The sequence below is a fragment of the Heterodontus francisci genome, chromosome 11, assembly GCF_036365525.1.
Source record: "Heterodontus francisci isolate sHetFra1 chromosome 11, sHetFra1.hap1, whole genome shotgun sequence".
Taxonomy (NCBI): Eukaryota; Metazoa; Chordata; class Chondrichthyes; order Heterodontiformes; family Heterodontidae; genus Heterodontus; species Heterodontus francisci.
The window spans coordinates 37,863,389-38,151,746 of NC_090381.1; the positions used below are offsets into that span (position 1 = coordinate 37,863,389).

At 42.5% G+C, this 288,358-nt stretch overlaps 2 protein-coding genes across 4 annotated transcripts; one reads left to right on the forward strand and one right to left on the reverse strand.

Moving 5' to 3' along the window:
* Window positions 1–11,881: 11,881 nt before the first annotated feature.
* On the forward strand, window positions 11,882–153,864 carry uggt1 (UDP-glucose glycoprotein glucosyltransferase 1). Of its 2 annotated transcripts, XM_068042002.1 has the most exons (41): window positions 11,882–11,940; window positions 22,349–22,487; window positions 23,666–23,748; window positions 25,252–25,382; window positions 25,483–25,595; window positions 29,697–29,871; window positions 31,396–31,492; window positions 35,385–35,463; window positions 36,425–36,525; window positions 41,500–41,599; window positions 42,708–42,768; window positions 45,328–45,419; window positions 45,547–45,697; window positions 45,824–45,943; window positions 47,247–47,332; window positions 49,385–49,520; window positions 50,252–50,383; window positions 53,009–53,173; window positions 57,933–58,053; window positions 58,807–58,905; window positions 67,637–67,660; window positions 74,886–74,980; window positions 76,776–76,982; window positions 78,601–78,732; window positions 81,855–81,982; window positions 87,348–87,443; window positions 87,584–87,686; window positions 89,143–89,222; window positions 98,331–98,520; window positions 99,356–99,514; window positions 101,795–101,880; window positions 102,790–102,874; window positions 104,389–104,474; window positions 105,726–105,830; window positions 116,891–116,975; window positions 117,842–118,024; window positions 119,534–119,694; window positions 137,051–137,165; window positions 145,000–145,116; window positions 146,123–146,288; window positions 149,420–153,864. In XM_068042002.1, exons 1-41 carry the CDS (start codon window positions 11,913–11,915, stop codon window positions 149,443–149,445), a joined length of 4,638 nt encoding a protein of 1,545 aa, XP_067898103.1. In that variant the 5' UTR covers window positions 11,882–11,912; the 3' UTR covers window positions 149,446–153,864. The 2 variants fall into 2 exon arrangements, with proteins under 2 accessions (XP_067898103.1, XP_067898104.1); XM_068042003.1 differs by lacking the exon at window positions 67,637–67,660.
* Window positions 153,865–164,346: 10,482 nt separating this feature from the next.
* Window positions 164,347–172,222, reverse strand: LOC137374837 (potassium channel regulatory protein-like). Of its 2 annotated transcripts, XM_068041383.1 has the most exons (3): window positions 171,490–172,222; window positions 166,174–166,223; window positions 165,107–165,185 (listed from the first exon to the last, which is right to left on the reverse strand). In XM_068041383.1, the coding sequence occupies exons 1-3, from the start codon at window positions 172,128–172,130 to the stop codon at window positions 165,172–165,174; spliced, it is 705 nt and encodes a 234-aa protein (XP_067897484.1). In that variant the 5' UTR covers window positions 172,131–172,222; the 3' UTR covers window positions 165,107–165,171. The 2 variants fall into 2 exon arrangements, with proteins under 2 accessions (XP_067897483.1, XP_067897484.1); XM_068041382.1 differs by lacking the exon at window positions 166,174–166,223 and having other exon boundaries at window positions 164,347–165,185.
* Window positions 172,223–288,358: the final 116,136 nt, after the last annotated feature.

Below are 288,358 nucleotides of genomic sequence, written 5' to 3' on the forward strand. Positions count from 1 at the left end.
TTGACAGGGATTGATAATTGCAGCAATAAGGAAAGATTGGATAGACCAGGGTTGTTTTCCTTACAACAGAGGAGGCTGAGGGGTGACTTAATTGAGGTGCACAAAATTATGAGGGGCCTGGATACAGTACTCAGGAAGGACCTGTTTCCCCTAGCGGAGAGGGCACAGATTTAAGGTGATTGGTAGCAGGATTAGAGGGGACATCAGGAAAAACCTTGTCACCCAGAGTTTGGTGGGTTCTGGAATTCGCTCTCTGCATCACTGGTGGAGGCAGAAACCCTCAAGTCATTTAAAAGGTACCTGGACCTGCACCTGAAGTGCTGTAACCTGCAAGGCTACGGACCAGGTGCTGGAAGGTGGGATTAGATTCGGGGCTAGTTTTTTCAGTCGGTGCAGACACGATGGTCTGAAAGACCTCTTTCTGTGCCATAACTTTTCTATGGTTCTAACCAGCTACTCACCTGTAAGTAGTTAATGTTACCTTTAAATCGTGCTGAAGCAGTCCTTTCTGCTGCTGAATGCATCCTTAGCTTTGCAATGTTAAGAGACACTGAGTTGAATTTTATAAGCCCACCGCCGAAAAATGGCAGCAGGCGAAAACAATGGTGGGTGCCCATGCGGGCCGCAAGCCAAGGAGCCAACGCAATTCCAAGCGTGGCAACTCATTTAAATAGCCAGGGCGGGCCAGCCCCGATCATGTGGAGGGGGCAGGCCGTCCATCCCCGGCAATGATATCAGCTGCCTGTGTGCAGGCACTGACGCCATTTTTCAAGGGCTGTTAGCCCTACCGGTAAATTTAAATACTTAAAGAAACATTGAATGAAAGAAAATCAATACATTTCTTTTGCCCCTCTCCCAACCCCCAATATCAATTAAATTAATTATTTGCCCTTTCCCCTCCAAAAACCCTTACCTTCACAATCTGACCACCCCCCCACAAACTGTACAAACTTTCAACTATAACCCTTTCCATCCCCTACACCTGTGACCTTCATTTGACACCACCCCCCCCCCCCCCCCCCCCACCGCACTGATAAACGTACCTCCTCCCCCTTCCCCACCACTGTTGTGCCTCATTTCCCCGGACTGGGATCCGAAGGCGCGGCATTGCCTGCCGCCAGGATGAAGATCCTGGCGGCACTTCAGGAGGTGACGGGACAGTCATTAATGCAGGTAAATAAATTTAGTTGAATATTTAAATTACAGCCCCATTGCCGAGTGGCAGGTGGGGGCCGCCACAAGGCCTTACCGCCGCCGGCAATATCAGGCCCTGTTGGCATCAAGGTCTGTGGCAGGCCTCATCTGGAGCAATCTTCATGCACCACCACCACCCCTCCCCCGCCCTGCCACAGATCCCGTCGTCGACTCTATAAAATCTAGCCCACTATTAGCTGGAGTGTTAAGTTCCAAGATGGCAGCACAGGCATCAAATCAGTGTTACACTCTGATTGATTGACATCATTTTCTGACTGCGTTGCTTTCTTCAAGTGGGCATTCACTGCATGCACTAACGCCCACACCAATATGGTGTTCAGCATAATTCGCCTCACAAGTGTGCACGTGCACCGCAAACACCATTTTGTAGCTCTATGGGCACTCATAGCGCCCAAGAAATAGGCGCTAACGAGCCCAATTTCTTTCCCTAAGGCTGTGTAATGGGAGGTGTTTAAATGGTGGATTAAACTACTCAAACTGCAAACTCATGTTTAAATCATTTGAACCATTTCATTACCCGACAGCCCTGAAATCACTCACTGAATGTCAATACTTTTCATGTGGTGTATAACGAACGGTGAAAGCCTTGTAAAACCTTTCTCCCAGTCATGTGATTTGTAACTTTCTGTTGATTACTGGGGAAAAACATTAATTGCATTGCTTACATTAAAATGGCCATTAAACAGCACAAAGGGAACAGATTTTATTCAGTGTCATGATATCTCATTAAACAAACCTATCGCATTAATGGCAGAAAGAACTTAAAGTACCAATTTAATTTCAGTGTGTTGGCAGAGATCGAGTGTATTCAGATAGTCTTGTTAGGTTGTGTATTTCCACTGATCATTTGTCAAAAGGCAATAAGGCACTATGGTACGGTCTGCAGCAGGAAGGATCTAGCAAGCTGGACACTTTCTGAATGCAGCGCATCAAGGTGGAATGCAAGTAGGGTCGGTAACGCTCCATGATTGTCCTGCAGACTCCAGAAATTGAAGATTAATCTCCTGGACAGTGCTGTGAGCAAGCAGAGAGAAAAATCGTAGGGGCTTTAAAAAAGTGATGAATTCTCCAATTTCTTTGAACACTTCAGTTATAAAATATTGGCTATAGGGAGAAAAGCTGTTTTAGTGGGCCAGATAGTCAGAGACAGGTGATCATGTGATGCAATGTAAAGGAATATGTCCAACAAGAGTAACCCGAAAACTGAGCGCCCACTTCACTGAAGTTTACCCTCTCGGGTGACTTTAAAAGATCCCATGGAACTATTTTGAAGAAGAGCAGGGGAATGGCTAATATAAATCCCTCAATCAACATCACTGAAACAGATTATCTGGTCTTTATGATATTGCCATTTGTGCAAATTAGCTGCCATGTAGTTACAACAGTGACTACACTTCAAAAGCATGTATTTGGCTGCAAAGCACTATGGATGTTTTGAGGTTGCGAAAGGTGCTATATAAATGAAATTCTTTTATTTTCTCAGATTGATTGACAAGTTCGTGATACGGAGTCATTAAATTGGCAAAGTGTGAATAATTAGAAGAAATTTCTTTACCTAAAGAGTTCTTGGGGAATGCAGCATTTTGGCCTAGGGAATATTTGAGGCATAAACCATTATATTTTGAAGGGAAAATATTTATAGCATAGTGAGATACAGGAACATGAGGAAAGAACTGAGGAATTAGTTTTGGATTATCTCAGCAAAGAGCCAGCACAGCCATAGTGGGGAGACTGATTTTCTTGTTAAGACATAAAAACATAAGAAATAGGAGCAGGAGTAGGCCATTTGGCTCCTTGTGCCTGCTCCACCATTCATTAAGATCAAGGCTGATCTTCTACCATAGCTTCATCCTTCCTGTACAATCCCCATATCCCTGGTAGAAGCTCAACGCCAACTCACAGACACTTCTTCCTACCTCCCTCTGGACCATGACGCCACCACCAAACATCAAGCCACCGTCCAAAGGACTGTCACTGACCTCATCTCCTCTGCAGATCTTCCCCCTACAGCTTCCAACCTCATAGTCCCGCAACCCCGGACAGCCCGCTTCTACCTCCTTCCCAAAATCCACAAACGGGACTGTCCCAGCAGACCCATTGTGTCAGCCTGCTCCTGCCCCACTGAACTTATTTCTTCCTATCTTGACTCTATCTTTTATCCGCTGGTCCAGTCTCTTCCCACCTACATCCGTGACTCTTCTGACGCCCTACGTCATTTTGACAATTTCCAGTTTCCTGGTCCCAACCGCCTCCTCTTCACTATGGATGTCCAATCGCTCTACACCTCCATCCCCCACCAGGATGGTTTGAGGGCTCTCCGCTTCTTCCTGGAACAGAGGCCCAACCAGTCCCCATCCACCACCACCCTCCTCCGCCTGGCTGAACTTGTTCTCACATTGAACAACTTCTCCTTCAACTCCACGCACTTCCTTCAAGTAAAAGGTGTCGCTACCCGCATGGGTCCTAGTTATGCCTGTCTTTTTGTGGGATATATCGAGCATTCTTTGTTCCAGTCCTACTCAGGCCCCCTCCCCCAACTCTTTTTCCGGTACATTGATGACTGTATCGGTGCCGTTTCCTGCTCCCGCTCCGAACTGGAAAACTTTTATCAATTTTGCTTCCAATTTCCACCCTTCTCTCACCTTTACATGGTCCATCTCTGACACTTCTCTTCCCTTCCTCGACTTCTCTGTCTCCATCTCTGGGGATAGGTTGTCTACTAATATCCATTATAAGCCCACCGACTTCCACAGCTACCTCGACTACACTTCTTCACACCCTACCTCCTGTAAGGACTCCATTCCATTCTCCCAGTTTCTCCATCTTCGACGCATCTGCTCTGATGATGCTACCTTCCATGACGGTGTTTCTGGTATGACCTCCTTTTTCCTCAACCGAGGATTCCCCCCACTGTTGTTGACAGGGCCCTCAACCGTGTCCGGTCCATTTCCCGTACCTCTGCCCTCAACCCTACCCTCCCTCCCAGAACCGTGACAGGGTTCCCCTTGTCCTCACTTTCCACCCCATCAGCCTCCATATCCAAAGGATCATCCTCCGCCATTTCCTCCACCTCCAGCGTGATGCCACTACCAGTCGCATCTTCCCCTCCCTTCCCCTGTCAGCATTCCGAAGGGATCGTTCCCTCCGTGACACCCTGGTCCACTCCTCCATTACCCCCACCACCTCATCCCCGTCCCATGGCACCCGCCCCTGCAATCGCTGGAGGTGTAATACCTGCCCATTTACCTCCTCTCTCCTCACTATCCCAGGCCCCAAACACTCCTTTCAGGTGAAGCAGCAATTTACTTGTACTTCTTTCAATGTAGTATACTGTATTCTCTGTTCACAATGTGGTCTCCTCTACATTGGGGAGACCAAGCGCAGACTGGGTGACCGCTTTGCGGAACATCTCCGCTCAGTCCGCAAGCAGGACCCTGAGCTTCCGGTTGCTTGCCATTTCAACACTCCCCCCTGCTCTTGTGCTCACATCTCTGTCCTGGGATTGCTGCAGTGTTCCAGTGAAAATCAACGCAAGCTCGAGGAACAGCATCTCATTTACCGATTAGGCACACTACAGCCTGCCGGACTGAACATTGAGTTCAATAATTTCAGAGCATGACAGCCCCCCATTTTACTTTCATTTGTAGTTGTTTTTTCTTCTTTTTTTCTTTTTAACATTTTTTACAACCTTTTTTTGCATTTATTTCAGTTCAGCTTAGTTTGTTCAGTTTGCTTAACCACTGTTTTTTTTCATGTTTGCACTTGCTGCTGTTCAATACTCAGTCCGTTAACACCTTTTCTGTACTAATGCTTTGTCTTTCAAAACACCATTAACATATTGTTTGCCTTTGCTCCATGACCTTTTGGTCAGCTATGTGGCCTTGTCCAATCTACACATTCTCCTTTGTTATCTCTTGCCCCACCCCCACCTCACTTGCTTATAACCTGTGACATTTTTAATATTTGTCAGTTCCGAAGAAGGGTCACTGACCCAAAATGTTAACTCTGCTTCTCTTTCCACAGATGCTGCCAGACCTGTTGAGCGGTTCCAGCATTTCTTGCTTTTATTTACCCCATATCCCTTGATTCCCTTAGTTTCCAAAATGTAATGATCTCTGATTTGAATATACTCAACGACTGAGTATCCACAGCTCTCGATGGCAGAGAATAGCAAAGATCCATTTGAGTGAAGAAGTCTCTCCTCATCTTAGTCCTAAATTGCCAACCCTTTATTCTAAGGCCCCTACTTCTAGACTTCCCAGACAGGGAAAACATCCTCCCAGCATCTACCTTCTCAAGCCCCATAAGAATTTTATATCTTTCAATGAGATCATCTCACATTCTTCTCAACTCTAGGGAATACAGGCCTAGTCTATTCACTCTCTCCTTTTAGGACAATCCCCTCATCCCCAGAATCAATCCAGTAAACAGATCACAGTCCAGACCATTGTGCTCCCTCTAAGGCAAGTATATCCTTCCTTAGGTAAGGAGACCAAAACTGGACACAGTAATGTGGTCTCCCCAAGGCCTATACAATTGCAGTAAGACTTCTTTACTCTTATACTCCAATGTCTTTGTAATAAAGACTCACATACCACTTGCTTTTCTAATTACTTGTTGTATTTGCATGTTATCTTTCTGTGATTCATATTCAAGGTCTTTCAGGTCCCTCTGAATACCAACATTTTCCAGTCTCCCACCTTTTTAAAAAAAAGTTCTACTTTTCTATTTTTCCTACTATTCCTTCTATTTCTCTCACCGACCTTCCTGCCCAGCATGTCAGCTGGGGCTGATCTTGCCAATCTCCTCCCTGTCCAACTCACCCTTCCCAGTACAAAAGCAAAACACTGAAAATGCTGGAAATCTGAAATAAAAAGAGAAAATGCTACATATACTCCTGCTGAATGGTCATCAACTTGAAATGTTAATTGTTTCTTTCTCCCCAGATGCTGCCTGACTTGTTGAACATTTCCAGCATTTTCTGTTTTTATTTCACCCTTCCCAGTGCTGACTTTGTGAACCTTGCCAGTGGATCAACTCTTATCGCCTCCTCTGCATCTCCCTCCAGAATGTGTTCACTCAGGGACAAAGCCCTTGCAATCCATGAGCTTACTGTGGATGATTGCATCAACATCATGAATGGAAACCTGGCTGAGGCGCGATAACACCTCCCCCTAAAAGAAGCCTCCCTGCCTGGTTATACCTTCCACCACTTGCCCCACCAAACCACCATGGTGACAGTGTGGCTTTATCACTAAATCATACCTTGGATTGCTCCCTTACTCCTCTGGTACTTTCTCCTCCTTGAGCATCTCTCCAAGTTCATCCCCCTTACCTATTATTTAAAATCCTTGTTCTCTACCGCCCACCCAAGTACCAAGCCAATTTTCTCACTCAGCTATCTTCACTGCTTTCCTCCCTCAGCCTCTGCACCGAGCGACTTCTCATTCGGTGATTTCAAGCTCCAGCTCAATTCATCATGTTCTCTGTCCTCTGAGTTCAATGCCCTCCTAGTCTCCCCCTAATCTTACCCTCTATGTAAACTCCCCAACCCAGATGCTTGCCATCACACGTGGCCTCACGTACTCCCATCGTATCATTCACAGATCATTTCCTTGTATTGCTCTCCACATAGATCCTGCTTCCCCCTCCAAACACTACTTCCTTCTGTATCTGACCCTGGAAAAACAAACTCTCCCAATTCACTTACAACTGCACCCTCAAAATCCCAAATGTTTAGCCTTTGGTCCTCTGGTCACCATGACATTTCTGCAGCTAGTGATCTGCTTAACCACACCCTCACCTCCACCTTTGATGTCCTCATCTACATCTTGGCCATTCCCCCTCATACCGCCCTGGTCTCCATTCCCTTGTCCAAGGGACATAGACTTGAATGGGTATTGCAGACATCTGGTTTAGCCATTCACCATCAGATCTGGCTGGACCATATAAAGCACTATTGGGTCTTGCTGTCATTTGCGAAAATGCACATTATTCCATGAGCATGTTGGAGTGCAAAGTCAACCCCCAGCTTCTTTTCTCTACTGCAAGCCATCTTCTGAAACCCCCTCTTACCTGTATCCTCCACCCTCACCTCCAATGACAAGTGTGAGGAGCTCATGGATTTCTTTGCCACCAAGATGAAGACTATCCAATTAGCTGCCTCGGTCATTTCCCTCCCTTCCCCTAGCTCACCAGGCCAAACCTCCTCTAAGGCTCCCCACTGTCCTAACCATGAACTTGCATCTTCCTTTAGTTTCTCTCCTATCATCCCTCTTATTGACAAGATCCACCTGCTGCTCCCTCGACCTTATTCCCACTGAACTGACCACCCAACTTTCCTTCCTGGCTCCCATGTTAGCTGATATTGTTAACGATTCTCTCTTCAGGTGCTGTCCCTCTCTGCTTCAAGTCTTCTGTCATCACCCTTCTCTTCAAAAAAACAACCCTTGTCCCCTCCATTCTTGCTACCTACTGCTCCATTTCCAAACCCCCTTTCCTCTCCAAAGTCCTTGAAAGTGTTGTCGCCTCCCAAATTCTTACCCATCTTTCCCAGAACTCCATGTTTGAATCCTTCCAATCCCTCCCCTTCCACATTAGCGAAACAGCTCTTATCAAAGTCACAAATGACATCCTATGAGACTGTGACAAAGTTCAACTATTCCTCTTCGTCCTTCTCGACCTGTCTGCAGTCTTTGACACAGATGATCACACCATCCTCCTCCAACGCCTCTGCACCGTCATCCATCTGGATAGGACTGCACTCGCCTGGTTCCATTCTAATTGTAGACAGAGAATCACTTGCAATTGCTTCTCTTCCCGCTCCTGCACCGTAACTCTGGGGTCCCCTATGGATCGATCCTTGGCCCCTCCTATTTCTCATCTACATGCTGCCCCATGGCGACACCATCCGAAAACACAATGGCAGTTTCCACGTGTATGCTGACAATACAAATCTTTACCTCACCACCACCCCTCTTAACTCCTCCATTGTCTCTAAATTGTCAGACTGCTTGTCTGACATCCATTACTGGATGAGCAGAAATTTCCTCCAATTAAATATTGGGAAGACTGAAGCCATCGTCTTCAATGCTTGCCATAAACTCCACTTCTAAGCCAGTGACTCCATCCCTCTCCCTGGCAACTGTCTGAGTCTGATGCAAACTGCTCACAACTTAGGTATCATATTTGACCCCGAGATGAGATTTTAACCACATATTTGCATCGTCATTGAGACCGTCTATTTTTACCTCTGTAACATTGCCCATCCATCCCTGTCTCAGCTCTTCTGCTGCTGAAACCTTCATCCATGTCATTGTTACTTCCAGACTTGACTATTCTAATGCATTCATGGACGGCCTCCCATATTCTACCCTCCAAGCTTGAGGCCACCCAAAACTCTGCTGTCCATGTCCTAACCTGGACCAACCTGTTCACCCATATCACCCCTGTGCTTGCTGATCTACACTGGCTCCCAGTTAAGCAATGCCTCGATTTTAAAATTCTCATCCTTGTTTTCAAATCCCTTCATGGTCTGGGCCCTCCCTATCTCTGTAATCTCCTCCAGCCCTGCAACTCTCCAAGATATCTATGCTCCTCTAATTCAAGCCTCTTGAGATCTGATGTTAATCACTCCACCGTTGATGGCCATGCATTTAGCTGCCTAGGCCCTAAGTCTGGAATTCCTTCCCTAATCCTCTCTGCTTCTCTACCATGCTTTCCTCCTTTTGGTCATCTGCCCCAATATCTCTTTATGTGGCTTGATGTCATATTTTGTTTTATAATGCCTCTGTGAAGTGCCTGGGAACATTTTATTATATTAAAGGTGCTACATTAATACAAGTTATTGAATTGTTCCACATTGTATTCCATCTGCCACATTCTTGGCCATTCACTTAACCTGTCTTATCCCTTTGCAGCCATTTTGAGTCCTCCTCCTAGTTTACTTTCCCAACTGGCGTTATATTGTTAGAAAGCTTTGCCATATACACTTGGTCCCCTCATCTAAGTCATTGATATAGATTGTAAACAATTAAGGCCTAAGTACTGATCCTTGCGGTTCTCCACTAATTACAGCCTGCCAACCTGAAAATGACTTGTTTATTTCTACTCTCTGTTTACTGTCTATTAACAAATCCTTATTCCATGCTAATATATTACCCTAGTATCACGAGCCCTAATTTTGTTGAATAACCTCTTGTGTGGCACCTTACCAAGTGCTTTTAGAAAGTCCAACTACTTTACATCCACTAGTTCCCCCTTATCTACCCTGCTAGTTACAAATTCAAAGAACTCTTATCAGATTTGTTAAACACCTTTTCATGAATGCATGTTGAATCTGCCCAGTCATATTATGATTTTCTAAGTGTCCTGTTACCATGCTCCTAATTATAGATTTTAGCATGTTCCTTACGAGTGATGTCAGGCTAACTGGCCTATAGTTCCCTTTTTTGCTTTTCTCTCTCCTTTCTTGAATAGCAGGATTTCATTTACTACCTTCCAACCTGCCAAATCCATTCCAATGGCGCAGTGGTTAGTACCGCAGCCTCACAGCTCCAGCGACCCGGGTTCAATTCTGGGTACTGCCTGAGCGGAGTTTGCAAGTTCTCCCTGTGACCGCGTGGGTTTCCACCGGGTGCTCCGGTTTCCTCCCACAGCCAAAGACTTGCAGGTTGATAGGTAAATTGGCCATTATAAATTGCCCCTAGTATAGGCAGGTGGTAGGGGAATTGAGGAAAGGTGGGGATGTGGTAGGAATATGGGATTAATGTAGGATTAGTATAAATGGGTGGTTGATGGTTGGCACAGATTCGGTGGGCCGAAGGGCCTGTTTCAGTGCTGTATCTCTAAATAAAATATAAAATAAAATTGAGGGAATTCTGGAAGATCCAGACCAATGTATCTACTATCTCTGAAGCCACCTTTTTTTTAAACACGAGGATGTAGGCCATCAATAGCCGGCAATTGGTTGGTTTTTAGTCCCATTAATTTCTCCAGCACTATTTCTTTCCTAATTCTAATTTTAAGTTCCTCATTCTCACAATACTCGTGTTGCCCACTATTTCTGGAATGTTTTATATACCTTCTATCGTGAAGACAGATAAAATGTATTTGTTTAATTTCCCTGCCATTTCCTTATTCCCCATTATAATTTCTCTTGTCCCTGCCTGTAAGGGACCCATGTTTACTTTTGCTAATCTCGTTCTTTTTTACATAACTATATAAGTTTTTACCATCTGTTTTTATATCTCTTACTAGTTTACTCATAACCTATTTTCTTTCTCTTTATCTATTTCTTGGTCATTCTTTGCTGAATTCTAAGATCCTCCCAATCCTCAGGCTTATTGCACTTCTTGGCAATATTATAAGCCTCTTCCTTTAATCTGATACTATTTTTAACTTCTCTTGTTACACATGGTTGGATCACTTTTCTCGAGGGTTATTTCTTCCTTCATGGAATGTATATATATTTTAATTATGACTTATTCCTTTAAGTGTTTGCCATTGCTTATATACCATTATATCTTTTAATCTAGTTTCCCAATCTACTTTATCCAATTCACCCATCATAGCTTCCTTTGTTTAGATTTAAGAATTAGTTACATACTGAACATAATCATTCTCAAACTCAATATAAAATTATATATTATGATCACTCTTCCCCAGAGGCTACTTTACTACAAGGTTACTAATTAACCCTGTCCCATTACACAATACTAGAGTTAAAATAGCCAGGTCCCTGGTTGGTTCCCTGACATACTGATCTAGAAACCTATCTCAAATGCAATCTATGAATTTGTCCTCCACACTATTACTGAAAATTTGATTTGTCGAGTCTATATAAAAATTAAAGACCCTATGATTACTGTATCACCCTTGTTACATGCTCTACTAATTTCCTGATTTATACTCTGACATTACAACTACTATTAAGGCACCTATAAATTACTCCCACCAGTATTTTCTTCCCCTTTTTGTTTCTTAGCTTCATCCAAACCGATTCTATATCTTGATGTTCCAAGTACAGATCCTTCTTTCTACTCTCTTTATCATCTTTTATTATAAAGGCTACCCTCCTCCTTTTCCATTTTGCCCAGCTCTTCTAAAAGGCAACTATCCTGACATATTTAGTTCCTAAGCTTGGGCACTTTTGCAACCACGTCTCCGTAAAGGCTCTTAGATGAAACACATTCATTTCAATCTCTGCTATTATCTATTCATCTATTTCGTTGTGAATGCTGTGCACATTCAGATATATATTTTTTATTTTCCCTATTCTTCCCGACAGCCTTGTCATTTTTTCCCTACTGCTTTTGAATGTACCCATTCCTGAATTTTCCCACTCACCCCTGCCCTCTCACTAATTGTTATGCCATCAATGATGAAAACAGGCTGCTGTTGCGACTTGAGTTCAGCTCGTTGCTGCAGTACCACCCAGAGCCCAGCAGGGGGTATCGTACTGAGCCAGAGCCGTCCTTTCAATGGACAGCTGTCCATTTGAGTTGCCTGAGATTTGAAGCCTGTAAACTTGTGTTTTTGTTTTAAGTTACAATTTATAATAAATTGATGGATTAGGTGAAAGATCTAGCCGGAATTGACGTCGTGCTTCTTTTAATAAAAAAGTAATAGTTTGCATTTATTCTGGGCTAAGTCAGGCCACCCCTCAGGTCCTCGCGTGGTTGCTGTGGAGATCCAAGATGGCAGCGCTCTGGCTGGCCGGCTCTGGTGGGTAAAAAGCGCAAAGAGCAGCGGCTCCGGCCCGGCCGCTCGCTGATTAGGAAAGGAATGGCGGTTATTATCCGTTGTTGGGTTGTGCCGGAGAGGTGTTTGCGGACAGGTTGCGCTGTCAGTCAGTTCCGCTGTCATTTTCTGATCTGTGTTAATCGTCGGTTGTTGACCGTTAATGGAGCGGTGGTGACTCTCGGTGGTGCCGAGTTTGCCCCATGTTTAGATGCACATTTTTATAGAGATTGAACTTGGGTGGAATTAACTTGGCCGAAATGATTGGCAAGGCAGGCGCCCAATCAGGGAAGGTGTGGTGGTTGATCGGTGGTGTATTGACGAATCGGATTGAAGAGAGGGCGGGGCTTGCGCCGGGGAATTTCCAGGCTCGGTCGCGCGGCGGTGGCGACACGCTGAGGATTGTGATTGGAGGAGAGAGTGATAAAAAGCTGAGCGCTCGAGTTAGGAATTGCAGCCAGGGCTCGCGCCTGGAGCAGCAGAAATAGCGTGCAATTGTAGCGCCGGCGCTCAAAGCCAGTGTGTAACTACAGAGCTGGTACTCAGTAGTACCATGCAATTGTGCTCTGGTGCCCAAAGACAGCGTACAATTGTAGTGCCGGTGACCGAAACGCCATGCAATTTTCGCATTGGTCCCAAAACACATTGGACCAGAAGTCAAAACGACAGATTAATGGCGCCTTCCGTTATTCCTGCATAAATGTTATAGCAACTTCAAACGAGGGACAGATACGTGGCTAAATGCAAACATACAAAAAGTGCTCTCCAAGTTTAGTTTTAGAGATACAGCACTGGAACATGCCCTTCGGCCCACCGAGTCTGTGGGCGGCGCAGTGGTTAGCACCGCAGCCTCACAGCTCCAGGGACCCGGGTTCGATTCCAGGTACTGCCTGTGTGGAGTTTGCAAGTTCTCCCTGTGTCTGCGTGGGTTTTCTCCGGGTGCTCCGGTTTCCTCCCACAAGCCCAAAGACTTGCAGGTTGATAGGTAAATTGGCCATTATAAATTGTCACTAGTGTAGGTAGGTAGGTGGTAGGGAAATATAGGGACAGGTGGGGATGTTTGGTAGGAATATGGGATTAGTGTAGGATTAGTATAAATGGGTGGTTGATGTTCGGCACAGACTCGGTGGGCCGAAGGGCCTGTTTCAGTGCTGTATCTCTAATCTAATCTAATCTAATCTGTGCCGACCATCAACTACCCACTTACACTAACTCTACACTAATTCCATATTCCTACCACATCCCCACCTGTCCCTATATTTCCCTACCACCTACCTATACTCTGGGCAATTTATAATGGCCAATTAACCTATCAACCTGCAAGTCTTTGGCATGTGGGAGGAAACCCACGCAGACACAGGGAGAACTTGCAAACTCCACACAGGACGTACCCAGAATTGAACTCGGGTCGCTGGAGCTGTAAGGCTGCGGTGCTAACCACTGCAGTTAGTTTCACGAAAACAGCATCTTGCTGTCTGTCTCACCGTTGAAATGCTTTGCATGACAAGACGTTGCTGTATTTGCACAGTAGATATGAGCTAAACCCGCCACAGAATCTTAGGTCTGGTCTTGTTATTGCAAATGCAGAGCCTTTTAGACGTGGTGTTAATTACTGCCAATCAATCTCTGGCACTGAAAATGAGACAAGTGTGAAAGTTATTTTCTTTTTGTCAGGAATTCATCTCAATCTCATTTCTGCTTTGGATTTAACTGTTGGGCAGATTTTACTTCTACTGTTTCTCCTCTCTGAATCCAAACTTTCTTACACTTCCTTAATGTCAAATCAGGTACAGAAAGAGAAATAAAGTCCACCCACTCTAATTTACACTGCCTTTTTAGTATTTGCACTGTTAATTTCCCAATCCGTCAGTCTGGTTGAGCAACACAGTTGGTTGCCTGCTCACCAGATGCCCTGTTACACTAACTGCAGCATTATCAACTTATATTTTCAGCAAATTGCAATGAAAAACATTTGAAAACTTAAATATCTAAGGGCAAGTCTAACAGCTTGGCTGCTGCAAGGCATTACCTTGAGGTCCAGGTATGGGACCACTTGCTCATATTTGTTGTCTCTGAAACGTAATCACGATGCAATCAGCTGGCTGTACCACCATTCTGTGGGGTATGATGCATGTCCATGCTGTGACCATGAAGATTGTGGCAGTGTACTGGCATGTTTTATGGAGAATTGTGCTGTTTACTAAACTAATTATGAAGAGTTTCTGAAACATGTTTTCTATCTTGTGCAATTTCAAACTCACTCTGCTCAGTTGTCTAATTAACATTGAGTGATTCTTCCCTTTTGGGAAGGGAAAGAAAGGTGAGCTGTTTGGAACCAAGGCAACGCTTTGCCTTGAGGGTCATCCCAGCTGGATAGGCAGCAGGAAGCTCTTTCTGGTAGGTTGTGTGGCATCAGTGGGTTAATCATCAAGCAGTACTCCATAACACATGGTCTTCCTCTGCTTTGGCTCTGCCAACTTATACCCAAGCTCTCTGGATTTGAGCTAACTGGGACGTACCCCTTAGGGAATAGAGAATACACTCTTAAATTGGGAAAACAAAAATTATACATGCTCCCGTGAAACGTAGTCAAACATGGATTGGGTTTCTGTGCAGGTCAGACACACAGCCAACCAAAAATTTATTAACCATTTAGCTTTTATAAGCATGAGCAGCAAAAGTGATTCTAAGCAATTTAACCTCCATGTGAACAAGTACTTTGGAGAAACGAGTCAGGCAATCAGCTGACCCCCAAAAATGTACATCCCTCTCTGCCTTTTTGAATTTGCTACAAATATAGATGCACTGTCAAATACCCTGCGACTTTGGGACATTGGTTGGCACAGTGAGACCATAATACCTTTCACTCCTGGGATCAAAATCAGGGTTGACTAAAAGTTACACTGCTCTTTGTTAGTTGAGCTAAGAGATATCAGTTGCGAGAACATAAGGAACTTTAATTAGCATCTGCCTGGTGCTGTATTTGACATGGGGATGCTTGACACCGACACTGAATGGCGGAAGTAAAAAGGTGTTCATTCACTATTCTGCTCACACTAAAAATGCCCCAAATACATAAACAAATGAAATTGTTGTGCTACAATGCATAACTGAATTTGCTGTTGGAAAAACAAATTGCAAAGTAGTTACTCTCTTCTCTTTGCCCTCCTTGTCTTGAGAGACAATGGGTAAGTGCCTGGAGGTGGTCAGTGGTTTGTGAAGCAGCGCCTGGAGTGGCTATGAAGGCCAATTCCAGAGTGACAGCCTCTTCCACAGGCGCTGCAGATAAAATTGGTTGTTGGGGCTGTTACACAGTTGTCTCTCTCCTTGCGCTTCTGTCTTTTTTCCTGCCAACAGCTAAGTCTCTTCGACTCGCCACTCTTTAGCCCCGCCTTTATGGCTGTCCGCCAGCTCTGGCGATCACTGGTAACTGACTCCCACGACTAGTGATCAATGTCACAGGACTCCTTGTCGCGTTTGCAGACGTCTTTAAAGCGGAGACATGGACGGCTGGTGGGTCTGACACCAGTGATGAGCTCGCTGTACAATGTGTCCTTGGGGATCCTGCCATCTTCCATGCGGCTCACATGGGCAAGCCATGTCAAGCGCTGCTGACTCAGTAGGGTGTATATGCTGGGGATGTTGGCTGCCACGAGGACTTCTGTGTTGGAGATACGGTCCTGCCACCTGATGCCAAGGATTCTCCGGAGGCAGCGAAGATGGAATGAATTGAGACGTTGCTCTTGGCTGACATACCTTGTCCAGGCCTCGCTGCCGTAGAGCAAGATACTGAGGACACGGGCTTGATGCACTCGGACTTTTGTGTTCCGTGTCAGTGTGCCATTTTCCCACACTCTCTTGGCCAGTCTGGACATAGCAGCGGATGCCTTTCCCATGCGCTTGTTGATTTCTGCATCGAGGGACAGGTTACTGGTGATAGTTGAGCCTAGATAGGTGACCTCTTGAACCACTTCCAGAGCGTGGTCGCCAATGTTGATGGATGGAGCATTTCTGACGTCCTGTCCCATGATGTTCGTTTTCTTGAGGCTGATGGTTAGGCCAAGTACTTTGCAGGCAGCCGCAATCCTGTCGATGAGTCTCTGCAGACACTTCTGTGTGGAATGTTAACGCAGAATCATCAGCAAAGAGGAGTTCCCTGATGAGGACCTTCCGTACTTTGGTCTTCGCTCTTAGACGGGCAAGGTTGAACAACCTGCCATCTGTTCTTGTGTGGAGGAAAATTCCTTCTTCTGAAGACTTGAACGCATGTGAGAGCAGCAGGGAGAAGATCCCAAACAGTGTAGGTGCGAGAACACAGCCTTGTTTCACGTCACTCAGGATAGGAAAGGGGTCTGATGAAGCACCGCTATACTAAATTGTGCCTTTCATATTGTCATGGAATGAGGTGATGATACTTAGTAGCTTTTGTGGACATCCGATCTTTGCTAGTAGTCTGAAGAGACCACGTCTGCTGACGAGGCTAAAGGCTTTGGTGAGATCTATGAAAGCAACGCAGAGGGGCATCTGTTGTTCGCGGCATTTCTCCTGTAGCTGGCGAAGGGAGAACAGCATGCCAGTGGTGGATCTCTCTGCTCGAAAGCCACACTGTGCCTCAGCCAGCTTCTGGAGTCTGTTTAAAACGACTCAAGCGAAGACTTACCCCACTATGCTGAGCGGGGAGATTCCATGGAAAAACAAATTGCAAAGTAGTTACTATAGAATAGAATAATGAAATGATTGCAGCACAGAAGGTGGCCATTCGGCCCTTCAGGCCTGTGCCAGCTTTCTGGATGAGCAATTTAGCTAGTCTCACTGCCCTGTCCTTTCCCCTTTGCCCTGCACATGTTTTCCCTTCTGGTGCTTATCCAGTGCTCTTTTGAAAACCATGATTGAATCTGCCTCCATCACCCTTTCAGGCAGTACATTACAGATCATAACCCCTCGCTGTGTAAAAAAGTTTTTCCTCATGTCGCCTTTGGCTCTTTTGGCAGTCACTTTAAATCTGTGCCCTCTGTTTCTCAGTGCTTCCACCAATGGAAAAAGTTTCTTTCTATCTACTTAGTTTAGACCCCTCATGATTTTGAACACCTTGATCAAATCTCTCAACCCTTTCTTTAGGAAGAACAACCCCAGCTTCTTCAACCCAGTCACCTAACTGAAGTCCCTAATTCTGGGAACCATTCTCACAAATCTTTTCTCCTCTTGCATATAACAATCTGTTGTGGTGTGTCTTGGATTTGCTGTTCATTGTTACCAGGAAAATAGCCTTATTTGTCTACAGTAGTTGAGTTCATTTTCATTCCACACAGAGTGGAGTTATGAATACTGTGCTTGCTAATTATTATCCTAATCAAACTTTGATTAGGACGGACGAGGGCGGCGCAGTGGTTAGCACCGCAGCCTCACAGCTCCAGGGACCCGGGTTCAATTCTGGGTACTGCCTGTGCGGAGTTTGCAAGTTCTCCCTGTGACTGCTTGGGTTTTTGCCGGGTACTCCGGTTTCCTCCCACCGCCAAAGACTGGTGATAGGTAAATTGGCCATTGTAAATTGCCCCTAGTGTAGGTTGGTGGTAGGGAATATGGGATTACTGTAGGGTTAGTATAAATGGGTGTTCTTGGTCGGCACAGACTCGGTGGGCCAAAGGGCCTGTTTCAGTGCTGTATCTCTAAATAAAAATAAAAATAAAAATAAAAAAACTTTGGGTTTTAAAAATCCAGTGTATTAACACATAATATCAATTTTCAACAACTCTAAAATGTTCAGATGGGTACTGTTTCAAATATCAAGGGCATTCTGGTTATTATTTTGAACATTAAACTTTCTCTAAGGTAAGAAAGGCAAAATGTTATATACTTCAAGTAGCTCTCCCTGCTACATTTAGATTTAGAAATTTGACACACCATTTTATTAGCCCTTTAGAGCTCAAGCTTGTCTTCCCTTTAATTACTAGATAACAACTTTCTTTTGAATGCTTTAACTATGTATTCACTGTGTTAGCTTGTCATTTTCTTATACATCAGAATGGCAATCAATAAGAGACAGTTGCACAAGGTTCCAGGTTCAAGTCCCAATCCAGGGCTTGAGTGCAAAAATCAAGGTTGACGCTCCAGCGCAATATTGAGGGAGCGCTGCATTGTTGAAGGTCCTGTTTTTTGGATGAGAAGTTAAACCAAAGCCCCATCTGCCTGCTTGGGTGGATTTAAAAGATCCCATAGCACTTTTTCGAAGAGGTGCAAAAGGATTGCAGACCTGAAATGTTAACTGTTTCTCTTTGCACAGATGCTGCCAGACATGCTGAGTATTTCTGGCACATTCTGTTTTCATTTCAGAGTTCCAGCATTCACAGTATTTTGCTCTTATTTTAGGGAATTATCCCTGGTGTCCTGGCCAATATTTATCCCTCAATCAACATCACAAAAAAAACATTATTTGGCCATTATCACATTGCTGCTTTTGGGTGTTTCCTGTGTGCGTACTGGCTGCCATGTTTCCTGTATTACAACAGTGACGACACTTCAAAAACTACTTCATTGGCTGTAAAGTGCTTTGAGACATCCACTGGTCGTGAAAGGCACTATATAAATGCAAGTCTATTTTTTTCACAAAGTCTGAACTATCTTCAATAAAAACTGAAAATGCTGGAAATACTCAGCATGTCAGATCACCGACCTGAAACGTTAACTCTACTTCTCCTGCCAAAGCTGCTGCCTGACCATCTGAGTATTTCCAGCATTTTCAGTTTTTATTGAAGATTTTCACCACCTTTAGTATTTTGCTTATGATTTATCTTAAATTTGATTCTGATGATTGCTGAAAGCGCAAAGGATTGGATAAAATTGTACTGGGATACAATTGGGCAAGTTACATATTCCCAGTTTCTCTGTTTCTGTTGCATTTCTTACGATGCAACTTTCCATACCAGTGCTTCTGATGTATCTTTTTCCTCAACCGAGGGTTCTCCCCTCCCCATCGTGGTTGACAGGGCCCTCGACCATGTCCGTCCCATTTCCCGCACTTTCTACTGTCGCCCCTTTCCCTCCCAGAGTCCCAAAAGGCTCCCCTTGTCCTTACGTTCCACCCACCAGCCTCCGTATTCAAAAGATCATCCTCTGCGGTTTCCGCCACGTCCAACGTGATGCCACCACCAAACACATCTTACCCCTCCCCTTTCAGCTTTCCGAAGGGACTCTTCCATCTGTGACACCCTGGTCCACTTCTCTATCACCCCCAATACCCCCTCCACTTCTCATGGCACCTTTCTATGTAAGCGCAGGAGATGCAACACCTACCATTTTACCTCCTCTCTCCTCATCGTCCAAGGCCCCAAACACCCCTTACAGGTGAAACAGCAATTTACTTGTACTTCTTTCAATTTAGTATACAGTATTCACTGGTCACAATGCGGTCTGCTCTACTTTAGGGAGACGAAATGCAGATTGGGTGACTGCAGATCCGTTCAGTCCACAAGCATTACTCTGAGCTTCCGGTCGTCTGTTATTTTAATTCTCCACTTTGATGTCACGCTGATCTTTCTGTCCTCTGCCTCCTGCAGTGTTTTCAATGAAGCTTAACGTAAGCTTGGGGAACAGCACCTCATCTTTCAGTTAGACTCTACAGTCTTCTGGACTCATCACTGAGTTCAAGAATTTCAGACAATAATCTCTTCTCCTATTTTGTTTCCCTTTTCTTTCCATGTTTTGGTCTTACTCTTGTTTTTGCTTCCGGATGGCAGCTGTTCATCATTCTGCTATTCCCACCTCCTCTAGATACATCTTTGTTTCTTTACTTGTCCCATTACCACTCCCTTTGGTTCTGCATCACCAATTCTTTAGTCATTTAATTTCGCCTGCCTTCCACCTATCACAGACCTTCCCTTTTCTTCTTTTTACACCCTCCCCCTTTTCACATGTTTAAAACCTATTACATTCCAAACTTTTCCCAGTTCTGATAAAAGGTCATACAGACCTGAAACGTTAACTCTGTTTCTTTCTCCGCAGATACTGCCTTATCTGCTGAGTATTTCCAGCATTTTCTGTTTTTATTACATCTTTCTCTGTTTAGTTCTGGTCCCAACAACCCTGGTTACCTAGTAAATGATGTTAATCTTTAAAAGGGACAGAGCTGCAAGTAGTGCAAGTGTCTGGGAGAGAGTGGGAGTGAAGTAGAAGTGGGAGGTTCTGCGTCTTATTCCATCCTGTGTTTTTGGATTAATATGGAATACCGAGGTGCATTTATAGTAGCTCTTGCATTAGTCTGGGTGACTAGTTTTAGGGTTTTGTGTGATGCTTTTCTTGTTCTGTATCAGTGAAACAGAAATGTTCATACTCTTCCGTGAGGGAGATGTCTATGAGATGGTGAATGAATGGGGGTCATGGCATGTGGTGAATGCATGCTGTTCAAGGAATAAGACTCTCCATGGTTAGATAATCTGTCCTACTTGTTTGGATGTTCTTGCATACCTTGGGAGCCTAGGAACAAGTAATTGATCTGACCTGCAACTTTGTATAGTACAATGGACATAACATCTTCGGGCTTTGTGAACACGTAGATTATGAAATCCTTACTCAATTAGGCCAAGAATTGGATAATGTCTGGTCCCTAAAGAAAGTTAAAAGTCAGACTAGGTGGGAGTTCTGAATGAATATCCCTTTCAATATCAGACAAAATATGGTTAGTCCATAATGGGGGCCTGCAATTCCCTAAATCTGTGGATTGAAACCAATACCATTTACAGTGCTGTGGTTTGTGAAAAAGACCACATATTTGCATTGGTTTGAAAGGTACCTCCATAAACGAGTGTAACTAAATTAAGATGCCAATTCAGGAAACAGTAAAGGTCCACTTAGGTGCAGTCACCAAATCACCTGTATAAAATAGGGTATCAGTGGGTGATTTCCTAATGAGCCAGATGCAAAAGGATAATAAATGGCCCAGAGTGGTATGAATTGGAATATTACTGGACTTCAAACCAATTTCAAATAAATCCTCGAGTTTCCTCGAATGTGAGACATTACGTAAGATAGTGTTAACACACTCAGTGGAAAGCCATATGCAAACATTTTCAGTCTACTATTGCACATACTTGTAGTAAATTTCTATGAAAACGGATTATGGTGCTTTCAACTGCTTAACAGCTGTCGCCTTTCAAAGGTCAGTTCATCCAGGATTCCTCTATTTGATGTCCGATCTGTGAATGGTAATCTCCTCAGTGGCTAATTGTGCCCTTGACTAGCAACAATCGGCACCTATCATTTGCGGATGCTTTATGAGATCATTGATTTAATGTTGTGTATAATTTTCTTAGGACTGGCTGTACCACAATGCACATTTGGGTTAGATTTAATTGGATTTATGTTGCTGTTGAAGTTTCTTCCAAAATATTACATCTCCGGTTTCTTAATTCTATTCATTAGGTTCAGTTTTAATCAATTTTCACTGTTGATTACTCAAGACCAGACTTCCCTTCACTCTGCAAATTATCTCTTGAAATGCACAGTCTGAAATATCTCAAGTCAGTTAGTGGTCCACAGTTCTGGGATCTTAACATAAAGCAAATCCCAGAAAACAGTGTGTCATATGCCATTTTCCTCTTAGAAAATTCTGGTGCAAACAGATTTTTTTTTTAAAGAAGCTTAGCAGACAGGATGCCTGTCCTCTTTGATGTGATTCTAGTTTGCGCTCTAATACTGCCAGCCCGTGTGCCTACTGTTCCTTGCAAGGTGCTGTACCATTGTACCATCAAGTTGCTCGAATGTGATGCAAATAGTACAGTAAAAGCTTTGTTATCCAGCGCGTGCTAGACCTGAGAGGTGCCGGAGAAGCAAAAATTCTGCTTAATCAAGAGTTGTACTTAACAAGGCGAGTGGACATCCGACCTTCTGCCCTGAAATTATTGCCACAAGAGCGAAGGGTACCCAGGTGCTGGCTTTGTGAAAGCTGATTTGTAAGTTTCCCATAATCCTTTGGCGTCACTGCACTAATATAGTACACTGGAGAGTCCGCCCCTTCCAATGAGCCATCCCCGGTGGAGATCAGATGTGGAACTCTGGAGCAGAATGTGTCATACTGCAGAGACCAAGAATCTCATAGGGAATGGGGAATCAGTCACCGAGGCAAGGTAGCATTTCTAACCACAGATGGCAACCTGAATTTCCGTGGAAATTCTGGATAATGGAGCTTGCCTGTTGGTAAATTGCTGGATAACAAAACTTTCCCTTTCCCAGTTCATGTTTTGAGTACTTTGCTGCTGAAGCTTTGTAGCCACAACGTTCTTACGTTGCAGTCTATTTTCATTCTGATTGCGAATCATTGCATTTGCTGAGATTGAATGAGAAAAGATTAGTTCTGATAGAATTATTATTGGTAACTTTTAATCAAGTTTATTTCTTACAGTTAAGCATGAAAACACTGGAATTCTTGCAACAGTAGCTCTGGTGTATCTCTCCTTCTCGGTTGTGTGTGCAGACTCGAAAGCAGTGACAACAACACTTACCACCAAGTGGCCATCTACACCATTGTTATTGGAAGCAAGGTAAACCAATTGCTCTTGCATTTATCCAATGCTGATTGAGTTTCTGTTTCATTTGGTTAATTTCTTTTAACCCAAAAGGAAGATTTTTTTGCTAGGCACATGGGAATACCATATGGTACCTGATCAATTGGTAGGTGTTGCTGATACAGGAGAACAATATTCATATAAAGAATTTCATAGAAATTGCAAGGTGTGTATAACAATCACATTTTCTGGTGACAGCCCACAAATTATTTGAATTCAGTTTCACAACTCGCTTTGGTGGAATTTAGGGGCTGTTTTGTGGGGAGGAAGAAGAGGGGTTTGGTAATGTGTGGCTTTGTGGAGTTGTTGCAGTGTGCTGTGAGGTGAACAATGTTTTCATGGAGCCAGTGTCACTGGCCTGATTATTCTCAATGAAATTTTCCTCACTGAATTGTTGAGACACAGTCACACTCGTCTTGAATTCTTAGCACCAGAACACACTATAATGGTACGAAAGGAAATAAGGTTTCACCCTTTTATGGACACCTTGGGGAAAACCTCATTCACGCAGCACTGCTTCACTTCCGTTTGGGGCAGGCAAAGCCACGGGCTGTTATCTGAGCGGCCCATGCAGCGTTCATCACTGATATCATTGAGGAAAGCTGTGCTGGCTGTGCAGGTAGCGGCTCGTGCGCTATCTGTTCCCTGGGAAACGACATACGTCTATGTCGCTATGCAAATGAATTTTTTCCCTCTTGTGTTCTCTTTCATAACATTGACTGCTTTTTCATTTTGTCTACTCTGGGAGTTCAGTGTTGCATTTTGCATTCCATTCGTAAAGTATCTATTGTGAATTAATGATCACTTTGTTAGGTACCCTTGTGGATAAAGTCATTAAGTGCAGAATTTTCTGTCAAAACAGGTCAATAATAATGGATTGCTGCAATTTTAATGCAGCATCTCAATTACAGTCCAAAGTCAGTGCAAGAAAATGGAACAGAAGAGGCACCAATGGGTGTTTCTAGTCTTAGCAAGTTGCTGTAGTTTGCAGTGAGATGTGATTGCTGGATAACTGATAGAAACATTTGTTAGATAAACATATCAGCAAAGTCAATTCGAATAACTTCTACTTTCTGTTAACTGAAATTGTGACTTGATACTTTATTGTAGAATTAAGCAAATTGGAGGATTTTTTTTTTGTCTTCTCATTGCAGTGAATTTTTGGCTGAAGAAAGCAAAGCAAAGTTCTGGGAGTTTGTGGATGCAACTCAAGAAATTCACCCAGAGGACCATGAAGGTAGTGATGACTTCATTGCAGACATGAAGCGAGATTGATTATCATGTTTCTCATTCATTTAAACCTCCACGTACAGTCCTATGAACCAACATTTGGGCTGGAGGTGGGGAAAGAAACACACTGTCCCTGTTAAGGCTTTGATGGTATATTGGTCTGGTGTTCCATGCTCAACTTCTCCATAACTTACCTTTTTATTGTCAGACATTGTGAGCAGATGATGCCATAAAGCTCCTGCAACAGTTTGTGGTACTTGTTCAAATTGTACGGTGAGAGTGTGGGTAGATGACAAAACTTGTATTTCTTCAAAATGACGTCAGGCTCTTAAAAGTCTAGCATGCTAGTGGTTTTTCTTCTGTTTGAATAACATTATTACATTTTCTTTGGAGTTGAACCGCATAGAAAAAATAATAAAGACTGGAACTATACTTTATCTAGCATTCTCATGGTTTACTGGACTGTTAACATAAAACTAGACCTGTTATTACATTCCTGTACCTGATTAGATATGGGCCTGGAATTCACTACACTGGCAATATTGGTGACAAATGTCGTTAGTTAGATTGTTGTCTGACTAATCCTCCAGTGGTAAATTCATACCACAATATTGCTGGAAAAATAATTAGAATACTTTGCAGTGAGCGTGGTGATGGATCGCAAGCAGCGTCACCAATGCCTGTTGCACACCCAAGGTATGGGGGTCTGACACAGAATGGAACATGAAGTTTGGTGGGGACCCATTTCAGACGAATGGCTCTGCTCTGATAAAGTGCGATGGGCTGCAGTATGTATGGAGGGAATCATTGAATAAGCCATATGTATACGATGAACAATGATAAAAGTCAGTATCATAGAGTGACAGTACTTTACTCGGGTGGCTGATGCCCACTCTAAAGTTCCAACTGGTGTAGAGAAAATAATTGTAAGTGGATGACAATTAATGTAAAATTTCAAGAATTTGTCTCCTTCACTGGGTACCCAATCTTTTGTTTGGGCCTTCTGGCACATGCATCTCCTATGTTTCAAATAATTTTCCCAAAATTCATAATTATAGCAAATTGAAATAGTTTGAGGCACAGAATTGCCTTACCAAAAGAATACAAGATAGGAAATTTCAGGCTAATATAAAAATAATGTAAATATATTTTGAGCATATTTATCATTTAAAGATTAACTAATAGCTACTCTTATGGCTCAGCATGTTAATGCTGTGAGCAGCTCATCCCAGATTTGACTGCCAGTCTGTGCTGAATGCGCTAGCACAGCAATAAGATTACTATATTTGGGTTTTGTGTCCTTTAGAGAAGGGAAAAATGAACCAATTTCCATTCACAATTGCTCTTCGGCAACTCCTATTAGGAGTTCTCATGTGGGCTTTGGTTAAAGAAGCTGTCACATCAACAGTGGCCATTTGGATATTGAGGGTAACCAGCATATAAGAAATGTTACATGAGGATGGGGAAATGCAAGGATGCAAAATTGTAATTATTTTGTTTTACATGGCAGAAACTGATAATTCATACTACCAGTATGTACTACAGAAAGCTGGTGAGCTTCTGACCCCTGTACAGGCCAACCTCCTGAAGTTTGCCTTGTCTCTACGGGCTTACTCTGCCACTGTTCAAATGTTTCAGCAGGTGAGTTGAGTGCATATGTATTTTGCTGAGTTCAGGCCCAGTGGAAGCTGGTAACTGCTTTTATTTTTGATGATATGAATGATACCAACTCTTTTCATAGATTGCAGCAGAGGAGCCCCCTCCAGAAGACTGTTCTGCTTTTATAAATGTGCATGGGGAGAAAAGCTGCAGTCCTGAGAGGTTGGAGGTGCTTCTTCAGAGTGCTCTGGAGAGGTAAAAAAATACACTTCGAGTATCAAAGCATAAGTTGAGAATCATCTCTGAAATTGTAAAATGTAGTGGAATTCAAAGTATGTTAACTTGAAAATTTGTAAATTAGTCATGAATTGGCTTGAGGAATGGGTACTGTGTGGGACGAGCTCATTGGGTTTAAAGTTGTAATAGTACTTCTGTTAGGGCATGGAACTTGGGCTTCAGATGGATAATTCTCCATTACTGGTGCTCCCGTTATCTGCATTCCCAATTGGTGACCAATGGCCAAGCCACATGCAAGATTTGGACTCATTGCAGACCCCACTGACATTAATCTTTCTCTGGAAAATTCTTTTTGCTATTGCACACTCTTTATCCCTGTGCTTAGAGTATTAGTGTATCATATGGGGACTCTTGTTTGCCTGGCAGTTTGCACCAAGGGGTTACCCTCTATTATGTTGACAGTATATTTTGCAGCTTGATTGTGTGAGCTTCAGCTGTAGAAAGTTGGACCAACCCAAAATTTGGATTATAGTTTGGCTTTAGATGATCTGGTTTGCATATAAAGCTTATGTTGATATGCTTGGCCTTGAGCACAAAACAGGAAGGCAAGTATGATAAATTGGTGGAATTGTCAAATATAACCTCTGGGTGAAATTTAATTAGTTGACCAGTTTTTTTTATTAAGAAATATGAATGAGTTTTGTTTCTTGAATTTCACTGTTGAGTTAATTAGGAAGAGTTTCTTAGTTCAAATCAAACTTGTGCTTCCCAACAGTTGCAGACATTATGTCTGTAACTAATGTCGTGTGATTGTAACATTGTTGAGAACCTTAAATGTTTTTGATGGATTCATGGTTTCACGTGCCCAGCATTCACCAAATGATTGATTTGATTGATCCATGTTATCTATATCACCATGATGCAATACGATTGTTAGAGGAAATTCAACCAGGTTCCAGCCACTGTAATAGCTTCTCATTTCCTCCCCAGTTGATCCACCCACCTGGGCATCTTTCTCACTCTTCCTGCTATTGCTTTTCATCTTGATCTGGAACTTCCCTGAAACCAATTTTGAATAGTCCACATTTGCTGACATCCACCAAGACCTATCCCAAGGCTCCAGGCTGACTTTGAAAATGGGTGAAGAGTAAACACTGGTCACTACTGTTATGACTGCGGCAGGAGCAACGCACTGTCAATTCAGTCCCGTCACTCCGCAGGTTGCAGCATATTATTAAACTTTCATACCCAATCGGAAAGCAGCCAAACTAAACTCTCTAGTAACCCAGAATGAAACAGACTGAACCAGGTATCTTTAGACAACAACAAATTAACTATTTATTAAAAAACTGAATCTTAAACGCTGTTAAGATAAACCTATGTCTAAAGACCTTATAACTTATTTTAATCTAATTCCCCCATTCACATACAATCAAAAATAACAGTAGTTAACCGGTTTTAAATGTGGAGTTTTTAAAAATTAGCTGTCTCAAGAATAAATAAGATTTTGTGGAATATGGTCCTGGTGGATGAGGTATTCTAATGTGGAAATAGTCAAAGGTCACTCAAAGTTTTCACGTGAATTTGATGAAAATAGACCTTCAGTAGATAGGCATTCAACTCTTTGGCTGCAATAGGCGTTAAACAGTTCTTTGAACGATGAGCACAGCAATACAAACGGGTTTCTTGAAAAAGAAGGCTTTTCTTCTTTACTCAGGGAATTAACTTGGCTCGTAGCCCCTTGTAGCATTTCTGTTGAGAGAGAATAAACAGCTTCTTTCTGCAGTACGCCTTGCTGGAAAGTCTGGTTCAAACTGGTTTTTGCCAGTTTTACACACAGTTAAGTGGAAACATTACCGTGTGACCTCTCTCTCCTGCTGTTGCCCTAGGTAACAAAAATGCAGCTGTGGCACATTGCGTCTCCAGAACCTTCTCTCCCTTAAAGGTGCACTGTTTCTAACAAGTCTTAAAGGCACACACGCCGTTTTTAATCCGAGGAGAAAAAATAATACAAGTCCGTGACACTATAAATGCTTTTTAAAAAAAAAAAAATTGCTTTGTCCATTCCTATATTGCAGTCACATTCTTGGTGACTTTTAAGGTAATTGGGGTCTCACAATATTTAATGTTTGATCTATTGGGTGTTTATGTTGCGATTTATAACTGTTTGGCTCATATCTATATTCATACATTTTTAAATCCATGCTTGTCCTTAATGTCCCACAAATCTGTTTGGCCCATGTTAACTTGTGCTTGTTAATGCATTATCACTCAAGACTACCAAGCAACAATCCCCATCCCAATGCCCCACTTATACCTCAACAGTCCCAATGCAGCCAAATTCCAACCAACTTGCTACTTTCAAGCTATAGCTGTAGACCCTGGCATTCTGCTATCTCTAGGCCATGATCCCCAATTCCTTATAGCCCTGGTCCTGGCTGCAGCCTCCTTACCCTCGGCTCGCTCCCAGTTCAAACCTGGCTTTGGCTCCCTCTCAACCCAGCTTCAGCTTTTCCTCACTTCCTTGCACAAGTTCAACAAGTAGTCACATGCCCAAGCTTCCTGCTTCCTGAGCAAAGACAAGATATTTCTGGAGATTTGGAGTCCTGAATCTGCTTCTTTGTCTGTGATGGTACTGTTACTGTTTGTGAGCAATGGCACAGAAGATCAACCAGCAGTCCTTTTTATATCTGAACATTAGTAATACAAAAACCCCTCACTGAAGTTAATATTTAGTAGACTTTGATTTATGCCCTGTCGAAAGACCAGTTTTTTGTGGTTTGCCAGTTATAACTAGAGCACTGTATACAGTATTTGATAGACTCACGTGTAATGTTATTTGCATTGGCGTTAAGTATAAATGTTGAATTATGAAAGTAGCATCCATAGTTTGATGTTTGGAGAAAAGTTTTGTAATTGTTCAATATTTTAAAATTTTATGTTGATGTTTACCAGTGGTACTTGAAGGGTTAAATTTTAAACCACTGTCGGGTCCCTGTTTGTGATTCCATTGCATTATTTTGCAGTAGCCATACGAGCACACTTGGACTTCTGTAGTGCTAGTTAAGAAAGTTTGCATGACAAAGCAGTACTTAACACTAGTGTAATAAAAACAAAATACTGCAGATGCTGGAAATCTGAAATAAAAACAAGAAATGCTGGAAATATTCTGTTGAAAGGTTACTGACCTGAAACGTTAACTCTGCTTCTCTCTCCACAGATGCTGAAAGACCTGCTGAGTATTTCCAGCATTTCTTGTTTTTATTACTGAACACCAGTGGGTCTTTAACTCACTTTTTACATTTTGCAAATAAAACTGTAGGAATTAAACATTGTCTTAAATAAGGAGATTTTCTATGATGAATACGATAATCATGCTCCATTAGATATTTACTTAAATGTCAATATGTAAGATGAGTTACTAAATTTCCAGCTTATCTTTTCAACTAGTTGGACTTCATTACATCTTAGTCTTTATATTTGCCCCAGGTAGTTTTATGGGCAAATGCACCATATTGTGATGTTGAGTGATGCAGAGCAGGGCTGTCCCAGGCTTTGTCCCTTGTCTGAGTTGAGATGGATATTCTGCACGAGTTGCCTTGAGGGTAGTATTGGAATCAGCAGTTAGGAAAGGGAAAAATGGTCCAAGGTTCGAGCACTTGATGATTGTTAAGCAGTGACTCCTGTTGAACGCACAAAATTGGGCTCATCTTGATGGCTGCCTTGATTGAATGGCTGACCCACATTTACAGCCTCAATGTTAAACCTGAGCAGTGGCTTCTGGAGCAGCAGTGGAAATTGTGATCACCAATGGAGCCATGTTTCAGGGTGAGATGCTGTCTTCTGGAAAGAGCTTCAGGGAAAATGTTGAGTTTTTTCTTAGTGAATTACATTTTACAAATCTTCAATTTGAGTCTGAAAGTCAGAGTGAAGATTTTGTTAAATAATTGTAGTCAAAACCTAATAAAATCATTTAATGGTTCCCACTTGGAAATATTTCTTTTGAAATATTAAGTAAAATTTACCAATTGATAATGTCTTCAAGGAGAACTATTCAACGTAATTTTACATGGAGCTTAATGATCATTTTAAATTCTGATTTCTATCTTTTATTGTCAGACCCAAGCCTTATTTGTTTAAAGGTGATCATATTGAGGCACCCTTGAGAACTGAACATCCAGTGGTGATTCTGTATGGTGAGATCGGTACCAAAGAGTTTTCCAGGTTCCACAAGCTTCTTCGTTCCAAATCTGACATTGGAAGTGTTAACTATGTACTCCGGCATTATGTTGCTGTAAGTAAAATGAGCTGCTTTGTGATGAAGCCTGTTCCTAAGTTGCAAGGGTATCAGTATTTATTTCTTGTTTCCTTCTCATCTGGGGAACTCCTTTCAAGTATTGTCAAAATGGTCTTGTATTAGGATTGGGAAAGTTCCACTTGCTAAATAAGGTGATTTATTGTTTAGTAATCATATTTTCCATGCCAGTTTTCTATCTTGCCCCTTCGTAAGGCATTGTATCCTTGCTGGGATATGATTCCACAGGTCCCTCATTGGTACCTTGCCTAAATGGCCATTTTCATATGGGGAGCTTTGATGTGGGGGTGCTGCCACTAATTCTAGCCCCATTGGCAGAGGTTTCAGGGACTGTCTACTTTTCAAGTTATACTGTTTTTTTTTTCAGCAGCAGCACAGTGACATTACAGATTTCAAACAATGTGCTAGGAGAGAATAGGGATTTAAAAGAATAGTGATTGTATGAGCATTTGTTAAGTCCTGCTGAGTGAAGCATTGGAAACTTTCGAGGAAGTCAGAGGGAGTCCTAAGGAATGGAACACTAAAGAAAGATGTTCATGTTTATATAAGAGTTCGCAGGAAATAGATTTTTTTTTAATTGACCTGGATTTTGTGGTCAACAACAAAATGAGCGCAGTTGCTGCTGACCTCAAAGAAAGCTGCCCATAAAAAGATCTAGAGATTTCTGTGGCGTGGTCTTCCCCTTTTCCCACGGTAGTTCAAATCTGTCAGGGAGTCGAGGGGATTTTTGGCATGTATCATCAGTGCCCTTACAGCAAGCAGGGTTAGCAGCCAAACCCATTGATGTATTCACACACAGCAAACAAGGAAGTTAAAAGCACTTTATATCCTTCACTTTTGGGTCGTGAAATAAATGATTATGATTGGCTTAAGATAGAAGCTAAAACAAAGTTGAACAAATTTTTAGAAATTTTTTTTTTTAAAGTATGTGTTTTTTTTTATCATTATGGAGAAATTTGACATTCCACAAATATATTAGCTATTCAGGACTAGTAAAGGTGTTTAGCAGTAATTCTGAAGTTAGTACGCCACTAAAAACCCAATTATAACTCATTCATCAAGGTGTAACTTTTTCAATGATTTTTACAGCGAGACTAACAGCGTGTAATTGGAAGTCTTTGCCAAATCATGATTACAATTGGAGATTGTAGACTGTGGGGCCCTCTACAGTCCACCCTATGGAGGAGCATAACCTCAATGACAGCAACTTCTGGATTTCCTCATTATTGTCCGCATGTGCGGACTCGCGAAGTTGCTGTCAGTTTCAGTGGTGTATTGATGGCGAGTGTTTCATTGTCATTACAGTAAAATCCAGGCCTTTGAGTACTGCACTGTTGCTAAATATTTCATTGAATAATGACAAACACTTAATATTTATATCAGAAGTTTATTTCTCAAGGGCAATTTGGGATAGGTAATAAATGCTTGCCTTGCCAGTGATGCTCACATCCCACGGAAGAATAAAAAAAAAATGATTTCACATTTTGGATTTTTTATTTACAGTATCCAAGTGAGGAGAAGGTCTTACTTTCTGGTTATGGTGTTGAGCTTGCCATGAAAAGCACTGAATACAAGGCCAAAGATGACACACAAGTGACAGGTGATTAAAGTAATTCAGTTTCTGTACCATTTCAAAATTCCTATAAATATGAATGCTTAATTTAACTTATGTGCACAAACTTGTATCATCTTGCTATTTTCACCTCAAAACTAGTTTTCAAATTGGAACCTGTTATAAAATATTCATAGTTTATTATTGCTGAAGTAATTTCATAACATTATGAAAAATTATAACATGAACTGACATTGTAATGATAAGTGGGTTAAGCTGAATACCCTGACAATTTTTCCCTCTTTCTCACCTGATGCCATGATTCTTGCTGGTGTATGGCTCTATGAGTGCTGGTGAAACCTCAGATACTGCCCCCAAATGGTCCTTTTTCAGATGTGAAATTTGGCACTTAGTCTCACCAGGCTGCTTGACTGTAGAGGGCATCACACAAGGGGTTGATTGAGTTCTTGCAAGTGTACACCTTCAGTGAGAGTAAAGTGAGACCAGGTGTAGCACTCAAACCGTTATCCCAGCTGAGATGAATTAAATTAGTAAAGATCTGAAATTGAACTGGGGAACTTCTGATTTATATAGCTTACTGCTCCACCTTATGATGCCTTTACTTGAATGTCAGGCTGCCAAAGGATTATGCAAATAATGTTGTCTTCTGAAAAGGAAAAGCAACTGAAATCTATTTGATTTTAAGACTTAATGTTTGGAAACAGACATTTACTACCTGTCAATTGTGATTCCAGCTGTGAAAATGTAAATGATTTTTAACAGGTAAAACTACAGTAGATGAAGCACTCTCTTTCTTAGGCCAATGAAAAATCAAATCTTCAAAAAGATTTGGACTTGCAATTTTTTTCTGTTGAGTGTTTCCTAAAATGCGAAGTACTGATGACATGATTAGGAACAGAGCAATCATTGGACGTTACTATGTGAGGTGGTTATATTGACATCAGATAGAAATACAGGGTAGATGGTAGTCATGCTTTTCAGATGTGTGTCAATTTAACTCCTTAATACTTCCGTGCTCAGATCTGTTCTCAAATTTTTCTTTCAATTATGCTATCATTGCTCGCACAAAAGTATTTTTAAAAATCTGCAATAATGACAGAAAAAAGGATGTTAAAGCAAATCTATTTAGATTTTCAAAAGGCATTAAGGATTTAAGGAAGATCACATTGATACCAGATTAGTTAGCTGTATTAAAAACTGACTTGGCAATAGAAGGAAAAAGTGGCATGGAACAAGTTCTGTCTAAAGTGAAGTGGAAAGTGGAGTTACACAGGTTTGTTCTCGGTTCCCTACTGTTCCCACAATTGTTGAATAACGTGGAAAAAAGTGGCATTTGTGCTGATACAAAATCTGTCACTGACATCAGACGATGTGGTAGCATCCAAATTCAAAGACTTAGATTTGAATCAGTGAAGTGGATTAGCAATGGAATAGCAGGTGGATTTAGGTTTTGCAAAGTATTAAAAAAAAAAGCATGTCTGAGCAGGGAAATGAAAGATGTGTATTGTGAAAGGGTATCCATTAACAAGATGAAAATCGATTTAGAAGTTTGTATTGTTTTAGTTCTCCACTTCTATCAAGTTGCAATGTCATGTTAGTGTATGATTCCATGGACACGTGTTGATTGTACCTCAGTATAAACTGCTGCTTTCAGCTGTGGAGATACAAGAGAAAAGAAAATCACTCAGATACGGATTTCTTCTATCACATCAATTTAGTGAGGATATGATTTGTTATGTTGATTGTGCTGGGGGGTAGGGAAGAGGGCAAATAGAGAGCTGCTTCTTTTAAATCTGTTAACAATTAAATAGTTCTGCTGTGAAATTACTTAGGAACAGGAGTAGGCCATTCGGCCGCGCAAGCCTGTTGTGCAATTCAATGAGATCTTGGCTGATCTGTGATCTAACTCCATGTGCCCACCTTTGCCCATAATCCCTTGAATCCTTTGGTTAACAAAAATCTTTCAATCTCAGATTTAAAATTAACAATCGATCTATCATCAATTGCTGTTTGCAGAAATGTTTCCTAATTTCACTCCTGTAAGATCTGGTTCTACTATTTAGACTGGACCTTCTTATTCTATCTAGACTCTCCAACCAGTGGAAATATTTTCTCTGTGTCTACCCTATCTGTTCCCCTTCGTATCTTGAAAACTCTGATCAAATCATCCGTTAATCTTCTAAATTCCAGGGTATGCAACTCAGTGTAATCTCTCCTCATAACCTAACCCTTGGAGGCCTGGTATAATTCTGGCAAAACTAACTACGGTGGGCCGAAGAGCCTGTTTCGGTGCTGTATCTCTCTCTGACTCTATAACCTGCACTCCCTCCACACCTACTATATCTTTCCTAAGATGTGATGCCCAGAATGGCTAACGGTACTCCAGGTGTGGTCTAATCAGGGCTTTGAATAGCTGAAGAATGGCCTCTTCTCCCTTGCATTCTAGTCCTCTAGATACAAAGGCCAGCATTCCATTATCCTTTTTGATTATTTTCTGTACCTCCATGACATTTTAATGATCTGTGTACCTGAACCCCCAAGCCTCTTTAGACCTCCACAGTTTCTAGCTTTTCACCATTGAGAACGTACCTTGTTCTATCCTTTTTTAGATCCAAAGTGGATTATCTCACATTTGCGTACATTGAAATCCATTTGCCACAGGTTTGCCCTTAATTTAACAATATCTCTTCGTACTTTTACTGTTCCATCTACACTGCTAAGATGCTGCCTATCTTTCTGTCATCGGTAAATTTGGATATGTAAGTATTTAATAATTCAGTGAATAGTTGTGACCCCAACACAGATCCTTGCGGGACGTTACTAGTCAGATCCTGCCAATTAGAGTATGTGTCCATTATGCCTACTCTCTTTCTCCTGCTGCTCAGCCAACTTCAGAACCAGATTAATAAATTTCCTTCAATTCCATGGGCTTTAGCTATTTGTCTATTATGAGGGTCTTTATCAGATGCTTTCTGAAAGTCCATAAAATATCAACCATTGACATTCCCCTGTTCACTAATTTAGTCACCTCTTCAAAGATCTCAGCCAGATTCTCGTCAGGCATGACCTATCTTACACAAATCATGTTGGATCTCTCTGATCAGCTGAAAACTTTCAAGGTGTTCAGTCACTTTCCTTAATTATTGCCCTCGTAATTTCCAGACAACAGATGTTAGGCTAACTGGTCTATAGTTCCCTGGTTTCTCCCCCTCACCTTAAATAGCAGAGTGGAATGCGCAATTTTCCAATCTAAAGTTACGGCTTCTGAATCGTGAGAACTTAGCTTATAGCTAGGGCAGCAGCCATGTTCTCACCTACTTCCTTTTAAAATCCTGGGATGGAAACCATCTGTTCCTGGGGTATTGTCACTCTGTAGTCTCATAATTCTCTTCAGTTATTTTGCTTACGTTGATTTTGGTGAATCCTTGGCCCTGATTCAATATTGGTTTCCTTGGGATTTCCAGCATGCTGACCTCTTCGTCTATTGCAAATACTGACGCAAAGTAATTATTCAACATGTCCGCCATTTCCTTATTTTCATTAATATCACTGGTATTAGTTTTCAAAAGTCCCTGTTGTTCCTAACCATGTCGTTTTTTCCCACTATAATTAGAGGCAATTTTTGTGTTGACTTTAGGCTATCCCTTGCAAGTTTCTTTTCGTACTCCCTGTATCTCTGTATCTTTCCCATTCACCAGGATCTGTGCTATTTTTTGCATTTTTGTATGCTTTTTCTTTTGGCTTTATGTTGTCTCTTACCTCTAGTCGTCTGTGGCTTTTTTTGAGTGGCAAGAGGAGCTCTTGGCCCTTTGGGGTATAAACTGGTTCTATATCACATTCTTTTTTGAACACCTTCCACTGCTCTTCTGTCCTTTTACCCATTAAACTTAGTCATCCCCAGCTTTCTATTGTCTTACAGGCTCTGAACTGAATACCACAGTGATAAATGAAAATGATCCTGTTGATGAAGTCCAAGGATTCCTCTTTGGCAAGCTGAAGTAAGAGTCTGCACAGGAAAACTGGGCTGCAAAGTAATGGGACCCAGAACACTATTGCTCACATATATTATATATAAACATTGTAACAAGTGGTCCGGGGACCCTTCAAAGATATAGGGCACATATTTATGTGTAAATTTCAGTTGAAGACTTTTTAGTTTGTTCCATATGATTTACTTCAGGGTGGTTCATTGCGCAGGGCTGTATGCATGAAAATTACCAGCAGTCTATTGATTAAACTGCAATCATAGAACATAACTACAAAATTGGCATGCTTCAAGTAAGAATTAAGATTACAAATATCCCCTCACAGAGTATAGGATGCATCAAATCAGTACACTGATAATTAACTCCTGTACAAATGGGAACTGGATCAATATCTAGTTATGATCAGACTAAAAATAGAAAGCTAAGTTGAGATCAGTGATGCCCTATGATCTCATTCTTGTTTGAACCTTGGGAATGCTATTTATGGAATCTAGCAAATCGGGTTAAATAATGCAGACTGAAAGATGATATACTTGTTCACTTTCAAGAGTTGAAAAGAATTTTTTGAGAATTTTGGGAACTTTCTTATGGTTACTGTGTCCTTCATAAGTTAAGTTTGATTTAAATTATGTCCACCCTGTTGGGAGGAGTAAGCTCTGTGACTTGAATGGTGCTTCCCCATTCCAGAGATTTTGTGTTAACATAGATTTATTGGTTTATATTAAAATTATATCAGAAAGTTTTGCACCCTTTTGGTGGATTCTGTACGGATTTACTTACTTAATGGTAAAGTTTGAAACATTAAGCTTAAAGATATTGCCTTCGTAAACTGCACTATAAATAGGAGCTTCTATCATTATTGGTCTTGATACCAAGGGTTACTTGCATAGGATGATTTTGCATAGTGGTGCCTGTATGTTATGGATGAATTCCTTTTGTAGTGATTGTATCTTTGTTTCTTCCTTGTTGATAGACAGTTGTACCCTGAGATCAAGGAACAGCTGAAGGAACTGAGGAAGCACCTGGTTGAAAGCACAAATGAGATGGCACCTCTCAAAGTCTGGCAGCTGCAAGGTAGGCTGAGAGGAATGTTGTCCAATTTATGAAGTTGGCAGTCTTTTCATTACCTGGAAACAACTCATCCATTTAAATATGCAACTCAGACACATTCTGGGATAGCTTGCTGGAAACACCAGTTTTTGTAACTAGTATCCTGATATAGACAAATAGAAATGTGAAATAATTTCTTCACCTTTCAATGACCCCATTACTGTAGTGTTTGATACTATTGCGATGATGTTCACTTGTCACACGCTGTATAGTCATTGCAGCTGTCAATCTCCACCCACCCACCCCAGTAATACACTAACATTTTTAATTGGTTCTCCATTTAAAACCACCTCCCTCTGTTTGAAGTTGGAGGGATGGACAGATGGAGAGTTCCAGCGTTGGCCATTTGTCTCCTACAGATATTAAGTTGTGACCTTACTAACTTTGGATTTTTACCAAACTTGGGAAGTAATGTCAAACTGAGAAATGAGAGCAGGCTACCACAGTGCATGCTTTTTACAGAACCGTACTTACATTGATTGACTTCACTGACTGTTGAATTGATTCTGATCACCTGAAGGTTCATAGAAACATGTATCATACAGTGTGATCAATTCTGATGACAAAGTACACTTTTATTCCCCAAAATATTTGTATTAACGCAGAATATTAAAAGCCTATTGAATTATTGGGAACACAACAGGCTAAAATGTTACAGGAGAAAGAAACTAAATCTAATCATTTCAGATTTAAAGTTGCATCTGTTTCTGAACTAAACACCTGTCTTTTTAAAATACATTCCCACTGAGTGTTTATTGTATGCAACAAAAATCAGGTTATTTCTGATCTGTACAGTGCTGGGTAACGGACATGTCCAGCAAGAGTCTTCAGGGCTAACTGTGTAGTATTTCTGCTTTGCTTCGTTACTGACAGAATTTGTAAGGTCACCATTCTTAAAGAAATCTTTGAGCTACCTGTTGCTCAGAAAATTTAAGTCAGAGATTTAAAAAATAGTCGTGGTACAGTCGCCTTCTTTCACTGTCTCAATATGTTTCTTGCAGTTGCTTGTGGATAGAGTTGAAGCTGACTTACACTTTGTCAAAACAATTTCAAATTGATATTGAACCAAGTAAAAGGACAGTAACTCTAGCTTCAAATAAGTAACTGAGAAGAACATTTCAGAATAAAATAGTGGATAGATTTAGCTCAAAGCCAATACATTTCACAAATACACTTACTGGGTCACCCAGAAATATCTACCAAAATGGAGATGGGCTATCTTAAAAACAAAAGGCTGGATGCTGGAAATCTGAAATAAAAACATGAAGTGCTGGAAATACTCAAGATCTGGCAGCATCTGTGGAGAGAAACAGAGTTAACGATTCAGGTCTGTGACTGGTCACGGAGATGTAATATCTATTGGCAAGCAAAATATGCACTTTTATTGTCACATTTGGCCTTTCTGCTTTTGGTTTCCAGGTAGTTTTAACCAAGAAGATCCTAGTAATTGAAGAAAGACCTGCATTTAAAAGCCTTTCACAACCTCTGGGCATCCCAAAGCATTTAGCAGTGTATGTCCAAATAAGAATATGTTGTGGGGAGAAAAAAAAGTAATACATTTGTCAGAACAGATTTGTTTGAACAACATGGTTGCAGTGGGCTAATTTGTCTGGAGAATGCTGGAGGAGCATCAGGAATGATGTTTCTCTGTTTACTGACATTTGTCATTGAACTTAATTTTTTTAAATGCAGTTTTTAGTGTAAGTACACCTAGTAGGTTGTATTTTGTTGAGCTCCCGATGTCGGGCTCTTTGGTGGGGGGTGGCAGAGGATCGCACTGGCAGCAGCCCGCCATGAAGCCCAACGCTGGGATTGCCAGGCCCAATCTTCCCGATGGCAACGAGACTCCGTGGCGTCACCCCCCACAGCTTGGCGATGGGACCCAACTTTAAATATTTAAATAAAGGACATAAATAAACATACCTTTCACTGCGATCTCGCCAGCTGTCCGCGATCTTTTGCACTCGTGCGCCTTCACATTCCTGTCCAGGTAAAGCTGGCACCAGTGAGGTGGGGAAGGAAAGAACTTAGGATTTTTAGTGTAGTTAGGGGGGTGGGGGGGGGGGGGGAACGGGGTCAAATCTGCCTGTGTGGGGTGGTGGGGAAGGGGTGACCCCTGAACTTTGTGCTCTCGGTGGGGGGAAGGTCACATATTAAATTTAAGAGTTCGGAGGTGGGAGGGAGACGGGGCGGCCATTTATTTACTTTGTATTGGGGTTGGGTACGGACCAAAAAATCAATTCACAGTGTTTTTTTGGGGGAGCTGTGGACTTCAACTGTGCAGGTCTGGTAGCCGTTTAAAAATGGTGCCAGCGCCTGCGCAGAGGCAGCTGACGCCATTGCTGGCGTCGCAAGGTCTGACCCCACCACGTGATTGAGGGGGATGAGCCACCCAGTGTATGTAGATGAGCTGCCGGGCGCTAGATTGTAGCGGCATGGCAGCACACGTCCCATGGACCTTAAGTGCGGGCCACCATTTTTTTCCTCCCGCCCCCGGGAATGGTGGTGGGAGAATAAAATTCAGCCCAGCGTCTTTGTTCAGGTGATACAGAGGAAGGCAGGATTTTATTAGTTTGAGTCTGTTAGAATAAAAATACAATTAAAAAAAAAAATCTGTCATTTCCTCATGCCATTGACCAGATTTGGCTGAAAAGAAAACTGGATGACTTGCTCACCAGATTCCTCCACTCACGGAAATGAGCTTTTCTGTTCTTCCCCTATAGGTTGGTTATATTAGTTTACATAATCTGATCTCATTAGGTTGAAATAAGAAGCCAGAAGAGCTGTGACAGGAGGAAACACAGCACTGATATCAGCTTTCATACAGAAAGAATAATATCTATTGTTATGATCAGGTGATGAGAGTTTGAAGATCTCCCCTCTTGTCCCTCTCCTTATTTGACCAGAACAGGGTTATTTCTTTTTTAAAGTAGATATGCTTGCAAATTCAGTGAATGTTGAACTACTTACATGCTAAGATCATTAAAAAGAACCAATTGGACAGGTTTTCTTGAGTTTAATAAAGAAAGCTTTATTGTATTAAACCGATCTACGTAAAATAATAAACTATGCTCCAATTTGCACTCTCACACACGCGTACTTAAGGTTCATGAGCGCACAAATAGGTTACAGAGTGGAGAAGGATCGCTTGGTTGGATTAGAGTCCGAAGCCATAAAAAGGGGTCTGTGCAGGTTGGTGACTCGGCTGGCTAACGGCTGAATTCGGTGGTCCTGAGGCTTCCAGTTTGCAGATGTGGGCAGCAGATTCGGTGGTTCCCCTGGAAACAGCGATGCGGATCATTTCCTTCAGAGTCTCTGTCTGCAGCAATGATGGGCCTCATGGGCAACGGCCAGCAGGCAGAGTTTGAAACTTGCAAGGTGGACTGGAGAGGGGGGGTGCGGGGGGATGCGCACTAGGGTCTTCTCTGGTTAGTGTCTAGTTGTTTGTCTGCAGAGAGAAAATCCAACTTAAACACACAGATGGTGGGCCTGTCACATGACCGTCACCTCTTGGAACATGATTAGATCATGTGTAGGAATTCCCCCTCTCAACCAGGGTCTCTTTGTTCATGTGATTAGGTTTGAATGGTCCTTCTCCACCAGTTTAATGTCCCAAGTGATTGTCTTAATATTCTGTTAATGGGGACAGGATAGGTTGTTCACTCAAAATTCCCAGGTCATTGTTCTTGTTGGGGAATGAGTAGACACTGCGTCTCCACCTTGATTCATTGGAATGTAGGATATAGTGATACAAGTTGTGGCCATTTTGGCTGCTAGCAGTCACTTTTTATCTGTTAGCTTTTTCCTTTTTAAAAATTTAATTCCGGTTTCCAGCCGGTGGAATAAAAAATAATTTGGCATAGCACGCTTTCGTGAAACTATTTCAAAGCAGCTACCAAAATTCCAAACTATGTTGTATTACCCTTGAGCTCTATTTAACAATCCATCTAAGTGCATATGTGAAGAAGAGCTTCCTGATTACAGCCCTAAATTAATTGTTTGTCAGTTGAACCTGTGTGCCCTCTTCTGACTTTCACGGTTTCATTTGCAGCAGTATTCTGAATTTATCTTTTCCATTCCCTTAACTATCTTAAATAACTCTCTGGCTCCTTCATTACATACGAACATATGAATTAGGAGCAGAAGTCGGCCATTCAGCCCCTCTAGCCTGGTCGGCCATTCAATAAGATCATGGTTGATCTGTTTGTGACTCAAATTCCACGCTCCCATCTACCCCGATAACCTTTGATTCCCTTGTCTAACAAGAATCTATCTACCCTCGCCTTAAAATTATTCAATGACCCTGCTCCACCATCTTCTGAGGCAGAGAGTTCCAAAGTCGCACAACCCTCTGAGAGAAAAAATGTCTCCTCATTTCTGTCCTAAAAGGCGACCCCTAATTTTGAAACCGTTCCCCCTAGTTCTGGACTCACCCACAAGAGGAAACATCCTTTCCACATCCACCTTGTCAAGACCGTTCAAGATCTTTATATACTTCAATCAAGTCTCCCCTCACTCTTTTAAACTCCAGTGTAAACAAGCTCAGTCTGTCCAATCTTTCCTCATAAGACGACCCGCCCATTCCAGATATCAATCTAGTAAACCTTCTCTGAACTGCCTCCGACGCATTCACATCCTTCCTTAAATAAGGAGACCAAAACTGCATACAGTATTCGAGATGTGATCTCACCAATGCCTGATATAACTGAAGCACAACATCCTTACTTTTATTTTCAGTTCCTCTCATAATAAAGGATAGAATTCTATTAGCCTTCTTTATTACTTGCTGTATCTGTATACTAACTTTTTCTGACTCATTCCAGACTGAAAATTCACAGTCTTTCTATGTGCTGTGTGTGGTTTCTAGCCACTTTAATGACTTGAATTGTTACGAAGTTTGTATATATTTATATGTGTGTATTACATTTATGTTAACAGACCTAAGCTTCCAAACTGCTGCTCGAATCTTGTCTGCGCCTGCAGCCGATGCTTTGATGGTTATGCGTGATTTGAGCCAGAATTTTCCCACTAAGGCCAGGTACCATAATCAACCTCTGTTTATTGGTGTAAGCCATATTGATATCATAAAAATATTGATAAAATTACATTTATGTTTAAAGATATGGGGCCTGATTTTGCTGTGAAATCAACAGTGGAGACAGTGGTGCTCACTGCTCTTGCACGCAAATTGGACTGCAAATTCTGATGAGGCACTCGCACAGTTTAATGTGAAAATCTGGAATTTGCTGTCTGAGACCTTCTCCTCTGTAAGTTGTGTGAAAATGGCATCTTGCTGTCTGGTTTCCTATCTAGATGTATTGAATGGCGTGAGACTGTAATAACATCCTAGATAAGGACTAAACACTGCATAAAGTTAGGGCTTGTCCATTCCATTCAAGCAACCTCTCTGGCATTGAAAGTTAACTTCTAAGAGTGTGGAATCTCATTGCTTCAGCTTTTAATTATTGTTAGAGTTTTAAAAAAAATCTTTCTGTCTCTGTTATCTCTCTCAGTCTTTTTTTATTTTACTTTCTGTATCTGATGTGCCAAATCAAATATTCCAATTGGCACTTCCTGGTTCAGACTTGCGCCTCTAAGTAATGATACTTTAATCTGATTGGTTATGGAGATTGTGTTTCTTGCCCTGTTCACACAGATCACACCATCAAGGGTGCCACTCTGTTGGCTGCCCCTCTGACAGCAACTTGCCATTTAAAACCCAATGGAATATCTGTGCAAGTCTAACGAAAGCCCTTTGTGCACAGCTCACAGCAAAATCTGGCCTATAATTTTCAGAATATATGTAATTTGATCTTGCATACTCTTATTGAAAGTTCATGTTGTATAAGCATTGGAACTGTGGAATAGAATTTATTTCTGTAGGAGATAGATATTCCATGACTAAGTTGATGACATTCTCATTTTTAGAGTTCGAGGGGACCATTAAATTTTTTTCACTTGTCTAGATTTAAAATTTTTAAAGACTTTGTGAAAGTGATGGAGAAAACAAGACTAAATACAGCACAGAATAATAATGTTCATAAAATGTTAATTGAACATCTAATAGATTTTGTTCAGTATCTGGAAAGCCATGATTGAGTTTCTAAATTACAGTATGAATGTACCATGTTTTCTCTAACGTACAGATCTATAACCAGAACTGTTGTGAACTTTGATATGAGGAAGGAAGTAGAAGAGAATCAGCGAGTAAGTGTGCATTTAAAATTCTACCATTACTGTTCCAAATAATTGGCATTCGCTGCCTATGCGGATGTAGGAAATGGAGATTATAAATTATTTCAAAAGGAAATTGGATGGGTACTTGATGGAAATCAACTTACATGGCTACAGGGATGTAGCTGGGGTATGGGACTGATTGGCCTGCTCTATGGCGAACCGGCATGGACTCTGGACAAATGGCCGCCTTCTGTGCCATTACAGTTATAATTATGACATTGTAGATTTGAAAAACATCAAGTTCAGCTGAATACAGTGCCATAACTTAAGAATTGTAAAGCAGCTTGAACTTGATGCAGTTAGGTCAGATGGTTAAAACTGTGTAACTGATGCTTCTCTAAATGGCTTTCTAAAACAGTATAGTTTCTAAAAGTATTCAAGCTTGGTCAGTGACTGTTTTTCAGATACACATGCTATAGTGCATGTTTCTACAGATACGGTAGTATTTAGTGCAATCATTCCAGACCTTTAAAATATATCCATGTTATTCATGCCATTGAGAACATCAGCAGTTAACAAGTTTGTTGAATCAGTAAGGATTTTTATGTTTTATTTTCACATTACTGTAGTGTTTGATTTGTGTACAACACTGAAACAGGTCAGTTCTGTGACTTACTTTACAGGCAATTTGTGGGTACTGGAAATGTATAATTCTCAGTGACTCCTTCATCAATTGTGAGTGATGGGGAATTAGAACCCATCAATGATTTATTTTTTAAAAACCTTGTTTTTTTCACGCATTTCTGCAGTATTTCTAGTTTGACTGAAAATGAGTTAGAATTTCCAGCTGAACAATGAGAATCTTCAGTTTAGTACAGCTGCACTGGTTTCTCACTTCATCTGTGTGTTTCTAGTTTCCTGTTTTCCCAGCCCCTTGCTCCCAAGATTTTGCGCTGTGCCCATCTGGAGTAAGAGGGCAATATATACAATTTTTTTTATTCTTTGGATATTGGCGAAATATAAAACTTGTGGAGGTTTTGTCTACCATTCCGAACACTGGGCAGAGTGACAAAGAATTGAAAGAAGTCACATTACTGCCATTATTGTTTTTATTTTTTATTTATTTAGAGATACAGCACTGAAACAGGCCCTTCGGCCCACCAAGTCTGTGCCGACCATCAACCACCCATTTACACTAATCCTACTCGAATCCCATATTCCTACCACATCCCCACCTGTCCCTATATTCCACTACCACCTATCTATACTGGGGGCAATTTATAATGGCCAATTTACCTATCAACCTGCAAGTCTTTGGCTGTGGAAGGAAACCGGAGCACCCGGCGAAAACCCACGCAGATACGGGGAGAACTTGCAAACTCCACACAGGCAGTACCCAGAATTGAACCCGGGTGGCTGGAGCTGTGAGGCTGCGGTGCTAACCCTGGGGATGTGGGGAGGGGAGCGGGCAGCCGGAGAGCAGGGTGGCGTAAAGCGAGGAGCGGGGAACAATGGGGTAGGGGAGTAAGGGTGAGCAGCGAGGTCTGGAGCGAGCAGCTGAGGGGGAGGAGAAAGCGAGTTGCCGAGGGGGGAGAGTGGCCAGTGGGGTGGGAGTGGGTAACTGCGCTTGGGTGAAATCAGTCCTGATCAGTTGTATAAACCAATCACAATAATGAATTGGCAGCACCTTTTATACTCTGCCCGATTTTCTTTCCCATTGATTGGGGTGCCAATTCACTATCTTCCAAAAGTTTCAGAACATAGAAATTCATTCATAAAATTTATTTTGTATTTAATAGGTTTACTGGAATTTTAAATGGTTGAGTATTACAGTTAGTATCCTATAACTAAATAGCGACATATTACTGGGCTTCCATCTAACTTAATGTAAGATCAGTTAGCTTGAATGATCTAGCCATAAGCATTTCCTGTGATAAATTGAGCAGTGCCATCTTTAATCTTGGCAGTTGCCTGAACGTCGCAGACACTGACGTTCCAGTTGAAGAGCCTGAATTTGCGCATGTGCAAGTACTGCGCCACCTAGTGGTTGTACTGTTAGCAAATGCAACCTATTGTAAAAGACTACCAACAGCTCCTGCTCGTGCGGCAGCCATTTTCGTGCTGATTTAACATTTTGTATATTTATTTGTATCCTGCTCTTCTACTTACGGCAGTGGCTCTTTAACTGCAGTTTTGCTCCATGGGCCAATCTTGTGTGATCTATGACAGTGTGTTTCAACATTCGATAGTAGAGGCATCACAGTTGAGCCTGACTTGTTCATGGCTGGTGTGCATGTTTGCAGACTTGTGCAGCAGTTGTTAGTTAGTGATCAGGAACCTTGGTCATTTTTTGTTTTCCTTCTCTGCCTCCCTCAATGAGGGCTGCTGAGGCCTATCTCAACACCTGAACTGCTTCTCTGGTCAGGATCGGCTAACAGCAGGGACTGGGCAGCTCTTTGGTCTGTGTCTCAATTGTTGTCTGACTAAATAAATTATAGAGCATTCAGGGACCAATAAAAGCAATTATATGCAGAGGCAGTAGGAGTTACAAAGAAACATTTTTGGCATTAATGCTTCTTTTACTTCCAGTATTTCAAAGAAACATTGGGCCTGCACCCAGGTGATTCTGCACTTTTCATCAATGGCCTTAATATTGATCTTGACGTGCAAGATGTCTTCAGGTACAGAGAGTCAGTCTATCTCAATATATGCAAATAACTGCTTAAAGCTGGAATACAGATTGTTAGCAGTTAAGCAGAGTTATTTTTCCTATCAAAGTAAATCCTTTTCTCTTTGTGTGTTTGTCAGTGTTCTGGACCTGCTGCGCAATGAGGCCCGTCTCATGGAAGGCCTGCACGATCTGGGAATCCAGGGGGATGAGCTACATGAACTACTAAAGCTAAATGTGCAACCAGCAGATTCTGATTATGGTGTGGACATTCGAAACCCAGCAATCTATGTAAGTTTCATTACCAATTATTATTTTAATTATTTCCAGTTGTTTTTAACTAACTAAAATGCTACCAGCTTACCTGTGAATGTACTTCATAGATGATGATGGGAATGATTTTTCTTTTCAAAATAGTGGATCAATAATCTGGAGATGGATAGCAAATACAACACGTGGCCTTCTAATGTGCAGGAACTTCTGAGACCCACATTTCCTGGAGTTATTCGGCAGATTCGGAAAAACTTCCACAACTTTGTAAGTAAAACGGAAATTATTTAATTTTGTTTGTGTATAAGGCAATCAAAGATCTCAATTTCACATTAGATGCGGCACAGTGGTGCAGTAGTTAGCACCGCAGCCTCACAGCTCCAGGGACCCGGGTTCGATTCTGGGTACTGCCTGTGCGGAGTTTGCAAGTTCTCCCTGTGACCGCGTGGGTTTCCTCCCACCGCCAAAGACTTGCAGGTGATAGGTAAATTGGCCATTGTAAATTGCCCCTAGTGTAGGTAGGTGGTAGGGAATATGGGATTACTGTAGGATTAGTATAAATGGGTGGTTGTTGGTCGGCACAGACTCGGTGGGCCGAAGGGCCTGTTTCAGTGCTGTATCTCTAAATATAAAAAATAATAATACTTATGTATACAGGAAAATAGGATATGTTTATTTATTTACGAAAAGCAATTTTGGAAAAAATGCGAATTAGTAATGTACATGAGCTCTTCAAACTGAACTATTTTGTTGAATTTTCTGCTGGATAATGAAACATCCTTTAACTTTTCACAGGTGGTAGTCTTATTGCGCATGACTTGCTGTAGAGTAAAGGTTCTGTTAATTTGCTCCAAAAGTGCAGATTTATTCCACCATTAATGCATCTCGTATTTGTATTCAGCCTTGTTTTTTCCACTTCCTCCACCAAAATCCTTTTGGTTTCTCTGAGGGAGATTGCCTTTGCCAAATTGGAGTAAGTGTCAGTGTCCCTTGTTCATAAGCAACAGGGTTTAGACTACCTGAGCTTTGTTCTCTTGTGACATGTTACAGTCATCAGAATGCAGAGACTATGATCTTTACTATCTGGGACTCGTGAACTTGGTGCTAATAGTAAAACTAGGTACAGATGTTAGAACATTGTGTGGCCTACTGCATGCTCTGGTTTCCATGCTGCTGCTTTTCAAAGTATAGTCGCAGTATACTGCTGCATTTTGTTATGAGGGACATAACGTGCAAGGAGAAAATTATAATCCAAATTAATTCTTAACATGTTTTACAAAATTGTTTAAATGGAGTAAATTGACTGCTCAATGGTGTACTCATTTTGAGGTTTCCACTGCACAAAATACTGTAATGTTCAAGCATTTTAAGCTCAGTAAAATGTGTGTTAATATTCAAACAATATTTTCTGTGGTATAGCTAGACTCTCTGCAACTGATGGCAATTGGAGGTATGTGATGCTGCGATTCCATTTGCTTCTCTGAACTGTTTGAGACAGAAGCCTCTGACTCCTGTGTTGCTGGAAACAATATGTGCTCACGATATTTCTGATAATTCTTTTTAATATTAGGTGCTTGTTGTCGACCCAACTGATGAGAGTACTCCCGAGTTGCTGAAAATGGCTGAAATGTTTTATGCAAATGACATCCCACTCAGGTGTGTTTTCCATGTTGGTTATGTTGTAATTTTGGTTACCACCCATTTATTTTACTCGATATTTTAAAAGGCACACTTTTTGGGACATTGCAAAATTAAGCTTAGAGAATCTTCACATCAATAACTTTCAAAAGAACCATTTGTTATCCGCATTCATTGGTATTTGTAAATCTTTTTTTTAAGCATTGTTTGTGCTGAGCAGTTCTGTTTCTTTTTGTGCACTTCAAATTTTACCACCTTCCCCCTTCTCTGAATGATTTCCTTTTTTTTTTAGAAAAAACTGTTTGTTATTAAGATGCACAGCAAGGTATAAGTTAACTGGAATAACTAAAGTAAGATGAATGTCCAGTTTCACCAATGGTTGCATTTTTCACTGCTAAGCTCAAACAAGTTCTTTGTTTCTTCAGACTAGGAAACTTATTCTTCACAGCACTAAATCATTAAATGAGAAAATAATGTCACGGTTAAGTAAAGGTCATTCATGAAATAAACCTTTTTCTACATTTACTTCTAAAAGAGGGAGACTAAGCTCAGTGAAAGGGTAAGGTGACCATCAGGTTTGCAAATGATTGTAAACACTTTCAGAGAAACAGTTATAGCATATAGTTAAAACTCCTAACATCAGTGGATATTGTCTAGAAGAGAATCTCTTAACTGGTACTGAGATAAGCTCATGTCACTAGAGAGTGCCATGTTACTTCCTTATAAAATGATATGAGATCTTCTGGGCAATATGGAAAAAGCCTTGAAATTGTGATTCCTGCGAAAGTAAAGGCAATTTTATTATTGAATCTGCTTCCATTGCCCTTTGAGGCAGTGAATTCCAGAGCACAACAACTCGTTATGTGTGAAACCAAAGGGTTCCTTCATGTTGCCTCTGGTTTGTTTGCCAATCATCTTAAATCTGTGTCCTCTGATTACTGATCATTGTGACACTGGAAACAGGTTTTCCTTATTTACTCTATCTTAAACCATTCATTATTTTGAACATCTTGATCAAATCTCTTCTTTTTCTCTGCTGTGAGGAGAAGAGCCCCAGCTTCTCCAGTCTGTTCACACACCTGAAGTCCCTCATTCCTAGTGCCATTCTAGTAAATCCCTTCTGCATCCTTTCCAAAGCCCTGACATGCTTCCTAAAGTATGGTGCCCAGAATTGATCACAGTTCTCTCGTTGAGGCCTAACCAGTGTTCAATAAAGGTTTAGTATAACTTACTTGCTTTTGTAGTCTATGTTTTTTCAACTTGTTTTGCAACCTTTTGTTTATCTACATCCCCAGATCTCTCTGTTCCTGCACCCTCCTTAAAATTGTACTATTTAGTTAATATTGCCTCTCATTCTTCCCACCAAAATTTATCACTTCAAGCTTCTTTGCATTAAATTTAATCTGCCATGTCTACTCATTTCACCAATCTGTCTATATTCCACTGAAGTCTTATTGCTGTCCTCTCCATTGTTCGTACCTTTCCAAGTTTTGTATCCTATACAAACTTTGAAATAATGTCCCCGATACCAAAGTCCAGGTCATTAATATATGTCAAAAAAGCAGTGGTCTCAATACTGACCCCTGGGGAGTACCACTGTATATCTCCCTCCAATCTGAAAAACAATTGTTCACCACGACTCTCTGCTTTCTGCCAATATTGCATTCACGCTGCCACTGTCCCTTTAATCCCATGAGCTCCAATTTTGCCAACTAGTCTATTATGTGTTACTTTGACAAACATCTTTTGGAAGTCCATGAACCGTACTACCCTCACCAACACTTTTCATTACTTCATGAAAGCTCATACTTTTCCAAGTGCCAAGTAATTTTGTTCTTGATTATTGAAAGTTTCCCCACCTTCGCTGGTAGGGTGACTGGCTTTGTACTTGCCGGATTTATCCCTCTCCCTTTTTTTTGAAACAGTGATGTAAGATTTGCGATCATGTTATTTAATGTTCTATTCCAAAAGAAAAGCCACAACCATCAACTACCAAATATGTGATTGTTGTTCATGGATAACACCACAATGTGAGTGGCTGGTAATGTATGGTTTTATATTTTATTGCAGGATTGGCTTGGTGTTTGTGGTTGATGACTCGGATGAGGCTGATGGGCTAAAAGATCCTGGTGTCGCACTCCTCAGGGCTTTTAACTTTGTTGCAGATGAATTGGACAATATGAATGCCTTCCAGACAATCATTTCGGTATGATTGGCTCACATGTGGTTCACATTCCAGATTTATTTTTGTTCGCTGTCTTCCTTCCTTGCTGAGAGCATTGTTTCATGCTGGGGTATAATACCAGGAACTCAATGACATAAAGTCACATTCTCCCATTTCATGGCATACTGCTTTGGAGATACAAGATGCGATGGAATCATCTTCCTCCTAGCCAAGCTTTCCAATTTGTATACTAACATTTTTATCATCCTTTCTGAATGTCTGTCCCATTTGTTAGTAATAAGATTAAAATCCCCGTGAGAGGCAAAGGAATGCTCTGTTTATTAGATCAATGGTGTCTCATTGTAGTTTGTGTTTTATTGTCCATGTTTAAATATTCCTATTATAGAAATGTGATCTAGTTTGTTACACTAATCGGTATTTAATTGCAGTTTGATTGTCATCTTATCTACCCTCCAATAGCACTATCCCTCTTGCTGTTTACTGTGAAATGCCACGGGTCAATTTGAACTCTAATTTGTATGGTCAAATTAACACTATGGAATTTTACATTGCACATTGAGGGAAAACTTCTGAGTTTTATCTTCTTGGAGGTATACAGTGGCCATCAAGTGGGTTAGCAGAAGCCTTTAATGGGACAAATTATAAATGGACTGTGATGGTGTGGGGGATGGATGCAGGCAGAGCAACAATCTAAGTAGGTCAGTAGCTTTTTTGCATTCCAGAGTTTTATGCATGGTTATTTCTTTTTTTAGATGTACAGCAAGGTGAAGGAAGGTGAAAAGCTGGCAATTGAGCACATCATTGGTACCTTGGAGAAGGATTTTTCTAACGTAGAGGTGACCAGTATTCTGGGATCTGATTCAGTGTATGACAGAAACCGAAAGGTGAGAGCAGTTAATTCATGAGGGTGAGGTTTATATTACATCCAAGTTTGTTTGAAGGGTAGTCACTGGTAGGAACTTAAAAGAAAAGCTGAACGCAAGGAATAAAGTCAATAATTCTGTTCTTCCACTGTGTTGATTTGATACTTTGAATTTTCTTCAACGATTTGTTGCTGAAGGTTGAGAGTTCCATCATGCATTAACCAAGGGACTGTGCATTTGCTGCAGTGAAATTGTAAACCTGTTTATGTAGAACAACCGTTTAGAGGAAAGATTGCTCATGGTCTTCAGTACTGTTGATCCCAGAATTACTTTTTTGCAAAAAAAACAATCAGTTTTGTATCTTCATATAAATCTAAGTAGGGGATTAAAATAACTGAAACCTGCTACTGCAAAAAAGTATTTTTACAAAGTTTCCGTGTGAGTATTAAAAACTGCATTCTCTACTGTCACTTGGAAACTGTCTACATTGATGAGAAATTGCGTTTTCATGAGGTATTGAAAAGGTTATAGCTCAAAAAATAGTTGCTAATTCCCAATAAATAGATCAACTGCAGCAACTGGAATAATCTTAAGAGTTTGGAGAATTTCAAGGTTGTTTGCACACTAATTGAAATGTTTGGGGTAATTTTGAGCATTACCACTGCGGCAGTAACCTGGTGGAGTGGAATGAATCACCCACTTGTCATAGATGACACCCGATTATAATCTTTACCATCCAAGCATTGAAGTTGAAAATTGCCAGCTTAGTGTTTTACCCACACACTAAATCTGTTCAGCTTTGCAGTTGTACGCAAGTACCTAATCTGTACGATGGACAGTTTAATGAAAAAAAATTCCTTCTAAAACTAATCTAAAATTCTAGCATGCTGCCACAGATATTAGAAATTCAATTTGTGTTATACTGAGGTGCATCAATATCATGGCTGTTGCACTCTTAAGGAATCATATCCGCTCTTGGACAATTGGATAGCATTTTATTTTTACAATTGATATGAAGAATTGTCTACAATGGGATTTATTAAGTTATAGTTTGGAAAAGTTCTACATTTGTCAAAGAGGTATGGCTGGACTAAAAACTTGCTGCACATCTGCTGTAGCGCAGAAACTTGGTTCATTTTTGCAAGAGCAGCAGGTAACAGAAATAATCAATGCACAAATAAAACCTAGAAACCCTGCTACATTCTGTGCGATACTTGTATTGTAATGTTAACAATTTTTAATCTCAGAATAACCGTGGTTTGTATTCTGTTTCGTTTAGAACGGTAAGAGCTGATCTAATCAAGATCTTGAAAATGATATAGGAATTTGAGAAGAGGTAGATACAGGGAAACTTCTCTGGTGGCGGAATCCAGATCAAGGGGGCACAACCTTAGAATTAGGACCAGGTTGTTCAGGAGTGAAATCCGGATGCACTTTTTTCACATATTGTATATCTGAAGCTCTTTTCTCCCAAAAGGCTGTAGACGTTGGGTCAGTTGAAAGTTTCAAAATTGAGATCTGTAGTTTTTTTTTAGATAAGGGTATCAAGGGATTATGGAACAAAAGCAGGTAAATGGAGTTAAAGTACAAATCAGCCATGATCTAATAAAATAACTGAACAGGCTTGAGGGGCTGAATGGCCTACTCCAGCAATTATGTTCTGTGTTGACGTGAGAACAATCAAAAAATCTTAATGTCAGGATTTTGTGTGTGGTGTTTTAATAGCTATTCCAAAGTGAATGAAGCACAGTGGCGCAGTGGTTAGCACCGCAGCCTCACAGCTCCAGGGATCCGGGTTCGATTCTGGGTACTGTCTGTGTGGAGTTTGCAAGTTCTCCCTGTGTCTGCGTGGGTTTTCGCCGGGTGCTCCAGTTTCCTCCCACATCCAAAAGACTTGCAGGTGATAGGTAAATTGGCCATTGTAAATTGCCCCTAGTGTAGGGAGGTGATAGGGAATATGGGATTACTGTAGGGTTAGTATAAATGGGTGGTTGTTGGTCGGCACAGACTCGGTGGGCCGAAGGGCCTGTTTCAGTGCTGTATCTCTAAATAAAATAAAAAAGCTGTATGTTTTAAAATTCTATAATCTTCACCACCGTGCTTGAAGTTATTAATGAGTGCATTACTAATGCATGTAATTATTTAACACTTTTAACTAATTCAAGCGATTGTGCATTTTCCAAAAAAATTCAGATTGACTATAACTAAATCTGGATACTAGATCCAGGCCTTGTCATATCAAATGAGTGATTTACCACTTAATTTAGATTAATAGTCCAGTTAAATATTCTGTTCCGTTTCAGCTGCAGTTTGCTGTATACTAAAGCATGAACATCAGTGTTGATCAATTCACTCCTTAAAAAAAATTAATAGGTGTTTTATAACAATAATTAACATTTTATAAAAATGCAAACCAAGGTAAATGAGTCCTTAAGATAAAGAGTTTCTAAAGCTCCTTACAAATTGCTTCTACACTAATCAAATAAGACTGCTGTTCATATAAACCCAAACTTGGTAACATAACTAAAAGTTGCGCTTATGTCAAGGTAATTGATGGATATTTGTTTAACGTAAGTAACTGTCACGACAGGCATTACGGTCTGTGGTAAGTTGTATTTCTGTTACATTTCTGTTTTTCTTTGTTAGGAATGCAAAGATTACTATAAGCAGGCAGGCCTGGGCTCTCTGCCTATTGCCCTCTATAATGGCATGCCTTATCAGAGGGAACAGCTGGATCCTGATGAACTAGAAACTGTGACAATGCACAAGATCTTGGACAACACCGCCTATTTCCAAAAAGTTGTTTACTTAGTAAGTAGTATTATATAATGTGTTGTCTTGCCTGGATTAGACTTGGGTGCAAAGTATACAGCCACTGTGATCAATTTGCATTGCCACAGGCTGCACAACTATGAACACCATGAAAGAATAAAAACAAAAAATGCTGAAAATACTCAGCAGGTCAGGCAGCATCTGTGGAGAGAGAGAGAGAGAGATGCTGCCTGACCTGCTGAGCATTTCCAGCATTTCCTGTTTTTATTTCAGAATTCCGCATTTTGTTTTTGTACCATGAAAGAAACCTCATAAGGGCTGACTTGTGAATGGACCTGATTTAAATCCACAATTCTACAGTGTTGAATCAAGCACATATGTCCCTAAAATTCTGAAAGGGAACTGAGGAACATCAAAATGGTGGTAACTGTGTGTGATTCTTGGTGCTACCATATTTTGTGTATCATTTAGCATGTATATTTAACAACACGATTTCAATAAGAATTGCATAAAGTCTGCAGTGAGTGGAGGTGGTCTTTAAACTTTGGTGGGGGAGTAAGACAGGAAATATAGGACTTGTTGCCTGTTATGTGCCCTGTGTGATTTTCTTTTCTGTTTACTCCTGCCGAAGTTGAAAGATCCAGTGCACGTTTTTAAAATACACTGCGGTTGACTTGTTATGCTTTGGTTGTATTTATATTTTTTTCAAGTATTTATCCAATTCCATTTGACAATTAGGGTGGTGTAAGCAGATCAATACTTTCAGGCAGTATATTCCAGATCATAATATATGAGGAAAAAAGTCTAATTTTTTCCCCTCTAGTTCTTTTTGCTAATTATCTTAAGTCTATGTTCTCTGGTTATTGACCCCCTGCTGAGACTGGAAACAGTTTCTCTTTGTTTATTCCATCAAAACCATTCATGATTTTGGACACCTCTATCAAATCTCCTCTTAACCTTCTATGTACCTGAGGTGCTGTTACCTGCAGGGCACTGGACCAGGAGCTGGAAGGTGGGATTAGTTTGGGCGGATAGTTTATTCGGCCGGCGCAGGCACGATGGGCTGAATGGCCTCCTTCTGTGCTGTACATTTTCTATGGTTTTATGCTCTTGGGAAAACAATCCCAGCTTCTGTAGTCTCCCCACATAGTTGAAGACCCTCAGCCCTATATTTTTTGGGGTAATGTTATTAATGTAATTAAACTCGTTTAATTAGAGCTAACACTTGCAGTTGTGTGTAGTGTTTTCATGTGATATAATATATTAGTTTTGTTCTGAGTCCAATTGAAGATGAAATCCCGAAGAATTAGTAAAAAATCTGCATTTAAAAAAGAACCAAATAATTACATTGCTAAAATGTTTTAATCTTCATAAATCATCCCCTGAAATAATTATGTAAAATGGCATCAGTGATGTTAACTAGTTGGTCAAGAAATTACAATGTGAAAATGAAAATTTTGGGTATCAGTGAGAAATACTTGGAAGTAGAGATTATTAGTTGTATTAATAGAGCTGAGAACACTGTTTTAATTGCTGAATTTTGCTTCCCCCACCCCTTGCACCCTCCCGCCCAAAACAAACATGCGTTTTTGTAACTTTTACTTGCAGCAGTTTACTTCAATTACTTCATTTTTTCCCTTCTTAATAAACACCACTAAAACAGATTAACAGTTAAATTGCAACAGGGCATAAATAGGCTAGCAGAATGCGTAGACAGGTGGCAGATGGAATTTGATACAGGGAAGTGTGAGGTGATGCATTTTTGTAGAAGGAACAGCAAGAGGCAATATAAACTTAATGGCACAGTTCTAAAGAGTGTGTAGGGGACAGAGGGAACTGGGGGTTCATGTCCATAGCTCTTTGAATGTGGCAGGACATATTGAGAGAGTAGTTAGCAAAACATATGGGATCTTGGGCTTCATAAATAGAGGTATTGAGTACAAAAGCAGAGAAGTTTTGCTGAACATATATAATGCTCTGGTTAGGCCACAACTAGATTATTGCATCTAGTTCTGGTCACCACACTTTAGGAAGGATGTGAGGGTACAGAGGAGATTTACCAGAATGGTTCTAGGGATGAGGGATTTTAGCTGCAAGGTTAGGTTGGAGAAGCTGGAGTTGTTCTCCTTTAAGCAAAGGGGGTTGATGGGAGATTTGATAGAGGTGTACACGATTATGACAGGTTTAGGTAGGGTAGACAAAGAAAAGGTATTCCCATTAGCTGATGATAGAAGAACTAGGGAACATAGTTTTAAAACTTTGGAGAAGAGATACAGGGGGAATGTGAAGAAGAACTTTTTTATACAGTGAGTGGTAATGACCTGGAACCTGTTGCCTCTAAGGATGGTGGAAGCGGAGACAATGAATGATTTCAAAAGGAAATTGAGTGGGCACTTGAGGGAAATAAGCTTGCAGGGCTATGGAGATAGAAATGGGGAATGGGAGAGACTAGATTGCTGCTTCTGTGTCATAATGACACTATTTATCTCATTGCTGTTTGTGGACCTTGGTGTATGCAAATTGGCTACCATGTTTGTCTGCATTAAAACAGCGACGGTGCTTCAAAAATACTTATTTGGTTTTAAAGTACTTTGGGACATCTTGAGGTCATGAAAGTTGATAATAGAAGACACAGTGGCGCAGTGGTTAGCACCGCAGCCTCACAGCTCCAGTGACCCGGGTTCAATTCTGGGTACTGCCTGTGTGGAGTTTGCAAGTTCTCCCTGTGTCTGCGTGGGTTTTCTCCGGGTGCTCCGGTTTCCTCCCACAAGCCAAAAGACTTGCAGGTTGGTAGGTAAATTGGCCATTATAAATTGCCACTAGTATAGGTAGGTGGTAGGGAAATATAGGGACAGGTGGGGATATGGTAGGAATATGGGATTAGTGTCGATTAGTGTAAAATGGGTGGTTGATGGTCGGCACAGACTCGGTGGGCCGAAGGGCCTGTTTTAGTGCTGTATCTCTAAACTAAACTAAAGACACTCAGGAGAAGGTGCAAAAAAGATTTACAAGGATTATACCAGAGCTCAGGTTGTAACTATCATGAAAGACTGATCTAGCTGGGGCTCTTTTCCCTAGAAAAGAGAAGGCTGAAGGGTAGTCTAATAGAGGTCTTTAAAATTATGAAAGTGTTTGACAAGGTAGATGTAAAGACATTGTCACTGTGGGGCTGTCCAGAACTAGGGGCCATAACTCTTGGATAGTCACTAATGAATCCAATAAGGAATTCAGGAGAAGCTTCTTTACCCGGAGAGTGGTTAGGATATGGAACTTGCTACCGTATGGAGTAGTTCAGGTGAATAGGGTAATGACTGAGGTGGGAGGGGTGCACTCTCTTTTCTAGTCCCACTTCTCTGCAGGTCACAACATATGTTTTAAAAATGTTTACCCAGTTAGCGATTCAGTCAATCATATACTCTTTATCTCAGAATGAAATACACCAAACAGGTTTCTTTAATAAACAAAATTATCAGCTTATTATCAAACAAGACTTATCCAGTAATGAAGCAAAGCATTAACGCACAGATTGAAATATGCAAGTTCCCTTTTTAAATTCCCCACTCACACTGAAAAAGAACAGAAATTCGCTCTGCAGAGGTCTGTTACAAAAAAAGACAAAAGAGAATACTTTGGTCAAATACTTGCTAATTCTGAAGAAAAAAAAGAGAAGCTATGGAAGGAAGTCAGTTGTCCCTTTTGGTCTCTTTTGGTATACAGAGACAGGACACTGGGATCTATTCTAAAGTAGTTCTTTTCAAGTGAGAATTAATCTGGCAAGTTTTTCCAGCTTCTCAGGAGAGATGCAGCACCACGGATTTTAGCTCTCCTACACTGTATCTTTTCAGGGTTTCTTCAAAGAGGTAGAGAAAGAGGTGAGCAGGGTGGTTTTTCCTTGGCAAGATGATCTCTAACTGTCTTCAAAACAGTTCACACCCCAACTGAACTGAAAACAATATCTTCCCCAAACAAAGTCAACCTCCTGACCTCCATAAACTTTTTTATGCATTCATGGGATGTGGGCTTTGCTGGCTAGGCCAGCATTTATTGCCCATCCCTAATTGCCGTTGAACTGAGTGGCTTTCTAGGCTATTTCAGAGGGCATTTAGGAGTCAACCACATTGCTGTGGGTCTGGAGTCACATGTAGGCCAGACGAGGTAAGGACGGCAGATTTCCTTGCCTAACGGACGTTAGGGAACCAGATGGGTTTTCACAACAATGGACGATGGTTTCATGGTCACCATTAGATTAATTCCAGATTTATTAATTGAATTCAAATTTCACTATCTGCTGTGTTGGGATTCGAATTCATGTCCCCAGAGCTCTAGCAACTGCCTCCCCTTAACATGTAACTTCTCTGTAAACATCTTCCCCAGGTCACCAAGGTTTCCATTGTTTATTGAGCTCAAAGCACATGATTTCCAGCACAGGTTATTTTCAAACAGCATCTCAAGTGTCCTTTCAGTGAACTTGGTAAAATAAAACACCATGGAATCTTTTCTGTTTTAACACAAGTCCTCACAAAATTAAAATATTAAAAAATGGAAGCAATTTTGTAACAATAGCATGGATGCATTTAAGGGGAAATAGATAAATGCATGAAGCAAAAATAAATGGAAGGATATGCTGATAGGGTTAGATGAAGTAGGGTGAGAGGACACTCATGTGGAGCATAAAAACCAGCATTGACTTGTTGAGCTAAATGGCCTGCTCAGGGCTTTAATTCTATGGAAAGTATGTTCTTTTTTTTTTCTTTTCATTCTTTCTCTCAGTAATTTAAAATCGTAATGTTATTTTCAGGGTGAACTGAACAATGACCAAGATGTTGTTGATTTCATAATGAATCAGCCGACTATTGTTCCAAGGATCAATTCCAGGATTCTCAGCTCTGAGAGAGAGTACCTGGATTTATCTGCTGATGGTAAGAGCCATTGGTGTCTTTGGCTGGGTTCAGGGTGTTTGATAAGCTGCAAAAGCTTGCTACTTTTAATTTACTTTGAGAATAGTGAATGTCTTTATTAAGCAATTCACTTAAAATGGAAGTTAAATCTACAAATATAAATGGATCCCCAAGAGTAGCTTAATTTCCTTCCTCCACTGGACGTGTTGACTGATTGCAGGCATGCAGCTCTAGGAGCCCCATTTACCCTGCTAAAGTGGTAATTGTTCCAAAACATTGATTATTAAATCAAGTTTAATCTTATGTGCTGTGTGCGTTATTTGGAAATTATGGAGTGGTGCATCTTTAAATTGCAAATACAGCTGGAAGAAAAGAAAAGAGGAAAGTTACTTGCTTGTAAATGATTTAGTTACCTGGAGTTTTTCATGTAACGTTCATTCGTTATAGTATGATACATGAGCCAGTTGCATCCAGCTTGATATCCTTAGCTGAACTATCCATTGGCAGAAATTGGGAAAAATAGGTATGTTGTCTGCCTGTATGTGTTCCCACTTTAAGTTTGAAGAATTTATGTAAATATTCTGCTTTAAAATAGCAGTACTAATATTTTAGGCTGATAACTGTGCAGTGCAAGTCTTTATCATGCAGATTGAACTTTTAGCATTCTGCAGAATTAACTTTACTTGAGCAAATGTGCTTTAACAATGTGTGATTGTAGTTTGAATTAGACAGCGCCCCTTATAAATCCTTAGTGAACTCACGTCTTTTTTACAGGTTATGATGGTGTGGATGACTATTCCCATTTTGCTTTCCTGAAATCTGAGGAAAAATCTGCCGCAGTCGCCAACAGTATCTCTTATTTGTCTAAACGAGGTACAGTATTTGGTGTTGAAGTGATGTCTACTGTTCTTCCATGTTCATATGATGTGACATTTATTTTGCTATTTCCCTTGGTGCTGCTCATGTTAACTCAGGACATGCTGTTTTATAAGGGATAAGAGCACTAATTTATAAACTGCAAAAGTTTCTTCTGCTAAAGTTTTTGTTTAAGGTGACAGTCTAATTGCTATTCAGTAGACCATTGGTTTGATGGAACGGTTAATTAAGAAGCTGCTGCAGGCATTATGGTATTTTGGAGAGATCCTTGATTGGCTAATACATTTCTTTAAAGTATAACATCAAAATTTGAGAGCGACACCTGAAATATGACAAAGCAGTGTGACAGACCGGAGATGTGCGCTAGACATGCAAATTGTCAGCACGTGCAGACATCTCACCTTATTAGATGCAAAACCAAGTGAACCGGAGCCTGAAACTTCTGCTTCCATTCAAATTTGCATAGTCTCCTGATCAAGTGACAAATAAACTCATTGATCTGAACTCTATTTAGTAATTAGACTTTGTGACTTTAAAGGGACACAACTCCACTATAACCAGCTGAATAATACATTGTGCATTCCATTGTTTAACACTTCTAAAACAGCATATTACTTGATTTATAAAAGAAATTGTTGGGAATATTCAGCAGGTTAGGCAACGACTGTGGAGAGAAAGTTAACATTTCAGGTTGGTGACCTTTCGTCAAAACCTGGCTTAATGTTAGCCACAAATGGATCTGATAATATATAAATATTTATCATCTCTTCTAATGTGCACCTGTCATTTGTAAATTGACTAAAGTGTGCAGTATACAATTGCTGATTCCAGTATTCTAGATTAGTCTCTGGTAATCATCTCCAGTTGTGCAGCAGTCAGTGGTATAAAACTGTTAATTTGCTCTCTCTAATGTAGCATGCAGATGCTGAAAATTCGTCTTATTTTAACTGTTCATCCCACACTGTCATTGCAGGAAAGTAATTTTATTTCAGAGATAGTGGGACCAGATGCAGGGATGTGTTATAAATATCTGTCAGTAATTGCTGGACCTTTCTACACAAAATCTAGAAAAGCCCCCTTAACAATTTCCCGCTATGTGTTGGTTACAAACAATTAATATTTCACTTGGAGAAAGCAAGTCAGTTGATGTAGTTCAAGAAAGGAAGGGAATGTAAATAGCGTCTTAATCCTCAACAGGCCTTTTGCATGTTAAATTATATTCTGAGCCATACCACATTCTCACCACTCTAGATAAAGCCGTTTCTTCTGAATTCCCTATTTGATTTCTTGGTGACTATCTTATGATTGCCTCTAGTTTTGCTCTTCCCTACAAGTGGAAACACACTCTATGTCTGCTGTGTCAAAACTTTTCATAATTTTAAAGGCCTCTAATAGGTCACCCTCAGCCTTCTCTTTTCGGGGGAAAAAGGACACAACTGTTCATACTTTCCTGTTAGGTATAACCTTGCATTTCTCTCTCACCCTTGTAAGTCTTTTTTGTATCTTCTCCACTGCCTCTATATCCCTTACCAAGGTTCAATAGACATTTAGTATAACTTTGCTATTTTTCAATTCTATCCCTCTTGAAATAAACCCCAGTTGTTAATGGGCTTATTAACCAACATCGCTACTTTTAGTGATTTGTGTGTTTGTACTTCCAGATCCTTTTGCTCAATTGGCTGAACCATCAGGGCCATGCTGAGATTAGGATAGTTAATATCTCAGCATTAACATCCATGAAAGGAAAAGCTTCTTCAGGCATAAAGAACTCAAAAACTTTAGTTTAGATTGAGCTTGGTTTAATGAACAACTGAGCTCTGCGGTGGCCAGGGATTTTGCACCTATTATACACAACAGTCTCATCAGGAAGTCTATGGAAGCCTCTTTCATCCAGAAGACTTGCAGATAAGTGGACTGTCGTAATCAATATATGCTAAATAACATAATATGGAGTTTCCAATCAGTTGAGCTGGTTGCGGTGCAATTCGCCCCAAATCGGCAACCAGCAGAAAAAAAATCATAGCATTTTAAGCACAAATTAAGTTCAGTGCAAATAGTTTCTGTGATCTTTTGCGCTAGTTTTACAAAGCATGCTGGAAGCTGACCTCACCCACAAAGCTGGCCACCCCCTCCGATCAAATTAATCACCAGGGTGAGAGTCTGCTAATTTGCGGGCCTTCGAAGAGGCTCTTGAAATTAAACTGGTTCTTATGGGCTCATAGGCTTGTTTTAAAGCTTTTGAATATATAATATATTAAACTGAGTACTGTCTGCAGAGACTCATCGACAGGATTGCGGCTGCCTGCAACGTATTTGGCCTAGCCATCAGCCTCAAGAAAACGAACATCATGGGACAGGACGTCAGAAATGCTCCATCCATCAATATCGGCTACCAATCTCTGGAAGTGGTTCAAGAGTTCACCTACCTAGGCTCAACGATCACTAGTAACCTGTATCTCGATGCAGAAATCAACAAGCGCATGGGAAAGGCATCCGCTGCTATGTCCAGACTGGCCAAGAGGGTGTGGGGAAAATGGTGCACTGACACGGAACACAGAAGTCCGAGTGTATCAAGCCTGTGTTCTCAGTACCTTGCTCTACGGCAGCGAGGCCTGGACAAGGTATGTCAGCCAAGAGCGACGTCTCAACTCATTCCATTTTCGTTAACTCCGGAGAATCCTTGGCATCAGGTGGCAGGACCGTATCTCCAACACAGAAGTCCTCGAAGTGGCCAACATCCCCAGCATATACACCCTACTGAGCCTACTGAGATGGCTTGGCCATGTGAACCGCATGGAAGATGGTAGGATCCCCAAGGACGCATTGTCACCGGTGTCAGACCCACTGGCCGTCTATGTCCCCGCTTTAAAGACGTCTGCAAACGTGACATGAAGTCCTGTGACATTGACCACAAGTCGTGGGAGTCAGTTGCCAGTGATTGCCAGAGCTGGCGGACAGCCATAAAGGCAGGGCTAAAGAGTGGCGAGTCGAAGAAACTTAGCTGTTGGCAGGAAAAAAGGCAGAGGCGCAAGGGGAGAGCCAACTGTGTAACAGCCCCGACAACCAATTTTATCTGCAGCGCCTGTGGAAGAGTCTGTCACTCTAGAATTGGCCTTTATAGCCACTCCAGGCGCTGCTCCACAAACCACTGACCACCTCTAGGCGTTTACCCATTGTCTCTCGAGACAAGGAGGCCAAAGAAGAAGAAGACACCAATATAACTAGCAAATGGTTAGGTATACTTTACTAAAATTGGGTACTCACTGGTAGAGAACTAGCCTGTCAGATTAAAAAGCTTATTTTTCAGCGATTAAACCCATTTTCTATAATATTAATCAAACTACACCAAGTTATTACACTTAAGTATAGCGAGGAGTATTTTTTAAAACAAAACATTTATAAAACAAAAAATTACGCTCTAAACCTCTGTTGGATCGTGCTGGTCTGTGGCCGATTGGAAACTTGAAATACAACACTTCTCAAAACTAGCACAGTTAACGCCTGACTCGTCAGTTGTGCCTCAAGTGGAAACTTTACCCCCTTTTGTTAACCTTTTATGGTTGGTTGAAAGCAGCATTCTTGCTAAACTGCGTGGATACAAAGCCGCACAGCAGTCTGGAAGCTACCACGCAGACCTCGTTCTGTAATAAATAATGTGTGGGCACAGGCGAGCAAAAACTTTGAAGGGACCTTGCACTGAAAAAACTGGCTATGCACAATAACTGAACTTAAAGGGTAAAAGAAGTTGGTACTTTCAGTAGCTTGCTGCATATTTCTGCTTCTGTGAAATTATCTTGCTTGTTAATAAATTTGATAGATCCTACTGCCTTTTACAATTATGGGAGAACATGGGCATGCCCTGTATTCTACAGTGGGCTATATTGGCCTGGATCTTCGTGGCAGCAGCCTAGCTGTGGCTTATGCTGCTGACTGCCCAAAAAAGTATGAAATTACCTGGTTCGTAGTTTGCAGAGAGAACTTCCTGTTCTTCCTGCAACAGGGCCTCCTGTCGGGACAAGAAATGTGGGGTTCCAGCGCAGCGCCTTGCCGACAAGGGCACACCCACTTTTGATGTCACGAGCTGAATACATGTCCCTTGAGGTCTGTGTTCAGCTCAATGACAGGTAAGTTGTTTTCAATGATTTTAATGATTTAAACACACCATTAAAGGGAGCAATTTTAAACAGAAGCAGAAAATAGAACAATCCCGTTCCGTTCTTGATATTTTTACCATTAATCATTAAATACGAATAGCGCCTCGAGCAACAGCTGGGACTATCTCATTTGAGTAAAATAAGCTCGACAGATTGTACTATGCTTGAAACTTATAAGGATGAAAACAGTGAATTCAGTTTTTTTTTAGCAGCAGAGGTCTTTTTTACCTAATGGACCTTTCTGCCTTTATGACTGATGACCTGAACAGAATTAAAGAACTGGGCTCCTCTCTCTCCAAAGAGATGGCCAAACTAACCTGTAATTTTAAACTGGGCTTTGGAACATTCGTAGACAAGCCAGTCTCCTTTTATCAAAATAACTAATGATTTAGCTGATCCTTGCTGGTATGAAGTTTACATAATCCCTGCTGCTTCATCAAAGCAGGGACTTGTATACCTGTTGCATTCCAGTGGAGCGCTTTGGGGGTGCCGGGGGAACCCGGGGGAAGGGTGCCAGGTGTGCCTGTGGGGAGTTAGTGGTGGTGGCGGTGGGGGAGCCGGGTGTGCCAGTGGAGAGCTGGTTAAGGGGGGTAGCGTGGGGAAAGAATCGGTAGGGGAGCTGGGTGTGCCAGCAGGCAGCCGGAGGAGTGGGAGTGTTTTAACACTTCTGGTGTTCTGTGCTTAAAGATACGTTCCTGAGCAGGCTCTGTGCCTAGTTGTATCAGCCCGAAAAAGATCATTGTGAAAACATGTATAACTTCTGAGCAATCAGCCCAAGTTCCCAATTTACAGGGGCCTGCCCCTTTGGAAACCGGCCAAGCAGATCATTCAGCATGCGCCCGGAATTCTTTGAGGCGCACTGCAAGTTGCGGTGTTTGGCGCAAGTGTGATCGCCGGATGTTGTGATGCTGTTGTGACCCTCAACAGCAGCGAAAGGCTCGGCTATCGCCGTCTTGCCTCCGCAAGATCTGGACCATTGTAACTATTAGGTAGTTATTAGTCCCATGGCGCACTACTTTCAACACTGATACAGGATGCAAGTTTCAGTTTATTGGCGTCTCAAGACTGCTTATGAAAGCCATTATTTTTAAGAAGGATTAAAGAAAGATTGGGAGCAAGCACACACCATAATATAAGCACACTCGCTTCAGAAAAGATCTGAGATTGTTTCCTCACATATTTTTAGAAATTTCTGGCTCGAGGTACATCATCCACATTATGCTGGATCCTGTTATCTGCCAGTTTTGTCTTTCTATATTATGTTATGACCAAGGTGGGAGTAATGCACTGTTACTCCACAGGCCATAGCATATTATTAAAGTTTCTCACCTACTGGAAAAATAGTCAAATTAAACACACAATTTTCCCCCCAGAATAAAGCACACCAAACTAGGTTTCTTTAAACAACAACAAAATTATTTATTAATAAACTAAGTTTTAAACAATAATGAGAACTCTAGATGTGAAAGGATTCTTTTCAAACTTCTTATTCTTCCTAAGCCTCAGGCACACACATTCAAACAAAAAATGGTTAACTGGGGAAAAAGGCTGTTTTGGTTTACAGCTGTTTCTTAGGAATAAAAAGGAAAAAATAAAATGATTGAATTTATCAATTTCAGGTAGGATGTTTCCGGTAAGGTGAGGTGTCCCAGAGTTGAATAGTCGGATGCCACTTGAAGTCTCTCCTGGCAAGGTTGATGAATAGTCTGTAATGGGTAGGCTTTCAAGGCAATTTATCTGCAGCAGGCATCACACAGATCTTTCAGCAAAGGGTCTACTTGTTTAAAAGTAGCAGTCTAGCAATAGAAGCTTTCTTGATTTTTCAGGCTCTCCCAAAACACATGAGGCAACAGGAAACATTCTTGAGGCAGGGATTCTTCAGAGACTGGAGGAAATAGGAATCTGCTACCTTTAAAAATGCAGGGCTTCCTCTCAGCAAAGCAGTTTTCCTCCAGAGTGTAGCAAATCCTCTTTTCCTGGGTCCTTTTTCTCTCCAGGCAGACCACAGTCACACCTCAAATGTAGGATTTCTTTCCAAGAGATGCAAGTCTTCCTTTTTTAGAGAAAGTTCTTTTTCTCTAGTCTGCAGGCAAGTCCCAACCAGACTTCACTGCCTGCTGCCTGTCCAGCTTACTGGTCTTTCGCAATGCAGAAGTGAAACCAAAACTTTAACATTAAGTCATGTGACCTGTCATTTCCATCTGTTGAGTTGTTTGAAACAGGTGTCTTGCAGTCTGTCCCACTCAGTTCAAACACCAAGTTTCAGCATTCAATGTTCACAGGATAAAAACTTTTTCTCAGTTTTTAAACACACCCAGAATTCTTAGCTTTCAAATAAAAAATAAAACTGTTGTGACTTTTAAGAGTGCTATGAATTGAGACAGGGTGTGTTGACCCATGGAAATTGTCGCCTGTGGTACTTTATTTTCCTAGCGTGCTGTGTATAATGTTATTTGTATATTCTTTCTCTTTTCTTCGCTAATATACCAGCTGCCAATTCTTAATTTTTCTGTTCACAGCTTTTTTTGCATAAATATTTTATAAGTGCATAATTTCCTCACTTTTATGCTTTTGGAGGATGTGGGTGTCACTGGCTAGGCCAGCATTTATTGCCCAACGCTAATTGCCCTTGAGAAGGTAGGGGTGAGCTGCGTTCTTGAACTGCTGTGGTCCTTGTGTTTATATGTCTTGTGTAATATTCAGGCATTGTCTTTTGCTCTTCCTTGCAGTGTGTACATTTTTCCTCAATTCCTGGCAGCTCCTGTGACAATATCCCATACAGATGATGAATACCACCACGAGTGCCTCTTTCTCACTGCATTTGGGGCACTTATCCTGAAAATCTTGTTGCTACACTACACTTGCTGTCCATCATTACAAATAGCATTTTTGTTGCACTTGAACCATTCTCCATCACGCTTGTGCATTTCACATCTGCATTAATAATGTTTTGGAGATACATTAAATGGTTCATTAGCTGCTTGAGAAGTGCTAAAAGGATCATTACAGGTGCGCTGTGAGTGGCTGATATTTCTTTATTACCTCCAAACAAAATTGCTTTCTTAGCAATTGTACATTTTCAGAACATGAGTTTCTGCATTTTAATTAGCAGTTTATGATAAACGTTAAAAAATAAACTGCCTTGTATTTTTCACAAATGTAGGATTTGTAAGATTTTGGTCTTCCAGCTACAGTCCATCATTCAATGTACAGCATGGCCATGAAGGGGGTAATCCTGCAGATTAGATGTGGTATTTCGACCATTATTATTTTTCGATTGGTTCATTCCCATCTGTTACCTGTTATAAGATTCCATTATAATTTAGTTTTCTCCATTGTATCTGGACAAACGTGAGTGTAATATTACATTTAGAATTGACCTGGGGAGGTTGGGTGGTGGTGTATAGAAGTCTGACCCAGTGGTTTAGTTCTGATGCAACCAGGAAATAAAAATTCCTTTGTGCTGGTGTGGAGAATTGACTTCAAGGTTATTTGTATGAACTTGCTTCCTGTAGCAATCTATGTGGATTGCAATATGAATCTGATGCTAGGTTGGAGCCATGCAAATGTTATGGAGGATGACAAATTGAATTTGATATTTCTTGACCGGTGGCTTCTGTTTTCTCTTGGCCTGTGAATAGCTTTTTCACATGGTTTGCTTTATGAGCAAACAGTCAGTTTGTTTGTTTAAAAAGTCAAAAATAGGAACAAATAATAGATTCCAAAAATATCAACTGTTTTTATTCAATATTTCACTGAATAAAAGGGAACAGTGTTTTTGGGTTATGGGAAAGAATTATTAATTACGTATATATAGAAGCAGCTTGAAAGAAAATCCAATCGTTTCAATGCATGATCATAACTCACAATTGTCCTGTCTGTTGACTTTGCAGTCCTTGAATCTTTGATACATCATCCCACTCTATCTGAACAAAAAGGAGATATTTTTGCCAAGCAAGAGCAGGATGAATTCTTACCAGGTCAACCTGGATAACTTGTACTTCTACACACCTCCAAGTGACTGATTACAGATCTGGTCATCTGCCTGCCCACATTGTGGTTGGCTGATACTATGTGGAGGCAGGGTGGTTGTGCTGGTGGGCTGCAGAAAGGAGTTGGCTTTAAAAAGTTGAATTGTGCAAGTCAGCAATCAAATCAGTTTTTTTTCCTTAGAAATGAAAGTTCACTTTATTTAAATCAGAAATTTAAAGTCCAGCTTGGATTTCAAATGAAGTCAGTTCCGACAGACATATCAATGTTGCTAAATTATTTGGTCTGATTGTTTAAAACTATTTTCAAAAAATTTCTGCAGACAGCATTTGATTTAACCCTGTGTTTCTCCGCATCTTTAGAATTTCTGTGCTGAAACATTTTTCCTTCGGGTTATTTGGTTTCCAAAATGGGGGGAGGGGGCAGGATTTTTTCTGTTATTTTGATGCTACAGGCTCTAATGTCAGGCAACGGAGTGCCATGTGTTAAACGTGGCTGTGGCTTGACACTGCGATAAATTTGACTTTATTCTGCTATTCATGTTTTTTTATTTCTTATTTTGTGTCCTTTATGCTTTTGTGCAGGAATGTCTTCAAGAGAGATCTATGGTAACTTTCTGCTCTATTTGTTAGTCTGATTCCAATATCTACTTCAATGCAATGCATTTTCATGTTTTCCACTCAATTGCTTTATTATTGGGTTTTAGTGCAACTGCTCAATTCCGCATACATTCAGGACTCTTATTAAAATATATTGGACTGTTTAAGAATCAAAACCTCAGCTCGCATATTTTAATTAACTGAATTACTGTCATGCAAATTTAAATATAAATGGAGGAGAGAAGGCACAAGAATATTTGGCCCATCCATTTTAATTAAATAAAATCTAATGACCATTTTCAGACATGAATTAATTTAACGTGAGGGGCGTGAAGTTTTATTTGGCAACACAGTTTGAGCAGCTGCCTGAGATTTGGCCTTCCCCATCTGTACCATTTTCACTGAAACTTTCTGCTCAATTTCCTGGTGGGGAGCTCTTAGTGGCTCAATTGGTGAATATACTTTGTGGTGTGGCACGAAAGCTGTATGGAACCGGAGGGTATTGGGTTCATTCTCTGCTCTGTGCGATGTTTAGCCAACATCAGTTAGGTGCGACAAGTTTACAAATGCCCCGAGATGTGAAGGAGAAAAAACTGGGCCGAATTCTTCGAGTTGAGGACTGTCCATGACCTTGCTAGAAAATGTGCATCTGTGGGTATTTAACAAGGATCGGATTGAGTTTAGCTGTAATGCCAGCCAAGGTCAAATAGCACTATCTCGGGTCACTTGAAAAAAGTTATTTGAGTGACAGCTAGTACCACGTCAGGGGTGGAGGGGTAAGGTGACAATTTCATTTAAAAACTCCATGAATTGCAAGGATGCATTTTGGAAATTCGTCTACCACATAAACATGCATACAATATACAGTGCTATTTTTGAGCTGAAATTCTCTATTATGCAATTGAGTGGAAGAATAATTCGCTGTGAGCTAATTAATCTTGCACCATACTAACATGATGGATTATTTTCACAAATTCATGTGCTATTATTGTTTCAATGCAATAATGATGTCTTAAAAATGTTAGAAGAACAGGGAGGTGGGAGCAATGACAATAGTGTTTGCATGCCATATCTCTAATATTTGGTACTTTATTGTAAAATTTGCTGACTCTTCACTGTATAGTCCATGTTACAATGTTAATGCATTATTAAAGCAGTACTCTGTGTCACCATCCTAGGCTTCCCCCTTCACCTTAATAGACATAACTGCATGACAGTTGATGTTCATTGCTAAACTTGAAGCAGCTATTATCCTGTTACTTTGTATTTTATCCCCTCTGATCTGAAATGCCCCTTACAGTCAGAATGGTGAATGCAAAATTAATCCTGCTGCTCGTAATGAACACATAGCAGGCTGGCACTAAATCGGATAGAATGTAGGCTGGAATGGATGCAGGTAGCACACATGCCAAATCTTTATTGCCAACCTTTGTTGCAAATGCAGATGCAACCTCAGCAATCCTGTTTCAAGTTATCATTCGAGTTGTTTCTTATTTAAATGACAGTTTTTCAAGGCGTAGGTTCCTGGATATGAACTCAACTGAAGACTTTCTTTCTAAACAGGTCTTCAAGTAGTGTTTTGGTACATTTCTTCAGGTTTAAGCCTTAGCACTGATCTGTAACTAACAAGCTACTGAATTGTACAGTATGTTATTAAACGAAAATCTGTAAATGTTGGAAATACACAGCAGAACTTTCAGTATCTGAAAAGATGGTTCAAATTTCAAACAGAGACCTTTCGTAAAAACTGAAAAAAAATGCAGCTAAGTCCCCTAATTAAATTAGTCTGACATAGAGACCAACCTCTTCCTATTTCAGCTCAGATGAGGATTCTCCAACCAAACCATTAACATGATGCTGGCAGACCACTATGTTTATTGAGCATTTTTCATATTTTCCTTATTAGTTTAGGGTGGAAGTGAGGAAGAAATTTAGATTTAGTCTGTAAGTATGAGGCTAGACTCACTGGGCTACATTTTACTCAGTAGCGGATGTAAACAATGTCGCAGAGCCGCTGCGGTATTCAGCGCGGCAGCTGGCAGCTCATTTAAATGGCCGGGGCGGACCACCTACCCCGATGACGTGGATGGGGTGGGTGGTCTGTCCCCGGCAATGGCATTAGCAGCCTTTGCGCAGGTGCTGATGCCATTTTTAAAGGGCTTTGAGCCCCTCCATTTAATTTCAAAATTCAAAGAAATAGGTAACAAAAATTTTTAGAAACATTTAATTTGCCCCTCTCCCACCCCCACAATAACCATGCAGTGCATTACTTACCCTAATGAGTACTAATGCTATGGAAGACGAGTTACTGGAGTGTGTTAGGGATGGTTTTCGAGAGCAGTATGTTGAGGAACCGACTAGAGAACAGGCGATTTTAGATCTAATATTATGTAATGAAAAAGGGCTAATTAATAATCTTCTTGTAAAAGAACCTTTAGGGATGAATGACCATAATATGATAGAATTACATTATGTTTGAAAGTGAGGCAGTTCAATCTGAAGCCAGGGTGTTAAATTTGAACAAAGGAAATTATGAAGGTATGAGGGGCAAATTGGTTGAGGTGCATTGGGAAAATACATTAAAAGGTATGACAGTACATAGGCAATGGATAGTCTTTAAAGAAATATTACATAGTTTACAACAACTATACATTCCTTCAAGGCACCAAAACCCCAAAAGTAAAGGCAGTTAACCATGGATAACAAAGGAAGTTAAGGATTGTATGCGATTAAAAGAAAAGGCCTATACAGTTGCCAGAAATAGTAGTAAAGCTGAGGATTAGGAGGATTTTAGAATACAGCAAAGGAGAAGCAAGAAACTGATAAAGGGAAAATGGAATATGAATGTAAGCTAGCAAAAAATATAAAAACGGACTGTAAAAGCTTCTATAGGTACGTAAAAAGGAAACGTTTGGCTAAGACAAATGTGGGTCCATTACAGGCAGAGTCAGGAGAATTTATAATGGGGAATAGAGAAATGGCAGAGCAGCTAAATGATTACTTTGTGTCTGTTTTCACTGAGGAAGATACAAGAAATTAGAGAATTAGAGATCCAAGGGATTAGGGGGAGTGAGGAATTGAAGGAAATTAGTATTAGTAAGAAGGTTGTATTGGAGAAATTAATGGGGCTGAGGTTGATAAGTCCCTGGGACCTGATATTCTACATCCCAGAGTGTTGAAAGAGGAGCTGTGGAGATAGTGGATGCATTGGTGATCATCTTGCAAAATTCTATAGATTCTGGAATGGTTCCTGCAGATTGGAAGGTCACAAATGTCACCCCACTGTTTAAGAAGAGTGAGAGTGAAAACAGGGAATGACAGACCTGTTCGCCTTACATCAGTCATTGGGAAAATGCTAGAATCTATTCTAAAGTATGTGTTAAATGGACACTTGGATAATAATGATCTTATTGGGCATAGTCAACATGGATTTATGAATGGGAAATCATGTTTGATGAACCTGTTGGAGTTTTTTCAGAATGTTACTTACAGAATTGGTAAAGGGGAGTCAGTGGACGTGGTATACTTGGATTTTCAGAAGGCCTTTGATAAAGTCCACCAGAGGAGGTTGGTTAGCAAAATTAAAGCACATGGGATAGGAGGTGATATACTGGCATGGATTAAGGATTGGTTAACAGGCAGAAAACAGAGAGTAGGAATAAATGGGCCATTGTCGCGTTGGCAGGCTGTGACTCGTGGGGGTATTGCAGGGATCAGTGCTTGGGCCCCAGCTGTTCAATTTGTATCAATGTTTTGGATGTGGGGACCAAATGTAGTACTTCCAAGTTCGCGGATGACACAAAACTAGGTGGGAATGTGTGTTGTGAGGAAGATACAAAGCCGCTTCAAGGGGATTTGGAAAGATTTAATGAGTGGGCAAGAACGTGGCAGATGGAATATAATATAGAAAAATGTGAGGTTATCTGTTTCGTAGGAGGGATAGATGTGCAGAGTATTTTTTAAATGGTAAGAGATTCGAAAGTGTAGAGGTATAAAGGGACCTGGATGTCCTTGTCAATAAGTCACTGAACGCTCACATGCAGGTGCAGCAAGCAATTAAGAAGGCTAATAGTATGTTAGCCTTTATCGCAAGAGGATTTGAGTACAGGAGTAGTGAAGTCTTGCTTCAATTGTATAGAACCTTGGTTAGACTGCACCTGGAGTACTGTGTGCAGTTTTCATCCCTTTAGGAAGGATATTATTGCCATAGAGGGAGTGCAACGAAGGTTCACCAGACTTGTTCCCGGGATGGCGGGACTGTCCTATGAAGAGAGATTGGGGAAACTGGGCCTGTATTCTCTAGCGTTTCGAAGAATGAGAGATGATCTGATTGAAACCTACAAAATACTTAAAGGGATAGGCAGGGTAGATGCAGCTAAGATGATTCCCCTGGTTGGGGAGTCTAGAGCCAGAGGATATAAGGGATACTGTGGGAGCGCGGGTAAGTGGATCTGAGTCCACGAAAAGATCAGCCATGATCTTATTGAATGGCGGAGCAGACTCAAGGGGCCAGACGGCCTACTCCTGCTCCTAGTTCTTATGATCTTATATGATTTCAAAATAATGGGGAAGCCACTTAGGACAGAGATGAGGAGAAATTTCTTTATTTAGAAGGTTGTGAATCTTTGGAATTCTGTACCTGTGGAAGCTCAGTCACTGAGTATGTTTAAAGCAGAGATTGACAGATTTCTAAATAGCAATGACATAAGGGGATTTGAGGATAGTGTGGGGGAAAAAGGCATTGAAATGGATGATCAGCCATGATCGTATTGAATGGCAGAGCAGGCTCGATGGGCTGAATGGCCTACTCCTGCTCCTATGTTCTCACCACCACCCCCCCCATCACCAAACACTTCCCCTCCCACCTGACCTTCCCCTCCTTCCAAGTACATAAACTTTAAACTCTAACCCTTCGCACCAGCCCCTAAACCAATTAGATTAATTTGACCCTGCTCCCCCCCACCCCCCCGCCACCTGCACTGAAAAACTTACCTGCTGCCCCCTCCCCATCAGTGTTCCACCTCGGATTCCTGGATGGGGACCCAAAGGCACGGGAGTGCCAGCCACTGGCACCAATTAAGCAGTGGGATGGAAGGTAATTAATTCCTTTATTTAAATTTATCTACATATGTAAAGTTCGCTCCCATTGCCGAGCGTCAGGGGTGCCGCCAATATCGGGCCAGGCTGGCGTCGAGGCCTGTGGCAAGTCTCTGCTGGAGGCAATTTCCGACCTCCCCTGCCACAACCCCCAATGTTGGGGGGGGGGGTGGGTGGTGGTGGTGGGTGCTGTAAAATTCAGCCCTTTTTAAAGGTTATCTTTTTTCCCTCCCTTTCTATTGGTTACCTTGCACTATTCACAGGCAGGTTGGGAACCTATTCCTAGGTCTTTATTAGTACAGCTCTGAAACCAGCTATGAGAAGCTGAGCTAAGGTGATCTTCACTCTTTTTAAATTTTTTGTTGCCTTACCTTCTTATGAGGCAGTGCCTGGTCTCCACTCTGGACTTCTGCATGATCAGAAAACTAATCTAGGTGACAGCCTGAAAGAAGCGAGAGACAACTCCAACCTGCTGTGCAGGATAGTGCTCCAGTGCCCTGCCAAACAAGTATTTCATTGAATGCTGCAGGCTGTTTGCATTCACTTACCTGACATGCCTAAAGCCTTGGTACCGTGATGCTAATCATTTTGATTTTTGTGCATTGTTTTGTCCTGGGCTCCGATGGAATATATTTTGAGCAGATTACTTGAAATTTTCAGCACTGATTATATTCCATTATCTTTTGCATGAAAAGCACTCTTTGAGAAGGTAAAGTCCTGTTCATTTTATTCCACACACCATTAACCAATGAAATTAACCACTGCGATATGCACTGAGCTCTATGACAGTGCTTCCATGAAGTTGATTACTTCACGTAATATTTTGGTTTTGATCCATCTAAAGGAAATTGGATAAATACTTGAGAAGGAAAATTTGCAATGCTGTGGGGAAAGAGCAAGGAAGTGGGACTAATTGGATAGCTCTTTCAAAGAGTTGGCACAGGCAGGATGGGCCGAATGGACTCATTCTGTGCAGTAAGATTCTATGATCCAGAGTAGCATGCATTAACATTTTATGCTATTTTTTATTCTTTGGAGATTGTGCAGCCTTTGGTCACTGCCTAGCTGAAGAAAATAAACATTTCCACATGAGGCATCATGGATGCACACCTGTGCCCTGTGTCTCTTTTAGCAGAGCCATGGTAGCTGTAGCTACCAAAATACTAGGTCAATGGTTAAATTTTTAAAGTTATAAACCTGGCCATCCTACCTATCTACCGATAGCAAACCTCAGTGCAATACTGCATTTGTCAAATATGGTAAACACGATGAAGGTTAAGATGGGACATTTGCAAAGGTTAATGGAATGTGGGTTGTAAAAATGATGAGATGTATAATTTTGTTGTGTAAAAGATGACATTGTCCTTAGCTATACTTTCAACTCCAGTGAAAGTATTGAACAGGCATGTGTTATGCAAGCTATTTGAAAGTCTGTCAAACTTGTGATGTATTCAAGTATTCAGCCCAAGTTCTTAATAATACAGTGAAATGTCAGAAAACCACACCTCCTTTGTTCCTGCATCATTACTCACCTCAGAGACCAGATATATGATCTACACTAAGGTCTCTGGTAATTTAAATGGGTGGGCGATCCAGAGTGGTGTGAGCCAGATTTTAACCTTATAAGCATAACTTTCTGATTTAGAATGCTCCTACTAAGCATGTTGCTGTTGACCACCACTGACTCTGATTTGAACCCAGACAGTCAAAGCTTTTGAATCTCTGCATGTGTATTATTGTCCATCGTGTGTCATTACAGCAGTTGAATGCATGTGACACTGGTTGCTCCAAGATATGAAATTCCACTCACTGGAGGGTCATGACCTTATGTCTTAGTGGTCAGATTAAATTTGAGATCCTGATCACCAATCTCAGTTTGTTTTCATTTGGACAAAGTCAATTACCACCAAATTACATGACCACTAACAGCAGTAACATAATGCGCACAGTAACTGCGATGCCATTGGTTTTTAGTTGTTGCATGACGAGGGAAATACCCATTCAGTTTCTGTGTTGTCTTTATCTTGTTTTCCCCTGGCTAGTTGAATACAAACACAATTGGCAAGAGATCGGTATTTTGTTTTAAAAGTAGTGAAGTGCACAGTATTCATTTTCTTTTCCTCATATGGATTTTTAGATGATAAGTATGTTCGTCCGCTTACATTCTGGATCATTGGAGATTTTGATGACCTTTCAGGGAGGCAGTTACTGTATGAATCCCTTAAACATCTGGTAAGATTAAAATTATGCCAGTATCTTACTTTCTGCCCAGGATGTCTGTGCTGCATTCTGCACACATTGTTCTTTGTTAATACCCTCTGCTATAATGACTATCCATTTGTCTCCATAGATATAAGGGGTTGAATTTTATGAGGGAGCCGCAAATCACAGTGGCCGCCACTGATCCCCCGTGATATTTTGCGCAGGGGCTCGTTTAAATGGAGGTGGCGGGACGGCTGCGCCCGGCAATGGCACCCGGCGCCACCATGCAGGTGCCTGCGCCATTTTTAATGGACTTCAAGCCCTGACAGATGATTTGAATGTTTAAAGGGAACATCACCTTTAAATAAAAACAGTAAAGTACATGTCAAAGCCCCTCTTCCAACCCCCGCCCCAATCATCAGCCAGTAAATTTACTTCCCTCCGCACCCCCCCCCCAACCCCAGCAAAACATTTTTGCCGGTCCTGACCTTTCACCCCCAAACTTTATGATCTCAGCCTTTCAACCCCTTTCCACCATCCCCTCAACCAATGGAATAAGTTTCCTCCACTCGCCCCCACCCCCCCAACCCCAGACCTGAAAATTAAACTCCTTCCCCCTCCCCACCAGTGTCTCACCTTGAGTCTCCAAATGGGGATCGGAAGGCGCGGGACTTCCAGCCACCAGCCTAAATATCAGCATGGGACAGCCGCCTGGTCCAGGTAAGTTAATTAACATGTATTTGCATTAATTTTATTAGGCAAATGAAGGCTCCGCCGCTCTGCGGCTGGGAGGGCCGCAGCGAGGCCTTGCCACGCTGTTAAAATGTGGCGAGGCCTTCTTGGCATCAGGGGTCGAGACAGGCCCCTCCTGGAAGAATTTTCTGGGCCCCCCCTGCCACGACCCTTGACGTCAGTGGGCTGGTAAAATTCAGCCCAAGATGTAGGGGCTGGTTGCTCAGATTGGTCATATATGCATTATATAAAATAACAAACGGTCAAGAGATTAATCCAGTGCTTTGTGAGGGAATTTCCCATTCCAATTTAGGATTGTACACACATTTATAACTTATGGCCTTGTTGCATTTGTTTTTCACTCCTTACCATCTCTTATTCGATATGCAATGAAAGCACTTTGTACAGATGTTGTTTGCTCTCTAATTTCACTCATGACGAGAAAATGCTCTGGTCTTGTCTCTGTGCTTCTCTAGCACACAACTGAGTTTGAGAACTCATTGTGTAGCTAATTGTGATAATTACTGAGTTCCCTTGGCTTGCTTTAACAGTTGATAACATTTATTTGACGATTTCTTCACTGGACAATATATAATGGAAATGGGGTAGAATTTTGCTCTTTGGATGAAAAGAAAGGTTGGATGTTCAACTTAATTTATATTTCTGCCTTATGTTAGCAACCCAATGCACATTAATGGAGCTGGGAATTGAGATCTTTGCATTCTACAGCTGAGGGAGTCTGTGTTCTCACTGAAATTGAGATTCATCTCACTGTCTTACTCTACTGGGTTCTCTCTTAGGAGCTCAAAACAACATTTTCTTAACCTGTATAGGTCTACCCTTCCTCATAATCTGCAGGCTTTTAAAATCGAAGCTTGGCATCACCTAACCAGCATTTCTTGATTTATCTCATCTCATCTTTTCAATTCTGGTGGTGCTCTGCACTGTGGTCCTTAGTCCTTTACCTAGGTTTCTTGAAAGATAAACTATTAAATTATATGCAACATCTCTGGTACTGAAGTTTTATGTTTTCTTTTAAAGGAGACAGTTTTTTTTTGTACTTCTGCAAGTCTGTTTGTGTGCTGTTTTGCAGAAATCCAGCAATAATTTAAGGATTGGCCTGATAAACAATCCAAGCAGTGAACCCACCAAAGAGAACACAGTTATTGCCAGAGCCATTTGGGCTGCGCTTAACACACAAAATGTTAATAATGCCAAGAACTTCATCACTAAACTGGCAAAAGAAGAGACTGCAAAGGCATTGGCCGAGGGGGCAGACATCATGGAATTTGCTGTTGGAGTAAGTGATGTTTCTCACTTGTGTGTATAGGGCTAGCAGCTTTCCATTTTCTTCAGTTGATGGACTTGGGCAGGAAATGTTGACCGTGTGCAGTCAGACGCTTAATTTTGTTTGAGAAACTGTTTTGTGATTTAAGAACGGGCCTTCTATGAGCTGTAATTGCATCGCAAGAATAGTACATCTAATTGCCCATTGATATTGCTCAGTTTCCAGCAGTTGATACATGGGTGTTGCTCTTGCTATAGAGAGCCATTTTATTCAATGTGCTGTTTTGCTGTGGTGCTGCCATGTTCCTACAGGCCTTCCATTGCCTAAAGGCACAGAATTGTTGTACACTGTTTAACTGTGAGGTACTGGCAGCTAAATCTCACAGTTTTTAACTTCCATTTGAACTGTGACTTTTTAGTGTAACTTTCATGCTAGCTTAGGAATCAGATCCATGCTACATGAGCATGTTACTTCGAGGTGGTATGAACTTGCAGCACAGAATGCTGTATTTTCCATTTATAATAGGTGCACCTTTGATTATGCATGCTCTTGAGAAATAAAAAGAATGAAGTAGTACTTTTGTTCTTGGTTTAGTTAATGCTGGAATCCCATTCTGTGACAGAAAAATTGTAATAGGATAGGACACCAGAATGAACTAAAGCAGAAACAAATTTAACTAATGCTGGCATCCAGAAGTTAGTAACGTTTTCTTATCTCAGTTTCCTGCACACAGTACAACATGATTTTGCTGTAAATCCTTTTATTTGAGAACGGATGAGCTTTTTTTTTCAGAAAAAGAAAACTTTACATGCTCCTTGGAGTTAATTTTCCAAATATTGTGCTGTAATTACCCCCTCGATACAATCCCAACCATGTTTCTGTGCTGCAGAGCTCAGCCCAGCTCAACTGTAATGTAAAAAGCATATATGTAGAGCAGACTATAGGCATTTGCAGCCTCACTTCCAACACTCCACCCTATATTGGCAGCTCTGGCTGCTCTACATTTTGGAGATCACATGCTCTCAGCTGTCCATTGAGACTGGCTGTGGCTGCTGCCTGCATTGCCGTTCACTTTTAGAACTGATGCTGATTCTGTTGTGAGAGATCTGGAGGTAATTGCAGTTACAGATCACTAACTGAAAAGGACATAGTTGTTTAAGACCTCTGAAGTAAAGAAAACATAGAATTGGAGAGAGTGTGATAGAAATAAATGCTGAGAGAAAGGACATTCACCAACACAGAGTGAATAACAGAAAAAGAGAGGGAAGACAGTAACAGCGAGAAATTAGGTAATTAACAAGAACAGCACTTGAAAGGTTGAGAATAACAGAGAAAATTAGAATAAAAGAAATTAGAAAACCACCAAACACCTTATCCAAGACAACCCCCACCTTTTCTTGGGTCTCTTAGCCTGACCTCACCCTTACAGGCCTGAAACGTGCCTTTAGATAAGTTCTGAAAAAACCAGTAATTCATGGAACATACACCCCATAAGCCAAACTATCTGTGAGCAGTGTCAAAGAGAACCTATTGTTCAACGGAGCATGGAAGGTCAATAATTTACCATCTGTTTTAATCTTTACTTTCCACCAAAGCTTTGCTTGATCTGCTTCTCTGTTCTCTTCTGTAGGGTATGGACAATGCTGGCTTCAAAAAGAGGTTTGAGACTCTGAATGTGGATTTCATTTTGTCGCACAGTTCTTTCTGCAAGGATGTAGTGAAATTGAATAGAGGGCAGAGGGCCGTTATCAGCAATGGACGAGTAAGTATTTTGTTAGTTTCAGTTGAAAAGAAAGTCAGACAAGTTCAGGTTTTTATTTGGCATTGACGATTTGGTGTATGTACTTGGTCTGCAGACGATACCATATCCATGCTTAGCATTTTTAATAATGGACCAAGATCATGCTCTACCCCACTTAGCGCATCATTGACCTAGATGTAGCTCTCAAACTGCCTGTTGGTATTAAGACAAATGCAAAATACTGCAGCTGCTTCCAATCGGAAATAAAAACTGAAAGTGCTGGAAATACTCAGTAGGTCCAGCAGCATCTGTGGAGAGAAAAACTGAGTTAACATTTCAGGTCAGTTACCAGTTCTGATGAAAGGTCATTGACTTGAAACATTAACTCTGTTTGTCTCTCCACAAATGCTGCCTGACCTGCTGAGTATTTCCAGAATTTTCTGTTTTTATTATGTTTGATATTAAGATCTGGCTCAGTAAAACTTTTTCCACTGATACTTTTGCTCCAGCAGCACTTCTAAGCCTCCAGCTTCAACTCTGTCAGCCTTCCAGGCTGCTGTCTGACCGGAGTTGGGAAGAGTGTAAGCTCAGTGTCCTCAAACCTCAACTTTTCTTCTTCCCCACATTTATTCTGGTATCTAATCAGCCACTTTCTGCCTCCAGTCTTACCCATCCCCTTCCTTTGCCAAAACCCTCATTTGCAGCTAAGGGTTGATGGCTTCAACTCTGGCTCCCCCCCCACAAAGTTCACCTGATCAAAAACATTGCAGTATGTGTTTTAACGTATCGGGTTACCTTTTCCAATGGAACCCTTCATCAGATCAGAAAACTGAAATGCTTTTTTCTCTTTTGCCATGTAGATCATTTAACTGAATTGCATAGGTCTTTGAAGTGAATTAGGCATGATGGCTCAACTATCTGTATCCATTTAAAATGATAAAGGTGCAGTTCAGTTGGGTGATTAATATTGGTCACCTCTGACTCTTCCCTTCGGTTCCGAGAACCAAGAATGCAGCAATGTAGTTGACTGAGCGGCTGATCGGTTAGCAGTGATACTCTAACTATGCATATTGTTTCAGCTTGGAGAAATTGCCCACTGACCATTATACTGACAGGTCTTTATGTAGATGTAATTATTGTTGTTTTAGTATATCTCAAAATATCTAATTGGAAGGGGCTAATGTCCAGATGTACTGTTTGTCTAATGCTGTATAATTGAATTGGTTTTATTAAATATTTCAGATATTTAAAACTTTGGGAAAGAAATCCTGTATAGTACTGGCAGGTACACAATCCTTTGACACCAATGTCTTTCATGGCAAGTCATGAGAAAGTATGCATACTTTCCCAGCTGTTACCATTGGATCACCTAACCCGCCAAATTGGCATATTCCATCAGAGCCATGCAAGTAACTGTTCGACTAGGTGTCTGAAGGTGGGAGACTAGAATGAGTCAAATTGGATATTTATTAGATGATCCAGTAAGCAGACACCAATATACAGATACTCATAAGTAGGGTACCCATTCAGAGTTGCAGAGAATGACCTTCTCAATGGCTTTTCAGGATTTGAGTATCTGTCTCGTTCAGATTTACCCCTAATTTCTACAATTTCATGTATGCAATAATCTAGTTCTCTGGGTCTGCCACCCACAATCTCTTATTTTGTTCTAAGTGTTCTTTTCTATCCTAACCGCCACCCTATTTTGAAGCTACACTGTTTTTCCATCCTATGTTAACCCTTACAGTAACTAAAATAGACAGTTGCTCAAAAGAAGCTAGAACTTGGCTTATTGCTGAAGAAAGTTCACCGTAAGTTGTTATATGAGATATGAAAGCTGCCATGCAGTTAAAATGCTAACGAAGGGACTGCACCTAAGATGTAATCCGGTATTTTCTGCTCACAAATGCTGACTGAGCTGTTGTGTGTTTCCAGTATTTTCTGTTTTTATGCAGTTAGAACTTAATGCTATGCCTGTTATTTACAACATGTAAATTCTGGAGCTTGCATCAAGATAGCCATCCTTAAAATTGGCCCTGCTAATGCAGTAGATTCTTGAAAGGAATTCAGGTGTTTAAAGGGCATAAAGTATCCACCTCAACAATGTCTGTCTGCAATACTAAACTCAAAGCTGTGCTCAAAAAGGCAAAGAGTATTATTGTTTTATGGAAAGAACATCAGTGCAACAAGTAGAAACCAGAAATCAAGATATTAAAAAAAGGTCAAAGTATATTATAAAGAATTTACAAGAAAATTAAAGTAAGGTGGGAAAGGTAAAACAGGAATAATTAAAAAAGAGAAAAGGAAGCAAGAATTGATAGAAGTTAGAAAAAGTTTTTTTTTTAAATTCTATGACTTGTTTGGAAAAATGAAACAAATACAAATTATCCGAGGCAGGAACATGAGTGCAAAGAATGAGTGAGAAGAAAAACATTGCCATTCATGCATACATAAAATTTCAGTTGAAACTTCTTGACTATTAAAGGGCACTGAGATTAATGCGTTGCATTACACACAATGATATGAGAGGTCAAAAGTCAGGATATAAAATGTCATTGTCATATCCCTTTCTATTTACTTACTCACCAAATACAGTTTAACTATGTCCAATAAACTTGCATGTTTTTGTTTGTAAAGTCCCTCTCATTTGTCGCACTGATTCTGAGTGCCTACAGGACACTATTCATACCTAGCCTGAAATAAAATATTAACGCATTGGAAAGACATGCTTCTCTGCAGCAATAAAAAGAAACACTTGGAAAATAATTTAATTTCTGCCTTGCTGTTAAGCATATTATTTTTTGTTAATTGTTTCATACTTGACAACTGTAACAAATCCAGTGTAGCATCACCATGCTAACTTACTCCTCTGTACTATGGTGGAAATTAACCAAAATGAATCCTTTACCAATTTTTAGGTGTTGTCAATCATTATGGTTTCTATTCCCCTCTCCAGTCCTGATGACCGTAGTCAGCTCTTCAGGACTGAAGAGAAGAAATTGTAATTTTCGGGAAAGAAGAGTTTTCAGTATGGTTCCTTACCACTCTTAACAGGTGGGAACGTATATCTCAGGGATGTCAGTTGTCAATATCCTGTGAATGTCTGAAGTAGTAACAGACTTGAAACTTTGTAACTGTGGTAGATTGTTGGCCCACTGGAAGAAAATGAAATCTTCAATCAGAATGACTTCCATTTGCTGGAGAGTATTGCTATTGAGGCAGCAGAGAAGATCAAAGTCAAGATCCAAATGCTGGCCATTGAAGAAGATCTGTGAGTGATTTTAATGACTATTTTGATTAGATTAGATTAGAGATACAGCACTGAAACAGGCCCTTCGGCCCACCGAGTCTGTGCCGACCATCAACCACCCATTTATACTAATCCTACACTAATCCCATATTCCTACCAAACATCCCCACCTGTCCCTATATTTCCCTACCTATACTAGTGACAATTTATAATGGCCAATTTACCTACCAACCTGCAAGTCTTTTGGCTTGTGGGAGGAAACCGGAGCACCCGGAGAAAACCCACGCAGACACAGGGAGAACTTGCAAACTCCACACAGGCAGGACCCAGAATCGAACCCGGGTCCCTGGAGCTGTGAGGCTGCAGTGTATTCGTTTCAGCCAAGGACTTTTCAAGGGATTTTTTAAATTAGAATCTGTCAGTGTACAAATTTGCATTGAAGTGTTAATTTCCATCTTCAGTGTTGGACTTGCTGAGATATGTCAATGTAAGGTTTGTCATCAGTGAACTATGCGTTTAATAGAACTCCACACAGCTACATATAAATTAATTTACTTTATATCCATTCCAGATCACATTTGGAATCAATGCAGCACAACATCAAATAAAATGAGAGGTCATAAATATGTATAATTTCATTAATTTTAGTTTATTCCGAGTTGGTAACAGATTAAAGGTTATATTTTTAAACCTGTATCGGCTGATGATCAAATTACCATAAACTATATATTGACTGCAGTCTGAGTCAATAATTGCAAGTCCCCACCACTGCATGTTGGCTCCATTCATGTTCTTTGCTAAAGTTCTGACTTCCCTGGCTGTGACCTGACTGTACCCATTCCTAGCCTGCTGCAGTCACCAACAAGCTCATCTGCTTTTGTCCACCCAAAGTTGCAACTGTAGTTGGCAACTACATTAGAGGAAACAAATTAACAGCTAATGCAGAAACCACAGGTGAAGAAGGACTTAGAGGTCTGGGGAGAGGGGAAGAAGGGTCAGTAATGGGTGAGGCAAGTAGGGTTGCCCACTTCGGAGAGCTTGTCAGCTGGCTGACCTGCTCTGAGTGCTTTCCAGTGAAGGCAGAGCAGAAGAAGATGAGGAAGAATGAAGGGGGAGGGCTAAGAATCAGGAGAGGCTGAAGTGGCAAGCTAAAAATTGAGGAGTGAAGAAGCTGAGCATGTAAGTAGTTGTTCTCCATAGCATCGCCTGACTTCACCCGTCTCAACTCCTCTACTGAAACCCTCATTCGTGCCTTCGTTACCTCTAGACTTGTCTGTTCCAACACACTCCTTGTTGGTCTCCCAAGTTCTACCCTCTGTAAACTTGAGGCCATCCAAAACACTCCTGCCTGTGTCTTAACTCGTACCAAGTCCCATTCATATATCACCCCTGTGCTCATTGACCTACGTTGGCTCCCGGTCAAGCAACGTCTTGATTTTTAAAATTCTCATCCGTGTTTTTAAATCCCTTCAGGGCCTCGCCCCAATCTATCTCGTAATCTCCTCCAGCCACACAACACTCCGAGATATTTGCGCTTCTCTAATTCTCACCTCTTGAGCACCCCGATTTTAATCGTTCCACCATTGGTGGCTGCACCTTCAGTTGCCTAGGCCCCAAGCTCTAGAATTCCCTCCCTACAGCTTTCTGCCTCGCTACCTCCTTTAAGATGGGGAGGTGGTGGCGTAGTGGTATTATCACTGGACTAGTAACCCAGAGACCCAGGGTATTGCTCTGGGGACATGGGTTCAAATCCCACCACAGCAGAAGGTAGAATTTGAATTCAATTAATAAATCTGGAATTTAAAAAAAGCTAGTCTAATGATGGCCATGAAACCATTGTCGATTGTTGTAAAAACCCATCTGGTTCACTAATGTCCTTTAGGGAAGGAAATGTGCTGTCCTTACCTGGTCTGGCCTACATGTGACTCCAGACCCACAGCAATGTGGTTGACTCTTACATGCCCTCTGAAATGGCCTAGCAGGCCACTCAGGGCAATTAGGGATGGGCAATAAATGCTGGCCTAGCCAGCGACGCCCACATCCCATGAATGAATTAAAAAAAAAAAGATGCTCTTTAAAACCTACCTCTTTGATCAAGCTTTTGGTCATCTGACTTAATATCTCCTTCTGTGGCTCGCTTTCAAATTTTGCTTTATAATGATCCTGTGAAGCACCTTAGGACATTTTATTACATTAAAGGTGCTATATAAATATAAGTCATTATTGTAGATGAGCGAGAGATGGAGGAATAGATAGAGGGGAAAGAAAAGTGAAGGTGAGATGAATGGAAGTAAAGAAGAAATTGAAACAAACGATGGAGCAGAAAGCGAGACAGACTCTACATATTTGTCAGAACCAGTATCTTTGGGTAGAGGCACATGAGAGGCTTTTTTTTGGTGAGGTTTGGGTCAGATAAAGCTAAGTTAGTTCAGTTAGGTAGATCTTCGTGATACCTAGTCTTAAGAATGAACATGTTACTTTAGCTGTGAGTGAAGGTAGCTTAAAAATATAAAACCAAAATATTTTGCTTCAGTGCTTCATGACTTACTTTCTTTAAAATCAGGTTTGCATATTACTGGTCCTTCCTAGAGATGTTGTGGCCAAATTCTAATCGTGTTGGCACCCCTCTGGCAATGATAGTTCATTCGTCATCTAAAATCATTTTCATGTCCTCTTCAGCTATTCCTTTTCCATGGTGTACATTTCCCACTGTTTGATGCATCTGCATCTCTCCATTGTGGCATCTCTGTGGTTTTATATGGCAGCTGTTATCACTTTCTTGCTTTGGCCACTCCTAGACCTGGGGCGATACTTGGGCTTGACTGTGTTTCCTGGTCTAATTCCAGCTCCATACCTTCCATCCCAGCCACAACCACTCCTTCAGTGGTCTTAGATCCTACTTCCACAACCCTTCATTCCATCCACCATACCCTCTTGCAGTGCTCCTGGGCTCCTAACTGTTTCAAGCCCTACCTCACCTTCAGTGCTCCTACAATCCTGTCCTCCTCCATTGCACCTACACCCATTACTTCAATATTTCACTTCAACCCAATCAACTTCCACCTTGCCCTAGTTGCTCACACTGTCCTAAGCTCCAACTTCCTTACCCGTTACTGCCAGTCACTTAATGGTCCACAATCCTAGCTTCAACCCTCATCCTCCTTGCACATAGAATCCTACCTGCTTCAAGTGTACAGTCTCCCAGGTCTCCACCCTCCCAGGTTCTTCCAGGTCCACAATGTTCTGAATGTTCCCAGTTTTCAGATTCCGCTGTGAGTGATTTATTTTTCTATCCCCATGCTCGAATCACTTGCTGCAAGCACTCCAAAGCTCAAAGCCTCATTCCTTCAAATGAGCGCTGCCAAAGCCTAACTACATCCACCGCAACCCCCGCCCCCCACTATCCCAACCCCATCCTGCACCTTCAAAAGTTCTCCCAGGTTCTAAACTGCAATCTGTTGATCCAAAATCCTGGCATTTCCATTCCCTTTGGCTTGAACAGGTATAGCTCTCCTTTGCCCCGACTCTGAAAACTAGGCCGTGACCATCTCCACATGCTTGTTGCCCCACCTGCAACCCCATGTATTTTCCTGTCTCTGGTCTTTCCTGCCCTCAATTTGACCCACTCCCTCCCCCCCCCCCCCCCCACTTCTGTCATTCGTCTGTGCTGCATCACCAGTCGACAGAGTTGCTCATTGCTGCACTCCAACATCCAGTGGCATATATTGCCTCCCATTTTCCTGTGTACCCTAGGTTTTGATGAAGGAAATAATTATTGATTATATCAGTGTATGGCCATGTGAGTGAGTCATACATTGACACTAGAGACATACAGAAGAGGGAAGAAGTGCTTATTAAAAAAAAAATGATAAAAACCATGAGAAAGAGTGGACAATTAAGACATCAGAAGCAGGGAAGTATAATGACAGCCATGCAGAAAATGAAAGCAGTTAGAGAAGAGATGATGATGCAAAATTAACTAGAGGTTAGCACTGCAACAGAGACAACTAGAGACCATTGAAGTGTTTTACATAGTTGAACACTCTTACCGTTGTACAATATTCTATCCTCCAAATCACTGAGCAATGTCACACCAGTATACTTAAAAAAAAAAGTGTGTATAATCATCTCTGAGTTCAAATTATGACAAACTGTGTGTATAATTACACTCTCCTGAACATTGCTGTTTAATGTTTCAATGAAATTGCAATACAATATAAATCTGCTGCAAGCAGCCATTTCAGGATATTGCTCATTTTAAGGTAAGACAGAACAGTATGCAAGGCATAGTATTGAGCCATACAAAGGTATCTCTGCGGATGAGACACAACATACCTAGTTCACAAAATACAATCAACTGTATCTGGAGGGAAAATAGATACTTCAAATTACATGATGTCAGAGATCATTGAAGTGAAATATCAATTAACCACACAGCTGGAGGAATAATGAATAATTTGATAGTAGCTAGCACCAGCAGCTGTGATTATGTTCATCTTCTGAAATCCGAGGACAAGATAAATTCCAGTGCAGAAAGAAATTGATGTAGAGAGGAAAGACCCATCTCCTGCTCTTTCTAGGTCAAGTAGAAGTTGGCAACTGGTTCTGGAAGATTTTGAGTTCCACAGAATAAATGGGACAATATTTTGACATCACCAACTATAACCCTAATAAGAAATTGGGATCCGATTTCATGGAGCTGTGGTTGGATTTGTGCTTTTTGAAGCCATTATTACTGGTTTCTTACTAAGTCATATGATCTAATCATGACTTGGAACAGCTTACTTGAACTCCTCGTGGCTCTGCTATGTCCTTGGCTTCACCAGAATCTGTATTCTTTTGAATTTTTTCTGATTTTTTTCAAAGTTATCTCTTGTTCAAAATAGGCTTTGTGTTTTGAACTGATTAGTCTTGTAAAAATTGATTTATCCACTACATCCCAGTTGTTTATCCACAGTACTTGTACACTGGCTTTGATTAATGTTTGCCTTTTAAATACTGAGTATAAGCTTTGTCTTAACTGTGAAGAGTATTATTAATACAAATTGTAATTGCATATTTTAAGACAAATTGAACTTTTTACTGAAAACCATTTAAAACATTTTTCCTAAAACCCATTGATTGTTTATAGAGATGGCACCTTCCAAATGATTAATTACAAGTGCTTATCTCCAATTACAGTGTGCCTTTCATTTTTCTAAATTGGGCTAATTATTCTTAATTATATGTTTGCAGTGTTTAAAATGATTGTGAAACACTCTGAGATAATCAAATAATGTTTTATTCTTGGTGTAGATTTCCATTGGATCAGTAGAGTTTGGCTGTTAAATGACCCATGGCCTCCATTTAGTATTTTTATTTATCAGTTACTTTTTCTTTCCCCAAGTGCGAGTGATTTAGTAATGAAAGTGGATTCTCTACTGTCATCAAAGTCCAAAGGAGAAACAAGGATTGACCTCCAGTTCTTTGAAGAACGATTAAGGTGAGCAACAGGCAGTAAACTGTGTTCATAGTGCTGTACCTAACTTCACTCACCTAAAGCTCAATTGTGGTTTATGAAAAATAAAACTATTTCCAGCGAATGAATTATCACTGTGTACCAATATCTCGGATATTTTCTAGTGCTATTAAATTACGGCCCAATGAAGAACAGGTTTACTTCGAAGTGATGGCCATAACCGACCCTGTGACCAGAGATGCTCAACGGCTTTCCCCATTCCTTTTGGTGAGTAGAGCTGGCTGTGTTTCACTGCAGATTCTCTTAGCTGCTTTGCTGTGCCCTTCTGTGCATCCATCACCTTGCCAGATTCTTCCATTATGGAAACTATTGCCATTAGGAATTTCTGCATCATATGTAGGCTAATGCTTGACTTAAAAATGTATTTGAGCATACTCAGTGCAGCATTACTCTGGCTTACCAGATATTATAGATCTAACCATGTATTTTAGGCAGGCTGAAGTAGAAATAAAAACAGAAGGTGCTGGAAATACTCAGCAGGTCTGGCAGCACCTGTGGAGAGAGAGAATAAGAGTTGATGTTTCAGATCTGTAACCTTTCATTAGAACTGGCATAGGTTAGAAATGTAATAGGCTTTGAGCAAGTGAAAGGGGGGAGAGGGGGAGGAAGAAGTACAAAAGGGAAGATGTATGATAGAGAGGAGGGCAGGAGAGATCAAATGATCGAGATGTCATAGAATAAAAGACAAAGCATTTGTTCAAAGTGAATGTTAATGAATAGCTCTGTCCGAAAGCAAAAACTTGAAAAACAAGTTTAAGACAGGCACATGGTTTAAAAAATAAAATAACAAGAATTTTAAAAATTAAATGAAAATTTTTTTTAAAATGCCAGTCATGCTCTGAAATTGTTGAAGTTGATGTTGAGTCCACATGGCTGTAGAGTGCCTAATTGGAAGATGAGGTGCTGTTCCTTGAGCTTGAAGTAGAAATTACTGCAATAGGAATGAAACGGAGCACATTGGAGCAAGTGATTGAAAGAGAACATGCATTTATATAGCACCTTACCATGTGTCTCAATATAATCAAGTGTTTCACCTTCAATGAATTACCTCTATTTAGCAGCATGCAACTTGAAGCAAAACTTAATTTAGCACTGATGAGGTCATTGTGGGGTAACAATCAATAAGATGAACAATACCATATGACTGAATTGGTGAACTTTGAGACACTTGAGTGTTTATTAAATCCTGAGTGTTCATTAAATTAAACTACAAGTGCATTACAATATAACATGTGCATACTCGGTCAAAAATAAGAACATGACTGGTGTCAGGGAGTACTACGTCACACTGAGAGTGATCAATAGTGGTCTTATTTCTGAGAAGGGCAGTGGAGACAAAAACTGGGGAGCTATTCAAGAGGTAGTGCACTGCTCTGATGAGACTGTAGATCTCTCCAAAACGATGAATGAGAGGACTGAATGACTTCCCACATTTGCCCTTGCCTTTCTGAATGCAAAATCTATTTTGGACAAATAACATTCAGTAATATTGTCCCAAAATGTTAATTTTATTCAGAATAGCATTTTAATTTGTCTTTCCTTCAAAATGGTTGCAGCACAGAAGATGGCCATTTTGCTCATTGTGTCTACCAGGCTTGGCTCTGCTTCAGATATTTTTCCACATACACCCTTAAAGTATGCAACGTGTTTTCAACCTTCATAGGTTCTGAACCAGCTGGTCAACATGAATCTTCGAGTGTTTATGAACTGTCAACCAAAGCTCTCTGAATTGCCTCTGAAAAGGTAAGAATTCTTTCTATATCAGGTAAAATAATCACTTTTGACTAAATGGTACTCTGGAAACAGTGAAAAACTGTACAAATACGAAGTTTTTGCAGCATTCTAAGCTGTAGAGTCAAATTGAAAGAGTGATGATTTTATCTCAGGTCATATGGAGGTAGCAAGCTTCATGAAGAACAGGATTTCACAGTTTGATCACAGAAGTGAATAGTATAGAGGATGGAGCTGAATGCAGTAGAAACATTAGCCAAAAGCATTATTGCTGACATTATGATGGAGGAACGGTGCATGATAAAGACCCGAAGGTGACTGGGCTGAGGATGTTGTAATGAGGAATTCTTGCATTAATGTCCTGGGACTGTGATAAACTGTCTTCATGACAGCCACAACCATTTTCCTTTGCACCAAGTATGACTTCTCCTTGACACCTCCCCCCCACCCCGCCCACCCAAACCAACTTTCAGTTTTGTGAGGGTTTCTTGCTGCCATACTCTGTCAAATGCTACGTAATGACAAGGGAAGTTCTCCTTTGCCATACAACTCTGGATCAATGCTTTAATGAAACTGGAGCTGAGTTTCCAAACATAGCTGTATGAAGCATATATTAAAAGGACAATGTAACATAAATGCAAATAGAATGTGCCTTATGGGCTAATTACCCTTATTAAGCTTGGTTTCAGATTTACTTCAGAGATCCTGATAAATAAACTGCTAAATTCAGCTGCTGTTTTAGCCACCAACCTATGCTTTAGCTTCTGGGAATTCCTCCACCTGTTGACAGACAGCTTGTGAAAAAAAACTTCTCACCTATCAGCAAGCTCCTGCTTTTCATCTGTCAAAACAGCACTTTCCTGTAACATGCACATATGGATTGTCAGATGAATCAAAAGTGTTTTGTAACTTGGATTAAATAGCTATAATTTTTCCTTGAACACATTGAGCAGCAGTCACGTACTTAATCCATTTGAAGACAGCATGCAGATCATTAAAATATGTAATGTTTGTCTAATGAGTGACACCTTGCATGTTTCTGGCGAATGGATTTGTTAAACAACTGGTTTCATGTTTTCATATTGAACGAGTTCTTTGTGAAAAGGCTTTGGAATTAAATTAAGAGGACAAAGGCTGTTTGGATTGGATATCATTTTTAATGTTGTTAAGGAAGCAAAAACTCTTACGCTGTAGGTGATGTTTAAATAAATCGATGCTATCAGAATATTACTTTTAAAGTCTTTAAAAACTGTTATAGTATGCTTATTGGCCGAAAAAATTATTTAACAGCAGCGCTAATTGGACCATAATTTGCTGTCAAAATAACAGTAGGCTAATGGTGCTTACTGTTATTTATGTGCAAATCAGGCAGCAACTTTAAGTGAGGTGTAGATATGCAGTTGAACTCAAAAATCCAAAATTTATTATCCATGTTACACCGCTGCACTGTTAGCTTCACGAAAATGTCATCTCGCTGACAGGCTCACCATTAAAATGCATTAAATGGTGTGAAATTGCTGCAAATATTGCATGGTAGATACAAGCTAAATTTGACACAAAGTTGAATCTTGTCCATTTCAGTCTAAGCATCCTTTTAATAATGGGATGAGCGTTAATTACTGCCAGTCAACCCCTCTGGTGCTGAAAATGAACTATTATAAGTGTGCACTCTCATTCCTTCAGGTTTTAATTGTAAGAGATTTTAAAATGTCAAACTTTAAATTTAAGATCTTTTTTTACTTTTCCTTTCTGTCTTCCCTCTCTCAGTCCAATCTTTCTTTCTCTCCCTTTATTTCTGTTCCATACATGACTTGACTCGCTCTATTTTACATTTCCTTCACGGTCCTTCTGTTAGTTCCACAATCCTTCAATCTGATTGGTTAAAGCGATACAGTTGCTTACCCTGTTTCGCTCGCCACGATGTTATCAGCTCCCACTTTCAGTAGTATGCCACGCAAGAAATTTTAAAACCTAAATGTGCAAGGGCAAGTCTAACAAACTGCAAATGCTGTTAGATGCCCTGCTACAGCAAAATTATGGCCCCTTATATTGGAGAGAGCGTATATATCAAGTACATTCTCTTGCTAAAAGAGAAACAAGCATATAGGAGTGACATCTGTACGCGTCCCACAAACCTGAATTTCAATACACTGGGGATAATGGATAGCTGCTGAAAGTGAGCTTAGGGATTGCATTGCATGATTTACCTACGCCAATTCCTTCTGATTCAGGAGCATGCAAACTTTATGTTGCCTGCTCATTTACATGATAACTACATGCTTAGCACTGGGCTACATGCAGCTGACTGGCTGCACGCCTCAGCCGGCAACCCGAGTTCATGAAACGGTAGCACCCACTTAAAGCTACCCTGCACTACTTAAAGCCAGCCTGCGCCTTTTAAAGGGGAGGTGCATTATGGCTGGAGTACGTGCTGGAAGTGGCTAGGGAAGACATTGAGCAAGAAGAACGCTAACTTATGGCGCAACAGTGTAGAGAGCATGCCCCAAGATTCTAGAACATAGTACTGGAGACCTTGGTGAAGGAGCTGGACAGGAGGAGAGATGTCCTCTATCCATAGGGGCCAGGAGCCTTTCCAGACAAACTCCCCAAAGACAGTGGGAGCAGATAGCCGTCATAGCCAGTGCCAGCAGTGAATCCCCGAGGTCCTGGATGCAGTGTCGCAAGACATCTAGTGACCCCACGCGAGTGGTCAAGGTCAGTGATTTCATCTTCAAATGCCATATTCTTACACCTAAACCACTAGCCTCAGACATTGCTTACTTCATCATCCCCCCCGACCACCCCTTACTCTGCTACCACCAATCAATCATGGCTCATACCTCACATTCATAGCTTCATCTCACCCTCATACATTAAGCTCTGCTGCAAGCCTTACACCCACATCTCACAGTTTTTACACACTGCCAGCTATTCAACTGTGACAGACACATCACCCAAACAGATTGCACCGCACTTACTGACATACTTCCCGCTGTCTTGCAGGATAAAGTGGCGCATAACCACAGGCAACATGTCCTTACCCCCCATAGAGGAGATGGCGTTCACCATCATTGGAGCAGCCATGACTGAGACTGTAATTGAAACCAATGACGATGATGGTATGACCATGCCCAGTCCTACTCCTCGCATCCCATGCCCTTTATTCCACAATCTCTTCTGATTTCCAAATTGTAGATGGTTTAAGGATGTAGCTCATGCTTCTCACCTCTCTCCTAGTTCACTCACCACAACCAAACAAAGAACAGTACAGTACAGCACAGGAACAGGCCATTCGGCCCTCCAAGCCTGCGCCGATCTTGATGCCTGTCTAAACTAAAACCTTCTGCACTTCCGGGGACCGTATCCCTCTATTCCCATCCCATTCATGTATTTGTCAAGATGCCTCTTAAACATCGCTATCGTACCTGCTTCCATCGGCAGCAAGTTCCAGGCACTCACCACCCTCTGTGTAAAGAACTTGCCTCGCACATCCCCTCTAAACTTTGCCCCTTAAACCTATGTCCCCTAGTAACTGATTCTTCCACACTGGGAAAAAGCTTCTGACTATCCACTCTGTCCATGCCACTCATAACTTTGCAAACCTCTATCATGTCGCCCTCCACCTCCATCGTTCCAGTGAAAACAATCCGTGTTTATCCAACCTCTCCTCATAGCTAATGCCCTCCAGACCAGGCAACATCCTGGTAAACCTCTTCTGTACCCTCTCCAAAGCCTCCACGTTCTTCTGGTAGTGTGACGACCAGAATTGCACGCAATATTCTAAGTGTGGCCTAACTAAAGTTCTGTACAGCTGCAGCATGACTTGCCAATTTTTATACTCTATGCCCCGACCAATGAAGGCAAGCATGCCTTGTGTCTTTCTCCTTTCAAATACTCAAGAACTGCAAATTGGCCAAGCACTGGTATAGCAGCAAGAAGTGGTAGAGGAAGAAGAGACTGATGATGAAGAACCGCCATCACTCGCTCTGACACTCTCAGCCACCAGCTCAGATATTGACACACTGCATATATTAGAGGGTAGTTTAGAGGCAGGATCTGCATGTGGTGAGATACTGGGCACGAGTGATCTACAGCCGGGGCGGGGTAAAGGACAGCGCAGGTGCCAGATCGCTAGAGGGCGGGATTGCACGCTGGTTCTGCTGTGGAGGACTCAGATTAGGACTTTCATGGGGCGGCGTACAGAAAAAAAGCTGATGGTTATGCTCACAAAAGCTTGGAGCATAGAGGAGACCAGCACCAGGACGATGTAGGTGTAGAGATCAGGGAAGGGGATTGTGATATACTTGAACATTTTAGCATTGAAAGGGAGGAAGTATTAGCTGTTTTAGCAGGCTTAAAAGTGGATAAATCCCCAGGCCCAGATGAGATGTATCCCAGGCTGTTATGTGAGGCAAGGGAGGAGATAGCAGGGGCTCTGACACAAATTTTCAAATCCTCTCTGGCCACAGTAGAGGTACCAGAGGACTGGAGGACAACGAATGTGGTGCCATTATTCAAGAAGGGTAGCAGGGATAAATCAGGTAATTACAGGCCGATGAGTCTAACATCAGTGGTTGGGAAAATATTGGAAAAAATTCTGAGGGACAGGATTAATCTCCACTTGGAGGGGCAGGGATTAATCAGGGATAGTCAGCATGGTTTTGTCAGGGGGAGATCGTGTCTAACTAACTTGACTGAATTTTTCGAGGCGGTGACTAGATGTGTAGATGAGGGTAAAGCAGTTGATGTAGTCTACATGGACTTCAGTAAGGCTTTTGATAGGGTCCCGCATGGGAGATTGGTTAAGAAGGTAAGAGCCCATGAGATCCAGAGCAATTTGACAAAGTAGATCCAAAAGTGGCTTAGTGGCAGGAGGCAGACAGTGATGGTTGAGGGTTGTTTTTGCGATTGAAGGCCTGTGACCAGTGGTGTACCGCAGGGATCGGTGCTGGGTTCCTTGCTGTTGTAGTGTACGTTAATGATTTAGACGTGAATATAGGAGGTATGATAAGTAAGTTTGCAGATGACACGAAAATTGGTGGTGTGGTAAATAGTGAGGAGGAAAACCTTAGATTACAGGACGAAAAAGATGGGCACAGCAGTGGCCAATGGAATTTAATCCTGAGAAGTGTGAGGTGATGCATTTTGGGAGGACTAACAAGGCAAGGGAATATACAATGGATGGTTGGACCCTAGGAAGTACAGAAGGTCAGAGGGACCTTGGTGTACTTGTCCATAGATCCCTGAAGGCAGCAGGACAGGTAGATAAGGTGGTTAAGAAGGCATGTGGGATACTTGCCTTTATCAGCCGAGGCATAGAATATAAGAGCAGGGAGGTTATGATGGAGCTGTATAAAAAGTTAGTTAAGCCACAGCTGGAGTACTGTGTACAGTTCTAGGCACCACACTATAGGAAGGATGTGATTGCACTGGAGAGGGTGCAGAGGAGATTCACCAGGATGTTGCCTGGGCTGGAGCATTTCAGCTATGAAGAGAAACTGGGTTGCTTTCTTTAGAACAGAGAAGGTTGAGGGGGGACATGATTGAGGTATACAAAATTATGAGGGGCATTGATAGGTTAGATAGGAAGAAACATTTTCCCTTGGCGGAGGGGTCAGTAACCAGGGGGCATAGATTTAAGGTAAGGGGCAGGAGGTTTAGAGGGGATTTGAGGAAAAATCTTTTCACCCAGAGGGTGGTTGGACTCTGGAACACACTGCCTGAAGAGGTGGTAGAGGCAGGAACCCTCACAACATTTAAGAAGTATTTAGATGAGCACTTGAAACACCATAGCAAACAAGGCTACGGGCCAAGTGCTGGATAATGGGATTAGAATAGTTAGGTGCTTGATGGCCGGCACGGACACGATGGGCCGAAGGGCTTGTTTCTGTGCTGTATAACTCTATGGCACCAACCTTGCGCAGTGCTTGGTGCTCATCCTTTCGAACATGAATGTCGTGGCCAACTTCATGAGAGTACTTGTGGACCCCACCATGATGCTGCGTCTGATGGTGGCTGTCTCCGCTACCATTACTGCACAAGCTGAAGCCACCCAATGGGCTGAATTTTACCAGCCCCTCGACGTCGGGGGTCGTGGCAGGGTTGGGGAGGGGAGTAAAGTTTTTGTGGGAGAGGCCCGCCACGCCCCTCGACGCCAAGATGGCCCGCCGAATTTTACTGGTGGCGCTGAGGCCTTGGTGCAGACCCCCGCCCCCGTTGCCTTCATTAAATGTTAAAATCAATTAAAACAAGATGTAAATAAACCTAAACAACAAATGCTGGAACCACTCAGCAGGTCTGGCAGCATCTGTGAAAAGAGAAGCAGAGTTAACATTTCGGGTCAGTGAGTTCCGAAGAAGGGTCACTGACCCGAAACGTTAACTCTGCTTCTCTTTTCACAGATGCTGCCAGACCTGCTGAGTGGTTCCAGCATTTCTTGTTTTTATTTCAGATTTCCAGCATCCGCAGTATTTTGCTTTTATTATTATGTAAATAAACTTACCTGGTCCTGGCGGCCATCCCACGCCGATTTTATGGCCGCCAGCCGCAACATGTGCGCCTTGGAAACTCCATTCAGAGTTCCGAGGCGAGACACTGGTGGGGATGTGAGAGGACTAAAATTATCAGGGTGGGAGGGGTGGGGGAGCGGGAAAAACACTTAATGGCTGTGGGGATGGTGAGAAGGGGTTGAAAGGGCAAAAGTGAAGAGGTTGTGGGGTGGGGGGGGGGGATGTTCAGGTTGGGAATAAAGTTCATTTTGCTGATAATGCCCCAAAAACAAACCTTGAGGTTGGGGAGGGGGGTGGCGGGTGGTGGGAAAGGGCCTCCAGCATTTATTTCAATTTTTCCACACAATGCACCACAATATCACTTTAAAAATTAAAATTACTTCTAAGGGCTTGAAGCCCTTTAAAAATGGCGCCGACAGCTGCGTGGTGGCAACGGATGCCGCTGCCAGCAACGGAGCAGTCACCCCTCTATGTCATTTGATGAGCAGCCTGCTCATAAAATTCAGCCTGATGTCTTAGTGCTGCATTGGAAGCTCAGACCCAAGTCAGGCAAGCGCAGTTTGCTGCTGTGTATGCTCAGACTGGTGTCGTTATGGCTGTGAAGTCAGTGCTCAGAGGGACTTGCAGGATCTCACAGCAGTTCAGCAATCTGTGCACCAATGGATTACTCGTTGCTGAGGTGCCACCCCAGGGTAATGGCTATGTGGAGCACCAGCCTGCTGTCCTCTCAGGATTCATCCTCCTACTGCAGCAACTCTCCCACTGCCCTAACTGCTGCCTGTCAGCCAGCTAGCCCAGACTGCTGCTGCCCATGCCCAGAAACCCAGGCCTTCTAGGGCTAGTTCTACTCAAGGCCATCTGCAGTCTCTGCCACTGAAAGTCAGCAGCCTTCCACCAGCTAAGCTGCAGCTGCTAGGTTAGCACTGCACAGAAGTGTTTGGTCAGGCAAAGGCACCTGGAAATCGGGCAAGAAGGGAATGCACAAGGGCGATTAGTTGACCTCTGTATGGAATATTGAATGTTTTTTTGATAAAATTAGTTTGGAATATTTGTTTTGTGGTGGCATTTCTTTCTGCATTGTGACCAAGAAGGATGCTGTGATGGTCCACAACAGAGGGGTGACCAGATGTGGGTCTGTTGCTGAATGGTGGATTTAGGTTGCGTTCACGAGTACCACAGTTGGATGAGCTGATCACAGACAGCCTGGCTAGGAAGGGATGTGTTAGTTGCCTTCTCCCTCCCTCCCCCTGCTTCTCTTCCTCCACCTGCTGCTTCTCTTCAGCTGCTCATTGTCTCCCTGGTGGCAAGGGTTCTGCCCTCATGATGATGATGTGCAGGATGCAGCAAACCACAGCAAATTGTGACTCATGCTCTTGAGTACTGCAGGTCTCCTCTAAAATGGGTCCAGGCAGCAGAGGCATTGCTTAAGTACCCCACTGATCTGCTCGATAACATTTCAAATGGTAACATGACTCGTAACACATATGCTGCCCATGGGTGCATAGGTTGTGCACCAGAGTCGTGAGCCAGGTGGTCAGCGGATAGCACTTGTCACCCAGTAGCCACTCTCACCGACACCTTCACAAGGGGAATTGGGGATGGGTAATAAATGCTAGCCTAGCCAGCGACACTCACATCCAAAAAATGAATGATACAAATAAAAATGGAGCACTCCTGCTCCTTCTGGCTCCATAATAAGGCAAGGTTATAAAGTTGAATCTTACCTTTCCAGTGGCAGCCTCCACTTGTCCATTTAAGTACAGCTGGCTTGGTTGATAAGAGCCTGAAGAATATTATTGCAGCATGTATGACTGTGGTCACGCGAGATCAAATTTTGCCAATGGAGTCTTAAACAGGCTTCAGGTCTCCTACTTCTATATGGAAATTGTCCAATGTACATTTCAGGCATGTGCCATGGATGCCTACAGAACAGCAGTTACAAAAAATGGCTCCTTATTAACGCTGTGGGCAGTTACCAGTCACTGTTTGCCCTCCTCGCATCTGCTTCACCGCCGCTCGCTTTCCCCCCACCCCGGCCCCAGGCTCTAAAGGACATGTCTGAGCTGGCTGATCTTGGACCAGAACTGTTGCTTGCAGCTTGCCTGTAATAAGAAAATGAGGCCGGCAGGCCAACTTGCTGTGGTCCTGCGTCATTAGGTGCTGCAGTGTGCCACACCAGGATCCTGTCCCAATTCAGGCATGATCCAACATATAGACATTTTATAATAAAATTTTGAGCATTTTAAAAGGTTGGAATTGACAATTTTTGACTTTGAGGCACTAAAGCTTGCATGTTACCATTTATGTTACCACCTTTATTTATTCTGTAAATCTGCTTTGAGTACAGGATTGTATCTGAAGCCATCAGTGTTCTTCAGTTTTGCCACTTGCTATGCTGATGATAAAGTGGTTGCCAGAATGAAAAATCTCATTTTTTATACATGCCTTGACATGCAATTTTGTAGTAGCTTTAAGTTGTAAATTATCTGGTTGTAAACAGAGAATGAAGTGCTTCTGGTTTTATAGATCTTGGAGTTTAGATGGTGGAAGAAAGAAATTGAAGTGGAATTCAAAGACTTCTTCAGGTTAACTTCTCCGCTCCGTTTTGCAGCATTTACCGGTATGTTTTGGAACCTGAGGTTACTTTCACAGCAGATGGCAGCTTTGCTCCTGGACCAGTGGCCAAATTCTTGGATATGCCTCAGTCTCCTCTCTTCACTCTTATCATCAACACCCCTGAAAGCTGGATGGTGGAGTCTGTCCACACCTCGTATGATCTCGACAATATTTACCTGAAGGAGGTGTGTCCTGTTAATTATTTTTAAGTCCAGGGAAGTGTGACCAATATACAAATGTGGAGTAATGGCAAAGTGAGCAAATCATTTAGTGTTGTTGTAGTAGCATTCTGTACAAAAATGTAAGGAGATATGTAGTTATATTTGTATCCTTTTTATTTAAACAAAAATCCTATTCAGTGATGTAATAGAGAGGTTAAACCTTTATAAATCACTGGTTAGACCTCAACTGGGGTTTTGTGTCCATTTCTGGGCACCACACTTTTAGGAGGGATATCAAGGCCTTGGAGAGGGTCTAAAAGAGATTCACCTGAACTATACTAGGATGAGAGACTTCAGTTATGTTGAGAGAGTAGAGAAACTGGGATTGTTCTCCTCAGCACAGAAGGTTAAGGGGAGATTTAATAGAGCTGTTTGAATATTGATCTGTTTTGATAAATAGGAAAAACTGTTTTCACTGGCAGATGTTTTGGTAACCAGAAGGCGCAGATTTAAAATAATTGGCAAAAGAACCAGAGAGGGGTTAAGAATTTCTTCTAGGCTGTGAATGCACTGCCTGAACGAGTGGTGAAAGCAGATTCAGTAGTAACTTTCAAAAGGAAATTGGATACATTCTTGGAAAAGAAAAATTGCAGGGTTATGGGGAAAGAGTGGGGAAATGGAATTAATTGAATAGTTACTTCAAAGAGCCAGCACAGGCACGATGGACCAAATGGCCACCACCTGTAGGGTTCTATTGTTTGCAGTTTAAACAGCTGTTACAACAACACAAGACTTTATAATGGTTCCTGAAGAAGGACTAAAAGCATGCAAATCTCTCATCCTCTTTCTTCATTTTCAGATTGATGGAGGAGTAGCAGCAGAGTATGAACTGGAGTACCTTTTGTTAGAGGGACATTGTTACGACATTTCAACAGGGCAACCTCCCAGAGGTCTCCAGTTTACCCTGGGCACCAATGCAAACCATGAAATCGTAGACACAATTGTAATGGCAAACCTGGTAGGTGGGCACAGCTCTTTGCAAACACAAACATGAATCCTGGCCAAAGTTTTTGAAATAAGGTGCTTCATCCATCGATCCACGAGTATGATCTGCTGTGCCCATAGTTTTCTGTTCCCTGTTGCAGTGCCATGTGATATAGCCGGCATAAAAAAGGCCAGATTCATACAAACATATGAATTAGGAGCAGGAGTAGGCCACTCGGCCCCTCAAGCCTGCTCCGCCATTCAACAAGATCATGTCTGATCTGACTGTAACCTCAACTCCACATTCCCGCCTACTCCGATAGCCTTTCACCCGCTTGTTTATCAAGAATCTATCAACCTATGCATTAAAAATATTCAAAGACTCTGCTTCCACCACATTTTGAAGAAGAGAGTTCCAAAGACACTCAACCCTCTGAGAGAAACAATTTCTCCTCATCTCTGTCTTAAATGGGCGATCCCTATTTTTTAGACAGTGACCCCTAGTTCTAGATTCTCCCACAAGGGGAAACATCCTTTCCACATCCACCTTGTCAAGACCCCTCAGAATCTTATGTTTCAATCAAGTTGCCTAAACTCCAGCAGATACAAGCCTAGCCTGTTCAACCTTTCCTCATAAGGCAACCCGCCCATTCCAGGTATTAGTCTATTAGTCCAGGTATTCTCTGAACTGCTTCCAATGCATTTACATCCTTCCTTAAATGAGACCAATACTGTAAACAGTACTCCAGATGTGGTCTCGTCAAAGCCAGGTATAGCTGAAGCATAACTTCCCAACTTTTGTATTAAGTTCCCCTCGCAATAAATAATAACATTGTATTAGCTTTCCTAATTACTTGCTGAACCTGCATACTAACCTTTTGCGATTCATATGCTAGGATACCCAGATCCGTCTGCATCTCAGAACTCTGCAATCTCTCGCCATTTAGATAATATGCTTCATTTTTAGTCTTGCTGCCAAAATGGACAATTTCACATTTTCCCACATTATACTCCATTTGCCAGATCTTTGCCCACACACCTTAGCCTATCTATACCCCTTTGTAGCCTCCTTATGTCCAATTCACAACTTATTTTCCTACCTATCTTTGTCATCAGCAAATTTAGCAACCATACCTTTGGACCCTTCATCCAAGTCATTTATATAAATTGTAAAAAGTTGAGGCCTCAGCACTGATCGCTGTGGCACATCACCCGTTATATCTTGCCAACCAGAAAATGACCCTTTTTTTTTTTAGAGATACAGCACTGAAACAGGCCCTTTGGCCCACCGAGTCTGTGCCGACCATCAACCACCCATTTATACTAATCCTACACTAATCCCATATTCCTACCACATCCCCACCTGTCCCTATATTTCCCTACCACCTACCTATACTAGGGGCAATTTATAATGGCCAATTTACTACCAACCTGCAAGTCTTTTGGCTTGTGGGAGGAAACCGGAGCACCTGGAGGAAACCCACGCAGACACAGGGAGAACTTGCAAACTCCACACAGGCAGTACCCAGAATTGAACCCGGGTTGCTGGAGCTGTGAGGCTGCGGTGCTAACCACTGCACCACTGTGCCGCCCATTTATGCCTACTCTTTGTTTCTTGTTAGCTAGTCAATCTTCTCTGCATGGCAAACTGTTACCCCTACACCATGAGCTTTTATTTTCTGCAATAGCCTTTGGTGTGGCACCTTATCAAATGCCTTCTGGAAATCTAAGTACAGTACATCCACCGGTTCCCCTTTATCCACAGCACATGTTACTACTTCAATGAACTCCAATAAATTGGTTAAACATGATTTCCCTTTCACAAAACCATGTTGACTCTTCCCTGATTGCCGTGAATTTTTCTAAGTGCCATGCTGAACATCTTTAATGATAGCTTCTAACATTTTCCCTAAGACAGATGTTAAATTAACTGGCCTGCAGATTCCTGCTTTCTGTCTCCCTTTTTGAATAAAGGAGTTGCATTCATAGTCCTTTTGTTCTCCTGTTGAATCCCTACATCACTCAAAACTATTGTTAGTAGCCCTCTGCTTAAAAAAAAAACTACTCTTAATTCTTCAACTCTCTCCAGCTTTCCTTTTATTTCCAAAGTTCTGGAGCACTTCGTTTTGCTGCAATTACACTCTCAACTCTTCTACCCTATATTTAAAGTGCACTGCCAGTTCTAAGGAAATTAATTGGCAGGAGTTGAATTTGCTTTTTAACATAAAGATTGCAGTTAAATTTGATGCTACAATATGTCATGTAAACCAAAGTGACTGCAGCAAAACTGAATGTCTGTTGTTTTTCTTAACAGGGCTATTTCCAGTTAAAAGCCAACCCTGGTGCTTGGGTGCTCAGACTAAGGAAGGGACGATCAGAAGATATTTACAAGATTTACAGGTAATATTTACATGGTAACTAGCAATATTAATGTGATGACCATTCTGGAAACCTGCTTAACATCAACTATTCAGTAAGATAGGAGCTTTTGGTTTCTTTGTGTTTATGATTTTAACAGCCTGGCTGAAGGAAGTATTCAACATCAGCCCTCTCTGGTACTTGCTTCATCTTGCAGGCAAAATAGATATGCATATTTTTGCATGGAGTGAACTAATTTTGATACACTCTGCTTTTTTTAAGGACGTGTTTTAAAATGACTAAACTGCACAGTACAGTCTGATTATTTACAGATTGATGCCACTGTGCTTTCTCTCAAATGTCTAATCTGCCCTCTGTTCTAAAATATGGTGCAGTCATTTTTAGAATATTTTATCATGTATCCAGGATCAGATTTTTATGTATTAATGCTTTATGTCCCTATCTACATAAGTCACTGCACCTCCAAGGAATTAATGTGTGCAATGTTTTGAGAGGTTTGAAAGAGATACAAGTCTCTTCCTTATCAATGCAGTTGATATTTTCTTTGTGTATTTTGTAATTTTGAATACTTCCCAATTTTACCCTTTCCCCATCATCTCTCTTGAATGCCTTCACCCTTGCTGAGCTATGGTTCCATGGGTGATGACGCCCCTTTAGTATCCAAGTAGTCATTATGTGCAAATCTTGACCATGTTAGTGAGCTATTCATCTACAGAGCAGTACTGATGAGCAAAATATGCCATTCCCCAATGGACTTTAAGAAAAGATGATAGGTGGCTGAGATGTTTAGAAACCTGTGTTATTGCATTACCAGGACCATGTATTTTAGAATGATGTTTCATAATCTAGCAAAAATTCCAGTTCACAATTTTTTTATGTTTTGTGATCATTCCTGTCCTCAAATATACAATTTTCAATTCTATCATTCAGCCACGATGGAACGGACTCTCCGCCTGGTACTGATGAAGTGACTGTAGTTCTTAACAGCTTCAAGAGCAAAATTATTAAAGTGAAGGTATATGTACTTCATTTAAATGTGGGTTAAAGGGGTAGTATGGTTGATTACTCAAGACTATGCATCAAATGAAATTTGTTCTTGATGTCTTGGTTTACTTTTTAGTGAAAACCTGTCAACAGTGTAGTTCTGCAAGTTTGTACCATAAAGTATTGTATAACTTGGGATCAAAGGTCCAACTGGAATATTTTTACAAGGCTAACAGAATGTTTAAAAAAAAGTACAGCAGGTCTGTTCATGCCTGGAAAGGAAAAGGGTAGGTTGACAATTTAGACTTAAAGTCTTCTACAGAACTGTTAAGTGAGCCCCGTCATGGGGTTGAACAGGAGGGTTCGTTTGTGTAAAGGTCAGTAGGTCTGTCCAGAAATTAGTTGATGAGCTTATATACAAAAAAAGTTTAATTCTTGTATGTACCCTGTCTATATTAATCCACATCTGTGTAGATGATGTGGTTGTTTGAAATGCAGGCAAAGAAACATGGAATCTCAGAAGACAGAAAAAAAAGGCTGATAATTAATCGCTGAACAGTCTGATCACATTGATGAACAGTGTTGTTGATATGCCACGAGGGGATCCTCTATCCTACATTCACTCCAATGAAATTGATGAGCACACTGCTCAACGGAAGAATCCTATATCAAGGATTATTTTAAGATGACATTGATTTAGAAACTCGAGTTGGCATTTCTCCAAGGGTGGAAACTTACAATTCCCAGAATTTGAATCTATAGTCACTCTGACATTAGAGACTTGACTGAAGATCACATGTCATATGAGCAAACTTACTTTTGGGAAGAAAATGAACATATAGTTATAAATTATGAACTGAGAACAAGGTAAAATTCACTGCATATCAGTCCAATGTATGTTGATTTTCTAGGCTTTCACTTCCCATTTACATTTGGTTCATAAAATTATTTTAACTTGAAGGCCACACTGAGGGTGAGTGATGAGACAGGTGACCAATTTCTGATCTATGTCAAGAGATGTATGATCCAGAGTGATTTATTCAGTAGCACTCTACCTTTGGTGTCTCACTCTCCCAAAAAGAGAAGTTCTGTTTGAACTTAGGAAGATGGTACATAGGAGATCGTGAGCTTAAACAATCATTGTGGTGTAGAGTATTACCCCAATGCACTTTGTTGCTGGGTGCCCAGAATTCATTATTAAGCTACAACAATAATCATTAAGAGTCATCTTAAATCAGAGCCTATGATTACTTGGTATTTATTGCATTATTGAGTTCCATAGCCGGCTGCTGCTTGGAATGAAAGAAAGAATTGCATTTATATAGTGCTTTTCACAACCACTAGATGTCTGAAAAAGTGCTTTACAGCTAATGAAGTACTTTTGAATTGTAGTCATTGTTGTAATGTAGGACTATTTTGCAGTGAATGGCATTGTTGCTTCATTAAGGTCATTAGTTGTTCAATACACAGAAACTACACTTTGTCTGAAATGTACTAAAATGAGGACTAGAGACTATTAAGTGTTTTTTATTTCCGGTTCTGCAGGTCCAAAAGAAAGCTGACAAAATGAATGAAGAACTCCTCAGTGATGGAAATGCTGAAAATGAAGGCTTCTGGGAATCCATTAAGAGGTAAATTAACTCTTTAGGATCCGTAGAGATATTATAAATCTGATAATGAATACTGTATAAAGGATTTAAAATGGTGTACAAAACAGTTACTAACTGGAAAAATCCAAATTGCAGCAATTCTGTCCACATTTCTGTCATCACTTGTCCTCTCATTTACACGTGCACTGTTTCCATTCCTTTCCACATGCAGATGCATGAACTGCAGGTGAGAATGAGTAAAGACTGTATTACAAGATTAGATACTAAGTAAATTTGCCATGACTCATGGCTGTTCGCAAATTGGAATGATTTTTTTCATAACTTTGCAAATTTTTATTGCAGTCTTCCTTCAATTTGACAGGGCATGTGCATTGCTGGAGTTGGTCTGTGTAGACTAGAGATTATAAAGAGATGGAAGACTATGAGGTAGAGGTAAACGTAACTTAAAGGGCAAATTCTTAACAATTTTAACTCATTAAATAGACCACTGAGTATTGCGACAAATTCTGAATTCTCTCTAGCTTTGATAGATTCCTGATTCAGCGTGATGTAGAGAATGCAGGTTAAGGATGGGGAAGAGATTACTCTGTCCTAGAAAATGACTGGATCATGAGGGATGTTGTCAGGTTGAATGGCCTTTCCTTTGTAAGCTTTTATTTTGGTGAATTTTTGTATTTATTAAGTTGAGGGACATTAATGGAAAAGTTTCTATTTTAGCCATTGCTGTCAACATCAAGCTCACTAAGAGTAGAGGTAATTCGAAAATGTGAAGTTCCCCCTACTTGGTTCCAATTTTGAAAGAGTTATGCTGTTTGTGCCTTTAACATTTTTCCACATCTGCTACACTGACATTTTCCTATTTCATGACCCTGTATCAGCATCAAATATTCCCTGGTCAGTTATTAGCACAACTGGGTGTTGAATAAAGTTCCTTTTACTCTTTCTCCAAGAGTACACTTCAGCCCCAGAGCTCCCCCTATGACATGAGTGTGACATTTTCCCAATCTAACACACAATGCATTTGGTACCCTCCTGAGTGCTGAATTTGAGACAGTTTTGAGCTGCAGGATTTTTTAACATTTCTAATAAGACCCATAGCACAGCAAACAGAATGGATTTTTGATTTTTTTATCACATATATTTGAGACCAAATCCCAGCGATGAAGAACCAGTATCTATAATCCACAATGCCAATGTCCCAGTCCTCAACACCCAACCCCAGTCTTATTAGTTATTTAAAAAGGTGAGCATGATTGATGTCTCTTTTCACAGAGGATTCACTGGAGGACCAAAACCTGAAGAACTGAAATTGGATAAGGAAGATGTCATTAATATCTTTTCAGTTGCGTCAGGTCATCTTTATGAGAGGTTCTTGAGGTCAGTTAAACATATCTTCTCTGATCATTTTTCGCTTCCAGCAATTTGATCCATCCTCAGATTTCAAAACAGGTTTCGGATCAACATCGCTAGAATATTTTTCAAGTATGTGCGAAATGTTCTTTAAAAAGTTTGTTTATGCGGAGACAGGCGAGCAGGAAGAAAAACTGGTGTGTCTGAAATACAGCTTTGAAAGTTTCAATTGCTAGGGTCCTGCAAATTAAGCTTCAGGAACCATGTTTTCTTTGGGCCTAGCTGCATTAGGTGTCTCAGTTTACTAAAGATTCAGTAGTATGCATTCAAAGGAAAACATTATATCTTCCCTGATGTTTTGATGGCTAGGTCCAGTGCATGGTATGGTATTGGCCCATAGGGACCAGCAAAGTTGCAGGTTTGACACCTGGGGGGAATTTTATGCCGTCCGCCGTGGCGCATTTGGTGGCGTGCAGGGTGAGTGATATAATTAGGCGGGAGGTGTCTTTCCGGATTCCCGACGGCGGGATATTTTAGAGGAATTAAGTTGTCGGCGGGTTTGTGGCGTTCCAGGGTTCCCGCAGTGTGGTGGTGGATCACAGCTTTCATTCATTTACATGCTATGAATACTCATTACCCTATGCATAGTTAGGATTTAGTCCTACCTGCCAAATTAACTGAACGGTGAGCGACATTCCAGTGCCACCCGGTTCACAAATGTTTCATAGTGGCATGCAACAATTGGATTCGTGGAGTTGAGTATCAGGACTGTGCTCTTCTCTCTTTCACTCAGCTGCTAAACTAACGCCAGCATTGGAATGGATGTTTGCCTCCAGGCTCGGCACCAGCAAGGGTGAAACATCTTGGGATTGTGGCGACGGCATGGGCGGGGACTACATGGAGGAGCAGGGAAGGGTAGTTGGGGAGGGCAGGGTGGGGTCTCGGTTGCATAGAGGAGCAGGGGAGCGTAGTCGGGGAGGAGAGGTGGGATCTTGGTTGCATGGAGGAGCACAGGAGGAAGGAGGGCAGACTCCTGGGCTTGTAGTGGCTGATTTTGACAATGAGGCTGGCTGTGTGCAGTTGCAAGGGGTGGTGGGTTGATATGTTCCTGAAGGAAGACTGATGGTCAGGAGAGGCCTAAAAGGGGGAATGATCGCTGTTGTCATCAAGAGTCTTGTGTGTCCACATCACTGTCTGGCAGAACGTACAGTCACAGTCGCGGGGGCAATTGTATATAGTGGGGTGGGAGAGGGGTGGGGAAGGTTGAGACTTAGGGCTGGCTATTCGAAGTCAACATATTGAGGAGATGGGAATTTGTAACTATATCAAAGTGTATTCTTGGAGATTCAAGGGTGAGAGTTGGCAGTTGGATGGTGCTGGGAGTAGGGATGGGGGGAGGGAAGGCATATATAAATGATGATGAGCTGGTCCACGGGAATGGGGGGAGGTTCTATGGTAACGGGGAAGGGTGAAGGCTAAGTTGGTGAGTCAAGGCTGATGGGTGCAGGTTGGAAGGTGAGCAAACTTGCCTGTATCACAGAAGCAACATTTTCTGGAAGAAGAATGTAAACCACGTGTCTAATCAAGGAATGCAAATCGATTGGGAGGAGACAATTGATGGTGTGGGATCTCCTGCTGCATGCAAATGTAAGGCACATAACAGATCTGCACATGACTTTCATGGTTCTGCTGAATGGCAATTGTTAGCTGAACAATTGTAAAACTGCAAAGGCATCTGTCTCATATACGCAATTTGTCCTCTAACACGTGAACAATTGCAGAGGGAGAGACTGAGGAGGGATCTTGGCGACCAACAGATGATGCTTCAGCAGGCAGCACAAGAGGGTGAGGCTGCTCAGAATGAAGCCATTCAGGAAGGGAATTATCGGAGATAGGTGTTAGTGTGTCATTGCATCCTCAGGACAAGGACCCATTACCTTCAGATGTCTGAGAGGCAATGCCAGAGAAGCATGAGGCTTTGACTTACAATGACGACAGAAATGTGTACGTTCCTTCAGTATTATCTGCAGCCACTTGTTTTTGTTGGGATCCCCATGCCACTTACCGTAAAGGTTACTATTGCACTCAATTTCTTTACTACCAGGGATCAACGGGTGACATATCTAGCATCTCGTAGTCTGCAACCCACAGGTGCATCAAAGAGCTAACCAGTGCCCTTTTTAGCAGTGTCAATGATTTCTTCTACTTACCTGTAGACGAGGACAGCCAGGCAGCAAGGTCTGCAGCATTTGGCACCGTCGCTGGCTTCCCTAGAGTGCAAGGGGTGATCAGCTGTACTCATGTGCCATTAGAGCTCCCTGGGACTGGTTTGCTGTCTTGGTTAATCGCAAAGGCTTCCACACTTTAAACATGAACTGGTTTGTGACCACAGGAGAAGAATCATATATGTTTGTGCACGTTTCCCAGGGAGCTGTCATGACTCCTACCTTTTGAGGACCTCCCAGCTGCCAGCAGTTTTCATGGAACCGGCCTAAGTGGATGGATGGATCCTGGGTGATGAGGGTTACCCCCTTTGTACGTGGTTGTTGACACCAATACGTCATCGCCAAAGTGCTGATTAAGTGAGGTACAGTGTTGCTCACACATTCACCAGAGCCATCATTGAACACACCAATGACATGCTGAAAATGCAATTCTGTTGCCTTGACCGGCCTGGAGAGGTTGTTCAGTACGCACCACAGAGAGTGTCACGAATAATCGTCGTCTGCTGTGCCTTGCACAACCTTGCAATTAGGCATGGCAACATTCTGCAGGCGGAGGAACAGAAGGAACACCAGTCCTCCTCAGATAAGGATGACTGAAGAGGGTGAGGAGGAGGACAACAATGACAATGATGCCGTCATTGATATGAGAGCCATGGAGATGCATGCAAGAGACATCAGGGAGAACCTAATTTCTGCACGTTTCAGCCAACAATAAGCCACGTCATCAAGGAACATTGGGAGGAGAAACATAACAATTCCCCACAGAAATTCCCTTTTGTATGAGGTTTTATGCATCTCTGCAATCATAATGAACCATGGCTGCACTTTCATGTGTTTGGCATTTGAAATCATCCATGGGATACGATGAATGAGACTACACACCACAGCAAACAGCGTTAACTTATGGCTGTAGAAAATAAAAGTAAGGCATTACAGTATTGGAAAAAGTTATCGATCATCAATGGGAAAACAATCATCATTGAAGATTGAAGGCCAAAATTCCAATGAGATATGGACACTCTACATTTCCTGAGATGCTTTGTAAGCATCAATGCATTCCTGCCATAGGCCTCCAAAAACCCTCTTTATATCCATCTGCAACCAAGCAAAACATTACTGAGTGGATCAAATTTTGCAAGAAATAAAAATGTATTAATACATCTTTGCATTCGTTGACATTTCTACATCACCTTGCTACCTCTGTGCTCCAAACTGTTTTAATATTCTTTTCCTGCCACTATCTCTAGGTGCTACCCCGATATTAGCAGATGAGGTGGAAGCGATCTGTGCTGCCCCGTTGCTGTTGATGACTGTGGTGGGCATCCTCTGGAGGAATGCAGCAGACAACGATTATTCGTGACACCCTCTGTGGTGCGTACTGAACAACCCTTCCAGGCCAGTCAAGGCAATGGAATTGCATTTTTTCAGCATGCCATTGGTGTGTTCAATGATGGCTCTGATGGATGTGTGAGCGACACTGTACCTCTGTTCATCAGCACTTTGGCGATGACGTATTGGTGTCAACAACCATGTACAAAGGGGGTAACCCTCATCACCCAGGATCCATCCATCCACTTAGGCTGCTTCCTCGAAAACTGCTGGCAGCTGGGAGTTCCTCAAAAAGTAGGAGTCATGACAGCTCCCTGGGAAACGTGTGTGAACAAACATGATTCTTCTCCTGTGGTTGCAAACCAGTTGCACCTTTTGGGGCATTGGCTTCTTCTTGCTCCCCAGAGGAGGATTCTTGAGCCACGTGGCATTCTGCTACTCGAGTGTGGGCACCTGCAATGGACACACAATCAGAGACACTTGAAGCATGTGCTTCACATGCATTCACAAAATTTCCTTCATTTTCCACATATGGCTGCAAGAACAGAGATGACACTGCATCCTAACACCTTGTGGATCCTGCCTCGCCATCTCTGATCGCCCTGCCTCCCTACTCTCTCACGATCTTAGAGGTCTCCACCTGATCCGTGGTCAGCAGCCTGATGTCAGGGAACCCTCCTCCTGTCCTAGTACGCTCGCGCTGATTGTGGCTTTGTTTCTCTTGCAACAGACAGTGCAGATGTAATCACATGGCAAGTGATACATCACAACCATTGCATACATGCATCAACATCACTCATTCTGCATTGGCTTTCGCACGACACATTCAATCACATAAACAATGCCAATCTTCATTGTTTAGTGAGTCGCACCAAGGCTGCTCATGCATTCGACTGCATTCCTTGCGTACCCTCTGCCCTAAAGACATGGAGCCATGGAAGAAAACAATGGAGCAGCCTCACCAGGGACATTACCCTTGCTGATCTGAGCAAGGCATTGATTCGCTTGTAGCACTGCGTCCTTTTGAGTTACTTTGAGTTAACTTTGAGTTACCCCATAGTTCGAGATCTCCTCCACTACCTCCATTCAGGCTGCCTTGGTGAGGCGGGAGGGTCTTCGCACTCCATCTGCAGGGAAGAGGACCTCCCGCCTTTCCCTAACAGCCTGGAGGAGCACCTGCAGGGAGGCGTCACTAAACCGTGGGGTGGGACGCTGCTTGCTGGCTGCCATTTGATTCACTTCGGCTGTAGGGAAAATAAATGATATGAAGTTGGTGAGTTTCACAAAATAAGGGAGGCAAAAACATTTTGATTTAAGTGGAAGTTCAACTCAGTTATTCTGATGATACTTACATGAAAGGAAGGTTGCTGCTCCTTGAGGCTGCAAGCACAGAATGTTTTATATCTGTGGTGCTTGGGGCAGTGACGGCGGGTTCCACCAACAAAAGGCCACTCTCGCCACATGATCCCATGTGTTCGCTGTGCCCGTTGCCGCATGCTGATTTAAATACAAAATCGGGTGGGAAACGGGATTTGCAGTGGGAGCGGAAGTTGTGACAACTTCTGGTCCTGCTGTCGGGAATGCTCCAGCTCTCAAAAGATTCCATCCCTGATCTTTGTTACATTAGCTGATATGGTGAAGCTGTCACACTTTTCTCCAAATAAGGTTCCTGATATAGATCAATTTGCAGTGGCCTTTGCTAGAAAGTGTGCATGCGAGGTCAGGATTGAACTTGGGTGTAACTTTCCATTCTGTCCTCTTGTCAAATACCCTTTGGACACTCAGTCTACCTTAATGTTCCAGCCTCACCCCTGAAGAATGGACTCTTGGGTAAGGAACTGGGGACAGGGGATGCTGGTGCTTGTGGAACTACCCCACAGAATAGCTTACTGTTTTCAGTGGGGGAAAGGCAATATATAGGCAAAGAATGCCCTCCTGTTTTACCAACTGGCACTTATAAAAAGAATATAGACGTTGAGTTGCATTTTCTCCATATAACAGACAGGGTTGATGAGGGTAATGCTGTTGATTTGGTGTACATGGACTTCTAAAAGGCATTTGATAAAGTGCCACTTAACAGACTTGTCAGCAAAGTTAGAGCTCATGGAATAAAAGGGGCAGTAGCAATAAGGATACAAAATTGGCTGAGTGACAGGAAACCGAGTAGTGGTTAATGGTTGTTTTTTGGACTGGAGGAAGATTTATAGTAGAGTCCCTAGGGGTCAGTGTTAGGACCCCTGCTATTCCTAATATAAATTAACGACCGAGACCTTGGTGTACAGGGCTAAATTGCACAATTTGTGAATGATACAAAACTTGGAAGTATTGTGAACTCTGAGGAGGATAGTGTAGCACTTCAAAAGGACATAGATGGGTTGGTAGAATGGGTGGACAAGTGGCAGATGAAATTTAATACAGAGAAGTTTGAAGTGATTCATTTTAGTAGAAAGAACGCGGAGAGACAGTATAAAATAAAGGGAGTGCAGGAGCAGAGGGACCTGGTGCATATGTGCATAAATCATTGAAGGTGGCAGGACAAGTTGAGAGCGCAGTTAATAAAGCATGCAGCATCCTTGGCATGGAGTATTAAAACAAGGAAGTTTTGATAAACTTGTATAAGACACTGGTTCGGCCTCAACTGAAGTATTGCGTCCAATTCTGGGCATCACACTTTAGGAAGGATGTGAAGGTGTTCGAGAGGGTGCAGAAAAGATTCACAAGAATGGTTCCAGAGGTGAGGAACTTCAGTTATAAAGATAGATTGCAGAAGTCATAGAGTCATAGAGTTATACAGCACAGAAACAGGCCCTTCGGCACACCGTGTCCGTGCTGGTCATCAAACCTATCTATTCTAATCCCATTTTCCAGCATTTGGCCTGTAGCCTTGTATGCTATGGCATTTCAAGTGCTCATGCAATACTTCTTAAATGTTGTGAGGGTTCCTGCCTCTACCACCCCTTCAGGCAGTGTGTTCCAGATTCCAACAACCCTCTGGGTGAAATTATTTTTCCTCAAATCCCCTCTAAACCTCCTGCCCCTTACCTTAAATCAATGCTTCTTGGTTATTGACACCTCCGCTAAGGGAAAAAGTTTCTTCCTATCTATCCTACCCCTCATAATTTTGTGTAGCTCAATCAGCTCCCCCTCAGCCTTCCCTGTTCTAAGGAAAACAGCCCTAGCCTATCCAGTCTCTCTTCATAGCTGAAATGTTCCAGCCCAGGCAACATCCTGGTGAATCTCCTCTGCATCCTCTCCAGTGCAATTAAATCCTTCCTATAATGTGGCGACCAGAACTGTATACAGTACTCCAGCTGTGGCCTAACTAGCGTTTTGTACAGCTCCATCATAACCTCCCTGCTCTTATATTCTATGCCTCAGCTAATAAAGGCAAGTATCTCATATACCTTCCTAACCACCTTATCTACCTGTGCTGCTGCCTTCAGTGATCTATGGACAAGTACACCATGATCCCTCTGTACTTCCTAGGGTTCTACCATCCATTGTATATTCCCTTGCCTTGTTAGTCCTCCCAAAATGCATCACCTCGCTCTTCTCAGGATTAAATTCCATTTGCCACTGCTCTGCTCATCTTACCAGCCCATCTATATCATCCTGTAATCTAAGGCTTTCCTCCTGACTATTTACGACACCACCAATTTTCGTGTCATCTGCAAACTTACTGATCATACCCCTATATTCTCGTCTAAATCATTAATGTATGCTACAAACAGCAAGGGTCCCAGCACCGATCCCTGCGGTACACCACTGGTCACAGGCTTCCAATCGCAAAAACAATCCTCGACCATCACACTCTGCCTCCTGCCACTAAGCCAATTTGGATACAACTTGCCAAATTGCCCTGGATTCCATTTTCTTGTTACTTTCTTCACCAATCTCCCATGCGGGACGTTATCAAAAGCCTTACTGAAGTCCATGTAGACTACATCAACTGCTTTACCCTCATCTGCACAGCTAGTCACCTCCTCAAAAAATTCAATCAAATTTGTTAGACACGATTGCCCCCTGACAAAGCCATGCTGACTATCCCTGATTAATCCCTCCCTCTCCAAGTGGAGATTAATCCTGTCCCTCAGAATATTTTCCAATAGTTTCCCTACCACTGATGTTAGACTCACTGGCCACTTTGGTCCTTAATGGGCCCTACTCTTTCCCTGGCTTGCCCTTAATATACTTATAAAACACCTTGGGATTGTCCTTTATCTTGCCTGCCAGTGCTTTTTCATGCCCCCTCTTTGCTCTCCTAATTACATTTTTTTAAGTACTCCCCTACACTTTCAATACTCTGCTGTTTTCAGCCCTCTGAATCTGCCATAAGCCTCTTTTTTTTTTCCTTATGCAATCCTCTATGTCCTTTAACATCCAGGGTTCCCTGGACTTGTTCCTCCCCTTCATCTTTACGGGAACATGTTGGCCCTGAACACTCACTATTTCCTTTTTGAATGACTCCCACTGGTCTGATGTAGACTGTTTTCCTTGAAGAAGAGAAGGTTGAGAGGAGATTTGCTGGAGGTATTCAAAATCATGAGGGATCTGGAGAGTAGATAGGAAGAAACTGTTCCCATTGGTGGAAGGATCAAGGACCAAAGGGCACAGATTTAAAGTAATAGACAAAAGAAGCAATGGTGACATGAGGAAAAACTTTTTACCGCAGCTCGTGTTTAGAATTTCGAATGCACTGCCTGAGTGTGTGATTGAAGTATTCAAGAGAGAATTGGATTATAATCTAAAAACAAAGAATGTGCAGGGCTATGGGGAAGTGAGAGAGTGGCACTAGATGAATTGTTTCTTCAGAGAGACAGCACAGACACGATGGGCTGAATGGCATCCTCCTGTGCTATAATCATTCTGTGATTCTATATTTAAAATAATTAATTTGTAGTCCTAATATGATGCAACAAAGTTATCTACTCTGCCAACTTACCAAATGGATTGTATGTAAATATCCCAGCTTGCTTTTTTGTAGTTTTAATTCCAATCTACGTAACAGTGCGCCTTGAGGTTGAAATATGTTTCAGGCTCACATTTCAGTGTCTTTTCTTGGTGCACCTTTGCTGATGGCTGTGAAGGCCAATCCTTGAGAGGCAGGTTCTGCCACAAGTTCCACATGTGAAGCTGCCAAGTGACACTGAGAGTTGTTGTTTTCTGACATTGGCACCTGTTACCAAACTGCTGTAACAATTGGGTACACCAGTCCACAGGATGTGTCACTATTTCCCTCTTACGCCAGCTAGTGACTCCCAGGTGCGATACTCAACATTTAGGGCCTTTGGGCTGAATTTTATCAGCGCTCTGCGGCGGCGCGCCGTGAGAGCGGCAGCCTTCCGACATTGAAGTGCTGCTGCACAGCCCCCACGATATTACGCGCACAGTCTGATTTAAATAGAGGAGGCGGAGCGGCCGCCCCCGATGACGTAGAGGGGACAGCCGCCGTGTCCCTAGCAACGGCGTCCGGTGCCACCACGCAGGCGCCATTTTTAAAGAGCTTCTAGCCCTTAGCAACTATTAAAATTTTTAAAGGTACATTAGACGTGATTTTTTTTTAAATGAATAATTAGGAGGTGGAAGCCCTTCCCCAACTCCCCCAATGGTCTTTTCATTGCCCTATATTAATAAAACTCACTTTATTCCCTACCCGAACTTTCCCCCCCAACCTTCTAACATTTGCCCTTCAACCCCTTCCCACCATTCCCATAGCCAATAAAAAGCATTCCCCGCTCCCACACCCTTCCCACCCTGAAATTTTTATTCCTCTCCCCTCTCCACCTGTGTCTCGCCTTGGGAGTTCCGAAGGCGCGTGAGTTGCGTTCGGCGGGCATAAAATCGGCGTGGGACAGCCGTTGGGACCAGGTAAGTTCATTTGCATTTAATTTTTGTTAATTTAAATATTTAGATGAAGGCCCCGAGGCTTTGCAGCAGGGGGGGCTGCACTGAGGTCCCCCCGCCGCCGGTAATATGCGGCGGGCCCTTCTCGATGTCGGGGGTCGAGGTGGGCCTCTCCCCACAAGATTTTACTGGCCCCCGCCCTCACGACCCACAGTGTCGAGGGGCTGGTAAAATTCAGCTCTTTGTGTCATGCTTGCAAGCATCCTTGAAGCCGAACCCCAGCTATCTCACCGTACAGAAGGTCCTTGGGTGCGATGCCTTCCATCCTGCGGACGTGTCCGATCCACCGAAGCCGCCCCTGATTAGTGCCAACGCACTTGTGAGCTGAGCCTTTGAGAGGACTGCCGCATTTGTGATTTTGTCCTGCCAGGATATACCCATTATGCGCTACAGACGGCGAAGATGGAAATTATTAAGGTTCTTTTCCTTGTAGCTGTAAGTCACCAATGTTTCACAGCCACACATCAGGGTGCTGAGAACACAGGCCTTATAAACCATCAGTTTGGTCCTAAGGGTCAGCTTCGTGTTATCCAATACGCATTTCACAAGTTGGCCAAAGGTGGTAGCTGCTTTCCCGTTGCATGTATCGAGCTCTGCATCCAGGGACAGATTGTCTGTCACCATGGACCCAACATTGCAAAATTTGCTAACCACTTCCGGTGGGATGCTATTTAGTGTGATCGGGGCAGAGATGCAGCACCTTGTCCCATGACCACAGTTTTCTTGACGATTATAGTCAAGAAGAAAGTGTTACAGGCATGGGAGAAACAGTCCATGTGTCTTTGTAGCTGAGTTTCCATATGAGTGACTAGCGTGGCATCATCAGCATAGAGGAGCGTCTTAGATTAAGGATATCAAAATACATTGTAAACGTACTTTGGAACTCTGCCTCAGAAGGTCGGGGAGGCAGGGTCATTGAATAATTTTAAGGCGAGGGTAGATAGATTCTTGTTAGGCAAGGGAATCAAAGGTTATCGGGGTAGATGGGAGTGTAGAATTTGAGAGATGCAGATCAGCAGTGATCTTATTGAATGGCGGAGCAGGCTCGAGGGGCCGAATGGCCTACTTCTCCTAATTTGTATGTTCGTATTCGTACAAAGTCTCCATGAAGGGGTTAAAGGAGACACATACATGTCTGGGTTCTGGCATTAACAAGTTTGTGCTGATGGAGAAGTGTAGTTTGAAATTTGATTAGGGATCACAGCAATATCTGTTTGTTTGGGTATCTATTAAGTCAGCTGTATAGTTCTTGGATGATTCTGAGGAAAAGGGTGAGTAATTCCCTAATTCGTCACCATACTGCAGTAAGGCAGACACAGATGTCTCAGCATAAGGACATAATGATTGAAATGTTATAAATTTATATGTGTCAAAACATCAGGGAAAGAAGGGAGTAGCAGCTGGCAATTTGTCAACAAATTTCATCAGTATCAAATTGAAGTTGTTGAGGTTTGACACATTTGATGTCCCTCACATATCCATATTTATAGTCTGATTTATGGTTTGTACTTTGGCCTCATTTAGAACCATTGGATAGTAATGAGTTCTGTATTTGACATCTGCATTTTTTTGATAGGCAGTTCCTCCTTCGATATGCATAATAAACTCTGTCTTCCCTCTGCTCTGCAGAATAATGATGCTGTCTGTGCTGAAGCATACTGAAACACCATTGAAGTTCTGGTTTCTTAAGAACTACCTCTCGCCCACATTCAAGGTTTGTAGAAGGAATTAATCAAATTCTAGCATGGTTAGCAAGAGAGAAAATGTTATGATCCATCTAAGTATGTGTGTAGGGACTCCCACCCCACCCATGCATTTTTTTAAATAATGGAGCTGTGATTGCCACTTCCTGATCCTTAGGAATCTGTACCAAATTTATAAAACTTATTTTTTAAAAAAAAGTAAAATAAAACTTAACTAATTTCTGTTCCTAATACCTTGAAGACTTGCGGGTGCCAATTTTCTGTACTAGGTATTTAGTTGGTTTCAAGAGTATCTAGATTTGTTTCGCTTGCGGTCTAACTGCTTTGCTGCTGTTAGACGACTGATGTAAGAATATTCCTTTATCTCTTTTGGCAGTCTATGGGTACTATGCTTGACCAATCATATTAAGGTTCCCGCTAATGGTCTCAGTGAAAGCTGATGTACTGCCACTAAATTAGGCTTTTTATTCAGTCCACAAGTGGTTAGTGATGACACCGCATGCCTGAAATGGGAGGATTTCCCTTCTGCAGCCCTAATAACTTCTATGCTCAAGCTGAAGGATATCAAAACACCCAACAGATTTTTGAAAAGATGCTATTGTATTAGATTCTGCAATATTTCTTAACAATTTACCATTGTAGTTTCCTCCCTCCCAAGGCATCACAGTATAAGAAACTTAATGTCTGGTCAGCAAGTACAAGCTGTTATAGCACATCCCAAACTGAAAGATATACTAAAATTGTTTCACCTCTGTAGAACATGTTAAAGTATCTTATGTCAGTGCTGATATGTTTGTGTCGAACTAATGATTGGTACAATTTGTAGCTTTGTCATTTTCTGAGAGCTGCTGATGCACGCATTTCTGTGTTGTGGTAGGAATTTATCCCGCACATGGCAAAGAAGTATGGTTTTCAGTATGAACTGGTGCAGTACAAGTGGCCCAGGTGGCTCCATCAACAGACTGAAAAACAAAGAATCATCTGGGGCTACAAGATCCTCTTCCTGGACGTGCTTTTCCCACTGGCTGTTGACAAGATTCTATTTGTGGACGCTGATCAGGTTCATTTTTAAGAATGTGCTTATTAAGATTACTAATTATGCATGTAACGTGCTGACGGCCCTCTCGAGTATCTGAGGTTTATGTGGGCCAGAACAGTGAGCAGTGCTAGGCTATTCACTGCTGGTAGGTGGAAACATTACAGTTAAAGACATTTGTGATCTTGCCGCATATCCCTATATGTGCATTTTCCAGTGGTGACCGTGTGCATTAACATGAACAATTACCTTCAGGCCCCCAAAAAACAAGTGGACTCACTGTGATGGCAGTTTGTATATGCCATTATTAGATGCCCTGCTGCAACAAAATCTGGGCATTTATATTGCTCCCTGTTTGCAAGAAAAAATTGCAATAGTTGGGATAAGGGAAAGGTGCATTTCTGTTTGCTGAATGTGATGGTATGGAGATTTTCTAAAGGTATCTGCACTTTTAATAGGTGTACTGGTTTCAAAGAGTTCTAAAAAGGAACTTATGGCAGGGATGATTACTCCGAATTGTATGTGTTCCTTCTGATACATATCAAATATTCCATGGAGACCGAAACAGCAGCAATAGGCCTTTTTTTCTCCTCCTTTACCTACCAATTTTCTCATCTTCCCTCCTAATTCCACTGGGCCCTTGGAACCTCTGGTACCACCACCAAATTTCCATTCTTCTTGCATGAGTCTAGATAGTGAATGTTGACATATTCCTTAATCATAGAGTATGTAACAGCCAAGTCAAATCCTGTGCACAATCTGCCTCCAGCACATGTTAGTGGATTACGATCAGAGGCAAGGATGTGGGGCTGATGTACTTCTCCTTTACCAAGAGGTGCTGAGGCCAGTTAGGTGCCCCATTGCTGCCCCATCTAAGGTCAGCTAATTCACTACAGCCAGGGTACTGAATCGCAGGTCTTTCTATATCTGTTACAATGCAGCACCAATGGAGCCATCAGGTGACTGTTGTAATCTGCCTTTAACAGATCAATTCTGTGGATGTGGTGTGTTGTCAATAAGATTTCCACCTCTTTTGTGTTCAATTCTTTAAAATGTATGAATGTAAGGTTCAATTAAAGAGCTTCCATAATAAAATTACTTTAATAACGAGTCTTACTTTTCATTCAAATTGCTTTAGATTTGAATCCATATCAATACAAACCATTCCTATACTGAGCTCAGCACTAAAGCCCTCCATTAATGGTGCTGGCAGTTTTTTGTGTTTGCAGCTAATGAGAGTTTTCCCAGCACTTTTAATTCGGAAAGGTAGATAGGACAATGACACAGTAGCTGAAACAATCATGCTGAAGAGTGTTATTTGAGTTTGTTTTTCTTCAATTTATTATTCTTTCTCTGCTGTATTTTAACAGCTCAATTTAGTTATGTTTTTAAAAAGGGCTAGGAAGTCACTGCAGCTAAAAGTCACAAAGCTCAATCCACAGTGAATTGCAAAATTGTAAAATATATTGCAACTCCTGCCAAGAGCCAGGAAAAGTAATGCATTTGTCTGATCAGTTTTTCCTTTTCTTACAGATAGTGCGTGCTGACTTGAAGGAGCTGCGTGACTTGGATCTTGAAGGAGCTCCCTATGGGTATACTCCTTTCTGCGAAAGTCGCAAGGAAATGGATGGATATCGCTTCTGGAGATCAGGTTACTGGGCTAATCACCTACAGGGAAGGAAGTACCACATAAGGTATGATTCTAACTTGTAATTGAGCAAGTAGATTTCTTTAATTACCTAAATATCGATTGGGATAATGTTGGAGTAAAGGGTAAGGAGGGTGAGGAATTTCTGAAATGTGTTCAAAAACTTTCTTGACCAGATTGTTTTCAGTTCAACTAGGAAGGAGGCATTGCTGGATCTGGTTCTGGGGAATGAGGTGGGCCAAGTGTCTATGGGGGAACACTTAGGTAAGAGTGATCATCATATCATAAGGCTTCGATTAGTAATGAAGAAGAGCAAGGAACAATCTAAAGTAAAATTTCTAAATTAGATGATGGCTAACTTCATTGGGATGAGAGGGCATCTAGCCAGGATAAAATGAAATCAAAGACTGACAGGAGAAACAGTTATTGAACAATGGGTGATCTTTAACGAGGAGGTGTTTCAATTAGAGGCTAGGTACATTCCAACAAGGGCGAATGGTAGGGCAACAAAAGCCAGGGCTCCATGGATGATGAGGGTGAAAGAGAATATGATGAAACAAAAAAAAAGAGGGTGTATGATGCATGTCAAGTGAATTCTTCAAGTGAGAGCCAGGCCAAATGAAGTAATTTGAGAGGGGAAGTAAAGAGAAAAATAAGTTTAGCAAAGTTAAAATATGAGAATAGAATGGCAGTTAACATAAAAGGGAACCCAAAATTTTCTGCTGGCATGTAAACAGTAAGTGGGGAGGAGGAGGCAAGTTTGGGGTCTATGAGGGACAAAGATGGTGATACATGCTTAGAGGTGCAGGGCAAGACTAGAATACTTAATAAGTGCTTTGTATCGGTGTTTATGAAGGAAGAGGATGCTGACAAAATACCAGTGGATGAGGAGATGGTAGAGATAATGGATGGAGTGAAAATTTATAGGCAGTATGTGCTGGAAAGGTTGGCTATGCTTAGAATGGATAAGCCACCTGGTGGGAATGGCATGCATCTCGGGTTGCTAAGGGAAGTGAGGATGAGTATAGCGGAAAGCCTTGCCATAATCTTCCAATCTTCCCTAGATACAGGAAGTGCCAGAAGATTGGAGAATGGCAAATGTGACACCCTATTCAAGAAAGGATGTAAAGATGTTCCTAACAACTATCGGCCAGTCAGTTTAACATCAGTGATGGATAAGATTTTAGAAACAATAATCAGGGGAAAAAAATCAACAGGTGCTTGGAGAGGTTGGAGTAAATTAAGCATAGCCAGCATGGATTTGTAAAAGGGAGATCATGCTTGACACTTAAAATTGAATTTTTTGGTGAAGTAACAGAGAAGTTTGGTGAAGTAACAGAGAAGTTTGATGAGGGGAATGCAGTGGATGTTGTCTATATGGATTTGAAGAAAGCGAATGACAAAGTGCCACAGGGTGATTAACACTACTGAGGCCATTGGAATAGGAAGGTCAGTATCAGCTTGGATAAAAAAATTGGATTAAGGTCAGAAAACAATGAGTCATGGTAAATGGTTGTTTTTCAGACTGGAGAATGAAGGGCAGTGGTGTTCCCCAAGGGTCAATGCTAGGACCACTGCTTTTTTGATATATATAAATGACTAGTGGAATACAGAGGAAAATTTCAAAATTTGATATCAAATTTCGAGGTGTGGCACACAATGAGGATGATACCAGTCGACTGCAGCAGGACATAGATAGGCTAGCAGAATGGGCAGACAAGTGGCAGATGGGATTTAATGCAGAGAGGTGTAAGGTGATGCATTTTGGCGGTATGGAGAGGCAATATGGACTTAATGGCATAGTTGTAAAGACTGTGCAGGGACAGAGGGACCTTGGGGGTTCATGTGCATGAATCTTTGAAGGTGGCAAGACATATTGAGAGAGTAGTTAGCAAAGCATAGGAGATCTTAGGCTTTATAAATAGTATTGAGAACAAAAGCAGGGAGGTTATGCTGAACCTTTACAAAGCTGTGGTTAGGCCACAACTAGATTATTGTATCCAGTTCTGGTCACCACACTTTAGGAAGGATGTGAAGGTGCAGAGGAGATTTACCAGAATTTTTCCAGGGATGGGGGTTTTAATTACAAGGTTAGGTTGTAAAAGCTGGGGTTATTCTCCTTGGAGCAAAGGAGATTGAGGGGACATTTGAGAGGTGTACAAGATAATGACAGGTTTAGAAGGCTAAGCAAAGGAAAGGTATTCTCAGTACATGATGGTACAAGGACTAGGGGGCATAGATTTAAGGCTTTGGGCAAGAGATGTAAGGGGAATGTGAGGGAGAGCTTTTTTACACAGCAAGTGGTAATGATCTGGAACTCGTTGCCTACGAGGATGGTGGAAGCGGAGATGATCAATGATCTCAAAAGGAAATTGGAAGGCACTTGAGGGAAATAAAGTTGCAAGGCTATGGGGATAGAGCAAGGGATAAGACTGATTGGGTTGCTATACAGAGAGCTGACATGGACTCGATGGGACTAATGGCCTCCTTCAGTGCTGTTGTGACTCTGGGCTGAATTTTGTTCTCCTGTCGGAGGTGAGTTTAGTGGCGTGGGGGTGGGGGGTGCGCAGCGAATCTCCATGGAGCCATCCACAACAAATCCTGGCACCATACTGCAGTGTGCCGATTTTGTCGGAGGTGTGGAAGTACTGTGGCAGTACCTACACCCCAACACAACTGCATCGTCATTTAAATGTTGTAAAATTTGAATATAATTCACTGCAATCTAATGGAGATTTCTCAATTTTCTGGTTGATGTGCAGCACTCACGTGCCTTCAGTTTCGCGACTTTGAAAAGCTGGTGCCGCCCAGGCAAGAGTCCTCCATGCCGTGACAGGGAAGATAACCTAACCAGAGTAGTGTAGGGGAAGTGGGGTTTACAATGGCCATTGCACTATGCTGAATGTCCAAGCAGCTTGTGTGTGAATGGAGGTAGCTCTGCAAGGGGCTTATGCGTGAATGGGGATCTCTGAAAGCGTATAGGTTGTGTGTATCGGGGGGACCATTAGAGGGTATCCTAAATGATCATGTTATGGGTGTGAAATCTCACATTTTTGGATCAAATGTTAGACCAACTGTAATCATTACTCGAGAGCCACATCAGGAATCCAGCCGAGCAAAAATTGAGGAACATTTTTGGCCAGACAGGTTCATTTTGCATCAGAAAGAAGCATAGAAGTGTTGCTTCAATTATCTTATATTGAATGCACGGAGAGAGTAATTGCAGGGCCAGCAGGCTTTTAAAGATGGTGCCAGCACCTGCTCCAACATCAGGTTCTGCAGTGAACGGCGTCTCCATTGCAGTCCCACCACGTGATTGTGGGGGGGGGGGAAATGGCTGCCCGCAACATAATCGCGCATCGCGGCAGCTGATGTCACAAGCGAGACCAGCGCCACTTGACGATTCAGCCCTCTGTCTTCCCTGTAGATTCTTTTTATACTATAAATGAAGGTCCTTTGACACTCTTGTGCTACTCTGTTCTATTTTTAATTCATTGGTTGTAAAGTGCTTTGAAGCATCCTAAGGACTCTCAATGTGAGTCTTCGGGGGCTAGTTTACGAAACTTGTGCTTCATACATATGTGAACTGAAGAGCTTGTGCCTGGTGGGACTTGATGCATGCAGTTGGACTGGAGTTGTGCACTTGCAGGACAGCTACAGAAGGTGAAAACTTTGACAGCAACTTTCGTCATCCACACTAGTGTAGAACTCCAATACTTTTGGGATGGCGAATCTTGATGTCTATATGTTGGAGCATGATACTGATGATCAGAGTTACTGTTAACAGCACTCTAACAGTACTATATCACTATACTGATTAAAAACTTTGAGCCATACATCTTTTTTCAGATTTCAATGGATGTAAATTTTCAAAGCATGCACAGAGCTGTTAAATCTGTTTAATACTTGACAGACTTCTCAATTCCTGCATGGCAGTGAGTGCTGCTTCTGACTGCAGCTGAGGCAAAAGAAAAATGTTTGCATTTTTACAATGCTTTATCATGTCAAAGCACCTCAGAAGACCCCTCTGAATGTATCAGTTTTGAGAACTTTTACTATTGTTACATGTAAAAACAACTAATTAGTGCCCACACAGTCTCCACTGCGCCCCTGCAAATTGTATTTACAGCTTTCTCCAGTTCATTTGTCCTCCAGACCACAAACCGTAGATTGTTATCCTTGAAACAATTCAAAGCATCCTGTATTGGTTTGATATACTAGGAATCAGTTTTCTGATAGATAGATGAAGTGTGCAACTGAACTTCTTCAACAGCTAATTTTTCTGGAGGTAAGTCTTGCTTTTGAACCTCTGAAGGTCTATTGGGCCTCTGCCGTAAAGCATATCATCAAGGCCATCGTTGTAAGTGTACAAATAACTTAAAAGCACTTCCTGTTTTTCATAATTTTCATCTTTGGTGTATGTGAAAGACAGGAGATGTGTTTCAGCTGCAGCATGTGGGAGCTCCTGGATGCCAGTGTGATCCAGGGCAAACATGTCTGCAGTAAGTGTTTGTGGCTCGAGGAGCTTTGGCTCAGTGTCATTGAGCTGGAGGCTGAGCTACAGACACTGCGACACATCAGGGAGGGGGAAAGTTACCTGGACACTTTGTACCAGGAGGCAGTTGCACCCTTTTGGATAGGGTCTTCTGATTTGGTCAGTGGTCAGGGACAGGAGAGTGTGGCTGCAGCTGAGGCAGGTAAGGGGACTCAGAGGGCAAGAGTCTCAGCCTTTGCAATTGTTTGTCCAAAGAAGTTCTTTCATCTTGTTTGGATGAGGGGGGGGGGGTAGGGTTGCTGCAGAGTTGATGAGCTAACTGACCATGGTACCGTGGTACAGGAAGCCATTCATCAAGGGGGCAGAGCAAAAAGGAATCTAGTGGTAGTAGGGGACTGTATAGTGAGGGGGATTGGCACTGTTCTCTGCACAAAGAGCGAGAGTCCAGAAGGCTTATGTTGCCTGCCTGGTGCCAGGGTTTGGAACATCTGCTCAGGGCTAGAGAGGAGCTTACAGTGAGAGGGGGAGGATCCAATTGTCGTGGTGTATGTAGGTACCAACGACATAGGCAGGACAAGGAAGGAGATTTTGCATAGTCAACATGAGGAGCTAGGCACCAAATTAAGAAGTAGAACCTCAAAGGTAACAATCTTTGGATTATTACCTGAGCCACCTTAAAATTGGCATAGGGCAAATAAGATTAGAGAAATGAATGTGTGGCTCAAAGACTGGTGGGGTAGAAGTGGGTTCCAGTTCGTGGGGCACTGGTACCAGTACTGGGTAAAGTGGGGACTCTATTGTTGGGATGGTCTACTCCTGAACCATGCTGGGGCTGGTGTTCTAGCGAGCCACGTAACTAGGGAAGTAGAGAGGGTTTTAAACTAAATAGTGGGGGCAAGGGATCAAATTTGGGAAGATGTGGTAAATCAAAGAGTAGAGACTAGGCAAGAGAGAAAGGTATTAATATGGGAAATGATAAACAGACCATGACAGGAAGGGATAGAGTGTACAAATCTAAGAGTAAATCAGCAGTCAAGGCTATACGTTACAAAATTAATAAAAGGACAGATGAACTGATGGTGCAAATAGAAATAAATAAGTACGATCTGACTGCCATTACAGAGACATTAGAGAGGGATGACCTAAGTTCAGGAAACCAGGATGTCGAAGCAGTTTGGGTAGAGATGAGAAATGATGAAGGCAAGAAGTCACTCGTGGGAGGCCACCTAACAGTTAGCACATGGTAGGACAGGGTAGAAAGGAAGAAATAATGGGAGCTTGTCAGAAAAGTACAAAATATAAAAATAGTAAGAGTTTCTATAGATATTTAATAAAGAAAAGAGTTAACAAAGTGAGCGTTTGTCCTATACAAAGTGGGTCTGGGGAATTAGTCAGGGAAAATAAGGAGATGGCAGATGAATTGAACAAATATTTTGCATTGGTCTTCACTATAGAGGATATAAGTAACATCCCAGAAATAGCTGTAAATCAGGAAATGGAAGAGAGGGAGGAACTCAAGAAAATTACACTCACCAGGGAAGTGATACTGAGCAAATTGTTGGAGTTGCAGGTTGACAAGTCTCCAGGTCCTGATGGACTTCATCCTAAAGTTCTAAAAGAAGTGGCTAGTGAGATAGTTGATGCATTGGTTTTAATTTTCCAAAATTCCCTAGATTCGGGGAAGGTTCCATTAGATTGGAAAAATAGCGAATGTAACTCCTTTATTCAAAAAGGGAGAGAGACAGAGAGCAGGAAACTACAGGCCAGTTAGCTTAAGATCTGTCTTAGGGAAAATGTCAGAAGCTGTTATTAATGACGTTATAGCGGGGCACTTAGAAAAATTCAAGGTAATCAGGCAGAGTCAACATGATTTTGTGAAAGGGAATCATGTTTAACCAATTTATTGGAGTTCTTTGAAGAAGTAACATGTGCTGTGGATAAAGGTGGATGTACTGTACTTAGATTTCCTGAAGGCCATTTGATTAGGTGCCACATCAAAGGTTATTGCAGAAAATAAAAGCTCAAGTAGGGGGTAACATATTGGCATGGATAGAAGATTGGCTAGCTAACAGGAAGCAGAGAGTAGGCATAAATGGGTCATTTTCTGGTTGGCAAGATGCAATGAGTGGTGTGCCAGAGGGATCAGTACTGGGGCCTCAACATTTGTATAATTTATATAAATGACTTGGATGAAGGGACCGAAGGTATGGTTGCTAAATTTGCTGATGACACAAAGATAGGTAGAAAATAGGTTGTGAAGAGGACATAAGGAGGCTACAAAGGGATATAGATAGGTTAAGTGAGTGGGCAAAGATCTGGCAAATGGAGTATAATGTAGGAAAATGTGAAATTGTCCATTTTGGCAGGAAGAATAAAAATGGATATTATCTAAATGGTGAGAGATTGCGGAGCTCTGAGATGCAGAAGGATTTGGGGATCTTAGTGTGTGAATCCAAAAGTCATTAGGAAAGTTAATAGAATGTTATTATTCATTGCGAGGGGAATCGAATACAAAAGTAGGGAGGTTATGCTTCAGTTATTCAGGGCATTAGTGAGATCACATCTGGTGTACTGTGTACAGTATTGGTCTCCTTATTTAAGGAAGGATGTAAATACATTGGAAGCAGTTCAGAGAAGGTTTACTAGACTAATACCTGGAATGGGTGGATTGCCTTATGAAAAAGATTGGACAGGCTGGGCTTGCATCCACTGGAGTTTAGAAGAGTAAGAGGCAACTTGAGTGAAATGTATAAGATCCTGAGGGGTCTTCACAGGGTGGATGTGGAAAGGATGTTTCCCCTTGTGGGCGAATCTAGAACTAGGGGTCATGATTTAAAGATAAGAGACGAGGAGAAATTTTTACTCTCTCAGGGTCGTGAATCTTTGGAACTCTCTTCCTCAAAAGGCCATGGAAGCAGAGGCTTTAACTATTTTTAAGGCAGAGGTAGATAGATTCTTGACAAGTAAGGGGGTGAAAGATTATCAGGGGTAGGCAGGAATGTGGAGTTGAGGTTACAATCTTATTGGATGATGGAGCAGGGTTGAGGGGTCTGGTAGCCTGCTCCTGCTCCAAATTCATATGTTCGTATGACATGAGAATCTGGATAACATTTTTGTACAGTTGAGTTAGTTAATTTGTTCTGAGATTTGAGCCTGGATTTTCATAGCAGTCACCATTATCTATGTGTAAGTGCAGCAACTTCAGTCAAGGGGCAGATGCGTGGTTAAACTCAAAAATCTATAAATGTTGTCCAAGTCGTGCCTCTTTCCTAACTTTTGTTTGCTGTTCACGCCCGGCTTGTTGCACTACGCGATCCTTTTAAGATTGATGCACGGCCACACATGCGCAGATCTTAAAGGGAACGTTGCTTCTAAGTGGCCTGTTCGTTCCTTACGTGGCACATTCCCGATTGCTGCGCGGCTATGCACCTGCGCTGCTTAGAGGGTATGTTGCTGCCATGTGAGCTTCGCGAAAACAGCATCTTGCTGTCTACTTCACCATTGAAAGGCATTGAGCGATGTGAAGTTTCTGTATTCTACTCTCCCGTTGACCTTCCCGCCCAGCGCTCCCACTGGGGTTTGATCTTACCAGTCTTCTCCTACAATTTGCCCTTTCTAGTGCTGACCCTGTGGATTTTGCCAGTGTATCAGCTATCATTACCCCTCTCTGCATCTCCCTCCAGAATTGATGTTTGCCATCCAAGAGCTCATTGCAGATGATTGCACGAACATCATAGCCTTGATGGCACCCTGGCTGTTGTGTGATGATACCTTCCCCAAAATAAAGCCTCCCCTGCTGGCTATACCTTCCACCACTTGCCCTGCCCAGACTGTCATGCAGTGGTGTAGCTCTTATCATCAAATCACACCTAAGTCCCCCTATTCTTCTGGTACTTTCTTCTCCTTTGAGCATCTCGGCTTGATCTATCCCCCTCGCCTCTTATTTAAAATCCTTGTTCTCTACTGTCCACCCAAGTACCATAAAAAAATTTTCTTACCAGGATACCTTCACTACTTTGCTCTCTCAGCCTCTGCACTAAGTGACTTCCCATCCTTGGTGATTTCAACCTCAATCTCAATTTATCGTGCTGTCCCTACTCTTGAGTTCACAGCCCTCCTATCTGCTCTTAATCTCTTCCTCCATAGAAACTCCCCAGCCTCCTTGACCTTGTTATTTCATGTGGCCTTGCTACTTCCATTGTGTCAATAGATATAAAGATAAGACCATCTCTAATCAGCAACATGCTGCCCTTGGCAACATCATCCAAAAACACAGCATCAGTTTCCACATGTACGCTGACAACACCCAGCTCTGCCCCAGCACCACCTCCCTCAGTCCTTTCCCTGGGCTGGCTTTCACCAGCTCCAACCCCCCCCCCCCCACCCCCGATGTTGGGGGTTGTGGCTGGGTGGGGGGGCCCGGAAATACCTCCGGAGAGGCCTTGACGCCGGAAAGGCCCCACCCCATATGTTACAGGTGGTGTTGAGGCCTCATGGCGGTTCCCCCCCCCCCCCCCCACCCTCCTGCTGCTTGACGATGGAAACCTCATTTAAATATGGAACTGAATGATAATTGATGAATGAATACTTAGCTCATCGCGATGGCTGTCCCATGCCGATATTCCGCCTGTTGACCGGAACTCCCGCACCTTCAGACCTCTGATGGGAGGGAGAGGGAGGAGCGGGGAAAACTCATGCGATTGGTAGAGGGGATGGTGGGAAGGGGTTGCAGAAGAAAGTGAATAAACTTCAGGGAAAAAGGTCGGGATCGGAAGGTCAGTTTTTTTGGGGGGGGGCGGGGAGAGGATAACTAGTAAAGTTTTTACTCATTGTTGGGGTGGGAGAGGGATTGTAACTGTTAATAAAATTGTCAATTTAATTTTTCATGTCTTGCAACTTTCAAAATGTAAATCAAACTGAAGGGCTGGAAGTCCTTTAAAAATGGTGCCAGGGCTTGCATGGTGATGCCAGATGCCGTTGCTGGGAACAGAGCGCTCGCGCCCCCTCTACGTCATCGGGGGCGGTCAGACCACCTCGGCCATGTAAATGAGCCATTGTGCTAAATATCACAGCGGCTCTGCGGCGCACATCTCGCGCGTGTGCCGCGCTGTTTTTGAAGCTCACTGGCAAGATTGAAAAATTCAGCCCACTGTCTCTAAATTGTCAGACTGCTTGTCTGACATCCAGTACTGGATGAACAGTAATTTCCTTCAACTAAATATTGGGAAGAATGATGCATAGCTTTTGGTCTCTGCCACAAACCCTGATCCCCAGCCACTGATTCCATTCTTCTCCCTCACAACTCTCTGAGGTTGAACCTGACTGTTTGGAACCTTAGTGTCATATTTGACACCAGGATGAGCTTCGGACTGCACACCCGCGCCATCATTAAGACTGTTTATTTCCACCGCCGTACCATCACCCAACCACGCTTTTGTTACCCCCTAGACTTGATTATTCCAACATACTCTTGTCAAGCCTCCCATGTTTTACCCACCATAAACTTGGGGATCATCCAAAACGCTGCTGCCCGTTTTCTTAAACGCACCAAGTCCCATTCAGCCATCACTCCTGTGTTCACTGATCTACACTGGCTTCCAGTTAAGCAACACCTTGATTTTTAACATTCTCATCCTTGTTTTCGAATCCCTCCATAGTTTCATCCCTTCCTATCTCTGTAATCACCTTCAGCTCTACAGCCCTCTGAGATATCAGTGCTCCTCCAAATCTGGCCTCTTGAGCATGCCCAATTTTGATCACTCCACCATTGACAGCTGTGCTTTCAGCTGTTAAGGACCTAAGCTCCGGAATTCCCTTCCTAAACCCCTCCGCCTCTCTACCTCTCTTTGCTCCTTTAATACACTTCTTAAAATATATCTCATTGACCAACCTTTTGGTTATCTGCCCTAATATCACCTTCTGTAGCTTGGTGTCATGTTTTTTTCGATAACGTTCCTGTGAAGTGCCTTGGGATGTTTTACTGTGTTAAAGGTGCTATATAAATATAAGTTGCTGTTGCACATTTGATGGAAATTAAACTTGCCACAGAAAGTTATCTTGCCCATTATAGTCACAGTACCCTTTTAATATGCTATATGTTAAATTACTCCCAAACAACTTCTGTAGCACTGACAATGAATTGTTAGAGTGTTTTAACTGTTGGAGATTTAAAAAAATTTGGAATTAAAACATTACTTTTTCTTTTTTTTTCTCTTAATCTAATCTTTCTTTCCATTCCTTTCTTTTTCTGTTCCTGATTTTACATTGAATTCGCCCACCCTTAATTTACGCTTGCTTCTTGTGTTGTTAATTTTACAATCCTTCAATCTGATTGATGAAGGAGATTCAGTTATTTGACCTGTTCACTCAGTTCCCAGGTGCTTGGTTCCCTTTGTTGCAATATTATCAGCTTACACTTTGTGCAACATGCCACACAAAAAAATTGTAAACATTGAACTGTAAGTCTGACTCATGGCAAATTCTGTTAAATGCCCTGCAACAGCAAAATTATGCATCATTGTTGCACAGTACTCCTGCTTTAAATGTACTCCACCTGTTTTCTTTACTACAAGGTGCGCATTTCGATTTGACACAGTCTAAAGCCAAAAGGTATGTTGCATAAGGGGAGATGAGAATTTTTTTACTCTATCTGTGGAAGACAGACACTGCTTTCTAAGTCTGCAATTGGTGACGGCTGTAGAATCATTTGATTTGATTTGTTTTTTCTCCTCATTTAGAGATTAACTGAAATGGAGGTTTTTGTAATGACTTGCTGTTGGGAATTCTTTTGCTGCTTGGGTGAACTGGATAGATAATGTTTGCAAAATATAACCTGTTATCCCAGTGCCCTCCCCCTTCACGGTGTCATGGACAATTACATAATTCTATTCATAGTCTCAGGACATACCAAAGCACTTCACAGCCAGTAAATTACTTTTGAAGTGTAGTCAGTTTTCTGTAGGCAGATATCACAGCTAGTTTGTATACCCAAGGCTCTATAAAGATCAAATTAGCTAAATGACAAGTCAATCGATTTTGATTATGTTGGATGACTTTTGCGCCCACCTGAACTGGAATATTGTGCCTCGATTTTGATAGCTTATTCAAACGACAGCACCTCCAACCATGCACCACTCCTTCATTACTGCACTGACGTGTTGGCTTCGATTACTTGCAAAGTCCTCAGGTGGGAATTGAATCCACAACATTAAATGTGACTTAATTTTTAAGTACCTTTAACAAAGGGCTGCACTGCCACCAAGTGCCAATGGATAGTACTTCCTAGTCTCTGTAAATCACAAATCTTCATCAGTCACTCAGTGCCATTTCCCCCTGATTTGCAACAATTCTTCATTAAATTTTTTTTATTTCTTTGTACTAGTGATTTTCCCCAAAATAAGCACCAACTGTTTTTGAAGAATTAGTAGAAATTTGCCATATTGGCACAAAGTAAAAGCAAACATTATCACTTACAACAAAAAAGGTGCCTGTATCAGTAACAAAGCACTGCAAATGGATCACAACTCTAAATGCACAGTTATGAAAAAAAGGTGAATAGTTCATGTTGGGAAAGGTGACTATAATTCTGAAAAAGAAACATCGACATTTTGCATGTGTTTCTTGCAGTAATGGCTATCTTTAAAATAATGGAGTGAGTCATTTTGATCATTTGTAGTCAAAGCTAATGGCATGTCCATTGTTTATGTGCAAGTACTACAGCAACTTCAGGCAAGAGCAGATGTGAATTTAAATGTGAATATCCAAAAGTTGCTGTCTGTGTTGCACCACTTCTTGATTAGCTTTCCAAAAACAGCACTTCGTGGTCTGCCTCACCATTGAAATGCATTGAAAGGTGTGAATTTGCTGTACTTACACAGTATATTCGAGCTAAACTCGCCGCAGAAAGTTAAGTCTTGTCCATTTTAGTCGAAGTACCCTTCTAACAAGATGATGCATGTTAATTACTGCCAGTCAACTTTTCTGGCACTGAAAATTAACAATTCAAGTGTGGCATCTCATTTCTTCAGGTTTTAATTGTTGACGGTTTTAAAACTCAAATTTTAATTTGAAAAAAAAGTCTCTCTCAATCCACCTGGACAAGCAAGAGAGGAAATAGCAGAGGGTCTGATCATCATTTTCCAGTCCTCACTGGATACAGGTGTAGTGCTTGGAGAATTGCTAACGTTGTACCTCTTTAAAAAGGGAGCGAAGGATAGACTGAATAATAACAGGCCAGTCAGTCTAACCTCAGTATTCTGAGAGACAGGATAAACTGTCACTTAGAAAGGCACAGGTTCATCAAAGATAGTCAGCATGGATTTGTTAAGGGAAGATCTTGTTTGACCAACTTGATTGAATTTTTTGAAGCGGTAACAAGGAAGATCGATGAGGGTAGTGTAATTGATGTGGTCTACATGGATTTTAGCAAGGCTTTTGACAAGGTCCCACATGGCAGATTGGTTAAAAAAATAAAATTTCATGGAATGTATACGGGATGGTTTTCTGGACCAATACTAGAGAACAGGCCATCCAAGACTGGGTATTGTGTAATGAGAGAGGAATAATTGACAATCTAGTTGTGCGAGACCCCTTGGGGATGAGCGACCATAATATAATAGAATTCTTCATCAAGATGGAGAGTGACGTAGTTGATTCTGAGACTAGGGTCCTGAATCTTAATAAAGGGAACTACGAAGGTATGAAGCATGAGTTGGCTATGATGGATTGGGAAACATTACTTAAAGGGCTGATGGCGGATAGGCAATGGCAAACATTTAAAGAGTGCATGGATGAACTGCAACAATTGTTTATTCTTGTCTGGCACAAAAGTAAAACGGGAAAGGTAGCTAAACCATGGCTTACAAGGGAAATTAGAGATAACATTAGATCAGACATACAAATTTGCCAGAAAAAAACAACAGACCTGAGGATTGGGAGCAGTTTAGAATTCAGCAAAGGAGGACCAAGGGATTGATTAAGAAGGGGAAAATAGAGTACGAGAGTAACTTTGCGGGGAACATAAAAACTGACTGTAAAAGTTTCTATAGGTATGTAAAGAGAAAAAGATTGGTGAAGACAAATGTAGGTCCCTTACAGTCAGAAACAGGGGAATTTATTATGGGGAATAAAGAAGTAGCTGACCAACTAAATGCATACTTTGGTTCTGTCTTCACAAAGGAGGACACAAATATCATACCAGAAATGTTAGGGAACACAGGGTTTAGTGAGCAAGAGGAACTGAAAGAAATTGGTATTAGTAGAGAAATGGTGTTGGGGAAATTGATGGGGTTGAAGGCCGATAAATGCCCGGGGCCTGATGGTCTGCATCCCGGAGTACTTAAGGAAGTGGCCCTAGAGATAGTGGATGCATTGGTGGTCATCTTCCAAAATTCTATAGACTCTGGAACAGTTCCTACTGATTGGAGGGTAGCTAATGTAACCCCAGTATTTAAAAAGGGAGATAGAGAGAAAACAGGGAATTATAGACCAGTCAGCCTGATGTCAGTAGTGGGGAAAATTCCAGAGTGCATTATCAAAGATTTTATAGCAGAGCACTTGGAGAACAGTGGTAGAATCAGACAGAGTCAGCATGGATTTATGAAAGAGAAATCATGCTTGACAAATCTACTAGAATTCTTCGAGGATGTAACTAGTAGAGTTGCTGAGGGACATCCAGTGGATGTGGTTTATTTGGACTTTCAGAAGGCTTTCAACAAAATCCCACATACGAGATTAGCGTGTAAAATTAAAGTGCATGGGATTGGGGGTAGTGTATTGCGATGATAGAAAATTGTTTGGCAGACAGGAAACAAAGAGTAGGAATAAACGGGTCTTTTTCAAAATGGCAGACAGTGACTAGTGGGGTACCGCAGGGATTGGTGCTAGGACGCCAGCTATTCACAATATATATTAATGATTTAGATGAGGGAGCTAAGTGTAATATCTCCAAATTTGCAGATGACATAAAACTGGGTGGGAGGGTGAGTTGTGAGGAGGATGCAGAGAGGCTTCAGGGTGATTTGGACAAGTTGAGTGAGTGGGCAAATGCATGGCAGATGCAGTATAATATGGATAAATGTGAGGTTATTCACTTTGGTAGCAATAACAGGAAGGCAGATTGTTATCTGAACGGCTATAAACTGAGATGGGGGAATATGCAGCGAGACCTGGGTGTTCTCGTACACAAGTCGTTGAAGGTAATCATGCAGGTGCAACAGGCGGTAAAAAAGGCAAATGGTATGTTGGCCTTCATAGAGAGAGGATTCGAGTACAGGAGCAGGGATGTCTTGCTGCAATTATACAGGGCCTTGGTGAGGCCACACCTGGAATATTGTATGCAGTTTTGGTCTCCTTATTTGAGGAAGGATGTTCTTGCTATAGAGGGAGTGCAGAAAAGGTTTAGCAGACTGATTCTTGGGATGGCGGGACTGACATATGAGGAGAGATTGAGTCGGTTAGGATTATATTTGCTGGAGTTCAGAGGGGTGGATCTCAAGAAACCTATAAAATTCTAACAGGACTTGACAGGGTAGTTGCAGGAAGGATGTTCCCGATGGTGGGGAGTCCAGAACCAGGGGTCATAATCAAAGGATACGGGGTAAACCTTTCAGGACTGAGATGAGGAGAAATTACTTCACACACAGGTAAGCCTGTGGAATTCGCTACCACAGAAAGCAGTTGAGGCCAACACATTGTATGTTTTCAAGAAGGAGTTAGATATAGCTCTTGGGGCGAAAGGGATCAAAGGATATGGGGGGAAAGCGGGAACAGGTTACTGAGTTGGATGATCATAATGAATGGCGGAGCAGGCTCGAAGGGCTGAATGGCCTACTCCTGCTCCTATTTTCTATGTTACTATGGATCCAGGAAATGCAGCAAGGTGGATACAAAATTGGCTCAGTGGCAGGAAACAAAGGGTAATTGTTGATGGCTGTTTTAGCGACTGGAGGGCTGTTTCTATTGGTGTTCCGCAGGGCTCAGTACTGGGTCCCCTCCTTTTTGTGGTGTAAATTAACGACTTAGACGTAAATGTAGAGGGCATGATCAAGAAATTTGCGGACTACACAAAGATTGGCTGTGTGGTAGATAGCGAGAAGGATAGGAAGATACTGATGGTCTGGTCAGATGGGCAGAAAAGTGGCAAATGGAATTTGACTTGGAGAAGTGTGAAGTGATGCATTTGGGGAGGTCAAACAAGGCAAAGGAATACACGACTAATGTGAAAATACTGAGAAGTGTAGAGGAGGTGAGGGACCTTGGACCCACAGATCCCTGAACGTAACAGGACAGGTCGATAAGGTGGTTAAGACGGCATAGGGAATCCTTTCCTTTATTCGACGAAGTATAGAATACAAGAGCAGGGAGGTTATGCTGGAACTGTATAACTCCTTGGTTAGGCCACAACTTGAGTCCTGTGTGTAGTTCTGGTCACCTCATTACAGAAAGGATGCAATTGCGTGAGAGAGGGTATAGAGGAGATTTACAAGGATGTTGCCATGAGGAAAGATTGGATTGGTTGGGGTTGTTCTCCTTGGAACAGAGAAGGCTGAGGGGAGATCTGATTGAAATGTACAAAATTTTGAGGGGCCTGGATAGAGTGGAGGTGAAGGGTCTACTCACCTTAGCAGAGAGATCAGTGACGAAAGTGCTTAGATTTAAAGTGATTGGAAGAAAAATTAGAGGGGAGATGAGGAAAAACTTTTTCACCCAAAGGGTGATGGTCTGGAACTCACTGCTTGAAAGGGTAGTTGAGGCAGACACCCTCAACTCATTCAAAAGGAAGGCAGCTCAAGTGCCGTAATCTGCAGGGCTACAGACCAAATGCTGGAAGGTGGGATTAGAATAGATGGATCATTTTTCGGCCGGCACAGACACAATGGGCCAAGTGGCTTAAACATTCTATGATTCTTCCCCTCTTTCTGTACCTGATTTGACATTGAATTCATCCACTAGAGTTTACATTTCCTTCCTGGTCCTTGCACTATTAATTTCATGATCCTTCAATCTGGTTAAGGAGAAACACAGTTGTTTGCCCCGTTCACTCGGGTGCCAGATGTCCAATTTTCCTTGCTGCGGATGTCATCAGCTCACACTTCCAACAATATACCATGCAAACAATTTTGAAACCTAAATGTGCAACAGCAAGTGTAAATGACAGCAGAATTCATTAGATTCACTCTTATAGCAAATTGTGGCCCATGATGTGTAACTTGAATAGCTCTGCAGATACCTGACCAATAATTTTAATAAAGATATAATGCACAATAAAAACAGTGCTGAATGATGAGGTTTATAGGAAAACCTTTATTTCTGCAGAATAGCTATCATTTGTAGGGAAATTTGTAACAAACTGTGAAGCATTAAACATGTGCAGAAATTGTTATTACACAGACTGGGGACTGATTTCAGGGATTTCTCAATAATAGCTTGGTGAATTTTCTTCATCAGTGCAGTCCTGTATCAAAATTTGGCAGGCACACCATATAGTGCAATCCTTGCCCGAACAATTTCCCATTGTGCAGATTCTTTTCTAAATGGCCAGACCTCAGTAATAGGTGTAGACTGACAACTTGGCATCCGAATATATACTGCTTTCAGAGAGGTCTCTGTAGCCAAGCATGCTTCCAAAGGTCAAGAATACCTATACATATTCAGAACTTTGGCAGTATTTTTGCTATTCAGTGACAGTGGTCTGTTAGGTGATCAGATGGAAGAAATCCTTTTTTTAAAAAAAATTGAAGCAGAAGCTTTAGGTCTTGAAGACCTTTTGCAACCATATGGTGAATTGATGACTTTCTTTGTAGTGTTGCCATTGTGCTGCAAAGTAACCCACTGACATTCTGTACTATGATTATGTTAACAATCCCATGAATTTAATATTAAAAACCCTTTTATCATCTCCATTTAGTGCCTTGTATGTAGTGGACTTAAAGAAATTCAGAAAGATTGCTGCAGGTGATCGACTCAGAGGACAGTATCAAGGTCTCAGTCAGGACCCCAACAGCCTGTCCAATCTTGACCAGGTACGCGTATGTATTTTTATAACTGTACTATGGCTAGTAGTAATGCTAGAATCGGTTGTAGAATGTTCCAAGGTTAATCCATGTAGTTGTTTAGTTTATGAAAGTTCAGTTATCATTTATAGATGTGTGTATACATCTATGCATAAAATATTTTTTAAAAAAGTAAATATTTTGGAGATAAAGTATTTTCAACAGTAGGTTTTCTGAAAACCTGAAAATCCAGGCAGCTCTGCTCCTAGTTGGAGTGGTGTTTAAAGGCAATATTGTGTGACAGACCGAAACTTGCCTATCTTCCCTTATGCAATAGAATTGTTTTTTTTATTCTTCTCTGCATGAATACAATATTTTCCTTCATTAACATTAGACTGGCACAAATGTTGATCCTTTTTTATCCTCAGGAGCATTAATCAATGTACCTGAATGCCTGTTCCTAAAAATTCAGCTGATTTCCTTCATCCTTTTCTTTAATTTGAATCTGAAGTCTTAGAAATTATCTAGTCATCATTCAAGAGCAAAATACTGCAAATGTTGGAAATCTGAAATAAAAACAGAAAATTCTGGAAATAGCAGGTCTGGCAGCATCTGTGGAGAGAGAGTGTTAATGTTTCAGTTGGCTGTCCCTCATCAGAGCTCCTCTCCTCATTGTTGGGTTCTTTTAAACACTGTTGGAATACCCTGCGTGAAGTGATACCAAATGAGTTATATTTTGTCTAGCTTGATAACTCAGACAAATAAGGTACTTTTAAGAATTTTTTTGATGCCTGTTTCTTGCTCAGCACCTACTTTCAGTGTTATTGCTCTTGCATCTAAACCAGTGAAGTAACAAATATTTTAGCTGATACAGAAGAGTTTGGACTGGATTTTACCAGCTCCTCTGGATCGTGGATCGTGGCGGGGAGGCCCGTAAAATACTTGCGGGAGAGGCACACCTCGACCCACGACAGCGAGAAAACTCTGCCGCATATTAGCAGTGGCGGCGGGACCTTGGTGTGGGCTCCCCCGCCACCTGGCGGTGGCACCCCAGTTATAATATGTAGAGGACAACTTACCTCTCCTGAATATGCATTCCACCGCCTATCGATCCACACTTCCGCATTTTACATTGAACGGGCGGCCATCATGTGCCGTCCCGCTCACTAAGCTAAGAAGCCGACGGGACATCAGACGCAGGAGTACTCGCTCACAGTGAAGCTAAGTCCAGAAATACAACTCTGCATACTTGAAGGGAGATGGAGGGGGCTTACAGTGGGCAAAGCTCTGCATACTTGGTGGGGGGGGGGAAGTTACAGGGGGCAAAGCTCTGCATACTTGGTGGGGGGGGGGAATTACAGGGGGCAAAGCTCTGCATACTTGGTGGGGAGATTACAGGGGGCAAAGCTCTGCATACTTGAAGGGAGGTGGGAGTGGGGTGGAACTACATGGAGGCATGAAGGGAGGTATTGCGTACCTCCCTCCGTGAATGGTATCCGCTCTGCACCATTGTACGTTTGTGTGTGTGAAGGAGCAATGGCACTCTAGTCACCCTCTGTGTGGGGAGGGTGCCAGAACCGACAGGAGTGTAAAGGTTACCTGGCTGGTGGGGGCATTCGATGCAGCTGGTAGAATCTTCATGTCGTCATGCCGTGCCACTCTTAAGAGCGAAGATGGGCGATACTGTGCCACATAGTTGATCCATGAAAGTACCTGATGTACCCATCAACAACAATGCCTGCCCTGTTAGGAGCCTTTGATTCAGTGAAGGAAACAACTTTATTTATCACATGGAAATGGGTATGTCACATCTTGGATTGTGTGATCTGCTTCTCCTGAGGATCCATATGCACTGGAGGCAAAATCAACAGGCAGATGCGGTCCACGTAGAGGGCCCCGGTCGTGAGCAGCAGCTCCCAAGGGGAGCTCGACATTACAGGTCACCGTGCATCTACAGGCCCCACCTGAAATGCCAGAAGATGTCAGAGCACCAGTGTCAGAGGCGATTGCGCATGTAGAGAGGGTGATGATGCGTCTTTGTGCCTTGCTCAATGATAACTGCAGCCCATGGGCGTCGGTGGACTTCCTATGCCTCTGGTCCTCATAGTGGCAGTGGCTGTTAAGCAAGACACTTATGCAGCATTTAAGGGGCCCACTGGAAACCTTTGAGGGGTCTCACAGTCAGCAGTGCACACTGCATCAGGGAGGTCACCGATGCTCTGCATCAGAGGGCCAGTCAGTATGTCCGCTTCAGGATGGACCCTAACAGCCAGGCCCAGAGGGCCATCAGTTTCGGCACCATTGCCGGATAACCAAAGGTTTTAGGGTTCATAGACTGCACCCATGTGGCCATCAGGCCTTCTGCTAGGCTACCACTTGCAGACGTTACCATTAAAGGAATCCTCTCAATCTAGGTGCAGCTGGTATATGATCACCGGAGATGCTTCATGCAAATCTGTGCCCGCTTCTCAAGCAGCTGCCATGACACCTGCGTCCTGCGCCAGCCGCCACTGCTGTTCACTGAACTGGCTCAGATGGAGAGGTGGCTTCTTGGTGACAAGGGTTACCCCTTGCAGACATTGCTCCAGTGAGACCATCACTGCTGCAGAGGAGATGTTAATTTTCTCCACTGTGGAAATTTTCTCATGTTCATCCAATCCTTAAGAAAGGTGTTTTCTCTTGTCCATCCTTTTGTTTTAATACTGGTACTTTAAGTTAAGTTATCCCCAGTGGGTATGCTGGACAAGAAAGTCATCTAGAGAAGAGATTGGGTATTTGTAGGGTATTCAAACCCAGGATGGTGATAGGAAATTAGGAAGATAGAGAAGCAGTGATGGGCTGGTTTTGGACTCTAACTCTTGGTGGATTAGTTCGATGTGGGCTGTAATACCTAACCCAAGAGACCATTCTTCATAGTAAAAAGAGAAAGCACTAGAAATACTCAGCAGGTCTGGCAGTATCTGTGGAGAGAGAAACAGAGTTAATGTTTCAGGTCGATGGCCCTTCATCAGAAACATTCTTCATTTCTGAGCCTAGATTGTCCTCCTTTGCATGCATGCTTTACAGACTTGTCCGATCCTGTTCGCACCCAGTGTCCCCACACATGTATTCTCCAGTTAGGGTTATTGAATGGCAGTTAATTTAGCAAGCACTGGGTGATATTTTTCCCTAAACATATTGGGACAACATTTACAACTGCCTCTGCTGAGACCACAGTCTCAGCATAGACCAGGAAAAAAAATGTTTTTAATTAGATGTCGTAAGAGGAATGGACTTTACTCCTAAATGCGTCAAATTGTGCCATTTTTAATAATACATTTACAGTGAGTAATGCCAGTTTTCTCATTGATTTAATACAATTTTTAATATGATAGGCATTGTTTAATGCTTTTACACTAATAGGCAAATGCATATAAAACACCCCCAATAATGCACGTTTTTTTGACCCTGTAGATGTAACCCCAAAGTATTTTTGAATCACAGCAGTCTAGATATTTTAATTTTGTTAATTTTTCCTTGCACCCCTGAGAAAGCTGCATAAATCATAATGAGCTTTGTATTTTGAATGCTCATATTACAGCTTGGGCTTGCCCCTATCTTGTTCACAAGCAAAAGGCTGTTCAACAAGCAGAACCACATCTTTGATCTGAATAGTAGTGTGCTATATGACTGACAATGATTGCAATATTTCGCACTGTTATGTCATGCACTGCTGTCCACTCAAAGGCAAAAAAAAATTATATAATTCAGGTTAAAATTAATTTATTTACACCAACTTATCATTACAAAGATGCAATATAATATAGCAATAGACTAGCAATACAAATATTTAGAAAACAAAATTTGATCAGTCCATAAGAGTTTCAATCTCCTCTTCAGAAATCTCTTTCCTGCACAGTTGAATAGCTTGCATGACTTCCTGATGATGTGTTTGTACGTAACTGAAGCAATATTATTGCACAATATCAGTACCAGTTAAGTATATTGGCGTGGAATTTGCTGCAATGGCAATTATTGGCAATAAGTGATCCTCCTGTAACGTCACAATTGGCTGGAAAGTAATAGTAATGTGTTGCAGAGAGCATAGTGGTGGATCAGGAGCAGTGTGGTCAATGTCTCATACATATCCAAATTACGGCCCCAGCACAGAATGGAACAACGGGTTATTTAACAACGTTTAGGAGCAGTGGCAATAATCTGATAACGCAGGATGGGTCACAGTTTGTATGGATAGAATGTCCAGGCCGGGTTTAATTTGATTGAGTTTGTGCTGAAACAGTATAAATATGTAAATCAGTGTTAAGATGGATGAAGGGACCTGTATTCATAGGGGTGTCTCCTGAACTGCATGCAATCCCAAGCATTATTTAATTACCAGTTCCAATTAATGTTTTTTTTAGTTTAGAGATACAGCACTGAAACAGGCCCTTCGGCCCACCGAGTCTGTGCCGACCATCAACCACCCATCTATACTAATCCTACACTAATCCCATATTCCTACCACATCCCCACCTGTCCCTATATTTCCCTACCTATACTAGGGGCAATTTATAATGGCCAATTAACCTATCAACCTGCAAGTCTTTGGCATGTGGGAGGAAACCGGAGCACCCGGAGGAAACCCACGCAGACACAGGGAGAACTTGCAAACTCCACACAGGCAGTACCCAGAATTGAACCCGGGTCGCTGGAGCTGTGAGGCTGCGGTGCTACCCACTGCGCCACTGTGCCGCCCTTTGTGCATATATTCAATAAATATTAATGTAAAAATAAAATCAGATGCGGGGGGTGGGGGAGGTGGAAATCAGAACATGCTTAGCTGTCAAAAACATTTTGATTACTTAATTGAGCTTTAACCTTTCAACGAAATTCCTGGAATAATTGAGTAGAGATGTTACCGTCTGGCAATCTGATGAGTGAATACAGATTCTGAGCCTTCCAGTGCCATTCTATAATGGTCTAAGTGGCTGTGGCGATCACAATGGTGCTAATTCAGCAAACCCGATCTCGCCATTGCTTTTAATGTAGGGCAGAGCTATAATAATGAGTTGTTCAGCTTTTTGGGGGAGGTTCTCTGGAGCAGTGCAAAAGTCTGAGCAAATTATGGTTGCTTTACTTTGGCGCAAGTTTTCAACAAATTCAGACCCATGGTCTTACACCTCAAAGTTCAAGGCATTTCAGAAATCCAACTATCGGAAGGCTATTTTAAATTCACAATGTATCAGCGTAGCTAAAATGTAATATGACAGAAATATGTAATAAAGATTTTGTTGTTTGTAGGTGGAACTCTGCTTCTGTCACAGTTGCTCATGGCTTTTAAAGCAGAGAACAATTAATATTGCACAACAGTGGTTGATCACTATGGGAATCAATTTGAATGAATTCAGAACTGATTGATCTTTGTGTAGTAAGTAGTTTACAGTTCAGATGCTTCTTAGACGAGTTGCACAAATGAAGCATTCATTCAAAAGGTGTAGGAGAATAGAATCAGGCCATGAGAAAATTGATGCAGGCTTGACTTCAAACCAAACATTAACAACTTGTGAGTGCTCCTTGGACACGGTTCCACCATTGTGATTTGTGGTTTATTCACTCTCATTTGGTGATTTACAAATCTTTTTGTTATTATCCCACTGCCTATTTTGGTAGCTCCTATGACATTGTCTTGTGATTCCAGAATTATTGGTGGGTTTTTGGTAACTACTTTTGTTATGTGAAATAAACACTTTGTATCTAGTTTGTTGGGAGCTATATAGAATAAAGTATGTTTTTCTTAAACATGGTAAGTGGGAAGAATTGTGGCAAATGGAGTTCAATGTGGGAAAGCATGAGGTCATCTACTTTGCATCCAAGATTGACAACTCGGAATATTTTCTAAATGGTGAGACGAGGAACTGTGAAGGAGCAAAAGGGTTAGGTACACAAATCACTAAAAGCTAATGCTTAGTAATCAGAAGGCTAATAGAATGTTGGCCTTTATCTTGGGCAGGCTGGAATACAAAGGGTTGGAAGTTATGCTTCAGTTGTGCAGAGCTTCATCTGGTGTGCTGCATTCAATTTTGGGTACCACACCTCAGGAAGGAAGTATTGGCCTTGGAGGGGTACAGTCCAATTTCACCAGAATGTCGTGGCTCAAAAGGTTAAATTATGCCTGCAGATTTATAAACTTGGTTTGTATTCCCAAGTTTAGAGGGTTGAGAGTGATCTAATTGAGGTGTTTGAAATAATTTGGGGATTTAATAGGGTAAATACAGAACAACTATTTTCTCTGGTGGAGGAACCTAGAAAAGGGGATACAACCTTAAAGTTAGAGCTAGGCTATTTGAGTGAAATGAGAAAGCACTTCTTCCACACAATGAGCAGTGGAAATCTGGAACACTCAATCCCAAAAGGCTGAATGGCCTACTCTTTATCCTATTCCACTTTCCAGTGAATTTGTTTTCTGTGTTGGGAGAAAGGAACTGTAAATAATGCATACAGTAGAAGAGGCTGTCATCAGAAATGGAGACAGAGCGACATTTCCCCTCTTCTTTCCCCCTACCCCTACTCCAACTTCTCAATCTCAGATATCAGAGGTAGAATTCACTCATTCATAATACATGGTTTGGCCATCTTTCCTAACTGATTTGTCTTCCCCACAAGATGCCAAATACATAGTCTCTCTCTCTCTCTCTGCATTTCATGAAGTTTTTTTCCTTCTGCGCAGTATGCTGTATCTCGAGGTTGGGTTGCATTGTGAAATAAAATCAAGACTGTTCCTCTTGAATTGAAAATCAGTGTGTTTGAATTCCAAGCATGTTTATCCTAATCTGTGATACTAAGGTACAATCACTGGACTTCTGGTGCATCATTTTTGCATTGAGTGAAGTAACCTTTATGTAGCTATGACCAGTACCTGACCTGTTAAAATTAAATTAACAGTAACATTAGTCGACAGTCAGGATCAGCATGATTTCTTACATTCTTGGATGGAACGAGGTGTCAGACGTAGCTCAGTGTAAAGGTCTGCTACTCGACCCGGACCCGACAACGTGTCAGGTTCGGGTCGGGTCGCTCTTCCGAGTCTGGCTTTCGGGCTTGGGTAGGGTCAGGCACGGGAAAAAATGGAGGGACTCAGACTGGGTCGGGCTCGGTTCCGATGTGGTTCTGTCGGGTTCGGGTCGGGTTTTTTTCCCTGACCTGAGCAGGCCTTTAGCTGAGTGATCGCACTCTTCCTCTGAGTCAGAAGGCTGTTGGTTCAAATCCCACTTCAGGGGCTTGAGTACAAAATCAAGGTCAAGACTACTGTACTGATGGATGCTGCACTGTCAGGTATTGTCTTTTGAAGAGACGATAAACCAAGGCCTCGTCTGCCCTCTCGTGTGGATGTAAAAGATCTCACAGCACTATTCGAAGAGGAGCAGAGGAGTTCTCTGCAGTGTCCTAGTGAATATTTGTCCCTCAACTCATATCATTAAAACAGATTATCTGGTGATTATCACATTTGGTTTGTGGGACCTTGCTGTGCACAAATTGACTGCCACGTTTTTTGCATGACAACAATGACCGCACGTCTTAGGCTGTAAAATGCTTTGGGAGGGTTGTTAAAGCTGCTATCTAAATGCAAGCTTTTCTATGTTTAATGTTGGTTTATTCAATGAATTGGAAATTGCTGTGGCTGAATGGTGGCATGACTAATGTGTTTACAGTCATGCTGTCCAACTTTTGTGTGGGCAGCAGCAGATTTTCTCTATAATGTAAACAAGCTTAATCAAAGAAATAGTAATTAATGGAACTTATTAATTTAAAGTTGCAGCAATCCATAATAATCAGAAACTGTTTAAAATTACTTACTTTGTTTTTGTCTGGTAAATGTGTTTTACAGGATCTGCCTAACAACATGATCCATCAAGTGCCCATTAAATCCCTTCCCCAGCACTGGCTGTGGTGCGAGACATGGTGTGATGAAGCATCTAAGAAAAGAGCTAAAACTATTGATTTGGTAGGTACACAAGGGAGTGTCCGCTGTTTACTGAGACATCAAATTGAATCTGTTTTTATAAAAGATGGTAAACAGAACTAGATATAATGGGGAAATGGGCCCATGTCTTTTAATGTAGATAAAGGTAGTGTTATACACTTAGCTAGAACTCTAAGCATGCGTTCACCATGTAGGGTTGTGTGCTCAAGTCTCTTCAGCCGGAGAACCGCCTGGGGGCATAGTAGATAATCCCTTAAAGATTCATAATCAATGCCACGAGGCTATTGTGAAAATGAACTGAGTGTTGAGATATATTGCCTGGGCAATTAAATATAAAACAAAAAGCGTTCTCCTCTCTTTGGATAAGGCATTGGTCAGGCCACACCTAGAATACTGTCCTGCTGTAGTCCCATCACCTAGTGGGGAATATGGTCATCCTGGATAAGGTGAAGAGGAGAGCCACTAGATTGATCTTTACTTGAAGGACACCAGTTAGCAGGAGAGACAGAGAACTATTGCTTTGGAAAATTGTCAACTTCAAGGAGATATAATTGAAGTTTTTAAGTAATGGAAGGATTAGATTCTGTCCTGATAGATCACCTGTTTGAGCTGGTTATTAATTTAAAACATTTTTTTGGAGCCTATCCAGTTGCGCTATCGATAACATTGGCCCACAGTGCACAGCACCTGCTTCAATCAGTTCTTTCTAAAAATGGCAGTCATGTCCGATCCGTGTTATCGATTTGCATATTGAAAGGGGCCTATTGTCTAAAACAGGTGGGTGCTTTGTGCAGCCAGCGTAGGCCCTGTCAAAATGGCAGCGGCCAGCACACTGGCATTAACGGTCAATAAGTCTACCAAAACCGACTTTGCGACTGTTACCACCCCATTAAAGTAGGTCTCGGAAAGTTAAAATTGGTCTCATTGACTAGTGTGTTAAAGTTCACATCAAATATCTGAGTCTTGTTCATTGCCACCTAAACATTCAGTGAAATTCTAATGACTGGCATTCATTATGATCTTCTAGTGCAATAACCCAATGACGAAAGAACCCAAACTGGAGGCAGCTGTGCGAATTGTTCCTGAATGGCAGGACTATGATCAAGAAATTAAACAGCTTCAGAAACTAATCCAAGAGGGGAAATTGAATGGATTGGCTCATGTCAGAACAGAAGGTATAACCAGCACAGAGGGTGAGTTTGATAACATTGTTGCACTTCAGCATAATGTTACGAGTGCTTCTATATTAATTTCTTTTTGAGGACTTGTGTATTTTAGAGCTGAACATTGGTTTATTTTGGGATAACTGAAAAGACTCCATGGATGGGTATTTACCAGGGTCACTAAGAGGTCTGGTTGTGAAAACAAACAGTTACTGGAAGGCACCTGTTTTCAAATAATTACCCAGCACAGGTTGTTTTTGACTTGGGGATGATGTTTACAGTTAAGTGACAGGTCAAGATTTATAGAGGTCAGGAGACTTGTCTCTTGTGACATTGTTTATGGTTTCACTTTGGACAGTGAGTTGGGATATGGACAATGGTTTGAAAAAGCAGTTGGAGAAAACTTGCCAGGAAGAACAAACTACCCCAACTCAGTCTGTTCCAGCAGTTTGAAAAAGTCTGCTAATTTTTCATCTCTAGAGAAGCTGAGAAGCAAGTGTAAAAAGCAGTCAGCAACTGTTGCTGCATTTCTGCTGTAAGGCCTGTCTGAAACCTCTGTTGCTGCATTTCCTGGAAAGGCTTCCCAAACTGATCTTCAAAGTCGCCTGAAAAGAAGCGTCCTAGGAAGCTCCCAGTGACAGCCCTCTATATGCATTTTGCACGCCAAACTAAAACAAAGGACATCTTCTTTTCAAGAATTAGAAAGTATTTAGCCCAAATGCTTTTTTTGTCTTTTCTTTTGTAATAGAGTTCTAAAACAAAAATCACTTTATTTTTCTGGTTAACCGGTGTTTTTTTTTATTCGTTCAAGGGATGGAAGTGTCGCTGGCGAGGCCAGCATTTATTGCCCATCCCTAATTGCTCTTGAGAAGGTGGTGGTGAGCTACCTTCTTGAATTGCTGCAGTCCATGTTGGGTAGGTACACCCACAGTGCTGTTATGAAGCGAGTTCCAGGATTTTGACCCAGCGACAGTGAAGGAATGGTGATATAGTTCCAAGTCAGGATGGTGTGTGGCTTGGAGGGGAACTTGCAAATGGTGGTGTTCCCATGCACCTGCTGCTCTTGTCCTTCTAGGAGGTTGAGGTCACAGATTTGGAATGTGCTGTCGAAGGAGCCTTGGTGCGTTGCTGCAGTGCATCTTATAGCTGGTACACACTGTTGCCACTGTGTGTTGGTGGTGGAGGGAGTGAATGTTTGTGGATGGGATGCCAGTCAAGCGAGCTGCTTTGTCCTAGATGGTGTTGAGTTTCTTGAGTGTCGTTGGAACTGCACCCATTCAGGCAAGTGGAGAGTATTCCAACACACTCCTGATTTGTGCCTTGTAGATGGTGGACAGGCTTTAGGGAGTCAGGAGGTGAGTTACGTGCCGCAGGATTCCTAGCCTCTGACCTGCTGTTGTAGCCACGGTATTTATATGGCTACTCCAGTTCAGTTTCTGGTCAATGGTAACCCCCTGGATGTTGTTAGCAGGGGATTCAGCGATGGTAATGCTATTGAATGTCATGGGGCGATGATTAGATTCTCTCTTGTTGGAGATGGTCATTGCCTGGCACTTGTGTGGCGTGAATGCAACTTGCCACTTATCAGCCCAAGCCTGGATATTGTCCAGGTCTTGCTGCATTTCTACACGGACTGCTTCAGTATCTGAGGAGTCGCGAATGGTGCTGAACATTGTGCAAGCATCAACGAACATCCCCACTTCTGACCTTATGGAGGGAAGGTCATTGATGAAGCAGCTGAAGATGGTTGGGCCTAGGACACTACCCTGAGGAACTCCTGCAGTGATGTCCTGGGACTGAGATGATTGACCTCCAACAACCACAACCATCTTCCTTTGTGCTAGGTAGATGTATGTGTATGTATGTGAGGGGCTAAGGTAAAAAGGGATCTTTTGTATTTCGATCTGTGTGTTGATGCTTTGCTTCATAATTGGTTAAGACTTGTTCTATAATAAGATGAAAATTTTGTTGTTTATTGAAGAAACCTGGTTGGTGTGTTTTATTCTGGGAAGAAATAGAGTCTATGATTGACCATATTGGTAAGTGGGAAAAAATTTAAACATACGTTGTGACCTGTGGAGAAGTGTAACTAGAAAAAACAGTACACTCCTCCCACCTTAGTCGTAACAATATTTAAAAGGCATTTGAAATGAGTGAGTACCATCTGAAAAGGATATTAAAGCTGTATTATATTAATATTTTGTGACAGCTTTGCCTAAGCTAAAAGTAGTGCTCATAATAACCAAATGGCATCAAAGAAATCGAAGGCAGAAAATAGAATCAGACTGAACTAGTCAACGTGGTAGCTAAGATCTGTTCCTTGAGAAACATGTTCCAGACTCATCACAAATGGTCACAGAACTTAGTGTAGTTAGATTCACTAGTATTTAGTTAACTATAACTTTTATCTACAACGTTGGAAAAATCAGCAAACAGCTTTATTTGCTGATTCAGTAAGGATCAGTTGCAGTATAACTGTGTAAAGTAGAAGCCCAAGAGTGAACTGTTACTAGCAGCAGCTCCATTAGATGGTTTGGAGAAGGAAGTGATGTTGATCTAAGCTGTTCCTTAGATAAAATTTTCCCATTGATAACACAATTTGCATCAGTTCATGTTCATGCTATGTGCAATCTGCAAAGTATTAAAAAGCTAAAGTAAAATTACAAGCTGTTACTTTATCAGAATTCAGTTCAAAATGTGCATGTTCCCTAGTGAAGATTTAGTATTTTGGTTTGGTTTTCACCTGGTCAAATGATGACTTAAAAAAAAAACTTTGTGCATAGCATTTAGATTTCTTATATGAACATTGTAAGACATCTACAAGAGTAGCACATGGACTGATAACCACTGATTTAAAAAAAATGATCAAAAACAGGATAAGTTACCAGTCCTGTTAAGTAACTAAGCAGTATACATTTCTATATCTTTATTTATATAATGGCACAGGAAATGCAGTGTTGCAAGGTAAGTATTGGAGTCCTTGTGATGAAAGGCTGGATTGGGATTTAAGTAGCAATAAAGGGAAGGTCGGGGTGGAAACTGGGAGTGTGCCTGATTGAACACGTTTCAGTTCAAAAGGGCAATGTCTTCACTTTATGTTGGATTTTACTAGTGCTGTGTGTTGGTGAGCTCTAACCTGCAGTATCTCTTTAATTTCACAGATCACGTCCCACATTCTGAGCTTTGAGCTGTGAACATGAGACCCGTTTAACTCTGTTTAAGGAGTTTCTCCTTTTTTCTACGTGAAATCTTCTCAATGTGACAAAGAGCTAAGAGACTGGAATGGGAATGTACTGTTATGTTTTTTTCCTTATGTAAGGTGTATAATAATTGGGGTTCAGTTCCGTGGTAAAGCAATGGGGTGCAAGGATCACTGGAAAATGTATAGGTATTCACCTCAGGGACAAAAAATGATCATGCAAAATTAGATGGTTTCTATATGTTGGTTAGTGGAGTTTAGGAAAGGCAAAAGTCATAGGGATGATTTAATCCCAATAATTAAAAATACCAAATCTTTTAATGTATTAATTTTCAGACTTCTGAATTCAAGTTGTCTAGGTTGGTCAGTGCAGTACATGTTGATGTGTTATTCTTGTCCTTGGAAGAATATACATGAACCCTATAACTCATTCCTCTCTCACACACTTGTCCAATCTCTCTCTCTTGTCCAATCTCTCTCTCTCGCCCAATCTCTCTCTCTCGCCCAATCTCTCTCTCTCGCCCAATCTCTCTCTCTCGCCCAATCTCTCTCTCTCTCGCCCAATCTCTCTCTCTCGCCCAATCTCTCTCACTCGATTTCACACACTCACACAGTCCCACTCTCCTGCTCGTTCGGTCTCCCTCTCTTGCTCTCATGCACACTGTCTGTCACTCTCTGTTTACTTAAGGGCAGACCAAGGTGAATTAATCCTTGTTTGAAGTTAATGTATTCTATAAGTCTGTATTTTCAGCAAGATACTCAAATGCCTCGGCAGCTATGTTGTATTCATCAATGTTCGAGTAATCCAGGCATCACAAAGCAAAATTCCAAAATCTGGTAATTTATATATGGAAGGTTTTGCTGTGGAATATACAGTTATTGGTCTTTATTACTGTTGTTTTATAGAAAATAATTTTGCATTTGAAGATGTGAAATGTAGATCACGTGTCTTATGTAAATATTCTGGAATGTCTACTACTCTAGATAACAGTGACTGCGTATTAGTAATGTAGTATTTGTTATTTATCCCCTCATGACCCAAAAATGGCACTTTGGTCAGGCATACATTGAAGGCTTTCAACTAGTGTAAATCCAGGCTAATCTTCACAGTAGTGCAAATTCTCAAATTTACCCTTTTACAAATGTTTATATACAGCTACAATATATCTTCAGTGTAAACCAGCAAACAGATTAGTTTGGGTATAAATGGCCCGAAGTGCATTTTGTCATTATACAAACTACCACTCCTACAAAGCATTCATGCTTGTATTCAGTGCTGTCTGGATTTACTTCTATTACCCATGCCCAATTGCAGTGCAACTGGGGAAGAAAGTCCTTTATTGTGCTCAATGCCTGAAGTGAGTTACAAGTGAACGGCTCTTTGTATCATTGCTGATTATAGATTGGACACCCGAAAGGGGAGAATATTGCTGTGTTTGCAGCAGACTTATATAGCAGGAAATTCTTCACAGTTTTACCACTGTACAGAATATCACCAGAAGTTAGTTAACGCATCAGAGCTGGTAGTTTTTACTCATCATTTCAAACTTTCTCTAAACCTGTGGAAACTTCCCAAGCTGCATACTTTCTTTGAATTCCATGATAATGGAACATGAACTATTCACCATGGCCTCAAGGAGTGACTTACTGCTTCAGATGCATTTTACGTAATTATGCTTCAATGAAACATGGATATTTCTTACGTAAGAAACATACAGGAAATGAACTGAAAAATTTCACAACCAGCCCTGATGGAAAACATTAACAAAACCATTCCTTAATTACATGATGTGGTGTTGGTTGTCAGAAATGTTTATCATTTTTTGTTTAATATTAATTGCACTCCTGTTTGCCTTTTGTGATTGTGTTCCTGTATTGAAAGGGAAAAAGGCTTTGGCACGTTGCAGACAAAATATAAGAACCCCGAACTTTGAGAAGATAGGGAATGAATCTACAGCTAAATTTCAAGAACTTGCTTGCACATTTCTGCTGTGTGCTGACCAGGTTTGAAACTATGTGGTCAAAATTAAAACCTGTGGGACAACTGGGTGCCACCAGCAAACTGGTAGATTTCTTTCACCACTAGGGGGCAAAGTTTAAGCTGAATGATTGGAAGTCTCATTTGTCTGCTGCTCAAATGAAACAACTGAGGAATTTTGATCCAGTCCTTATCAGATGTGAGTCCGCAATATTATACCATCCATAATTCAGCCTTAGTTGGCATTAAACAGGCATTGTGATTGGCTGTAAAGGAGGCTGATGTGGAAGCTAGTAATGCTGCACTGCTGTGCAATAATGGTCTGTCCACAGGACATGGCTGTCTTACTAAGTTTGTTAAAAATTGAAACACTTTAAAACATCTTCATTACGAAGTGTGTAAAACACGAGCGATTGAAATCCCTACTGGTGCCCTGAGTAGACTGGATTTGAAACATACTAAAAATTGACCAGTCTTGGAATGTTCAAGTTCTCGCACTCTAGTTGTAAAGTCTAGAATTTCCTAAAGTTTAAGATGATGTACTCAGTAGTAAGTAGCCAAGTTTGAATGCTATTTGTGTTTCGCTGTTGCCCTTTCAGGATTCTACAGCTGAAATGTGAACTTTGGTATATTTATGATTATGAACTTTCAATTTGAAAAACCTTTTCAATGTTTTGTATGATTGCAAGACGTGACATGTAAAATGCAAAACAAATTGTTTCCCTTCCATGGCATCAAAATATTAGATTTGTTCCCTTACATTTGAAGAGTTTGAGGCACTGGGTCTCTGAACTTCACCCACCCTTGAATTTTAACATACCTGAAACACACCTTCCAGTTATATGGAAGGCTGTTCAATAAGCTCTTTATGCTCCACAGTCCCACTGCTGTTCCCTGAAAATAATTATCGAAACTTTCTTTTTTTTGTCATCATCGTGAAGTCTTACTTAAATCCTAAAGTGGCTTAAATATCCTCCTAAAATGATTTACAGTGAGCCACACCGATTATCATCTGTCACCTTCTATAATATGTGATATTTTCCGATAGATTCACATGCATTCTACATCTGTCACTTGAAGCTTCTCAATAGCCTGTGCCTACTGTCTTTATTTCTTTTTGTTTTTAACAACACAGAGAAGGGATTTTGACGTCCAGACACTTGGATAAACACACACTTTGATTCCATTGGTTCGATTGTATTCTAGGTGTGTGGTGCTTTCTTTAATAAAGATTTTTTCCTTTTTTAATTGCTGGCTGTGAGCCTCTTGACCTTGCAGTAGGTCTGATGCAGATTAGTCGAAAGGTTTGAAAGATTGAAATTGAATACCAAGCCCTATTATGAAATTGCATGACTAATTTAGGGTAATGAAAGAAAATCACAATAGCTAATTTTAAAGTAAACTATATAAATGGAATATTGCATAGTTCTCATCATCATACTTCAGAAATGACTCATTGGAAGGAACAGAAATAACGATCAGGAGTGCAAATGGAATGATTCATGAAAAATGAGAAATGCTTAAGCTCCAAAGTCTAGAGAGAACATGGATAAAGGGATCTCGTTAATATATAAAGTGGCATACTTTCCATGAGATGCACCTTCAATATGGCTTTAAGGTTACCATGGCCAGTAGAACAAGAGAGCATAAATTTAAATTAGTGAGAAGAAAATTTAAACCAATCTCAAGGGGGAAAAGGATATTCGGGTGATATACATTTGAAATCAAAGGTTTTGGGAGAATTCGAGATCTGATTAGATGTGAGGCCTGGTGTCTCTAAATTGTAAAGAGACTAATTCGATGGACTGAATAGGCTTTTCTTGTGTTTAAATATTAACTACCTGCATTACACAAGTTTCAAGCAGAGCTTAAAGTTGGAGTGACAGTTGCACTAACCAGGTGCTTAAAAAAAAATCAGTCACGAAAGAAAGCAAACCAGAGGCGTTATAGCATTCTGCTCGGCAGTCATAGCATTTATTGACTTTACAGGGATTTGCTGTTTCTTCATGTCCACTGTAAGAAGGATTTTCTTGCTGTTTTATGATTTGCTCTTTCTTATGCTTTATTATTTGCATTATTGTATCTCCTCCAGTCACTTTAAAGTGAAAGCAAAATCTAGTTCAAACGTGGCACACTTGAACTACCTATATTTTGTATAGATTCCAGTTGCAGCCCATTAAGGGATGTTTTCACAGCCACTGTCAAATATGTATTGTACAGTCTGGAAATTCAAAATACAGTTTTGTGGTTTGGAGAATACTCTGCTGCCTTGTGCAGGTACCATATCACGGTTGCTGAAAGGAAAGTAACTATGCTTTGTTTTCAGTGTGACCCACTTATAGTGTTGGGAGTTGTATTTCCCAAAGTTGTGGTGGTTCGAACATGCTTTCTACACAAAGTAACAATAAAGCAGTTGTGCTGCCAGTTGATTCACTGTGGTTTCTCTCTTCAAAATTTCAAAGAAAAACAAACTTTGTGACTGCTTTTGAGCATGTGATTCAATTGTTATTATTTGCAAGACTTTCACTGCTTTTAAGACTGGTCACTTCACCAGTGGAAGCTAACATTCTAACTCCATGGATTTCATGGCAATGTGTTGGAGATAACATGTGTTCAGCAGTAACGCACAGGAATAAGATTTTGCTCTGTCTTTAGCTCTGGTTCAGTGAAAGCACTCCTGTCTGAGTCAATAGTAAAATTGAATGTAGATTCAAGCCCCACTCCAAAAACAGGAGTACAAAATCTAGGCTGGCTTTCCAATGCAATACTGCGCTGTCAGAAGTGCCGTCTTTTGGATCAGACATTAAACTGAGGCCCCATCTACCCTCCCCAGGTGATGTAAAAGATCCCCTGGTACAAGTTCAAACAATTTGTTGGTCGGCACAGGCTCGGTGGGCCAAAGGGCTTGTTTCAGTGCTGAATGACAAAAGCTGGGAAGATTTCCCCAGTGTCTTGGGAAATATTTATCTCTCAATCAACACCACGAAAACAAAAATTATCTGGTCATTATGGCTGTTTGTGGGCACTTGTATGCAAATTTGGCTGCTGCACGTCCCACATTACAACAGTGATTACACTCTAGTAGTGCTTTGGGATGTCCTGAGATTGTGAAAAGCGCTATATAAATACACTTTTATATAATCAGAATTAATACACAAATGAAAGTGCAATAATGAGGCACATATTTTTCAAATTTTTTCTCAGGGAAAAGAACCAAGTAAATTCAGTAATATCAACCTCCAGCTTCAGTGCTGCATTCTCCCAGATGCTTGATATTTAAGATCTAGGCCATTTGTTTCTAGAACATTATCCATTACAATTGCACAATTTCAGTGAATTATTTCAGACATAACCAGGTTGTTACAGAAATGCCTGTAAGAAACAAAAAGGTTGATTCGAGAAGCCAGAACGGAAGTCTTACCAAACTGCAGTACGTTATAGTACCTCAAAGTCAAAAAGCGGAGGAATTTAAGTGAAGAGACTAACAGCAGTTTGCAATTGTTAGTATATAGAAAAGTAAAGGCACCAATTGTTAAAATAAGTACATATGGATTGTTTAAAGAATAGTGGATGATTGTAAAAATGTACGTGCTTTTACTTACTCTCTTTATAAGTTCCCTGCCATTAATTATCAGAAACAATGCTAGGTATTCTGTAGAAATTGTTACTTAATGGCTGTTCAAAGACTTGGCCTCTGACTTTTTTCAAAACCAATAAGTTTGCTTATTCATTACATAGAAAAAGTGGCGTGAGTGATTACTGATTGTTGTCAGTTTGAATCATTCTGCTAATAAGTATCACCTGAGGGCTCACATGCTGGGCTGGATTTTGCAGACGAGGTGGGACTTCCAGCGCTGGCCGAAAAGGCAGGCGAACCCCATTTCCACAACCCACGACCGTTAATAGGCCACTTAAGGGCCTCAATTGGCCTCTGGGCATGAAATATATATCTTAATATTTCTTATTGAACTGTGTTACGAAAGTGCTTCCATATTTAAGTATATGTTTTTGAAGACATATTTAAACTGTGAAGATGGATTCATTGGAAGGCTGATAATTTCACAGAAGCTGGACTTTGATTTGCACAGCGTCGGTGTTGGGTTATCCCGCACAGAGAGCTACCAATTATATGTTACGACCGAGGCGGGAGGAGTGCACAGTCTCTTCTAGTTCCACTGCTCCACAAGTCACAACATACATTTTTAAAAATGTTTACCTAGTTACCGGTGCATTACTCTACTCTTTATCCCAAAATAAGATACACCAACTAGGTTTCTTTAATACACAACAAAATTATGTTTAATATAAAACAAGACTCAACCAGTAACGAAGCAAAGCAATTAACACAGATTGAAATATGAAAGTTCCCTTTTTAAATTCCCCCACACAAACTCTCACACTGAAAAAAAACAGAAATTGTCTTTGCAGAGGTCTGTTACAAAAACGGACAAAAAAAAAAGAATACTTTGGTCAAATACTTGCAAATTCTTGAAGAAAAAATCTGGAAAGATGTTAGTTGTCCCTTTTTGGTCTGCTGTCCCAAATACGCATAAACGGCTGGCACTGGGATCTTTCTAGAGCAGTTCTTTTCAGGAAACGTTGAGGATCAGTTTGGCAGCCTTTTCAGGAGATTGCAGCATCAGTTTCTCTTTCTTGCACTTGATTCTCAGCAAGTTCTCAAAGAGATGGAAGAGGGTGAACTCATGGGGCTGCTCTCTTGGCTGGTTTTCTCCAACTGTCTTCAAAACAGTTCACACCCCAACATACTGTCCAAAGCAAAACTAAAAACAATAGGCTGAATTTTGCAGACCCACCCACCACCCCGACAGCGGGGGCTGGAAAATTTCTTCAGCAGAGACCCGCCACGGGCCTCAACGCTGGGAAGGCCTGGCCCGATATTACCAGCAGTGGCGAGGCCTTGGGGCAGCCCCCACCCCTTCACTCGGCGACGGGACCAAAATTTAAACATTTAAATAATGGAATTAATTACCTCGGTCTTCCGTCCGCTGCAGTATTTGTGCCGGTACTCCCATGCTGTCGGATCCCCATCCGGGAAACTGAGGTGTAACACTGGTGGGGAGGAGAGAGCAGGTAAGTTTTTCAGTGCAGGGAGGGGTAGTGGGGTCAAACCAATCTTATTGGTTTAGAGATGGTGGGAAGGGTTAGAGTTCAAATTTTGGGGGGAGAGGGCAAGCAATGCATTGCATGGTTATTGGGTGGGAGAGGGGAAAATTTAAATGTAAATTTTTTTGAAACATTTCTTTATTGAAACTAAATGGAAGGACTCGAAGCCCTTTAAAAATGGTGTCAGTGCCTGGTGATGCCATTGCAGGGGACAGACTGCCCGCCCCCTCCACGTCATCGGGGTAGACGGTCTACCTTGGCCATTTAAATAAGCTGCCGTTCTGAATATCATGGCGGCTCTGCGACATGCAGTCCAAGTGGGCGGACCACTATTCTTTATGTATCGGCAGCAACGTTGTAAAATACAGCCCAATATCTCGAGTCGAGCCTCCTGACTCCTATAAATTTTGACCTGTCACTTCTCTGTAAACATATTCCCCAGGTCACCAAGGTTTCTCAGTGTCCTTTCAATGAACTGTCAACATCAAAGTAAAGTCCGGCTTCTATGAAATCTTCAGCCTTCCAATGAATCCATCTTCACAATTTAAATATAAGCCCTGAAAAACATACTTAAAAAAAATATAGAAGCACTTTCATAACAAATGTAATAGATAATGGTACATACTAAATTGATTTGTCTTACAGAACTATTCAACAGAACTTTTCACACTGATGGACAGAAACTGCTATTTGAAGGCGGTATAAAATACAGTTCTTCCAAATGCATCAATTAAAAAGTATTAAAAGGAGAATTATTTGGTTGCTGAACTATAGATAAAATTGTAACTACATTGCCCCTATTAGGATTCATGTAACAAATTAGGAAGATAACTAACTAATATTTGAAGTAGTTTCTTTTTCTTTACCAATTATTAGTGAAGAGAATTTGCTTTTAAAGAAGAACAGTTGTGTTGGAGAACCTGTTGATACTTGGTTGACGCACACAATGGGTGATGCTGTGAAATCAAAATCCCAACAAAGGAGTCAATGTACATGGAGGGAGGAGAAAAACTATCTTCTAATTATTTCTAGCCATCTACAGCTTGAGTTAAATCAACTTCAAAAAGGACGAAAATAGAAAATATATTAATAAAATTTGACCGTAGGCCATGTCCCTGTGAAATGGAGCCTCTGCATTGACCTTATTAATAAACATGGCCATGTTTATTATTTTAGCAGAGGAAGGCATTGTTACAAAAGCCAGGATGTGCTTCTTTAATATTTCAGCAATTTTTTTTTGTTTTTGTACCTTTTCACTGAAGTGGAATTGTTCTGAATTTTGCATGTGATTGGAATTACTAATTGAGCCTTGTTATTTCTTTTTGGGGTGGAGGGAATTTCTAAATCAATTGCATGAATGGGAATATAAATGCAAGCTCGTGTGTGCGGGCTTTGTATAGTTTTAATTGTGGTGGTTTAAATTTGTTGGGCTGGGGAGAACATAGAAAAGAGAAGAACTGTACGATTGCATGCCACACAGAGTTAGCCTATCTGACTTCAAGTAGGGTTACCCCATCCCTATTGTTATTTCTGCCAAACACTTATTTTCCCCTTCAAGTCTATCAACTATCTGTAAAGTCCAAGGCCATTCAAGACTTTAGGATTGTTCTCATATTTGGGGAGTGTTCTTTCCTTGCCCTTTTGCACAAATTGCTAGAAAAAGCATATTGTCTGACCAGCATTTCCTATTCTGTCTTCATTTTATCTAAATTACGATAGTTTGTACATCTGAGTTTTTTGAAATTCAGTTTTAAATACTCCATTCTGCCTGCTGTTCCCTTTCCTCGTATCCCCATTGTATTAAAGTGAGGATTCAGTGTGCAGCGTCTGTTGTGTTTTGCTGGGTTTAATTTCGATATCCGATTTAACTCTGAGCAATGCAGATATCATACTTTGTTAAATAATCAACTGTTTTATTTAAAGCACATTAAGACGAACAATAAAAAGTCTTACAGTTTGGAGCACATGTCTTAACAGCAGCCTGTGTCTGTGAGACAGATTCAAAATGTCTCCCGTAAGCTTCCAGAACTCCCCCGCAATTCCATTTCTGCTCTCTAGCTCCACTTGGAGGTATAAGCAATCAAAACTGATCAGTCAAACACCACATTCTCCCCCCTTTTGATGAAAGACCTTATTTTTACCTTAACATATTCTGAACAACAAACATGTATATATCAGGTTATTTCTTAGCATTCAACTTGTCGGGTTTCTCTAAGTACAGAGAAAGTCTTTGAGATAGAAAGGTCTCTTAGGTCTTCGATTAGATCTACGAATTTGAGGTTGTGGCTGTTTGGTTGGCTTGATGAGGCAGATTATTATCATTCAGAGGAGAAGGAAATATGTCCTCATAACCCCTATCCTCAGAATATCCTGGTCTGCTTCCTATTAAACGTCTTGCGTTCCACCTGCTGTTGTCAACCAACAGATAAGCATTTGTACTGAGCAAACGTTTAATCTGCTTTGGATGTGATACTGATGAAGCAAGTTTTTGGTTGCGATTTGGCCATTTGATTTGAACCCAATCTCCAACTTTAAACTGTGGTTCCCTTGCACCTGTATGTTTGTCAAGGCATGCTTTTGCTTTATCTTGACACTTTGCGATTTCATCTGTTTTCGTTCTGACCTCCTTGTTAACGGGTAGTGGTGGCTTGAGAATGGTCAGAGTAGGATGTGAAAGAGCTGTTTGAATGTTTTGCCTTCCGCCATACTAGCTTTCAGGCTTTCCTTTATCACCCTGTTGAACCGTTCAACACCACCATTCGATTGTGGGTTGTAGTGTCACGTCAGCTGGTGATGGATTCCATAACTAGGAATTCCGTGAATTGACTTAAGACAAACTGTGGTCCATTGTCTGTAGTGATGGTCTCTGGCAAACCCCATTTTGTAAATAATTTGTCCAGGAAGTCGATGACTGAAGTGGTTGTAATGGAACTTGTAGCCATTTCCGGCCATTTGCTGTGGAGATCGTGGACAACAAACGGAAACCATTGATTCCTAGGGGCTGCTTGCACTTCTCCAAAAATATCAACATGAAGTTGTTGCCATGGTTTCGTTGGCCATGGGGTCAGTTTTAGAGACAAAAGATAAGGTTTAACAGATTTTTCATTGAGCGCAGAAGCTACGCAGTCCCTAATGAACTCTCCTATACAGTGATCTATTTCTGGACTGCTTCACGGGATCATTGTTTCATCTTAACAACACCTGAATGTCCTTCATGGGCAAGATGCAATACACGTTGCTGTAGTGCCTTTGGTATAACTGCCTGAGTGCCACGTACAATCCAGTTATCACCAAACAAAGCGAGTTTGTTGCGTACCCTGTAAAACGGGATCAGTTCTTCCCCAATATCACAAGGCCACTCAGATTTGAGGTATTGACTTAATAACTGTAGTAAGTCATCTGCTGCTGACTCTGTCTCCAACTCCTCTCGTATAACCAGACTGGCGGCCACACGCGAAATCACTGCGATCACATAGTCTTCAATGTCGCAAGTTGCTTTGCTGCCATTAACGCAATCTGTGACAGTATTATGGCTAAGCATATTCGCTACTCGGTTGCATGAACCCGCAAGGTATTCGACCTTGGAGTTGTACTGATGTAGATGATTTGACCATCTGTGTAGATGTGTAGAGGTTGATGACCAGATCCTGACACAGCTAATAATATAAACAACGCTTGGTGATCAGTACGAAGAGTAAACTTTCTACCAAAAAGATACATGTGCCAATGCTCGCATGCATAGATGCAGGCTAGTGCTTCCCGCTCTCCAGTAGAAAATTTAAGCTATTGGTCGTTCGCATCCATCAGTGTATTGAGAGTACAGCACCAATTACAGTTCCCGACGCATCTGTTGTAACATAACGTTTTCGCCTGTGGGCTGAAATGCGCAAGGACTGGTGGAGGTGCTAACTTCGCCTTTAATGTTTCAGATGCTGACTGATGTGTGACAGTCCATTCCCAGTGAGCCTCTTTACGGAGTAGCTTCCTCAGAGGCTCCACAATCTCCACGTAATTCGGAATGACTTTATGATAGAAGTTGGTAGTACCTAGAAACGATGCTAATTCTTTAACATTAGCCAGTGTTGGAAGTGCTTTGACGTTGTCGTGTTGTAGGCTTTACTGTAGCTGCTGTCACTCTGTAGCCTAGAAAGTTAATCTCGGGTGCGGCAAATATGGATTTGTGCTTGTTGAGCGTCAAATTGTGTTTTACAAGTCAAGTGAGAACTGCTGATAATCGTTGATCATGTTCAGCTTTGTCCCATCCATGGACACAGACGTCGTCAAGTAGGTTGAGCGTCCTGTCAACATCCGACAAGATTGAAGAAACTATCTTCTGGAATGTACTAGGTGCCGAACCTAGTCCATATGGCATTCTTTGTTACTGAAACACACCTTCATGAGTAACAAAAGCTGTAAGATATCGACTTTGTTCTGCAAGAGGTATCTGAAGATAACTCCGTCGCATATCCAACTTCGTGAAGATTTTGGAGTCATGAAATGATGCTGACAGTTCTTGAATTGTAGGAAGTGGATGCTTGTCCAGTATGAAAGCTTTGTTAATGGCCTTTAGGTCAATGCATATTCAGAGTTCACCATTTTTCTATCGTGCAATAACTAGATTTGATATCCATGATGATGAGTTGATTCATTCAATTAGACCATCAGCTTTTAGTCGTTTCAGCTTCTGTGACACTTCAGTATGGATTGCAAACGGCAACCGTCTCAAACTCAGAAACTGGTCAAATTGATGTGTCGACGCGAGGAGCATGACAGGTACTCCCCTTGATCTCCCCAAATCCAGTAAATGAGGAAGGATACTGGCATGTATAATCTGCATTATCAATCCCATTAATGTGTGCTCCGGTGGGCTCTTCAAGTTTGAATCCAAGCCTATCGAATGGGTTTACCCTCATAAGGCTTCAGCCTTTAGCTACATAGAACGTGAAGCTGTCTAGGGTGACATTTTTATAGCGTACTGGAATGGTGATCATCCCTGAAACTGGAATAATAGTGTTGTCATAAGCTTGAAGAGTGTCTGTTGTAGGAGTGAGAGAGAATTGTGAAAAATACCGAAAGTAGAGTTTGTCACTCAAAATAGATACTTTTGCACCAACATTGATAAGAAGCGACACTCAGATGCCTGCGATTTCGACTGAGCACTCCTTTAAGCGACTTGGTGCTTTCCTTTTAGTGATAGAATATACATGTTGTATCTCACTCTGAGGAAGAGACTCCCCTACGTGTCAAACCGATGAAGTCTTTTCCTTTGACGACTTGCACATCTTTGCAAAATGGTGCCATTTTGAACATGAGTTACCCATTTGCCCTCCATCTGGATATGGCATTGTAACTTGATGAGGATTTCCACAAGTTGGGCACAGTTTTGCAGGGAACTGACCATGCTGGGGCACATTTTGATGAGGCTGCTGAGGTTTTCTTGGCGTTAACCCTTGCACTGAAGCTGTGTCTACAACTCTGAGTCTAAGGGTGCATGTTTGTGTAACCTCTTTGAATCTAATATGGCAAACTCGATCAGGACTGCTATGGTTATGGATTTTCCAAGGTTAAATCATCATTCTCCATGAGGAGACGTTCCCTAATTCATGGAATTGAAGTCTTTTCTATTAATTAGTCATGAATCAGTTCGTTGGTTAGTGTGTCAAATTTACATGTAGATGCCAATTGCTGCAATGCTGTCACATATTGTTTAATGGACTCACCATGTCCTTGGGATCTCTGGCGGAACGCATATCCCTCTATCATCACTCTTATCTTTGTTCCAAAGTATTTTCCGAGAGCATTCACTGCCGCATCGAATGTAGACTTATCTTCTGTGAGCCTCCCGAAGACACGCTGTCCTTCTGCCCTGAAGCAGTGTACGAGTATTGCTTTCTTACGGTTTGCTGCTAATTTGGGCTGCCCATCCTGATAGCTAGCAAGTAGGTCTTGAATCCCGAAATACATCACTCCCAATTCAAAGGAGAATTTTCTGCCATCAGCGGGAAAGGTTTTGGAGCAGTAGCATTAGATTCTGTTCACTCATCTTTGTCGCCAAGTTTTTGGTGTGTTTACGGTGGGTTTAATTTCGATTTCCGATTTAACTCTGAGCAATGCATATATCACGCTGTGTTAAATAACCAGCTGGTTTATTTAGAGCACATTAACAATAAAAGGTCTTACAGATTGGAGCACATGGCTTAACAGCAGCTGTGTCTGTGAGACGGATTCAAAATATCTCCCAGACGCTTCCAGAAATCTCCCACAATTCCATTTCTGTGCTCTAGCAACCAAAACTGATCAGTCAAACACTACAGTGTCATCCTTATTCCTTTCCCAGGGCATCAATTGTGGAACTACTTCTCCCTAATTTTTCCTTGCTCCTGTAATCTTTAGACGTAAAAATACAAATTTAGCATCTAATACGCATGTCACTTGTCATGTGGTGATGAAAAACACACAGGGTTTCTTTCGTGTAGTTTGCTTTAAAAATACATTTTAAATCTAAAACCCTATTGTATGCCCTTTCTATTGAGGCAATGAGGTATCGATGGGCCACCCCAGTGCCAATCACTGAAGCCCATTCTTTTTGATAAGCCCCTTTTTTTTTTAAAAGGGGCACAACTAACAAAATAGCTGGAAAAGGAACAAAGGAAACTTATAAAACCAAATAATATAAGAACAAAAGAAATAGGAGCAGGAGTAGGCCATGCGGCCCCTCAAGCCTGCCCCAACATTCAATAAGATCATGGCTGATCTGCAATGGCTGAGCATGTCCACTATACACTCCAGTCCCAGCATTGTTGTGAAAGGCCTCCAGCAGACATCTGGTGCTCCTACAAGGCCACCTGGCCGTGGACAGGACTGCAAAATAGAAGCAGGCAGCCAGGGCAACTAAGTAGCTTAGCAGGAATAAGTCCTTTATGATTTTCATTTTTTCCAACTTTGACCTGCAATATGTGCCTTGGCCCTTCACACTGGTTTCTCAATTGTAAGCATTGCTAGCAATCTAGATCAGGGATTCTCCAGTCTGTGGTCCCCTAGAGATCTGCAAGAATGTTTCAAAGGGTCTTCCAGTGGCTCCATGTCTCCACCGTGCAGAGGATTTAAAATTAATTTAAAGCCAATCCCTGAAGATGCTAGTATCCCAGGCATAGTGTTTTACCTGAAACAAAAACAAGAAATGCTGGATTCACTGGCATAGTGTTTTACCTTACAGGCCTGAATTCCCAATTAACTATCACTTTAATCCCAGGTCCCGAACAGGACGTGAGGGATCGGAAGCAGCTACTCGGCCCCAGAGTGTCATGGTCATGGGTCCACTGTGCTGTCCAGGAGGTGGTGTCCAATTTTAGTGGACGTGCTCCATTTGATGCGTTAGTAACAGACAAGAGGAGAAGCGAGAGCTGTTACTGCTGTCGACACCATCACTCTCATCAGCACTCATTGGTTCCAGTGACAGTTTACCAAGCTCAACCGCAGTCTATTAACTTTAGTATAAGACTACTAACTTCAGTATCAGTTTACTAACTTCAGTGACAATCTATTAACTTTATACAACTCTAACAACCTCGGTGTCAGTTTACAAACCTCGATGACACTCTACCAACTTCAGTATAATTCTACTGACGTTGGCAAGTCTAACTTCACCATAACTGAGCCAGGATTAACATTGAGCATGTGCTTGTCAAAGGTAACCGCCACGTCTTGACAGAGTTGTCGCTCAGCGCCAGCAACAAGTTTCAAATTAAAACAAAAATGGTAACGAACATTTTTTATTGTGTCACGTTTTTTTTTACAGGAAAAAAAACTTGTGTTACAGGGGGTCTGTGGAATTTATATAACATAGAACTTCAAAAGCAAAAAAGATTGAGATCTAGATAATTCAGGAAATCAAATTGGAATACAAGCAGTACATGAGTTGAGCTTTTGTGTATCAATATCATGCCAGTTGGTTCTCTATTGGGGTAATACCTCAAAAGAAGAACTCATTGATAGATTTAATCTCTCACTTTCCATTGACGTACATGTAATATTTACCAAGCTTGAAATTTTGTATTTCTCTCTTTGGACTCTCCTTACCATGAAGATGAATTCTGCGAGCAGCAAACTGCAGTTGTAATGCAGTGCAGGGTCTGGATTAATCTTTGGTTGACAGTGTTTTCAGCCATATTGCCATTGCTGAGATTCACAATTACATTAGCTTAATTTTAAGGTTTGTCTCTGCCTTATCAATCAAATAAATTCACAAGGCACCATTTCCCATCACTTGTCACTGAACAAAAAGAACAGTTGTTCTCATAAAGTCAGTGGGGATTTTCTTATATTTGTATTAACTATCTGATATGATAAACTGTTGGTAATATTGAATACATTCACTCAGTCAGTTGCCCAACACTCTCATTTTGCTGTTGATCAGCAGTGCAAGACAGTCATGTGATGCTTGTGTCTTACTGTGGTTGAGTTCATATTACGTTTGAATGTATAACATTCCACTGTGCTCTCCTGATGATGGACTGCCCTTGTGTCCTGGAGATAGAATCCAACCTTTGTTAGGTAATCAAGAAGAATTCCCAAGACATTGAAACCCAGAAGAACTTTTCTGTCCTCTGGAGTTACTTGCACGTATCTGAGGAATAGAAGGTACAAAGAACTGGGAAAGCATCTTGCAAAAAATTGATTTTGTGAGATGAACAATATAATTTGGTAGTTACTGTCAATAATCTGCCACATGTCTTTCCCCTTGAGGTTTCTAAATGATGGCTTACCTGTAATAGTAGTTTGTTGATTTGCATTGTTTACCAACCAAGGATATACAGAAACAGAAATCCTTTTAATTCTATATAACTTGCCCTTTTATTCCTTGCCAATTTTATCTACATTCCTCCCCTCACCTTTCTCCTACTGCCATCTAATATGCACACTTCAAGTAGGAGTTACAGGATAACAATGTGGTCGATCTGATTAACAAAATTGAAGCTCAAGGAATGAGGGTCAGTGTCCTATTGGATAAAAAAAACTGGCTTAATGACAGAAAGCAAGTCATAGTAAATGGTTATTTTTCAGACTGGAGGATAGTAGACAGCGGTGTTCCTCAAGGGTCAGCGCTGGGACCACTACTTTTTTTTGCTATATAGAAATGACTTGGATCTTGCAATACAGAATAGAATCTCAAAATTTTCTGATGACACCAAACTTGGAGATGTGGTAAACTGTGAGGATATGAACTGCATGCAACAGGACATAGGTAAATGGACAGAGAGGTGGCTGATGGAATTTAATACTAACAAGTGTGAGGTGATGTATTTTGGTAGAAGGAATAGGGGGAGGCAATACATACTTAATGGCACAGTTCTAAAGAGTGTGTAGAATCAGAGGGACCTGGGGGTGCATGTGCATCAATCTATGAAGGTAGCAGGACATATTGAGAGAGTGGTTAGTAAAGCATACGGTATCTTGGGCTTCATAAATAGACGTATTGAATACAAAAGCAGGGAAGTTATGCTGAACCTTTATAATGCTCTAGTTAGGCCCCAACTGGAGAATTGCATCCAGTTCTGGTCAACACACTTTAGGAAGGATGTGACGGCCCTTGAGAGGGTACAGAGGAGATTTACCAGAATGGTTCCAGGGATGGGTTAAGTTGGAAAAGCTGTGTTTGTTCTCCCTAGAACAAAGGAGATTGAGGGGAGAGTTAATAGAAGTGTACATAAGATTATGACAGGCTTAGATAAGTTAGACAAGGTAAAACTGTTTGCATTAAAAAATGGTACAAGAACTAGGAAACACAGATTGAAAGTTTTGGGCAAAAGGGGAAGGAGGAAGCACTTTTTTACGCATTCAATGGTAATGACCTGGAAATCGCTGCCCTCAAGGGTGGTGGATGCAGAGATGATCAATGGATCAAGAGGAAGGTCATCTGAGAGAAATAAATTGCAGGGCTATGGGGATCGAGCCAGAAGTGGGACTGACTGCATTGCTCTGTGGAGAGCCAGCATGGACTCGATGGGTCGAATGGCCTTCTTCTGTGCCATAAATGATTCAATGACTCTATCTGCACTAAGGCCAGCTTTACTGTCGCTATCATTGAATTTGCCGTGATCAGCTAAGTTAGCACATGCTATATAAATATATATATATATATAAGGAAATAGTGCCAGAAGACTGGCAGACAGATAACATTATTCCTACGTTTAAAAAAAGGAGATAGAACAAATGCAGGAAACTATAGACCAGTTAGCTTTATGTTAGTTGCAGCAAAGATCAAATTTACTCAAAATGTACTTGAAAACATCCAGATGCCAAAATAATATAAAGAGAAGTCAGCATGGATTTGAAAAGTGAATTTCCTGCTTGACCAATCTTATTGATTTCTTTGAAGAAGCATCATAAAGAGTTGACAAAGGTAATATAATTGATGTTCAAACTTGAATTTTCAAAAGGTCTTTGATAAGGTACTGCATTGTAGCCTGATGACTAATGTCAGAGCTTATGGAGTCAGGGGATAAGTAGAAAAGTGGATAATAAACTCGCTTAAAAGCAGAGAATAGGGGTTAAATAGTTACTCAGATAAGCAGAAGGTGGGAAGCGGTGTTCCACAGAAAGCAGTGCTGGGACCATTGTTGTTCTTCATTTGGGTAAATGATTTATACTTGGGAATTGAATTACAATATCAATATTTGTGGAACCGGGTCTGGTTTTGTGTCCGAAACCTGCCTCCTCTGAGAAGCTGATTCAGATTGCAATTTTCCAATGGGTAAGCCCTTAATTGGTATGGAGACAGGTTTCCTGTCCACTTAGAGCCAGTGGGATTGAAAATGGCAGCGGGTCAGATCAAGTGCGGGGCTCATGTAGACTTCCATGCCAGCCACCACTGAGGCTTCTGGTTGTCCTGAGGATCTACCTTTCATAGCACCAGAGGGAAGCAAGATGTCTCAGGGGAGTTTGAGGCCTGGCACTAGGGGTAGGTCAGTCCCTCATTTCATCGATGCCCACCTGGATATAATGCTGCAGACCATGATGGAGAGGAGAGAGGTCTTCTTCTGGAGGGTGGCAGCAGGAGGTCACTTCGTCATGCAGCAGGCGCACTTCTCTGGTCAGTGTTATCCCCCTCTTCCTCCTCCTCTCTTACCTCCTGCCCCTTCCCCGATGAGTTGTCTCCTTCCAGGTCCTCACTGTCCTCAAGGTGCACACCTCTCTGGAGGGCCATGTTATGGAGAGCACAGCAGACCACCACAATCACCAAGATCTTTGCAGGAGGATATGGGAGGGTACCACCCGCCCGTTGCAGGCACTGGAATCACATCTTCAGTAACCCAATGGCCAGCTCAATGGTTGGCCGCTGAGCAGGCAGCATTGGTTGTTTCGCGTCTGTGCCTCTCTCTGGGGCTCCCATAGAGGGGTCAATAGCCATTTATTTAAAGGATTTCCCTTGTCCCCTTGGATCCATCCATGCACTTTGGGGGATGGAGTGAAGATCTGAGACAGCTTGAACTGGTGAAGGATGAAGGAGTCATGGCAGCTGCCAAGAAAGCGAGCGCACATATGGAGGAAGCTCTTGTTGTGGTCACAGACCAGTTGGGTGTTCAGGGAGTGGAAGTCCTTCCTGATGATGGATTTCACTAGCCAGTCACTGGGTGCCTCTTTGCTCACATGGGCGCAATCAATGATGCCCTGCACCTGGGGGAATCCGATGATGGAGGCTGAACCCAATTCCCTCTGTGCCTACACAGGCCCATCAGTATCAAAGTAGCTGTAGTCCTCTGCCCTCCTGAAAATAGCATCCGTGACCTGCCTGATGGTTTGATGAGCTGCTGACTGCAAGATGTTACCTAGGTCCATAGCTGATCCCTGAAACAATTTTGTTGCATAGAAATTCAGGGTGTTGGAGACCTTGACAGCTGCAGGGAGGGGACTGCCATGGAGGACGTGAGGCCTCACACCATTGTGGATCAGAGCACATAGGACTAAGACCACCTGTCTGGATAGGTGCAGGCTCCCACGGCAATGGCGTTCTGTCATTTGCAGGTAACTGACTCTTGGACTGTGCACCGATGTCTTGGGTAGCACCTTCCTCCCCTTGCAATCCCCCTGCTGTGCTCCTCTAGCCTCCTCCTGTCCAGGAGTTTGCATCTGCCGCAGCTCATCCTGGCTGCTCTGTCCAATCCTGTTCCCATCTGAATTCCCTCAGCTGGGCTTTGTGCATTCACCAGGCCTTCCCCTGCCAACCCAGATACCCAAGAGATAGCAATGGCCTCACATCCCTGCCACTCACTACTGAGAAAAGCGGGCAAGCACCAATGGCAACTGTGACACTTTTGAAGCAGCTCAGTTTTATTTTGTGCCTCTGTAGCCTTTTAATCAGCCCTTCTCACAGCCTTCAGGGCCCTCCACACTGTTCATGTTTTCACAACCCTTTCATATTCACCACATGGCCTCTTAGTTTTGTTTAGAGATACAGCACTGAAACAGGCCCTTCGGCCCACCGAGTCTGTGCCGACCATCAACCACCCATTTATACTAATTCTACATTAATCCCATATTCCTACCACATCCCCACCTGTCCCTATATTTCCCTACCACCTACCTATACTAGGGGCAATTTATAATGGCCAATTTACCTATCAACCTGCAAGTCTTTGGCATGTGGGAGGAAACCGGAGCACCCGGAGGAAACCCACGCAGACACAGGGAGAACTTGCAAACTCCACACAGGCAGTACCCAGAATTGAACCCGGGTCCCTGGAGCTGTGAGGCTGCAGTGCTAACCACTGCGCCACTGTGCCGCAGTCCCAGCTTTTAAAAATTGTGGACTGCTACTGATAAGCCTGTTAATGAGCTCTTTTATGAGCTCAACAGGCACTCAATTTGAGGCGTGTGCCCCACCCATTCCCTCATGCCAGTGTCCCTTTAAAAATAGCATCGCATTCGAGAAAGGGCAGGACTCATGCCAACCTCTGAGAACATGACACTCAAATCGCGCTCCCAGCCATTCCTGTCCACAGCGGCCTTTGAAAATCCAGCCTCATATTACAAAAAAATGATTTAGAGGCACTGGAGAAGTTGCAACTAAGATTTACAAGGACAGTCACAAAAGACTGAGCAGGCCGGTGCTCTTTTCTCTAGAACTGAAAAGACTGAGAGGTGGCCTGATAGTTTTTAAAATTATGATTAATGTGGAGATGTTTCCACTTGTGAAGGAATCCAAAACTAGGGGTAATAATTATAAGATAGTCACTAATAAATCCAATAAGAAATTCAGAAGAAACTTATTTACTGAGAGATTGGTGAGAATGTGGAACACATGTGGGGTAGTTGAGGTGAATAGCATAGTGTTATGAAAGTTCACTATATTATATGTTCCATTTGTTAATATTTTGTTTTTTGAGGATTTGTGTTAAACCTGAAAAGATTCCATGGATGTGTTTCATTTTACCAAGTTCACTGGAAGGACATTTAAGATATTGTTTAAAAACAACCTGTGCTGGAAATCATGTGATTTAAGCTAAATAAACAACAGAAACCTTGGTGACCTGGAGAAGATGTTTACAGAGAAATTGCATGTCAAGTTTTATGGAGGTCAGTAGGTTGACTTTCTGTTTGGGGAAGATAGTGTTTTCAGTTCATTTGGGGTCTGAACTGTTTTGAAGACAGTTAGAGATCATCTTGCCAAGGAAAAAGCAGTCAGCTCACCTCTTTCTCTACTTCTTTGAAGAAACCCTGTGGGAGAGCTAAAATCCCTGGTTCTGTATCTCTCCTGAGAAGCTGGAAAAACCTGCCAGATTAATTCTCAACACCGCCTGAGAAGAACTGCTTTAGAAAAGATCCTGGTGACTCATCTCCGTTTTGCCAGACACCAGACCAAAAGGGACAACTGACTTCCTTCCATATCTTCTCTTTTTTCTTCAAGAATTAGCAAGTATTTGGCCGAAGTTTTTTTTTGTCTTTTTTGTTAACAGACCTCTGCAGAGAGAATTTCTGTATTTTTTTCAGAGTGAGTATATGTGTGTGTGTGTGGGGGGGGGGGGGGGGGGAATTTAAAAAGGGAACTTTCATATTTCAATCTGTGCTTTGCTTCGTTAGTGGATAAGTCTTGATAGTTCGATTATAAACAGATAATTTTGTTGTTTATTAAAGAAACCTGGTTGGTGTATTTTATTCTGGGATAGAGTGGAGTATATGATTGACCGAATTGGTAACTGGGTAAACGTTTTTAAATATATGTTGTGACCTGTGGAGAAGTGGGACTAGAAAAGACAGTGCACTCCTCCCACCTTGGTCATAGCTATAGATTCATTTAAGGGGGAGCTAAGTAAATACATGAAAGGCATTAAAGGATATGTTGATAGGGTGAAATGAATTAAGGTGGGAGGAAGCTAGTGTGGAGCATAAACACCAGCATTGACTGTTGGTCTGACTGAACTGTTTCAGTTGTAAATATGTAATGCACAAGATGCCCATTAGCATCTCTCTGTGATGTGCTGAACATGGTGCACATCAGCAACTTACTATATGGTGGTGAACATGGGCATCACCAATAAAAACAATGCATACCAGTGCCTCTCCATCAGGGGGTGAACCTATTGCCCAAGTGTCTCCCAAGAAGTAAGTGAGAACAGTGCAGATCAGTATATCACCATAAAGTGTTCAAATTCCTGGAAAACAGGAAAATGCCCACTTTTCTGTGTAATTAACAAACCAATGAAATTACACTCGCATAAATCGCACAGCTTAAAGCTGTGCATTCCCACAAATGAATTAGGTGTTCTAGGCATTGAAGGAAAATTTAACTGTTTTGTTGAAAATCATGTGCAGTAAGCTGGTTTGTAACACTCTGCATGCAGTATATTAATATACTAGGCCCTTTTACTAAACTCTTGTTAGGTTTGATTTGTAACTAATATGTAAATTGTTATTTTGGATTTAGTACTTACATATTAACTTGCCCTCCGTTCTCATAGGGGTTCGCTCCACACTGGAAAACTAGGTCATGGAATGAAGGATTCTGCACAGCAGTAGGGTTTTTTTTCTCAATAGAAGCTCGTGGACTTAAGTTCCTTTTCTCCACATGCATTATTATGTGACTGGAAAGTTCGTCAACTGTTTCCACAGATGATCCAAAGACTCTGAAAAAGGCTCCCATCCCCTTTCGAATGTAGCGTATCTCCAGAATCTCTGATTTATTTTTCCTCTGCAACGTCTCAATTGTGTACAACACTGGATCCAGTTCATAGAACTCAAACTCCTTTCCCAGCAAGTCATAGTCACAGAAGTCACTGGGCAGCAGTAACTCAGATGTCCGGAGGAAGTCTAAAATGTATCCAAACAAAGATCCATCTCTGTCTATAAAGTACTCCCTGGATCCTATCTGTTGTATGGAGGGCTCTGATCCAGTCAGAATCCTGCAAAGCTTGGAGCTGGGAACCTTGGCAAGAGTGTCGGGAAGCGTCTCAAAAATCTTTCCTCCAACATTTAACTTTAAGGGCTGCTGTTCCTCATCCATTTTCTGCGGCAGTATGCAGAGAATAAGGTGGATCTTATTGAAAGCAAAAGTCCAAACAGTGGATGCCTTCATGAGCAAAGTTAATTCCTTTTTAGTCAGAAAACTAAATGTTATGAGATTCTTGATTAATCAGAAATAGGAAAAATTAAAATGAGTGCTTACAGATCAAGACTTTTTCTTGTGTGTTGCTTCTATTTGGTTGCTAAGAAGCAAAGCAGAAGCACACAGTAAGAAACACACCCCCTCTGCCAAACTGGTTTTGTCCAGAGAGGCATGAGAACACTCAATATAAACCCTACACTGCATTGTGATCACAGTGTAACACCCTTTAGGATTTCATGTGTATTTCTAGCACTGCTGTTTGCAAGTGTTCTATTGAGCATCAGTGGCAGGGGCAAGCAGAAGGAAAATGGTTACTCAACTCTTAAAGTGGTTAACAATGATCAATGCTGCCAGTGACTGTATATGCCAGTTGGCAGGCAAACATTCAATATCTCTTTTATTCATGACACTGTGACAAGGCACAGCAACTGAAGTTCAGGGAGTGGGATATGTCCGTTTGGCAGTAAAACTGACACAGTTGTCATGAAGACCCCCACCTGCCAAGAATGAGACATATTAATTTCGTCACATGAACATCAATTTTAAACTGTTGCTGGAGTGAAGCGATGACTTGTTTAAAGAGATCGGCAGTGGCAGGAAAAACATTTGCATACTAAGAGAGTGCTGTGAGAGTCAAAAGAATTGCTTTGATTCAATTAACAAAGATTGGGCTGGGCAAAGATTGAGACAGCACTACACACACCCCCTCCCCCCACCGAGAGGTTTGGAATCCACAAACGCAGGAGTTTGTTAAAAAAAAGTGAGTCACATGACTAACCTGCTAGCCCAGGTCTGGTTTTGAACTGCTCACAGGACAGCTTGCGTCAGACTGCAGAGTTCAAATGAACTTGGAAGAAGAGAGTCTCTCTCTCTCCCTCTGTCTCAGTAATCTCTGGATCCACTGAAGTCACTCAAACCTCATGAGAGAAAAGACTCATACATTGAAACAGGTTTTAAATTGTGCACTGGGCCCCAACGAACCGGCAAGACTTACCGTCAACCACTCTACATCGAACTCAAAGGACTGTAAATAGAAACCCAGATATTGCTTCAAACATTTCCCCTTTATTCTTTCTACATTTTCTGTCCCTATCTGCTGTGTGTTTATCGCATACGCACGCTAGTGTGGTTGCGTCACGTATTCGTAGTCGTTAACCGAATTAGAGTTTAAGATTAAGATAAACTTCCACCTTTCTTGTTTAAGTCTATGAAAACTTGTCTGATTGATTTCTTTGACTTGCAAGTGGAAAGCAGTGAACAAGGATTCACTGAGGGGGAGCGAAAACATGGTGTTTTAAAAAATTAAACCCTATTACGGTTAAACCAGGCAAAGGCTGAGAGGGAACCCCGAGACCCCTTTCTCACCTGGTCATTACACAGTATTGATTTTTCCAATTTATTAATGGTGCTGCCCACAGCAGGGAAGAGACCAGTAGAATTGGGCAAATAAGTATGATGTTCTGACTCTTAAACAACATAAATCCCAATCTGTACCTTCTCTCAGATTCTACAAACTATTGCTATGATCTGTAGCAACACTTTTTGTGTGTGTGTGTGTGTGTGTGTGTGTGAGAGAGAGGGAGTGATCGAGGCAGGCATTGCATTCTGTCTATCGGATCCGCTTCACTTTGTTCAAGCTGACTGGTTTTATTTAAATGTATGTACTCCATACAAACATACGAATTAGGAGCAAGAGTAGGCCCCTTAGGTGACCTTTCCAAATAAAAGGCTATACAATTCACTGTAAGGAATTCTAATTATTTTTGAAGTTTTTTTACACAAAAATTGGGGCCTTAGGCACTTAAAAAAAAATAATAAAAGTTCTCTTCCCAGTAGCAGAATATCTGCTGCGACTGGTGTTTGTTGTGGGACCACCTTAAGAGAGGACCACCTTAAGAAGCTGTAAGTGAAGGTAACCAGAGGAAGTGAGATCACGTTACAGATGACCAGGGAGTTGTGGGTGTAGCCGAGCAGAGTGAGATGTGTTGAGATATGGCTTCTGCAGTAACTATATATATATATATATATATATATATATATACATATATATGTTTTAGTTTAAAGTGTGATAAAAATCCACATTTTCTTAGGATATTATTTGTAGTCCTGTGAATCTTACCAAAGAGACAAGTAATATTCCAGTGTTAAGTTTTAAAATTCCCAACAGGTCCCTGCTACCCTGGGTCTTCTTTAAATCAAAAGGCAGTAGATTGCGTGCAAAAATAAAGTTGGGCTGAAGAAAAAGAGCTCACAGTAGCTTTTTTAAGTGAAACCTATTTACAAAGATCCTGTCATTGTAAAGGGGAATTTCTTTTTGAAAATGAAAGATTAAAGCAACAAAGTGTTTCTTCCGTTAACAAATTAAATTCTTTACGTGTACTATTGGATCAGTTCCATTTGAATGTTGATTTGTACCCAATTTGATTTCTCTGTCACCACCCTCAATTCCACCATGCAGGTGTCTGTCTGGTGGTGGGTAGTGGGTAAGCCAGAACTTTCCTTACATGAGCATTGAGAAAACAAAAACCAGGGTGGCAGTGGCATAGTGGTAATGTCACTAGACTAGTCACCAGAGCCCCTGGCTAATGCTCTCATAGTCTAGTGGTGGTCATGAAATCATTGTCGATTGTTGTAAAACCCCATCTGGTTCGCAAATGTCTTTAGGGAAGGAAATCTGCCATCCATACCTGGTCTGGCGTACATGTGACTCCAGACCCACAGCAAAATGTGGTTGTCTCTGAAAGGCCCTCTAAAATGGCCTAGCAAGCCACTCAGTTGTATCAAAAACTGCTACAAAGTCCAAGAAAAGGAATGAAACCGAACAGACCACCTGGCATCGACCTAGGCACTGGAAATGACAATGACAAACCAAGCCCTGTGGACGCTGCAAAGTCCTCCTTACTAACATCTGGGGGGTTGCACCAAAATTGGGAGAGCTGTCTCACAAGCTAGTCAAGCAACAGCCTGTCATAATCATACTCATGGAATCATCCCTTACCGACAATGTCCCTGACACTGCCATCGCCATTCCCGGGTATGTCCTGTCCCACTGGCAGGACACATCCACCAGAGGTGGATACAGTGGTATACAGTCGGGAGGGAGTTGCCGTGGGAGTTCTTAACATTGACTCTGGACCCCATGAAGTCTCATGGCATCTCAAGAAAACGTCCAGCCGCTTGATAGCACTGTTGACAACCCCTTCCATCATTTTGCTGATGATCGGGAGTAGACTGATAGGGCGGTAATTGACCGGGTTAGATTTGTCTTGCTTTCTGTGTACAGGACATAGCTGGGCAATTTTCCACATTGCCTGGTAGATGCCAGTGTTGTAGCAGGACTGGAACAGCTTTGCTGTGGGCGCAACTAGTTCTGGAGCACAAGTCGTTAGCACTATTGCCGGAATGTTTTCAGGGCCCATAGCCTTTGCAGTGTCCAGTGCCTTCAGTCATTTCTTGATATCATGTGGAGTGAATAGGATTGGCTGAAGACTGGCATCTGTGATGCTGGGGACCTCAGGAGGAGGCTGAGATGGCACTTGGCACTTCTGGCTGAAGGTGGATGCAAATGCTTCAGCCTTGACTTTTGCACTAATGTGCTGGGCTCCCCCATCATTGAGGATGGGGATATTTGTGGAGCCTCCTCCTCCTGTCAGGTGTTTAATTGTCCAGCACCACTCATGACTGGATGTGGCAGGACTGCAGAGCTTAGATCTGATCCATTGGTTGTGGGATCGTTTAGTCCTGTCTATTGCATGCTGCTTCAACTATTTGGCATGCAAGTAGTCCTGTGTTGTAGCTTCACGAGGCTGACACCTCATTTTGAGGTATGCCTGTTGCCGCTCCTGGCATGTCCTCCTGCACTCTTCATTGAACCGGGGTTGGTCCCCTGGCTTGATGGTAATGGTAGAGTGGGGGATATGCCGGGCCATGCGGTTACAGATTGTGGTTGAGTACAATTCTACTGCTGCTGATGGTCCACAGCGCCTCATGGATGCCCAGTTTTGAGTTGCTAGGTCTATTCGAAATATATGCCATTTAGTAAGGTGGTAGAGTATTAGAGTCATAGAGTTATACAGCACAGAAACAGGTCCTTCGGCCCATCTTGTCTTTGCCGGCCGTCAAGCACCTAACTATTCTAATCCCATTTTCCAGCATTTGGCCCGTAGCCTTGTATGCTATGGCATTTCAAGTGCTCATCTAAATACTTCTTGAATGTTGCGAGGGTTCCTGCCTCTACCACCTCTTCAGGCAGTGCATTCCAGATTCCAACCACCCTCTGGGTGAATTTGTTTTCCTCAAATCCCCTCTAAACCTCCTGCCCCTTACCTTAAATCTATGCCCCCTGGTTATTGACACCTCCTGTAAGGGAAAAAGTTTCTTCTTATCTAACCTATCAATGCCCCTCATAATTTTATATACCTCAATCATATCTCCCCTCAGCCTTCTCTGCTCTAAGGAAAACAACCCTAGGCTTTTCAGTCTCTCTTCATAGCTGAAATGCTCCAGCCCAGGCAACATCCTGGTAGTGCCCGACAATATGATGATGGGTACTCTCAGTGTGAAGACGGGACTTCATCACCACAAGGTCTGTGTGGTGGTCACTCCTACCAATACTGTCATGGACAGATGCATCTGTAACAGGTAGATCGGTGAGGACGAGGTCAAGTAGGTTTTTCCCTCATGTTGGTTCCCTCACCACCAGCCACAGACCCAGTCTAGCAGCTATGTCCTTTAGGACTCAGCCAGCTAGGTTAGTCATGGTGCTACCGCACTACGTTTGGTGATGGACATTGAAATCGCCCACCCAGTGTACATTTTGTGCCCTTGCTACCCTCAGTGCTTCTTCCAACTGGTGTTCAACATGGAGGAGGACTGATTCATCAGCTGAGTTGGGGGCGGTAGGTGGTAATCAGCAGGAGGTTTCCTTGCCCGTGTTTGACCTGATGCCATGAGACCTCATGGGGTCCGGAGTCAATGTTGAGGACTCCGAACGGAAACTCCTTCCCGACTACATACCACTGTGCCGCCACCTCTGGTCGGTCTGTCCTGCCTGACTTGGAACTATATCGCCGTTCCTTCACTGTCGCTGGGTCAAGATACTGGAACTCTGTTCCTCACAGCACTGTTGGTGTACCTGCACGCCAAGCTCACCACCACCTTCTCAAGAGCAATTATGGATGGGCAACAATAGCCAGCGACACCCACATCCCCCCAAATGAAATAAGAAAATATTATTCAGCTCTTACTAAAAGCTCCATGTCTTTGACCAGAATTCCAAACTCCATTCCTGACTGCCCACTCAGTTTGAACCAACTGTGCACTACCTCAAATCCCACATCCATCGATCACAAAGACCACCTAGTTGCAGTAGAGCCTGTTTCCGCCCCTAACCCTCACCACTACTGAAATCCTGATCCTTGCTTTCATTCCCTATGACTTAACCTCTACAATGTCTTCTTGGCTGACTTCACCAGTTGCATGTTACAGACTCCAACTTGCTTCAAAGGCTTGCTCACATCTGTCTTGCATCCCTGTCTTTAATGGCTTGCTGTCCCCCAGTGCAGTAAATCTCCAAATCCTGCCCTCATTTCCTCCATGGACTTGCCCCACTTTGCATCGGCGACTTCCTGCAGCTCTGCACCCCAGCTTGCTTCTTACGATCCTCTGACTCTCACCTCCTGTATATTCCGCCTCAATCTCTACACTCCTCACTCAGTTATGGAGTTTACAATCATGTTTGACCAACTCTTTAGAATTCCCACCTCAAGCCTCTGTGCCTTGCTCTTCCCTCACTGCTTTTAAAAGTCTCCTTAAAACCCATCCATTCTTTTGATCATCTCTCTTAACTCAACTACTGTTATTCAGTTTGTTTCTCTCTTAAGTGAGGTGCCTTAGGACCTTTTATTATGTTGACAGTGCTGTACAAATGGGGACCGGTGAGCTCATTTGGCTCGTGTGTGGTTCAGAATGATGTCAATAGCTTGGGTTCAATTCCCATTTGGGCCTGAGGAAGGCAATGGGAAATCACCTCATATACCCTCTTACCTTGTCATGCTGATGGCTCCTGGGCAGATGACCACCATGGCATACCACTGTACAAATGCAAGTTGTTGTTTTATTGACAGACATTTTCTCACAGCAGATAAAGGACTGGGATGGCTCTAATATCCTAGTGTAAATCCCACATTTGCTATTGAATTTAATTTTCTTTAATAGAATCTTCTTCCACTCAGCACTTGTTTGCTGCTACTGAGAGAAAGAATTGTTTTAAACTGATGTAAAACAATTCATTCCCAAATGGTCAAATTTCACTGCTCCTTTTCCATAAAGTAAAAATTGATGTTGGCATTCATTATCACTTTAGTTGTGTTTGGTTGGCCAGTGGCAGTACTTGGAAAGTTGAAATTTTTTATTACCCAGGTTTTAGATTTGTCCAAATCATCTCAGACAATAAATCCAGTTCCAAATATGCAAGATTCTATCATTACAATATCTTAATAACAACTTACATTTATATAGTGCCTTTAACATAATAAGGCATTTTACAAGCATTATCAAACAAAACTTGACACAGAGCAACATAAAGAGATATCAGGCCAGATGATCATAAGCTTGATCAAAGAGGTAGGTTTTAAGGAGCATCTTAAAGGGGGAGAAAGAGGTAGAGAGATTTAGGGAGGGAATTCCAGAGCTTAGAGCTTTGGCAGCTGAAGGCACAGCAGCAAAGGTAGAGTGATTAAAATCAGGAATGGTCAACAGCTGTAAAAGTGTTTCAGAAACTGTTGTAGACAACCAAATTGTTTTGTATTGCTTTAATTTAGAATCACCTACAGATTGAATCACTACTACATCATGTAAAATAGCCTCCAATATATAATTTTTTCAAATATAGCTTTTTAGAAATCCTGCCCAATGCTTAATACTTGAAAGTGTTAAAAAAGTTGCGGGGAACACTCCACTCAAAATGATTAATGTGCAACTTCATACATTGACACCTCATAGTGGCTCCAGATTGGGCATACTTTCCAGGTCAATGAGATTTGATTCAGAATTGGTCACTCACTGAACAGTGTACTTTGCAATCAAGACAGTGTTTCAAAACTGCCACTAGGTGTCAGCAATCGCTTGTTCTATGTGGTACAATTTACATCGAGCTGTGTTCCACGGGTGTACAATATGGTCATTTTTCTAATCATATTTCTGAATAGTGTTACATTTAAGATGTTCATTACGTATTGCAAATTGTCCATAAATAATTATAGTTTGGAATAACAACAACTTATATTTATATAACACCTTTAAAGTAATAAAATGTCCCAAGGTGCTTCACAGGAGCACTATAAAACAAAATATTACACAGAGCTACATGAGGTGATATTAGGTCAGATGACCAAAAGCTTGATCAAAGAGGTAGTTTTTATGGAGTATCTTAAAAAACAAAAGTGAGGGAGAGAGGCGAAGAAGTGTAGGGAAGATATTCCAGAGCTTGGAGCTGAGGCAACTGAAGACATGACCACCAATGATGGAGCGATTAAAATTGGGGATGCTCAACAGGTCGGAATTAGAGGAGTGCAGATATTTTGGAGGGTACTGAGGTGGGAGGAGGTTGCAGAGTTAGGGAGGGGTGAGTTCTTGGAGGTATTTGAAAACAAGGATGAGAATTTTAAAATCAAGGCATTGCCTGACCGGGAGCCAATGTAGGTCAGCGAGCACAGGGGTGATAGAGGAACTGGACTTGGTGCAGGTTAAGGTATAGGCAGCAGAGTTTTGGATGACCTCAAGGTTAAGAAGGATAGAATGTGGGAGACCAGCCAGGAGTGTGTTGGAATAATCAAGTCTAGAGGTAACAAAGGCATGAATGAGAGTTTCAGCAACAGATGAGCTGAGATAGGGACAAAGTTGGGTTATTTTACAGAGGTGGATATAGGCAGTGTTAGCGATAGCACGAATATGTGATTGGAAGCTCAACTTGGAGTCAAATGTATGTGCAGTTTTGGTCTCCTTATTTAAGGAAGGACGTAAATGCGTTGGAGGCAGTTCAGAGGAGGTTTACTAGATTGATATCTGGATTGAGCGGGTTGACTTATGAAGAAAGGTTGGACAGACTGGGCTTGTTTTCACTGGAGTTTAGAAGAGTGAGAGGAGACTTTATTGAAGTATACAAGATCCTGAACAGTCTTCACAGGGTGGATGTGGAAAGGATGTTTCCTCTTGTGGGTAAGTCCAGAATCGGGGGCACGGTTTTAAAATTAGGGGTCGACCTTTTAGGACAGAGATGAGGAGAATTATTTTTCTCTCAGAGGGTTGTGCGACTTTGGAACTCTCTGCCTCAGAAGGGGATGGAAGAGGGGTCATTGAATATTTTTAAGGCAGAGGTACATAGATTCTTGTTAGGAAAGGGAATCAAAAGTTATCAGGGGTAGATAGGAGTGTTGAATTTGAGACACGGAGATCAGCCATGATCTTATTGAATGGCGGAGCAGTCTTGAGGGGCCGAGTGGCCTACTTCTGCTCCTGGTTCGTATGTTCATATGTTTGTAAGGTTGCAAACAGACTGGTTTAGTCTCAGAATGTTGCCAGGGAGAGGGATGTAGTTAAACATATGAACATACATACGAACATACGAATTAGGAGCGAGTAGGCCCTTGGCCCCTCGAGCCTGCTCCACCATTCAATAAGATCATGGCTGATCTGATTGTAACCTCAACACCACATTCCCACCTACCCTCGATAATCTTTCACCCCCTTGTTTATCAAGAATCTATCTAACTCTGCCTTAAAAAAAAATTAAAGACTCTGCTTCCACTGCCTTTTGAGGAAGAGAGTTCCAAAGACTCACGATCCTCTGAGAGAAAAACAATTCTCCTCATCTCTGTATTAAATGGGCAACCCCTTATTTTTAAACAGTGACCCTAGTTCTAGATTCTCGCACAAGAGGAAATATCCTTTCCACATCCATCCTGTCAAGACCCCTCAGAACCTTATATGTTTCAATCATGTCGCCTCTTAGTCTTCTAAACTCCAACGGACACAGGCCTAGCCTGCCCAACCTTTCCTCATAAGACAACCCGCCCATTCTAGGTATTAGTCTAGCAAACCTTCTTTGAACTGCTTCCAATGCATTTACATCCTTAAATAAGGAGACCAATACTGTACACAGTACTCCAGATGTGGTCTCACCAATGCCCTGTATAGCTGAAGCATAACCTCCCTACTTTTGTATTCAATTCCCCTCAGCTCCTGACCTCATTACAGCCTTGGTTCAAAAGACATGGACGAAAGAGCTGAACTCAAGAGGTGAGGTGAGAGTGACTGCGCTTGACAACAAGGCAGCATTTGACCGAGTATGGCATCAAGGAGCCCTAGCAAAACTGGAATCAATGGGAATCAGGAGGAAAACTCTCCGCTGGTTGGAGTCGTAACTCGCGCAAAGGAAGATGGTTGTGGTTGTTGGAGGTCAATCATCTCAGCTCCAGGACATCACTGCAGGAGTTCTCAATGACCTGTCTTCAATCATAAGGTCAGAAGTGGGGATGTTCACTGATGATTGTACAATGTTCAGCACCATTCGCAACTCTTCAGATAGTGAAACAGTCCATGTAGAAATGCAGCAAGACCTGGACAATATCCAGGCTTGGGCTGATAAGTGGCAAATAACATTTGCGCCACACAAGTGCCAACAAGAGAGAATCTAACCATCTCCTCTTAACATTCAATGGCATTATGATCGTGAATCCCCCACTATCAACATCCTGGGGGTTCCCATTGACCAGAAACTGAACTGGAGTAGCCATATAAATACCGTGGCTGCAAGGGAGGTCAGAGGCTAGGAGTCCTGCGTTGAGTAACTCACCTCCTGACTCCCCAAAGCCTGTCCACCATCTACAAGGCACAAGTCAGGTGTGTGATGGAATACTCTCCACTTGCCTGGATGGGTGCAGCTCCAACAACACTCAAGGAGCTCGACACCATCCAGGACAAAGCAACCCGCTTGATTAGCACCCTATCCACCACCTTCAACATTCACTCACTTCACCATCGATGCACAGTGGCAGCAGTGTGTACCATCTACAAGATGCACTGCAGCAACTCACCAAGGGTCCTTCGACAGCACCTTCCAAACCTGCGACCTCTACCACCTAGAAGGACAAGGGCAGCAGTTGCATGTGAACACCACCACCTGCAAGTTCCCCTCCAAGCCACACACCATCCTGACTTGGAACTATATCGCCATTCCTTCACTGTCACTGAATCAAAATCCTGGAACTCCCTTTCCAACAGCACTGTAGGTATACCTCCCCGACATGGACTGCAGCGGTTCAAGAAGGCAGCTCAGCACCACCTTCTCAAGGGAAATTATGGATGGGCAATAAATGTTGGCCTGGCCAGCGATGCCCACATCCCAGGAATGAATTAAAAAAATTCTATTAGCTTTCCTAATTACTTGCTGTACCTGCATACTAACCTTTTGTGATTCATGCGCTAGGATACCAAGGTTCCTCTTCATCTCAGAACTCTGCAATCTCTCACCATTTAGATAATATGCTTCTTTTTTATTCTTCTTGCCAAAATAGACAATTTCACATTTTTCCATGATACTCCATTTACCAGATCTTTGCCCACTCACTTAACCTATCTATAGCCCTTTGTAGCCTCCTTATGTCCTCTTCACAACTCACTTTCCTACCTATCTTTGTGTCATCAGCAACTTTAGCAATGCATACCTTTGGTCCCTTCATCCAAGTCATTTATATAAATTGTAAAAAGTTGAGGCCGCAACACTGATCACTGTGGCACACCACTTGTTACATCTTGCCAACCATAAAATGATCCATTTATGCCTACTCTCTGTTTCATGTTAGCTAGCCAATCTTCTCTGCATGCCAAAATGTTACCCCCTACACCATGAGCTTTCATTTTTCACAATTATCTTTGATGTGGCACCTTATCAAATGGCCTTCAGGAAATCTAAGTACAGTACATCCACCTTTATCCACAGCACATGTTACTTCTTCAAAGAACTCCAATAAATTGGTTAAACATGATTTCCCTTTCACAAAACCATGTTGACTCTGCCTGATTACCTTGAATTTTTCTAAGTGCTCTGATGTAACATCTTTAATGATAGCTTCTGACATTTCCCCTAAGATAGATGTTGAGCTAACTGGTCTGTAGTTTCCTGCTTTCTGTCTCCCTCCCTTTTTAAATAAAGGAGTTACATTTGCCATTTTCCAATCTAATGGAAACTTCTTCGAATCTAGGGAATTTTGGAAAATCGCATCAATTATCTCGCTAGCCACGTCTTTTAAGATCCTTGTCAGCCCGCAGCTCCAACAATTTGCTCAGTACCACTTCCCTGGTGATTGTAATTTTCTTGAGTTCCTCCCTCCCTTCCATTTCCTGATTTACAGCTATTTCTGGGATGTTTGAAGACATCAAATACCTGTTCAATTCATCTGCTATCTCCTTATTTTCCCTTATTAATTCCACAGACTCACTTTGTATAGGATCAACGCTCACTTAGTTAACTCTATTCTTTTTAAAATATCTATCGAAACTCTTACTATCTCTCTTTATATTTCTTGCCAGCTTTCTCTCATACTCTAATTTTTTCCTCCTTATTAACCTTTCTTTCCTGCTTTTTATATTCTGTCCAATCTTCTGAACTGCCACCCATCTCTGCGCATATATCCTTTTTCTTTAAGTTTGATACTCTCTTTAACTTTTTTAGTTAACCATGGATGGTGTGTCCTCCCCTTGGAATTTTTCTTTCCTGTTGGAATGTATCTATTCTCTGTCACAGCAATAATTTACAGGACTATGGGAAAAAAGCAAGAGAGTGGAACTCAATGGATAGCTCTTTTAAAGAGCCGATACATACACAATGGGTTGAATGGCCTCCTTCTGTAAAATTCTATAATCCTAAGGTTATGATTTGGTCCCATGGTGGTTTTATTTTGGAAGGTTATTCTTCAATATGGTGTAGTGGTTTTTAAGAAATGTCCTTTTATGGCTCTGATGAAATACACAGAACTTTTCTTCCATTGTTATAGAATTGTACAGGAGTTTACAAACTTTCTACAGACTACAGGGCCACAGTGCACATTCAACTTTAAGCGTCCCATATACCTAGTTTGTCACATGAGGGAGCATGATGTTACTTGTGAAGAGAGAAATAGAATTAACGGACTGAATTTCCGTCTCCCCCCGAGGTCATGAATGAAGGCGGGCAGGGCCTGAAAATACCGATGCCAATCAGTGTGCCAGTTTTCAGACACCATTCCTGGCGCCGGCAATGTTCACCAGGGCGGGAGAGGGTGGGATAGCGATCCCATCTACCTCCCAATTGAAGCCAATTAAAGTACTTCAGTAGCTTATCAAGAGTTTTTTTAGAGATGGAAGTTGGAATTTTGAAGGGGGCGCACAGGTTACATGCATTGTCTGTTGCTGATCAGCTGGAGGGAGGCGGGAATTACCCTGACCCCATAAGAGGGTCAGTGGAGCAAAGGAGGACTCAGCATTTGGAAAGCAGTGCCCTTGGCATTGCGCAGATGGCAGGGAGAGTGGGCACTCAGCACTCAAGCATTGAATAGTGTTGTCACCCACCACCCCCCGCCCCCAGCATCACGAGGGCACAAAAGCAGGGGCAAGGCTGCCAAACACAATTGGATGGCCACCTGTCCAAAAGGAAGGCTGCAGCTGGCATTGGAGCATAATTGTCAGATTTTGCATTCAATGGCAATGAGGACAACACCCTCCACTGCAAGGGCGGAACCCTGAGCATCAGGAGGACATGGCAGAGGAAGGAAGCATAGGAAGGTCACGGAGGCCATACCGTCACCATATGATCTAGTACTGAAGACGGAGCTACCTGGACTTGACCGAGACTCAGTGCCACAGAATACTGAGACTCACCGACATCTGTGCCCTCATCGCTGAAGACCTCGCGCCTCACAGCACTGATCAACATGTCCTGCCAGTAGTCATCAAAATCACTGTGGCCTTGAACCTCTTCGCTTCTGGCTCCGTCGAAGGATCAGCTGCGGACCTTAGTGGCATCTCGTAAACGGCTGCACACCACTGCATCTCATAGGTCACTGATACCTTCTTTGCCACAGCTGGACAGTACATTCATTTGACAACAGACATGGCCTCACAGGGACAGAGGGCATCAGGTTTTGCTGCTATTGCTGGATTCCCCCAGGTGTAGGACATCATCAATTGCACCCATGTGGCTATCAGGGCAACCAGCGATGGACCAATCAGATTCATTAACAGAAAGGGCTTCCATTCCCTCAATTTTCAACTGGTCTGTGACGACAACAAGAGCTTCCTCCATGTGTGCGCTTGCTTTCCTGGCAGCTGCCGTGACTCCTTCATCCTCCGCCAATCCAAGCTGCCTCAGACCTTCACTCCAACTCCTAAAGCCTGTGGATGGATCCTAGGGGACATGGGAAATCTTTTGAAAACATGACTACTCCCCCCTCTATAGGAGCCCCAGACAGAGGCACAGAGGTGAAGCAACCAATGCCACCTGCTCACTAGGACAATCATTGAGTCATTGAATCCAGTGACTGGACCAGTTGGGTGGCATCCTCCAATACCATCCTGCAAGGGTCTCAGTCATTGTGGTGGTCTGCGGCATTCTCCATAACATGGCCCTCCAGAGAGTGAGGACCTCGAGGATGGTGAGACCCTGGAAGGAGACTGCTCATCAGGGGAGGAGCAGGAGGTGAGAGAGGAGGAGGAATCGGAAGTGGAGGGAGACGATGCTGAACAGAGAGGTGCCCTGGCTATACGACGAAGTGGCCGGGCACGGCTTGGGGCATGAAGGGCTCATGAGGATGCCATGAGTGTCAGGGATAACACAAGGACACAAGAAATAGGAGCAGGAGTAGACCATATGGCCCATTGAGCCTGCTCCGCCATTCAAAAAGATCATGACTGATCTTACAATTCAACTCCACTTACCCGCCCACTCGCCATACCATTGATTTCCTGAGAGACCAAACATCTGTCCATCCCAGCCTTAAATGTATTCAATGATGGCACATCCACAACCCTCTGGGGTAGAGAACTCCAAAGATTCACAACTCTTTTAGTGAAGTAATTTCTCCTCATCTCAGTTCCAAATGATCGGCCCCTTATCCTGAGACTGTGCCCCTGTGTTTTAGATTTCCCGACCAGCAGAAATAATCTCTCAGTCTCTACCCTATCCAGCCCCTTTAGAATCTTATATGTTTCAATGAGATCATCTATCATTCTTCTGAACTCCAGAAAACACAGGCCCAATTTACTTAGTCTCTCAACATAGGACAACCCCCTCATCCCAGGGACCAATCTAGTGAACATTTGCTGCACTGCCTCCAATGCAAGTATATCCTTTCCTAAATGTGGAGACCAAAACTGCACACAGTATTTCAGATGTGGTCTCACCAAAGCCCTGTAAAATTGTAGCAATACTTCTTTATTCCTGTACTCCAATCCCCTTGCAATAAAGGCCAACATACCATTTGCCTTTCTAATTACTTGTTGTACCTGCATGTTAACTTTCTGTGTTCCACTACAAGCGCAACCAAGACTCTTTGAACATTGACACTTACAAGTTGTGCATCTTTTAAAAAATTGTCTGCTTTTCTAGTCTTATTAGCAAAGTGCATAACCTCACACTTCCCTACTTTATACTCCATCTGCCATCTTGTTGTCCACTCACTTAACCTGCCGATATCTCTTTGCAGCCTCTCTATGTCCTCCCCACAGCTTACCTTTCCACCTACCTTTGTATCATCAGCAAACTTAAATACATTACTCTCTGTTTCTTCATCTAAGAGATTGATATAGGTTGTAAATAGCCAAAGTCCCAGCACTGATCCTTACGGCACTGCACTATTTGCTGCCTGCCAACTCGAAAATACTCCATTTATGCCCACTCTTTGCTTCCTGTCTGTTAACCAATTATCTATCCATGCTACTATATTACCCCCAACTCCATGAGCCCTAATCTTGCCTATTAACCTTTTGTGTGGCACCTTATCAAAAGCTTTTTGGAAATCCAGGTATCCTACATCTACTGGTTCCTCTTTATCTGCCCTACTAGTTACATCCTCATAAAACTCTAATAATTTTGTCAAACAGGATTTTCCTTTAGTAAAACCATGCTGACTTGTTCTAATCATACTGTGCTTTTCTATGTGCATTGTTAAGTCTTCCTTAATAATAGATTCCAGCATTTACCCGACGACTGATGTTAGGCTAACTGGCCTGTAGTTCCCATTTTTCTCTCTCCCTCCTTTCTTGAAAGGCAACGTAATATTTGCCAACTTCCAATCTGATGGGACCTTTCCTGAGTCTAAGGAATTTTGGAAAATCATAACCAGTGCATCCACTATATCTGTAGTTACCTCTCTTAGAACCCTAGGATGTAGGCCATCAGGTCCTGGAGATTTAAGGTGATTGGTAGAAAGATTAGAGGGGACACGAGGAAAAACTTTTTCATGCAGAGGATGGTGGATGTCTGGAATTCACTGCCCGGATCATGTTGGAGGCAGAAACCCTCAACTCACTTAAAAGATACCAGGGCCTGTGTTGTAACCTGCAAGGCTACGGACCAGGTGCTGGAAGGTGGGATTGGATTGGGCGGCTAATTTTTTCAGCCGGTGCAGACACGATGGACTGAATGGCCCCTTTCTGTGCCGTAGCTTTTCTATGGTTTCTCTGTTTCTAGATTTGTCAGATTTTAGTCCCTTCAGTATCTCCAATACTTTTTCTCTGCTGATATGAATTTCCTTCATTTCTTCACTCTTTTTAGTCCCTAGGTTACTGTTTATTTCTGGTATGGAACTTGTGTCTTCTGCTGTGAAGACAGACAAAAAATATTTGTTCAATACCTCTGCCATTTCCTCACTCCCAAGATAATTTCTCCTGTCTCTGCTTCCAAGGGATCAACATTTACTTTAGCTACTCTCTTCCTTTTGATATACCTATAAAAGCTCTTACAATCTGTTTTTGTGCTACTGGCTAGTTCACTCTCATCTATTTTTTCCTTTTTATCAACTTTTTGGTGGCCCTTTGCAGGTATCTAAAACACTCCCAATCCTCAGACTTGCTGCTCTTTTTTGCAACATTGTAAGCCTTTTCTTTTAATCTAATACTATCTTAAATTCCTGAGTGAGCCATGGATGGTCTTTCTGGCTGAGATTTTGTTTTTCAAAGGAATGTATTTTTGTTGAACTGTTGTGTGATTGCCTTTAAGAATGATGTCCCTTTAAGATCATAGTATGCTAATGAGCTGAGTGCCAGGATGCAGTCTTGTGACTACACGCCAGTCTAACTCTGTAACTGTAATCAAGAGGCAAGACCTGCAAATAGATAGCTCTGCACTGTATATACTTGTTAGCTGTTTAATAAACCTGTTTGAGATCTTCAATCAACTGAACTCCACGCATCTCATTTATGTTGCACCAGACAACTTTAAAAGCTTTTCATTGCAGATCATTGTTTCTTCAAAGGTTTCCCACTGTTCATTTACCGCTCTAACTTTTCATCTATTTACCCAATTCACATTAGCCAGTTCTCCCCTCATACCTATGTAATTGGCTTTGTTTAAGTTTAAGATTCTTGTTTGTGATTGGAGCATGTCACTTTCAAACTTAACATGGAATTCACAGTTATTATGATCACTGTTTCCCAGTGGATCTTTTACTATGACATTGCTTATTAACCCTGGTTCATTACACAATACTAGATCTAAGATAGCTTTATTCCTAGATGGCACCACAATGTATTGCTCCAAGAAACTGTCCTGAAAACATTCTACAAACACATCGTCTAGACCACTCCTACCACTTTCATTATCCCAGTCTATATGCAGTTTAAAGTCCCCCACGTTTGTTCCATTGCCTTTGTTACAAGCTCCAATAATTTCTTGTTTAATGCTCTGTCCAACGGTATAACTACTGTTAGGGGGCCTATAAACTACTCCCACTAGTGTTTTCTGATTCTTGTTATTCCTTATTTCCACCCATACTGATTCTACATCTTGATCTTCTGAGGCCAGATCCTTTCTCACTAATGTCCTTATGTCATTCTTTATCATCAGTGTTACCCTTCCTCCTCTGCTATTCTGTCTGTCTTTCTGAAATATCTTGTACCCTGGAATATTTATTTCTTAACCTTGATCACCATGTCACTATGTCTCTGTGATGGCGATTAGATCTAAATCACATACCTCTATTTGTGCCACTAGTTCATCTATCTCATTGCAGCTGCTTTGCGCATTCAGATATGGAAACTTTAATTTCATTTTTTTGCTTCTGTTCCCTTCAATGACCTTATTTACTGATGTATAATTTCTGTTAAACTCTCTGTCCCTTCCTTTCCCATTCTGCTTGTCTTTACCCACTACTGTTCCGATGCCTTGGCCTTTCTCTTTGGATTTCTAAATCACACCTCTCCCGAACCTTCCCCCCACTCTGTTAGTTCACAACCTCTAGTCTTATCTGCTGGCTCACTCTTGAGTTTGTACGCACTGTTCCTTCCTGTCACACTCTGATTATCATTATCCTTATTGCTTTCTTGCTCTCATGCCTTCTTCTCTCTCTTTAAATTATAACATCTTTCCTTACTTGATTCCTCGCCTCCACAATTTAGTTTAAAGCCCTCTCTACTGCCTTAGTTATGCCATTCGCTAGAACACTGGTCCCAGCATGGTTCAGGTGTGTGCCGTCCCAACGGTACAGCTCCCACTTTCCCAGTACTGGTGCCAATGCCCCATGAATCGAAATCTATTTCTCCCACACCAATCTTTGAGCCACGCATTTAACTGTCTAATCTTCCTTACCCTATGCCAATTTGCTCAGGTAATAACCCAGACATTATTACATTTGAGGTTCTGCTTTTTAATTTAGCCCCTAGCTGCTCATACTCCCTATGCAGAACCTTTTTCCTTTTCCTATCTATGTCATTGGTGCCCACGTGGATGACAATTGAATCCTCCCCCTCCCACTGCAGGTTCTTCTCCAGATGTCCCAAACCCGGGCAGGCAACCCAACCTCCTGGACTCTCACTCTTGGCTGCAGAAAATGGTGTTTATCCCACTGACTATACTGTCCCCTGCTACCACTACATCCCTATTTATGCCCCTTGCTAGAATGGCTTCTGGTACCACGGTGCCATGGTCAGTTTGCTCAACCAACCTGCAGCCCTTGCTCTCAACTATACAAGCTGAAAGAACCTCAGAACTACTGGACAATTGCAAGGGCTGAGCCTCCTCCACTTCTTGATCCCCTCACCTGCCTCACTCGCAGTCACACCCTCCCATCCCTGACCAAATCAGAAGACCCTGTCCTATGGGTTGTGACTGCCTCCTGAAATAAAGTGTCCAGGCAACATTCCCCCTCCCTGATGCATCACAGTGTCTGTAGATCGGCCTCCAGCTTATTAACTCTGAGCTGAAGCCCCTCAAGCTGCTAACACTGCAGCCATGTTTGCCGTGGATCACACTAGTGCCTAAGGTCTGTTGAATGTTTTGTCTCCCATGACATTGACAGATGCTCTTGTATCTATGAGAAATCCAAATACCCTACATAGAAACATAGAAAATAGGAGCAGGAGTAGGTCCTTAAAGCCTTTTCTGCCATTCATTATGATCATGGCTGATCATCCAACTCAGTAACCTGTTCCCGCTTTCGCCCTATATCCTTTGATCCCTTTAAACCCAAGTGCCTTATCTAACTCCTTCTTGAAAATATACAATGTTTTGGCCTTAACTGCTTTCTCTGTAGTGAATTCCACAGGCTCACCACTCTCTGGGTGAAGAAAATTCTCCTCATCTCAATCCTGAAAGGTTTACCCCGTATCCTTAGACTATGACCCCTGGTCCTGAGCTCCCCCACCATCGGGAACATCCTTCCTGCATCAACCCTGTCAAGTCCTGTTAGAATTTTATAGGTTTCTATGAGATCCCCCTATAGGTTTCTATGAGATCCCCCCCTACATATACTGGTTCCCCTTTATCCACCCTGCTTGTGACATCCTCAAAGAACTCTAATAAATTTGTCGAACATGATTTCCCTTTTATAAAAACATGTTGACTGCCTGATTGCATTATGATTTTCTAAATGTCCTGCTACTACTTCCTTAATAATGGATTGTAGCGTTTTCCCACTGACAGATGTTAGGCTAACTGGCCTATCGTTTCCTGCTTTCTGTCACCAACCCCCAGCCCTTTCTTGAACATTGGTGTTACATTTGCGTTTTTCCAATCCGCTGGGAAGTTTCCAGAATCCAGGGAATTTTGGCAGATTTCAACCAATGCATCCACTATCTCTACAGCCATTTCTTTTAAGATCCTAGGATGCAGGGCATCAGGTTCAGGGGACTTGTCAGCCTTTACTCCCATTAGTTTTCCGAGTACATTTTCTCTACTGATAGTGATTGTTTTAAGTCCTTCCCTCCCTTTTGTCTCTTGGTTTTCTGCAATTGTTGGGGGATGCTTTTTGTGTCTTCTGTTGTGAAGACAGATACAAAATACTTGTTCAAAGTCATTACCATTTTCTTGTTTCCCATTATTAATTCCCCAGTCTCATCCTCTAAGGGACTAACACTTATTTTAGCTACTCTCTTCCTTTTTATATATTTGTAGAAGCTTTTACTGTCTGTTTATATATTTCTTGCTAGTTTGTTCTCATACTCTAATTTCTCCCTTTTTAAAAATCGTCTTCTGGTTTCTAAAAATTTCCCAATCTTCTGGCCTATCACTAATCTTTGCAGCATTGTATGCCTTTTCTTCAATTTGATACCATCCTTAACTTCCTTAGTTAGCCACAGATGGTGCATCCTTCTCATATAGTCTTTCTTTCTTGCTTGGACAGAATGGTTTGTTTCCATGCTCTAACTTTTATAACATATAAGTGCGTGTTATATTTATGAAAACATATGTAGGACGGATATGTGGTAATTATACAATAAAAATAACCTCATGTCAGAGTCAGTGGATCTATTCCTTCATCACAAATAATTAATTAGCTAGTTTTGTGAGTTTCCAGTTTAAATCAGAAATGACATGGTGATTGAAACACAATTGAAGCAGTGCTGACCGATGTGGAATGCCGTCTTGCAAACTGACTGCCCAGCATTGGTGTGCTCAAGAGGTGCTGAAATCAGGGGAGAGCAAATTTTGTTACATATGTAGTGATTGTCATGTTAACAACACCAAACTGAACTTGAGAATTGATTCCAAATCTGTGATTGTAGCCAGTTTTCGGAAGGACTGATCCTTTAAAATTACATGGGTGAAAGCACAGTTCTTAAAGTTGAAAGGTTACTTCCCAAAGGATTTCAGAGCAGGAACAACTTGCTTTACAAACTCAGATGCAACTCTGCTATTTTTGGTAGTCTAGTTCTACACATATTCTGTGTTTGTAACAGCTTCAGTTTCTCGAAGGAGATTTTTAAAGCTATTTTATTGTTCTCATTTTTTAAGCAGCATTTGTAATGAGTAAATTAATGAATTGTATTCTATTTACTAACTCAGCAAATTATCACTTGCCAGATGACGTTGATCCTTTTGTCATACAATGACAAGGTACTATAAGTGCAAGTGATCAATTAAAAACTAACACATATGTAGTAATCTCTCTCTCAGTACTACTTCCTACTGCAACAGGTACTAACAGAAAGAGGTGTTGATATGTTCTTATAAAATATTGTTTTCAAATAGTGAAGCAATGCTAAGTTTTCCTGCCATTGTCTCTGTGTTTAAAAGTACAAATGCTTTGTAGATTGATAACCTTCATGTATTTCTTGTACAATAGGAAGGACCAAAATAACAGCAATTACTTTTGCTAAGAGTTTATGTATTGATTCAGATGAAAGTTAAAATCAATGAGGGTGAGTCAGTGCTTGGTGCAGTGGCTGTGTAAGGAGAGGAGATCTCAGTGAGGAAGTTGTCCTTGGATTCCAGTGTGGTAAACAATGAGGTCTTTGAAGGATAGTTGGGATAGGTTGGTACAGGGTGAGATGCTGATAGATGAAAGCACGACTGGAGTAAGAAGAAATGTTGAATTGGTCTTTGTCACATCTCAGACTAAAATGAATCACACTTGAAATCACAGCTTTAACTTTAACTTTAACAAATATTTAACGCGTGTTTTATTGAAGCCTTCTGTGGTGTTCTGTTTACTGTTCTTACTACAGCAGCATAAGCTTATCTGACCTTATAACAACCCCAGGTCAGGTGCTTTCCCCAAAGCACAAAGCTACTTTCAATTTCCCTTCCAAGTATCATATATTCTCTAATACTCAAGCCCACACATACAATCATGGCATTCCTCCCTTATCAGACCAAAACATGTCCATGATTTTTGAACATAATCACAACACATAATCTTCATATCGTTTTGGTGGTGTCTTCTCGCACCTGTTGTCTCAGGCACTCTGATCACCACATCAGGAAATGTCGTTGGCACCTCTGGAACCTATGTTTCTCCCTCTGCATAGCAAACTGTCTGCCTGCCAACAGCATCACTGGCTTGGACATCTGAATTGCTGGATATGCTGCTGTGTCTTTGTCACCATGGTACTTTTTAAAGCATGAAGAATTTCTGTCCCTTCTCTTCAATAACAGTGTACGACTTGGGATAACATGGTGTATCCATCTTACTCGGACTCTCCTGTCTCAGCAATACTTCATCACCTGGCATCACATCAGACTGTCTAGCTCTCCTTCTGTGGTCAACATAAAACTTTGCAGCACCCTTTTTCTCAGCATCATGATCTTGGCCTCCTGATCAACTCTAATGTTCCTCAGCACTGCTATTTTGGTGCGTAATTTGCATCAAAATAACAACTCAACTGTGCTCTCTCCCGTCTTCGTGTGTGTAGTTGCTCTTTCCATGGCCACATGTAACAACGACAGTTCCTTCCAGTCGTTACCCTCAGCCTGAGCAATCCTCATCCATTTTTCTAAGGATTGGTTTTGTCTTTCCACTTCCCCATTTGCCTGTGCATTTAGGTGTTACGCTGTGATGGTGAATGCCTGTGACTTGCATGTAATCTGCAACGCTCTGTGAAATGAATTGTGACCCATTGTCTGAATACAAAATGACTGATAGACCATGCCCTGCAAATATTTCAGTAAATGCAAACACTGTTTTCTCTTTCGTTGTAGACTTCATTATCACATAATCATCATAATGGTTGTAATAGTCAATCACCATGAGTATGGACTCTCCTGATGGAAATGGACCTAAAAAATCAACTGCAACTGCATCCCATGTTCCAGCCACTAACAGTGTACTGCGTACTGGTTCTGGTGGATTGGGTCTACTGACAAATTGACATCCATAACATGTTTTGAAAAACTGCTCCACACCTTTTTCCTGGCCACTATACTTTGGTTCGTGAGTTTTGTTTAGTTCCAACCACTGCCAAGTAACCCTCATTACTAGTCTATGAACTAGCATTACTAGTCTAGGCCGAAGCTTTTGTGGCACTATAAGTCTGTTACCTCCGAGGATACACTTCCCAATTGTGCACAGTTCATCTCGTATAACGATATACGCCTTGAATGGGCAATTCTCCCAATTTCCAGCCTGGATTCTCTGTCTGATGTCATTCAATTCTGGATCTTTGTCTGACTCTTTTTCAATCTCTCTAGTTGTTATTGCTCTGAGTGTAGCATGCACTGCCACAAACCGCACAAATAATTCGGCTTCCTTCTCTAGTGAAAATCTGTGTGTTTGTCTTTCAACTGGTTCGATGATCTTTTGGTCAACCAGTTCCTTGATCTTTGCCTCAGCTTTCCCTCTCAGACCAAAAGGTGTTCTGTGTACAGGCTGAGCTACAGGCTTCACGTTCTCGTCAATTGTGAATCTCACTTGGTGGTTGTGCAACTTCGCAATTCCTTTAAACACTGGTCCAATCTCCTCTCGAAGCTCCACATAGGATTTCACAGAATTCATTTTCAATCCAATGTGTAGCACTTCTAAGGCATGGCCAGTTTCTCTACTCAGAAGAAGCTCACCATCCTCCTCAATCACTACAAATTCTCTCTCTACACTCAGATCTCCAGCTCTCACAGTCACAGTGAAACATCCAACAGTTTGAAGTAGGGTTTTAGATGTGTAAGGATAAAGCTTTTTGACACATTTTCAAAATGTGCACTTAATTCTCTTTGTCTTCATTTTTTCCCACAGTGCTCTGCTGATGACATTACTGTCACTGCCTGAATCTACAAATAATGCTCACTTCAACACCTCCAACAATCACTGGAACTTTCTCATGGTTGTTTCCATTGACAGAAGACATGTATCCACGATTACTATTCGTGTCCTCACTCACTGCATCATCTTCAACTCATCTCACAGTTGTACTACTTCCATCTCTCTTTCCTTTACACAGTTTGCCAGGCTTCCCACTCTGTTCAGCTTTGCTTCTGCACTTCTTGGCAAAATGGTCTCTGCCCCCACATTTTCTGCATATCTTTCCCTTAGCAGGGCAGCAGGCATCTCTTTCATAGTGCCCCAAGTTGCCACATCTGAAACACTCTCCCGCAGACTTTTGCTCTTTACATTTATGGGTACCTGGATTCCGTTGTGTCACTTGATTAAGCTCATATTTTGTTGTGTTGATGGTGGAAATGGGACCTAGTTTCATGCTGTGAACTTGTCCATCCACTGCTTCCAATGCAGCTGCTATTTTCAAAGTGTCATCCAACGTTAAGTCACCTCCTCTTTCCAGCAGCCTGTGTCTCAACTTAACTGATCTGCAATATTGGATCACCTGATCCATTATCTGGTTATTCAGATCTGTCACAACATAATTGCATCCATCTGACACCTGCCTCAAACTAGTCACAAATTGGGCCACTGTTTTCCCCTCTTTCTGTCTCATTTGACAGAAAACATGCCTTTGGAATGTGGCATTTGGCTTCACCACGTAATGATCCTTCGAAGCTTTCACTGCACATTCATAATCCGCCTTTTCTCCCGTGTCAGGCAACGTCTTGAAAGTCTCCCTCACCGATGCACCCGCATTGAACAGTAACAAGACTCGTTGCGGTGCTTTCTGCACCTCTGTCACCCTGTCCAAAACAAACCGCGACTGTCAGCATATGCCTCAAACTTCTCCAGTCACGCTTTCCATTTCACACTGACGGTACTGGCATCACCCGTCGGATCAAACGTCTCAATTTTCCAGAATGCAGACATATCAGCTCCAGCATGATACAATCCTAAATATCTCCAAATTTACCTTGTTGCCAATGTCACATTGCTGAAATGAATCACACTTGAAATCACAGCTTTAACTTCAGCAAAGATTTAACAAGTTTTTATTAAAGACTGCTATAGAGTTCAGTTCACTGTTCTCACTAAAGCAGCATAAGCTTATCTGACCTTACAATAACCCCCAGGTCAGGTGTTTTCCCCAAAGCACAAAGTTTCCCTTCCAAGTACCATATATTTTCTGATACTCAAGCTCACACATACAATCATGATAGGCTTTGGGGATGGGAACCACAGTACTGCTGCAATTATTTGGAAGGGTAGCTGTGCTGAAATCTGCAGCCTCAGGAAGGAAGGAATTATCAGGCCCAGCATGTTAGATGAGCTCATCCAGGATGAGGTTGTGGAGCGGAAGATCCTAATTTCCCAAACGAATGGATATTTTGAAGGGTGTTGCAGATTGGGAAGCATTAGAAGGCCCATGATGGGAGGGAAATGATGAATCGGGAATAGGTTGGGCAGGTTTGTTCCTGGAGAATGAGATGAACATGAATATCAATGGAAAGGAATGAGGCAATATTGATTGCTGTCTACAGAAATCCAACAGTGGAAACAGCAGTGAGCGGAACAGAGGATGTCAGGTGGAGAAATGGGTCTGAATGGACTGAACCATGGAAAAGTGCTCAATGGGTGGGTTGCAGCAAGAACAAGTAGTTTAAAGAGGTGAAGTATTGGCAAGGTAAAAATAGAAAATGCTGGAAATACTAAGCAGGTCAGGCAGTATCTATGGGGTGGGAAACATAGTTAACGTTTCAGGTCGATGACCTTTTGTCAGAACTGGAAGATGTTAGAGATGTAACAGGTTAGAAGCAAATACAGAGGTAGGGAGAACGGGAGTAGAGAAAGGAACAAAAAGGAAAGATCTGTGATAGGTTGGAAGGCAGAATGATTAATTGACAAAAGGAATGATGGTGCAAGGCAAAAGTGTGTGATAATGGACAAGTAAAGAAACAAAAGATGTGTCCAGAGGAGCTGAAAATGGCGGCAGCAGCAGAACCATGATCAGCACCTGCTGTCTGAAACAATGGAGGCAGTGATTATGATCTGAAGTTGTTGAATTCAACATTGAGTCTGGAAGGCTGTTAAATCAAAAGATGAGATGCTGTTCCTCGTGCTTCCATTGAGCTCATTGTAACAGTATATGAGGCTGAGGACAGAGAGGTCAGAGTGGGAGTGGGGTGGTGAATTAAAATGACAAGCGGCCAGAAGCTTAGGATCACACTTGTGGACTGAATAGAGGTGTTCTGAAAAGCAATTGTCCAGTGTGCATTTGGTTTCCCCAATGTAGAAGAGACTGCATTGTGAGCAGCAAATACAGTATATTACATTGAAAGAGGTACAAATACGTCGACGTTTCAACTGGAGGTTGTGTTTGGGGCCCAGAAAGGGAGAAGGTGAAAGGGCCTGGGAAGCTACTGTGTAAAGAGGAAGGAGCATTGGGGGTGATGGACCCGGGTGTCACAGTGAAAATAGTCCCTTCGGAATGCTGAAAGGGAACATAGTGAACATAGGGAAACTGGAGCAGGAGTAGGCTATTCGGCTCCTTGAGCTTGCTCCAGCAGTCAACTAGATCATGGCTGATTTTCTCAACTCCACCTTCTTGCACTATCCCCATATCCCTTGATAGCTTTAATATCTAGAAATCTATTGATCTCTGTCTTAAATATACTAAATGACTGAGCCTCCACAGCCCTCTAGGGTAGAGAATTCCAAAGGTTCATCACCCTCTGAGTGAAGGAATTCCTCCTCATCTCAGTCCCAAATGGCCTACCTCTTAATCTGAGACTGTGTCGTCTGGTTTTAGACACCCCCAACCAGGGGAAACATCCTTCCTGCATCTACCCAGTCAAGCCCTGTAAGAATTTTGTATGCTTCATTGAGATCATGAGAGGGGAGGGGAAAGGAAGAAGTTTTTTGGTAGTGGTATCAAACTGGAGGTGGCGGAATGGTGGAGGATGATCTGTTGAATGTGAGGTGGGTGAGGTAGAAGGTGAGGACAAGGGGAGCGCTATCGTGGTTCTGGGAGGAAGGGGAAAGGATGAGTGCAGGAATGCGGGAAATGGGATGGACCTGGTCAAGGGCCCTGACAACCATAGTGAGGAATCCTCGGCTGAGGAAAAAGGAAGACATATCAGAAGTACTCGTACGGAATGTGCTATGGAGAAACTGGGAGAATGGAACAGAGCCCTTACAGGAAGTGAGGTGGGATGAATTGTAGTCAAGATAGCTGTGGGAGTCGGTGATATTACGTATTAGTTGGCCGCCTAATCCAGAAATGGTGACAGGAAGTATAGGAAGGTGTCAGGCAAACCCCACCTGCCAAGACTGAGGCACACATTATTTCACCACATGAACATTAAAACTTTAAAAATTGCAATCTCTGACTGGAAGGACATTTGCATAGTACCAGACAATGTGGAAACAACCAATCCCTGTTCCTCCGGTAATCAGAAGTGGTGAGACCAGTTTTAGTCACATGGCTAACTGGCTGTGACAGAGAAATTTGAACCTCCAACCAAGGATGTGAAGAGACTGTTCCAGATAAGGAACTAGTCACATGATTAACCTACAGGGCAACCTGGGAGTTTTTTTGAATTTGAACTCCCATCAAAGGGATTTGAAAAAAAAAATGCCATGTGTCATGGACTGAGAAGATCTCCTCTGCCTGCCTGTCTCCTGTCTGCCTGCTTCATCTCTTCCCACAGAACTGAATCTTGTGAAAACATGTGAAACTAAAAGAGAGAAAGTTTTCCTACGTGAACAAGGTTTAAGACTTAATACTGGGCCCCAACGAACTGCAAGACCATATCTTCAATCAAGGACTATAGCAAGCTCGAGAAACAGTAACAAGATATTGCCTTAAACTGTTCTACTTATCTTTTCTTCTGTTCTTTTCTGTTCCTATCTGCATGTTCATATCACGTGTGTATTCTAGCGTGAGCGCGTCATATATCTGTAAGCATGTAAGTATTAGAGTTTAAGTTTTAAGGTTTTATAAAATTTCCTCTTTCTGCTTTAAACCAAAGAAAGCCTGTTTGTGCTCAGTTATTTGTCTGATAATTGGAAACTGTGAACATGGATTCACAAAAAAGGAGGAGCTCAAAACACTATGTTTAAAATTAAACCCTATTACAACAAGACCAGTTAAAGATAGCAAGAGAGCCTCTAGACCTTGCTCACCTGGTCATAACAGAAGGGAAATCTAGAGTCAGAGATGGACCATGTAAAGATGAAGGAGGGGTGTAAATTGGAAGCAAAGTTGATGAAATGTTTCAATTTGGGATGAGAGCCAGAAAATGCACCAATACAGTCATCATTGTACGAGGAAAAGAGGTGAGGGAGGGGACCTGAATAGCACTGGGTCAAAGAATGTTCAGTGTATCCCGCAAAAAGCCAGGTACAGATAGGACTCTTGTACATTCCAAATCTGCAGTACCAGTGCTCAAATAAATCTTAGCTGAAGTCTGGAAATTATACTATAGACTAATAACTAGTACTTAGCTACCATGCTATGGATGGTCTGATCCAACTATATAATCTCAACTAGGGCATGGCCAAGGCAGATTGGGAGATGCTGGCGTAGTGGTAATACCACTGAGCTAGTAATCCAGAGGCCTATGCTAATGTGCTGGGGAAACAGGTTTAAATCCCACCAGGCAGCTGGTGGAATTTAAATTCAATTCATTAATAAAATTCTGGAATTGAAAACTAGTCTCAGTAATGGTACCATGAAACTATCATCGATTGTCGTAAAAACCCATCTGGTTCACTAATGTCCTTTAGGGAAGGAAATCCGCTGCCCTTACCTGGTCTGACCTACATGTGACTCCATTTCCACAGCAATGTGGTTGACTTTTAACTGTCCTCTGAAGTGGCTATTGTCATGCAATGCCCATATCCCATCTCCAATTGGTATTGAAGTACCAACAGATATCAAAGGATTCTGCTTTAGCTGCACCTTTTTCCCTTTTGCTTGTTCCTTGGTTGCTCACAGTCAGAGATAGTCACTAATTGCTCACAGCTTTAGAGCGGAGTCAATGTCTTGAATATCTCTCCTACAGTACTTTAAAAGCATGCTAATTTTCACAGTCCGTAGTACTGCCCCAAATAGCACATTGTTGTGGATGTTTTTAAATACAAAATATATTAGTAGGATACAAATCGGCTGCTATTCACTGCAATCTTGCATCAGGCCCAATGAGTACATATTTATCAATTGCAGGAACATTGCTGTCAATGCTTGCTGTACAACGTCCTAACTGGAAAACATCGAGGTCCATATATTAAAATATAAACTCGTGTCAGTGTCACTGGACCTTTGCCAATCCATGGTTTAGTATACAGCCCTCGAAGCTAATGTAGTAATCAGAGAAGTTTATTTACAAATGCCTTATTTGCTCGACAATGAGATAGCCACGTAATTGAATAGAGCACCATAGCTATGGAGTCCGCAGTGATTGTGTCTTCTTGGCTCAGCTGGAAGCACTCTCCAAACCTCACATTAAAGTTATGTTTATAGTAATTTGTGAAGCATATTCTATGAAGATTGATCCATTTTCCAGATTTACTTTTGTTGTTATGATCTGGAATGCACTGCCTGACTGGGTGGTGGAAGCAGATACAATAATCATTTTCAAAAGGGAATTGGATAAGTACTTAAAGTGGAAAATTTACAGGGCGCTAGGGAAAGAAAATATTAATTAGCTAGCTCTTTAAAAGAGCCGGCAGAAACATGATGGGCTGAATGGCCTAATTCTGTGCTGTATCATTCTATGCTTTTATAATATTTGCCACTCTTGTTGGCTTCAAACAGGGGCAGAATCAAACCATCCTCCCCTTGACATTCAACAGCATTGCCATTGATGAATTCCTGCCATAAACCTCCTGGGGATTACCAGTGACCAGAAACGGAATTGCACCAGCCATGTAAATGCTATGGCTACAAGAGCAGGTCAGAGGCTGCAGTAAGTAACCTACCTCCAGACTGCCTAAAACCTGTCCACCATCAACAAGGCACATGTCAGGAGTGTGATGGAATACTCTCCGCTTGTCTGGATGAGTGCAACTCTAACAACACTCAAGAAGCTCAACACCCTCCAGGACAAAGCAGCCCACTTGATTGGCACCCCATCCACAACCGGCGCACAGTGGTAGCAGTGTGTACCATCTAAAAGATCCAAACCTGTGACCTCTACCACCTAGGACAAGGGCAGCAGAGGCATGGGAACACCACCACCTGCAAGTTCCCTTCCAAGCCACACACACCATCTTGACTTGGAACTATATCGCTGTTCCTTCACTGTTGCTGGATCAAAATCCTGGAACTCCCTTCCTAACAGCACTGAGGGTGTACTTACACCCCAAGGACTGCAGTGGTTCAAGAAGGCCGCTCACCACCACCTTCTCAAGGACAATTAGGAATGGACAATAAATGCTGGCCTAGCCAGCGATGCCCACATCCCATGAATATAAAAATAAAATCTTAATTGGGATCAATGAATTTGGAGCTGGTGTGAAGTTTTTTATGTTTTGATCTGCATTGTGTTTAATAAGTGAAATGAGTATGGATAATGTCATGCACAGTAAAGGTATGACCTATTCATAACTTTAACCCTGGACTGTATTCAGCATCGAATCTTCTGGAGCTGAATTTCCATTTTAAATGAACCACAATGGACATTAAAAGGCTACATAAGATGGCTGCCGAGGGACAGGTGACTTTTGCAAATTAGGCCCAGACTCAGAAGTATCTCACCCTTCTGGAAAGTTCCTAATTGAATGACATGCGTAGTGCGCCTCCTTTGAATGGACATACCAAGACGTAACTATTTGTGGTGTGACCCAAAATTCAATAACTATGGATCCATAGACTCACTGTCTCCGAGCTTGAAACTTAACAGTTAAATCATAAGTAGGTGCGAATGGCCAGCACCCATCCCCCATTGTGTAGCAATGGCTTTGAACTTCAAATCATTCTGGATGGACAATAGAAGTATTGATCAGATGGTCAACTGACCAAAACTAATAAGCAGATATCAATCTTATTACTCCAAGCACCAAGGAGAGACTGGGCAGTCTACAAACAACAGCTGCAGAGACAGCAGAAAAGTCTACCAATACCGAAAACCAACCTCCTTGTAATAAGACTACAAACAACTAACTTTGTGACCTGCTGAAAATCCACCTCTTCGAGAGAATCCTACTAAAGGTCAGCTCGGGTCTGCAAAAATAAACCTGACTCGAGTCCGACAGAACCACATCCGACCCTGACCCTGACCCAGCCTGAGTCCTTCCATTTTTTCCCGCGCCCGACCAGACCAGGCCATCAGTTAACTTACCTTCCGGTTTTCACTTTCTTGCTGATCTGCACAAGCTTAAAATAATTGTAACAAAACCAACTTTCTCGTGCAAAAATTACATTAACAGTGGAGCCACTTACCTGTGATAGAGCATGTCTGATCCAACCCGAATGCCGGACTCGGATGTGCAACCCGATCCGACCCGAATCTGACACATGTTATTGGGTCCCGTTGGGTTTGGATCGAGTAGCAGGCCTTTAAATCCTACAACGACTTTGATTTACGACTTCAGCTATCGAACCCACCTAACTACACTTCAGGAGTGAAAAAGCCTTCATCGACTGGCCCGCAATGCATGCTTTTTCCCCAAGACAAGCCAAATCACGTGACTTACGAACTATTCCTTCGTTTGTAATTTGTAAAAGTGCACTATCCTCTTATTATTTATTATTTAGCGAATGCAAATCCCCAGAGCCAAGCGATAGCCTCCTCATTTGCTGAATTTATCCTCTTTAACAGCTTTCTTTCTCGAGTGTGTGCGTGTGTGTGAGAGTGGTGAGTGAGTGAAAATTATCCTCTTTATTTCAACCCATGAAAAGCGTGATGCTGGTTATTCAAATTGGCCATACACTCAGGGGTTAAGAAACATACGCATCTTCCTTTTCAAAAAACCACACTGATTATGGACAGTAAAGGGAAGAGAACTGAGAATTCGGTTTTCTGTCTCATCCCTGTCCATTAAAATAACTATCAATTCTTGTCCTCGTTTCAAAAATGGAAGATTTGTAATTCGGCTCTCTAATTAGTATTTAGTGCAACAGTGAATCTTTAGTTTTCATTTGCTTCTTTTATTTTTTATCGCTCTTAATAATGGACTTTTCCCATCTCATTCATAGAGAAGCAAAAGCTCCAGCTCATATTCAGATAAAGGTTACACTTTAATAACCCTAAGGTGACCTGGAAGCGTAGACTATTTTTAAGTTATGAGCTAAAACCAATTCAAAGATAAATAATTTTCTTTTTAAGTGATCATACTACATTGTAACACTTTCAATTATTTTGAGCCCTGTCTTACATTTCAGAAGGGAGGTCTTCGAGGAAATGCTGACTTTGTTCCTCTCCCCTATTATTTAAAATAAAATCTAATTAAAGAATGTCTCTACATCATGCCGGAAACCTACAAGTTATGAGCAGAAATTTTGCTTTTGTGAGGCAGTGAACTTGAACAAGCAATTCAGAGGTGTAACATAATCAGCTTCATAACTTGAGGAGAAAGATTGGAATCTGATATCAGATTGAAATGGGGTGGAGGGTGGGGGGGGGGGGGGGGGGGGGTGGTGGTGGGGGAAGGGAATTTGAATTCACAAAATGGAATGGATTTTGAGTTTTGAACTTGGATCCCTTTCCTATTCCTGTTTTCCCATTTCCAATTGAAATTCCAATTGTCTTCCTGATACTTAGTTTTGTCCCATTTTCAATTGAAGTTTCAATCTCTCCTTAACTTGAATTAAATTGCAGACCTTTTGATAATTCAGATTTCTTTTCTTCCTTCAAACTATTGGACAGATGATGGATGAAAGGCATAGCCACCTCTTGCTGATGGAGTTGATCTTTCTGAATAAATCACATAAACTGTTCAGACAAATCCCATTGAAAAATAATGGCTATTCTGTAATGTCTATGCGGGTCAATATCTTATTACAGCCAAATTGATCTGGCCTTGAATACTATTATCTGAGGTTGTGTGATGGTTTTCTCTCTGACCTCCCAAGCATGCTTTATTGAAGCAAAGACGAGCCTTTAATGAATAAATTCAATACTCATTATCATTAAAACTAAATCCAATTGATCTTTCTGTCATGGAGTTGGGAGTCAGGGGAGGATTCCAAAATGCAGTTAACCTTGTTTATACCTCATGTTCCAATATATGTTGGCCCATTACTCATAGTTCTCATGGAATGGTTGTATTAACTTTGCTTCTGTGTGGATATGTGCCTTTGCACAGGGCAGTACAATATAAAACTTGTTCATCTACAGCTTTGAGCAATGAAGATACTCCTCAATTTCAAAATATACCTTTTATTTATTTATTTTTATGTATCAGTGTATAGAGTAAAATAAAATTAAGAACTGGGTGATTTAGAGCAGGAAAAGCCATTAAGCTTAAATTAGCTTGCCCCTTTATCCTAAATCAATCCCATTTACCCATTGAACGCCTCGGTTCCGAATCTCACCAGAAATGCATCCAATTCGCTATTGAATTTATTTATCGAATCCATTTTTATGGTTGTCCTTGGTAGCTTTTATTCAACAACTCTATTACAGTTTGGATGAAAAGGTCCCAACTGACTTCTTAAAATAACTTCCTGCCACTAACCCTTCATTATAGCGACAATTTGCCTGGATCAATTTTGTTAATTCCCTACAGAACCTCTAACACTTCAATTTTTTAAAATTCTTTCGTGGAATGTGAGTATCACTGGCAAGGGTAGAATTTCTTGCCCATCCCTAATTGCCCTTGAGAAGGTGGTGGTGAGTTGCCTTCTTGAACCGCTATACTCCATGTGCTGTAGGTACACCCACAGTGCTGTTAGGAGGGGAGTTCCAGGATTTTGATCCAGCGACAGTGAAGGAACAGCGATATAGGTCCAAGTCAGGATGGGTGAGTGACTTGGAGGGGTAATTGCAGGTGGTAATGTTCCCATAATCCTGCTGTCCTTGTCCTTCTAGGTGGTCGGTGTCATGGTTATGGAAGGTGTTGTTAAAGGAGGCTTGGCGAGTGGCTGCAGTGCATCTTGTATATGGCACGTGCTGCTGCCACTGTGTGTCGATGGTGGAGGGAGTGAGTGTTTGTTTAAGGTGGTTGATGGGGTGCCCATCAAGTGGGCTGCTTTGTCCTGGATGGTGTCGAGCTTCTTGAATGTTGTTGCAGCGGCACTCATCCAGGCAAGTGGAGAATATTCCATAACACTCATGACTTGTGTCTTATAGATGGTGGACAGACTTTGGGGAGTCAGAAGGTGAGTTACTTACTGCAGGATTCCCAACCTCTGATCTGCTCTTGTAACCACAGTATTTATATGGTTGGTCCAGTTCAGGTTCTGGTCAATTGTAACCCCCTGAATGTTGATGGTGAGGATTCAGAGAGAAACAGATCTAATATTTCAGATCTGTGACCTTTCATCAGAACCTGTTAACTCTGTTTCCCTCTCCACAGATGCTGCCAGACCTGAGTATTTCCAGCACTTTCTGTTTTTATTTCAGATTCCAGCATCCGCAGTATTTTGTTTTTACAAAATAGACATCTCTGCTCTAAATAATCTGCTCTGGTTTTTCCTTCTTTCACAGCCACATCTGGAAGCTTAGATAAGTGTTTGACTATCTGTTAGGTCTCTCTTGCTTCCATCTGCTTTTGAACCATATAGTGGGGGGAGATGGTGGTGTAGTGGTAATGTCATGGTAATGTCACTGGACTAGTAATGACAGGCTCATGCCCTGGGGACATGGGTTCAAATCCCACCACAGCAGCTAGTGGAATTTGAAATTCAATTAATGAATAGCAAAAAAAATGTGGAATTGAAATCCATTCTTAGTAATATTGCCATGAAACTATCATTGATTGTCATAAAAATCTATCTGGTTTACTAATGCCCATTAGGGAAGGAAATCTGTTGTCCTTACCTGGTCCGGCCTATATGTGCTTCCAGACCCACAGCAATGTGGTTGACTGTTAAATACCCTCTGAAATGGCCAAACAAACCACTCAGTTGTCAATAGAAATTAGGGATGGGCACCAAATAATGGCCTTGCCAGTGATGCTTAGATCCCATGAAAAAGAAGAAATGTCTGAATTTCCAAGAATTTTCTGAACTTTCTGGTGTTCCTGTGCCAAATCAATTCCTCATAACAGTCAGCATGTCTCTTCTGCCTCTGTGCTGAAATCCCCAAAGATAGAAGGCTTGCCTGGGAGTGATTAAGAATTCTTGAAGCTGCCAGATACTGTGTGGTCAGTATCAGAAATCGACAATAATCCATCGAAGTTTGCTCTTTATAACTGTCAGCAACACCTCAGACCTCTGTGAACCTGGACATACATTTTGTATATGTGTTAATGATCATCAGGGAACTTCTCTTTGCTGACGATGCTGCATTAACATCTCACACTGAAGAGTGTCTGCAGAATCTCATCGACAGGTTTGCGGCTGCCTGCAACGAATTTGGCCTAACCATCAGCCTCAAGAAAACGAACATCATGGGACAGGACGTCAGTAATGCTCCATCCATCAATATCAGCGACCACACTCTGGAAGTGGTTCAAGAGTTCTCCTACCTAGGCTCAACTATCACCAGTAACCTGTCTCTCGATGCAGAAATCAACAAGCGCATGGGAAAGGCTTCCACTGCTATGTCCAGACTGGCCAAGAGAGTGTGGGAAAATGGCGCACTGACACGGAACACAAAAGTCCGCGTGTATCAAGCCTGTGTCCTCAGTACCTTGCTCTATGGCAGCGAGGCCTGGACAACGTATGTCAGCCAAGAGCGACGTCTCAATTCATTCCATCTTTGCTGCTTCCGGAGAATCCTTGGCATCAGGTGGCAGGACCATATCTCCAACACAGAAGTCCTTGAGGTGGCCAACATCCCCAGCTTATACACCCTACTGAGTCAGTGGCGCTTGAGATGGCTTGGCCATGTGAGCCGCATGGGAGATGGCAGGATCCCCAAGGACACATTGTACAGCGAGCTCGCCACTGGTATCAGACCCACGGCCGTCCATGTCTCCACTTTAAAGACGTCTGCAAACACGACATGAAGTCCTGTGACATTGATCACAAGTCGTGGGAGTCAGTTGCCAAAGATTGCCAGAGCTGGTGGGCAGCCATAAAGGCGGGGCTAAAGTGTGGCAAGTCGAAGAGACTTAGCAGTTGGCAGGAAAAAAGACAGAAGTGCAAGGAGAGAGCCAACTGCGAAACAACCCTGACAACCAATTTTATCTGCAGCACCTGTGGAAGAGTCTGTCACTCTAGTATTGGCCTTTATAGCCACTCCAGGCGCTGCTCCACAAACCACTAACCACCTGCAGGCACTTACCCATTGTCTTCCGAGGCAAGGAGGCCAAAGAAGAGAAGAATGTGCCTGGGAATATTGTGCGAGTAACCTGGCAAATTGGCTTCTTAAATGGTAAGGCTGCATTTCAAAGATTATGAGATATATAAAATTTGGATATTTAATATGTTATGAGATTTCTTCCGTTTCTTTTGTAAAATATGTTTTAAGAAATTATAGTTGGATTGTGGACACTGATTCATCTGGAATCTTCAAGAGGCTGAACTTCGGGTTTGTTTTTATAAGAGGTCAACAGAAGGTTGGCTAATAAACAAGTCTTAGTGGAAAGCATCTGATTTCAAGTAAACACAGCAGAGGTTGTGCTTGTGACTTTGAAAGAATGTTTGCACAGCAGTGACAGACCAAGATTCATAGATGTCACAGATGGCTGCTGAACAGTTTTAGTTTCATCTTGAACTCTTAAAAAACCCAGTTGATGTTTGGTCTGAAAAAGCAGAAAGAAGGAGTTGCTATGTGCCTGTCAGGAGAAGACAGCTGATAGCTTTCTCTCTTTAAAGAATCACTGCAGCTTTAAATAATTCCTGCTTCAAGTTTTACTTGATGGAATTTTTCACTTCTCAGACAAACAGTCCACCAACCGAAAAGTCAGTGGCAATCCTGCCTCCACTGGACCTCGGGATCCAGACTGGATTTTACGGTCCTTAGATCCTTAATTTGCCTGAGGCCAGACTTTCATCTCATTGAGGCAGGATGTCCCACCTAATGGAGCAGCTCTTAATCCTAGCAGCGCCAGCAGGAGTGGTGGCCACTGCTGATACTGCAACCCAGCTTCATGATCAAGATGATGGAAAGCAAGGCAAAGAGCTAAGTTTTTGGGGCCTTGCCAGGGATGATCGGTCGGGCCCCGGCAATGGAAGGAGGGGTCGATTGGGGGGTTGGGGGTGTGTTGAGGGTGGTTGTGGCATCGGGGGTGGCCCTCCATCGGGCACATGGTGCCTGATCAGGAGGGTTCCCCCCCCACCCCCGGCCGTCAGAAGGCTGCCTACTTTTTACAGGTTGCTTTTCTCAGTCCTGGGCCGCCCACCTGCCAACGGTAAAGTCCCCGTGGAAGTGGATGGAGGCCCTTAAGTGGCTGTTAACTGGCCATTTGTGGGCCTTGATTGACTTGGGGCGGGCGGGCCGTTTCTCACTGCCGCTGCCAGCGTAAAATGGCGACGGAGGCAGGAATGCGTCGGGAAGGGCCTCCTGAGCCTCCCACTCCATTTTATGTCCCCATCCCCCCGTCACCAGTCCGTTCTTTGGAGGGGAGGCATAAAATTCCGGCCTCTCTTTCCTCATGTATTTGAAGAAATCCTGCATGTTTGCAGAAACCTTGCATCTTTGAAGGAATTTTGCATCAAATTTGTGAGAATTGAAACCTTTGTTGCTGCACACCTGTTGTAAGACCTATGTGAAGTCTTCTGTAGCTGCATCTCTTTGAAAGCCTACCCCTCTGATCAACATCGCCTGGAAAGAACTGTTCCAGAAGATTCCATTGGCAGCCACCTTTTCATCTTTGGGACATCTCACCAAAACAAAGGACTTTCTTCCATACCTCCTTTTAAACCTAAGTGGTTTTAAAAAAATTTCTTCTTTTTCTTTGTAACAGCTGTAAATGATAATCCCTTCTTTTATTTTCTCCCGGTTAACCGTTTGTGTATGTGTGTGTGTGTGTGTGTGTGAGACGGCCAGGATAAATAATGGGCTTTAATATTCCCATTTGTATGTATGTTTCACTTCATTATTGGTTAAGACTTGGTTTATAATAACCAAATAATTTTGTTGTTTATCAAAGAAACCTGGTTGGTGTGCTTTATTCTGGGGGAAAAATTGAGTATCTGATCGACGATTTCGATACGTGGGAAAATTTAAATATGTGGTGCGGCCTGTGGAGAAGTGGGACTGAATTAACAGTGCACTCCTCCCGCCTCAGTTGTAACAAATATTCTAGTCAGTTGCAATTCTGATTGAGCCCCAGCAAGTACAGCAGCAAAATGCTTCCTCTGCAGGTTAGAACATGTATGTCATTCCAAATGTGACTACTACAAGTAGAGATTCCGTGCTTCTAGCTACTAAGAAGAATCTATTATCTTTTGCTTGAAGGATCTGCTAAGAAAGACTGCCCAAAAGAATCATTCTACTAGTTTGTCTACTTACCCTTTCATCTGCTCTAAGATATCAATTGAGCTGATTTCAATAACTGCCTGTATTTTGCTGTTGCTGGAAAATACCCTTATCCATGAGTGTTTACTCATAATTTAATCTAATTTGAAATAATCTAATGTGACTCGTCATTCTGTGCAGTGACATGAGTATGAGTATATGCAGGAGATCCTGCATATAATTCTGGGAAAGAATCAGCAGGCCTGCTGTTCACAATATGCCAGGTTACTTTTCACACCAGATCATTCTTCAAATCATAGAAAGTCAATAGAAGCTAATCCTTTTGCATTAGATGGGAGAAAAGCATCTGTTAAGAGCTCAAAGCATAACACCCTGACCTAATCATGTATAGCAATGGTTCAGAGAGTGACCTCTAAGATATCCACTCATAATCATTTGTCAGTTTGAAAAGTTCCTCTCACTTCTATTTTAGAAACAACTTTATATCCATGCTGTACCTTCTATTCCACAACTCATTAATCACTGAAACACAACCTTGTCAAAAAGATTTTAATGTGTATGATATGAACTTAATTTAGCTATCCACCATATAAGTATTTTCAAAAATATACACCATTTTAGTTAAGGATCAACTCTTCTGATTCCATTCAAAATCCTTTAGATAAAATTATATTAATGTGTTCACCCATTAAACCTTACACGATTTCACTTCCCTTAATAATTCACACAATCCTCCTGCTGATTGGATTCTTTAACACTATGAAAGTAGTCTGCTGATCCCCAATATTATAACCCCCCACCGTTTAACCATATTAGCTTCTAGCCTTTAGTCTGTTTTAATTTAGTAGGAATGAGCTTCGATCATATCACATTATATTACAAACTTCCAAACTTTTCACTGTAGACCTCACAAATATTATTGCAAACCTGCAAAGACAAAGTCTACGCTTTTGAAGTCCTTGGGGTGGAAGGGACAGTGGGGGTGAAGTGCAAAGTATAAAGGTGAGAGAGGTCACATTTTGGGCTCCAGTCTCGCTCCTTATTCATGTTTGTCGTGAGTTACATTTCTCATGGGCCAAGTATTAGTTTGACTTAATGGTAACATTCTCGTCTCTGAGTCAGAGGCAATGGAATCCATCCCACTCTGGGAGCTGTATTTTGTGCAGGAGGCAGGAGTCCCAGCACCAGACCAAAACGTTGGGGGGGAGCCCTGGCTCTGTGCTTTTTCAGGCCCCCAGAACGATCCTCTGGTCTTTGGCCATCAAAATTGAAGGAGGTGGGGTCCCCGTCCCTTTAAACACTTAATAGGGATGGGGATCCTGCCCCAAGAGCTGCCAGCCAATCACAGGTCGAGGGTGGGTGTTGGGGTGGACATTCGGTCCAGGGGTGGGGGTGCCAGGGGGTACAGTGGTTTTGAGAGGGGGTCCTCCGTGGGCCATGAATTGCCCACAAAGGAGGGACCCGCCCCTCCAAGCCCACAGGTGGGTGCCTCATTTTCCAAAGCGTCCTCCCTGTGTGGTGGAGGCCCCCCAATGCTGGTAAGATCCCAGCGATGGTGGGAAGAGGCCCTTAATTGGCTATCAATAGGCCACTTAAACGTCTCAATTGGCCTCTGGGCGGGAAGGCCAACGTCGGCCAATCCCGGCCCTGGGAAGATTGGGTCTGGTAATCCTGGTATCAGATTCAGTGGTAGCCGCAGCCACTCCAATTCTCCGGCCCCACCACCCACGCCCACCATGGAACCCGACGTTGAGCTGGGAACAAAATCCAGCCCTGGGACTTGAGTAAACAATCAAGGCTGACACTTCCATGCAGTGCCTCTTGCAGTTGCTTCCACTTTTCCAGTTGCACTCTTACAGCTGTTATTGAGGGAGTAATGGTTTTAATTCATAGCTTGCCCTTTTCACAGCTGATACTAGGCTATATATCTGGACCAGGGTGATGACTTCAAAACTGAGATTACATCCAATAAATAAGCGGTATTATAATTAGGAGCAGCAAATGTGATGTGATTTCCCATTTAGCTTTATGGAAAATTGCACATGGATACCTGATAATTTCTAAGTAGTTTTTGGAGATTTGATTTTTGTTTTTTCAGTTCAGAGATCCTACCCTGGGACGTTTTAAAGACCAATTGGAAGAATTGTTATGGTTACAAAGGGGAGCAACATTGTCAATGCATTGACAAAGAAAGAACATCACGGTCTGAGGACATCCCAAAGTAATTCATAACCAATGGATAATTTAAGAAATGTCATCACTGTTTTAACATAGACAAAATTGGTAAATTTAGGCACCAGAAGATCCCACAAATAGCAATAAGTGATTAGTTCATCCATTTTGGTGATGGTGGTGGAAGAATGTGTTCATGATTTTTCAACAAATAATGTCTGGAGCATTTTTCCCCAAGGTTCTCAAGCAGAGCCTTGAAACTCTCTTTCTAAGTATGAAACACCCTGATATCACTCATGGTGCGCAATGTTGAGTATAACTCTGGCTCTTTCAGATTTAAGGGATTTTAAATTTCAATCCCCAAAGAATCAACAGTTGTCAGTTATTCAACTGAGTGAATGATAATGCCCATGTTGATACATTTTATTAAGGGGACTCCACTATTGTGTGACTAGGCATTTGTACTCATTTATAAAAAAGAGAATATTATGGTAAAGATTTTGTGCTAGGAAAAGGTGGAACGAATACAGCAGGTACAATCATTTGAAAGAAACCAAAGCCAACATTTTTGGCATGGTTATTAGATACAGGGCCGGTAACAGAATAAGGAGATTTACATATAACAGATCATATAGTTTTATGTTAGTGCAAACATGGAAGATGTCTTCAATTTCAAAATGAAGCCCTGGGATAAATTGTCTACAAGAGTGGGCCAAGTTGATTGATTTGGAAATTAGTTCTGATTCAGGGCTTTTGTTCTGTATGTTAATTAAATTTACAAAGGCAGTAACAGGGGCATGGAAAACAAAAAATGGGAGAAACTGCTGATCAGTATTCTGCAATGGTTTGCATCATTGTATCCTTAATCATGGATGACTGACATTCTGAGTTTGGAGGTCTTTGGACTAGAATCAAAAAGAACAATGAACAGTACAGCACAGGAATAGGCCATTCGGCCCTCCAAGCCTGCGCCGATCTTGATGCCTGCCTAAACTAACACCTTCTGCATTTCCGGGGCCCATATCCCTCTATTCCCTTCCTATTCATATATTTGTCAAGATGTCTCTTAAACGTCGCTTTCGTATCTGCTTCCACCACCTTCCCTGGCAGCAAGTTCCAGGCACTCACCACCCTCTGTGTAAAAAACTTGCCTCGCACATCCCCTCTAAACTTTGCCCCTCGCACCTTAAACCTATGTCCTCTAGTAACTGACTCTTCCACCCTGGGAAAAAGCTTTTGACTATCCACTCTGTCCATGCCGTTCATAACTTTGTAAACCTCTATCATGTCGCACCTCCACTTCCGTCGTTCCAGTGAAAACAATCCGAGTTTTTCCAACCTCTCCTCATAGCTAATGCCCTCCAGACCAGGCAACATCCTGGTAAACCTCCTCTGTACCCTCTCCAAAGCCTCCACGTCCTTCTGGTAGTGTGGCGACCAGAATTGCACGCAATATTCTAAGTGTGGCCTAACTAAGGTTGACTTGCAACATGACTTGCCAATTTTTATACTCTATGCCCCGACCGATGAAGGCAAGCATGCCGTATGCCTTCTTGACTACCTTATCCACCTGCGTTGCCACTTTCAGTGACCTGTGGACCTGTACGCCCAGATCTCTCTGCCTGTCAATACTCCTAAGGGTTCTGCCATTTACTGTATACTTCCCACCTGCATTAGACCTTCCAAAATGCATCACCTCACATTTGTCCGGATTAAACTCCATCTGCCATTTCTCCGCCCAAGTCTCCAACCAATCTATATCCTGCTGTATCCTCATCATTATCCGCAACTCCACCAACATTTGTGTCGTCCGCAAACTTACTAATCAGACCAGCTACATTTTCCTCCAAATCATTTATATATACTACAAACAGCAAAGGTCCCAGCACTGATCCCTGCGGAACACCACTAGTCACATTCCTCCATTCAGAAAAACACCCATCCACTGATACCCTCTGTCTTCTATGACCGAGCCAGTTCTGTATCCATCTTGCCAGCTCACCTCTGATCCCGTGTGACTTCACCTTTTGTACCAGTCTGCCATACGGGACCTTGTCAAAGGCTTTACTAAAGTCCATATAGATAACATCCCTTCCTTCATCAATCATCTTTGTCACTTCCTCAAAAAACTCAATCAAATTAGTAAGACACGACCTCCCCTTCACAAAACCATGCTGCCTCTCGCTAATAAGTTTGTTTGTTTCCAAATGGGAGTAAATCCTGTCCCGAATAATCCTCTCTAATAGTTTCCCTACCACTGACGTAAGGCTCACCGGCCTATAATTTCCTGGATTATCCTTGCCACCCTTCTTAAACAAAGGCACAACATCGGCTATTCTCCAGTCCTCTGGGACCTCACCTGTAGCCAATGAGGATGCAAAGATTTCTGTCAAGGCCCCAGCAATTTCTTCCCTTGCCTCCCTCAGTATTCTAGGGTAGATCCCATCAGGCCCTGGGGACTTATCTACCTTAATGCTTTGCAAGACACCCAACACCTCCTCCTTTTTGATACTGAGATGACTGAGACTATCTGCACTCCCTTCCCTAGGCTCATCATCCACTAACCTTCTCTTTGGTGAATACTGATGTAAAGTACTCACTTAGCACCTCGCCCATTTCCTCTGACTCCACGCATAGATTCCCATCTCTGTCCTTGAGTGGGCCATCCCTTTCCCTGGTTACCCTCTTGCTCTTTATATACGTATAAAAAGACTTGGGATTTTCCTTAATCCTGTTTGCCAATGACTTTTCATGACCCCTTTTAGCCCTCCTAACTCCTTGCTTAAGTTCCTTCCTACTGTCTTTATATTCCTCAAGTGCTTCATCTGTTCCTAACCTTCCAGCCCTTACAAATGCTTCCTTTTTCTTTTTGACTAGGCTCACAATATCCCGTGTTATCCAAGCTTCCTGAAACTTGCCAAACTTGTCTTTCTTCCTCACAGGAACATGCTGATCCTGGATTCTAATCAGCTGACGTTTGAAAGACTCCCACATGTCAGATGTTGATTTACCCTCAAACAGTCGCCCCCAATCTAAATTCTTCAGTTCCTGCCTAATATTGTTATCATTAGCCTTCCCCCAATTTAGCACCTTCACCCGAGGACTACTCTTATCCTTATCCACAAGTACCTTAAAACTTATGGAATTATGGTCACTGCTCCCGAAATGCTCCCCTACTGAAACTTCAACCACCTGGCCGGGCTCATTCCCCAATACCAGGTCCAGAATGGCCCCATCCCTAGTTGGACTATCTACATACTGTTTCAAGAAACCCTCCTGGATGCTCCTCACAAATTCTGCCCCATCCAAGCCTCTAGCACTAAGTGAGTCCCAGTCAATATAGGGGAAGTTAAAATCGCCCACCACCACAACCCTGTTACCTTTACATCTTTCTAAAATCTGTCTACATTTCTGCTCCTCTACCTCCCGCTGGCTGTTGGGAGGCCTGTAGTAAACCCCCAACATCGTGACTGCACCCTTCCTATTCCTGAGCTCCACCCATATTGCCTCGCTGCATGACCCCTCTGAGGTGTCCTCCCGCAGTACAGCTGTGATATTCTCCTTAACCAGTAATGCAACTCCCCCACCCCTTTTACATCCCCCTCTATCCTGCCTGAAGCTTCTAAAGCCTGGAACATTTAGCTGCCAATCCTGCCCTTCCCTCAACCAAGTCTCTGTAATAGCAACAACATCATATTTCCAAGTACTAATCCAAGCTCTAAGTTCATCTGCCTTACCTGTTATACTTCTTGCATTGAAACAAATGCACTTCAGACCACCAGTCCCGCTGTGCTCAGCAACATCTCCCTGCCTGCTCTTTCACTTAGTCCTACTGGCCTTATTTACTATGTCCTCCTCATTTATATCACTAGCTGTCCTACTGCTCTGGTTCCCACCCCCCTGCCACACTAGTTTAAACCCTCCCGAGTGACGCTAGCAAATCTTGCAGCCAGGATATTCGTGCCCCTCCAGTTTAGATGCAACCCGTCCTTCATGTACAGGTTCCATCTGTCCCTGAAGAGAGCCCAATGGTCCAGATATCTAAAACCCTCCCTTCTACACCAGCTGTTCAGCCACGTGTTTAGCTGCACTATCTTCCTATTGCTAGCCTCACTGGCACGTGGCACAGGGAGTAATCCAGAGATTACAACCCTAGAGGTCCTGTTTTTAGCTTACTACCTAACTCCCTAAACTCCCCCTGCAGGACCTCATCACTCTTCCTGCCTATGTCGTTGGTACCGATGTGTACCACAACCTCTGGCTGTTCACCCTCCCCCTTCAGAATGCCCCCTGTCCGTTCAGAGACATCCTTGATTCTGGCACCAGGGAGGCAACATACCATCCTGGAGTCTCTTTCACGTCCACAGAAGCACCTATCTGTGCCCCTGACTATAGAGTCCCCTATAACTATTGATCTTCTGCGCTTTGTCCCTCCCTGCTGAACAACAGTGCCAGCCGTGGTGCCACTGCTCTGGCTGCTGCTGTTTTCCCCTGATAGGCCATCCCCCCCAACAGTATCCAAAACAGTGTACTTGTTAGAGAGGGGGAATCGACTAGAATAATCTAGAAGGATCCTCCATAGTCATTTTCCATGGTCCACAACCATAAATAATAGACGACAATGCTGGCAGGAAAAGCAAACTCTGGATTGCATTAGTAATAAATAAAAGCATATTATCACTTCTTCTGCAGTTATTTCAGTTTTAAATATGCTGATTCAATACCTTGCTGTATCATACGATTTCTGTTATGTCTCCTCGTTCCCATAAGTTAGAAATAATCACACTTTAGGCTTAAAAATAGTGGAGCTCTTTGTTTATTTCATTCAGCTTCCATGCTGCTTGGTGAGGACTGCTTGTAGACCTGTGTAGTGTTACATATCACATGACTCTTCAGTGCAGCCATGTATGTGGCTCCCTGGAACACTTACACATAATTAGTACCTAGCTCTTTACAGATAATATAACAATATGTAACAGCTTCTGTGTTAATTGAGTTGTAAATAAATCTAAATTTGTAGTTTTAGCCTTTGTACATTGGACCGTCAACATGTTATTTTCTGCCTTTTGGGAAAGATAGATGAACGTTAATGAACAATGCATGTAATCTCCAATGTACGGTGCACTCCAAATACAGGGTAATTTCCTACATTACAATAGTGTCTACACTTCAAACGTATCTCATTGGCTTGAAAAGCACTTTATGACGTCCTGAGGCTATGAAAGGTGCTATATAAATGCAACTTCCTTCCTTTCCTTCCTCCATTCCCTTTCCTTCCTTTCCTCCACTCCCTTCCTTGCCTCCACTCCCTGCCTCCACTCCCTCTACTCCACTCCCTTCCTCTACTCTCTCCACTCTACTCCCTTCCTCTACTCTCTTCTTCCATTCCCTTCATTCACGCTAGTTTGTATATGGGACATTTAAGGTTTCAGATTATAGGAAGTCTAGTTTATTTATGAAACCTTTAACAGTGTGAATACAGAAGTGTCAGAGGGCAACCCTGAAATGTTTAATCCCAGGAGATGGGCATTCTATACATAACGTCACTTACACTTAGTTATAACACAAGATTTTGTGTAGCTTTTCTTCTTGGTCTATTGAGGAGAACCAAGGGCTGTATCAACCATATTTACAACCATTTTCCAAAGCATGTTAAATCAATGTTAGTGGACTTGTAGCTTCTGAGCCATTTGAATCTATGGACCTGTTCCCAAGACTGAATACCATCTCTGTAAATTTTGGTTTATGGAGTTAGCTCAGCTGTAGCTCTTCAAATTGAATTCAATCATAATTAATCTAATTATGTTTTGCAATAGCTCATTTTTCAACATGAGGGGTGTATTCTAGATCAACTTCTCTTGAGGGATGTGTATGGACCCCATATTGAGATACAGTCGTACAGATAAAGCCTACTTGCTGTGCTTCAATGCATTACATGTCTCAATAGTCTTGATGCATATTCTGACATATTCTTTAGCAAAATACTCTTAAAACAACAGTCTTGTGTGATCAGAAAAGTGTTCATCAGGCTCCATCACTCAAGTCATATAGTGTATCATTTTCCAAGGCATCAATGGTGGTTTATAGAAGATGTTCAGTTTGGCTTATCGCTTTGCTTTTTATCATGAGTGCATGTTAAGTAATAAGAAATAAAGGAGAAATGGTCATCAATTATGAATTATTAAAAAGAATTGCTGAAATATATATAAATGTTTTTAAAAATTGTATATTACAGTGTGCAACCTGGAAGTGGCTGCAACAACATGAGGTAATGGTTATCCTGTTCGTTCTGCTGATTGCAAGGGTGATGATGTTGTTTAGGAAAGTTCAACAGGCAGGACGAACAGTCATTGAAGTTTTGCTGCTGGCACTCTTTATAGGTTTTTTGAAACAATAACAGCAAATTTTGACATGCTTTTTCCTCTGACTATATTGCTCAGTTATGTCTTTGTAGGATTGAGTGTTCTTGATATTCTCTTGTAATGTGCTTTGGTGTTGTGCTTAACGCATGTGGCCTTCAGAATGGAACCCATGACAGATTTATGTCCTGACCTCTACACTATAAAGATGCCATCCTTCAGGAATGAAATTAAGGTGTCATGCTTGGTTTTTCTTTCAAATTGTGCTGAATCTTCATGAATAGTACAATGCCTTAGTCATAATTCAAAATAGTCTCGGGCTTTGTGATTTATACAGAGAAAAGAAGTAACTTGTGTCTGTAGGTGAACATATCACTCCACGTTCACATCAAGCAAGCAAGTTCCTTTCAAAAATGTAGATCTTACCGCTGTCTCAGATATAGTTCCTAAGATACTAATTTTACAGTTCTACAATGAAACAAATTATTGGCAGTTTCAAAATCCCCACAACAAATCATAAACATTCATGTTTATAACGGTCATAGTGGTCCAATTATGTAACTATGGAAATAAAGCCTTTACATTTTAACACAGTATTAGTCAGTGATTTTTGTTAGGTTCCTTCCATGCAGTAGATAAAGGAAATAATTGCATTTATATTGCGCCCTAGTATCTTTTCGTAGCCCTCAGTTTAACATGCAATCTGAAAGATGGCACCTCCACCAGTGTGATCCTTCCTTAGTGTTGCACTCAATTGTCAGCCTAGTATATGTGCTTGTGTCTGTAACAGGTTTGATCATATAACCTACTGACTTGGGTGAAACTGCTCATTTCATTGCTAGCTACTCTGTGGTGTGCTTTCCTCTTCGTCACTCACCTCACTCTCTACTGGCTATAATTTCCTCTTATTCTGCCAATGATGTGGTTTCATTGAGGCCAGGCTACAAGTATAATATATAACTGAATTTTAAAAAAATATGAATTATACTGCCTTTTACAAACAGTTTTTACCTATAATATCCAATAGATAGTCTCCTGTATTTAGGGTGTACATTTTTTACAGTAAGGTCCAAGAAAAATAAAAATATGAAGCTAACTTATTGATCATTGACAAATCTCTGCCACATTGCTTAGTATTACTAAATGGTTCTGTTTAAACATTCTGGAAATTCCCTTTCCTGATTGACTCTCTCCTTGTCCCAATCTATAAATAAATAATTAAAATCTCCCAGAAGAATAATTTTATTCTCTGTTTAATCTGACAGCAGGTTTTCTTTTCCATTTCTATCACATAATTTGGAGATCTGTCATGCACCCCAACATATGTAACAAATCCTTTTATTTATCTTTGGTGCCTTTGGGAAATTCTCCTGTTGTCCTGGGCCAACATTCCTTCTCCAACCAACGCCATGTAAAGTAGATTTCAATTTCTTTTAGTAGGACCTCGATGTATGCAAATTGCTGCATTTTCGGGCATAACAGCAGTGACTGTATTTCAGGGGTTGTCTGTTGTTTGTGAAGTGCTGATGTCCTGAGTATGTAATCAAGCACGCCACAAAGATAAATGTGTTCCTTCCAGACAAATATATTTCACTGACATTCAAATATATGATTTATGGTAACTAGTGCTGTCACCTCATCTCATTTAATATTTTTTAAATACAGGACAATTACCAATTAATGCAATACACAATGCTCACAAAATTACAACAATTAGGCAATAGAGGCAACAAAGCAACTACTATAAATTTATTTTCTCTGATCCCTCACAAATACAGGGTCGTTGCTACCTTGGCAACATGCAGGAGATGTTTATTTTCACAAGTTCCATATTAGCTGAAGCAACGTATCAGCAAAACGGTAGAAAATGTATTCTTTATTTTCCTTCATGTTATCTAAAACTGGTCTGGATTTTAGTTCGAGGGTCCCGATCCCGACACTAGGCTGAATTCTGGGTTGGGAACCTGGAAGTGTCTGTGGTGGGACCCTGGAGGAGATTTTTGAGGAGGTGGCCAATTCTGAGAGCCCTGCCCAAAGAAGGACAGTGAGCAGGCTCCGCTACTGGGAGCATCAATTGGAGCACCTGAGGTTCCGGTGGCCAGCAGGCCCACCTGGAGACATAGGCACAGCTGATGTAGGTAGGAGGATGAGAGGGTGCTTCAAGATGGAGACACCCTCTGAAGAATTTAGGAAGTTTAAAAATAAAATGTGGCCACAGCTACCAGGCCATTATTATGGAGGGTGATCCTTTTCACAGAATGGCCTGCAGCTGCAGCTGTGGCCCTCGGGCACCCGCGGCCTGTTGCTGAGAGGCCACCTCCATCCATCTGCTGGGCTTCAGCCTCAGAGGCTGGAAAATTCCAGACAGCATGTGATGAGTGCCCTCAATAGGCACTTTAATTGGCCTTAATGGCTACCCACTGCTGGAGGGCAGGTAGCTGTCACCACCACCCGACACCACCCCCTCCCCCCCCCCCACCCCCCAGACCCTAAGAAGCAGCATCACTGAAAATAGGCTGGAGGTGGGAACATGCCAGCAGACCAGCATGCCGGCCGATGGCACAAAATTGCTGGCATGCCCACTTCCAAACCCATCACCGTCGCAGAATGAAAATCTAGCCCATTGTCACAAAAGCAACAAAATAACATAGGAGGGAAATCATAAGAAATAAAATGAAATCTGTACATCTAAATTTATTTAAAGAGAATGAAATTCAATGCATTTAGTATGGAAGCGTTGCAATACTAAAAGCCTTTTCTTTGTGGAAAAAAAGAGGCACTAGTTTCTGTATCAAACCTGTGACATTTGGAAAGCATAATGGTAAGTCATGATATACTGGGGTGGATTTCCCTGTGTATTTATGCCCAGAGATACACACAAGTGGAGAAGAAAGCAAATGTTAGCGTAAAAGATTGAGGATAATTGGGACCAAGTGAGTTATGTATTCAACAGGAAATTCCAACCCACTAACTTTATACACTCATAAGACCCAGATAATCACTCTTGACTTCCTTAGCTATCGAGCAATTCTTAAAGTGAGCCAGAGTGTGATATAATTTTACTTGTGAAAAGGAGCCTAGAACATACTTGCAAATTTCAGCTGGGACACATCAACTTTATTGATGGAATAAACTGTGCATATCACTGTTCCCTCGTCTGTGACCTCAATTATTGAACCACAAGAGTAGTTGAGGTGAATAGTACACATGCATTTAAGGTGAAGGTAGATAAATACTTGAGGCAGAATGTAATAGAAGGATATGATGATGGGGTTAGATGAAGTTGGGTGGGAGGAAGCTCATGTGGAGCATAAATCGACCAGTTAGGCCAAATGACCTCTTTCTGTAACTAATATCTTGAAAGACTCTGTATTTCTATGTAAAATAGATGTTTATATTTTGAGCTTCTTCCAAACCTCCCTCCAAACTTGGATAATAGAATAATCATTCCAGATGTTTCCATTTTTAAAGTTCTCTTTCAGAAACAAATATATTCTAAATAATTAAAACAGCTATGTTTCTTCTGTGTATTCCAGAATATATAAAGATTTATCAATGCAGGGATCTCTGATAGTATTTATTAAGTTGCAAACCATATTTCCAGCAGCAAGTCTTTGATTTGGTCGCAATATGAAGATGGCAACCAAATAATTTTTGAAGAAGTACTTCAGCAATTTAATTTGTTTGCCCTTTTATCATTAGCTTTAGATGACTGTTCATTCAGGATTTATTGTTCTCATGTTTAATTTTTCGCTGGAAGTTAATCTAGTTTCTTTTTGCATTCATTTAGTGTATTGATTGTTTCTTCAGGGTTAAGGTTGATGTTGTGCATATTGGTCTTGGAGGGAGTGCAGTGTTGGCTTACCAGAATGATACCTGGACTCCAAGGGTTCAATCATGAAGAGAGATTACACAAACTCATTGTATTCCCTAAAATTTAGAAGGTCACAGTTTTCAAGATGTTAAGGGGGACAGATAGGTTTGATAAAGAGATACTATTTTTGCTGGTTGGGGAGTCTAGGAGGGCATAATCTAAAAATTAGAACCAAATCTTTCAGGAATGAAATTAGGAAACAGTTCATCACACAAAGGGCAGTGAAACTTGGAACTCTCTTTTGAGGGTGAAGGGGGGAAGGTGAACAGTCAGAGGTTGTGGTTCACTTTGGTACCAATGACCTAGGTAGAAAGAGGGATGAGGTCCTGCAACAAGAATTTAGGGAGCTAGGTAGCAGATTAAAAAGTAAGACTTCAAAGGTTGTAATCTCTGGATTATTCCCAGTGCCTAGTGCTAGTGAGTACAGGAATAGGAGGATAGAGCAGATGAATGCGTGGCTGAAGACATGGTGCAGGAGGGAGGGCTTTAGTTTCCTGGATCACTCTGTCTGTTTCTGGCGAAGGTGAGACCTGTACAAGTTGGACGGGTTGCACCTGAACCGGAACGGGACCAACATCCTTGCTGGGAGGTTTGCTAGTACTGTTGGGGGGTGGGAGTTTAAACTAATTTGGCAGGGGGATGGGATACAGAGTGGAGGTACTTGGAGGGTGGTGCATAGCCAAATATAGAAGAGAAATTAAGTCAGTCTGGAAGGCAGAGCAAATATAGACCTATTAAGGCACAAGCAAATAATGCAAGGCTGGATTGCATCTATTTTAACGCAAGGAGTCTTACTAGTAAGGCAGATGAATTGAGGGCATTGATTAACACATGGGAATATGATATTATTGCTATCACAGAGACATGGTTGAGGGAAGGGCAGGACTGGCAGCTCAATATTCTAGGATATAGAATCTTCAGGTGTGACGGGGGTGGGGTATAAAAGAGGGGGTGGCATTGCACTATTGATCAAGGAGTCAATTATTGCAGTAAGGAGGGATGATATCTTAGAAGTTTCCTCAAATGAGGCCATATGGGTAGAACTTAAAAACAAAAAGGGGGCAATCACTTGGCTGGGAGTGTACGACAGGCCTCAAAATAGACAGGGAGAGATAGAGGAGCAGATATGTAGGCAAATCTCAGAGAGGTGTAAAAATAACAGGGTAATAATAGTAGGGGATTTCAACTTCTGCAACATTAACTGGGATAGTCTTAGTGCAAAAGGCTTAAAGGGGATGGAATTCTTAAAGTGCATACAGGAGAGCTTTTTGAGCCAGCACGTGGAAAGTCCTCCAAGAGAAGGGGCGTTAATGGATCTAATCCTAGGAAGTGAGGCCAGATAAGTGGTAGAAGTGTTAGTGGGGGAGCATTTCGGGGATAATGACCATAAGTCTGTAAGATTTAAGGTAGTTATGGAAAAGGACAAAGATGGACCGAAAATAAAGGTACTGAATTGGGGGAAGGCCGATTTCAAAATGATAAAACAGGATCTGGCCAAAGTAGACTGGGAGCAGCTACTTGTAGGAAAGTCTACATCAGACCAGTGGGAGTCATTCAAAAGGAAATATTGAGAGTTCAGGGCCAACATGTTCCCATAAAGGTGAAGGGTAGGACCAACAAGCCCAGGGAACCCTGGATGTCAAGGGATATAGAGGATTGGATAAGGGAAAAAAGGAGGCTTATGACGGATTCAGAGGGCTGAAAACAGCAGAGGCGGTACAGGAGTATAGAAAGTGTAGGGGGGTACTTAAAGTAATTAGGAGAGGGAAGAGGGGGCACTAAAAAACACTGGTGGGCAAGATAAAGGAAAATCCCAAGGCATTTTATAAGTATATTAAAGGCAAGAGGATAACCAGGGCAGGGCCCATTAGGGACCAAAGTGCCAATCTGTGTGTGGAGCCAGAGGATGTAGGTGAGGTTTAAAATGATTACTTTTCATCTGTGTTCATTATGGAGGACGATGTAGGTGGAGCGATCAGGCAGGGGGATTGTGATATACTCAAACAAATTAGCATTAAAAGGGAGGAGGTATTAGCCGTTTTTGCGGGCTTAAAAGTGGATAAATCCCCAGGCCCAGATGAGATGTATCCCAGGCTGTTATGTGAGGCAAGGGAGGAGATAGCAGGGGTTCTGACAAATTTTCAGATCATCTCTGGCCACAGGAGAGGTGCCAGAGAACTGGAGGACAGCAAATGTGATACCATTATTCAAGAAGGGTAGCAGGGATAAATCAGGTAATTACAGGCCGGTAAGTCTAACATCAGTGGTAGGGAAACTATTGGAAAAAATTCTGAGGGACAGGATTATCTCCACTTGGAGAGGCAGGGATTAATCCAGGAAAGTCAACATGGCTTCATCAGGGGGAGATCATACCGAACAAACTTGATTGAATTTTTCGAGGAGGTAACTTGACGTGTAGATGAGGGTAAAGCAGTTGATGTAGTCTACATGGACTTCAGTAGGACCCTAGGAAGTCCAGACAGTCAGAGGGAGCTTGGTGTAGGCAGCAGAACAAGTAGATAAGGTGGTTAGGAAGGCATATGGGATACTTGCCTTTATTAGCTGAAGCATAGAATATAAGAGCAGGGAGGTTATGATGGAGCTGTATAAAAAGTTAGTTAGGCCACAGGTAGAATACTGTGTACAGTTATGGCCGCCACACTATAGGAAGGATGTGATTGCACTGGAGAGGATGAAGAGGAGATTCACCAGGATGTTGCCTAGGCTGGAGCATTTCAGCTATGAAGAGAGACTGGATAGGCTAGGGTTGTTTTCCTTAGAGCAGAGAAGGCTGAAGGGGGACCTGATTGAGGTGTACAAAATTATGAGGGGAATAGAAAGGGTAAATAGGAAACTTTTACCCTTAGCAGAGGTGTCAATATCCAGGGGACATAGATTTAAGGTAAGGGGAAGGAGGTTTAGAGGGGATTTGAGGAAAATCTTTTTCACCCAGAGGGTGGTTGGAATCTGGAACTCACTGCCTGAAGAGGTGGTAGAGGCAGGAACCATCACAACATTTAAGTGGTATTTAGATGAGCATTTGAAATGCCACGGCATACAAGGCTACAGGCCACGTGCTGGAAAATGGGATTAGAATAGTTGGGTGCTTGATGGCTGGCACGGACACAATGGGCCGAAGGGCCTGTTTCTGTGCTGTATAACTGACTTAAATACAAATTGATGCTAAATCAATTATTAATTTTAAATCTGGAATGATAGATTTTTGTTATTCAAAGCTACTAAGGGATATGCAGCAAAGGTGGGTTTATGGATTTAGATTGCAGATCAGTTGTGATCTCACTGAATGGTGGAATAGGTTTGAGGGTGGGAAGTGGAGCTAAATGGCCTACTCCTGTTCCTAAGTGGGATGGACAAAAGCCATGCACAATGAAAATATACATGTTTGTATTACGTGTACATATATGTATACATATTAAAAACATATGCTTATTATTTGTATGTCCATACAGGCATGTAAGTGTGTGTGTATTTGTATGAGTGTATTTCAAAAAGCTTTATTACAGTAATAAAAGTTATGCTTAATATCTTTGGGCCTGATCTTGTTCTCCTCCTGACGGTGGGTTTCTTGGCAGGGTGGGGGGAGATGGAGAATTGGCATGCTAGTGGCCGCCACGGAACTTGATGCTGGGATTCCTGTTTCCGATCTTCCTGGAGGCGGCAAAGCTCTGTGGCAACACCTCCGCCGCTCTGTGATGGGACCCTGCTTTAAATATGGTAATTACCTTTCTGCATTTATTTGAATGCAATTCGCTGTGATCCTACCAGCCAATCTGGAGCTCGACGTAGTGCACTCACTTTCCCATCCTTGAAGAGCTGGCGCCACTAAGATGAGATTGCTCAGTGCCTGCAAAGTTTGGTCCATAATGCCTTGCTCTCCTTCATTTTTGTTGTGAACTCGGACACTTCCACTAAAGATGAATTGCCAAAAGTGAGGGGAGGTCGGAACTCTGCATTTCTTTATCGTTAATGGTCAATGCTGCATTCGCGTATGGATAAGGGGGTATCTTCCTGGATCCCCTTGCTGTGTTGACGCATCTCTGCTAGAGGTGAGCCCAAGAGGCGGGTGCAGCCCATGAGGAACCTCCCAGACACGAGCGGCAGCAGCTGCCAAGGCTCAGAGTAGCCCAGATAAGCCAGCGAGTCTATAGGACTTGGATGACATACCTCCAGATGTCGGAGTGCCAGTGTCAGAGACGACTGTGGATGACCAGAGAGGTCGTCACACACCTCTGTGCACTGCTGAATAATGACCTACAACCAATGGGCTTTGGTGGTCACCCTATGCCTGTGATCCTCAAAGTTACTGTGGTCCTAAACTCCTACACCTCTGGATCATTCCAGGGATCCACCAGCGACATGTGTGTGGTCTCCCAATGAACAGTGCACTGCTGCATCAAGAAGGTTACTGATGCTTTGTACAGGATGGCCAGCGACTATGTCCACTTCAGGACTGATACTGAAAGTCAGGCCATGAGGGCCATTGGATTTGGTCCATTGCGGGATTCCCATAGGTGCAGGGTGTCATCGACTGCATGCAAGGCTCTCACGAAACAACCAACCACCTACATAAACAGAAAGGGCTTTCACTCCATCAATGTCCAACTTGTGTGCGACCACAGAAAGCGCTTCCTGCAAGTGTGTGCCTGCTTCCCAGGCAGCTGCCATGTTTCGTACATACTGCGCCAGTCCTTGGTGCTGCTGCTTTTCATTATCCCACCTCATCTTCAGGGGCCGATTCTTGGGGATAAAGGCTACCCCTTGATGACATGACTTCTGACGCCAATGAGGAACCCCAGCAATGATGCTGAAGAGGGATACAGCGCTAACCACAGCTCCACCTGAGCAGCCATCGAGCAGGCCATCAGTCTGCTGAAAATGCACTTCTGCTGCCTTGATAGATCTGGTGGAGCCCTATAGTATGCACTAGATCAGTCCTGAAGTGGACATAATCGCCGGACCAGACAGGGTTGTGCACATCGTTATAGCCTGCTTCATTCTGCACAACAATGCAGCAGTACAGGGGGGAGAGGCCTTGCAAGATGAAGAGATATGGGAGAGGGCAAATCCTCCGACAATGAGGACACAGAGGGCAACCAAGAACAAGCATGAATGGGAGCACAGAGAGCAGTGATGGAGGGCCAACATGGTGAGTAGTGAGCAAGGGAAGCAAGGCAAAGATTGATAATTGAGTGCTTCCAGAATCCCTGAAGTTCAATAAATATGTTGCAAAACACAACCCACCATCATGCATGTCATCTGATGTCTTCTGCCTCTAACATCTGTCTCTCCACATGACTGGCAGCAGCTAACTGAGCCATTGCCCATGTGACTTCATCCATGGAGTGTCACATCATGCTTATAGCATGGCAATGATGTCATTGCTGACATTGGCAGTACTGTAAGGCTTCTGAAATAATGGTAAGACACATGATCAATCCATGGTGGCATAAGTTATTCAGACAATAAAAGCTGATGATTGGCAGGGCAACACACTTAATTAAAATAAACATAACATATCGATTTCACCCATGAATACCCATATGTGTCTTTTTAATAAGTTTGTGGGTGCTCCTTCACGGTGTGACCTCTGCGCGAGCAACTGGACTGGATGCAGGCTGTTGATCAGGATGCCCCTTGGCATGGGATGACTTCAGCAGTCATTGTCTGGGTGCCTAAGGCCTGGAGGGCCCCAGCTGCCTGAGGGCCTCCTGCACCAGTTCAGGGCTGTCCTCAGGCGTCGAGGCTGCTGGAGCTGGACACACCGGCGGAAAGGCTGAGGAGCCAATGTTAACACTCGGATTGCCTTGAGGGGAGACCCCAGATGTCGAGCGCAGCCTCTCGTCCTCCCTCTCAAGGCTCGTTGGAACCTCCCTGCTCTCTGAATAAGGACCAGCAATGGTAACACTCTCCAAGCTCCTGTTCCTTCTCTTGCACAGCCACTGCTGAATTGAAGTCATGCCTGAGGCGAGGGTTTGCAGGTCATGGCACATCTGCAGAATGTGGCTCTCCAAGAGGGTCATCAATCTCTCACTGGATGAAGCTATGCGCTCATATGCCTGGGACGTGGCAGCAGTCATAGCATGGACTGACTCCCTCACCATCCACTCAAAGCTGCACATGACCTCCAGCACCTCTGCCAGATGTTTCCTCACCTCTCCCTGCAGCTCCAGCATGCCCTGTGCTGCCGATACCAGAGACTTGTCATCAGCCTGGGGCCTGGACATTCACCGTCCTCCGACTGTCAGAGGCCTCCACTCACTCAGCCTCAGCCAGCTGCTCGGGCGCATGTGTAGTGCTCTCACCACCTTGTGACCCTGAATCTAATGCCGATCGGATACCCACTGAGGTGACAGTATCTGCACTGGTGGAAGATGCAGGAGTGTCATGGTATGGTGCATCCCCTGAGTGTATCTCTTCCTCAGAGGTGCCCGCTGTTCCCTCGGTCTCTGGCGTATTTGCAAGCGATGCCCTGCAAGATGCAATGTGATGATCAGACATTTAGGTGTTATGGTACACATGTTGCAATGATGACAGCATAGTGCCTGCATATGAGGTGTAATTTCGAATCATTCTGCGTTTGGCAATGATCACTCTCTTCAACTGGGACTCCGAGCCCCACGCTCGATATGGCATGTGCTCCTTGGCTCCCGGCTAACTCCAACACCTCCTCTTCGGCTTGTGATAGAGGCCTCAGGTGGGGCACTCCGCCACCGGTCCTGGATACCTCCTTGCTGTTGTGGGCCCTCTTCTCCTGAAAGAGCAAGAATGCAGATCTTGAACATTGCCAAATGTCAACATCATGGTTGTACCAACATGGGCACTTCATCAACATCTGGGGGATGCTTTGTCTGATTTAAGGGCTCACCGTGTCATGGATCTGATGTACTCTGAGATATTAACAAGGGAGGCTTGATTCCCATATGCAGCCAGCCATATGCCATCAATCCTCCCTGATCTCCCTGTCTCTGAAATGGCAGTGGCACTCATGTGGCATACCGTGTAGAGACAATCAATTCACACCGAGCAATTTTGAAACATGCCATTTACCTTTGCTGAATGCAGGAGGTCATTGACTCTCTTCTGACACTGGACCCAGTCTCATCGAGTGATCCATGGCTGCTAACTTCCTCTGCGATCTCTGTCCAGTCTTGCTTGGTCAGGCGGGAGGACCTCTTATTGCCATTGCTGGGGAAAGGACCTCCCGCTTTTCCCTTGTAGCCTGGAGGAGAATCAGCAGGGAGGCATCACTGAAACGTGGGGCCACCTTTGATCGTCCATCTGTCTTTGATGCCCAGGGTGCTAATTGCAGATAAAGTAACGTTTTGAAGAGCACAGACTTTCAGCCTCAGGAACCTAACGCTGAAAGAACGCAGAGAGTAAATGCAGGCTGGCAGCCTTTTAAAGATGGTGCCAGCACCTGCTCCTGCATCAGGTGACGCCATTCATGGCATTGCCAATGCCGTCCCCGTCACATGCTTACGGGGGTGGCGACTGCCGTCATTATGTTAAATTGCGGTTGTGTGGGTTACGTGTGAGACGGCTGCCATGTTCTGCACCTGCCTCCGCTCCTAGTAACGGGACTACAAAATCCAGCCCTTAGTTTGTGATCTGAGGATTTAATAATCTTTGCAGGGAGACTGGAATTTCTCTGCAGCTGCTGAATAAGATTTTAAAAACCTGAAGCCATAGATCACTAAGCCACTTTCCATTCATGCTTTGCCTCGTCTAACTTCGCTTGGATGAGAGTGTGTGATGTATCACAGTTCAAAATGCAATCAGTACTGTCGCCTTGTGTAGTATCAAAACACATTAGCCTTCGCTTTGGGAAATATAAGGAGCAGACGGCATAGGTTCCCAACAGTGTGTGTTTTTACTTTAGGCAGCATAGAATTTTTTTTATTGGAACCAACTGGAGGAGATCTGGTCAAATGAACACTTAATATTTTGAAAAACTCAAACTGTGAGTTTTATTTTACACTAATCCACACCATGCATTAACTAAAATATAATCTCCTAAACTTATTGGCAGAAGTAATTCATCAAGACTGTGAGATCTCTCAGATGAAATATATGTCCATTCCCATGATCCTTGGGTAACATGAAGAGCTGTGACAATCAGAATGAATGTGTCTGAGCATGACTAATGGTGAATGTATGTTGTAAATAGCCCATGGTGGATCAGATTTGCACATTGTGAAACAGGAGCATTTTCACACCTCATGGATTTCCACACCGACCAGAGTTCACATTTATCATAAACCATCTGTAACAACTGTAGCACCTCAATTTACAATGATTTATTATTTTAACTCAAAGTTGAACAGCATATGAGTACAGCAGAAAGTAATGTTCAGTACTATAAATCCACTAACTATATTCATAGGGCTGCAACTGTTTGTCAAAATGCAATTCATGAATATTCTGCAAATTGGTTCCTACACTTGAGTCCGGTCACTTGCTTGTGTCCTGTTCTTCTGCACAGAATAGGAGCTTGAAAGTATCATGGGAGTGTCTGAGAAAAGTTCATATTGGGCCATAATTTGCTGTGGCAGGGCATCAAACAACATATGCTGCTACTCAGACTTGCCTTTGCATGTTTAGGTTTTTTTACACTTTTTGTATGGCAACTTGCTGAAAGTGCGAGCTGATAATGTTGCAGTAAGGGAAACGGGGCATTGGGGACGTGAGTGAACAGGGCAAGCAACTGTGTATCTCCTTAAATAATCAGATTGAGAAATAAACAGTGCAAGAACTGAGAAGGAAATGCTTGTTAGAGTGGATAAATTCAATTTCAAATCAGGTGCAGAAAGAGAAATAAAGAGGGAAAGAAAGATTGGATTCAGAGAGAGGGGTGCCTTGTCCACTTCAGGCATGACCTATTAATAACTTTAAACATGGATTATATTCAGCATAGCACCTTCTGGAACTGAATTTTCCTTTTGTTTTAAATGAACCATAGTGGACATTAAATGTGGACATGGGCTGCAAAGATGGCTGCCAAAGGTCAGCTGACTGTGGCCTGTGTATTCAAGAACTGACTCTCTGTCTGAAAGGACAAAAGGATACCTTCCAGATGAAGAGCTGTCATCAACGCCCATCCTGAAACCATCAGGAGACATTCCTGAATTGAATGTTTCTCCTGAAACAAAGAAAGTGATTGTCTTAACCCTCCTCAGGATGGATGTCTTGCAACAATAAACCAGGACCCCAGCATATTTGGAAAAGGAACAGTGGGGCAACCATGTTGATCTCCTTTTAAAAATCTTTAAAATACAGACTACAGAAAAAGCAGAAAGCAGACTGGGCAGTACCATTGTGCCTTAGAAGAACTGGAAACAGTAACACCTTAAGGTCTCCGAACCTGTTCCTTTTCAAGTCCACCAGTACAGAAAACCACCCTCCAGTAATGAGATTACAAGCAACTAACTTCATGACCTGCTGAAAGTCTCTTTGGGAGAATCCTGCAACGACTTTGATATACGACTCCGGCTATCAAATCTACCAAATTCTTCAGGGGCTGGATTTTAAGGAGCCCTCGACATCAGGATCCATAATGGCGGGGTGGGGGGGGCTTGAAGATGACCCCGGATGAGGCCTGCCATGGACCTCGATGACGGCAGGCCCCAGCCCGATATTACCAATGGCGACAAAGCCTCATGGCGTAACCCCACCGCTCGGCGACGGGACTGCCATTTAAATATTTAAATAAAATACCTGAATTAATTAATTTCATGTCGCCTCCTGATGTCCCGCTGCGATCTTCACCCTGGCAGCCGGCACTGCCACGCTTTCGGATCCCTGTCCAGGGAAACGAGGCGGTACACTTGTGGGCGGGTTGGAGAGGCAAGTTTATCAGTGTGGGGGAAGTGAAATGGAGTCAAATTAGTGTCATGGGTATAGGGGATGGTGCAAAGGGTTGAAGTTGAAAGTTTGTGCAGTTTGTGGGGGAAAGTCAAATGGTCAAGGTAAGTGTTGTGGGGGGGGGGAAGGGCAAATAATTAATTTAATTGTTATTGGGAGTGTGGGAGGGAGCAAAACAGATGTATTTATTTGTTTTTAATTCCATTTAACTTTAAATATTTAAATTTCCCTGGAAAGCTGACAGCCCTTTAAAAATGGCATCAGCGCCTTGCACACAGGCAGCTGACGCCATTGCGGGGGATGGACAGTGATTGTGGGGGGCGGACAGTCCATCCCGGCTATTTAAATGAGCTGCTGCGCTTGGAATCGTGGCGACTCTTTGGCATGCGGCCCGCACAGGTAGGCTGCCATTTTGTTTCGCCTGCCACCAATTTCAGTGGAAGGCTTATAACATTCAGCCCCAGGTGTAAAAACACCTTCTTCACCGGGCCCGCAACGCATGCCTTTTTCGCTCAAGCTGAGCCAAATCACATGACTTACGAACTATTCCTTTGCAATTTTTAAAAGTGCACTATCCTTTTAACAGCTTTCTTTCTTGATCATGTGTGAGTGGTGCGTGAGTGACATCGCATTAGACTTTCTGGCTGAACTTGTGAATAAAAATAATTCTCTTTATTTAAACCCATGAAAAGCATGCTGCTGGTTATTCAAATACTCAGGGGTTAGGAAATACATACATCTCCCTTTGAAAAAACACACTGATTACAGACAGTAAAGGGAAGAGAACTGGCATTTCAGTTCTCTCTCAATTCTTTCCGTAACGGGGGAAGAAAACAGGAATTTACTTTAAAAATGGAAATTTGACTATTTTAAAATCTCTAACAACAATAAAAACCTGAATGAGGCTCCACATTAATATTAATTTTCAGTGCTAGAGTGGCAGTAATTAACACACATCATTTCATTAAAAGGGTACTTAGACTTGAAATGACAAGACTTAACTTTCTGTGGTGAATCGTTCAGATCCACCGCACAAATACAGCAACTTCATGCCATTCAATGCATTTCAAAGGTGAGACAGACAGGAAGATGCCGTTTTTGAGCAACTAATCATGGAGTGGCGCAACTCAGACATCAACTTTTGGATATTTGTGTTAAACCTTGCATCTGCCCTCACCTGACGTTACTGTGGCACTTGTGCATAATTAACATTAGCCTCGCCATTATTTTGATAGCAAAATTTGGCTCAACAGGCTGTTCAATCATGGACTTGCAGCAATGATTCTTTAAATTTTCTTGTCATTTTTAAAACCTGCGAGTGCCATAAAACAATTGCACCTGAAAGCAGAATTATTTGTTTTGTTATTTTTAAGCTGTTTTAAAAAAAAAGGGTATCTCCATTCCTTTGTTTGTCTGTGGGGTTCTGAATGTTTTGATTCCGCCATCGACAGCTTTCTAGATTAAAAATTTTCCACTTGAAATGATTTTTCTTTCATTAATATTTCCACTTCAAATGTGAACTTAGGCAGTAGAACTGACTGCAATGAAAGAAAGAGAAAGATCGGCCGGGGTTCTTGCTATTGATCACTTGTGTGTGCTTGTACTTGTGTGAGTGGGTGTCTGTCATGATGAGGATAGGGCTCGGCCCAGCTGTGATTGAAATCCCCATCCTGCCTCACAAAGTTGAATAACCTGCCACACTCCCTATTTAAGACCACACATAAAGGGGGCTGGATTTAATGACGGCGGCGAGCTCAACACATGGCCAAAAAGCTGCCACGATCTCCCGTGCAGCGGCTTATTTAAATAGCCGGGGTGGCCCACACCCTCCCCGCCAATCATGTGGAGGGGGCGGGCTGTCTGTCCCTGGCAATGACATCAGCTGCCTGTAAGCAGGTGCTGGCTCCATTTTTAAAGGGCAGCCAGCCCTGCCGGTCAATTAGAATTTTTAAAGCAGTATCCTCCCAAAATTTATACAATAAATTTCTAATGCTCCTTTCCCACCTCCTCCAATAACAATTACATTGACTATTTGCCCTTCTCCCCCACCCACCCCCCCACCAAACACTTAACTTTTAAATCTGACCTTCCCCTCCCAGACTGCAAAAAGTTTAAAGTTCACCCCTTGCCACCATCCCCTACACCCATTATGTTTATTTGACCCCATCCTCCCCCTCCAGCACTGAAAATCTTAACTCCTCCCCCCTCCCCACCAGTGTCATGCCAGCTTTCCCCGAATGGGGAAATTGAAGGCGTGGGAGTGCCAGCCGCCCCACCGACGATCGTGGCAGGCCTGGAAGATTTAAGGTAAATTGATTTAAATTTATGCATGTCACTAATTTAAATATTTAAATCCAGTTCCCGTCACCCAGCGGCTGGGGGGCCGCCACGGAGCCTCACCGTCACTAGGAGGATCGGGCCGGGCCCTCTCGGCGTTGGCCTCCATGGTGGGCCGAAACAATCTTCTGCCCCTGCCCCTGCTACGGTGCCCGACCTCGAGGGCTTGGTAAAATCCAGAGAATGGTCATTTGGGCAAGTTACTGAAGGCTGACTGACTCTGTTCTTGGAAAAACTGTTGAAGAACAATAAAAGGGGTCTAACAACCTAGGAAAATCAAAATGTGAATGTGCGAGGTAAACTATTGCTGTGTATCCCTGGCCACACTGCCACATGCAATAGATTCATTACCAAGTCTCTCACTTCACCAGTCTTGGCACCTGTTGCAGAATAAAACTAGCATGTTAAGATATAAATGCCCCCACTAAAAATGATGGGTCGTTAAGTGTACTTCTTTACATAAAAAAGAGCAACTTTCCTAAAACAACTATCCAAACTCACAGTTAATTATTAATTACATTTAGTTGCAAATAGGTCCTGTCAGATATTCTTGTAAGATCTCAGTAATGACATCTCCCAAATACACCTTTTGCTAAACCAACTGATGGATTACTGATGCATATTCTGCAATATGTAACCAGGTCCACAATGGACACGTCACAGTGGAATAATAGCTGGTGTTAATCAATGATGTAGGTCAATTGAAAGATAAACCAATTGAAGCAAGCTTGGTGTGATCCTTCGGGATGAAAAGCATTGGGAAAAAAATCCATTCAAACCCACTTAGTAGCATTATGAGAGCATCCTGCAATAAATGTGGGGAGCATGTGGTGAGGGGTCTATTAGAAATATATTTTTGATCATGTTTGAAACTCTAGGAAAGTTTTAAGAGGCAATTAAACCTTGATATTTGGAGTACTTGTTAGGAACTAAAGTAAAGGCCTCCTTAAACTTATATTGCTGAGGTCCAGCTGTATTACTTCAGAGTCTGAAGCATGGGGAGCAGTTTAGATGTCAGTCTAGTTGTTGAGAGTGAGCTTCATGCTTTCTCTCACTGTTTTGAAAAGCTTTTGTAACTCCGGAATCCTTGTGATGATTCAAAGTTAGGGGTTTTCAAACTCATAAAAAAGAAAGCACCTGTAACTCAGTCACCAATCATCTGGACAATTAACGGTTATTCTGTGAGCGACAGTACTTATCTACTTTTAGTCAATTAGGATTATATAAAATATAACTGAATGGACTGCAGTTTCTAGCATCTTATAATGATCTGTGAGTGTATTACTGAACAATTCAATGCCAGCAGTGTGAAAATAATGAGTAAATTTGAAACGATTTACCTAATTCTACTCTGGAGCCTGTCAGGATTACTTTCATGTGCATCAGCATTAACCTCGTATTTGGTTCACTGAATAACCTTACAGTGAGAATTTGCTCGAGTGTGAGTTCCAAAGCACTACCAGGAACTGTAACCTGATTTTTCAGCTCATTCAACTCCCTGGACATCTGATCTGTCCCTTTTTCTTAATCTGATGAGATTTACTGAAAATGTTTTGCTAAAAGGAATTACAATTCTCACTTTCAGAAATCCAAAATGCGGGTCAGTTGTACTCGCATTTCAGCAGGCCACTAGGGAGTGTTGGTTTCCAATATTGGTACTCGTAAAGTTTGTTTGTCTGGCTTTGCGAGTGACTGCATTTCACTCAAGGATAGTAAAGTGACTCTAATTTAATTTCAAATGCACTGAAGTAACTTCTGAAACAGGATTATGTATCAGCATTGTTTAAGTGCAATTGTATGGAGTCAATGCTTCCTGTCACCAGACAATGGAACATTAAATAATCACAGATTTCTTTCCACCTTTTGAAACTTCAGTTTACCGTGCTGTGTTTGTAAATTCAGAAACTCTTAAATATTAGGCCTTCGATTTTTAACCCTTGAGTAGCTCCTTTTTCCTTCTACTTCCTGCCATATGAGGCTGTAATTTACTGTAAGAGTGACTCTAACAACATCTGTTGTTAGTTAGTCTAGCCCTTGTATGTTTAGCTTTTTTACACTTTTTGCATGGCAAGTTGCTGAAAGTGTGAGCTGATAACATTGCAGCGAGGGAAAGAGGGTATCGGGTACCTGAGTGAATATGGCAAGCAACTGTGTATCTCCTTAACCAATCAGATTGAAGGATTGAGAAATAAACAGTGTAAGTCCTAAGAAAGAATTCTAATTTCGAGTGGGTGAATTCAGTGCTAAATCAGGTACAGAAAGGGAAATAAAGTTTGGAATAAGACAGAGAAAAAGAGATGCAAAGGAAAAGTTTTAAAATAAAATTAAAATTTTACATTTTACAAATCTTCAACAGCAATTAAAACTTGAAGAAATTAGACTTTTTTATTCGTTCATGGGATGTGGGCATTGCTGGCTAGGCCAGCATTTATTGCCCATCCCTAATTGTCTTTGAGAAGGTGGTGGTGAGCCGCCTTCTTGAACTGCTGCAGTCCTTGGGAAATAGGTATACCAACAGTGCTGTTAGGAAGGGAGTTCCAGGATTTTGACCCGGCGACAGTGAAGGAACGGCGATATAGTTCCAAGTCAGGATGGTGTATGAGTTGGAGGGGAACTTGCAGGTGGTAGTGTTCCCATTCATCTACTGCCCTTGTCCTTCCAGGTGGTAGAGATCGTGGGTTTGGAAGGTGTTGTCAAAGGAGTCTTGGTGAGTTGCTGCAGTGCATCTTGTAGATGGTACACACTGCTGCAACTGTGTGTCGGTGATGAAGGGAGTGAATGTTGAAGGTGGTGCATAGGGCGCCAATCAAGTGGGCTTCTTTGTTCCGAGAGGTGTCGAGCTTCTTGAGTGTTGTTGGAGCTGCACCCATCCAGACAAATGGAGATTATTCTATCACAGTCTTGATTTGTGCCTTGTTGATGGTGGATAGGCACTGGCGAGTCAGGAGCTGAGTTACTCATCGCAGAATTCCCAGCCTCTGACTTGCTGTTGCAGCCAAGGTATTTATGTGGCTGGTCCAGTTCAGTTTCTGGTCAATGGTAACCCCTAGGATGTTGATAGTGGGGGATTCAGTGATGCTAATGCCATTGAACATCAAGGGGAGATGGTTAGATTCTCTCTTGTTTGAGATAGTCATTGCCTGGCACTTGTGTGGCGCCAATGTAACTTGCCACTTATCAGCCCAAGCCTGGATTTTGTCCAGATCTTGCTGCATCTGGACATGGGCAGCTTCACTATCTGAGGAGTCACGAATGGTGCTGAATATTGTGCAATCATCAGTGAACGTCCCCACTTCTGACCTTATGATGGAGGGAAGGTCATTGATGAAGCAGCTGAAGATGGTTGGGCCTAGGAAACTATCCTGAGGAACTCCTGCAGTGATGTTCTGGGTCTGAGATGATTGACCTCCAACAACCACATCCATCTTCCTTTGTGCAAGGTATGACTCCAACCCGTGGAGAGTTTTCCCCTGATTCCCACTGACTCCAGTTTTGCTTGGGCTCCTTGATGCCATACTCAGTCAAATGCTGCCTTGATGTCAAGGGCAGTCACTCTCACCTCCCCTCTTGAGTTCAGCTCTTTTGTCCATGTTTGGACCAAGGCTGTAATGAGGTCAGGAGCGAAAGTGGTTGTGGCGGAACTCAAACTGAGTGTCAGTGAGCAGGTTATTGCTAAACAAGTGCCGATTGATAGCACTGTTGAAGACTCCTTCCATCACTTTGCTGATGATAGAGAATAGACTGATAGGGCGGTTATTGGCCCAGTTGGATTTGTCTTGCTTTTTGTGTACAGGACATACTTGGGCAATTTTTCACATTGCCGGGTAGATGCCAGTGTTGTAGCTGTACTGGAACAGCGTGGCTAGGGGCACGGCTAGTGTTGGAGCATAAGTCTTCAGTGCTATTGCCGGAATGTTGTCAGGGCCCGTGGCCTTTGCAGTATCCAGTGCCTTCAGCCGTTTCATAATATCATGTGGAGTGAATCAGATTGGCTGGCATCAGTGAGGCTGGGGACCTCAGAAGGAGGCTGAGATGGATCATCCACTTGGCACTTCTAGCTGAAGATGAATGCAAATTTTTTTTTGTCTCTTTTGCGCAAAATCTCTTTTGTACTGATGTGCTGGGCTCCCCCATTGTTGAGGACGGGGATGTTTGTGGAGCCTCCTCCTCCTGTTAGTTGTTTAATTGTCCACAGCCACGCATGACTGGTTGTGGCAGGACTGCAGAGCTTAGATCGGATCCATTGATTGTGAGATCGCCTAGCCCTGAATATCACATGCTGCTTCTGCTGTTTGGCATGCAAGTAGTCCTGTGTTGTAGCTTCTCCAGGCTGACACCTCATTTTTAGGTATGCCTGGTGCTGCTCCTGACATGCCCACCTGCAATCTTTATTGAACCAGGGTTGGTTCCCTGGCTTGATGGTCTTGGAAGAGTTGGTGATATGCCAGGCCATGGGATTAAAGATTGTGGTTGAATACAATTCTGCTGCTGTTGATGGCCCACAGCACCTCATGGATGCCCAGTTTTGATATGCTAGATCTGTTCTGAATCAATCCCATTTAGCATAATGGAGGGTAATCCTCAATGTGAAGACGGGACTTTGTCTCCATAAGGACTGTGTGATGGTCACTCCTACCAATGCTGCCATGGACAGATGCATCTGCGACAGGTAGTTTGGTGAGGATGAGGTCGAGTAGGTTTTTCCCCTCTTGTTGGTTCCCTCACCGCCTGCCACAGACCCTGTCTAGCAGCTATGTCCTTTAGAACTCAGCCAGCTCGGTCAGTAGTGGTGCTACCGAGCCACTCTTGGTGATTGACATTGAAGTCCCCCATCCAGAGTACATTCAGTGCCCTTGCTACCCTCAGTGCTTTTCCAATTGGTGTTCAACATAGAGAAGCACTGATTCATCAGCCGAGGCAGTGCAGTAGGTGGTAATCAGCAGGAGATGCCATGAGACTTCATGGGATCTGGAGTCAATGTTAAAGACTCTCAGAGCAGTTCCCTCCCTACTGTATACCACTGTACCACCACCTCTGGTGAGTCTATCCTGCCGGTGGGACAGGACACACCCAGGAATGGTGATGGTGGCATCAGGGACATTGTCTGTAAGGTATGATTCTGTGAGTATGACTATGTCTGGCTTTTTCTTGACTAGTTTGTGAGACATCTCTCCCAATTTTGGTGCAAGCCCCCTGATGTCCATAAGGAGGACTTTGGAGGGTTGACAAGGCTGGGTTTTCCATTGTCATTTCCAGTGCCTAGGTTGATGCCGGGTGGTCTGTCCGGTTTCATTCCTTTTCTTAGACTTTATCTAAGATACAACTGAGTGGCTTGCTAGGCCATTTCAGAGGGCATGTAAGAGCCAACCACATTACTGTGGGTCTGGAGTCACATGTAGGCCAGGTCAAGTAATGATGACAGATTCCTTCCCTAAAGGACATTAGTGAACCAGATGGGTTTTTACAACAATGGACAATGTTTTCATGGTCATCAGTAGACTAGCCTTTTAATTCCAGATTTTTATTAATTGAATTCAAATTTCACCATGTCCCCAGAGCATTAGCCTCAGTTTCTAGATTACTAGTCCAGTGACATTACCACTATACCACCGCTTCCTGACTCCATACTTGTAATAGTTACTTTTCCGAGCCAGAGATGTTGACTGACAGTAATTAACATCTATCACATTGCTAACAGTACTTAGACTTGAAATGGCTGGACATAACTTTCTGTGGCAGGTTTAGTTCATATCTACTGCACAAATGCAGCAACTTAACAGCATTCAATATATTTCAATAGTGAGGCAGCTGGCAAGGTGAATATTTTGGATATTTGAGTTTAAATCTGTATCTACCCCTTGGCTGAAGTTGCTTTGCCAGTTGTGGATATATAAATGTGTGCCATTAGTCTCATTAGTATTTTGACAGCAAATTCTTGCCCATAATTTTGTAAATAAGAAAAAACTTTACAAGAAACTGATAAGTTAGTCTCTATCAAAATCTTAGTCTGAAGCTTGTTAATATGCTAATTTACTTTTAAGGATTTATTTCTGTTTTATTCTTTGTACCTGTCTGCTTTATTATTTTTTATTTGTTTACGATATTTGAATGGCCCTGGCAAGGAAATAGTTGTTACCCATCTCTAGTTGCCCTGAGGGCATTAAGAGTCAATAACATAGCCGGGATTTTATGAGTCCCACAGTGTTTCTAATGACGGAACCAGAAGTTGGCGGAACTTCCACTTCCTCCCTTTTTCCCATTTCGCATGCAATTTTACGTTCAAATTAACAGTGTGACGATGGGTAAGGGAGACACGTGTGATCATGCGATGTGGATGGACTCTCATTGGTGGAATTTTGCCGTCACTCTGTGAAGCACCATGAGCCACACATCAATAAATCATAAAAGCAAAATACTGCGGATGCTGGAAATCTGAAACAAAAACAAGAAATGCTGGATTCACTCAGCAGGTCTGGCAGCATCTGTGGAAAGAGAAGCAGAGCATTCTGTGTTGCATGCCACAAGGATCAGCAGCCTTCACAAGCATATGCTGATTGTGGCCACAGAATAAGCTAACTATAATTTGTTCCTGGTTTACCTTCATTTTCAGTTTACACCCAAGCATCACCACCCACTCAATTTTTTTTTTTTTGCTTGTGCTCATTTTCTCTGCCAGCCGGTACCCTGATTTCATCCCACAGGACCCTGACATAGACAGCACTCATCCCTCCCTTTAGACCCCTCATGACCACCTGTCTACTGTCATGCACACATCATCAAACCTCCCCCTGCAACTGCCCACAGCCAGCTTCAGCATCAATAACACCCACTACTCACCCTGAACACTGCCTTCCTCCCTCGTCTGCTCCTCCACCCACCTGATAACCCCACCCTGTCCTGCCTGGATATCCTACCCTGTGCCTCCATGCATTACCCCTGCACTTTCTCTACCATCCCCTGAAAAGAATCGCCCTTGCTGGTGCCAAGCCTGGAGCCAAACATCCATGCCAATGTTGGCCTTCCTTGTGCCGGTGAGTTCAAGATATGAAACCACTGACCTCAGACCACAACTGCACAAAGCCGACTGTTGTACGCCACCTTTCAACGAACATGAATAAGGGTGGCATAGGAATACCATTTGCCGCTAACTTAATCTGGCAGGCAGGTAGGATTTAATTTGAAATAAGTGTAGGGTAATAAGCATTCATGGTATGGAAATGCCTGCAAAGCTGCAATCCACCACCATGTAGTGGGGGAGCCCTGGACTGCTGCAAACATACCGCTGGCTTAATTGGCGATACAAAAACCCACTGTTGGAAATCCAAAAAAACAAATCGTGCCTAATGAAATCACCCTGCCTGCCACCAAAGCTGCTCTTGTAGGGCCCTAGAATTTCCCACTAGTGTGGAATTGCAGTCAAGTTTAGGCTAGAACAGGTAGAAGTGGCAGCTTCCCTTCCCTGAAAAACAAGAGTGAACCAATTGGATTTTATAGTCATTTTTTGATGCCAGCCTGCAATTTCACAACTTGCCACTTGTAGGTGGTGACCCCGCCTCCGCCTGGCCTGGAAGCCGGACCGCATTTTGCGGTCTGCAGGCCTTTAGTTGGTCTGAGGCGGGACTACCACTTCATTGAGGCAGGAAGTCCCGCCTAATGGAGCTGCCGGCCAATCAGAGGGCCGGTAGCTCTTAGTCCCAGCAGCGCCACCGGGAGCAGTGGCCACTGCTCGGACTGCAACCCAGCTGAAGATGGAAGATGTCGGGGATCCCTGGAGAATGGGTACATTTTTGGTGCCTCGCTAGGGGTGATCGATCGGGCCCCGGAGCGGCAAGGGAGGTGGATTGGGGGGGAAGGAAGTCCGTGTTGGGTGCTGGGACAGCGGGGGTGGCCCTCCGTTGGGCACAGGGTGCCTGATTATAGTGGCCCCCACACCCCCTGCCCCCCACCCAGGCCATCAGAGAGCCGCCTGGTTTTGTTAGGCGGCTGCTCTCAGGCCTGGGACGCCTGGCCGGCCATGGATAAAATCCCTGTGGGCGGCGGGCAGAGGCCCTTAAGTGGCCGTCAATTGGCCACTTAAGGGCCTTGATTGGTCTGGGGCGGGCGGGCTGTTTTTCGCTGCCGACTCCCTGGGTCAAGTGGCGGCAGGAACGGGTCAGCAAGGGCCCCCGAGCCTCCCGCACCATTTTACACCCCCCCCCCCACCCACCGCCTTCCCGCTCTTTGGGGTGGGGGTGTACAATTGCGGCCTACATTAATTAAATCTTCCCCTCCATACTTACTTCATTGTGTTGAATGCTGATAACATTCCTGGATGGCGAACTTATATGAATGTGAAAGGAACCATTGGATTCTGGTTTAATGGGATTAAGGGGTGAAGTAAACATACGGGGCTGAATTTTATCAACTCTACAGGGACATCAGGGTGCCCACAAAATTGTGAGGGAAGGTGGGGGCTGGAATGCTCATTGCCTTCCTGATGCCATTCAATTTTGTCAGGGGCAGGGAAGGCTGAGGACAACGTTTCTGCCCTTAGGTCAATTGAGGCCCTTTAATGGCCAATTAATGGCCCATTAAGGGCCTCTTCCTGCCGACACTGGCATTTTACTAGCAGCTGGTGGCAGCCCCGCCATGTGAGGAAACTGCCCAGGAAAACCAGGCAACATTCCTGTGGGTTGCTGTGGGGTGGGGTCTCTCCTGCTTGGGCAATCTGTGGCCCACAGAGGGCCCCCAGCAGAAAAGGCCATCACTGAGCCAACACCCACTCCCTGCCCTCAACAACCCAGCCCCCCACACCTCACCGTGGCCTGCCTGATTGGCCCCGACGAGCCCGCCCCCACTTATCTGTAGTCCTTAAAGGGACGAGAGTCCCAACGCTGCTCAGTTAACTGCCTGACCACCATTAAATGCAGCCGGTGTCACTCAAAACTGCCGAGGCAGGGTTCCCTTCGCCTTTCTAACCTGCCGTTGGGACCCTGCTGCCTTCAGAAAATCCAGCCCATGGGGTGTGCGTTGAGTTTCTTTGTGTCATCAATGAGGTATGTGAATTCCAGTTCCTTGAAGATCTCTAGAAGGTTTATTTACTGCTAAATTAATACACACAGTACAGAGAAAATTATATACAGAACCTTTGTCCAGGGTGTTACAATGCAGAAAGACCATGGCTTCTAGCCACATCACTACATCCTGGTATTTAGCTCATTAGCATACTGAGTTCTTAAGGGGACATCGCTCTTAAAGCGATCATGCAACAGGGTGCAAATTTGCCACCGGTGGTATCACTTTGGCCTCCTGTTACACCCATGCCCAATATTTAGTTCTATTGAAGTCAATGTAGCTGAATATTTGGCGGGGTGTATACCAACCAGCTAATGTGATACTGTCTGCTTTCCCCCATTGTCCAAAAAGAATTTTTATCCCGTGCACATCCCTTCACATTTTCACCACTAGGAATCTAATATTGTGGGAGCAAAAAAATACAGACGTGCTTGAAACCATAGCTTTATTTTTGTTTCATAAGCACAGCATTGCCATAAATTGATGCAGCATGCTCCCAAGTCTCAAAAAAGGCCACATTCAATCAACCAGCTCTCACACAAAGGTCCCTCTTCAGTATACAGCACTGTTATTTACATTATACACTTACTTTAAACCATTTGCCAAAATATCTTTTCTTTGAGTGTTCTGGTTTGAATTTTGCAACTTTCAGAATGTAGAATTGCTTCACCTACTAGCGCAAATGTATTTTTGGACACCACAACAGGAAAATCAATAATGTACTCATGAACTTTGATACACATGACGTTGATTTCTGCAGTGAACATGGAACAGGAGTAGACCATTCAATCCCTCGAGCCTGCTCTACCATTCAATTAGATTATGGCTGATCTGCACATTCACTCCATTTACTACTCGCCTTTGCACCATATCCCTTGGTAGCCTTACATAATACAAGTCTATCTATCTCAGTCTTGAAAGCTCCAATTGACCCAGCATCCACAGCCTCTTGGAGAAAGAGAGATGAAAATTACTATTACTTTTTGAGTGACTGGCCTAACTCTAATTTTAAGATTGTGGCCAGGATTTTATGCTGGTGATGGGGGTCTCGATATCCAGAAAAGCAACACAGAGAATACCGCCTCGCCTCTTCTCCAGAAGGCCTGCTGAATCTGGTGCCAATCAGGCACTTAATTGGACGGGGCGGGCCTTCCACAGGGTCAAGGACCCTACTGCCGAAAGTCCCACCCTCAGCGTGCTGCTGGCCAATTGGAGGCTGTCAGCTCTTCCACTGAGCAGTGGCACAGCAGAGGCGCTGACTGCTGCCGGTGGAGCATCTACCCGAGGCCCAGAAGCGGTACTGGACCCAGGCCTCAGATAAGTCGAGGTGGGAGGGATATCGTGGGGTGGGGGTCGCAGGGGAGTGGCTGTAGGAGGGTCAGCAGCAAGCACAGGGGGTTGGTTCTCATCAGGCCCCCAACCCCCTTCCCGATGCTGGCTTCCTTGTTCAGGCACTAAGTGCCTTTTAACAACGGGACCCCCGGAGGCGGGAAGCAGCCCACACTGTTTTTTGTGCCGCGCTTCCTGTGCGGCAACAAGGCTGCCCGCTGCATGGCTAATTGCAGTGGCGGTGGGATGAAGCTGTTATTTGAGGATTAATTGCCCAGTTAAGAGCCTCAATTGGCAACAGGGCAGGAAGGCCATTCGCAGGCCTATCTGCGCTGGACTAAATTTTGACGGAGGCGCTAAGGTGGTGGAGAGCATAAAATTCCCCCCTATGTTCCCATGTACTTGATTTCCTCACCAGAGAAAAATCAATTCTCTGTTATGTTACTTCTCTGTATCTATCCTATCAAACAGTTTAACATTTTAAACGCCTCAATCAGACCACTCTTCAATCTACTATACACAGAAAAATGCAAGCCAGGTTTCTTCAACCTTTTCTCATAATTTAACCTTCTAAGCATCAGGAACCTCCTGGTGAATGTGTGCTGCAACCACTTCAAGGGGATACATATCCTTCCTGAGGTGTGGTGCCCAGAACTGAACTCTGTCCTCCAGATGGATCTGACCACAGCTCCATACAACTGAAACAGAGGTGCTTCTGATTGTCTCTCTGGCGTTTCTGTGGATCTTCTGCTGAAGTTGCAGTGGAGCATCAGGAGAATTTCTGCAGAAATTCTATCATTATCGTTCTTGACCATCTCCCTGAGTCTGAAGTCAAGGAATTTGGAGACATGTAACAATATGCAAGAAAGTTTAATCATTGATAGCCTTTCTAAATTAGGATTAATTGAGTGGAGATTTAATAGAAGTGTACAAGGTTAGGACAGGCTTAGATAAGTTGGAAAAGGAAAAGCTGTTCCCATTAATATATGGTACCAGGACTAGGGGACGCAGATTGAAGTTTTGGGCAAAAGATGCAGGGGGAATATGAGGAAGCACTTTATTATGCAGTGGTTGGTAATGACCTGGAACTCGCTGGCTACAAGTGTGGTGGAAGCAGAGACCATCAATGACTTCAAGAGGAAGTTGGATGGCCACCTGAGAGAAATAGACTTGCAGGGTTATAGGGGTTTGAGCCAAGGAGCGGGACTGACAGCATAGCTCTGCGGCGAGCTGGCATGGACTCGATAGGCCGAATGGCCTCCTTCTGTGCCTTAAAAGACTGTATGATTCTATGACTCTCTATTGATGCCGCTCACAGTCAAATGGCTTGTGGATACCACTCAAAGTACCTGAGAAAGGGAATTAAAAAACAACTTGTTCTTTTTCTTGCCACAAATGGAAGATTCAGCAGTTAACTAATTGAGGAGTTTAAGATGATTAAAAAATCTGATGGGAGAGTCCAGAACAAGGGGGAATAATCTTAAAATGAGAGCTAGGCCATTCAGGGGTGATGTCATGAAGTACTTCATCACACAAAGGGTAGTGGAAATCTGGAACTCTCTCCCCCTGAAAAGCTGTTCAGGCCAGGTCAATTGAAAATTTCAAAACCGAGATTGATGGAATTTTGTTAAACAAAGGTATTCAAGGTTATGAAACCAAGGGGACTGGGGTGGTGGTGGTAGTTGATGGAGTTAAGATACAGATCAGCCATTATCTAATTGAATGGTGGAACTGTTTCAATGGATTGAATAGTCTACTCCTGTTCCTATACTCTATTCCTCATAGATTTAACCAAGGTTACCTGCTGCGTAAATACTGTAAAATATATTTTTTGAGATTGCTGCTAATGAAGGATTTTTTCTGGCCCCCTTTTTCTCAGGTGCACTGTCTGATAAATATCTGGGCCAGGATTAAAATGGTTTGTCAGGGCTGTTTCGCAGTTGGCTCTCCCCTTGCACTTCTGTCTTTTTTCCTGCCAACTGCTAAGTCTCTTCGACTCGCCACACTTTAGCCCCGCCTTTATGGCTGCCCGCCAGCTCTGGCGATCGCTAGCAACTGACTCCCATGACTTGTTTCCGAAAACTCAGATTATACCAGAACAACAAGCAGAAATGAAAAAATGGGACACTAAGTCTTGGCATCCAGACATCTGAAAAATTTGGGAGCATCTTGGCTGTAATATCTTTTGAACAGGAAAGAGCGTTCAAACAAAACACCGAATTTAAACTCTTTGTTCTTTAACATAAAAGTCGTTTAGATTGAAGTTGTCATATCTGACAGCTTTGCTTTTTGAAATATCCATAAAAGGCAGACATAATGGTGGTTTGCATGGAAAATAGAAGGCAGAAAATGCAACTAGAGTAACTCGAAGTGACGGTGAAGCATGTGATTATTTGTTTCATGTGGCACTGGAAGAGGCTTGTGTCTCTTGAAGTTCAGAACACTGCTTTAGGATGGCAATCAAAGTTTTGACCTACCTAAGCTGTTGAGACACAAAAGTAATTAAGTTGTACTGAGTGTTCAAAATTCCATGTTCCTTGGAGTTCCATGTTATTGTGAAAATAAATTCCCTGGATGTTGGATGACTTTGATACCAGAGAGTGCTAAATGAGAATTTACAAGGATGTATGCATTGTTAAAATGCAAGATGCATGCTCTGCTTTGCGTTCTAATGTATGGTGCTAAGTACTGCTTTGTAGAGGTTGTTACTCGGTAGACCTGGTATGCTGTCTTCAACTGCATCCAGTGTTGGCTGAAGATTTATGAAAAGGATGATTTTAAAAAAATTATTGAGTTTTAGCCTTAAAGGAGATAAGGCTTTACAGTTCAGCTCCTCTGTGGCTTGTTAGTTTGAGCATGAGGCAACGCCAGCTATATATCTCACTAGCCTTTTATAGTAGGGTACCTTAGGTACTTTTAGGTAACGACTTTGGGCAAGTGTAAATATATATGATCCCTCTTGGAGCTGTACATCTGCGGATGTTGCTATGATTCTTATGTTACCATGAGTGCTGGTCTGAAACAATTTTGGAAGGAGACATTGGGGGTGGGGGTGGGGGGAGGGTAGGGGGAGAATAAACTTGCTAGTTCACTCTAGATTTGTAATACAAAGAGATTCTAGAATTTGAGTATGGATCTGATGTAGAAATCAAATCTTGTGAAAATGTAACATGAGAGATATTCTTAACTGCACTCTTGATTTCTGTTCTGTTGAAGGGATTGATTGTATGTGCTGGATTTAGGTAGAGTCTGAAGCTGATGGTTAGGCCAAACTCGTTGCAGGCAGCCGCAGACCTGTCGATGAGATTCTGCAGACACTCTTCAGTGTGAGCTGTTAATGCAGCATCGTCAGCAAAGAGAAGTTCCCTGACGAGGACTTTCCGTACTTTGGACTTCGCTCTTAGACGGGCAAGGTTGAACAACCTGCCCCCTGATCTTGTGTGGAGGAAAATTCCTTCTTCTGAAGACTTGAACGCATGTGAGAGCAGCAGGGAGAAGAAGATCCCAAATAGTGCAGATGCGAGAACACAGCCCTGTTTCACGCCACTCGGGATAGGGAAGGGGTCTGATGAGGCGCCGCTATGCTGAATTGTGCCTTTCATATTGTCATGGAATGAGGTGATGATACTTAGTAGCTTTGGTGGACATCCGATCTTTTCTAGTAGTCTGAAGAGACCACGTCTGCTGACGAGGTCAAAGGCTTTGGTGAGATCAATGAAAGCAACGTAGAGGGGCATCTGTTGTTCACGGCATTTCTCCTGTAGCTGACGAAGGGAGAACAGCATGCCAGTGGTCAATCTCTCTGCTCGAAAGCCACACTGTGCCTCAGGGTATACATGCTCAGCCAGCTTCTGGAGCCTGTTTAAAGCGACTCGAGCGAAGACTTTCCCCACTATACTGAGCAGGGAGGTTCCACGATAGTTGTTGCAGTCACCGCGGTCACCTTTGTTTTTATAGAGGGTGATGATATTGGCATCGCGCATGTCCTGTGGTACTGCTCCCTCATCCCAGCACAGGCAAAGCAGTTCATAGAGTGCTGGGAGTATAGCAGGTTTAGCACTCTTGATTATGCCGTCCTTCCCAGAGGCTTTTCCACTGGCTAGAGAATCAATGGCATCACTGAGTTCTGATTTTGTTGGCTGTACGTCCAGCTCATCCATGACTGGCAGAGGCTGGGCTGCATTGAGGGCGGTCTCAGTGACAATATTCTCCCTGGAGTACAGTTCTAGGTAGTGCTCAACCCAGCGGTCCATTTGCTTGCGTTGGTCAGTGATTGTGTCCCCGATTTAGATTTGAGGGGGGCGATCTTCTTGATGGTTGGCCCAAAAGCTCTCTTAATGCCATCATACATTCCTCTGATGTTTCAGGTGTCTAAGGCCAGCTGAATATGACTGCATAGGTGTTGCCAGTAGTCATTTGCGCATCAGCCTCAAGAAAACGAACATCATGGGACAGGACGTCAGAAATGCTCCATCCATCAATATCGGCGAGCACGCTCTGGAAGTGGTTCAAGAGTTCACCTACCTAGGCTCAACTATCACCAGTAACCTGTCTCTCAATGCAGAAATCAACAAGCGCATGGGAAAGACTTCCACTGCTATGTCCAGACTGGCCAAGAGAGTGTGGGAAAATGGCGCACTGTCACGGAACACAAAAGTCTACGTGTATCAAGCCTGTGTCCTCAGTACCTTTCTCTATGGCAGCGAGGCCTGGACAATGTATGTCAGCCAAGAGCGACGTCTCAATTCATTCCATCTTCACTGCCTCCGGAGAATCCTTGGCATCAGGTGGCAGGACCGTATCTCCAACACAGAAGTCCTCGAGGTGGCCAACAACCCCAGCTTATACACCCCACTGAGTCAGTGGCGCTTGAGGTGGCTTGGCCATGTGAGCCGCATGGAAGATGGCAGGATCCCCAAGGACACATTGTACAGCGAGCTCGCCACTGGTATCAGACCCACCGGCCGTCCATGTCTCCGCTCTAAAGACGTCTGCAAACGCGACATGAAGTCCTGTGACCTTGATCACAAGTCATGGGAGTCAGTTGCTAGCGATCGCCAGAGCTGGCGGGCAGCCATAAAGGCGGGGCTAAAGTGTGGCGAGTCGAAGAGACTTAGCAGTTGGCAGGAAAAAAGACAGAAGTGTAAGGGGAGAGCCAACTGCGAAACAGCCCTGACAAACCATTTTATCTGCAGCACCTGTGGAAGAGTCTGTCACTCTAGTATTGGCCTTTATAGCCACTCCAGGCGCTGCTCCACAAACCACTGACCACCTCCAGGCGCTTACCCATTGTCTCCTGAGACAAGGAGGCCAAAGAAGGAGAGTCTGAAACTGGAACAAAGTATACAGTAAAATGCAGAACTGCTTTTAGATCAAGTTAACTGCTAATAGTTTCCACTTTGGGGAAACTGCCCAGGTGTTGAAAGTCTATTCCAATGACCCAGTAATCTTCCAAGGTGAAGCCTGTTTCAAGATTCCTACCTCCCCCACCCCCAGACAAGGGTTAAATTTATGAGCTTTTCTTGATTTCCCTCTTTTTTTTGCTGTTGTCCCCTTTAATTTCATACTTTTTTCACAGGACTGTATCCTCGCATTTAGTCCCTTTGCAGCGGCCATGGTAGATGAAGGGAATTGCTGCTGTATGGTAAGAATGGTGTGGCACAATTGATTATGGAAGGTCAGGAACAGTCAATAAGTCAATGGTCCCTGTTTTGTTCCTCACATATTAGCTTCAAAAACACCTGATGAAGGGTCACTGACCTGAAGCGTTAACTCTGCTTCTCTCTCTCCACAGATGCTGCCAGACCTGCGGAGTTTTTGCAGCACCTTGTTTTTATTTCAGATTTCCAGCACTGCAATATTTTGCTTTTATATTATTGCAGTACATGTTTTATAGCTTCACAAAGTTAGGAGGAGCAAAAGCTCTATAACTGAATGTAAATTTCATGGAATCCACCATCAGGGTCTCAAAAAGTTGAGCTGCTGAAAACTTTCTTTCTCTCAAACATTGGATGAGCTTTAAGAATAATCCAGGTACAGCAATAGAGAGCTGTTTCCTTTAACACACATTGATCTATTGGAGAAAAAGACATGTAAATCAGAGATAAGTTCCAAAGAACTAGCTGGCCGTGACTATATGCACTAAAATGTTTAAAGTATCCATAAGGGAGAACTTCAGTGAACAGAATCTTTAGATATGTGCAGAAGATCAGTAGGCTGTTGTAAATTTGTATTCTTTAGTTTATTTTTAAGAATGTGTGATGTATGAATCAATGTTCTGTCGACGATTCCGTAGCCAATGATGTTGCTGTGGATTATACACCCAGTCTGCTTGTAATAGAGAAGCAATGATATTCCCAGTTCTATGTTGTAAGACTGATTGCTCCAGAATATGATGTGCTAACTGCTGAACATCTTTTTAATGTGCCTTACATTAAATAAAGTCTGAAAGCAGTCTTGCACTGTTGCACTTGAAGGGCTGAATTTAATGAGCCCATTGCTGGTCCTGGCAGCGGGCCCAGAAAAGGGCAGCGTTCGTGTCCATCACGTGGGCAGCCAGCTCACCGCGATTATGTGGCAGGTGGCCATTCTGCATAGAGGAGTTATGGGCCCCCCCCCAATCACGAGCTGGGGGCAGGCGGCATGAGATGTCTTTGGACCAGGTGCTGGTGCCATATTTAAAGAACTGACAGCCCTGCATTAAAGTCATTATCAGCTTTGTGCAGCCTAAAACTCTGCCTGACTAGTTCCTGTATGCTTCCACCACCCCACACCCCCCAACCCCGAGGAAGGCAGAAGATTATGTCCAAGGGAGGGTCCGCAACACGGGTAGATTAACACTACTGCAGCAGTGGCTGTGGGGCTAGGGTTTCATCTGATGCTTACAGATGCATGGCTGCCTCTCCTTCAGAGCTCATCCCCTCCCCTTAACTTCCCTAACAGCGAGTGTTGGCCTGAAATACATCAGATTCCCCAGTAGGGGACGAGGGGCCGAAATGTGCAGAACTGTCATGTTGATCTGTCTGCCATTCTCTACTATCTCCATGCTTCCTTTAACAGGACAAGAGGGCCCATGTAGAAGGGAGATGGCCTGAGTTGGCAGAAGACACCTAGATCTGTGTCCACTCACCTCCGCCAGGAAAAGGCCTTGGATCTGGCAGGCACTGAGGGTGGCTATGCAATATCGAGTAAGGAGACTGGTGTCTCTGCACAAGAAAGTGAGGATTGCCTTCCGTCGGCATTCACATTAATGTTGGAGACCCACATCATGCATGGTTGGTATCAGGAGATCTGCACAGTTTAACCCACACATGTTTGTGTTCCCTCATGCAGGTAGCCGTTCACAAGGATCTGTAGCCACAGGGGGACAGTCATCCACCTCTGAGGAGGAAAACCAGAGGAAGCACCGTCACACGACTCTTTTGCACCCTCCACCAGCACCTATACTTTCATCTCGGTGGATACTCGCTCAGCTTTAGAATCAGGGTCATAAGCTGGTGAGACACACGCCCGAGTTGCTGGCTGAGGCTGAGACAGTCGAGGCATCTGACAGTCAGAGGACGGTGGGTGACCAGGCCCATGATGAGCCCCAGGATGATGAGCCTCTGCTGTCAACACAGGGCATGCTGGAGCTGAAGGAGAGGTAAAGCAACATCTGGCAGAAATACCAGAGCCAATGTGCAGCCATGAGCAGAAAATGTAGGAGTCTAACAATGCCATGAGTGCTGCCATGTCTTAGGCATGCGAGGGCATGGCTTCCTCCATTGAGAGGTTGGCGATCTTCATGGAGAGACAGATCCCTTAGATGTGCACAGGGCTACACACCAACCGTGAGTTCGACGCAACAGTGGCAAGGCAAGAGAAGGAACAGGAGCCTAGAAGCTTTTGCAGCTGCTGGACCTTCTCTGGTGAACAAGGAGGTTCAAGAAAGCCTTCAGCAGGGAGGAGGAGAGGCTGCCATCCACATCTTGGGGCTCCCCTCAGGGCACTCAGTTTGGACACCGGCTCCTCAGCTAGTGAGCCCAGCTCCAGCAGCCATTCTGCTGGAGGAGAGTCCTGACTGTTATGACCAAGTTGGGAGGAGTGCACTGTCTTTTCTCATTCCACTTCTCCACAGGTAACAGATTTAATGTTTACCTGGTTACCAATACAGCCAATTATATACTCTACTTTTTATCACAGAATAAAATACACCAACCAGATTTCTTTAACAACAAAATTATCAGTTTATTGTGAAACAAGACTTAACCAGTAAAGAAGCAAAGCTTTAACACATATTGAAAGATGAAAGTTCCCTTTTTAAATTCCCCAATTATACTCCCACACACCGAAAACCCCCCAGAAATTCTCTCTGCAGAGGTCTGTTACAAAAAAAGGACAAAAGAGATTACTTTGGCCAAATACTTGCTAACTCTTGATGAAAAAAAAAGATATGGAAGAAAGTCAGTGTCCCTTTGTTTGGTCTGATGTCCAGGTATACGGAGACAGGTCACTGGGATCATTTCAGAAGTAGTCCGTTCTGGAGATGTTGAGAATTATTCTAGTCAGCTTTCTAGGAGAAATGTGGCATCAGAGTTTTGTGCCAGCACATATTTGAATCACAGGATATTTTTCCAGCTTCTCAAGAGCTATGCAGCGCCAGGGATTTTTCCTCTCCCCCGCTAGATCTTTGCAGGATTTCTCCAAAGAGGCAGAGAAGGAGGTGAGCGGGGTGGTTTCTTTTCCCTTGGCAGGAAAAACACCAGTTGTCTTCAAACAGTTCACACCCCAACTAAAACTGAAAACTGTGTTAGAGAAATATCCAAGCCTGTTTGTGAAGACACTGAGACTAGGATGCTTTGGTGGAGATTGTTTATTGCTTGCCACAGAGCTTATTTCTGCTCTCCAAACACCGGCCAGTGCTGGTTACCTCTTCTTTATATATACACACTTGAATACAATTAACAAATTAACACCCAACACCTGTTCACCCTATTATCTTGAACTACCAGGTATTTATCATCCATTAACAGAACTTCAGACTCTAACAGATTCCCCCTTTTTTCTTTCAATTAAATACATATAAAAGAGAAATAAAAAACAAAATAATGATACATTTTCCTGTATCTTACATTATTGATCATTAACTTTCAACAGCACCAGCCATTAACATGCTGTATATTCCCCCTTTAACAAAACTTGTTAAAGAAAAAGCGATCTTGCCATTAAAAAAAAAATCCATTAACTTATCATAACACAAGACAGCCCTCTTCGAGGACATCCAACAATTTTTTTCGAACCAGCACACCTCTTTATAAAACAATCCGACAACTGATTACTTGCATCAATCCATTTTATTTTGGACATTTCTTTTATACCTGCGAGATCAATCCTCAACCTCTTCTGCGACACATTTTGTCAAATGGACATTGTCCCAAAGAAAATGGTTATCTATGTCGCATTCTATAGGAAAGGTTTTCTCCAATTGCCCTTTATGTAAGAATTCTTTTAAAATACTCGATAGAAGCAATAGATATGGATATGTATTTATCAGTGAAAGTGTCTTAACAGCTAAGGTGTTTTTAACTATCCTCTTTATTTTCTTCGATTCCCAGGCTAATGGACAACATTTATCATTTCTTCCCACCAAAAATATAATGAACTCTGCTGCGCTCAAATAACCATCGGGAACATTAGCGTGTGAGGCGTCACTAAAAATGACCAATTTCATTTTTTCTGGGTCACCCAATGCTGGAAACTTGTGTATATTTATCAAAACTCAATCTCTTCAACGTCTTATTTGCTTTCAGCACTTTCCCCAACAGTAGTATGTTTCAGCATGGTGCTCAATTCTAATACATCATAGCAAGCAACCGGCCTAGTTTGTGCACAGCCAGTTCAACTGTCTGATTAAGCTCCTTAACTGGTCTACTTCTTCCTTGGCCGCAGACTCTTCCTTTTGTCGGGATCAGACCTGGTTTATTTGGATCCTATTAACATTCTCTAGGTAAGACTGTTGATTTAGGGTTACCCCCAATTTAGTCTGCCTAATATTCAACCCTATATATTTAAAAGCTCTGGAAGCCGGACTTCCAATTTTAAATTCCCGCAGAACTTTATCTACCACAAATTTCTCAAATGCCTCAGATCCTCTGCAGAAAATCACCCAAATGCATCAAGAAAATGCCTGCTAGTTTTTCTTCATAGTACCGATTAAACATTGCCTGATCCCTTTAGTTGAAAACAACCAGCTTTTAGTAGGACGGACCTAACTGAAAAATACTACACTGTGGATGCATCATTTAGCCCATAAATACACTTGTTTAGCTTCCATAATTTCCCTTCTATATCTCCAGCTTCTTTTGGTGGCTTTAAAAATACTTCCCTTTGAAATTTCTCCCCTTGCAAAAATGCTGCTTTGATGTCAATCGACTTACATTCCCATGAGTTGTCGCTAAAAGGGCTAGGAAAATCCTCAAACTTGCTTTTCCTGCTGTTGAGGAGTCCACTCAAACTTCCTGGTTGCCCAGTCATTCCTCAAATCTCCAAGCTACAAGTATTTATACACACCATCGGGAAGTACTTTCTCTGTACAGATCAATCTACGGGACAATGCTGGTTGTCCTCTATCTGGCACCTCCGTGAATATGCCAAATTCTCTCCAACTATTTGCTTGTCATCCTTTATCAATTTACCTTCTAACTTGTTAGTAGCCACTAGAGCTTCTTTATTGTAAGGGCTTCTACTTCTTGTGTTGCTCCTCGTCTGATCTCTGGTCCTTGCTCCTGTGACGTCCCCTACTAGAGTTCCTATCCCTTTCTGGACTGCTATTACTTGACCTGTCCCTCCTTCAACCAGACTTCCTTTCACAAGTTTGTGACCTTTTCCTTGGCCTATGATCATCTTTAGGCCCACTGTCTGAACTTATACCAAGTTTTCTGGCCTCTCACATTTCACTTCCTTTTGCTAATCTATAGGTCTGATATCCTGTGCAAGACAAGGGACATTCAGCCAATGGTTGTATTTCCCTGTGGCCGTTCCTGCTCTTCCTATAATTGGTGCTTCCCTCCATTCATTAGTCCCTTCTGGCATATATGTCACTCTAGTCCCAGCTTTTAGTAGTTGACCTTTGGGATAAATGGCCTTAGCTGGATCTTCACTATCACTTGGTCCACTCTCAGTCAGCCCATTATCTGCCACAATCTGTGGCTTGCAAAGGTCCAACATATGTGCATGTGAAATACATGATGCATCATCAGTGTCCATCATTTGTTCAGATTCTGCCAATGTACAATCAGTGCCAATAAGCCACAAGGAAATGTACTCTAAATGGTTTGGTTGCCATGTTTCAAAATCACCTTTTTGCCATCAGTGCCTATAACTTTTCCTGGGCTTCTCTGTTCTTTCTGCCCTTTTTTGTAATACACCATATCCCCAGTATCAAAATTCTTTTCTGATGACCTGATCCGATATCTCAAAGCTCTCCTGATTTCTTCTGAAACCTCCGCCTTAATAAATGCTCTTCTCCCTGCATACATGGCATTCAAATGTACTGCAAAAATTGAACTAATTGTAGTTCCTGCTAAAGCCGGGGGATGATCCCACATTACCGAAGGTATTTTCGGATTCCTGCCATAAACTAATTGATATGGGCTGTAGCCCCCAACCATTTGAAGTGTGTTTTTTGCATGTACTGCCCACACCAGAGCAGTAGTCAGTCAATTTACAATTTGGCTTGTCTACTAAAATTTCTCGGAGGATTTTGTCAATCACGATATGATTTCTCACAAATCTCATTACTAAAAAGGACTTTCTGCTGCCGTGTGCATTGCTACAATATTCATATTATCACGCATCCTCCTGAACTCATCATTGGCAAATTCTCCTCCATTGTCAGTTAGAAACCTAGCCGGTGCTCCCAGTCCTGTTCCTATCCACCTTTCCATTATCTTGTCCATTATTTCTTTTCTGTCTTTACTATAAATTACCGTCGATAGACTGAATCTAGTCACCACGTCTACAAAGTGTAGAATAAAAATGTTGTTTTTCTTTATTCCATACCTTCAAGTCCATCGCTACTCTTTCATTAAAGTCCTTTGCTAATGGGAGACTCACTATGAGTCATGATGGCGTCCTCCTGTATTTTGTTTTACAGATATCTCATTTTCCACTGATATCTTCGATAAGTTTAGTGTAGTCATCATCTATTATTCCTGCATCTTTTAACAGAATTTTCAACCTATGACAAGATGGATGTGCAAACTGTCGATGTAGTTTTGAAATAATTTTCCTTTTCTCCTTTAAATCCCTACCCCCGGATGCCTTTAACCTCCCGCTTAGAGATGTTAGGTCACACTAAAAGGAATACAATAATGTCCCGACTGTGTAAACCACAAAGCTACAGATTTCACCTTATCATGTTCCACATCCAATTTCATCCGAGCCTTTTTCTTAGATGGTTTACTTAACAGCAAAGTTATATCACTGGATACTACATCCGTACTAATAAAAGGGGAGGCGGTGACGTAGTGGTATTGCCACTGGACTAGTAACCCATAGAACCAGGGTATTGTTCTGGGTACATGGTTTCAAATCTCACCACAGCAGAAGGTGGAATTTGAATTCAATTAATAAAAAAAATCTGGAATTAAAAGCTAGTCTAATGATGGCCATAAAACCAATGTTGTTTATTGTAAAAACCCATCTGGATCACTAATGTCCTTTGGGGAAGGAAATCTGCTGTCCTTACTTGGTCTGGCCTACATGTGACTCCAGACCCACAGCAATGTGGTTAACTCTTACATGCCCTCTGAAATGGCCTAGCAAGCCACTCAGTTGTATCTAACTGCAACAAAGTCAATAAAAAGGAATGAAACCGGACAGACCACCCAGCATCGACCCAGGCACCAGAAATGGCAATGGCAAACCCCGCCTGTCGACCCTGCAAAGTCCTCCTTACTAACATCTGGGGGCTTGTGCCAAAGTTGGGAGAGCTGTCCCACAGACTAGTCAAGCAACAGCCTGACAGTCATACTCATGGAATCATACCTTACAGACAATGTCCCAGACACTGCCATCACCATCCCCGGGTATGTCCTGTCCCACCGGCAGGACAAATCCAGCAGAGGTGGCAGCACAGTGGTATACAGTAGGGAGGGAGTTGCTCTGGGAGTCCTCAACATAGACTCTGGACCTCATGAAGTCTCATGGTATCAGGTCAAACATGGGCAAGGAAACCTCCTGCTGATTACCACCTACTGCCCTCCCTCAGCTGATGAATCAGTACTCCACCATGTTGAACAGCACTTGGAGGAAGCACTGAGGGTGGAAAGGGCACAGAACGTACTCCGGGTGGGGGACTTCAATGTCCATCACCAAGATTGGCTTGGTAGCACCACTACTGACCAAGCTGGCCGAGTCCTGAAGGACATATCTGCTAGACTGGGTATGCAGCAGGTGGTGAGGGAACCAAGAGGGGAAAACATACTTGACCTCATCCTCACCAACCTGCCTGCCGCAGATGCATCTGTCCATGACAGTATTGGTAGGAGTAACCACCGCACAGTCCTTGTGGAGATGAAGTCCTGCCTTCACATTGAGGATACCCCCCTTCGTGTTGTGTGGCACCACCAGATCTAGCAATGCAAAACTGGGCATCCATGAGGCGCTGTGGGTCATCAGCAGCAGAATTGTACTCAACCACAATCTGTAACCTCATGGCCCAGCATATCCCCCACTCTAACATTACCAGCAAACCAGGAGCCAATCCTGGTTCAATGAAGAGTGCAGGAGGGCATGTCAGGAGCAGCACCAGGCATACCTCAAAATGAGGTGTCAACCTGGTGAAGCTACAACACAGGACTATCTGCGTGCAAAACTGTGTAAGCAGCATGCAATAGACAGAGTTAAGCGATCCCATAACCAATGGATCAGATCTAAACTCTGCAGTCCTGCCACATCCAGCTGTGAATGGTGATGGACAATTAAACAATGAACGGGAGGAGGTGGATCCACAAATATCCCCATCCTCAATGATGGGGGAGCCCAGCACATCAGTGCAAAAGATAAGGCTGAAGCATTTGCAACAATCTTCAGCCAGAAGTGCCGAGTTGATGATCCATTTCGGCCTCCTCCTGAAGTCCCCAACATCACAGATGCCAGTCTTCAGTCAACTAGATTCACTCCGCGTGATATCAAGAGACGAGTGAAGGCACTGGATACTGCAAAGGCTATGGGCCCTGACAATATTCCGGCAATAGTACTGAAGACCTGTGCTCCAGAACTTCCATGCCCCTAGCCAAGCTGTTCCAGTACAGCTACAACACTGGCATCTACCCTGCAATGTGGAAAATTGCCCAGGTGTGTACTGTACACAAAAAGCAGGACAAGTCCAACCTGGCCAATTACCTCCCCATCAGCCTACTCTCAATCATCAGTAAAGTGATGGAACATGTCATTAACAGTGCCATCAAGCAGCACTTGCTTAGCAATAACCTGCTCAGTGACACTCAGTTTGGGTTCTGCCAGGGCCACTCAGCTCCTGACCTCATTACAGCCTTGGTTCAAACATGGACAAAAGAGCTAAACTCAAGAGGTGAGGTGAGTGACTGCCCTTGACATCAAGGCAGCATTTGATTGAGTATGGCATCAAGGAGCCCTAGCAAAACTGAGGTCAATGGGAATCAGGAGGAAAACCCTCCGCTGGCTGGAGTCATACCTAGCACAAAGGAAGATGGTTGTGGTTGTTGGAGGTCAAACATCTGAGCTCCAGGACATCACTGCAGGAGTTCCTCAGGGTAGTGTACTAGGCCCAACCATCTTCAGCTGCTTCATCAATGACCTTCCTTCAATCATAAGGTCAGAAGTGGGGATGTTCGCTGATGATTGCACAATATTCAGTACCATTCGCGACTGCTCAGATACTGAAGCAGTCAGTGTAGAAATGCAGCAAGACTTGTACAACATCCAGGCATGGGCTGATAAGTGGCAAGTAACCGTGCCACACAAGGAATGACCATCTCCAACAAGAGAGAATCTAACCATCTCCCCTTGACATTCAACGGCATTACCATCGCTGAATCCCCCACTATCAACATCCTAGGGGCTACCATTGACCAGAAACAGAACTGGAGTAACCATATAAATACTGTGGCTACAAGAGCAGGTCAGAGGCTAGGAATCCTGCAGCGAGTAACTCACCTCCTGACTCCCCAAAACCTGTCCACCATCTACAAGGCACAAGTCAGGAGTGTGATGGAATACTCTCCACTTGCCTGGATGTGTGCAGCTCCAACACAAGCAGCTTGACACCATCCAGCACAAAGCTACCTACTTGATTGGTGCCCCATCCACAAACATTCACTCCCTCCACCACTGACGCACAGTGGCAGCAGTGTGTACCATCTACAAGATGCACTGCAGCAACACACCAAGGCTCCTTATTCAGCACCTTCCAAAGCTGCGACCTCCACCCGCTAGAAGGACAAGAGAAGCAAATGCATTGGAACACCACTACCTGCAAGTTCCCCTCCAAGTCACACTCCATCCTGACTTGGAACTATATTGTCATTCCTTCACTGTCACTGGGTCAAAATCCTGGAACACCCTTCCTGACAGCCCCCTGGGTGTACCTACCCCACATGGACTGCAGCAGTTCAAGAAGGCAGCTCACCACCTCCTTCTCAAGGGCAATTAGGGATGGGCAATAAATGTTGGCCTGGCCAGCGACAGCCACATCCCATGAATGAATTAAAAAAAAAAAGGGTTTACCCCTGCTATTTTGCACAGAATTACCACTCTTTTTAGTGATTTCAATGTGTTGTCATCCCCAAACTTGAAACAGGTAGAACTGTTGTATTCTGACCTTATTTCAGTCTTTCTTGCTTAAAGAATCCATGTAACCCCTTAACCAGTCAATTCCACATACTGTGGATGTATACCCACTGTCTAGTACTGCACAATTGAATGAATCTGCCACTCATTACTAGTACAATTCCTTCTGATTGATCAGCAGTGTCATCCTCGCCTTCCACGTCATGTGTCATCTCAAAAACTGTTTTTTTTTCGACAATGCAACACTTAGTGACTGAGTCACATCAGAAACACCTGTTGACCACCCCTTGGTTATTCTTTGGGTTCATCCTTCTGCCATAATTGCCCCATTCCTGCTGTCTGTTACAACTGCTAAAAGGGTTTCTATCCTCATTCATTTATTGTGTGTTTCTCCTTTCATACTGACGTTTGGACCCCATACTTGAATGGCCTTGAAATGCTGCTAGCACCTTCGGTGTCACTACTAAAGAGCCCATCCGCACCATGAAAGTGGCCGGAAAGGAATGTTTTCCCCCAAATTTATTTAGGGATCAGACATCTGATCAAACAGCATATCTTTTTCTTTGAATCTAACACTGGTTAATACCATCAGTCTATCCATGTTTGATATCCTAGCACAATCCAACAATTTGAAGGCAAGTACTGAGCTCAGAATTTCCAAGCTGAATCGCTGCAATTTTGCCTATAGTTGGTTAAACTCCATAATGTACTCTTTTATGGAAGAACCATCCATTTTTCTAAATTTATCAAAGTACATCCATACCTCATCGGCACTCAATAAGTCATCTTTCATATAAATGTTATCATAAATTTCAAGAGTTTGTCCAAACCTTCCTCATTGTCCAAACAATGAGCCTTTAACTCCAAGAACACTTTGCCCCAATCTTGTTTCTGGTGGGAAGCAAAAGTGCAAGGGCCACTCCTTGCTTCCTTTTAGGTAAAATTGTAACCCGTGTCCATAAATCAACTTCATTCTTCCATTGATCACGAGGTTCAGCTTCACAAACCAGTAGTGGACAATCATATCCCAACACCTTACACTTGGTTTCTGTCATCTTTTTTCAGAACAAAACTCCAAATACAGCTTTCTCAAAAAAGAACTCCAATTCCAATCTTCAGTCTGAAAACAAATCTTAGTCCCCAATTTTCACTTTCAGGCAACCATCCTCTGCTACTAATGTTAGAGAAATATCCAAGCCTGTTTGTGAAGAAGACACTGAGACTAGAATGGTTTGGCAAGATTGTTTATTGCTTGCCACAGAGATTATTTCTGCTCTCCAAACAACACCTACCAGCCAGTGCTGGCTGGCTCTTGTTTATATACACACACTTGAATACAATTAACACCCAACACCTGTTCACCCTATTATCTTGAACTACCAGGTATTTATCACCCATTAACAGAACTTCAGACCCTAACACAATGTCCAAACCCCAAACAGAGAGTCAACCTCCTGACCTACATAAACTTTGACATATGGCTTCTCTGTAACCATTTCCACCCCCCCCCCCCCCCCCCCACCCCACCACCCCGGTTACCAAGGGTTCTATTGTTTACTGAGTCCAAAGTACATGACTTCCAGCACAGGCAACATCTCAAGTGTCCTTTCGGTGAACTTGGTTAAACCAAAACACATCCATGGAATCTTTTCAGTTTTAACATAAGTCCTCCAAAAAAAAAATGTTTTTTTAATGGAAGCACTTTCATAACAACTGGTCTAGTACCCCCCCAGGCAGCCTTGCAGGCTCCTGGAACCCCAGACTCACTTGCAGAGACCCCGGCACTGCAGACCCACTTGCAGAGTACACAGCAACAATGGCCTCCAAACCCCCCTCTTCCCCTATGCAGCAATGCTGCAGGCTGCCTACGCATCGTGTTAATGTTGCCTGTTGCCCCAGTGCTGCCATGTTTTACCAGCTGTGATTCTGGAGACACGTGAGTATGACCCGCCATTCACAGAATCACTCACCAATTATTAAATCGCTTTTAGTTATATTTAAACGAATCATAATTGCCACTTCAGCAATTTAAAATAGGTTTCCGTCGCGTGGCGGTGGCAATGCCACCATTGTGCTTTCCCACTACTGACAAAATCCAGAACCACCATTATGACCCTGGATTTCCGGGCGGACAGTTGCGTTGTGACTCTCCATCCCCCCACACCATGACCACCCTCAACGGCTGCGTTAAATTCATCCCGAAATTTTAGAAGTCCAGTGGAATAAGCTGATCGAATATAGCGAGAGTAATGAACTCATTACTTTGCGTGGTTGTGTGAAATAAATCAGAAGTGATATCCCTTATTGTATCAGAAGGTAATAGCACAAACTAAGAATTCAGATGATGAATCAAGAGAGCTTTACTTTCATGGTCTGGTATTTTCTGAGCCCTGAGAGATTTTTCATTTGAATGAGTTTTCCGTTTGCATCTGTGTATCCAACAGAGATTCAAGGCAATTTGTATGAGTCTTTATTGTAGAGATTTGTTTTATCTTTCATGTTTCAGAAAAACCTAGAAGGTGAGCCCTAGCTTTCTCTGTCCCAGGGAGTGTTTTCACTTGCCCAATTAGGTAAAACTTGTAGCACGCTCAGGAATTGGTTTTATCATCCACTCTTACTTCACCTTCCTTGTCTTCCGAAGATGACAAAATAACACTAAATGAGTCTCTGGCTTGGGCTTTAACTGCTGCAAAAATTATTCAACAGTAAAAGAATAAACTAATAGAAGCAACAATATGATATATTTTTACAGTAGTTAAGACGTGGTCTTTTCAGACTACTAGAAAAGATTGGATGCCCACCAAAGCTACTAAGTATCATCACCTCATTCCATGACAATATCAAAGGCACAATTCAACATGGCGACTCCTCATCAGAGCCCTTTCCTATCCTGAGTGGTGTGAAACAGGGCTGTGTTCTCGCACCCACACTTTTTGGGATTTTCTTCTCCCTGCTGCTTTCACATGCGTTCAAGTCCTCTGAAGAAGGAATTTTCCTCCACACAAGATCAGGGGGCAGGTTGTTCAACCTTGCCCGTCTAAAAGCGAAGTCCAAAGTACGGAAAGTCCTCATCAGGGAACTCCTCTTTGCTGACGATGCTGCTTTAACATCTCACACTGAAGAGTGCCTGCAGAGTCTCATCGACAGGTTTGTGGCTGCCTGCAATGAATTTGGCCTAACCATCAGCCTCAAGAAAACGAACATCATGGGGCAGGACGTCAGAAATGCTCCATCCATCAATATTGGCGACCACGCTCTGGAAGTGGTTCAAGAGTTCACCTACCTAGGCTCAACTATCACCAGTAACCTGTCTCTAGATGCAGAAATCAACAAGCGCATGGGTAAGGCTTCCACTGCTATGTCCAGACAGGCCAAGAGAGTGTGGGAAAATGGCGCACTGACACGGAACACAAAAGTCCGAGTGTATCAGGCCTGTGTCCTCAGTACCTTGCTCTATGGCAGCGAGGCCTGGACAACGTATGCCAGCCAAGAGCGACGTCTCAATTCATTCCATCTTCGCTGCCTCCGGAGAATACTTGGCATCAGGTGGCAGGACCGTATCTCCAACACAGAAGTCCTCGAAGCGGCCAACATCTCCAGCTTGTACACACTACTGAGTCAGCGGCGCTTGAGATGGCTTGGCCATGTGAGCCGCATGGAAGATGGCAGGATCCACAAGGACACATTGTACAGCGAGCTCGCCACTGGTATCAGACCGGCCGTCCATGTCTCCGCTTTAAAGACGTCTGCAAACGCGACATGAAATCCTGTGACATTGATCACAAGTCGTGGGAGTCAGTTGCCAGCGTTCGCCAGAGTTGGCGGGCAGCCATAACTGCGGGGCTAAAATGTGGCGAGTCGAAGAGACTTAGTAGTTGGCAGGAAAAAAGACAGAGGCGCAAGGGGAGAGCCAACTGTGCAACAGCCCCGACAAACAAATTTCTCTGTAGCACCTGTGGAAGAGCCTGTCACTCTAGAATTGGCTTTTATAGCCACTCCAGGCGCTGCTTCACAAACCACTGACCACCTCCAGGCGCGTATCCATTGTCTCTCGAGATAAGGAGGCCCAAAAGAAGAGTTAAACTAGTCCATGTAGAGGCATATAACATAGTTAGCAACTGTTGTACCAAACTATGATATAAACAATATTATGTTGAATAGGCTCTTTTCCTTTCCCGCCATCTATGGAAGATATTTGACTTGATTCTCTCTGTTCAAAGGCTGCTGTCAAGGCAGGTGCCTCTGAAATGATCTTATCACTTGAACAATGATCATGTTCTTGCAATGTGGGATAGGGTTTCCAGCTTTCAGTGGTGAATGGGAGTTCTGCTTCACTTCTAATGATAGAGCGGGTCTTCCCTGGGAGGTTGGTCATCGAGAGGGATGGGACCAAAGTTGTCGAGCAAAGGTAATTCTGTTCTTTTTAACTGGAAAATCTTCAGTAGTTTAGAACATAAACGTAGGGGCAGGAATAGACTATTTGGCCCTTTGAGCCTACTCCACCATTCAACAAAATCATTGCTGATCTGTAACATCAGCTCCATTTACCTGCACTATCCCCATATCCCTTAATTCCTTTCGTACCTAAAAATCTATTGACCTTTCTCTTGAATATACTCAACAACTTAGCAACGACAGATCTCTCGGGGAGAGAATTCCAAAGATTCACAAACCTTTTGAGTGAAGAAATTTCTCCTCATCTCAGTCCTAAATGGCTGACTCCTTATTCTGATATTGTGACCCTGCATCTACCCTGTCAAGCACTTAGAATTTTCTATGCTGCAATTAGATCACCCCTCAGTCTTCTAAATTTCAGAGAATATAGGCCTAGTTCATTTCCTCATTCAGTTCCTCATAGAACAATCCCCGCATCCCAGGAACCAGTTTAATTAACATTCATTGCATTCCCTCTAGGCCAAGTATGTCCTTCCTTAGGTTAGGAGACCAAAATTGCACACAGTACTCCAGGTGTGGCCTCACCAATGCCCGGCATAATTGCAGTAATACTTCTTTACTCTTATACTTCAATCTCTTTGTAATATGATGGGAATCATACCTGACAAATGGAAACATATTAATTTTGTCATATGGGACATCACTTGAACACTTTTGCTGGACATTGCAAAGAACTGGTTAAAAATACAGAGCTGAGAGACTGAAAACATGGTTGCACATTTGCATTCTGAGAGACATGAATGGAGACACAATGGGGTGCTCCTTCATTCAATTATCAAGATTGGTCTAAACAATAGTGATGATCAAAGGATACTGACAGCCTTTTGACTTTGTAAGAGGCAAAACTCCACTCCCCTCCCCTCACCAAATATGTCTGGGAGGCTCTGGAACCCAACAACCCTCCCAGATGGTGCTGTTTTAAACAAAGAGATGGTCACATGACCTACCTGCTGGCCAGACTGGGGCTTTTTGAATTATGCCACACAGAAAAGTTTGTCTCTCCAACAAAGTCCCAGAGACCCACGGTAGCAGCTCAAGCCTCAAGATAGAACACCTCTTCAGTCTTCTGGTACCAGAGAAGCAGGTCAGAAATTATGCACCGGGCCCCAGCAAGAACTCCAAATCTTAACTTCAACCAAGGACTTTACATCAAAGACAAAGGACAGTAACTGAATTCCATTGTTTGCCAACTCTATTTCAACCCCTCCTCCCCTAATTCTTTCTTCCCCTTGGTATCTATTTGTCTGTGTGTTTCTCTCGTGTGGATGTGAGCATGGTTGCGTTGCGATTTTTAGTAATTTTAACTGAGTTAGAGTGATAAGGCTAATAAACTTACATCTTTCTTGTTTAAACCTAGGAAAACCTGTCTGATTGGTTCATTTGCAATTACAATTCGAGTGCAGTGAGCCCAGGGCTCACTGAGGGGGTAAACTAAAATCACCATGTTTTAAAAGATAAACCCTGTTACGACCAAACCAGGAAAGGGGCAAGAGGGGAGCCTGAGACCTCTTCCTCACCCGGTCATCACAATAACAATAGCTAGCATGCCATTTATATTCCTAATTGCTTGTTGTTTCTATATGATAACTTTTTGTGATCCATGTACAGGATGCCCAGGTTCCTCTGATTGCAAACATTTCCCAGTCTCTCACCATTCAAAAAATATTCTACTTTTTATTTTTCCTATCAAAGTGGATAACTTCACACTTTGCCACATGTTATTCCATCTGCCATGTTCTTGCCCATTCACTGAAGCGAAATCCTTCTGTAGCCACTTTGCTTTTTCCTCACTGCTTACTTTTCCACCTAACTTGGTATCATGTAGCAAACTTGGATAACTTACACTCAGTCCCCTTATCTAAGTCATTAATATAGACTGTAAATAGCTGAGGCTCAAGTACTGATCCTCGCAGTATAAAAACCATTGCATCCATTATCTATTCAGCTACCTCTTTTAAAACCCTAAGGTGCAGGTTGTCAGTTCCAGGCATTTGTCGCACTTAGTCCCATTAATTTCTCCAGTACAATCTTTTTACTGATACTGATTTCTTTAAGTTCCTCATTCTTTCTGGACCGTTAGTTCCCCATTATTTACAGAATGTTTTTTGTGTCTTCTGCCGTGATGAAAGATACAAAATATTTGTTTAATTTCACTGCCATTTCCTTATTCCCCATTATAATTTCACCTGTCTCTGCCTCTAATGGGTCCACGTTTACTTTCATTAATCTTTTCCTATTTACATACCGATAGAAATGTTTACAATCTGTTTTTATGTCTCTTGCTAGTCAATTCTCATATTCTCCTTCATGTTTCCTTATCAATTTTTTGGTTCTCCTTTGCTGAATTCTAAAATCCACCCAATCCTCAGGCTTATTACTCTTTTTGGCAACATTATATGCCTCTCCCTTTGATCTAATATTTTTAACTCCTCTTATTAGCCTCAGTTGGACCAGTTTTTCTGTCGGTTTTTGTGCCTTAAAGGAATGTATATTTGTTGCGATTTATGTGTGAATTCGTTAAATGCCGCCCATTGTTTGTATACCATCATTCTACTTGTCTTTCATACCAGCGTAATTTGCTTTGTTTAGATTTCAGACTAGGCTAAATCACTTTCAAACTCAATCTAAATTTTATCATGTTATGGCCACAGTTCTTTAGGGGCCCTTTTACTACAAGATTATTGATTAACCCTTCCTCATTGCACAATACTACATCCAAAATAGTCCATTCCCCGGTTGGTTCCAGCACATACTGATCTAGAAAACTGACTTGTATACATTCCATGAACTCATCCTCCAATCTATTAATGCAAATTTGGTTTGCCCAGCCTATATGAAGATTAAGATCCCCATGATTACTGTGTTATCCTTATTACACAGGTCTCTAATTTCCTGATTTATACTCTTCCCTACATTACAACTACTGTTATGGGGGTCCTATAAATAATTCCCACCAATATTTTCTGTCCCTTGTTGTTTCTTAGCTGCACCCAAACTGATTCTACTTCTTGAATTTCTGACCTAAGATCCCTTCTCCCTACTGTCTTTATCCCATCCTTTATTATCAGGGCTATCCCTCCTTCTTTATTTCATTTTGCCTATGTCTTCTAAAGGTTAAGTATCCTGGTATATTTACTTGCCAACTCTGGTAAATTTTCAACCACATCTCCATAATGGCTATTAGATAAAACCTATTAATTTCGATCTGTGTTACTAATTCATCAAACTTGTTGTGAATGCTTCATGCATTCAATTAAATGCCTTTAGCTTTGATTTTTTTCTAATTTTCCCTGACATCATCTTAGTCAAAATGCCGTATTACCTTTGGTACTCTCACTGTCCTTTCCTGACAGACTCTGCTTATTTTTATCCAAACTGCTGCTCTGCTTTGGAGCCTTGACATTTCCCTTGCTACTTTTGTAGTTACTCTTTCCTGAATCCTACTTCAGATATTTCTCATCAGGACTGATGGCATGGAATACATTCACCCAAATATGTGCAGTTATATTCAAATACCATGGAATATAATTTCCATCATTTACTGCTTAGCAATATGAGATCCAAGGAATGTGTTACGGACAGGTGGTAAGGGTGTGGGTGGTCCCACTGTTCAACTCCCAACTGACTGCGATCATATTTTGTTTCAAATGATGAGTTAGTCCCTGAGTGTATTTTTTTAGGGTCAAATAAACAGACAAATGACAGGTTTTCTTGTAGGTTTAAAACAGAAGATTAACTATTTATTAAATAATATCTGTTTCCTGAAATGTCCACAACCTGACTCATGCCCACATTCACTTAAACACGCATACACAAGAATAGACAGATGGAGAGGAAAAGGGAAGTGGTTTAAAGTGAGGTAGGTGTTTGTGGTTTATGGTATACCTGTTGAATCTTCTCAGAAGGACAGCCTATTTTAAAGGTTGTTTGTAGTTATGAACTTTTTGAGGTTTTGTAGATTTCTGTTGGTTAAGACTTCAGACTGAAGGTGTTGGTCACTTTCAGTTCTCTGCTGCAGCAAGTTGAAGTGTAGAATTAGCAGCAGGTCTCCTTCTTGCCTGGTTGGACTTCTTTCCACAGCCACTGGCTGGACAGCTTTTTTTGATGTTGGCTAGATCGCTCTCCAGAGGGCTACCTTTTAAGGTCAAAATCCACCACATTAGCATTTTTGTTAGTTGACACATGGCCTTCTTCCTTGGTGTGACCACACAATGGACCAGGATGTGGAATCCATGGTTATATATTGAAATCTGGGTGGGTACCATTCTGTTGTGATGTGGCTACTTCAACCCTTCTTTGCCTCAGAAGAAAACCATTCAATTCAGGAATGTCTTCTGATGGTTTCAGGATGGGTGTAGTTAACACCTCTTATTATGGAATATATCCTTTTGTCTTTTTGAGACAGTGATGCAGTTTTTGAATACACAGGCCAGGTCATCTGACCTTCGGTGGCCAACTTTGCGGCACATTGTCCACTTTTTTAAAGGAAAAATTAATTTCAAAGAGAATAAAGTTCATATCTTAAAAGTTAAGAATATGATGTGTCTTTACTGGGCATGACAAATGCCTGTGTGTTCCTTGCATAAATCATTGCTAAGAGTGGTGGATGGAGGATTTAAATATTGAAGGGCTGTTGTAGCATGTGCAAAGCTGGGAAGCTTGCTTGAATTCTGCAAATTAGCCTGATCCCAGAAAATTGGTCATGTTTGGAAGCATTTTTGTAGCAGGCCATGACCAGGGTACATTTGAATTCACCAAAATGGCAAATATTGGCAACAGCAAACAACTTGTATTGGTATAGTGCCCTTAATATAGTAAAATGTTCCACGGTGTTTCACAGGAGTGTTATCAGACAAAATTTGACACCTAGTGGCATAAGGAGGTACTAGGGCAGATTATGAAAAGCTTGGTCAAAGAGATCGACTTTAAGCAGTGTATTAAAGGAGGAAAGAGACGGAGAGATGTTTAGGGAGGGAACTCCAAAGCTTAGGGCCTTAGCAGCTGAAGGCACAGCTACCAATGGTGGAGTGATTAAAGTTGGGAAGGCTCAGGACTGTAGAATTGGAGGAGTGCAGATATCTTGAATGGTTGTAGGGATGGAGGAGGTCACAGCGATAGTGAGTGTCATGGCTTGACTATTAGAGAATATATGGTACTTGGAAGGGAAACTGAAAGTAGCTTTGTGCTTTGGGGAAAACACCTGACCTGAGGATTGTTGTAAGGTCAAATAGCTTTGTAGCCACAGTGACAGCAGTAAGCAAGAACTCTACAGAAATCTTTAATATAAGACTTGTTCATTCTTTGTTAAAGTTAAAGCTGTGATTTCAAGTGTGATTCATTTCAGCCTGAGATGTGACATTTGCAACAAGGTAAATTCAGAGATATTTAGGATTATGTCATGGCATTTGCTGGAGCTGATATGTCTGCAGTCTGGAAAATTGAGCTGTTTGATAAGACGGGTGATGCCAGTTCTGTCAATGTGAAATGGAAAGTGTGGCTGTAGGAGTTTGAAGTGTATTCTAACAGTCGCTGTTTGTTTATCGATGGGGCGATGGAGGTGCAAAAAGCACAGCGACGGGCCTTATTACTGTTCAAGGTGGGTGTGTTGGTGAGGGTGACTTTCAAGATGTTGCCTGACATGGAGAAAAGGCGGATAATGAATGTGCAGTGAAAATTTTGAAGGATCATTATGTGGTGAAGCCAAATGTCACATTCCAAAGGCATGTTTTCTGTCAAAAGAGACAAAAAGAGGGGGAAGCAGTAGCCCAATGTATGACTCATTTGAGGCAGGCATCAGATGGATGCTATTATCTCATGATAGATTTGAATAACCAGATAATGGATCAGGTGGTCCAATATTGCAGATCAATTAAGTTGAGACACAGGCCGCTAGAAAGAGGAGGTGACTTAACGTCGGATGACACTTGGAAAATAGCGGCTGCATTGGAAGCAGTGAATGGACAAGTTCACAGCATGAAACTAGGTCCCATTTCGGTCATCGGCACAACAAAATCTGAGGTTAATCTAGCGACACAACGAAATCCAGGTACGTGTAAATGTAAACAGCAGAAGTCTGCGAGAGAGGGTTTCAGATGTGGAACTTGGGGCACTATGGAAGAGATGATTGCTGCCCTGCCAAGAGAAAGATATGCAGAAAATGTGGGGGCAGAGACCATTTTGCCAAGAAGTGCAGAAGCAAAGCTGAACAGAGTGGGAAGCCTGGCAAACCATGTAAAGGAAAGAGAGATGGAAGTAGCACAACTGTGAGACGAGTTGAAGAAGATGAAGTGAGTGAGGACATGCATAGTAATTGTGGATACATGTTTTCTGTCAATGGAAGTAACCATGAGAAAGTTCCAGTGATTGCTGGGGGTGTTGAAGTGAGCATTATTATAGATCCAGGCAGTGGTAGTAATGCTATCAGCAGAGTACTGTGGGAGGAACTGAAGACAAAGAGAATCAAATACACATCTCGAAAATGTGTCAAAAAGCTTTATCCTTACACATCTAAAACCCCACTTCAAACTGTTTGATGTTTCACTGCGAGTGTAAGAACTGGAGATCAGTATGGAGGCAGAATTCATAGTGATTGAGGAGGATGGTGAGCCTCCTCTGAGTAGGGAAACTGGCCAAGCCTTGGGAGTGCTACACATTGGATTGAAAGTGAATTATGTGAAATCCTATGCAGAGCTTCATGAGGAGTTTGGACCAGTGTTTCAAGAAATTGGGAAGATGCACAACTGCCAAGTGAGATTAACAATTGATGAGAATGTGAAGCCTATAACTCAGCCTATACGTAGAACACCTTTTAGAGCAACTATGCACACAACAATGGGAAAGAGCTCAGCTGAGTTTTTATTTGGACGCAAAATATGCACCAAGATACCAGAGCTGAGGGACATTAGAGTTGATCAGGAGGTTCAAGATCATGATGTTGAGAAAAAGGGTGTTGTAAAGTTTTATGCAGACCACAGAAGGAGAGCTAGATAGTCTGATGTGATGCCAGGCGATGAAGTATTGCTGAGACGGGTGAGTCCGAGTAAGGTGGATACACCATTTTATCCCAAGTCCTACACTGTTATTGCCAAGAAAGGAACAGCGTGACTATGCAGTCACCAGAAGGAGTTTGATATGACTGAAATTCTTCATGCTTCAAAAAGTATCATGGTTTCAAAGACACAACAGGAGATGAACCAGACGTAGGAACTGAGGCGAAGCTGATACCCAGCAATTCAGATGTCCAAGCCAGTGATGCTGTTGGCAGGCAGACAGCTTGTTATCCAAAGGGAGAAACATTGGTTCCAGAGGGGCCAACGACATTTCCCAATCCTGATGTGGTGACCAGAGTTCCTGGACAACAGGAAGACCACGTGTGAGAGGGTACCATCAAAACAATATGAAGATTATGTGTTGTGGTTATGTCCAAAAATAATGGACATATTTTGGTCTGATAAGGGAGGAATGTCATGATTGTAAGTGTGGGCTTGAGTATTAGCGAATATATGGTACTTGGAAGGGAAACTGAAAATAGCTTTGTGTTTTGGGGAAAACACCTAACTGGGGATTGTTGTGAGGTCAATTAGCTTTGTAGCCACAGTGAGAGCAGTAAACAAGAACTCTACAGAAGTCTTTAATAAGACACTTGTTAAATCTTTGTTAAAATTAAAGCTGTGATTTCAAGTGTGATTCATTTCAGCCTGAGATGTGACAATGTGGGGAAGGCCTTGGAGGAATTTGACTTAAGGATGAGAATTTTAAAATGTTTAAGATGAGAGGTTCATTTAAGAAAATGCAACAACAACTAGCATTTACACAGTGCCTTTAACTTAGTAAAATATCCCAAGATGCTTCACCAAACAAAATTTGACACCAAGCCACATAAGAAAATAGTATGGTACATGGCCAAAAGCTTGGGCAAAGAGATAGATTTTAAGGAGTGTCTTAAAGGAGAAAAGGGAGGTAGAGAGGGGGAGATGTTTAGTGTGGGAATTCCAGAGATTAGAGCCTCAAAATGGCTTCTGCAACTGCATGCTGGGAGACTGGCTTCCATTCTTTTCATTCAGCATATTATAGGTAAAACCACAGTTGATTATTAACTGAAAAATGACTGTGGGAAGTGAGTCATCAAGTACACCCATGCAATGGAAACAACTAACAGGCCTTTTAATCAATTATATTATTTATTCAGGACAGCTTTAAGGAAGACTGCACTTGTTACACAACACATGTAGCGATGCACACATATTTGTGAATGTATCATGGAACTTGCAGTTCATTTTTTAAGTCAATTACCTGTCTTGCAGTGACTTCAAGAAAAAGCTATTTCAAAGGGACCTATGTGTGTAAGAATCACATATTTGGAATATACTTGCTATGGGCTTGACCCGACTCCATAGGTAGGAATGCCTACATAATACGAACAAAGATGTAACCTGTAGGGGTTGAGCAGCAACTGCTGTTCCAACAAATATTTACCTATCTTTGGTTTGAAAGGTCCCGAAAGCAAGGAGTGATACGAACCTAATTGACAGGTTTGTTGGTTTACCTTTTCACAACCTGTTTGCACTAGCTTCAGCTACTGGTTGATTGGTTTTGTAAATGATTCTCTCAGTGAATAAACTTGTTTGGTTTCTTTGTCTGTTATGAAAGTGATATTAATTATGACTAGCTTGACATGGCTCCACAGTGGAAATCTCATGTAGAGCTCACTACCACCCTTTCAAGAGCAATTAGGGATGGGCAATAAAGGGTGGCCCTAAAAGTGATGCCCACATCCCATGAACAAATAAAAAATATCTATACACAATGCACTGAATTTTAACCTAAAGAAGCAGTTGATTTGGGTTGGGTGAGGGGTTAATCTGTTTCCTGACCTAAACCCGCTCATTTCCAGCTTTAACTGAGGCCGGATGTTGTGCAGGCAGAAACCACGCTCCCCCCAAGGAGGTAGGTTGGAACTTTAAATATGATAATGAGGCTGCAAACGTCATTGATATTCAGGTTTTCAGGTTAATTCTGGTCGGCGAGACTTCCCTGGCATTTGGTAATTCAGTAGCTTCATTGAGGCAGGGCCTTAGTGGATTCAGGCCTTCACACGGACCCGCTATGGAGGAGTGAAAACACCATAGCGTGTGTGGGATCCCAAATTGCAGGTTCCCTGTATGGTCAAGTAAGTAAAGACTCCCCCCAATAAATGGATCTCCCATTTTTTCAGGTTACTTTGTACACAAGATCTCACTTCAGTTCACAGGAATTGTGGGCTTCCCAGGTTTGTCTGCTGCTCTAGCTTTGTGTTCCCTTTTACTGTTCTCCACCATCAGTGGCTGCTCTTTCACTAAGCCCCTGCTCACTGGAATTCTGGGCTGGATTTTATGCAGGAGGCAGGGCTCCCGGCGCCATGTTAAAAAGGCGGGGGGAATCCCGCCTCTGGATTTTGTCAGCCCCCCGGAGCAATCTTCTGGTCTTTTGGGGTGAAAGTTTAAGGAGATAGGATTCCTGTCCATTTAAATACTTAATAGTGACGGGGATCCCACCTCCAAGAGCTGCCAGCCAATCACAGGGTTGGCAGCTCAGCAGTATTGGTAGCACCACCAGGAGCGGTGGCCGCTGCCGGTACTGCTGAGGTCTCAGACCCAGGACCAGCGCTGGAACCCTGGAACATGGGTGGGTGTGGTGGGGTCACCGGGACCAATCCGGAAGGCCCTGGTGATGGGCGTTCAGTCCAGGGGGACGGGGACCTGAGGGGGGGAATTGGTTGCATGGTAGGTGTCCTCTGTGGGCTACAAATTGCCCACGAAGGAGGTACCCCCCCCCCACCCCCCCATCGCTGGTAAGATCCCAGCGGCGGCGGGAAAAGACCTTAATTGACTGTTAATAGGCCACTTATGGGCCTCAATTGGCCTCTGGGCGGGAAGGCTGTCATCGGCCTATCCCGCCCCCGGGAGAATCTGAACCGGCAATCCCAGTGTCGGGCTCTGTAGAGTTTAACCCTTTGGAGTTTTATTTCTCAAATAAACAGACAGCAACAAATTTTCTTGTAAGTTTAAAAAAAACAGTTAATCAAATTGTCTATTGATCAATATGCCTTATCTCGAAATTGTCTTAACTGCATCCATTCACGCATTCGCTTGCACACACACAAGAGACAGATAGAGAAGGGAAAAAGGAAGATGGATTTTAGTGGGGGAAAGGTTAAGATAAACCTGTTGAATTCTCCCTGAAATCAAATTCTAGATAGATGCAGGCCTGAGGTGATTGTAGGTTTCTCTCTCGATTGAAGGTTCTGTTGAGGATGGTGGGTTATTTCTAGCTGTCACTGCTGTATTATGTAGATGTTGGATTTTTCAGCAGGGCTTGGCTGGAACTCAAGCTGTCAGATGTTGCTTCTCTCTGGGGTTAGTCTCTCTCTCTCTCTCTCTGACTGTCCCTCTTTTTAAAGAAAAGGCTGTTATCTCTCACCTCCTGTTAGGAGACACCCTGGTGATTGCACAATGGCCCAGGATATGGCTACTTCACACCTCCTTTGCTTCAGAAGAAGACATTCAATTCTGGAATATTTTAGGATTAGTGTAGGATGGGTTCCAGTGACACCTTTTAGCTTTGAAGATTTGTCCTTTGTCTTTGTCAGACAGTTTGAATGCACAACAGACCAATCCCTTGTTCTTTGGCAGCCAGTTTGGACCATTGATCACCTTTTATAATAAAGGTTCATTTTCTTTTAAAGACAAGCCCATTTTTCATAACTCCTCAGAGTTAGTCGATGATTGTTGTATCATTGCACTTCTGGTGTGCATGACAATAATCATAATGGGGGGGGGCACGGGAGGTGGGGTGTGTTAGCAGTTGGAAGTGTCAATTTTAAGAAACGAGTGAGGTCCAATTTGCATTAGTCCATGTAACCACTTCACTGCCTAACAGCAGAAATTGTGGACACCAAAGAGAGGTCGACAGGTATATTACATAATCATACTTTGGTGCATTCAATTTTATCTTGAGTAATACTTATTAATCTACCAGCCTGACTTATTTTCCAATGTGGTACATGTATAGCTCAACTTAAAAAAAATCAATTTATAAAAGGATGACCGTACAAATTATGGAAACAGAGCAAGAGAACGGAATATTGAACTGAACCACAACTCAAAAAACTGTCTTATATGCATTTTATACAAAATATGGATCATTTTGAGTGTATATTTAATTACTGATTTATTAATAACAGTGCCAAACATATTCATTCATTCATAAATGAGTCTCCAAAAGAAAATGTATTTGGTGTCTCTTTTTCCTGAGGACAAGTTTCTTTTAAATAATGAGTATGCAGACATTTAGTTGGTGCAACCATAGACCCTGTCCCTAGATGTCAGCCTTCCACAACTATTCAGGAAATGAGAGTACAAGTTTAACAGTTTTTCAATCCCTCAGATTTTTTCTTCCTTTCACTGATGTAATTGTTTGTTTTACTGTCATATTTAAACAGTTCTTCATGTTAGTAAGAAGGTATGCACTTGCAAAGCAACTTTTTCTATAAGTCGTGTGAAAGTCCTTAAATTATATCATTGTAGTCATAGATGTGTGGAATTAACAAAGAAATAAATAAATACCTATCTGCCTTCAATAGCTGGAAAAATAGTTCCAGGTTTCTGCTGGGACCATTTATGCTTACTTCACTTTTTGAATGTACTGTTGGAGTTTGATATCTTAAGAATTAATTGCTCCTCAAAGGTAAGTAAGATGTTCAGCCCAGATTGAGTAAGTTCAGCCATTTAAAAAAAAAGAAATTCTCATCACCTTCTTCTCCTGAAGACAACTTTTTGCTCGGAGTTTGTTCCATAGATGCCACTTGTCCTCAAGAATCTTGCCCAAGTTGCCATTATACATGTGTGAGCCTTGGCATTGAGTGTTAGTGGGCTATCCATCTCTGGGAGGCATCACCAACCCTGTCCTCACCTGATGAGCACATGCTCAGTTTCAGCAGGAGTTGTTGGATTGTGCTCTGACGTAAGAATTTTGCCCAATTTCGACCTATCTAAAGGTGTTGAGGCCCGGTGCCATGCTGTGATCACAGCTCCAACTAAAAGCAATCATCATTTTTTTTTAATTTAAAAAGAGAAACTCAAAACTTGTCCCTAATTGCAATTCTTACTTTAGTAACTCAGAACAGTCCAGCAGTTTTCTGTGGAGTAGTGTATAAACATAATTTGTGTTGACATTAATGCTGGTACACATTTCAGTGCAGAAAATTATAATATACTTGCACTTTTGTAGTGGGTCATGCTAGGCCCCCACCTGCCAAGAATGAGGCACATCAATTTTGTCATGAATATTGATTTTTAACTGTTGTTGGAGCGAAGAAATAACTTGTTAAACAGATCAGCCGTGGCTGGAATTTTTTTTTTACATACTAACAGACATCGAAGGTGAGGAAACACATTCCAGGGCCTGCTAAGGAGGATATAATCCACAAGGACCAGGACTGGTTAGACCAGCTGGTCACATGACTACCTGGCTGTTCCAGGGTTTTCTTTTGAACTGGCCACAGAGAGTTTGAACTCAAAGAGAGTGTCTGTTTGCTTTTGGACTGAGAGAGAAAGTCTGTTTGCTCCTGGACTGAGAAGATCTCTCCTGTCTGCTCCCATCTCTTTCTCACAAGCCTCTGAATCCACTGAAGACACATGAACCCCAAGAAAGAAAAATCTCCTACAGTGAACAAGGTTTTAGAAGAATACTGGGCCCCAACAAAAAGCAAGATCTACCGACAATCAAGGACTCTACAGTGAGCTCAAAGAACAGTAACAAAAACTCTTCAGATATTGCCTCAAGCTTTTCCACTTTATTTTTCTGCTGCTCTTTTCTGTTTCTATTTGCATGTGTATATCATGTATGCATGCTTGCGTGGACGCATTGTATATCCGTAAACGTCAACCGAATTAGAGTTTAAGTTCAAGTTTAATAAATTTCAACTTTTCTTCTTTAAACCTAAGAAAGCCTGTTTGTGCTGATTTCTTTGCCTTATAACTGGAAGGGATTCACCAAGGGGGAGCTAAAAACATGGTGTGTTTAAAATTAAACCCTATTACAGTAAGACCAGATGAAGGCTGAGAGGGACCCTAGACACCTTTCTCACCTTGTCATAATAGTATCTTCTTATGTTGAACTATCTCCGGAGATCACAAGGTAGCTTTGGATGAAGAAGACCCTATTCCATTTGATCTCATCCTCCAGAATATCAACCTCACAGTCTTTCCATTACAATATCCAGCTGTATCATTAATCAACCCAGTGTCCTGCCCTCAACTACCCACCCCAGAAATCTGTTCTTGTGGTTGATCAAAGTCCGGACTCTGACATTTGTTCCTCACAACAGTGAATGTCTTATTCTGCTTCTCCAATGTATCTGAAGTGTTGTTTCCAGCTTACTTTCTCTATCTTGTTAAATCTCAAATCTACCTCCATAATGTCCCCACTGAGCTGTTAGTTTACAAGGCTAATGAGCAGTAGTTTATCAAGTTGTTCCTCTTGGCTCTTTGCTCATACTAAAGATCAGTCTGTTTGTTGGCTTGTGCACTGCTGTTCAAAGTGGGAATTTGGGCAGAGCAGCATTCCAGTGTGCCAGTTTGGGGCATCATAAATGTTACACATTTTTTAAAATAAGCATCAATAATGAGAACAGTTACTGTTAAAAGCAGCAATATTTGATGTAAATGAAAGTTCTGAGCAAAGCAGTGGAATGGCAAAGGGTGGAAAAAGTGAGCATTCCAGCACAACCTACTTGCACTAATAGGTACAACCGATTTGAATACCTGTTGGCTAGGAAATTGCAATTTGAGAATTATATGACTGAGGCTGGGATTTTACGGCCCCTTGCACAGGCAGCTGATACCATCGCCGGTAACAGACAGCCCGCCCCCTCCACGTGATTCGTTGTGGGGGGTGGGGTGGCCTGCCCTGGGGATGCAAATGAGCGACCGCATGGAAGATAACGGCCGCTCTATGGCATGCGGCTCGCATGGCGGACTGCTGTTTTCTCAGCGGCGAGACTATAAAATCCAACCCAACATGTGAGAGAATTTTATGTTAGAAAGTAGTTCTCTGGAGAGAAAGGGAGAGAATCAGAATGACATCATCAAATGCCTGTCCAACAAAGAGCTGAGAGACCCAGCAAAAGCCAAAGAAGGAGCCTAGCTGTGAATTCTACACGTCAACTTGGCACAGCAGAGAACTGAAAGTGATCACTGTCTCCAGATTGAAATTTCAGCCACCAGAAACATCTACAAACAATCCAGGCCTGCAACTTTAAAAGAGAAATTGGCCTCCGAGAAGATTCAACAGAATTACTGTGAACCATGAACACCTACCTCACTTCAACCACTTACCTTTTTCCTCTCTATCTATCTGTTCTTGTGTGTATATACAAGTGAATGCGTGTGTGGGTGCAGTTGCGAAAAGCTCGGGAATTAATATTGCTCAAAAAATAGTTAATCTTCCGTTTTAAATCTACCTGTCACTGTCCGTTTATTTGACAAACAAAACACAAAGTGTTAAAACATGAATAACAAAAACACTTGCTGTGGTCAGTTGGGAGGTGAACAGTGGGAGCCACCCACACCCTGACCACCTTTTCTTTATTCTTTCACCATCCAGGACAAAGCAGCCCGCTTGATTGGCACCCCATCTACAAACATTCACTCCCTCCGCCACCGACGAACAGTAGCAGCAGTGTGTACCATTTACAAGATGCACTGCAGCAATGCACCAAGGGTCCTTAGACAGCACCTTCCAAACCCGCGACCTCTACCAACTAGAAGGACAAGGGCAGCAAATACATGGGAACACCACCACCTGCAAGTTCCCCTCCAAGTCACACACCATCCTGACTTGGAACTATATCGCCGTTCCTTCACTATCGCAGCGTCAAAATCCTGGAACTCCCTTCCTAACAGCACTGTGGGTCTACCTACCCCAAATGGATGCAGCGGTTCAAGAAGGCAGCTCACCACCACCTTCTCAAGGGCAATTAGGGACGGGCAATAAATGCTGGCATAGCCAGCAACGCCCACATCCCATGAATGAATTTAAAAAAAAGGATGTGGGCATCGCTGGCTAGGACAGCATTTATTTCCCATCCCTAATTGCTGTTAGAAAGGGAGTTCCAGGATTTTGAACCTGCGACAGTGAAGGAACAGCGATATAGTTCCAAGTCAGGATGGTGTGTCGCTTGGAGAGGAACTTGCAGCTGATGGTGTTCCCCATGCATTTGCTACCCTTGTCCTTCTCGGTGGTAGAGGTCGTGGGTCTGGAAGGTGCTGTCAAAGGAACTTTGGCAACTTGCTGCAGTGCATCTTATTGATGGTACATACTGCTGTCACTGTGTGTCAGTGCTGGAGAGAGTGGATGTTCAAGGTGGTGGATGGGGTGCCAATCAAGTGGGTTGCTTTGTCCTAGATGTTGTCAAACCTCTTAAGTGTTGTTGGAGCTGCACCCATCCAGGAAGTGGAGAGTATTCCATCACACTCCTGACTTGTGTCTTTTAGATGGTTGACAGGCATTGGGGAGTCAGAGGTGAGTTACTCACTGCAGTATTCCCAGCCTCTGATCTGCTTTTATAACCGCAGTACTTACATGGCTGGTACAGTTCACATTATGGTCAATGGTAACCCCCAAGATGTTGATCGAGGGAAATTCAGTGATGGTAATGCCATTGAATGTCAAGGGGGGATGGTTAGATTCTCTCTTGTTGGAGATGATCATTGCCTGGCACTTGCATGTCGCAAATGTAACTTACCACTTATCAGCCGAAGCCTGGATATTGTCCAGGTCTTGCTGCATTTCTACACGGACTGCTTCAGTATCTGAGGAGTCACGAATGGTGCTCAATATTGTGCAGTCATCAGCAAACATCCTCACTTCTGAACATTTGATGGAGGGAAGGTCATTGCTGAAGCAGCTGAAGATGGTTGGGCCTAGAACCCTACCCTGAGGAACTCCTGCAATGATGTCCTGGGACTGAGATGATTGACCTACAACAACCACAACCATCTTCCTTTGTGCTAGGTACGACTCCAACCAGTGGAGTGTTTTCCCCCGATTCCCATGGACTCCAGTTTTGCTAGGGCTCCTTGATGCCACACTTGGTCAAATGCTGCCTTGATGTCAAGGGCAGTCACTCTCACCTCACCTCTTAAGTTCAGCTCTTTTGTCCATGTTTGGATCAAAGCTGCAATGAGGTCAAGAGCTGAGTGGCACTAGCTGAACCCAAATTGAGCATCAGTGAGCAGGTTATTGCTGCATAAGTGCCACTTAATAGAAATGCTGTCGAACGCTTCCAACACTTTGCTGATGGTCGAGCGTAGACTGATGGGGTGGTAATTGGCCAGGTTGGATTTGTCTTGCTTTTTGTGTACAGGACTTACCTGAGCAATTTTCTACATTGTCAGGTAGATGCCAGTATTGCAGCTGTACTGGAACAGCTTGGATAGGGGCGTGGCCAGTTCTGGAGCACATGTCTTCAGTACTATTGCCAGAATGTTGTCAGGGCCCATAGCCTTTGCAGTATCCAGTGCCTTCAGTCGTTTCTTGATATCATGTGGAGTGAATCGAATTGGCTGAAGACTGGCATCTGTGATGCTGGTGACCTCAGGAGGAGGCAGAGATGGATCATCTACTCGGCACTTCTGGCTGAAGATTGTTGCAAATGTTTTAGCCTTGTCTTTTGCACTGATGTGCTGGGCTTCCCCATCATCGAGGATGGGGATATTTGTGGAGCCTTCTCCTCCTGTTAGTTGTTTAATTGTCCACTGGATGTGGCAGGACTGCAGAGCTTAGATCTGATCCGTTGGTTGTGGGATCACTTAGCTCTACCTATCATATGTTGCTTCCACTGTTTGGCATGCATGTAGTCCTGTGTTGTAGCTTCACCAAGTTGACACCTCATTTTCAGGTATGCCTGGCATGCCCGCCTGCATTCTTCAGTGAACCAGGGTTCATTCCCCTGGCTTGATGGCAATGGGGGATGTGCCGGGCCATGAGATTACAGATTGTGGTTGAATACAATTCTGCTGCTGCTGATGGCCCACGGTGCCTTATGGATGCCCAGTTTTGTGTTGCTAGATCTTTGAAATTTATCCCATTTAGCACAATGGTAGTGCCACACAACACGATGGAGAGTATCCTCAATGTGAAGATGGGACTTTGTCTCCGTAAGGACTGCGCGATGGTCACTTCTACCAATACTGTCATGGACAGATGCATCTGCGACAGGTAGATTGGTGAGGACGAGATCAAGTAGCTTTTTCCCTGGCCATAACAACAATATCATCATGTTTCACAAACAAAGGATTAAAAGTTTGTACTATTCCATATACTCTTACAACCTTATATAAAACAGTAACAATAATAGGCTAGCAAATTCCATCAATTTATAGAATCCTACAGCACTGAAGGTGACCATTCAGCCCATCGTGCCAGTGCTGGCAGTTGAAAAGAGTTGTCCAATTAATCCCATGACCTTGCTCTTTCCCCATAGTTCTGCAAATCTTTCCTTTTTAAGTGTTTATCCAATTCCCTTTTGAAAGTTACTATTGACTTTGCATCCATTATTAGATAGGCGATGCATTCCAGACCATCATAACTCGCTTTGCAAAATAATTTCTCCTCATTTTTCTCCCTGGGGTTCTTTTGCTAATAATTTTAACTCTGTGTCCTCTGCTTATAGACCATTTTGCCAGTAGAAACAGTTTCTCACCGCCTGCCCTATCAAAACCCTTCATAATTTTGAACACTTCAATTAAATCTCCCCTTAAAAATGCTGAAGTTCTCTGTGGATTCCTGTTGCCACGATAACAGCCCTTTTTATTCTGGTCCATAGCATTTGCCAAAGATATAAGCTCCAATTCTGCAGTCAGCAGTGATCAAATGGTGTTTGCTACTCATTACGCTTATAACTGTGCACAGACTTTTCATGGATTTTTGAACAGCAACTTACAGTCATTAGCCATATTTTCAGAGTGGTGTTGGGAACCCGACAGCTGGATGAATTCCTGAGTTATGTCGCTCTCATGCTGCTATTTTTAAATGTAAATGCTCTAACTGGGCAGGAGGTGAGCTTGGCAACAATTAGACATGGTGAGTGCCTCCAGGAGGTGGGAGCTACCTGCCTGGTGCCAGTGGTACAGGCAGGCAGCAGTCATGCTGGGGGCTGCCACTACCTTGCCAAAGAGAGCAGGCAGCTCTTTACAGGGCCAGCAGTGTCCCCAGGGTTGGAAGTGGCCATGCAGACCCGATGATGGTCGAGCACTCGACCAGTGCAAGTAGATCAGCTTAAAGTAAATGGAGGGAAAGTTTCTGATGTTCCCACAGTAAACCCAAGAGCTGTGACTAACATGCATCAGACTGTTCGGGTTCGCCGAATTAATGGTTGAAAATTCTAATCATGACCGCACAGGCTCGTTAACTTACGGGGCCGTTAATTGGAGGCGATAGTGTTACCCGTTCCCTCCCCTTTGAAAATTCAAAACTGTCCTGGAGGCATCGGGATCCCGAGACGGCCTCCAGGATTGCAATTTTGAAATCCCGTCCATACCGGGTCCCGACCCCGCAGCGCTTTGAAAATTCAGCCCCGGGAGTCTGAAATAGTGTGATACCCTCCACAGGGGATCTTTAACAGGACAAAAAACAGCATATCTCCTCAACCTAAAATAAAAGCAAAATACTGCGGATGCTGGAAATCTGAAATAAAAACAAGAAATGCTGGAACCACTCAGCAGGTGCTGAGGGTCACTGACCCGAAACGTTAACTCTGCTTCTCTTTTCACAGATGCTGCCAGACCTGCTGAGTGGTTCCAGCATTTCTTGTTTTTATATCTCCTCAACCAATCAGTTCAAAAAATCCTCCCTGAGGCATTCATCAGGATTTTGCAGTTGTAATGACAATGAAACTGTCAGGTTTGCAGCCATTACTCTGTGAAATTGACAATGTCTGGTGCCGTGACATGGTACAGTTAAACAAAAAAGTCCAGAAGTTGCTGTCAGTGATTCCGAGCTCCTGCACAGGGTGCGCCACCTCCAGCATGATGTCACCACCAAATTCATCTTCCCCTCCCCTTTCAGAATTCCAAAGGGACTATTGCCTCTGCAACACCCTGGTCCACTCCTCAATAACCCCCTAACACCCCGTTCCCTTCCTATGCAAGCATAGGAGATGCAACACCTGCCCTTTTATCTCCTCCCTTCTCCCAATTCAAAGCCCAAACACTCCATCCACTAATACTGTACTTGATGCTCACAATGCAGTCTCCTCCACACTGGACAGAACAGACTGGGTGTCTACTTTGCAGAACACCTAGGTTCAGTCTGCAATCATGACCCCAAACTTCCAGTCACCTGTCATTTTAATTCTCTGCCCCACTCCCACTCTGACCTTTCTGTCCTAGGCCTCCTACACTGTTCCAATGAAGCTCAAGATAAGCTCAAGGAACAGCACCTCATTTTTTGATTAGGCACTTTACAGCCTTCGGTTCAACATTAAAAATTCAACAATTTGAGATCATAACCTCTGTCCTTTTTTTGTTTGTGATGGCAGCTGTTGGTTACACCTCCTCTAGACCCATCTTTTGTTCCTTTACTTGTCCCATTGCCATCTCCTTTTGCCTTGCGCTATCATCCTTTTTGTCAATTAATCTCTTTCCACCCTCTTACAGACCTTTCCCTTTTGTTTCCACCCCCTCCCCCCACCCCATTTTTCCCTGCCTCTGTATTTGTTTAAAACCTGTTATATATCTAACTTTTCCAGTTCTGGTGAAAGGTCATTGACCTGAAACATCAACGCGGTTCCTCTCTCCACAGATGCTGCCAGATCTGTTGAGTATTTCCAGAATTTTCTCTTTTGATTTCAGATCTCCAGTGTCTGCAATATTTTGCTGTCAGTGAGATATTTGTGGAGTGATGCTTGTGGACGAGTGGGACATATCAGCTACCAACTTCCTGATTTGCAGATTTTACTGCGTCAGTATGGATGCCAGAACTTGCTGTGTAATAACAGTGAGCACTGATAGTCTTACTGTTTTTATTATTGAAAAATTCAGGCTTTATCCACCAACCACAAGCAGATTCCATTTATACATGTCTACATTGAACTTCATTCGCTGCTAATCAGCCCACGTAAAAACATTTCTCTCAATGAATTACTTTTGGAGTCCAATGGCTGTAATTGTGCAGCCAAACAAACTAGGAGCAAGTGGAGATTGCTCCTGATCTACTCTCTGACTTGACTAAAATTGCTTGAATGTTGAGCTCTGTATGTATACAGGACTTGCTTGAAAAGCTGTTGCTGTAAACTCTCTCGTAACTTTACACTTCTGAAACTAAGGGCCCGTAAAGAAGCCATAGCACCAGAAAGGCTACTTCATTTCTTAAATTCCTAACTCTGCATATACATCCCGTATTCATTTAAAATTTGGGGGGGTGGGGAGAGAATGCCTTATTTCATGGAAGTAATTTACCCATCAAACAGCAATTGGGATGTGAAGGGAGCAAAATCACAACAAGTGGATGCCAAACCCATTACAAAGTAATGTGGCAATAGCTTCAGCCACACACATAATTGTATGAAAGCTTGCAGTAAAGACAACTGTGCTTTGCTTCTGAAGTTATGAGTCATTAATTCCCCTGAGTTTAAATCTGCTCCTTTACAAATTGGAAGGGTGGTGGGAGGGGAGGGGGGGGGGGGGGTTGGGGTGGGGGGCACGTGGTGGTGTTGAGGGAAGAGTGTTGGAAATGGACAATTAGTTACTGTGGGCTACTTGGACACAGTTCTCTGTGGTGTCAGTATTACTGGATGCTTGGGAACATGTCTCTGGTTTGTGTGTCAGAGGAGATGCTTTGGAAGAAGAATAAATTGCCCTTGTTTGTTCTTCTTTGTTCCAACCCTCAGTTCATAGATGGCCCAGATGGGTGGAACATTCCTGATGCTGTTCTCACCTCTTTGTTTAGTTTTAATAGACTATGTGAACTTACATTGTGGATACTGGATTAGTTCTTCTTCCAGAAAGCATCCCTTTGCCGCTGCTTGCTGGAAACAGCAGAAACAGAAAAACTAATGTGGAATTCCAGCAATGATACCTTGACTCCAAATGAGAGTGAGAAGTTACCTGCAGACCATGACCATAGGTAGCATTACATCTGGCTACAGGAAATCTCTCGTACCTAGGACAGTCTGCAGCTGACTAGGTCCTAAACTCTGGAATTCACACCCTATCCTCGTTCCTTTCTCTTTTAGACACTCATTAAAACCTATCTCTTTGACCAAGCACTTGGTCACCAATCCGATTATCTCCTTATGTGGCCTGGTATCATACTTTGTTTGATAACACCTCTGTAAAACGCCTTGGAATGTTTACTGCATCAAGGAGTTATGAAAAGGCAAGTTGTTGCTGTATATTTACTGCCCTTCTTCAACACCAAGAGCTGGATTATATGGGCCCCGCTAAGGCAGGGTCTGAGGTAGGGGCGCCCATAGAATCATGACAGGTGGCGGTGGGTGGAGGGCTTGTCGCCACCCAGTCGCCAAGCGATTTTGCTGGAGGTAGGATAACCTCTTAAGGGCCTCTTCCTGCTGCCACTGGGATCTAACCAGCAGCGGGGGTTGCCTCCGCTACGCCAGGAGGGCGCCATGTAAAATGAGGCACAGTCCCTGCGGGCTTGGTGGGGGTCCCTCCTTCATGGGCAATCTGTGGCCCATGGAGGAACCCTGCCCGCAAAATCTACAACTCCATGGCACCCTCCCCCCTCCCCCGGATTTCATGCCCACCCTCCCAACCTCACTCACCAGGGTCTTCTCGACTGTCCCTGCTTCACTTACCTGAGGTTCTGAGTTCCAGCACTGGGCCTGGGTCCAAGGCCTCTGCAGTACCTGCAGTGGTCACTGCTCCCGGTGGTGCTGCTGATACTGCTGAGCTGCTGGCCCTGTGATTGGGTAGCTCTTGGAGGTGGGATTCACCGTCTTTAAAGGGACAGAGTTCCCGGCGCGGACACTTCGGCTTCAAAACACTGGATGATCGCCAAACTGCCGAGGCAGGATTTCCCCCGCCTTTTCAGCCCGGCACTTCCTCCACAAAATCCAGCCCCTAGATAGCTCTTCCTAATATTTTATACATCAATTTAATTGTATATGTTCTCCCAAACAACTATCAATTTTATTTGTTGGTTTGTATTGCCATTCAAAATTTTTTATGTACACTGTTGTCGAGGGAACATCCACAGGGAAACAACCTTTAATACCCTTTAAGCTGCCATGTGGCAGACCATTGACATTTCATTATGTCAAAGCTTATCAGGCAGCCAGTGATTAATCATGTGGCCATTTATTTCCATTGAATGAACCCAATATAAAGGGCATTTGGCATTGAAAGTGCTTCAAGATTGATTTTTAGCCACACCTTCTGGAAGCTGTTAATCCTATTTCAGCTATTTTTTTTTTAAAAAAAGCTTAATTATGCTAAAATGTACAAAACAAAGCAAATTCCAAACTGCTGAGGTCTCACATTTTGCATTAACCTCAGCAGTTTGATAGTTTTTTTTTTAAACTTGTGAAATTAGTGATAGTGTAATGAAGGATAACATCAATCATGTCAATGGCATTGGTATGGAATTGATAATCTTATTTCCCTTTGCTTCTCTGAAATGCATCATTTCTGACATGAGTTGCTGATATTCACACAAACCATTAATAAACCTCGTTACACAGCCAAATGGGCATCTGTTTGTGCAACAGTATGTTTGAATCGGGATGCAAGATGCACCGTGTCAGTTCAGACTCCTGGACTGGCAGGCAAAGGCTCTTTTTATTGAGGTTGGATATACTGCTGCCTGAGTATTGTTTCTTCAGTGCGTTGTAGGCATGTCTTTATCACCAGTGTAGCAGTCTGACTTCCATTGAATTCACTTAGCAGGAAGGTTATTGGAAAATGATGTTCTATCTTTATTCATTTTTATTCTTAAGTTTCTTTTGTAGATGGGACATACCTTGTCGTATTCAATTTCTTCCTGTAAGTGCACTTCAGGGCATATTTATTTCAGTTTGAAATAAACTAATGACCACGCTACTCTCAGCAGAAGA

Coding starts and splice junctions, on each gene's coding strand:
- uggt1 (XM_068042002.1), top strand. CDS start 11,913: ATGGCAGCGCTCTGGCTGGCCGGCTCTG. Junction 23,749..25,251: donor TCACCCAGAGGACCATGAAG/GTAGTGATGACT, acceptor TTTACATGGCAG/AAACTGATAATTCATACTAC. Junction 50,384..53,008: donor TGTATGACAGAAACCGAAAG/GTGAGAGCAGTT, acceptor TTTCTTTGTTAG/GAATGCAAAGATTACTATAA.
- LOC137374837 (XM_068041382.1), bottom strand. CDS start 172,130: ATGAAGGCATCCACTGTTTGGACTTTTGCTTTCAATAAGATCCACCTT. Junction 165,186..171,489: donor AACGGAGGGCAAGTTAATAT/GTAAGTACTAAA, acceptor TCTATTCCTCAG/ATACGTGCAAGTAACTCCAG.